General features: G+C 42.8%; 14 protein-coding genes, 2 long non-coding RNA genes and 2 pseudogenes across 19 annotated transcripts; 6 read left to right on the top strand and 12 right to left on the bottom strand.

Moving 5' to 3' along the window:
* Positions 1-2,341: 2,341 nt before the first annotated feature.
* LOC110550827 (vomeronasal secretory protein 1-like) lies at positions 2,342-7,091 on the bottom strand. 3 transcript variants are annotated; one of them, XM_060390573.1, is made up of 8 exons: positions 6,965-7,091; positions 5,032-5,386; positions 4,561-4,682; positions 4,305-4,375; positions 3,975-4,085; positions 3,326-3,427; positions 3,107-3,133; positions 2,342-2,488 (listed from the first exon to the last, which is right to left on the bottom strand). In XM_060390573.1, the coding sequence occupies exons 2-7, from the start codon at positions 5,119-5,121 to the stop codon at positions 3,108-3,110; spliced, it is 522 nt and encodes a 173-aa protein (XP_060246556.1). In that variant the 5' UTR covers positions 5,122-5,386; positions 6,965-7,091; the 3' UTR covers positions 2,342-2,488; position 3,107. The 3 variants fall into 3 exon arrangements, with proteins under 3 accessions (XP_060246556.1, XP_060246557.1, XP_021496717.1); XM_060390574.1 differs by having other exon boundaries at positions 5,032-5,231; positions 6,965-7,071; XM_021641042.2 differs by having other exon boundaries at positions 5,032-5,130; positions 6,965-7,065.
* An 18,266-nt stretch (positions 7,092-25,357) lies between these two features.
* On the top strand, positions 25,358-25,671 carry LOC110550826 (non-histone chromosomal protein HMG-17-like; annotated as a pseudogene).
* Positions 25,672-31,255: 5,584 nt separating this feature from the next.
* On the bottom strand, positions 31,256-34,256 carry LOC110550847 (translation machinery-associated protein 7-like). Its single transcript, XM_060390516.1, has 2 exons — positions 34,253-34,256; positions 31,256-31,455 (listed from the first exon to the last, which is right to left on the bottom strand). Exons 1-2 carry the CDS (start codon positions 34,254-34,256, stop codon positions 31,256-31,258), a joined length of 204 nt encoding a protein of 67 aa, XP_060246499.1.
* A 6,026-nt stretch (positions 34,257-40,282) lies between these two features.
* On the bottom strand, positions 40,283-42,832 carry LOC110550848 (odorant-binding protein 2a-like). The gene is made up of 6 exons (XM_060390514.1): positions 42,746-42,832; positions 42,119-42,252; positions 41,844-41,914; positions 41,273-41,383; positions 40,618-40,719; positions 40,283-40,308 (listed from the first exon to the last, which is right to left on the bottom strand). The coding sequence occupies exons 1-6, from the start codon at positions 42,830-42,832 to the stop codon at positions 40,283-40,285; spliced, it is 531 nt and encodes a 176-aa protein (XP_060246497.1).
* Positions 42,833-59,828: 16,996 nt separating this feature from the next.
* Positions 59,829-60,212, top strand: LOC110550849 (translation machinery-associated protein 7-like; the record flags this gene model as incomplete). The annotated part of the gene is made up of 1 exon (XM_060390513.1): positions 59,829-60,212. A coding segment is annotated over one exon (270 nt), but the record flags the coding sequence as incomplete, so codon positions are not given.
* A 2,037-nt stretch (positions 60,213-62,249) lies between these two features.
* On the bottom strand, positions 62,250-63,192 carry LOC110550861 (protein B-Myc-like). The gene has a single exon (XM_021641100.2). It carries the CDS (start codon positions 63,012-63,014, stop codon positions 62,493-62,495), a length of 522 nt encoding a protein of 173 aa, XP_021496775.1. The 5' UTR covers positions 63,015-63,192; the 3' UTR covers positions 62,250-62,492.
* Positions 63,193-69,435: 6,243 nt separating this feature from the next.
* Positions 69,436-72,153, bottom strand: LOC110550850 (odorant-binding protein 2a-like). Its single transcript, XM_021641068.1, has 6 exons — positions 72,067-72,153; positions 71,387-71,520; positions 71,102-71,172; positions 70,575-70,685; positions 69,919-70,020; positions 69,436-69,461 (listed from the first exon to the last, which is right to left on the bottom strand). Exons 1-6 carry the CDS (start codon positions 72,151-72,153, stop codon positions 69,436-69,438), a joined length of 531 nt encoding a protein of 176 aa, XP_021496743.1.
* Positions 72,154-84,464: 12,311 nt separating this feature from the next.
* Positions 84,465-87,755, bottom strand: Lcn10 (lipocalin 10). Its single transcript, XM_060390572.1, has 6 exons — positions 87,620-87,755; positions 86,883-87,022; positions 86,422-86,492; positions 86,096-86,227; positions 85,372-85,470; positions 84,465-85,002 (listed from the first exon to the last, which is right to left on the bottom strand). Exons 1-6 carry the CDS (start codon positions 87,719-87,721, stop codon positions 84,974-84,976), a joined length of 573 nt encoding a protein of 190 aa, XP_060246555.1. The 5' UTR covers positions 87,722-87,755; the 3' UTR covers positions 84,465-84,973.
* A 1,224-nt stretch (positions 87,756-88,979) lies between these two features.
* Positions 88,980-94,423, bottom strand: Lcn6 (lipocalin 6). Its single transcript, XM_021641043.2, has 7 exons — positions 94,302-94,423; positions 93,969-94,108; positions 90,342-90,412; positions 89,846-89,956; positions 89,539-89,640; positions 89,302-89,327; positions 88,980-89,132 (listed from the first exon to the last, which is right to left on the bottom strand). Exons 1-7 carry the CDS (start codon positions 94,392-94,394, stop codon positions 89,130-89,132), a joined length of 546 nt encoding a protein of 181 aa, XP_021496718.1. The 5' UTR covers positions 94,395-94,423; the 3' UTR covers positions 88,980-89,129.
* A 9,620-nt stretch (positions 94,424-104,043) lies between these two features.
* LOC110539913 (epididymal-specific lipocalin-5-like) lies at positions 104,044-108,188 on the bottom strand. Its single transcript, XM_021626728.2, has 7 exons — positions 108,080-108,188; positions 107,723-107,859; positions 106,039-106,118; positions 105,463-105,567; positions 105,208-105,309; positions 105,083-105,108; positions 104,044-104,130 (listed from the first exon to the last, which is right to left on the bottom strand). Exons 1-7 carry the CDS (start codon positions 108,173-108,175, stop codon positions 104,044-104,046), a joined length of 633 nt encoding a protein of 210 aa, XP_021482403.1. The 5' UTR covers positions 108,176-108,188.
* Positions 108,189-110,961: 2,773 nt separating this feature from the next.
* Lcn8 (lipocalin 8) lies at positions 110,962-113,478 on the bottom strand. Its single transcript, XM_021626729.1, has 6 exons — positions 113,386-113,478; positions 112,372-112,502; positions 111,697-111,767; positions 111,297-111,401; positions 111,126-111,215; positions 110,962-111,032 (listed from the first exon to the last, which is right to left on the bottom strand). Exons 1-6 carry the CDS (start codon positions 113,476-113,478, stop codon positions 110,962-110,964), a joined length of 561 nt encoding a protein of 186 aa, XP_021482404.1.
* A 4,377-nt stretch (positions 113,479-117,855) lies between these two features.
* Positions 117,856-119,592, bottom strand: LOC110539915 (lipocalin-15). Its single transcript, XM_021626732.1, is given in 5 exon segments — positions 117,856-117,965; positions 118,513-118,758; positions 118,926-119,005; positions 119,081-119,222; positions 119,499-119,592. Coding segments are annotated over 5 exon segments (672 nt in total).
* A 5,371-nt stretch (positions 119,593-124,963) lies between these two features.
* LOC132655849 (uncharacterized) lies at positions 124,964-134,091 on the bottom strand. Of its 2 annotated transcripts, none has more exons than XR_009593746.1 (2): positions 133,211-134,091; positions 124,964-126,138 (listed from the first exon to the last, which is right to left on the bottom strand). It is a non-coding gene; the product is annotated as an uncharacterized LOC132655849 (long non-coding RNA). The 2 variants fall into 2 exon arrangements; XR_009593745.1 differs by having other exon boundaries at positions 124,964-125,652.
* Positions 127,365-130,607, top strand: LOC110539916 (ficolin-1-like; annotated as a pseudogene).
* Positions 134,092-134,192: 101 nt separating the features above from the next.
* On the top strand, positions 134,193-135,779 carry Tmem141 (transmembrane protein 141). The gene is made up of 5 exons (XM_021626733.2): positions 134,193-134,332; positions 134,506-134,572; positions 134,737-134,820; positions 135,038-135,145; positions 135,646-135,779. Exons 1-5 carry the CDS (start codon positions 134,279-134,281, stop codon positions 135,657-135,659), a joined length of 327 nt encoding a protein of 108 aa, XP_021482408.1. The 5' UTR covers positions 134,193-134,278; the 3' UTR covers positions 135,660-135,779.
* LOC132655848 (uncharacterized) lies at positions 134,734-167,507 on the bottom strand. The gene is made up of 2 exons (XR_009593744.1): positions 167,394-167,507; positions 134,734-134,849 (listed from the first exon to the last, which is right to left on the bottom strand). It is a non-coding gene; the product is annotated as an uncharacterized LOC132655848 (long non-coding RNA).
* Positions 167,508-168,309: 802 nt separating this feature from the next.
* On the top strand, positions 168,310-268,085 carry Nxph2 (neurexophilin 2). The gene is made up of 2 exons (XM_060389693.1): positions 168,310-168,943; positions 265,863-268,085. Exons 1-2 carry the CDS (start codon positions 168,893-168,895, stop codon positions 266,586-266,588), a joined length of 777 nt encoding a protein of 258 aa, XP_060245676.1. The 5' UTR covers positions 168,310-168,892; the 3' UTR covers positions 266,589-268,085.
* LOC110556454 (peptidyl-prolyl cis-trans isomerase A-like) lies at positions 222,947-223,426 on the top strand. The gene is made up of 2 exons (XM_021650217.2): positions 222,947-222,960; positions 223,068-223,426. Exons 1-2 carry the CDS (start codon positions 222,947-222,949, stop codon positions 223,393-223,395), a joined length of 342 nt encoding a protein of 113 aa, XP_021505892.1. The 3' UTR covers positions 223,396-223,426.
* Positions 268,086-287,056: the final 18,971 nt, after the last annotated feature.

Below are 287,056 nucleotides of genomic sequence, written 5' to 3'. Positions count from 1 at the left end.
TGGGGGTTGTGGATGAATTACGGGAGGAGATTATGAATAATGTGTGAGAAAGGGCCTGTGAGGAAAACAGGTTTTGAAAGGATTTTGTTTTAAAGACAGACTCAGCCTGATGGCCCTAGCCTTGCCACTTTCTCCTATGATCCCCAGAGGTCAGTACTGATGAGAAATGTCCACGAATTTTTTTTATAAGAGTGAATGTGGCCCTATCACACTAAGAAGAGGATTAATGAGTCCATCGAGAGAAAAATCCAAGAAGGTTCTGGAACCTGAACAGCACTGGACATTCATTGAGGCTGAAACAGGAAAGGGGGCAAGAAAACTATAAGCGCGCGGGGAGAAAGCATGCAGAGTTCACAGTGATGGGCCTGAAGCGTAACCGTGTCCATGTTTGTTTGATCAGTACTGGGCTTCTGTCCATCATCTTCCAATTTGCCTATCCATTCATTCACCCAAACACCTATCCATCCATTTATCTTTTCTTACATCCATTCCCCTTCCATCCATTCATTCACCACTAGCTTTCATCCCCTGATCACTCACCCATTCACCAACTCTCCCATCCATCCATCCATTAAATGACCGAGCAACATGGGATGGAGATTATTATGACTATGTGATCACACCGTTGTTTTCCCAAATGACACTAAAAATCTAGTGTTTCATCCATTACTGTTTATAAAGGAGCTTAAAATAGTGAAGTTCCTTCTAAACAGTGGCTTTACCTCTGAGGATTTTGGAAAGATTATGTAATGTGACATGTATGTGGGTTTGGGGGACCCTCGTCAATGCTGATAGAAAGCTGTTTCATGTTTTAAGAGTCCCACACACTGGGCAGGAAGGCTCCACACTGTTCCATCAGTGTGACTGCCTGCGCACCACGTGGGTCTCCCGCTCTATCAGGCAGAAGTCTGGGAAACACAAGAGAGGAGTCCCGCTGACCTCTACCCACAGCTCTGCTCACTAGGGTCTGACCTCAGCAGAACCCCCAATCCCCTTTTGATTCTCACCTCTTCTCAGGTGGCCTGTTCTTGCTCTTGCCCCACTGGCTCTCCTTAGAATGTGCTGCACAGAGATGCGGGCTCAGCACTGCGGCCGGCAGAAGCCCACACATGCTTTTCATGGCCGCTTTGCTTCTGAGTCTGTTTAACTCATGAAGGAGACCTTGGGGCAGCACCCTACCCTCCCTCACCCACACAGAGGCTCCAGCCATCTGTACTGGAGGCCTGGCCTCACGGTTTTGCTTGGACCTTGTGATTAAACAGACATTATCTGTAGAATTCCTGTCAGAGAGAGAACGGTATCAGTGTGGGAAGTGCTGCCTCAGGACCTGGAGCCGAGAGGTGCTATGCTCCTGCCTACGTCTTGCCCTGCTCCACAAGAAACAGGGTTCCACCACCTGCCTGTCCTTCCAGACCTTCCAACTTCAGCCACAGCATTTAGGCCCTTTCTAGACCCTTTCCTTGATGCCAGACAGCATTCCATAGCTGTCCACATTGTGGTCATGTGAGCGTGTACATGTGTGTCTGGGTACTTATATGTTCACATCTATGGATCAATATACTCACATGTGTCTGTGTTCCCACATTTATATGTCTATGGGTGAGTGTGATTCTGTGTACACACGTGTCTGTGTACACACCAATGTGTAAAGTCAATTTTCTGAGAATTGCCTTAAAGCTGGTGTTTCAGAACAACAGGTTGGTTGTTCAACACTGCAGTGGGGACTCCCTGCCAATGGAGGACACTTAGCACATCTTCCACAGGAAAACCGTAAGACTGTATGACCCCCAACAGTCTGTATTAGAGGCCTTCTGTGCTGTGTAGAGGCCTTGAGATGCTGGTAATCCCAATCAGTAATCCCAATCAGGAGGGTCCATAGGTTACAGAAAACTTGCTGGGTTCACATTCCCCACATAAGAAAACAAGGCTTGACCTTAGCTGGCTTCTCTGGATGCTCAGGGCAAAGTCATGGAATGATTTGAGAGGTAGCACTGGTGGCAACAATGTTTTAGCAAGGCTGCTTCTGGAGCTGGCTGCTTCTCCACAGGCAGCCCCTACATTTGTCCAGCCTGCAGAGAGAGGTCACAACAATGTCTCCTGCCTTGGAAACAAATTCTCAGTGTCCTATTGTCTGTCCTGATGGACCTGAGAACCTAGCCACAGGCCTGGTCTCATTCCTACCTCAGTTCTCACCTGCACACAGATTCTGTAAATAGGGCTGGGTGCTTCCATCTCTCCTACACACTTCTCACCCAACCTTCTTTCATCAGACCACAAAGGGGGAGAGCCACGAGGCCACCTAAGGGGCCACATACTCAGGCAGAGTCACCAGGTACTGCTCAAGCTCTTTATTGAGAAGCAGGCGAGGAGGATGAGGGAAGAGAGAAGAGAAGACGGCTGGCCTAGCAGGGCACTCTTTCCATGTTCCACAGGGCAGAGATTCTGGTGCTGCTGCCTTGGCTTCTTTGCAGCCTTGGCTCACCATGCTCTAAAAAGGAGAGTAGAGTGAGTGACAGGTTATGGTGGAGGAGGAATGATGGGTGCTTTGGGGCAGCATCACAGGCTCTCAGAGAAGCAGAGCTAGCCTGCACTGAACAAGGAACTCCTTTCAACCGAGTTCCCTCAGGAAAGCTCTATCCATGCAGTGGTGACCAAGCAAGTGTGTGACTGACAAGTGGGGGCCTTAAAGGGCTCCGTGACTCTACTTTCTGAGACCTTTCTCAGATAGGACCCAGGATTTTTTGCTCCATTATCCAAGTGCTTTCATGGCATCCAGAGAGTGCTCATAGACACAGGAGATGGTGTCCATGACATGTGACACCGACAGCAGCATGTGGGAAGCCTAGAAAGAGGCTCACAAGGGTGAGGCACTTGCTGGATGGTGGCAGTTGGGGAGCTTCATCTGCCTACCACAAGCCACACCACCAGCCTATCTCACTGATGAGGAGGATAAAGAAACCTTAAATGATCCAGGAAAGAAGCTGAACACACACGGAGCCTTGGGACATAGAAACTGGGTAATTCCTGGCTGCAACTGAAGGCTTCCAGGTGGATGTTGAGGCCCTGTTGAATCCCAAGGCTCTTGTTTCCTTCAAGGGTCACTTACCCTAATCATTCTCCGGTTCACACTTTTCTGTAGAAAGCAGAAAACCCAGAGATGAGAATGAGACCTGGACAAAAGCCCATCATGTCTATGGCTCATATCCTCCCATGACCAAGATCTGGAGCAGTGAATGCAGTGTCCATGTTAGGGACAGGGGACATGAGAATGACAGCTACAGGGACATGGGACAGAGTGGGGAACATGGTTTGTATGCTTTCTTACCCATCTGCTCAGGTATGATCAGGTTCTCTGGTACAAGTCTCTTTTTCTGTGTGAACTCCTTAAATTCCTCCAAGGCCTCCAGGTTTTCCTCTAGGTCCCTCCCTGTGAAAGAGGGTTGGGTGAGCAGAGGGAGGTGTCTGCACATGTTTGTAAGGAGCCAGTGCCTCAAAGACAGGGACACCACCCTGCACCAGAGGCTTCATCATGGAATAGCCAAGAGCAGGAGAAGAGGAAGTATGGAGGGTTGTCAGTGAACTTGGGGGACAGCTGGCCCTGGAAACTAAAAGTGTTCCAGTGGAGGCCTGTAGCATTTTGCCCCTGACCTGAAAGGTCCTCATGTTTCAGAAGCACTGGGCTGAGAAGACTTCTACTGTCCTCATGTTATAAGCCCAGCCTGACACCCTGAGACCCCACAAAGCAGCATGGACAGCCTCTGTTGTTAAGAGGCATATCTACCTCTGTCCTGACTGGCCCCTGCCAGGCCTGTTGGTCACTACAGTGGAAGCTCAGCAAGGTGGGCCCGGCCAGGCAGCAACATGTGCCCAGCTATCACCTGCCCATGAGAGGAAATGCTACTCCTTCATATGTGGGGTCTAGAGGAACAGTGGAACTAGGCGTGGCTGTGTTGAGCGTGGGGGCAGAGGCTTACCTATGAGCTGGGTCACTGTGAAGCTCATTCCGTCCACCTCCCCGTCACAGTAGAGCATGCAGTGGTTCTTCACAGAAGACAGCTGCACCTGCACATGGCTCTTCCCCTCAACTGTGGAAGCCCAGGAAAGATCAAGGTTAGCTCCACCCTGCAATCAATTCCCCTTCTGACTGTTACCCTAGCCTCTAGTCACAGATTCTACTTGACCACCCTGGCCTGATTGTCAAGGACTAGGGTTCCTAGGACTTATCTGTGATCCCTCCTGGGGCTTTCAGGAAACTCTCCCTTCCAGAGGCTGCAGCCCCCCATCCCTGGGCTGATGGTACTCACAGGCAGTGTACTGGCCCGGCACATCAGTTTTCTTCAAGATGGTGGTCACTTCAAGACACAGGCCATAGACCCTGGAATCAGAAACTGTTTTGCAGTGGCCCTCTTAAACAGAACCCTCATGCTGACTGGGGTCCACCTTTCTCATCCCACCTCTGGAGCTCTTCTTTCCAAGTCAGGGCGATTTTTAAAAACTGCCCATTGAGAAGTAATGGGCCAGGCAAGAGACCAACCAACCATGGGAGCCACAGACACTCACATATGTGTGAGAGAAAGTTCCATGTCACCGTTGCTCAGCTTTAAGACAAGTAAGGGAGAGACCTTCTCTATCGGGATCTCATCTTTCATCACCAAGGCCTTCACGAACCACTTCCCAGAAGACTAAAAAGAAGAATTCCCTATTTGCCAGATGCCTGCCCACCCTCCCTGTGGGATATGTGCCCTCTACTGTCTGGCTATCCCATCCCACCACCAAAACACAGAAAGCTCACATGATGGAGACCTGCTTACTCCTTGGGTACTAAGACCTTCTAGTATATTTTCTCAGTCTCCACCCCTGAGCCCAGGGAGGCCTGAACATGTACTAGGAATCCCTTAACTCCAAATTGGTCTACTCTCTTTAGTTACAACCTGTGATACAGGTCAGCTTGGGGTCCTCCATGAATTCAGAACACTGGCCTTCCTGCACCAGTAAGGGCTGAGACTACCCTGTGTTCCAGCCCTGACTCACGTTCTCATTATTCAAAGCAAGGGGCGAGACGTCCTGGGCCTGCAGGGCAGCAACCAGACAGAGGCTGACAGTCAGGAAGAGCGCCGTCATCTCAAGGGTCTGCAGTCACAGCCAATCCACAGGTCACTGGGGCTGGAGAGGCTGCACTGGCCCCTCACTCAACTGCCCTTTATACAGCCTCATGCAGTGTCCTTGGGGAACTTGGCAAAGAGAAAGCAGGTCCTTCTGAGTTATGTCCACAGCCAGCTGGCAAGGGGGATGTCAGTGTCTTGTATAACAGCTTGTTAAGACTTCAAGAGATCAACAGGACACAGGCCATTCCAAAGTGGAGGCCACTGTTTGGAGTCCAAATAAGCTGAGGGAGAATTGGAGATTCAGAGGAAAGGCCACATGAAAAGCCTCCACACAGTTTGAGATTCTTGTGGACAAAATTAGAAGAGTCCTATGTCCTTTCCCAATCCTCCCCACAGTCACCTTTTATCTCTTGTCTGAATCTGGAGAACTGCAAGGTCGGTCTACCCAGCAGTTAAGGGGAAGGAGGTCAGAATGGAGAGAGAGCAGGATTTCAGACCCACTCAATCATGTGTGTATCAACTCAGCCCCATGAGCCACGAACCTGCTGTCCTGTTGGGAACTTTGCCCACGGGTGTCCAGCAGGACCCAGCTTTTGACTCAGGGCTCAGCCTGGTCACTGAACACCCCCCATGCTCTCCTATTCCTGACCTTCTCCTCCTCAGAGCACTGGCAGGAGCTGCCTAAGGGTGCTATAACAAACCCCCTCCAACCAGGTCTTCAACACCTCACATCTGCTCCCCTCAGCCATGAAGGCCGGAAGTTGTGTATGAAGACTAGGCCAGAACAACACTCCTCTAGGCTCTGGGTAGGTTCTTGGATGACTGACAGCTCCCCATGACACTCTCTGTGGTTTCCTTACCCAAGTTCTGCCTGTATCCATATAGCCTCTCCTCAGCCTCAAATGCCCCTCTGACTGCCTGTGACAATAATTTAATGATTATATATACAGTGTTGTGTCTGCATGTAAGCCAGCACTCCAGAAGAAGGCACTACCAGATCTCATTATAGATGCTTGTGTGCCACCATATGGTTGCTGGGAATTGAACTCAGGACTGCTGGAAGAACAGCAAGTGCTCTTAACCTCTGAGCCATCTCTCCAGCCCAACAAGGAACTTGTCAGGAGATTTAGGCCACCATAATTCTTGATGATCTCATTCAGATTGTTAATCTCTGCAGCAAGACCCCATTGTCCCAATAAAAGGCACAGTCACATGTCACTGGACCATACTGTATTATGAGGCTGGTACTCAGCCTATCAGTACCTGGACCTCTCATGACAGTTCTTAGTGGTTTCTTGTCCTTGCAGATTGGTAGGACACAGGCTCTGAGAGAGAGGACCAGGCCATAGTCACCGTTGCACCCCAAAGGCTGCTCTCACCTGGTCCTGATTCTTTCAGTCATGCAACACCCATGCCCCAGACTGTTCCTACTGTCTATGCCTGTGTAAGAGCCTCAGTCACCATGCTAGTTTTAGGTGGCATTCACTGTGTGGTCTCTGCCCTGAAGCTGTCCTGCTCTCTGGGAAGGCAGCTGTGTTTTCTTAACTTGAACAATGAAGGCTCCTAGGTTTGGCCACCTGTTCTGAGACCCCAGACTGACCCAGCAACCAGCAGAGGATGCAGCATCCTCCCAATGGTGTCTTTGTGCTCCTGGGCCCAGGGCTTGATCTCTACATGCTGTCATTGACCTTGGGGAACAGACTACAAGGTGGTAGCTTTACCTAGTCATTATCTGGTGGAAAGTTCAACTGTGCAGCCCTTCCAGGTAGGACGGCACAGGGCCAACACCTGTCATCCTAGGGACGAAGAGGCAGGCCCCAGCCTCTGAGTGGCAGCCTTGGTATCCCTTTTTCACTGACCTTCTCCTGGTGACAGACAGGCACCTGCCAATTGCCAGAACTTGAGAGTGTCAGGTGTTCTGGAATCTGAAAGCTATCCACGGCTGCCCAACTGTCATGAGCCAAAATACTCAAAGACAGGGGAACGTGACATAGTTTGGTTCATTGCTCAGTAGGGTCAATGTGAGGGAAGCTTGGGTTAAGACCCAGCAGGTCACAGAGGGACAGGCAATGTCGTAATGTCCCTTGCATACACAGTGAGGGCAGGAACACTAGAAAGCTGCAGACACTTTTGTCCCCCACCAGTCCCATCCTGTAAAGCCCATAAAGGAACCAGAACTGCAAGTTCCAGAGTAGAAAGGAGATTTGGAGCAATGTGGGGCTGATGTCACAGATTCCTGGTGCCTCTAAATTCCTGTCATGGATAGCGGCCTTCATTAAGTCCCAGTGTAGGTGGGGACTTCAGAGCCTTACCAGTTCTGTGGACCCCACACTGACTGGGGTGGATCCAAGTTTTCCATGACATAGACTACCATAAGTCTGTCCTTTTCATGAATCAACACAGCTCCATGGCCACCATGAGGTTTAGCCAACTCCAGACTCAGATCTATGCTGAATCAAATATGGCATCAGAGATACTGAAACAGATTAGGGGATGCTTGTTAGGTGCTGAGTACTGCTAAATATTGTTTGAATATTAATGTTAATGGTAGATTACTAATATAAGTACTCTTTCTGATGTTAATTTTCCTTTGAAAATGTTGGTGCAGGAAATGTTGGTGGGGGAGATTTTATTCCCTAAACAGTTGTTAGACTCTTCCCTGATATCCTAGCTGCCTTAAGCAAAGGATTATCAATCAAGCAGCCACCCAGATGTCATGTGGAACCTACTCAACAATTGCAGCTGCTTGTTGCTGAAGCACAACTCTGGTTCCAGAAGGCGAGGGCCCAGCTATGCCTGTTTGATGCCAGACTTTCCTCCAACCATGTCCACCCCAACCAAAGAAAAAGCAACTTTGTGGTGGCCGAGGAGGGGAGAGGTATAACTGGTAGAGAGGAATAGTGTCCTGCCTAGGACACTACGATCCTTCGTGTGCGTGAATGTTTGCTGTGATGGTACAAATACTCCTTTTCCAGATACATTGGTGGATTGTTGAGCTCCCTTTGTGAGCTGACTAGGAGGTCCCTTACTGTGCTGCTCTGCTGTGGCTGCTGCCTTATGTTTCTATACTGGGTCCAATAAAAATCTTCTTGAGGGCTCATCAGGGTGACTCAATGGGTAAGTGCATTTGCCATTAACCCAACCAGAGTGTGATCCATGGAGACACATGGGAGGCAAGAACTGATTGCCAAAAGTTGTCTTCTGACCTCCACAGGTATAACATGGTACATGTACAAACCCCTACACAACAAATATAATGAAATAAAATAATGAGAAAGGCAAGCAGAGATACGGGGAGATGTCTCATTGGGTAAAGTACTTGCCTCTAGGTACAGAGACCTGAGGTCAGTTCCCAGAACTCATGTAGAGGCAAGGCAGAGTGGCAGGTGACAATCACTTGTCGTCCCTCTATTCTGGATCCCTGGAGATCACTGGTCAGCTGACCTAGCCTACTTAGCAAAGTTTCAGGTCATTGACAAGCTTTGTCTCGAATAAAAGATGAAGGGCACCTAAGGAATGATACCCAATGCTGTCCTCTGGCCTACACACACCGAAATACACTCAGAGACACACAGAAACACACTCAGACATACATGCACAGAGACGCACATGCAGAAACACATACACACAGAGACATACTCACAGACATGCACAGACACACGCTCATAAAGACACATATGCAGAGACAGACACATGCATACACACTTGCAGACCATACACACGCACAAATAAACAAAAAAACCAAAGAGACGACCACTTAGGCTCCTCCCCATCACTAGTAGAAAGGATGAGACGCAACAGAAGGAATAGGCAGCAACTTTGAAGGCTGCCAGACAAAGCCATGACAGCTGAGAAGCAATGAAGAGGCAGTGAAAACAGGAACTGGAGCCACAGCAGAGATGACAGCCAAACTCAAGACATCGATGATGACAGCAGGAGCCAAAACCAAAAAAGAACGGCTGCCATTCCAGGTAGCAACAGTGATGGTGGCCATGCAAACAAGAAGAAAATATAAGGTGCTGGTAGATGGCCAGGGCAGGACCAAGGCTGTAAAAGGAAAGACGAATCAATAGAGAGCTTCGGTTGAAGGACACAGAGCTATAAAAGCCAGAGAAAAGAGACGTAAGACACTGGGTACAAGCAGAGTTCTGAGAACGGATGGACTTTCAAGGAGAAGGGTACCAGGGACACAGCTCTCAAACCACTGTCAACAGATGGGGAATCCCATATTTCTGGGCCTACACAAAGCTGTCACACATCACTGTAGGGCCCAGGGTCCCAGTAGCTAAGACCAGCATGAGAGCTCTAACATTGGACAGTGCCACTTGTTCCTGGGCCCAGCCATCAGCACTGCCACCCACTGCCTTCTGAAGCTGAGAAATGAAATATTGCCCAAGGACCAGTTTAGAAGAGTTTCTTGACATCCACAATTTCTATCCACACAAAGCTAAAGGACCCCAGCCAGATGACAGGTGATATTACCAGACCCAGGGACAACCTTGACAGCTCCTGTCCTCAAGGAGGATTCTTGGATACTCAGGAGTCAGGCAAGTAAATTGGGACTACAAAGTTAAAGAAGCCAAAGGACATGACTCACACCAACACAGCCTTGGAGCTTTGGCCTGGAGATCATCTAGGTCATCTCGGCATGCCTGTGTTCTAGTAAGATGCAGGGGTCTGCTGCTGGGGTCCTCAGGCTCCTACAGTCTCAGTTCTTTCCAGGCCCCTCTAGGCCGTGTTCCTGGATTAGAATCATCTAAATAGGGGCTACAGTTTGTGCATGGGACAGGTTTCCTGTTGCTGTGAAGAGAACATTTCCAATGAAGTGACCAGAAGCCACATGGAGACATCATTTCAGCCTCCTCCTGCTGACACACAGCCTGTTGTCAGATGCCCACGCACGTTAGAGCTATAAGTTGTGCTATGTTCTGCAACTGTACTCTTAAAACATAAAATACATTGGCACAGACTGCCGATAGTAAACCTGTCTAAAACTCCCAACAAGTGTGGAGAGGTTCCCACAGTTACTCTGTTCAGTCTGCTATCGATGATAAAGGTAGTTTGATAATTTTTGTGTCAAACTAACCTTGCATTGCAGGTGGAATGTTTTCTTTTTAAAGAAACATTTCTTTTATTTTTAATTATGTGTGTATCTGTGTGGAGGTATGTGAATGTGTGGGGGTCCTCGGAGCCTAGAAGGGAGTATCAGGTCCCTTATAGCTGGAGTTACCTGTAGTTGTACACTGCCAAACACTCAGGTCCTCAGGAGGAGCAGTGCAGGCTCTTGACCACGGAGTGAGCTTTCCAGGCCGCTACGGTGCCCTCTACCTCCATGTACTGTGCCTTCAGTCTGCTCAGATTTTATAGAAGGTTTTATGTCTACCCTCACAGTGAAAATTGTCCTGCAGCTTTTTAATACTACTAATGTCCTTGTCAGGCTTTGTATTATCATTATTCTGACCCCATTAAAAAACAAAACAAGTCCTCTCAATTTAGACATTTACTTTTGAACTGTGAACATTTTAGGATAATCTCTTCCTTGGTTGAGTTTACTAGGGAACTTTAGTGTAAATATTTTCAATTTACCTGTTTTGTTTTGAAAGGGCCTTACCATGTAGCACAGGCTGTCCCTGAACTCATTGTGGTGGCCCTGCTTCAGCCTCTAAGTGCTGGCATTATAGGCAGGAGCCATTATGCCTGGCTATGCTCTACTCTGTATAGGGCACGGGGACATTGCTCTCCTTCCTGGGTCAGCTCTGGTACTTCTAAAGAATCTGAATCAGCTGGGCAGTGGTGGCATATGCGTTTGATCCCAGCACTTGGGAGGCAGAAGGATCTCTATGAGTTCAAGGGCAGCCTGGTCTACAGAGAGAGTTCCTGGAGAGTCAGAGCTACACAGAGAAACCCTGTCTCAAAAAGCCAAAAAAAAAAAAAAAAAAAAAAAGAATCTCTGAATCTTACATAGGCTGTCAAATTAATTCTATAAGTTGATCATACTATTATTCTGTTAGCATGCAATAGCAGGCTAATACCAAAATGAGGTATTTTTAATTACTGGCATTACTATTTGTTACTTCCTTATCCTTGGCCAGCTTTGTTAGAGGTTGACAATATTGTTCAAGTCTGTAAATATTCAATTTTCCTTTTGTTATCAGCTGTATGTTTGCTTGGTTTTCTAACATTCTGCATGCAATGTTTTAAAGGTGGCGTGACGTAGAACTTGAGAGTGCCAGTTTTGAGTCTGCCTTCTTTTCTGCTACAGTCTTTACAGTGACAAATCTCTGTGTCCGCTTTGAGAGCTGTACCTCACCAGGTTTCCTGTGCTGTGCTGAAAATGACCTCTTCAAGGTCAAACCTTGCATTCTGGGCATAGCCCCACTCCCACAGCAAGTTCACATTCTACTCCCAAACCTCCCTCTTGCCTCCCCTTCAGGGTCACCTAATCCCTCTCTCACAGCCTCTGAGAACCAGAGCTTTCCTGTGTGTCTCTCTGGAATACTACAGATAAAAGCCGACTGCCTGTGCCCTCTCTAGACTGATAAGCTCATTCAGCACGATGCCTTGAGACCAGGCCCCAGTGTTGCATCTGTCAGCAGATTGCTCCTTCTTGGTGCTGGCTAGCACTTTGCTGTGTAGACACACCACGGTTTGTCCAGAGCAAACTGTAAGTGATAGTCGGATCCTATGTTTGCATATTTGCCTGTATACCTGAAATTGCCGTGTACTGAACATGTATACCAACGTAAGAAGTTGCAAACTGTTTTCCAAAACATATAGTCCCTCTGTTGTGTTCCCCCAGCAGTGAACATGAGATCCTATTATCTAAAAATGCCTGGCTGTTGTCTTGGCCATGTAGTGTCTGCATTTCCTTTGTGCTTGTGAGCTTTACACACACACACACACACACACACACACACACACACACACACACACACAGACATCTTCCTTGACCCTGTGTGTTCAAGTACTTTGTTCCTGTTCACTGGATGGTTTGCTTTTCTGACGTTGAGTTGACGTTTCCTCACTGACACTAGTGTTGCTCACGTAATTGGAAACGCTTTTCCATACTTAGCTTGTTTTTCTGTTCAGCTAACCGTGTCCTACATAGCTGTTCTCAGCTTGAGGAAGCCAACCCACTAATCTCCCTTTGCAGGGCTAGTCCTTGCTGGCAGATCTCAGAACTGCCTTGCCACCCAGGCCTTAACAATCCTTTCTTTGTTTCCATCTAATTGCTTTGAGATGAACAGGGAGTTGAGGCCTGCAATCCTGTCAGAGCTGACTTTGTAAGGAACGCCCAGGCTCTCATCAAGGTCTGCTGACCTGCCTGTGGTTGGCAGTTGATCCAGTGCAGTTGGAAAGATGGAGACTTGCTTTTGTACCTTTGTCAGAAACTAAGTCGACCCTGTTGTTTCCCCCTCTAGCACAGTCATCCAGGCCTATATGAGAACGTATGTGCGGTGACTACCCATCTTCATCGGACACACCCCACTCCGTGCACATCCCCCCACTGCTGGAGAGTGAACACACGGTGCCAGGTCCCAAAATCCATACACACCCTATTGTGCTCCCCTAGTGTTGCTCTTGCAATTTAAAATGCTTTTTCAATGTGTAGCTTGTTTTCCTGACAACCCACTACCTTCTGTTGTGTCCCTCAGTGCTGAGGGACAAACCTCAGTGTGGAGCAGGATGGAGACCAGGCCCTGGGTGTGGAGAAAGGCACAAAGACACTACTGGGGCCTGCATTTTTGCTGGCTTCTGGGTCAGCTCATGTCTAATGACAGATATCCAAGCTAGGGCCAGTCAGAAGTGCTTTAGAGCAGAGACCCATTGGGAATCACCACTACAAGCTGGTGAGGCTTGGGAACTGGAACTCTTGCTTGTGAAGGGGCTGCAGATAGTGGGAAGGCTCTGAGAGATGGGAGCCATGAAGCCCAGTACTAGGGTGTGAAGGAGAAAAAGACTGTGTTCCATTGAGGCTCAGGCTCTGGCAGCCTCCTCACGAACCACTCTTCCCTGAACTCCACAGCCCATAGCTGCATCACTGCTGTTCCTCCTCACAGCCACTTCTCAGCCTGCCTATAGCAAAGGTAGTTGCCAGTGGACTTTGGCCACCCAGATCCTTGATGGTCTCTTGAGATTCTTAATCACTGCTGCAAGGTTCCACATGTCAGCACTCCAGCATGTGTCCCTTCCTTGAATGATGCTGAGGTTTGTCTGGGTGACCTTATGCATCACCCTCTTCCTTTGGTTAAATCCAGGCTTGGAGAGAGCGGCCAAGACCAGGGTCACCCCTGGAGCCAAGGGAACTCTCTTGAGGCGTCCTCAAACCAATCCACCAGACCAGGAAGTTCCTGTTGGGCAAAACTGAGATAACAAATTTTAGACATTGTCTTTTTTCTAATATGTGCATATCCTACTATTTTATTCTGTCTCCACTGTGATTTAGATATGCACCAGGTATCTCTATATGTTGGCTTTTTAATTCTCTTTTTTTTTTCTCCTTCTAGGGGCCAGACTAGGAACTAAACTTAGTACCCAGTGCACCCTAGATGAACACACTCCTGAGGAGCTCTGTCTCTGTGGTGGTTTGAATGAAAATGGCCTAAATAGGCTCATAGGGAGTGGTGCTACTTGACAAGAATTAGGAGGTATTACCTTCTTGGGTTAGGGTTGCCTTTGATGGAGGAATTGTGTCACTGGGAATGGGCTTTGAGGTTTCACATGCTCAAGCCAGGTCCAGGGCCTAGTAGCTTTCTCTTTCTGCTGCCTACAGGTCCATATGTAGAATTCTCAGGCACCTCTTTAGCACCATGTCTGCCTGTGTGCCCACCATGATGACAATGGATTAACTCTCCAAACTGTAAGCCAGCCCCAATTAAATGCTTTCTTGTGGTCATGGTGTCTCTTACAGTGTTAAAAACCTAACTAATAAGCTCCAAAAGCATTCATTTTTTAAGTCTTCTTCTTTTAATATTTATCTATTTATTTTTATGTGGATGAGTATTTTGCCTGCATGTATGCCTTTATAGCACATACTTGCCTTGTCTCTTCAAAAGCCAGAGGAGGACATTGTATCCCCTGGAACTGGAGTTATGGACTGCTGTCAGCCATTATGAGGCATCACGTGGATTTTGGGAATAGCGCTGGAAGAGCAACCAGTCCTCTAAATCACTGGCCCATCCCTGAAGCCCCTTGTGTGTATGTGTGTTTTTTAATCTTGATACAGGATCTTGCTAACCTGCCCTGGCTGGCCTTGAATTTTCTCAGCAACATAAGCAGGCCATGAGCTTACCATCCTCCTGCCTGCTTACTGCATAGAGCCCAGTTACAGACCCACATCTTCATTTTCACTCAGTTCAATGTATTCACTTCTGTGAGGATCTCCTCTTTGGCCCATGAACTTTTCAGAGTTATGTTGCTGCATCTTGAAGTCTGTTGAGGGACTCTGCTCATCTCCCTCTGGCACTGAGGTCTGGTTTGTTTCCCGTGTGCTCAGGAGACACTTGCTATGTATGTTCAGTTCCTCCAAGAGTCCTGTATCACTAGGACAAGTCCTATCTTGTTGCATAGTTTGAGACTGTGTGAAAGGACTGGAGGTAGTGCTGTGTTGGCGACCAGGGACCCTACAGATACAGGTAAGCTGAGTGATGGCGAGGCTGAAGTCTTCAGTGTCCCAGCTGGTTTTCAGTAATTGCTAGAGTGGAGTGACATCTCCAACCCTAAGTGGGGAGATATCTCTCTCTTTTTCTCTCCATCTCTGTCTTCTCTCTCCAACTTTTTCTCTTCCTTTCTTTTCCATTTTCTCTCTGTCTCTGTTTCTTTCTGTCTCTGTCTCTGCCTTTCCAAGTCTGTGAGGTGAGATTCGTATTGTTTAGTGTTGATTGCTCTATTAACTTTTGGGATGGTAGCCCCTCCCTGGGGAATGGCATAACTGTTCTTGTGTTCTGCCCCTCATTATCTCATTAATGTCCCTTTGTTCTAGGGTCTAGCTAATAATGTTATACCCAGTTAGTGAGACCCCCAAAAGACCACCAGTAATCAACTCCACTGCAAACACACACAGGGTTTATTTAACACACGCTTGAACCCGGGTCACAAAACTTCCTGTGGAAGCAGGAGAGGAATGCGACAGGGCAGTCTAGGGGAACAAGGTTTTTAGGGAAAAACCACAAGCAGCGAGTTACATGCTTTGGCATTACATGATTAGGTAAGGGAAGTTGACTTTTGAAATGATCAGTTTACTTTAGGCACCAAGTTCATAAACAGTTCTGGCCTGGTCATCTGGCTGGGTTTCCTAGCCGGCAGGAAAAGAATGCAGTAAAACTAGTTCCTCCCTGCAGGTGGCTGGACATATATCCACCTGACTGGCCTTTGTTCATGCTTGTGCTTTAAAGTTTAAACAATAACCCACCCCCCAAAAAAACCCCAACAAATTTCAATTCTTTGGTCTCTCAATAATAAAATTGCTTTTTACATTTGTTTTGTTTGTTTGTTTTTTGCCTACTTTTTTAAAAAAATTATTTATATATTTATTTATTACAATTTATTCACTTTGTATCCCCACTGCAACCCTCTCCTTCGTCTCTTCCCATTCCCACCCACCTTCCCTCTTCTCCCCCTATGTCCTTTCCCTAGACCCCTGATAGGGGAGGACCTCCTCCCCTTCTGTCTGACCCTAGCTTATCAGGTCAGTTGGCCTATTGCAACTCTCTACTTCTACTTCAAGCTCACCTTTATTGTCACTTTGAAAGTAGGTTCCTTTAAGACAGCAACAGCCATATTATGGACTTTATTGTGCCCAAATCGTGAGACCCCAAAAGACCACCACCAGTGAAGAGCTTAAGATAGCCTGAATATAACTCCATTTTGAAATAAAGATCTTGACTGGGACTGAATTTAGGCACCAGGAAATATCACAGAATGTACACCTGGCAGAAAACAAAGTTAACTCTCTTAGCAACAGTCTCCAGGAAATATAACAGAATAAATGCTTCATAGAAAATAGAGACAAACTCCCTGGCAATAATCAATGGGAATTGGTTGAGAATCAGGTGGGAAAATTCTCCCCAATGTTTCAGATATGGTTTAGAAAAATAGCCATTGTGATTATATGCCTTAGCCATTGTGATTATATGCCTCAGAAAAGGTCACCCCGCCCTGATAAACTTCACCCAATTCTGTAACGCCAAGGCTTGTGCCCTCCTGCTTGCTGCCATGGAAACCCCCGGCTCACAGACTTTCCCTTTAAAAATCCTGTTCACTCAGAGCTTGGAGTCCCACTTCTCTACTGCTGTGCCAGTGAGACTTGGGTCCTGAGTTCGATTGCTCTTGTAATAAAGTTCTCTTGCAATTGCATTGAGTCATCTCCTGATGGTCTCTGAGGGTCCCGTGAACCTGGCATAACACCAGGAGTTGAGTCCATTGCAAAACACATGAGGATCTTTTTATTACAAGCTGCAGCTTGGGCTCACATACCCCCACCACTGAAGCAGTGAGAGCTGAGAGCTTTGTGCTCAGGTTAGTTGGGTGATTTAAAGATTCCAGTCCTTCCCAGAGTGCCCAAAGCAGGGGGGATTTCTGCCTGGCAAGCATCTATTGGTCGAAACACAAAAGGAATGTTGCATTTTGAATGGATTGGTTATAGGAAGGCCCCCAAACCATTAATGGTCTGGCATCCCTTCCCAGGGAGATGGGCCTGTTTCCTAGCAACTGTATCTCTAGTGGGCAGGAAAGAATGCAGTAAGGCTAATTCTTCCCCTCAGGGCATAAGGATAGTTCTTCCCCGAAGGTGGCTGGACATGTCTCCTCTTGGCTGGCCTTAGTTCAGAATTGTGCTTTAAACTTTAAAATAATAGTCACTGATTTTTAATCCTTTGGTCTCTCAATTTCAGTCCTCAGCACTAGTCACCTCATTGTGTTTGGTGTATTTTGACCATTTCCATTTAATATAACTATTGCTCTGCTAGGAATGGTCTTATTTTAAGGGCAGTTATAACACAGTACTACAAACTAAATTACTTAAAATCCAAAAATGTAGATGTGGGATGAAACTTGGTGGTAAAGTACATTATAGCATGTGCTAAACACCAGCACTGCTAACAGAAAACAAAACAAAACAAAAATCCAGAAACCTATAAACATATTCTTCATGAGAATCCAGAAGCCTAGGATCTGATGGGACTTTAGGGCATTTGAATAAAGATATTTTAATGAAAACGTTAGCAATGTGAGCAACTGAGACTTCCTCCTGAGGACCCTCTGAGTCACAGGATGAAACATTTCATGTGATCTCAGGAGGAAGGAAAACCCAGACACATTTCCTATCATGTTCCGTCCCTGCTGACTAGGGGTTGTATGAGCCAGGTTTCCATCACTGAGTTAAACACACAGAGACCAGCTTGAAAGGAGGAAGGGTGATTTTGACTCCTGGTTTCAGAGGTTCTACACATGATTGTTCTCCTGGCTGTGGGCCTGTGGGGAGTCAGAGCACCATAGCAGAGAAGTTTATGGAACAGCTGGCCACCACATGGTATCAAGGAAGCAGAAAGGACAAGGGGCCAGGATAAGATTTAGTTGAAGGAGGTACTCTCAGTGACTAATCCTACCAGCCCCAGCCTCATTCTGCAGAGCCTCCCAAAACAGGGCCACACTCACATCCATAAGTGACAGTGCCTATTAAACCTCACACCTGCTCTCAAGACCATGTGACAGAAACGTAAAAGGGAGATGCAGGAACTAGACCGGGCAGCTGCTCATCTCTAGGATGTTAAGAAACTGGAGTTGCAGAGAAGAGTAGGTGTCAGCCACAGCTCACCCCTGGCACTGATGCTTCAGGTTTCAATAGAGTCCATTTCAAGATGGCGACTACCTGCTCTCATCTTAATTTGATCATATCAAGAACATAATCGTAGATCTTGGGAGAATTCAGTTGCTGAGACACAGACAAGAAAAGTCAATATGGGAGATACCTAGAGAGCCCCTTTGACTTCCAGTGGACTGACAGTGTCCCTGGTTCTGTTAAATCCATCGTGCACATTGTTTTCCTCCTTTTGAAGGATTGAAACACATGTGTCTTTGGGGTAACATGCTTAGAGCAACGATTCATATTCAGTAATGAAGGACAACCTGGCAGAGACCTCTCCAGTGATATAGAAATGCTACCCTGCTTCCTAACCTGTGATCCTAAAGAGCACTGGCCCCACCCTCTCACACCCAGCCTGTCAGGCTTCCTGTTTAGCACCTTCTACAGTGAGGTGAAGACCTGGTCCATGCCAGCTCCTCAGCACAGCCCAGGGATTGTCAAATAATGCTAACTGTTGTTTATGAATACTTGAGTCTGTCCACCTTAGGTTCAGAGAGGCACAAAGATGCCATTGTGGGACCAGCACGTGTCTCCAGAGCCATGGAGTGTGGACAGCCCCTCAGGAACTGAAACTTCTCTCCAAAGATGACCTTTTGGGTCTTGGGGCAGGTGTCCAAGTCCAGGAACTGCAGAGTGGAGAGTGGAAGGCTGTGTTCCTGTTGGGAAGGAAATTGGGCTAAGGCCAGAAGAAGGACAGCCAGGGCATCACTGAACTCAGAACCCAGACTGGCATGAGGACTCATGGTACCTTGTGCATCCATTTATCCAGAGGGAATGAGCTCTGGCCATGTGAAAGCATGTGGGTGCTCAAAGCTCATGAGAAGGGAAGCTGTGGACTCCAGAGGAGTGGAGCAGGGTAGGAGCACAGGGGTGGGTTCCGGACCAGATGGACCCTGGTTCCTCATCCCACCTCAGGGCACAAGATGGCAAAGAACGAACATACGTGGACCTAAGTTGTACCAGGGCAGTCCTGGCTCTGAAAATTTCCTCTCAGCCCTCAGATGACAAGAGCAGCAGAAGGTCAAGTTCCCTTGTTGAAAGTGGAGCCCCTGGAGCTCACAGAGGTGAACCCCCTTCACTGATTCCTTCAGGGACAAATGCTCATGACCCCTAATATGTGGCTGGAATTATTTACACAGCCAACTTAATTATGGAAATTGAACCCTAATTGGTGATTGAGTCAATCAGCATTGACTAGTTAGTGAAAAAGTGTCAGGGGTCATGGTATTTCCAAGGGCAGCATGGAGTCTACCCTGATGATATTTAAATTTTGTAAATTTATTTATTTTATGTTATGAATATTTACTTTATGAATATTTTGCACAGATGTTAAAGGGTATCATGTGTCTTTCTTAATCTGTAGGTGACAGTGAGTTGATATTCATCAGATCCCAACAACAACAACCTTCCACCTCCATGATGGATGTGGATTTGGCCATGATAGAAGGACCAGAGGGACACAGTTAGCACCAAGTGGGCACATGTCCCTGTCCATGGTGGATTTAAAGGGCAGCTGTGAGGAGCCAGAGCAGACTTGTCAAGACTCCCCAAGTGACCTGCTTTGTGTGAGAGCACAAGGACCACACAGAAACTTGGGAAAAGAAGATCTCTAACACACATCTGCCCTGTGCCATCCCTCCTCATAACTTCCATGACTGCTGTTCTCACAAAAGGAGGGGATAGGTATTATTTTTCTCCCTCTCCCTAACAGAGCAGCTACCTAGGTCTGTACCTGCTGAGCCAGCCTTGCTTTGAACACCTGGCTGGAACATTCCTGCACCACATGTCTCCTGGACCAAACTCCCTACTGTCTCCCCATGTCTGGGCCTCCCCAAGCCCCACATGACTCTAAATAAAGCTTTTCCTTCAGCAGTACTCTGGCTCAGCCTGTCTGTGAAGGGCCCTGTGTGGGTTCTAACAGCCCTGCAGGGGCAGAGACATGGGAAAAAAATCACAGAGACATTGCCCAACCATTACCCAAGGAGCATGGCATCTGTTCCCTGTAGACCCAAGTGAGGTCCTAGAGGCGCCACCTGGTGAGTCACTCACTGTCAGGCTGGACCCTGGCAGGGGTGTCTGAGAAGCCCCTGGGGAGGCAAGACTGAGAATTCATCAGAACTTCAGACAATGTGAATGTCAGTGCAAGGCTCCTGCTCCAGCAGGATTTGGTGGAATACTGGATGGCCCCTTCTTGAGAATCTGAGCTCAGTGAAGGGGTGGAGCAAAGATGGCTAGTTCCTCCATCATCTTCCCTCAAGAAGCAGCCATGGCCTTTACCAGCCCTGTGCCCTATTCCAGCCCTCTACCAGTTTTCCCAAGGTTTGGGCTTTATAGGGACATGGTGGCCACAGTGAGGGAGATGAGAAGATGCCCCTACCCCAGATGATCACTATAGCCTCCAAGCACAAATCCTAGGGGAAGCTGGATGTCCAACACGTAGCCATGCTAGTGATCTTCCAGTCTAACTGCCACCTGGTTCATTGTTCTCTCTGAATTCTCCTATCTGGACCTAGTTCTTGCTGGGAGCTCTTGGGTGTTTCTAAGGTGGGGCATCTCAGCAGAGCAGGTGGGGCCTGAGGCATTTAGGAGGGCAGGTCTGGGGCGTGTGTGTGTGTGTGTGTGTGTGTGTGTATGTATACACACACATATCTACATCAATACTTACTGAAAAAAGAGACTATAAATTTGAAACAGAACAAGTAGGACTATATAGAAATGTTTGGAGGGAAGAAAGGGAAGGGGAAATGTAATTATATTATAATCTCAAATAATGAATGAAATTAAAAAAGAGTCGAGCCCAAGCAGCAAATTAAATGATCTATGATTCTCTTAAAGACCTGAAAAAGGGAAAATAAAATATTATTTTTAAATTTTTATTCATTTATTTTTTGTTTTGTGTGTATGTGCCTTAGTAAAATTTTATGTGTACATATGTGTGCTATGTAAAAAAAAAAAAAAAAAAAAAAAAAAAAGTAGGGTGTTGTGCTTATAATCCCAGCACTGGGGCGGGGTTCACTGTCTGGCCTAGTTTAACTGGTAATGAGACAGACTGGCTGAACAAGCCTGACCAACTCCATGAAAGACTACGAGTTGGTAAGAGTTACAGGAAAAACCAGAGAAAAGGGGCAACCAATTAAAAACAGGCAAGACATCTGGCCTGGGAAAGATAAGGTTGCTTAACTATAGGTTTGAAAACACCTAAGTCCTGACTAGAGTCACATATCCTCCATGGGCACCATCCAATCCCAATCTAGCTTACATAGCCACAGTAGGAATTTCCTTTTCTGCCTTTAAAAAGGGCATTTGAGTTCCCCTTGTGGCCTGCCGCCATGTTGTGAAGGCGGTGGCCCCAGCATGCTGGACTTCTGCAGAATTAACACCCTTTGTTGCTTGCATGCTGCTCCAGTCTGGGGTTCTTCTTTCAGCATATTCCAGTTCCTAGCAGTAAGCTCCAACTCAGAGAAGAGACCTTGTCTCAAAAGTAGCAAGGTGAACTGGCACCCTGAGGAAGGACACCTGAGGTTGACATCTGGCCTGTAACTCACAGAGATCCACCTGCCTCTGCCTCTGCCTCTGGAGTGCTGGGATTAAAGGCATGTGCTACTATGCTCAGTTCATCTTTTGTGAAAGTAAACATTTTTATGCCTGCCCTAGTTCCTGGATAATGACACGGAGACCTATTGTTTTTATTAAAAGCTTCAGGCACTATAGCTGGGCAGATAAGCAGCTATTCCAACCAGTTCTGGCCTGGCCTACTTCTCAGTCACATGGCCCATTCATTACCTGTCATCTTAGTCTTGCCCTGGCATCTTCTTCTCCATCTGTGTTTCAACGGCAACTTCCTCTCTTTTGTCCCCACCTGAGACCCTTTCTGTGGGCTCCAGAAGTCCCACCTTAACGCTCCAGTCCAGCTATTGCCGGACAGCTCTTTATTTGTCCAATCAGAAGGTGATGGAAAACGATGTTTATAACTTACCAAGACAGGAAATGCTTCATAACAATTACAGTGCTAAAGTCAGGACTGCACACAGATCTCTGGGCACAGAAACCAGCATTTTTATACATCGTACACAAAAACATCCCCAACAAGCTTTGTTTAGCTCTACCATATTGCCCTCACTCCAAAGCAAAGCCTTGTGCCCATTAACCTCCATGCCTCATTCTTCCTGCCTCTCTTTCCCTGAAAATTGCCTTTTGCTTTATGACTGAACAAAACTCCCCTGTGTTTTTGGGCATCTAGGCTGATCCTGCATCTTGGCTATTGTGAACAGCATAGCAATAAATAGATGTGCAGATATCCCTATAGTATAATGATTTACAATCTTTTTGGGTATAAACTCATGAGTGCTGTAGCTGCATAATTCAATGGTTCTACTTTCAGTTTTCTGAGGAGCCTCCAAAATGGTTTTTGTAGTGGACTCACTGGTTTCTATTTCCATCAACAGTGTATAAAGTTTTTTTCCCCTGCATCCCCACAGAATTTATGGTCACTTGTTTTCTTGATGGTTGCTGTTATGATATAAATATCACACACTGCACAACAGGTATGGTACAAGGAAGTTTATTGTGAGAAGGGTGGGGAAGAGAGGGAGAGGAAGTATAGACTGAGTGAGCCATGAGAGAGACAAATGGGCAGTTTGTGAGAGCAAAGTGGGGAGGGGAACAAACAAGCAGAGAGATAGGCAGAGAATACAAGAGGGAGAGGAAAGTGTCTTTTACCTTGGGCCCCAGGAGTCATTGGCAGCAGCAGGTGATGTCAGAGGTTGCTAAGCAACCTATAGGCTAACAGTTGCCATTCTGAATGGTAAGACAGAACCTCATTGTTGTTTTGATTTGCATTTCCCTGATGTCAAATGTGGTAAAACAGTTTCATATATGTTTCATGATTCACTCTACCATTTCGGAAACTCATTGTTTGGTTCATCTGCTCATATTGGTTGGATGTGTTGTTTGGTGTTAGATGTTTTACATACTTGAAATATTCCATACATCATTCCGCTGTTGTATGATTATCTGGCAAAGACTTGTTCCCCTTCAGTGGCCCATCTCTTCACTCTGCTGATTATTTCCTTGACTGTGCAAAAAGAAGAATTTTAAATGGATATAGCAATTTTGGTACAATTATGCAATGGAATACCACTCAACTATTAAAAACAAAGAAATCATGATATTTTCAGGCAAATGGATGGAACCAGAAAAGATCATCTTGAGTGAGGTAACCCAGACCTAGAAAGACACACTTGGTATGTACTCACTTATAAGTGGATATTAGACCAGAATAAACATACTGCAATTCACAGACCCAAAGAAGCTAAGTAACAAGGAGGGACAAGGGGAGGGTATCACTTTGAAGGGGAAATAAAATAGACAGCAGAACTGGGCAGATGAGTGAGGGACAGATGTGGAGAGAAAGAGGTAGGAGGTGAGAGGGGAGGGAACAAAAAGGGAAACTGAGGGGGAACATCTCTTTGTCAAGCTGGAAGTCTTCAACAGGGCAGGCTTCAGGAAGGATATGGGTGTGATTCTAGTTGAGAACTCCTAACAGTTTCAGGTAATACATTAATGTCTTTGACTCACTCAGAATTGATTTTTATACCAGGTGGTATCCAAAGTCTACTTTCATTCTTATATGTGTGGATAGCAGTTTCCCTGCACATTTGATGAGTAGACTGTCTTTTCTCTACTGTGTTCTTGGAGCACTTTTGTCAAAAGGCATGTGGCCACAGTTATGTAGGTTTGAGCCTGTGTCCTGTATTCTATGCCACCGACTGATGTGTCTGTTTCTGTGACATTACCAGGTTGGTTTTGTCACTGCAGCCTGTAGTATAGTTTAAAACCTGGTGATACTGACTGACAATCTATTCTAACCTTCTGGCTGCTTCTCATTTTCTGGCTCATTCTGTCTTTACCTGTGTCTAGCTTATTCTTTCTCTGAAACCTTTCTCTGTACAACTTTCCCAGTAAAATTGCCCCTGCCCTGCTCTCCTAATTCCTCTTTTTCCTGTCTCTTCTGGTGAGAGAGGGGCTCTTCCTATCTCTGGCTCATTCTGTCAAATCCTTCTCTGATTTGTCACTCTGTCTGCTCCTCAAGTAGACATTACTTTCAAACAGCAGTACTTCCTTTTACAAACTTTACCTGTTTGGGATTAAGGGTGTGTCTGTATTCCAGCTAGAGTGGTTGTTTCTGCTCTGGATTACTCAGGCTAGTCACGATAGTCTGTGCTCCCATGTGAATTTTAGGATTATTCCGTTTCTGTGTGGAATAGCATTCGACTTTGACAGAAATTTGTATTGAAGCTGAAGTTTGCTTTTGGTAATATGGCCATTTTCACAATATTGAATTGCCCAATCCATGAGCATAGGAATTCTTTCTGCTACTGTGTTCTTTAGTTGCTTTCATGATTTATTGTTTTTTCTAGAAAATTAGTTTTTACACCTCTATCATCATTGGATTTATTCCTTATTATATCTCTTTCTTTTCTTTCTTTCTCTCTCTCTCTCTCTCTCTCTCTTTTTTTTTGGCTGATGTGATTTGGATCCATTTTCATGTTTTCATGGCGCTTTTGTTATTGTTATTCAATGTAAAGAAGCTAATTGTTTTTTCATGTTGATTTTACATTCTGTTATTTTTCTAAAAGTTTTTTTTTTCAATCAGAGTTTTCTGGTGAAATATTTATATCTTTTTAAATAGAAAATAATGTAATATGCACAGAAGAATAGCTGGACTTTCTCCTTTCTTATTTATATGCTTTTCATTTCTTTTTATGCTTTATTGCTGTGGTTAAGACTTCAAGCACTATATTGAATAAAAGCAGAGGAGTAGAGGAATTTTGATCCAGAAACATGGCTGTTGTGGCAAAGGATCACTTTCTAAAACTTAGGTCTACGTGATCCTTTTGGAATGCAGACATGTCACACACCTTTAACTGCTCTGGTCTGATGCTTGTACTTTGATGCTAATTACTTACCCTTAAAATCTGGTTACTGGTTGGATACACCTATCTTTGTTGTGTAAACTGTCTAAGACATTACACCTGATTGGTTGATTAAAAGCCCTAAAACATGGGCAGAGCAGAATGGGGTAGGCATGGCTAAGGTTCCGGGGCTTTGGGTTCAGGAGAATCTCGGGAAACAGACAACAGACAGACAGATGGGAAGAAAGGAGGCAGGAGGATGCCACAATGGGTTAGTGTGGAGAAGGAACCCTGTAGACTGTGAGGAGGAACTCCAAGGATGGTGTGGATGGAGAAAACACCAAGATGAAAAGTGGAAGTGCGGAGCAGTGTGAAGAAGCAGCGAGAGCGACCCCCGGACAGAGCAAACCCGGGCGCCGCTGTCTCTCCCCCCACCCCATCCGGCGCGTCCAGCACCGACGTTCCCCACCGTCGCCATGCCCCAAAAGGCCGAAGGAAATGCTAAAGGAGATAAAGCCAAAGTGAAGAACGAGCCACAGAGAAGATCTGCAAGGTTATCTGCTAAACCTGCTCCGCCCAAGCCTAAAAAGACCCCTGCAAAGAAGGGAGAGAAGGTACCCAAGGGGAAGAAGGGAGAAACTGATGCCGGTAGGATGCAAACAATCCTGCGGAAAATGGAGATGCCAAAACAGACCAAGCACAGAAAGCTGAAGGTGCTGGAGATGCCAAGTGACATGTGTGCATTTTTGATAACTGTGTACTTCTGGTGACTATACAGTTTGAAATACTATTTTTTTATCAAGTTTTATAAAAATGCAGACTTTTACTTTTTTTTTTTTTTTAAGCTATGGTGTTAGCACACAGAACACTTCATTCTGTGGGGGAAAGAACATACGTGTCACTATCAAAATGTCTCCTAAGCTGGATTGATGATGGAAAACATTTTTCCCTGATAATTTTGAAAGATTCTGTTGGCTCCCAGAAGGGACGTCTCAGTGTTGGCATATGGGGTCATAATGGCCCAAAATGCCTTGTGGTATGGGAAAACTAAATTCATTTTTGTATTCTCCTCCCCCTGTACTATCAACATTGACTTAACTCCCTTAAAACAAGAGACCTGTTGAAACCTGACCCCCCAAATTGGTTTTCCGGTCTATTGGGCGATCTGGACTTTGCAGTGACATCATTGAGTGTCCTCAGAAGAGTGGTGATTCCTTTTATAAAAAATTGTGGATCTTCAGATTGCATATCAATTTTCATTTCCTTTCCTGAAAGTCAGGGTCGGCTTGTGAAAAGTTGTTAAACAACATCCTTAATGTGAAATGTCAACCCTCACGATCAGCTACTTCCCCCTTTTCAAAGCATTGAATGAAGATTTCATTGGGTTTTATAGTGGCTTTCTGATTTTGGTAGTCTATACAAGAAGGGAGTTGGAAGTTCTTGTATACTGTTAATGATTGTCTGCCTATGTCCTGCCTGAAATACCCTGCCTGAAATACCCTGATTGTTTATGGAAAGTGTCTTTAATAAAGCTGGTTACATTAGGCTTGGAAAAAAAGAAAAGAAAAGAAAAGTATAAGTGCTGGAGTCTGCTGGCAGAGTTGAATAGTTCTTGAGTTGGGAGTGAAGATTGAAAAAAAAAAAACGTTAATAAACCAACAAACTACACATGAGATCTTTCCAAGAGGGCTTCTAGTAGAAAACTAGTTGCCTCAGTTTATTCTAGTAGTCCCTTTGCAAGTCAGAGCAAAAGCACAATGAATGAATTCATGAAGAAGTCAAACTCTTTTTACCTCGATCACCTGTTTGTGCGATCCTCACATAAACAAAAGGTATGAACTTGATACGACATCCCGCCTGCTCTCTCAAACAAAAGGAGTGTTATACCCAGTTCGAGAGCCCCCAAAAGATCTACAGGAATCGACTCCATTGCAAAACACATGACGGTCTTTTTATTGTAAATTACAAGCTGCAGCTTGGGCCTACACAGCTCCACCGCCTAAGCGCCGAGGTTAGTTGGGTGATATATAGATTCTGGTCCCTCCCAGCATGCCCACGGCAGGGGCAATTCCTGCCTGGCAAGCATCTATTGGTCAAAATGCTACATTTTGAATCGATTGGCTATAGGAAGGTCCCCAGACCATAATGACCTGGTGTCCCTCCCTAGGGGAATGGGCCAGTTTCCTAGCAACTGTTATCTCTAGCGGGTGGGGAAAGAATGCAGTAAGGTGGTCCTTCCCCTCAGGGCATTACTAGACTTCTCCACCCACATAGTTCAGGCCTTAATAATAGCTGCTAATTTTTAATCTTTTTGGTCTCTCAGGAGGTAGACTTGGCAAAAGGTTTTGCTTATCACTGACTCAGGTGAAGGCCAGGGTGAAAACATGTCTTTCCGCTGAGAGCTAAATAACAAAGCAGCCTGTCAGACCAGCAGCCCCCACATATAAACAAGTATCTTGGTATTATGAGTGGAAGGCAGTCAAAATAAGAATGGGTAAGGCATTAGATGGCCTTCGACGGGAGCTGGGAGCTGGGTGGTGAGGTTATTAAGACAGTGTAAGTAGACTATCTGCCCAGCCCAAGGTAAATAAGACAATTAAAAAATCTAATAGGTATCTGTGTTTTATTTGATTGTGATAGCAGGTAAAATATACCGTCATGAGAATCATTGGGCAAATAATAAACATTATATAGCCCAACAACAATTTTATTTGCAACAACAAGGACCTTAATAGAAGACATGAAATTCTAAACCAGGAATTTTGGGGAAATATAGGAAAAACTTTTCAAGATAGGCTGTTGGAGATTGGTCTGATGCATGTTACTAGCCCTCAAGATCTGGTACACATATCCATGTTGTGTTAACCTACCTGATTGGCTAATTAAACAGCCTATACCTGGGTAGGGCAGAATGTTCTAAGGTTCAGAATGTGGCTAAGGTTCCTGGGTTTGGAGAAGATAGAGAGAATCACAGGAAAGAGAAGGAAAGGAAGAGAGGAGGAAGAAGGAGGCCCTGATGGGTTAGCCTGGAGAAAAAAACCACATGGGGCCAGGAGGAAGGACTCCAATAATGGCTTGGAAAGGCCCAGATGAAGAATAAAAGAAAGTATTTATAAGATTATGGATGGAAGATAGGATGACAAGGTAGATGGATTGGATGGGGTTGGGAGATGGATGGTGAGGATATACAGACAGTAGAGGTAGGAATATCTGCCATGTCCAAGCTAAATAAGGCAATTATAAATCTAACAGGTGTCTACGTTTTATTATTTGTAATAGCAGGTTAAATAAGTTGCCAAGACAATCTTAGGGCTAATAATAAGCATATATAGCCCAACACTTTAAAAAAAATTACTACAACAATAGGCAAATGCTTTCTGAACAGGACTCTTATCTCTTAAGAAAAAGTGACAAAGAAACTTGACAAGTTGGTATATTTTAAAAATTCTTAGAGCAAAGGAAACATAACTGCAATAGGAAAAATTCTTTGCTAGCTATATATCTAAAAGAGGATTAATATCTAGACCAATGGTTCTCAAGATCCTAATGCTGTAACCCTTCATTACAGTTCCTCATGTTATGGTGACCCAATCATAAAATTATTTTGTTGCTACTTCATAAGAATCATAATGCAAATATCTGATATAACACTCAAAAGGGGCCATGACCCACAGGTTGAGAACATGATCTAGACTATAAAAACCTCAAAATACTAAATAATAAGAAATCAATCAAACCAGTGAACAATGGGACTAATAAATGACCAGACAGTTCTCAAAAGATGAGGTTCAAATGGACAATAAACACATGGAAAATGTTCAGTATTACCAGCCATCAGAAAAGTGCAAACAACAACAGCAACAAAGTGGCCTTAGAGTCCATCTCACCCTGCCAACAATGGCAGTCATCATGTGTTCTCCTACTGCAGCTGCTGTGGAGGCTCCTCAAATATCTAAGACCACACAACAACAACAAACACCCATCAGGCCCTGGTAATATGATTTTGAGTACTTACCCAGAAAACATCAAGTCATCATGCCACAGGGACACTTAAACGTCTGTTTGTTGTAGGAAATTTTATAGCAGCTAAGGTTTGCCACCAACGTGTCCATCAGTAGAGTAGTAGGTAAAGAAAGCATGGCTTTTATTAACGCTGGATGTTCTTGAGCTACAGAGACAAAAACTATGTCATCTGCAGAAGGAAGTAGATGCAACTGCACATTATTGCTCCCCATGAACTCAGTGTCAGAAGAACAAACACGACATTTTCTATCATTTCTGGATCCTATCTTTTATAGATAGATTAAAACATCTAGGTATGGAGGACATGAAGTTGTGAAGAAAGGAACGTGGGCTGTGAAACAGTGGAGAATAGGGACAATGTGCTCAGGGCAGGCCGCATACATGTCTGAAAACAGCCTTCAGAACTCAGCCTGACAGATAAAGTTAAAACCAACACAGTGCAGTCAAAACACTGACAAACCATACTAGAAAAAAAAAAAAAAAAAAGGATAGAGTGTGGTCTAAGAGGAAGAACACAGAAGAAAGGGCAAAGGTTGTCTAATCATGAAAACTGAAAAAACACAAAAACAAAATCAAATATATGAAGGAGGAGTAAAAGGATAAGAATATTTGGCATTCAAAAATATTACTGTGTCTTCTTTCTGGGTCCTGTATGTTTGGAGACTGCTGGGTTGGGAAGGCCAGCTGAACTGGGGACTCCCATCCCTCCTACAGTTTAGGCTGGTGCTGCTCCAGACTGCCATCACTTTAGCACTGTCCCTGAGAGCTTACCAGGGGCCCCTGCTGGCCACACTTGGCTTTGCAGTCTTTGCTGGGCAGGCCCTCTTACTCCCTCACCCTCCTGAACTCCCAGAGTTCCTTCACCAAGGAGAAGCTCAAGTTCTAGCTGACAAGAGGGGAGTGTCTCCCAGGTGTGTGGACTGGGGCAAGCAGGCCCGGGGCTCAGATCTGTGTGGGGACCTGTCTTCCTGCTTTCAAAGCCCTAAACTGGAGGCTGTGGCTGGAGTGCAGAGCAGAGCACTGCAGCTTCAGGGATCTCAGACTCCACTGGGACCCTGAAGCTAAGTGTTGATACAGCTGCTGGCCCAGGCTCAGTGCTCTCAAACTCCAGCGTATTCCCAGTTGATAAGGCCAGCTCCAGGCAGACAGGGTGGAGTCCCTTTTCCCATGCACTCCAGTGCCTGGGCCCAGCTGCCTCAGGAGCTCTCACCCTGGAGCCGTGTGGCAGGTTAAATCCAGGTCCCTGCATTGTGATGGTTCCCTGTTGTTGGCCCAGCTAGATCAGGTTTAAAGGAGGATGGCTCCTGGCCACAGCCCTCAGAGCTGGGTCACTGCTGTCCACATCTGGCCCAGCAGTTCTCAACAAGATCAGCAGCTGGACTTGAGGCTTGGGTGAGCTGCGAGCTTGTGCTTGGGCAGAACTGCCAGGCTCTTTGCACCAGGGTCACCTGGCTCATGTTTGGCTGAGTCTCCAACACCTCCCAAAACAGGGAGCCACAGTGTTGGAGCAGAGTTTAGCTTGGCTTTTGAAAGGGACTGGTATTGGCTCAGGACACCCCAAGACTACGTTCCCAGCACAAAGGAGATTTATTTGCTCCAGAGAAACAAAGAGCAGGGAAAATGAGACAAAGACAGGATATACAGGACAAGAGAAAGGGGAAAGAAACAAGGGATATTTGTCCCAGGGCAGAAAGGGGTGTTTCAGGGTGGGGTGGGAATGGCTACAAAGGACAGATGCATTGTCCTTAGGCAAACGGCTGCTTATAAAGGTAAAAGAGGAACTCCCCACCTTAGAGTAAGGTGTTTAATTTTGATTGGGCATGCTACTTAGGGTAGCCAAAGGGGGTTATTGAGTGCTGGACTTCCATATTGTAATAGCTGGACCCTGGTGGTCAGCCTCAGAAGGAGGAAGTGTTCAAATGATGCAATGGACCTTGGTGGCTAGCTTTAGGGATGTAATTTAACAGTTTTTAGCAAGGCAGAGGGGCTGGGGGAGAAGGGCAAGGCCTACCAGGGCCATGCTCCTCATGCTCAGGCTGGCTAGAGTCCCTTCAGCTTTCTTCCTTTTGTTGCATCTCAGCCTTCTGTTTCTACATAAGTTCCAGCTGTCCCATCACCACTTTTATGGGTATCTAAACGAGTCCTCGCTTTCTCTCTTTGTATACCATCTCTCTCTATTTTTTCTTTTTTATTATTTATTTTATTTTATCATGAAAGTTTATTACAATGTACAGTAGGCTCCAGGATAACACTTCCTTCTGGCTGTAGGTGGCAAAGATGTTAGGGCAGGGGATCCACATGTTCCAATAGAGTGGAAGAGGATCCCCACAGCCTCAGATATGAGCAATAACTTACTTTGGGCCAGATTTCTTAATTTCACCTAAGGCCAGGGGACCCTTCCCCACGGCCTTGGATTTTATATCCTCAAGTTTCTTCTGCTCCTTTTTCTGTTTCTTCTTGAAAGCCTCATCTTTCTCATCCATGTCCTTGACCTGCTTCTTGGTCTCTTTCAGGGACTTCTTTTTGCCACCTTCACTGCCCGACGTGACGCCTACAGCCCCTTCATGACACTCTGATCCTAAGTCACCTCTATTTTTTTTCTTATCCTGACGCCCATGAAGTCACCCTGCCTTCACTTATCTGCAAGTCTCTAGCTTTTGACCAGGCTGCAGAATCATAGCAGTTGCTTTTCATCCATTTGTGAAAATTTCCATCTTGTCCATTAATTAGTTCCAGTCTGCTTTGTTCCTGGCCTGTGCCCTGTGAGCTTCTGGCTAAGGGCAGCCAGCTGGGCATTTGGGAGTGCCTCCTCAGAGTTTGACTTGGCTCAGAGAACAAAATAACACAGGCTACGTGGTGCATAAACAGAAATTGATTTCACAGTTCAGAGCCCTGAGAGCCAAAGGTCAAACAGCTGGCAGACCATGTCCTGGGTCTCAGATGGCTGTGACCCACTGTGTCCTTACATGGTGGAAGGGAAGAACCTGGTCTCCTCTGCCCACCCAAAACCACCAGTCCACTATGGGGCCTGCATCTCTGAAAGGCCCTGCTCCTAGCCCCTCCTCCCTGTGCTTGGGTCTCAGCACATGGATGGGAGGTAGACACCAACAGCTGGGCCATCGTGAGGCCCTCTGAATTTCATATCCTGTCTGAGCGTTGACAACCAAGACTGTCCCACTGTCTTTCAGGCCTGGTGTCAGGTGGTGTCAGCCATCTCTGAACTTCTCAACAGTATGTGGCTTCCTGGGGCTCTCCCAGGCAGAGATGTTACATACAAAAATGTTTTCCTTGATGGGAAAGGCTGGGTGAGGGAGAGTGACTGAGTGAGTGGGTGTGGGAGGGAGGAAGGGAAAGGGCAGAGAGCAGGAGGCCGAACGATGGCAAAGAAAAGAGAACATGTTGGCCACAGGAGAGGAATGACCCTGGTGTTGCCACAGGTTCTCCCTGAAGACAGAAAGGGTGATGCTATGAATGGCTTCACAGAACACATCTGGCAAATTAGACAGAATGAGCAAAAGACTCAAGCTACTGGAGCTCACAGTCACCTGAGCAGCTGAGAATGGATGACCCGAGATTCCCTTCATGAACACTGGCCAGTCCCCTCATTTTAGCAAGAGGGCTTCTGGGAGCTTTACTCATCCAGCATGGCCAGGGTGTGGGATGGTAGGGAAAACTCCAGAAGACATGCATGGAAGTGGCCTTATTCTTTTAATTTTTAATTTTTAATTATTTTTCACAACTTATTCATTTTACATCCCAATTGAAGCCCCCTCTCTCAACTTCTCTCAGCCCCATCCTCCCTCCCCTTTCCCTAGTCCCCTGAAAGGGGAGTTCTCCTCCTCTGCCATCTGCCCATTAAGCCTCATCAGGACTGCCTATGTAACTGACATAAAGAACAGCCTTGACACTTCAGTGAAGTGGGACTATGTCTCTCTCGGTATGGAAAAGGTCAGACCCAATGGAGCATCCCAGAGCTCAGGGAGTAAAAGCAAAGCCAGGGAAGTCAGGAATGCAAAGCAGCTCTCAGGGATTAGGGCTTCTTCCTCAGAGTTTCCTCTGAGTTCAGTGCTGGGTTGTCAAAGGACTAAGTAAGTGCTTTGTAACAGTTTCCTCTGAGACTGAAACATTCCATCCTGCAGGAAAACTCTCTTAAAAAAAAAAAAAAGATTTATTTATTTATTTATTTATTTAGACATATGAGCACTTTATTTGCATGTATGCCTGCATGACAGAAGAGATCAGATCCCATTATAAGTAGTTATCAGCCACCATGTAGTTGCTGGGATTTGAACTCAGGACCTCTGGAAGAGCAGACAGTGCTCTTAACTCTGAGCCATCTCTCCAGCCCCAGGAAAATTCTTTAAATAGAAAAGTAAATGACATAAGTAGCTTCAGGAAGTAGCTGAAGCCTACCAGATTGTCTAGGCACCTCTCTGCTAGAGTACAAGCCAAGCTGCAAAAAAGGCTGAGACCAAAGCAGGTCTCAGAAGAAGTAGAAGCCAGCAGAGCTGCCTGTGCATTGGTAAAAACTAGTTCCATTTCAAACTGAGTGTCAAATTAAGTTACTGTGTGAAAAAGAAAAACTTGGGGGTCAACAGGACCTTATTCTTAGCCTAAGGACTGTAACCACAGGATGTCTAGACCACAACCTCATCAACAGTTGAGGCTTAATAACAATCTAAAGAGACTGAGCTCAGGACCAGCTGGCTCATTTCCCCTTACTGTGTAATTGATTTTGTTGTTGTTTGTGTGTTTTGGATTGGTTTTGGTTTTTTGAGACAGGGTTTCCCTGGGTAGCCTTGGCTATCCTGGACTTTGTAGACCAGGCTGGCCTCAAACTCACAGAGATCCACTGCTCTCTGCCTCTTTGAGTGCTGGGATTTATTTATCATAAACTATTAAACAGACATTCATTCTGCTGCTTTAATCTCACCTTACTGCTGCATGCTCAGAAAACAAAACAAAGCAAATATGGCAATGCCTATTCAGCAGAGAATCCCTGAGGTTGAGACAACTGTAGTTTGTGCCTTTAACAACTCCAGCCCAGTCTTCCTTTTTTGCAGCAGTTCTCCGATTGACAGAGTTGTTGCAAAGTTGCTATAAATAAAATTGTTTATCTTTTAAGTTTAAATTTTGTTTGGTGGTCTTTCCCTGGTGGTCTCAAAACCGTAACACCTAGAAGAGGCCTAAGCCAGTGTCACTTGGAAAGGACATTCTCTGTTGAGCTTCCTGCAGGCTGTGAAGTGTGCTCCAGGTTCCCAGTTTTTGTGAGCTGTCACTGGTGCTGGGGGTGGCTTAGTGGTGTAGCTCTCTTTGAATCATTTCTGTTACTGCAAGTAGCCCCTCACCCATACTCTTCTAAGGAACTCCAACCGAACTCTTTGATAAACCAAGATGACCTTTGTGTGTATCTTACTTTGATTGAGTGTAGGATCCCTAACTGGGATGTGTTGCATCTCACCAGGAAAAATTTTGTCACACAACAGTATCTGATACCAGACTGTGATGTGCCTTCTCTTCTTCCTTTTCTCTCCTCCCTGACAGAACTGCCTGCAAAGCCTCCCATTCTGGCTTAGTGTGATGTGGTTAATGAGGAATGTCATAAAGCAATCAATTTGTAGCCTCTTGTTCAGCTGGCTTACGGGTCTCCGGAGAAAAAGCTGTTCCCAATGTATCTCACGGATAGGATATATCTGAGTCCCTGTGGTGAAAGGGCAGCCATGGGTCCCTGTGGAGATGGGCTGCCCCTGGTTGAAGCCCTTGGATCCTCATGCATGAAATGACTGCCTCACCAAAATCATGCTGCAGAGACAGGCCACTTTAACATGGAGTTGGTTGTCCCTCTGAGCCTGACCACACTACGGAGCCAAGCACAAACTTGGACAGTTCTTTCAGTCATGAGGGTTTGAAAAGTCTAAACAACAGACCTTAAAACTTCATCCCTCCCTCATCTTTGCTTCATCCAGTCCAATTTTGGAGACAATAAAGCCAGAGTGTTCTCTCTCCATTGTCCTGTCTACATTTCTTAGTCAGGATCATTCTGAAGTGAGTATTTTCTGTCTATCTCTGTCTGGATTTTTATATTTCAGGGTTCAAGATGGCAGATTGGAAGCTGCCTCCTTGTAATGCTGTGAAAAAATGGAGGAAGGGCCCCAGGAATACAAGAGAAGTAATAGATAGTTGAAAAACACAGAGAACAAGGATGGGCAGTGAAAACTGAAAAGGCAGGCTGTGGCTCCAGCCCCAGGTCACTTCTGGGGAGAGAAAGCTGGGTGGGCAAGGTAAGCTGGGTGGGCTTATCCATCCCGGCCATTGGATAAGCCCGCAGTTCCCATGAGTCTTAAATCCAGCTGAGGACTTGTGTGAGATAGTGAGTCAGCCCCTGTGACAGCAAACATTGGAATGGAAATCCACTTTCCCATTCCCTGATTCTTGGAGGGCTATAGGCAGGTGTTGTCAGTGAAGAAGTGGGATTAATTGTGACTGAGATTCTCTGGGGGCATGAAAAGAAAGAGTAATATTTTATCACAGAATATTTGATCACACTGTGAACTCAGAAATTGTGTTGTTTAAAACCTGTTTGTAGTTGTGGTGTGGCTCAGCCCTAACACACACTTTTAATCCAAGAGCTTTCTGTTTGAATTAAATAAAATCAACCATAGGTCAAGAGGTGGATCAAGCAACCAGTTGTCAGGGAGTGAAGATAGGGAAAAACTATAGAGAATAAGAGGAAGTCAGAAGGATGGATGCAGAGACAGACAGAAAGTAGAAGGGAGAGACATTCAATTAGAGGGTTTTTTGAGATGGTGGGCAAGAAGAATTCATTTTGGGTATTGCCTGAGGAGGAAGGTCAGCTGGGCACTTTCTCTGCCTCTCTGACCTAGCAGGCTTTCACCCCAGCATCTGGATCCTGAGTCTTCATTGGTAAAACTGTTTAAGACAACTGTCTTAAAGACTGAGGTTTTGTTAGAAACAACAAGCAATCATAAAGTCAGGGGCCAGGGTGGGCCGTGTCTCAGCTCCTGGGTAGGAGGACAACGCATGAAGCTGTCCTGAAGTGGGTGAATTGTCACAGACACGTGGATAAGTTCAGGTGCCAGAGGCTCAGGCTGTGAAGGGCACAGTGGTCAGACACCCACCCTGTCTTTTATGACAAAGAGCATACCCTGTCACCTGAGGACAGTTTTAAAAGCCTAGAGCCCTGACTCCGAGTTAGTCAGATACCTCCTCCACAGTTCTCCATGAGTGAGATCAAGAATGCATCTAGAGCACAGCTCTCAGCTTTCTTGGCTTCCTGCAGGTGTTGATTGCTGACTGGTCTCCAGCACAGACTTCAAGGCCCTTTTGCTTTCCCCCACTCTACAGTGTAATCAGAAGACATTGTGGCCTTGACATCAGCCATCTCAGATGTATGAACAGGAGGATATAGAGCAAGTGAGAATTTGCCTGGCTGCAGCTATAAAGTGGCCTCAGGCACAGAGCAAAAGCAAGATCCTAATGAAGCAAACTCCCAATGAAGCAAGCTCCTAGGGCGAAGGTGGCTCTATAGGATAACTACCCTAAGATGGTCCAGGTTCTGTAACAGAATGGACAGTGTGAAAGGGGAACTGCTCAAGAACAACAGACCATCCCTCCTCCCACAAGATTCCAACATTAGGAATCCAAGAAGGTATTCCTATGTTTTGTCGTTAAAATTGTTCTGTTATTTCTGATTTTCCTTTTAACCATACTTTCTCTGTGTGTGTTTTGAAAAAAGATTTTCTGTTTCCCTTTTAATTTTTATTTGTGCATTTTACATTATGGTATAATCAGATATTTTAAAAAATTTCTTCTGGTTTTCCTCTCCTACATCATAGCATTTTCTTTCTTCTTTTATCTATCTACCTATAATTATCTGTATCTATCTAGCTATGTATCTATTATCCATTTGTTTTGTATAAACTGTGTGTGCACACTTGCGTGAGTGTGAACTAGGTATAAAACATACACTAAATATGGAGTTTTGAGAACAACCCTGAGTGAGTATGGGTCCTGGCCTCTAGCTGTGTAACACACAGTTTCTCTGTAGTGACTCTGATGTGCATAATAGGTTAACTGGCCTCCCAGACTTCTGGGAATCTGTCTCCACTTTCTATTTTCCCAAGGCAACACTTCATGGTACTAATTTGGCTTTTTAAATTGGCTCTGGGCATTGAAACTTGGATTCCTAGGCTTCGGGGTGGGCACTTTTACCCTCCACGCTCTGCCCAGCCCTCTTTCATTCAATCATGCATTCTACTTTTACCCTAAATAAATTTTAACTTCATACCTTATTCTATATCACTTCCCCACTCTTTTTTCTGTGGTTGGTAATAGCATAGTCGTTGGCTTTGGTTGGTTTGAGTGTATTTTTAGAAAGTTTCCTATTGTTGCCAGCATGATAGATTAGATTTTTCTTCTTCTTTGAGAAGTACTGGAAGTTGATCCCTCAAGAGATGGGTGCTCACTAAGAAGACGCTCAAACAAACCTGGCAAGTTAACTATTTCAAGTGATATGCAGCATCCACAAAAATACAAAAAAACATGAAGGCAGCTCCTCAATCAGAGTCCAAAGAGACTGAAATTCAAAACTCTACTTGGAAAACTGATCAGTAGCTTTCAACATGGTACAAATAAACAAGTGAATGAAGTAAGGAAATAGGTTGTGGTTAAAAACAACAACAAGGAGTAATTCAGGAGATAAGAAATAAATCAGACAAAACCACAGCAGAAATCGTCACTGATAGACTAGATCTTTTTTTTTTTTTTTTTTTCAGAAAAAATAATTTTGTAATTGAAGACAGGGTTGAGGAAATATACAGCCAGACATAAATAAAGAAAAATAAGTAAGCACGGCAACAGCTCTGAAGAACTCGGACATGATCAAGACACTGCACAAAGTTCTTCCAAGCTAGAAAAGCAAATGAATATTCCTGCGCAAAAGGTATTTAGGAGCTCAGCTCACAGATGTGGTCAGAAAAGAAACTCACCCTCACAGGTTATAGTAAACTCTAAGTCCACAAAGCAAAGAAACAACATTGAACACAGCAGGAGAAACTGGCCAGTTCACAAAGGGGAACCCATCAGGGTATCATCAAACTTCTCATCAGAAACCTAGAAAGCCAGTGAAGTGAACAATATATGCCAAACCCTTAAGTAACAGTTACCCAGAATCATTATATCCAGCAATGTTTCCTTTCAAGACAGACTGAGAAATAGTGGCCCTCCAGAAAGCACCCACTAAAGCAATTCACAAACGCCCAGGCAGCACCACAGAACATGTACTCAAGAATATTGTGTAACAGAGAAAGGAGACAGGCAGCTTCAATCTAAAGAGCATAAGAAAAAATAAATTTTATAAGAAGACTAGATAAACTAAGAAGAGGCAGGAAAATGTCCATCTATCAATTCCAATACAGTAAATTAACAAACCTCCTGTTCTAGGAGGGAAAAAAAGGAAAAGAACAAATGATAATCCCTCCCCCCCCAAAAAAAAGGTCAACAAAACTGGGACTGAAGAGATGTCCCTAAGTTATAGGTGTACACTGCTCTTGCAGAGAACCCAGATTCTGTTCCTAGCACCCATACTAGACAGCTGACAGCTACCTGTAACTCCTCCATGTCTAGGGATCCAACACTCCCTTCTTGCCTCAAGAGGCACCCAGACATGTGTGCACATGAGCATACATAGACACACAATACATGCAATTGAAAAGAAAAATCTTTTAAAAAGAAGAGTAACAAAATTAAAGAATCAGCAACAAAATTGAATTAATAGCACTCAATAGGAGCTTGAAAAGTGAAGGGTCTTAACTCTCCAACTGCAGGATGAATGCAAAGTTTGACTATTTGCTGTTACAAAAAACAAGTCTCGTGACAAAGGAACATATAAGCTGAAGGTGAGAGGATGAAAATCAGCACAAAGCAAGGAAGTGTTTCTGCTTGTCCTGACAAACTAGGTCTCAAGCCAAGATTAGTAGGAAGAGATAAACAAGGCCACTATATATTAATATAGGGAGCAATCCATCAAGAAGACCCAGTAAGGGGCTAGAGAGATCGCTCAGTGGTTATGAGCACTGGCTGCTCTTGCAGAGCACTCAGGTTGGGTTCCCAGCTTCCATATGATGGTTTGCAATCATCTACAATTCTAGTTTTGTGGATCCAGTGCTCTTTTCTGGCTCCTTGGGCACTACACACACATACAGGCAGACAGACTCATCAAATAAAAACTTTTAAAAGAAGATGCAAATATTTGTATGCCAAATTTTATAAAACAAGTACAGAGGGACAGACAGACCTAGACGCAGTAATGATGAGTGACTTCAGCAGTGGGAAAATGCATGTGGGCCAGTTGCTGATCAGCTGGGCATTGAGAATGTCCCTACATGGTGGATACTGTGAGGCTATGAAAGCTACTGAACACACTTCTAAGGTATTTTTATTGATTCAATTATTTGAAGTGGGAAGACCCAGCATAAATCCTGATCTTTTGCTGTGGGATGATCCCCTTAAATCTGGGCCACACCTTCCTGTGGCACCCTCTATAAAGACATGGAAGAAGGAAGCTTGCTCTTCGTCTGCTTACCCTCACCGGCAAGTTCCTTCCTTCCCTGCTATTAGTCTTCTGGCATATACTGAATCCTAGCTGAGACACCCAGCCTCATGGACTGATGGATTTCCCATCAGGAAACAGTCATTGTCAGAATGGTTGGTCTTGGTCTTGTCTATATAGATTCCTTCTATTATGTCTGTTTCTCTAGGGAAGCCTGACTAAGATAAAGCTCATACTCTTCAGGAACTGGCTTCTGCTGAGCCCTACATCCACCAGGCTGTACTCTGTCAGAGTCTTCAGGCAGCTGAAGCAAGGCTGAGCCAGAGTGATGCTGAAATGCTTTATTAGGAGAAGCTGGTGTTGGGAATGGATGGAGTTGAGGTAGGAGAAAAGTCAGGCAGTGAAAGTGAGGAAAGTGGTCCAGGGTAGGGGAGGTCCAGGGATGTCTCAGAACTGTGCTGATAGTAGGGCAGGATCCGCAGGTGCATCCATGATTGGCTGGTGAGTGGCAGTGCTGGCCAGAGGTCTTCTAGCCGGAAGCATTTGTGCAGTCATTGCTGGGCAGCCACAGACATGAGTGACCCTTTCGCTTACACCCAGGACCTGTCAAGTGTCTGAGTGTCCCTGGGTATGGGAGGTGGGGGATATAGCTGTGCAGAGAGCAGAGTTCAGGGATTACACTAGGAATCAGTTCTTAACAGAGTATTTCTGCTCAAGTGGGTGAGATAAATATCAGAGCACATGGACCCTCTAACCCCAGAACCCAAGCGTTAGGCTTCTCCATGGTCCTCCCTGATGACCACTTACCCTAGTCACTCTCAGGGGTACACTGACCTGTGGAAACCAAGAAAAGGCCAGGGGTGAGAAGGAGCTGTGTATATGGACCCATCACACCTGCAGCTCAAACCCTCTCAAAGTCCAGCCCTGAAGAAGAGCTCTGGTGCCCTTCCGAAGGGGCAGTGGGCTTTGTGGGAGGCAAAAAGACATGAGTAACACAGAGTGAAACATAAACACACAAAGTACCTGGAGGCATACAGGAACATTCAGAAGTATGAGAGACAATAGAAGATCAGAATGCTCACAGAAAGCCTTGAAGGAGAAGCAGGGCGGAGTTGGGAGAGGACACAGACAGCCTTCTCTTACCCATCTGCTCTGGTACAATGATGTTTTGCGTTTTTAATTTCTTGCTCTCTACAAATTCCATAAATTCTCTCATGGCCTCTGGGCTTTTCTCAGGCTTTCTCCCTGTGAGGAAGTTGAGAAAGTTTGAGGGGTGTTTCTCAGCTCTGTAGGGGACCAGTGACAAAGGTCAAGATCACTGACCAGCACTGGGACTGTCAACCTGGAGCAGCCAGGATAAGAAGGAAGAGAACCTTGGCAGTGGACAAGCTGCTCTTGGATGAAGACCCCCAAACACAGAGACTGAGTGATCCTCAAAGCCCTTGTTAAGCATAAAAGACTTTCAGGGTCACTTCCCTGACCATTAAAAGCCCTGGATCTCAGAGGTGTGGAGCTGTCTCTGATCCTGGAGGATCCTGCACATACATCAAGACCTCTGCCAGGTTATTCTCTTTCACATTTGCTGTCTCCAGGGGTGGAAACCCCTTCTGAATGCTCAGACCTCCAAAGTTCACAGAAGCTGGGCCCCCTCCCAGCTGACCTGCTTTCCTCTTTGGATCTTACATACTGCCTTGAGGCTTCCCAGTCCCCAGTGCCCAGCATGGCTGCTGCCTGCTGCCCTTTTTTAGCTACTAGAAGCAGAGACTGTGGACAGGACACGGTCTCTATGGTTCCTCACCCAGAAGTTTTGCCTTGCGATGTAGCTTCCCCTTGTGTTTGCCTTCACAGTACAAGATGTAGTGGTCTTTTTGAGAAGTCGCCTGAATTTGGATGACTTTTTTGCCACCGACTACAGGTGAACAGAAAAATAGCTCTTAGCATTTCATTTCTTGGAAAACCTTTGAACTTTTTTCAAGGAGATAATCTGGAACACTTGTAGTTGGTCACCCGGGAGACCCAGCCAGTTCAGCTCTGGTCTTTCCGTGATCTCCATAATTAGGCAGAAGCTATCTTCCAGGACATTGCCAGGCCCTGCTGAGGATTCCAGAGGAAGATAAGGGCTGAGCTAGGCCCTTATCAGGCAGTAGGCCTGAACACCGGCTGGCCCCACTTCCCTGTTCTTAGCAGTGGCTCCTCATGGGTCAGGAGCTAAGCTGTAGCTCGTGGGAGACAGTCAGTACCTGGGATGGACTAACCCATATCCTCTAATGTATAGTAGGTGGATTATGAGTGGATGAGCTGAGCGAGGCAGGGCCCCTCCATGCAGGAGCTTGCCCCTTCGGGAGATCCCGGGGCCACAGGATACTCACAGGCAGTGAATTTGTGAGGATCATCAGTTTTATGAATCACAATTTTTTTCTCATGACACTGACCATTCTTCCTGTAAAACACGAGCCATACTCAAATCACCACATGTATCAGCCCTGACCAGGTGACCCCCAAGTTCTATATCAGCCTTGTCCAAAATTTAGAGTATTGTGTGGCACCATGCCCCCTCAAAGGCAGAAGCATTCTGTCACCCACACTGACATGAGACTGGAGAAGACCAGAAAGACAGCTGAAGAGACTCCTTGGGTACACTCACTGGAATGTTATCGTGATCTCCAAGTCCCCTCCTTCCAGGGCAGTTACAGTCATAAGGTACACTTTCTTGGGTTTCTTCCCGTTTGTATGGTCCTTGTCACATACCATGGCATTTGTATACCAGGTCCCAGAGAACTGTAGAAGACAGAGCCCTGAACACACCCCAGCCTGGCCAGCAGCCTGAACAGACATCCCAGGGTCTCCACCACAGCTCTGAAGAGCACTGACACCCCACACCCGACACATGCTCACTGTAGAGAGAGCCCAACACTTGGGCTCTCTGGCCTAATAGAGGCAGGGGATATCTGCTTTCTAAGTTTACACTCTTAGAGGTCTGGAGATCATCATTGAGTAAATCCTCTGCCCTAAAAATCCCACCCTATGAAAAATTTCACCCCATGTCACTTGAACAAAGACTGATGGCCCAAATCCACTCTCCTGCTTCAGGCCTGTGCTCCTGGAGAGAATCAGCTGGTAAAACAATGGAGTCTCCGATCATTTCATATGCTGAAGTGTGGGGTTGGACTTTAGTCTTCAAGGACACCTCTTGACCCAGTCTACAACACCAAGACCAACACCAAACAAGGGTGTGCTTTCCTTCTACTCCCACCCAGTGACCCCTCCTCACATCCTCCTTGTCATCTGGCAGGTCTTCCTGAGCCTTCAGGACAGCCACCAGCCCCAGAAGCAGGACAGTCAGGAGCAGGCTCTTCATCTCCAGTCCCTGCGCTCTCACACAGGGCAGGTCACCTGGGGAGTCCAGACAAGTCTGCTCTGGCTCCTCACAGCTGCCTTTTAAATCCCCCATGGACAGGGACGTGTGCCCACTTGGCGCTAACCGTGTCCCTCCTGTCCTTCTATCATGGCCAAATCCACATCCATCATGGAGGAGGAAGGTTGTTGTTGTTGGGATCTGATGAATATCAACTGAGTGTCACCTACAGATGAAGAAAGACACAGTCTGTGCCACCCAAGTGCTGGGCTCACACATCCCCTGGGGGGATGAGTGACTCCATGCAGGGAGGCTGCACTTTGTCCCTTCTCACCCCTGCCCTCCATCTGCCCATGGCTGCCCTGAGCTGTGTTCCCTGATACCTGGCTCCTGACCTGAAAGGGGCTGAGCCTCACAGCCAGAGACCACCTGCTGGCTCCCAGATGGCATGACCCTTGCCTGGGGAGGAAGCCCACTTCATTGTCCTATCCTGCATGGATACTCTACCTGGACCTTCCAGCAAGTGGGGACACAACTTTGTTACTCTAGTGAGTTTAAGGGGCCTGAGACAGGGCTTAGCTATGAAGAGCACTCATTACTTTTGCAGACAACCTGGGCTCAAGTCCCAACACCAACATGATGGCTTAAAACCACCCCTTACTTTAGTCCAGGGTATTTGATGTTCTTTCCTGACCTTTGAGGGCACTCGATACACCATTGGTGCACATCTATAAATTCAGGCAAAATATTCACATAGATAAAGTAAAATAAACGAATTACAAAGTTAAACACCATCAGGGTAGACCCCATGCCGTACCAGGGAATACCATGACCCCTGACCCACTTGGTTCTGCACTGAGGCCAGCTGTGCTCTCTGAAGACCACCTTTTGTTTGGTTTGGTTTTGTTTTGGTTTGGTTTTTGAGACAGGGTTTCTTTGTGTAGCCTGGCTGTCCTGGAGTGGCTTTGTAGACCAGGCTGGCCTTGAACCCACAGAGATCTGCTTGCCTCTGTCTCCCCAAGTGCTGGGATCACAGGCATGTGCCACCATACCCAGCTTTGCAGACCACTTCGCACTCTCAGATGTCTTGCTCCTTTTTCACTAACCAGACAATGGTGATAACTCAACCACCAGTTAGGGTTCAATTTCCATAATTAAGTTGTCTGTGTGAAGCATTCCAGCCACATATTAGGGGTCCCTGAAGGAATCAGTGAAGGGGGTTCACCTCTGTGAGCTCCAGGGGCTTCATCTCCAACAAGGGGACTTGACCTTCTGCTGCTCTTGTCATCTGAGGGCTGAGAGGACATTTTCAGAGCCAGGACTGCCCTGGTACAACTTAGGTCCATGTGTGTTCATTCCTTGACATCTTGTGCCCTGAGGTGGGATGAGGAACCAGGGTCCATCTGGTCCGGAACCCACCCCTGTGCTCCTACCGTGCTCCACAGCTTCCCTTCTCATGAGCTTTGAGCACCTACATGCTCTCACATGACCAGAGCTCATTCCCTTTGGATAAGTAAGTGCATGAGGCACCAGATGTGTTCAGAGTTCATCAAGGCTGTTCTCTATCTCTGTGGACCTCATCCCAGGTATCTCTTCAGCAGGAACTTTGCTTTTTAGTCCTGACTCTGCATTTCCTGCGCTCAGCCACCTTCTCTGAGACCCAACTGACCTAGGCCCTGGAAACAAGTTCTAGTCCCACAATAGCATTGTTGTGCTTCTCAGGACCAAGATTAAGACGCTCCAAGAATCTATAAGCAATATTAACGATCCTTCTATGATACGTTTGGGTTGTACTGAGGCATTAGCATGAACAACCTCTCCCCCCCCCCCCAAACCTTCATCCTGAGCATGGAAGCTGGTGCTGAGCAGGAAGCCTGACAGGCTGGTTGTGAGAGGGTGGGGCCAGTGCTCTTTAAGACCAGAGGCTAGCATTTCTGTGTCAGTGGAGAGTTCCAGTTGTACCTGACAGGTTTTCTTCCACTTACGTGCATGAATCATTTTTCTTAGTACCTTGACACATAGGTATTCATGTTCCAATCCTTGAGACAGGAGGGGAACAATACACACACGACTGGCAGAGCCTGGGACACCTCCTGTGCTCTGAGTGCCAGGGAGGCCCCCTGGGTGCCTGCCAATGTCCATCCCCCCTCTTTGTACTCCAATGTCAGAATTTTCCAAGTTCTCCTGCTATTTGTAGATAGTAGTCAAGCTAAAGTGGTAACAGATACTAATTGGAATAGAAATTGGCATGAATTTTTTCCTTGGGGAACATGAGCAAATATCTCCCCCATTCAGATGAGCACCAACAAAAAGCCAAAGTATAGCTCCAACAATATCAGCTTGAAAACCCGGTGAGCTTAAAGTCTCACCCAGCATGGATGATAACTTCTGCATCCTTTCCTCAATTAAACCTTTATAATCTATACATTCTACCACCTTCTGAGGCCAGGAGGCCTCAGAACTTAGGTAAGAATTCCTTTAGGGGGATGGGAGGTACATGAGAGAATGACTGGAAACTCAAATGAAGATCCAAATAATTCTCCTAATACCTCCTTCTATGCCTGAATATCAACAGTCCACAGGCCAGATCTTGAGAATCTCTTACAAGCAGATAAAGTTGCTCTGATGAAAATAATAATTGCTAAGCCAGAAGAATAGCATGGAGGATAGCATGGAGGATAGTGCTGTAGGTAGGACAGGGCATGGGACCAGCCCTTGGTGGATTGGATCTGGAGCTTGATGTTATAGTCTCCTGAGGGCAGGTGCTCTCAGGACACAGGGCCACCACTGAGAGATGGTAAGGCAAGACAGATAAGCTTTCCATTCCCAATGCCGCATGGCCTGGAGTATTTCCCTGGGGTACTCAGTTACTTCCTGGTGGCAGTTGCTGTGGGGCTGTCCCTTCTGGTCACCTCTCTCTCCACCCTTGCCTCTAATTCTCAGTGAATTCCCGGCTTCTTGGTGCTGCCCATTCTAGGTACTTACTGGAGGGCCAGAGTCTTGGCTTTACATAGCATTTACATGTAATGAGATCCTAATTGGTCCTGCCTCAGCACTAAGGCAGGAAGGGGCTGGCCTTAGCTGAGACACATCTAGAAAGTATGAGACAAATTAATGTCAACAAGGACTACAAAACAGCCAAACAGTGGGTTACAATTTGTTCTCATGACTGTCTAGCAAATCATTTCAGAGACTGTGCCTCCAGCATCTTGAAAGCCCAGTGGTGGACTCAATTTGAAGCCTAATGAGTCAGTGCCAAGGTAGGCTGTGCTGGAAGTGCTGATGGGAAAGGTTCTGAGTCCCCTGACACTGTGCTAGATCCTTCCTGACGCACTGACACCCAGTCTAGTGCCCTTGCTTCCCTTCTGTGTTTCTCTGACATGGTCTTGAGAGCAGGTGTGAGGTTAATAGGCACTGTCACTTATGGATGTGAGTGTGGCCCTGTTTTGGGAGGCTCTGCAGAATGAGGCTGGGGCTGGTAGGATTAGTCACTGAGAGTACCTCCTTCAACTAAATCTTATCCTGGCCCCTTGTCCTTTCTGCTTCCTTGATACCATGTGGTGGCCAGCTGTTCCATAAACTTCTCTGCTATGATGCTCTGACTCCCCACAGGCCCACAGCCAGGAGAACAATCATGTGTAGAACCTCTGAAACCAGGAGTCAAAATCGCCCTTCCTCCTTTCAAGTTGGTCTCTGTGTGTTTAACTCAGTGATGGAAACCTGGCTCATACACCCCTAGTCAGCAGGGACGGAACATGATAGGAAATGCGTCTGGGTTTCCTTCCTCCTGAGATCACATGAAATGTTTCATCCTGTGACTCAGAGGGTCTTCAGGAGGAAGTCTCAGTTGCTCACATTGCTAACGTTTTCATTAAAAATATATTTTATCAAACTCAATTTGGTACAAAAACAAGTCTCCATCTTTCCAACCATGGCACTGGATCAACTGCCAACCACAGGTAGACCTTGATGAGAGCCTGGGAGTTCCTTACAAAGTCAGCTCTGACAGGATTGCAGGCCTCAACTCCCTGTTCATCTCAAAGCAATTAGATGGAAACAAAGAAAGGATTGTTAAGGCCTGGGTGGCAAGGCAGTTCTGAGATCTGCCAGCAAGGACTAGCCCTGCAAAGGGAGATTAGTGGGTTGGCTTCCTCAAGCTGAGAACAGCTATGTAGGACACGGTTAGCTGAACAGAAAAACAAGCTAAGTATGGAAAAGCGTTTCCAATTATGTGAGCAACACTAGTGTCAGTGAGGAAACGTCAACTCTTAACATCAGGAAAGCAAACCATCCAGTGAACAGGAACAAAGTACTTGAACACACAGGGTCAAGGAATATGTCTGTGTGTGTGTGTGTGTGTGTGTGTGTGTGTGTGTGTGTATCAAGTTCACAAGCACAAGGTAAATGCAGACACTACATGGCCAAGACAACAGTCAGGCATTTTTAGATAATAGGATCTCATGTTCACTGCTGGGGGAACACAACAGAAGGACTATATTGAGAGACAAAAAGCTTAAAAATTAGCAACTATTATTAATTAAGGCCTGAACTAAGTCCAGGAATGCCCTGAGGGGAAGAACCTCCCCACCCACTAGAGATACAGTTGCTAGGAAACTGGCCCATCCCCCTAGGGAGGGACACCAGGTCATTAATGGTCTGGGCACCTTCCTATAGCCAATCAATTCAAAATGTAGCATTTTGACCAATAGAAGCTTGCCAGGCAGGAATCACCCCTGCCTTGGGCATGCTGGAATGGACCAGAATCTATATATCACCCAACTAACCTGGGCACAGGGCATTCGGCACCCACCGCTTTGGCGGTGGGGGTTGTGGGCCCTAGCTGCAGCTTGCAATTTACAATAAAAAGATCCTCATGTGTTTACACCAGAGTCTGTTTATTCCTGGTCTTTTGGGGTTTGCGAACTGGGCAGAACAATATGTTTTGGAAAACAGTTTGCAACTTCTTACGTTGGTATACATGTTCAGTACACGGCAATTTCAGGTATACAGGCAAATATGCAAACATAGGATCCGACTATCACTTACAGTTTGCTCTGTAATGACAGAGAACTAGAACTGGCAGGACAAACCGTGGTGTGTCTACACAGCAAAGTGCTAGCCAGCACCAAGAAGGAGCAATCTGCTGACAGATGCAACACTGGGGCCTGGTCTCAAGGTATCGTGCTGAATGAGCTCATCAGTCTAGAGAGGGCACAGGCAGTCGGCTTTTATCTGTAGTATTCCAGAGAGACACACAGGAAAGCTCTGGTTCTCAGAGGCTGTGAGAGAGGGATTAGGTGACCCTGAAGGGGAGGCAGGAGGGAGGTTTGGGAGTAGAATGTGAACTTGCTGTGAAAGTGGGGCTATGCCCAGAATGCAAAGTTTGACCTTGAAGAGGTCATTTTCAGCACAGCACAGGAAACCTGGTGAGGTGCAGCTCTCAAAGCGGACACAGAGATTTGTCACTGTAAAGACTGTAGCAGAAAAGAAGGCAGACTCAAAACTGGCACTCTCAAGTTCTACGTCACGCCACCTTTAAAACATTGCATGCAGAATGTTAGAAAACCAAGCAAACATACAACTGATAACAAAAGAAAAACTGAATATTTACAGACTTGAACAATATTGTCAACCTCTAACAAAGCTGGCCAAGGATAAGGAAGTAACAAATAGTAATGCCAGTAATTAAAAATGAAGGTATCACTTTGGTATTAGCCTGCTATTAGCCTGCTATTACATGCTAACAGAATAAGAGAATATTATAACCAACTTACAGAATTAATTTGACAGCCTATGTAAGATTCAGAGATTCCTTTTTTTTTTTTTTTTTTTTTTTTTTTTCTTTTTTCTGGCTTTTTGAGACAGGGTTTCTATACAGGGTTTCTGTATAGCTCTGACTGTCCTGGAACTCTCTCTCTGAAGACCAGGCTTGGACTCATAGAGATTCTCCTGCCTCTGCCTCCCAAGTGCTGGGATCAGTGGCGTTCATCACCACTGCCCAGCTGATTCAGATTCTTTAGAAGTACCAGAGCTGACCCAGGAAGGAGAGCAATGTCCCCGTGCCCTGTACAGAGGAGAACATAGCCAGACATCATGGCTCTGGCCTAGAATGCCAGCATTTGAGAAGCTGAAGCAGGGCCATCACCTTGAACTCATATTCAAGGCCCAGCCTGTGCTACTGTTCTGCCCAGTTCACAAACCCCAAAAGACCAGGAATAAACAGACTGCTGTAAATACATGAGGTTCTTTTTATTGTAAATTACAAGCTGCAGCTTGGGCCCACACCCCCCACTGCCAAAGTGGTGTAAGATTGACAACCCTTATCCAAATTAACTAAAAGGTGGAGAGAAAAGATCCAAATTAAAAAGATTGGAAATGAAAAGGGGAACATAACAGTAAACACTGAGGAAATCCAGAGAATCATAAGGACATACTTTAAAACCTGTACTCTACTCAATTGGAAAATTTAAAAGAAATGGACAATTTTTTAGATACAGACCACCTGCCAAAGTTAAATCAAGATCAGATAAGCCAATATAAGCAGACCTATAACCACTTGTGAAATACAAGCAGTTATTAAAAGTCTCCTAACCGTGGCAGGAGATGATATAGTGTACACCTTTAATTCCAGCACTCTGGGGGCAGAGACAGACTCGTCTCTGTGAGTTTGAGGACAGCCTGGTTTATAGAGCAAAGTCTAGGACAGCCAAGGTTACATAGAGAAACCCTGTCTCAAACAAACAAACAAATAAACAAACAAACGTCGTCAAAAAAAAAAAAAAAAAGCTCAGGGTCAGACAGCTTTAGCCTAGAATTTCCATTAGATTTTTGTTTTGTTTGTTTTTGTTTTTGTTTTTGTTTTTGTTTTTTCAGTTTTTCTGTGTGGCCTTGTCTGTTCTGGACTTGCTCTGTAGACCAGACTAGCCTCAAAATCAGAGAGATCAGCCTGCCTCTGCCTCCCCAAGTGCTAGGATTACTTGTGCCCCACAGCGCCTGGCTTCTACTAGGCTTTCAAAGAAGAGTTAATACCAATACTCCTCAAATTATTTCACAAAATACAAACAGAAAGGATATTGCTCAGTTCATTTTATGAGGCCACTGTTACCCTGATATCCAAACCTCATAAAGACTCAAGAAGAAATAGAATTTCAAACTGATTTTCCTTATGAATAGTTACAAAATACTCAATAAAATACACAGAAACCAAATCCAAGAACACATCAAAAAGATTGTCCATGATGATCAAGTAGGTTTCATCCCAGAAATGCCTGGATGGCTTTCACATATATAAATCAATATATGTAATCAACCATATAAATAAACTAAAAGACAAAAACAGTATGATCATAGAGGCAAAAAAGGCCTGTGACAAATTCCAGCATCCCTGCATAATAAAAGTTGTGGAGATTAGGGGATACAAGAGCCATACCTCAACATAACAGAGGCAATATACAGCAAGCCCATAGTCAACATCAGCTTAAATGGAGAGAAACTTAAAGCAATTCCACTAAAATCAGGAACAAGACAAAATCATTCACTCTCTCCATGTCTACTCAAAATAGTACTTAAAGTCTTAGCTAGAGTGATAGCGATCAAGAGATATAACTTGGAAAGGAAGAAGTCAAAGTAACTTTATTTGTAGATGATATGATAGTATACAGAAGTGACCCAAAAAATTCTACCAGGAAACTACTAAAGCTGATAAACACTTTCAGCAAAGTAGTTGATACAAAAATAACTCATAAAAATCAGTAGCCCTCCCATCCACAGATGACAAATGGACTGAGGAAAAAATCAGGGAAACAACACCTTTTACAATAGCATCAAATAGTACAAAATATCTTGAGTAACTGTAACCAAGCAAGTGAGAGACCTGTATGACAAAATCTTCAATTCTTTGAAGAAAGGAATTAAAGATGTCAGAAGAGAATGGGGTCAGTGGGATTTACATACTAAAAATGGCCATCCTCTCCAAAGACAATCTATAGATTCAATGCAATCCCCATCAAAATTCCAACACAATTCTTCTTGAAAGGACAGTTTTCACCTTCATATAGAAACACAAAAAAAACCCAGGGTAGCTAAAACAATCCTGAAAAGTGAAAGAACTGCTGGAGGTGTCACGATTTGGGATTTCAAGCTGTACTACAGAACAGTAGTGATAAAAACAGTGTGGTGTTGAATTAAAACAGACATTTTGATCAAAGGAATAATATTGGAAACCTAGGCTTAAATCTACACACCTATGGGCTCCTGATTTTTGATAAAGAGAATAGGAATACACACTGGGAGGGGGTAGGAGCTTCAACAAATGGTGCTGGTCTAACTGTAGAAGAACCCTAATGAATCCATATCTATCATACTGCCCAAAACTCAAGTCCAAATGAACCAAAGACCTCAATATAAAACTAGGCACACTAAGCCTGATAGACAAGAAAGTGGAAACAGCCTTGAATGCTTGGCACAGGACACAACTTTCTGAACAGAACATTAATAGCACTGACACTAAGATTAACAATCAATAAATGGGATCTTGTGGAACCAAAAAGCTTCTGTAAGGCAAAGGATACCATCAGTCAGTCAGGCAAAGCTGCAGCCTACACATTGAGAAAAGATTTCCACCAACTCCACATCCAGTAGAGAGCTAGTATCCAAAATATATACAGAACTTAAAAAAAAAAAAAAAAAGGAAAAAAGGGGAGGCCTCCTATTTTCTGAAGAAAAAGGGAGGAGGAGTGAATGGGGAGGAGAGGTGGTGGGAGGGAAGAAATCAGAGGAGCAGATGGAGGGGAAAATGCTGTTAGGATGTAAAGTTAATTAATTAATTAGTTAATTCATTAAAATAAAAAAGGCACCTGAAAAAAATAACCCAATTTAAAAATGGGGTACAGATCTAAACAGAGAATAAGGAAAACTCAGGTGGCCTACAAACACATAAAGAAATGTTCAACCTTATCTATAAGGGAAATGCAAATCAAAACTATTTTGAGATTCCATCTTACAACATCGGAATGGCTAAAACCAACAAGACAAGTGACAGCTAGGCTAGAAAGAACACTCCTCCCCTGCTGGTATGAGTGCAAACTTGTACAAAATCAGTGGGAGTTGATCAACTTCAAGATCTAGCTAGCTATACCACTCTTGGGCATATGCTCAAAAGATGCTTCATCCTACCTCAAAACCACTTGATTCTCTGTTTATAATAGCCAGATTGCAAACAACCTAGATGGAGAATGGATAAAGAAAATGTGGTACATTTACACAGTGGAGTATTACTTGTCTGTTAAAAAAGTGACATCATGTGTCCATGGATCAGGCTGCCACAGAGGGCCATGTTGATGTGCGTGAGCCATGTTACCATGTGGAAGCCCATGATCCATGCTCCTGCTGAGTGTAAAGGGCAAAACAAACTACTTTTGCAATGACTACAGACTCACAATTAAGACATAGAAGGTTTCTATGACAACCCCTACCTCCTCCTTCCCCAAAAAAGTATCAGCCTAGACAGAAAGCAATTGAAGAGAACTCTTAGAAATTGTGATAATGCTAAAGTATTAAAATCTCCACAGCTGATGCTTCTGGCAGGGATGCCAGTAGGGAAGGACTCAGTTTTCTTTAAGGGGATGGCCACTGGAAGTTTTTTATCTTGCTCCAATGAGTATATGGGCAACACAAATTGGACTTCCTTTCCTCCTCCTCCTCCTCCTCCTCCTCCTCCTCTTCCTCCTCCTCCTCCTCCTCCTCCTCCTTCTTCCTCTTCTTTCTCTTCTTCCTCTTCTTCCTCTTCTTCTTCTCCTTCTTCTTCTTCTTGGGGGTGAGAGGTCTTTTTGGGGGTGAGAGGGGCCTACTTGGGAGGACTGGGAAATGAGTGTGATGGGGTCATGATGTGACATTTCCAAATAATCAATAAAAATATTATGTATTTTTAAATGACATTGTGAAATTTTCAGGCAAATGGATGGAACTAGAAAAATCCTGAATCAGGTATTCCAGACTCAGAAAAACAATTATAACATGTATCCACTTATATATATATACTAGGTGTGAAGTCATTGATAACTAAACTACAATTTATAGAACCACAGAGGGTTATATACAGTAAGGAACTGTAGAGAACAAATAGATCTCATTAAAAAGGGAAACAGAAGCATAGTTATGGATTGGAGGGGCTGGAATGGAAAAATCAAGCAGGGAGGGGAGGAGAAGGGTTTATAGGAGGGAATACAGGGAGGCAGCTAAAATTAAGAGGATCTGAGGGGTAGAATGGAAACCTAATACTATAGAAACTTCCTAAAACATATACATATATAAAGGTGATCTAAATGACATTGCCAGATAATGGGGAGACAGAACCCCAATCTTTTGTCACCAAATGAAGCTTCCAGTACTGTGATTGGGTTACATCTAATTGGGTTGTTGGTCAAAAGGTCCCATGAGAATCCCCAACAGTCCAGGCTGTTGCCAAAACTATGGGTTGCTCTCCACAAACTGACAGCAAGGCCCCATTTCAAAGACAACACCTATACAACTCATTGAAGAGGGAAATGTCAAGCCAAAGCCTCCCCAGAGTCTCAAGATGAGGGTACTCTGCACACTATGAAGAGTAATGTTAACACCAAGCCAACCACAAATCCTCTGTCTACAATGGTGTACTGGCTGCAAGATAAGCTTGGGCAATGATGGCACAAAGCTTGTGGGAGGAACCAAACAGTAACTGATTTGACTTAAGGCCCACTCCATAAGATGGAACCTATACCCAACACTACTTGCATGACCAAGAACTTGAGACTAGATAGTCCAGGGACCCAGGGTAAAATAAAATCATCATCATCATCATCATCATCATCATCATCATCATCATCATCATCCTCTAAAAGAAAGGATAAAATGTAGTGATAAAGCCTGGCATGTTTATTTCCAGCACTTGGAAAGCAGAAGCAGGCAGATCTCTGTGACTTTGAGGCTAGCCTGGTTTACAAAGTTAGTTCCAGGATAGCCAGGGCTACACACAGAGAAATTTGTCTCAAAACAAAACAACAAAAAAAAAATGTAGTGATTAAAAAGCTCTTAATGACATTATAGTATAGTCACAGATCAGTGTGTTGGTCAGCTATCAGAGAAGCTTCCTCCTGTAGCAGATGGGAACAAATACAAAGACAAACCTACAGCCAAACATTATGTGTAGAGTGAGAGAACTTAGAAAATCAACCCTAAGTGGTATGTATCCTCAGAATTCAGGTAACCCCAAGGAAGAAGAAGCAGAAAGAGTGCTAAGAAACAGAGGGGAGCCAGGTGTGGTGGCTCATGCCTTCAATCCCAACACTCAGGAGGCAGAGGCAGGCATATCTCTGTGAGTTCGAGGTCAGCCCGGTCTACAAAGCAAGTCCAGGACAGCCAGGGCTACAGAGAGAAACCTTGCCTCAAAACAACAACAAAAAGTTAGAGGTGATGGAGGACACCATGAAAATACGCCCCTCTAAAAGAACATGAACAATGCTGATATGAACTCACAGAGACTGAAGCAGCCTGTGCACAGGTCTGCAGCAAGTCCACTGCCTAGATATTATGGCTTCCAGTTTAGTGTTTTTATGGTATTCCTGAGTGTTTGAACAAGTGGATATCTGATTCTCATGCCTTCTCTTGGTCTCTTTTCCTTCTGCTTGTTTGTCTTGTCCAATTCCATGTGATTGTTTTGTTTTATTTTATTATACTTTATTTTGTTATATTTTAAAGAAATGAATGAATGAAAATCTAGTCACTAGGTTAAAGGTTAACAACTGAACTCTCACTTATATTTGTGGAGAGAGATCAGTTTTCTCCAATAGAGTGACACTGGTTATATCAATTACTCCAGTACATTCTGGAGGCAGAGGCAGGTAGATTGCTGTGAGGCCAGCCTGGTCTACAAAGCTAGTTCAGACAGCTACTAAGGCTACACACAGAAACTCTGTCTCGAAAAATAAAAATCACCCAAACACACACACACACATACACAAATTATCATGTAGGCCTGACATGATGGTACATACCTTTAATCCTGGAACTTGAGAAATAGAGGCAGGCAGATTTCTGTGAGTTCAAGGGTAGCCTGGTCTACATAGTGAGTTCCAGAACAGCTAGAACTACTTAGTGAGAGTCTTTCTCAAAAAACAACCAAAAAACGTGGATCACACACATTTAATTCTATCACTTGGAAGGCAGAAGCAGGTGGGTCTTTGAGTTTCAGCCTTGCCTGGTCTGTGTAGGGAGTTCCCAACCAAGATACATGGTAAGAACTTGTCTCAAAAACAACAACAAAACGATCAATTGTAGAATATAATACCAGAAATATAATAACAAGAAATATGTCTTGACATCTGATAACAGGCTGTAGAAATAGAATGGATCTGTGACATCAGGAGATGACAGCTCCCAAAGGCTGGGTCGCCTCTTGGCCCCTGGCCCGACAGGTGCTGGCCCTGTGTCTTCCCGTCTTTGATTGGCAGGGCTGCTCAGTCGAACTTTCCACCCGATACCGACTAGGTCAAGCTTCTGCCTTACATTCTGTCCGCCAAGGTCAATGAGAGCAGGTGGTGAGTAAGCCTGGGCCAGGGACACAGACACCACTGGGAGGATGCTGCATACCCTCCTAGCTACCAGGTCAGTCAGGGTCCCAGGACAGACAGGCAAGCTAGGAGCTTCCAAGATCCAATTTAAGAGAACATGGCTGCTCTCTCAGAGAGCAGAGGTCACGTGTTGAATGCCACCCAGGGCAGGCTTGGTGACTGAGACTTACCCAGGCTGAGGACACAGACAGCAAGGACAATGTGAGAGCTGTAACTTAGCATATCAAAAAGGTCAGTTAGGAGGAGCCAGAGGGAACCTCTCTAGGTATGGGGTTGAAGCTGATCTATGCCTCTTTCTCAGCGCCCAAGGGAGGAGGACAGCCAATAAGGACACCCACAGATCACTAAGATCACTCCCGGGAAGAGCATGTGCTGGAGAGCTGACTTGTGTCCCTTTAAATCATGTGACCCAATGGCACGTGACTGCGGGCTCATGTAGACAAGGAGACCTTGTAGCAGTGAATAAGATCTCGAATGTGACCGTTGAGGGTCAGGGTGGCATAAATCCATTGACAAGGGGCCTTGTCATAATCAGACAGAGGAAACTTTGGGGTTGAGAGGGGCCAAGAGAATACAACTGGACAAGGAAGAGGCTGAGAGTCTACCCAGAGCCTAGAGAAGTGCTGCTCTGGCCTAGATTTTGCACCCAACTTCCGGCCTCCATGGCTGAGGGGAGCAGATGTGAGGTGTTGAAGACCTGGTTGGAAGGGGTTTGTTATAGCAGCCCCAGGCAGCTCCTGCCAGTGCTCTGAGGAGGAGAAGGTCAGGAAGGAGAGAGCATGGGGGGTGTTCAGTGACCAGGCTGAGCCCTGAGTCAAAAGCTGGTTCCTGCAGGACACCCGTGGGTAAAGTTCCCAGCAGGACAGCAGGTTCGGGATTTATGTAGCTGAGTTGCACATAGGGTAAAGGGAGTCTGAAATCCAGCTCTTTCCAGAGTCGAACCTTCTGTATCACTATTGTAAGCCCCTTCCAATTCTCCTAATGGGGACAGCACATTCGATTCATGTGCTCTGGCTTCTGTGGCCCTAATTTTCCCTCAGTTTCCTGGGACTGCAGTGGCTGCCACTTAAAATGGCCGTTGATCTCTTGAGGTTTTTTTCTTTTTTTCAAGATTTATTTATTATTTATACAATATTCTGCCTGCATGTGTGCCTACACTCCAGAAGAGGGCACCAGCTCTCATTATAGATGGTTGTGAGCCACCAGGTGGTTGTCAGGAATTGAACTCAGGACCTTTGGAAAAACAGCCAATGCTCTTAACCTCTGAGCCATTTCTCCAGCCCAATCTCTTAACAAGCCTTTATGCAAAACCTGGCATTCCCCTTGCCAGCTGGCTGGTCATAACTCAGAAGAGCCCAGTCATCTTTGCCAAGTTCCCTGCAGACTCTGCAAGGGGCTGTATGCAATGCAGCTCAGTAGAGTCAGCGCAGCCTTCTCAGCCCCAGGAGACCTGATGGCTGGTCAGGAACACAGACCCTGGAGATGAAGGCTCTATTCTTCACCATCAGCCTCTGCCTTGTTACCCCATTTCCCAGGACTCCTTTGCCCCTGTCTGGAAAAAGCTGGAAGTAAGAGTGGAATCTGAGACTTCATTAGTGCAAGGAGACCAGGTTTCTGGGTTCAGGGGACATCTCAATCTGATCCTTACCTCTCTCTACCAAAAAATGAGCAGAAAAAATTGGACTTAGAGGACCCCATCTCATGTTTTTACCCCTCTTCAGGCAGTGGGTGGAGGCTGGGAGAATGTACTAAGAAAGGGCTTTGGTAGCCTGGGAGTGAGCCTGTCGTGTGAGGCTCCTTCAAGGCAGGAGTGGGATGATCAGGATTGGGTGGCAGTTGGTGGGGCACATATGCCACAGGAGGGCAGACAGATACCAGGAAGGGGGGGATTCACCTTTCAGCCTTCCTGGAAGCCATTCCTGAAGGCCATTGTAGGAAATGGCGAGTTTCCCACAGAGAAAAACCTCCCCCATAACTGTGTTGGTGCTGGGCAGTGGTGATATTCAGGCTCAGTGGTCAAAGCCATTGTTGAGAAGAAAATTTTCATATTTTAAGCTCCTCTATAAACAGTAATGTGTAAAACACCAGGCTTTCAATATCATTAGGGAAAATGCTGGCATGGCTACATAGTCATGGTAATCTTCATCCGTGTTGCTCAGTAATGGATGCATGGGTGGATGGATGGGTAGGTACAGGTGGATAGGATTGGTGAATGGATGAGAGAGAGATCAGTAGATGAATGGTAGATAGTCAATGAGTCAATAATGAATGGATGGATGAGAAGAGTGAGTGGATGGGAGAAAAGATGAGTCAATGCAATGTTGGATGGATAACAGGACAAATAGATGGACAGGTATCAGTCACCTTTCCTGCGACTCTCAGGCTCTTCTGCTGAGAGAGCAGAAGATGAGAAAATTCTTGTTTCTTAGACTCTTACCACTCACATTTTTACACAGAGACAGCTTCTAATCCACCATTTTGCATCCTGAGTGATTTTTTAATCAGCGGGATTATAGCAAGGGTGAGACACAGATAGAAAAATGTGTACTTTGCCTAAAAATGATACTCAATGTATCTGAAGCCAGACTGAACTGGGCAAGGATGAAAGAGTGATGATATCCTATGGTCTATTGCTAAGTAAGGAAGGAGCTGTCAAAGTTCCTTGAAGAACTAGCCAGGATTTGGGAGTGACTCTATGGTGAGGCCAGCTCTATGGGGACAGCTCATTTCTGCAATGATTTTGGATGAGGTTGTTAACTCATACCAACGGATCTCAGAGGCTGGAGCTTCTGAGGATGAGCTGCCCCTCTCACACGGCTAAGCAATCCTCTATCTGTGTGATGCATCGGGAATTTGGAGGACAGCTTCTTTTTCTTTGGAGACCTCAAGCTTACCAAAATGGGAGAGCTTGCTCGACTGGCCCCATCCAACTCAAGCCAGACACAGCTCAGGAAGTGCATACACAGTTCCCTACTGTGGAAAGGGGGGGCATGGAGGGGGCAGTGGAGAGACCAGGAAGTTGAGGGACACAGCTTGAGGAAAGCACTGTCCAGGGGTGGTGAACTAGGAAGACTCCGTGGGAGGAGCCCTGGTCCCTGAGAGTGGTTCTGCATTCCTGACCTCCCCTCCATTCCATCTGACCTATACCATAGCAAGGGACACTGAGTCCCAATCTCTGAACGTCTGGGATTGCCGTTGAAGCTTCCAGGTTGTTCTGCATGTCAGTTAGATAGAATGAGGCCAGGAAGCCACAAACTCTTGAGAAGTTCAGAGATGGCTGACACCAAGACCTGAGAGACAGTGGGTCAGTCTTGGTCGTCAATGCATGTCCAAGCATGTCTTCTGGAGCTTTCCCTACCATCTCACATCCTGGCCACGCTGGATGAGTAAAGCTCCCAGAAGCCCTCTTGTTAAAGTGAGGGGATTGGCCAGTGCCCATGAAAGGAATCTCGAGTCATCCATCCTCAGCTGCTCAGGTGACTGTGAGCTCCAGTAGCTTGTGTCTTTTGCTCATTCTGTCTAATTTGCCAGATGTGAAGCCATTCATAGCATCACCCTTTCTGTCTTCAGGGAGAACCTGTGGCAACACCAGGATCATTCCTCTCCTGTGGCCAACATATTCTCTTTTCTTTGCCATCGCTCCTCCTCCTGCTCACTGCCCTTTCCCTTCCTCCCTCCCACATCCACTCACTCAGTCACTCTCCCTCACCCAACCTCTCCCATCAAGGAAAACATTTTTGTATGCAACATCTCTGCCTGGGAGAGCCCCAGGAAGCCACATACTGTTGAGAAGTTCAGAGATGGCTGACACCACTTGACACCAGGCCTGAAAGACAGTGGGACAGTCTTGGTCGTCAACGCTCAGACAGGATATGAAATTCAGAGGGCCTCACGATGGCCCAGCTGTTGGTGTCTACCTCCCCTCCATGTGCTAAGACCCAAGCTCAGGGAGGAGGGGCTAGGAGCAGGGCCTTTCAGAGATGCAGGCCCCATAGTGGACTGGTGGTTTGGGGTGGGCAGAGGAGACCAGGTTCTTCCCTTCCACCATGTAAGGACACAGTGGGTCACAGCCATCTGAGACCCAGGACGTGGTCTGCCAGCTGTTTGACCTTTGGCTCTCAGGGCTCTGAACTGTGAAATCAATTTCTGTTTATGCACCACGTAGCCTGTGTTATTTTGTTCTCTGAGCCAAGTCAAACTCTGAGGAGGCACTCCCAGAATGCCCAGCTGGCTGCCCTTAGCCAGAAGCTCACAGGGCACAGGCCAGGAACAAAGCAGACTGGAACTAATTAACGGACAAGATGGAAATTTTCACAAATGGATGAAAAGCAACTGCTATGATTTTGCAGCCTGGTCAAAAGCTAGAGACTTGCAGATAAGTGAAGGCAGGGTGACTTCATGGGCGTCAGGATAAGAAAAAAAATAGAGGTGACTTAGGATCAGAGTGTCGTGAAGGGGCTGTAGGCGTCACGTCGGGCAGTGAAGGTGGCAAAAAGAAGTCCCTGAAAGAGACCAAGAAGCAGGTCAAGGACATGGATGAGAAAGATGAGGCTTTCAAGCAGAAACAGAAAAAGGAGCAGAAGAAACTTGAGGATATAAAATCCAAGGCCGCGGGGAAGGGTCCCCTGGCCTCAGGTAAAATTAAGAAATCTGGCCCAAAGTAAGCTATTGCTCATATCTGAGGCTGTGGGGATCCTCTTCCACTCTATTGGAACATGTGGATCCCCTGCCCTAACATCTTTGCCACCTACAGCCAGAAGGAAGTGTTATCCTGGAGCCTACTGTACATTGTAATAAACTTTCATGATAAAATAAAATAAATAATAAAAAAGAAAAAATAGAGAGAGATGGTATACAAAGAGAGAAAGCGAGGACTCGTTTAGATACCCATAAAAGTGGTGATGGGACAGCTGGAACTTATGTAGAAACAGAAGGCTGAGATGCAACAAAAGGAAGAAAGCTGAAGGGACTCTAGCCAGCCTGAGCATGAGGAGCATGGCCCTGGTAGGCCTTGCCCTTCTCCCCCAGCCCCTCTGCCTTGCTAAAAACTGTTAAATTACATCCCTAAAGCTAGCCACCAAGGTCCATTGCATCATTTGAACACTTCCTCCTTCTGAGGCTGACCACCAGGGTCCAGCTATCACAATATGGAAGTCCAGCACTCAATAGCCCCCTTTGGCTACCCTAAGTAGCATGCCCAATCAAAATTAAACACCTTACTCTAAGGTGGGGAGTTCCTCTTTTACCTTTATAAGCAGCCGTTTGCCTAAGGACAATGCATCTGTCCTTTGTAGCCATTCCCACCCCACCCTGAAACACCCCTTTCTGCCCTGGGACAAATATCCCTTGTTTCTTTCCCCTTTCTCTTGTCCTGTATATCCTGTCTTTGTCTCATTTTCCCTGCTCTTTGTTTCTCTGGAGCAAATACATCTCCTTTGTGCTGGGAACGTAGTCTTGGGGTGTCCTGAGCCAATACCAGTCCCTTTCAAAAGCCAAGCCAAACGCTGCTCCAACACTGTGGCTCCCTGTTTTGGGAGGTGTTGGAGACTCAGCCAAACATGAGCCAGGTGACCCTGGTGCAAAGAGCCTGGCAGTTCTGCCCAAGCACAAGCTCGCAGCTCACCCAAGCCTCAAGTCCAGCTGCTGATCTTGTTGAGAACTGCTGGGCCAGATGTGGACAGCAGTGACCCAGCTCTGAGGGCTGTGGCCAGGAGCCATCCTCCTTTAAACCTGATCTAGCTGGGCCAACAACAGGGAACCATCACAATGCAGGGACCTGGATTTAACCTGCCACACGGCTCCAGGGTGAGAGCTCCTGAGGCAGCTGGGCCCAGGCACTGGAGTGCATGGGAAAAGGGACTCCACCCTGTCTGCCTGGAGCTGGCCTTATCAACTGGGAATACGCTGGAGTTTGAGAGCACTGAGCCTGGGCCAGCAGCTGTATCAACACCTAGCTTCAGGGTCCCAGTGGAGTCTGAGATCCCTGAAGCTGCAGTGCTCTGCTCTGCACTCCAGCCACAGCCTCCAGTTTAGGGCTTTGAAAGCAGGAAGACAGGTCCCCACACAGATCTGAGCCCCGGGCCTGCTTGCCCCAGTCCACACACCTGGGAGACACTCCCCTCTTGTCAGCTAGAACTTGAGCTTCTCCTTGGTGAAGGAACTCTGGGAGTTCAGGAGGGTGAGGGAGTAAGAGGGCCTGCCCAGCAAAGACTGCAAAGCCAAGTGTGGCCAGCAGGGGCCCCTGGTAAGCTCTCAGGGACAGTGCTAAAGTGATGGCAGTCTGGTGTAGACTTTGCCATGCAGGAGCAGCACCAGCCTAACTGTAGGAGGGATGGGAGTCCCCAGTTCAGCTGGCCTTCCCAACCCAGCAGTCTACAAACAGACAGAAAGAAGACACACCAATACTTTGGCGTTTCTTTCCTGCCTCTTTCTCTCACTATACTTCAGTAGTATCCATAATTTAAAAATCATGTTCATGGTTTAAAATCCCTTCATCTATTTATCTAATTTTGTTTATGCATTTGATTCATTATTGGGCAATCTTCTTGCCTTTTCCTCTTTTGTTTTTGCTCAATCATTATGCTTTTCCTTTTTGGTTACATAAACTTTCCCTTTTTCTTTTTTTAATCATACTTTTAGCAGTTTTTTCTTTTTTCTTTTTCTGTAGCTCCTTGGCTTTTCATTTTATTTTGATAATTTTTGTATGGCTATACTTTTTTAGCGTAGGGTCAACATATTTGCCAATTATTTTGTTTTTCTTAAAACAATTGAAAAGAACCAACTTTTACAAGAAAAATATACTTTTATACTTCATATTTTAAGATCTTGTATAACTGATAAAATGCTTTATTGGAGTTATTTACATTTAAGGGTCCACTAGACGTTGGAAATTTAATAAACTTAAAAGTTTTTTTCTTTTAAACAAATACATCTGTTAAGGGGGGTGACGAAGGATGACAAACTTAAAAAAAGAAAAGGGGAGAGGGGTTCTTTCATGCCCAGAATTTGAGGCAGTTAACATGGCTGAAGCTTACAGTCCCAAGACCAGTGCTGTGCGCTCAGGTGTTGGAGGTGCAGTCTGGAGAGGTGGCAGGGTCGGTGTCCGCCGCCGGGCTGCCGCTGGGGCCTTCTTTGCGCACAGCGTGGTAGGGGTCCAGCTTGGAGACCAGCTTGGCGGAGGCCGAGACACCGTTCCACATACAGTCTCGCAGGATGATGTTCTTCACGAAAGTCTCGTCGTCCGTGTCGCAAACGAAGCTCTGCCTCACCGCGTCTCCTGCTGGCAGCTCGGGCACCATCTCCCTCAGGTCTGCGGTGGAGAAGCTATCATCACCGTGGTTCTTTGGGGAGAGAGACTCGGCGAGCGCTTGGCAGGAAGGTGAGCAGAGCCCGGCGTGGCCCGGGGACGGGCGCGGCGTGGGCAGCAGCTCGAATTTCTTCCAGATGTCCTCGCTGGGCGCAGGCGGCTGCGGCGGCTGCTGGTGCACGTCCTCCTCCTCATCGTCACACATGAAGTACGGCTGCACCGAGTCGTAGTCCAGGTCGCGGTTGCCGTTGGCAAGGCTCACGTGGAGGGGCATGGTCGCGGCTGTGCGTTTGAGGGCCACGGCGAGGGGAGCAGGGCGGCGCGGAAACCTGGCGCGGTGCGCATCAGCCCCGAACCACTCCCCTTCCCAGGGCCTCACTTCCTACTATCCCGACAGTCCCTTCTCCAGGCCTCGGTCTCCGTCTGGAGCAGAGGGAGGAGGCGTCAGCTGGTCGCCAGACGCCGCGCTCAAAGTATCGCGCCATCTGACGGAGAGAGCCTACAGGAGCCGCATCGTGCGTGCACAGGATACATTTTCATGCGCGCACATAACCTTCTTCAGCATATTCTCACTCATTTCCTGCTATTTTGTACTCCTCCACCTCCCTTAGTCCTTTGTTCACCCAGTTTCTCCTCTACGTTAATGTCATCTGTAACATGTATGATTTTATGTATCTTTAAAATCTGAAACCCACGGATGAGAGAAACAAAGATATTTGTCTCTGAGACGGACTAAATTCATTTAAGACGACCACCTCCAATTCCATTCATTTCCTGAAAATGACATGCTTTGCTTTTATTTATGACTGAAAATATTCCATTTCTGCGTATGAACCACATCTTCTTGCTCCGTCCCTCTGGTGACGGACACCTTCTTCCCATAACAGCTATTGTGAAAACTTCCACAATAACTACTGTGCACATATCTGTATAGTGTACTTGCTTCATGTCTTCCTTAAGGGTTTTCTTAAAGCTATGCTATTTTTAAAGATTTATTTATACTAGTTTATGTGTATGCGTGATTTGCCCGCGCATATGTAAATCTATCACCTGAATGCCCAATGCCCATGGAGACCAAAGTGGATGAGAGATCCCCTGCAATTGGAGTTACGACACTGTGAGCCTCTATGTGAGTTCTGGGAACCAAACCCAGTACCTCTGCAAGAGGTCTCAACGGCAGAGACAGTTCTCCACCCCACGTGTTTGTAATGAATATACGATGATTGCATCTGGAAGTGGCACCTGTAATTTTTCTAGAGCATAGATACAAATACGAGTGGCTTACCCATTAACTTTTGGCATAAAGCAAAATTCTTAAATACTTTATGATTAAATGTTACGTAATGTCATGCAGTCAAGGCAGCTCATGTATTGGAAAGCTGAGGCAGGAGGATTACCATGACTGGGCTACATAGTGAGTTCCAGGACACCCTGGACTTCATAGTGAGAACTTTCCTCAAACAAACAAGAAAACAAGAATTCCATAATATGGAATTTTTGCAGGGCACGGTGGCATACTCCTGTAATCCCAGCTCTTGGGAGGCAGAGGCAGGCAGATCTCTGTGAGTTTGAGGCCTTATCTACAAAGGGAGTCCAGAACAGCCAAGGCCACAGAGAAACCCTGTCTCGAAAAACAACACAACAACAACAAGAAAGAAAATACATGGTGCAGAATTCTTAAAAATCAAAAGATCTAGTTTTATTTTCCCTTTCTTTCCTTATTCTATAGAATAATATTCAAATATTTAGAAAGGAAAAATAAATGATTTAAAGAACATTGATAAAACATGATTTCTGAACAATATATTCTTATAGCTCTTTGAGGTCTGCATTAAAGTTATAAATGTGTGGGGCTGGAGGGATGGCTCAGTGGTTGAAAGCACTGGTTGCTTTTCCAGAGGACCCACACCCACATGTTCAAAAAGACCAACTTTAAAATATAATAACTTAGCCTGGAGAGATGGCTCAGTGGTTAAGAGCACTGTCTGTTCTACCTAGAGGTCCTGAGTTCAATTCCTAGCTACCACATGGTAGCTCACAACCATCTATACTGAGATCTGGTGCCCTCTTCTGGCATTCTGGTGTACATGCAGAGGAGCACTCATATACACAATTTATAAAAAAAAAGACAATAACCTAATATTTCGTGTTTACCATTAATTTTTCAGGGTTTATATTTTTAAAACATTGTTTCTATTTTTTTATTTATTTATTCACTTTCTATCCTGTTAGCACCCCCTCCCTTCTCTCCTCTCAGCCCCATCCTTAAGCCTCTCACTCCGTCCTCCCTCCCCTAGGTACTAACCCACCCCAGCACATCAAGTTGCAACAGGACTAAGGGCATCCTCTCCCACTGAGGCCAGACAAGCCAGTCAAGCTAGGGGAGAGGGATCCAAACGCAGGCAACAGAGTCAGACAGCCCCTTCTCCCATTGTTAGGGGGCTCGCATGAAGAGCAAGCTGCACATCTGCTACATACGTGTGTGGAGGGTATTAAATTTTTTTAATGATTTATTTATTCTTATTTTTATTTGCTTTTTTTTTTTGCCTACATGTATGTCTGTGTGAGGCTGTCATATCTGCTAGAACTGGAGTTACATACATTTGTGGGTTCTGAGAATGGAACCCTGGACCTCTCAAAGAGCAGCCAGTGCTCTTAACCACTGAGCCATCTCTGCAGCCCAAAAATTTGTTATTTGTTTCTAAGACAGTCTCACTATGAGCCTCTGGCTGTCCTGGACTCACTCTGTAGACCAGGCTGGCCTAGAACTCACAGAGAACAGCCTGCTTCTGACCCCCAACTGCTAGGATTAAAGGCGTGTGAAACCATCCCCTAGGGTTTTAATTTTAATGAGATTTTATTTAAAAATTTTTCTTTTGGCTGGAACCTTTAATGTCTATTTTGAGATGTAATTTGAGAGCCACCAACACAGTACATATTGTTAAACTTAATAGCCATTCTCCCCTGAGAATTTTGGGTATGTTTTATTCTTACCCTAAGTTCTCTCCCATAGCCCCTGTAAATGTGTATAACATCTGTGTAAATGTGATCTAATAAACTGTGACACTCCTATGAAGTCCACTCTCAGGTGTGCCTGTGTTCTCTTCTTGAACAAATCACCACCACTGCCTCATACTGGCTCATCCTGACATTCTCTACATTGAAACTGATTACCCATGTTTGGCCTGAGTCAAGGGCCCCCAAATAAAGGAACTCCTCCGGCTGCCTGGGTGGCAGCCCAGAGCTGTACTGTGTCCCATGTCTGCCATGACACTTGTGTGGAATCCCTAAGCAGGTGCCTCTATGGCCAGCCCCCAAGGGACCTGATAAACCAGATATCAAGAATCTATGAGGCCACCGTGGACCACCTGCAACCACCTGCTCATGTGCTGGGTCACCTTATAAGAGGACTCGCCCCTCCCCCTCCCCCATTCCTCTCCCTCGATCCTCCCTCCTCCACCTTGCCCGGAGATGGTTTCTGTGCTCCCCCTGCCCTGATAAATCTCCCACGTTGAACCAGTGGTGTGGTGTGATTTATGAATCTGCCCTACAACTCGGCTGCACCATCCTAACAACACTCGCTACGTGACTCTAGCCACCTGCTATGTCTTTTGTCAGCTACAGTTTTGGTCTCTCTCTAAGGCATGTACAACCAGTCTAGCGAAAATACCTCCAAGGAGCACTTCTTGCTCGCTCTTGCTGGTTATGTTTGCAAAGCTATGCAGATGTACAGCTTCCAACAGCCTGGCAAGCAGGGCTCTGATGCTAAACCCGGTCCACAAGACAGAGTTGACCTGAGGAGTACACTCCAGGTAAACCAGCTAGCTTTCTTCACTTGTCAGTTGGTGGCAACCACGGAAGAGAACAGCTTCTGAGTGTGTCAGTACGGGTTGTCTGCATTAGGTTTTTGAGGGGGGTTTAACTGTCCACAATGGGTTAGTCCATTCTCTGGTCTGGGATTTTTTTTTTTTTTTAAGACAGGGTTTCTCTGTGTAGCCTTGGCTGTCTGGAATTCTGTAGATCAAGCTGGCTTCAAACTCAGAGATCCACTTGCCTCTGCCTCCCAGAGTGCTAGGATTAAAGGCGTGTGCCACCAATGGCCGGCTGGTCTGGGATTCTGACTGTATAAAAAGAAAAGGTAAGTGAGCATCTATCAACCTATGTTACTTGTTTTAAAGTTTTTTTTAATTACATTTTATAATTTACTCTATATGCATGCATGTATATATACATATAAGTACAAACTCACACACATATAGCATGGCCTCTGAGTAGACGTCAGAGGCCAACTTGCAGGAATCAAGGGTCTCCTACCTGAGGACACTTGGGGTCAGGCTTGGGGACAAGCTGGTTTACCCTCTGAGCCATCTTGCAGGCCCAGTCTACGCCGCTTGATTGTGCATTCAATGTGGCCATCTCCCTCCAGCTCCTGCAGCCTTGACTTCCTACCTGATGGACTGTGATCTGAAACTGAGAGCCAAAGCTTCCTGAAGTTGCCTGTGCCAGAGTATTTTATCACAGCAGCAGAAAACCAACATCGTCTAAAGCTCTCCTCCTTCACAGACTCTAGTTGCTTAAATTTGGTGAAGAAAAAGCACCATTGGTACCAGCAGCGTCAGTCTGTGAGTGAGTAAAAACAGTAGCCATACACGGCCTGAACACTGGACTCAACCCCAGAAGCCATGTAAAATCGGAAAGAGAACTGCCTCCTTGAAGTCATATTGCACCTCAGCCTGGGCTTGTGCATTCCTCCATAACAGCATTTTCTAAGCGCCTTTGGCTCTATTTTGCTATCTGCCCAACCTGTTAGATGTGATTAGACCAACTGAAAAAGCTCATTCCAGGTCACAAGGGGCAACAACCTTCAACAAACCACAAGATGCTTGGAGGTCAGTGATGTCTTTGAAGAGAATGGGTTCAGAGTTCAAGAAGGAGGAAGCTGTCCCTGCCAAACTGTAGTCTTTGGTGCTTTTCTTCCAGCAGTGATTGAGCCCAAGCAGTTTCAGAGAAGGCTCCATGCTGGGCAGCTGGCAGAAAGCTTTGTGTCCTGCTCTGCTCATGGCTTTCACACTAGGTCCACAGTATCCCTCCTAAATCCTCACGACTGACCCAGAGCAGGAAAGGGGGTGGACTACTGTAATGTGATGTGGTATCAGATTGCAATCTCTGCATATTTGGGCTTTAATTAGAAGTCTTCCTGATGTAGTGATCACAAAAGAGAACATTATCAAGTACTTGAATTTGGGGCAGTTCTGGGGCCCACAGTTAAAGCCCATGTATAGTTCCTGTCTTGAGCAAAAAGAGAGCTTGGTATGTGTGATCCAGCCTGGCCCTCCAGTGTCCTAAATGCCTCAGGCCCCACCTGCCCTGCTGAGATGCCCCACCTTAGAAACACCCAATAGCTCCCAGCTAAGTCCAGATAGGAGAGGAATTCAGAGAGAACAATGAACCAGGTGGCAGTTAGACTGGAAGGTCACTAGCATGGCTACGTGTTGGACATCCAGCTTCCCCTAGGATTTGTGCTTGGAGGCTATAGTGATCATCTGGGGTAGGGGCATCTTCTCATCTTCTCCCTCACTGTGGCCACCATGTCCCTATAAAGCCCAAACCTTGGGAAAACTGGTAGAGGGCTGGAATAGGGCACAGGGCTGGTAGAGGCCATGGCTGCTTCTTGAGGGAAGATGATGGAGGAACTAGCCATCTTCGCTCCACCCCTTCACTGAGCTCAGATTCTCAAGAAGGGGCCATCCAGTATTCCACCAAATCCTGCTGGAGCAGGAGCCTTGCACTGACGTTCACACTCTCTGAAGTTCTGATGAATTCCCAGTCTTGCCTCCCCAGGGGCTTCTCAGACACCCCTGCCAGGGTCCAGCCTGACAGTGAGTGACTCACCAGGTGGCGCTTCTAGGACCTCACTTGGGTCTACAGGGAACAGATGCCATGCTCCTTGGGCAGTGGTTGGGCAATGTCTCTGTGATTTTCCTCATGTCTCTGCCCCTGCAGGGCTGTTAGAACCCACAGGGCCCTTCACAGACAGGCTGAGCCAGAGTACTGCTGAAGGAAAAGCTTTATTTAGAGTCATGTGGGGCTTGGGGAGGCCCAGACATGGGGAGACAGTAGGGAGTTTGGTCCAGGAGACATGTGGTGCAGGAATGTTCCAGCCAGGTGTTCAAAGCAAGGCTGGCTCAGCAGGTACAGACCTGGATAGCTGCTGTGGTGAGAAGAGGAAGAGAGATAAGAGCCTCCCCCACTCTTTTGTGGGAGCAGCTGTCATGGAAGTTATAGGCAGGGATGGCAGAGGGCAGATGTGGGTCAGAGATCTTCTTCTTCCACGTTTCTATGGGTCCCTGCTATGAGCTGGGGCCCTCTGAAGCCATCTTTGCACCACTCCCAAGAGTAGTCTTGTAGAGAACAGAAAGGACAGAGACCAATTACAATCCTTTGCTCTACAAACTGAGCTAGCGAAGGCCCGGATGAGAACAGAAAGGACAGAAACCAGCGACTAGGAAAGATGGTGACAATAAGAAAGGACTTCCTATATGTCCTGGAAAGTACCCTTAGGGCCACCTCCTGAGTGACCACACCTGTCCATATGTATGGGACAAAGACCCTCCAGTTCTAGAGTCTGCCATTCTAGACTTTTCCACAGTCCAATGGGGAGGAGGGACTTGGGGAAGGTATGAAGGAGACTTACCCTAGTCACTTTCAGGCTCACACTCCTCTGTAGGAACCAAAAGAAACACAGGAGTGAGAAGGGCCCTGTAAGAGGACCCTATTACGCCTTCAGCTCAGCCCCTCCCACAGCCAAGGCCTGAAGCAGAAGCCCTGGCAACCCTGTGACAGGGGAGGGACCTTGAAGGACCAGTACAGAAACCAGGGATACGCAGAGACCAGGCTAGACTGAAGCACAGCAGAGGAGATTTTGAGGTACATGGAGGCACAGAGGGACACAGGGACCGAATGTCCTCTTTGTGACATTGAGTTATGGGGACACTGAGGACACAATGGGGATACCACCGAGGCACAAAAGAGACATGGAGAGATATGAAACTACACATGAGGGACAATAGGACCAGGCACAGAAAGGACACAGAGGACACACAGACATTGGTTAGGGATGTTGACAGTAAAGAGTGAGTGGGAGACAGAGATTGAGGCATGGGCACTCCTGTTCTCACCTCTCATCTCTGGTACAAAGATGTTTTCCTGTGGGATTTTTTTCCGCTTTACAAATTCCTTAAATTCTTCCATGGCCTCTGGGCTTTCCTCAGAGGTTCTTCCTGTTGGGGTGGAAGGGGCAGGTTTGAGGGGTGGTGCTCAGTTCTGCAGAGAGCCAGTGACACAAGGATGGAAGTACTAACTAGTACAGAGGTTAGAGAGGACCCAGGTAGTAGAGAGGGAACTTTGGCATTTGGACATCCATGACACTGAGTGAGACTCAGGCCCAAGGAAGAATCTCAGCAGGCCTACAGTGTCACCACACAAGCCTCTAAGAGCTCTGAATCTCAGGGCCATGAGACTGTCCTCTGGCCCTGGAGGATCCCTACCTACCACGAAATGTCCCTACCAAGACATCCCTTTTACGTTCTCCTGACCCTTGACTGAGATCCCTGGAAGTGGCATTTGCTGGCTCCCAGGGGTGAGAACCAATCCTGACTTCTCAGGCCTCCAAAGGCCACACAAGCCCCATCCCTACCCAGTTTTATCTACTTTCCACTTTGGATCTCACACATTTCCTGGGAAGCAACTTGGGTCCAGCAAGAGGCTTCCCAGTCCCCACGGCTACCAGAAGTAGAGACCAGGGACAGGACATGGGGCCTCTATGGCACCTCACCCATGACCTTTCCCATGCCGAAGTGCTTCCCCTTGTAGTGGCCTTCACAGTAGAAGATGTAGTGGTCCTTTGTGTTGAGTTTTTCAATATAAACATGTCTCTTGCCATGGACTGCAGGTGAACAGAAATAGCTCTTAGTCTTGTTCCTTGAGACACCATTGAAGACCATGTGAAGGATCACCTTGGAACACTTTGGAGGTCACCCACAAGACCTAGCTAGTCTCATCCTCGCCTTTTTGTGGTACCCTTAGTTAGACAGGCGCCATCTTCCAGGAAGCTGCCAGGCCCAGGTGAGGAGTTCACAGAAGGTGGGGGCTGAGGTTGGTCCCAGGCCTGAGTACCTCTCTGTCTGGCTTTCCTGTCTTTGGTTCTTCTTGGGTCAAAAGCTGAGCTGGGTAGCCAAGCAAGAATCAGTCAGTTTCTAGGACTGAGCAGCCAGTGACCTCTACTACATGGAAAGTGAGTGACCTAGAAGCTGGACTGGACAGGGACCCATCCGCCCAAGGGCTTGCCACTGCAGGACTTACAGGTAATGTATTTGTTAGGTTCCTCAGTTTTCTCCATTTTGAATTTAAACTCATGGCACTGACCCTTCTTCCTATAAAACACAAGGCCACAGGAAGCTGCTCTCATCAACATAACTGAGGCCTGCTCAGCTTGTTTGGTGTATCAGGTGATCAACTAAATTCTATGACTCCTGTTCCAGCTTTAAGGTACTGCCTGGGACTATGCCCCCTCAAAGGTGGGAATCTTTTTGTAGATAGCAAGGGAGGGAAAAACTACAGAGACCCCACAGTAGGAAACACACTCACCATTTGATAATTTTGACCTCCAAGTTTCCTTCTTCCAGGGCTGTTATGGTCACAGGGAAAACCCTTTCAGGTAGCTTGTTTTTTGGCAAGGTCCCATTGTGTACCATGCCCTTCATGTACCAGGTCCCAGACAACTGCGGGAGACAAAGCTTTGAGCACACCCAAGCCTGCCCCTGATCCTACCCCAGGCTCCAGCATGTGAGTTAGCACCTGAATAGACACCCCAGAGCCCAGGCTGCAGCCACTGAGGTGGGGCCAACCCTATATGTCCCAAGACCTATGGTCAACAGAGAGATACTAGCGCTTTGGTAACCCAGAAAGTGTCTGTCCCCACCTCAGTATATTAACTCTTTGAGGTCTATACCTCAGCACTGGACAAATCCTCTGCTCTGAATGTTCTGCTCTGAGACACCTTCTAGCTCTGGGTGTCACTTGAACAAGAACATTTCACCAGAATCTGATTTTCAATTCTAACCCCATGTCTCAGAAGGACTCCTGTCTTCAGGATGACCCCTGTCTTGTCTTCTGATTGAACTGTGGAATCCTTGATCTGACTGTTCAGCTGATGCATGGGGTCAAACTCTACCTTTAAGGACACATCCTACACCTCAGCTCAAATCTATGGCACTAAGTGGAAGGCCAGGCCTTGATCCTACTCCCACCCAATGACCCCTCCTCACATCCTCCTTGTCATCTGGCAGGTCTTCCTGAGCCTTCAGGACAGCCACCAGCCCCAGAAGCAGGACAGTCAGGAGCAGGCTCTTCATCTCCAGTCCCTGCGCTCTCACACAGGGCAGGTCACCTGGGGAGTCCAGACAAGTCTGCTCTGGCTCCTCACAGCTGCCTTTTAAATCCCCCATGGACAGGGACGTGTGCCCACTTGGCGCTAACCGTGTCCCTCCTGTCCTTCTATCATGGCCAAATCCACATCCATCATGGAGGAGGAAGGTTGTTGTTGTTGGGATCTGATGAATATCAACTGAGTGTCACCTACAGATGAAGAAAGACACAGTCTGTGCCACCCAAGTGCTGGGCTCACACATCCCCTGGGGGGATGAGTGACTCCATGCAGGGAGGCTGCACTTTGTCCCTTCTCACCCCTGCCCTCCATCTGCCCATGGCTGCCCTGAGCTGTGTTCCCTGATACCTGGCTCCTGACCTGAAAGGGGCTGAGCCTCACAGCCAGAGACCACCTGCTGGCTCCCAGATGGCATGACCCTTGCCTGGGGAAGAAGCCCACTTCATTGTCCTATCCTGCATGGATACTCTACCTGGACCTTCCAGCAAGTGGGGACACAACTTTGTTACTCTAGTGAGTTTAAGGGGCCTGAGACAGGGCTTAGCTATGAAGAGCACTCATTACTTTTGCAGACAACCTGGGCTCAAGTCCCAACACCAACATGATGGCTTAAAACCACCCCTTACTTTAGTCCAGGGTATTTGATGTTCTTTCCTGACCTTTGAGGGCACTCGATACACCATTGGTGCACATCTATAAATTCAGGCAAAATATTCACATAGATAAAGTAAAAGAAATGAATTACAAATTTAAACACCATCAGGGTAGACCCCATGCTGTACCAGGGAATACCATGACCCCTGACCCACTTGGTTCTGCACTGAGGCCAGCTGTGCTCTCTGAATACCACCTTTTGTTTGGTTTGGTTTTGTTTTGGTTTGGTTTTTGAGACAGGGTTTCTTTGTGTAGCCTGGCTGTCCTGGACTGGCTTTGTAGACCAGGCTGGCCTTGAACCCACAGAGATCTGCTTGCCTCTGTCTCCCCAAGTGCTGGGATCACAGGCATGTGCCACCATACCCAGCTTTGCAGACCACTTCGCACTCTCAGATGTCTTGCTCCTTTTTCACTAACCAGACAATGGTAATAACTCAACCACCAGTTAGGGTTCAATTTCCATAATTAAGTTGTCTGTGTGAAGCATTCCAGCCACACATTAGGGGTCATGAGTATTTGTCCTTGAAAGAATCAGTGAAGGGGGTTCACCTCTGTGAGCTCCAGGGGCTCCACTTCCAACAAGGGGACTTGACCTTCTGCTGCTCTTGTCATCTGAGGGCTGAGAGGACATTTTCAGAGCCAGGACTGCCCTGGTACAACTTAGGTCCACGTATGTTCGTTCCTTGACATCTTGTGCCCTGAGGTGGGATGAGGAACCAGGGTCCATCTGGTCCGGAACCCACCCCTATGCTCCTACCCTGCTCCACTCCTCTGGAGTCCACAGCTTCCCTTCTCATGAGCTTTGAGCACCCACATGCTCTCACATGACCAGAGCTCATTCCCTCTGGATAAATGGATGCACAAGGTACCATGAGTCCTCATGCCAGTCTGGGTTCTGAGTTCAGTGATGCCCTGGCTGTCCTTCTTCTGGCCTTAGCCCAATTTCCTTCCCAACAGGAACACAGCCTTCCACTCTCCACTCTGCAGTTCCTGGACTTGGACACCTGCCCCGAGACCCAAAAGGTCATCTTTGAAGAGAAGTTTCAGTTCCTGAGGGGCTGTCCACACTCCATGGCTCTGGAGACACGTGCTGGTCCCACAATGGCATCTTTGTGCCTCTCTGAACCTAAGGTGGACAGACTCAAGTATTCATAAACAACAGTTAGCATTATCTGACAATCCCTGGGCTGTGCTGAGGAGCTGGCATGGACCAGGTCTTCACCTCACTGTAGAAGGTGCTAAACAGGAAGCCTGACAGGCTGGGTGTGAGAGGGTGGGGCCAGTGCTCTTTAGGATCAGAGGTTAGGAAGCAGGGTAGCATTTCTATATCACTGGAGAGGTCTCTGCACCTGCCAGGTTGTCTTTCATTATTGATCTCTAATCACATCACCCCATAGGCAGATGCGTCTTAATCTTTGAACAGGAAAACAATATGCACTCATGATTAACAGAGCCAGTGACATACACTGCTGATTTCTGCTGTGACCGAAAGTTGAAGGCCAAACCTCACAACCCCCTGAAGCTGTTGTAGGCACTTCCTGACAAACCAATGGCCTCACAGCTTCCCAGTCTAGTGCCTACTTCTCCCCTTTTCCCTAATGCACAGCCTTGATGAGCACAGGTGAAATAAATTAATATATTGTCATGTTTGGATCTGAAGTATCCTCCATATGTTGACGTATGCTCAACTGGACATGTTCTGCAGACTGAAGCATAATGCTGGTAGAGATGAGTCACAGAGAACACATCCTTCAGCTAAATCTCGCCCTGGAATATTCTTACCAGACTGAGAAAGACAAATTTTGCATGTTTTCTTCATGCACAGAATGTGTGACATAAAAGTACAAGTGACCATGTACACAAAGGTAGAGTCTGAAGAAAGGGACAAGTGAAGATAATAGTAGAAAGACAAATATCACAAGTTCTCTCTCGTGGAGAATATATATCTTACTTGGGCATATTTGTGCATGTCTACTTCAGAGCTCTGTCTTTTGTCTATCCCACTGGACTCTAAACATATAAAGCCATCACACTGGCCTCAGTGGAGCAAAATAGCTTTCTATCAAGACACAGGCCACTAGAGGTTCCCAGTGAATGTTGTCGGTTCCCCAGCTAGCCCTCTGCACCGGGAAGCAAGCGTGCCTTTCTCTGTTTGCTGTCCCTTGCCCTGACCATCTCCAGCCTTGACTCAGGCAATTCCCCTTGGCTCTAGACACAGCATTTGCCAGCACATCTGAATGAAGCCTTATGGAGGGGATTCCACCCCCAAACCACCTCCTGCAACCTTTATCTATTCTTTAGCATTGTCTTTATATTTGTATTGTTGAGTTGCCTTTATATTTGTATGATATTTGTATTGTTAATTGTCCATTACATAAACCATCCCTGGTCTATCTATTGTGCAGTTCTGGCTCCTGATTGAACACTGATTCGTGTAATTATAAATTATTTAAAAGGTCATAAATGTTATGGGGAAAATCAAATGGAACAAGTTGTACAGACAGTGTTGACAGGCTAAATTGAATTGTCTGTGCCAACTTCACCAAGGTGACATTTGAACACAAAATTAACTACAGTGGAGTAAATGGTTCGGGAACAAGGAGTAAGAACATTCACTGTGGGAGGAAGAAAGGGTACAGAGCTGTGCGGGAGAGTTGGGCTTGTTCCAGAAACAGGCTGTGGGTCAGGATTTCTACAGCAGGTGCTACCTGAGAAGCCTGGCCAAAGATCAGGTCACAGAGAGAGCAGGACCAGTGAGGGTAGCTATGGGCCACTGTGGGGACAGTAGCTTTTTCTCTGAGAAACAGGCAGATCTGGAAGGCTTTAACACAAGTAATATGTGACACATTTTTAGAGTCCTTCTGGGTGTTATATTAAGAATGGATTGAAGGCAGCAAGTGCAACAGCAGGGAAAGACTGCAATAATCTAGGCCAGAATGATGGCGTAATGTCGCCTACCTGGACAGAAGGGGAGAACAAAGAACAGACTTATTTACCCACCACAAAGAAAGAAAATGGGAAAGAATCTGCAAAATCATGTTTTTATACTTTGGACCATAAACAATGAAGGCTTTGAGTCTCCAGCGTGACTTACAATGCGAGGTCAGTTCTTGTTACAGCATCTCTAGCCCTGCAGGAAGTCTGGACCCCAAAGAAAGAGTACCCAACAGGGCCAAGTGTCTGGCTTAGTGCAGGAGATGATAGTGGGACTTGGGGACAGGAGCAATGATGGCAGTGTGTGAAACTCAAGCAGAAAATCCCCACATGAAGGAATAACCTCGGAAATATGTTGGGGGTTCCATGAGCAGCTGGGGAAATGCCAGCCCACAGGGGAGAGGGAACAGATCCTCTCATCAGGGAGGACAACCCCAAGTAAGAAATGACCCTAAGAACTATAAGGAGAACACCTAGCAACAGGGCAACAAGGTCCTGAAGGGGTCAAGACAACTCAAGGGGGAGAGGACAGACGTCAGTCTGTTGCTGGGAGAACTGAAATCTACCCACAAAAGAATGAACTCAGACCACAGAACAATTAGGGTGATGTGGATGTCAGGGAGAGGGAGGTGCAGGATAGTGAGGAATCAGGAGATGGAGAGTTCAGAATGGCCACCTGCACTGTCATGGGCAGGACCACTGTTGACTCCAGGCCCGAGGAAGAAGGAGACATGACAGGCAACAGGGTGTGTCTTTAAAGCTGTAGCAACTGACCTTTCAACCATCACCAAAAGACATGCTCTTTACACTGTGGAAGTTCTTGCCCCAAACAACTGTGTGGTGTTTTCCATGAGAGCCAGACTCAGATCTGTGACATGCTGGCTTCAGCTGACTTGTCTCTTCTACAGGGAAGTGAGTCTCCATTACTCAGTTATCTGTTCCTGTGGAGAGCCAACCTCATTTCTGTGCTAAGCTGGCTTCAGATCACTTGGCTCCTAAATGGGGAAGTGGGATCAGCCAATTCATTGTCCACATCACTTGAAAGCCATTCATTCTGTCTTGGGCTGCCTTAGCCTTCTTGTGAGGAAAAGAAACCCGGAACTGGTTCACAGCCTCCAGCTCTGGTTGCTAGGAGACCCCTGAGGTTGCTCTGTGGTATATTCCATAGAGGTGGAAGCCAGAGACAATGTCTCCTGGGACTGGTTTCCTGCCTGAGCATTTTCCAGACCTACAAATGTTTAGTGTGTGTCAGAACTCCATTCCTTTCTGTGGTTCATTGAGCCCCTCCCTATCCCTGCAAAAAAACAAACAAAAACCCAGACAATGTGTGTTCAGATACTCTTCAGTTGGCAAGCATGGATTCCACCATGGGACCATTAGGAAATGTGCTACTGTGGGCCTTCACATACAGGTTTCATGTGTCCACCTGCTCTTCAGTTGACAGACATCTGCATGGAGTCCACCATGCTATTGTGAACTTTCACTTGGACTTACATTCTCAGTATCCATGCTCCTAGGTACAGAGCTGTCCAGTTACAGGATTCCTCTCCATCCTGACATTTGGAGAGCTTGGCAACAGTGGTTGCAGCATCTCACAGTCACATGTGTAAAGTCTGAGGGTCCCCATTTCTCCAGGGTCTTGGTGGCATGTGTGGTTGCTCACTGTGTTGGTGGATATGAACTTGAAGATCCACCTGTAAATGCTTATAAAACGAAAGCAAAATTAATCTCATGGTAGTGACTCGTATTTATACATCAATTCAATCTTTGACATTTAAATATGAGCGATTGCAAGTAACAATTGCCCCTGATAACCCCAGGACCACACCCCTCCATGTACTCAGGTGCTCCAAGGAAGTACAGGACTGCAGAGCAAGCTACAGTGTTGGACAGAGGACAGAAAGTGGTGGGCATTTGTTGAATAGGTGGATGGATAGGCAGCTGAAAAGATGGGTGAATGCATGTATGCATCCAGAAATGAGGGAATGAATGAAACCCAGAAACAGAAGTCTAAACAACAGGAACCTTTTTTTGAGGAGGGAGTCACTGGCATTTCAGTTCTGGCTCTGAACAAAGTCACACAGCCTGTGTTTACATACCAGGAGTCACTCCCCACCTCTGAGAGGTCCACCCTGCTCTGGAATGCTAGAGATAAAGGTTCCTTTGGGTGAGGCAGGCACACAGAATATCCTTAAGGACTCTTCCCTGATTCCTCTTGTTCCACTGAGCACTGTAGGCAGGGATGCCCCCAGTGGACATTTCCAAAACTGCATTGCACCTACTTCTCCAAGTATCAAAACCTTCAGCTGGTTGTGATTGCCTTCCAGGGAGTGGATTCCCTGGTAGCAAATGAACCAGCCCTGCAAGTTCCAGAAGTGCGGAAGGACTATCAAAGACTCCCTTGTCAGCTCTGCTGGCCCCAGGTCATCCACGTCATTTAGGAGTCCTCTTCACATAACCCTGGCATGAGGACCCTGTTGACATCACTAAGAGTTAGGAGAAGCCCAAGGAGCTTCTCTAGAACTCTTCAAAGGAGCACAGTCCTGGTACCTCAGACTCTGCCTCAGCATTTGTACTTCAGGTTGGAGACTGGATTTCTTTTGTTTTGAACTGCCCAGGTGATAAAGGCTGTTCACCAGGCAGGTTGCTCACTTTCAGCAGGCTGGACAGTCACTCTGATTCATGCTGCTAACAGCACCTCATCCCCAGATCTGTGGCACCATCAAGTTTCCTGCTATAGTTCATCCCCTGAAAGGCTCTCTGGAACTGTCAGGATTCCCCCTTAGCAAAGATGAGGTATAATTTCAGACACATGGCGTCAAAATAACTGGACTATCAGAGACTTGGGCCTCTTTGGTGTCTGGGTCCATATAAGGGCCTTCTGGGACCTAGAGGAAGACTGACACAACTTGTTGCTCTGCTGCTGTGGTTTTGGGTCTTTCTTTCCACTAGACACCAAGATGCTCTGTTATCCAATAACCCAACCTAGACATCCACAGCCCAACAGAGTGCTGATTACAGTTGAAAACCAGAACCTTCCAGACCTCCTCTCCTTTATTGCAAGCTAGCATGGCTGGCTCTGCTCTGAGCTAGAGATGGGGCTACACATGCTCACATGTGTGTGCATACATATCTGTGTATGGCAATTATGAATGAATGTGTGCATTATATACATATGCACATATTATACATTGTGGTCGTTGTGTACATACACTCGCCTGTGTAGGTGTCCAAGTGCATATATGTACGATCTGCACATATGCATATGGCTGGAGTGTGTATGCAGGTATGTGTTCCATTGTGAGTATGCCCTGTGCACAAGATGGGGTGTGTGCACTCTGTATGTTAGACCATGTGTTGGCATGAGGCTTTACATTCTATACCTATACATCATATGTGCTAGTAGAGCTGTTTGTCAGGGTGCAATGCACACGCGAACATGGGTGGGCACTGCTGTGCATGTGTGTGTTAGTGGTAGTCTGTGGCCACTCACTTTTATAGCTGCCTCTGCAGAATGAAGTCCTTGAGACCTGCTCCTGCCCTGTGAGCTTAACTTTGAGAGGACATGCAGTAAACCCAGCCTGAGAAAAGCAGCCAGGGCTTTCAGGAAAATGAGACTAGCCTGCCTCACTTCTCACCCAGAAATGCAGACATGCCAGATGGTAGGGGTAGGAGTCAGGGGACACATTGATCTCAGAGATGGAAAGAGATTCCTGGGGCTCTGGACTTGTGGGCTGAGCTCAGAATACAGCCTGTCTCTCTTACAGAACAGGGTCATTAGTGCCTCCTCAATGAGAACACAGTGCCCAGTCCTGTGAGTGAGGCTCTGTCTGTCATCCCAAGTTCCTCCACTTTCCAACAGGAAGGGCTTTCATCATCCCACTCACACTCAGAATGGCCAAGTGGGAAGAGGCTGTCCAAGAGTGTCCTCCCCTCAGAGACCGAGTCCCCAGGGAAAGCTGAGAGCTTATGGGGTTTATGTGGGTTCACCTGTGGTTCAGGTGGGGATACCATAGCCAAGGGCCCCAGACAGAGGCCTAAACAGCATTTATGTCTCAAAGTTCTGGAGGTGATAGTCCAAGAAGGCTCCCGTATGATGGAATTCTGAAGAAAGCCTCTTCCAAGATGGCAGGGTGACATCTCACTGTGTTCTCATGTGGCAGCTCTTTCTCCAACCACAGAGATGGTAGGGAGAACCCCAGTTTTGCTGCTCCCTCTGTGAAATGAGTCAGGGAAATGGCATCTAAAATGCTGCTGAGGCCATGGTGTCTGTGAGACTCTTCCCTCAGTGCACCGAGGTAGATCTAACCTTACAAGGGTCATATGAGATCCAGGTCAGGCTGTTGCAAACAGCATTAGGGTCTGCAAGGATGACTTTGTGTGACTTAAGACCAACTCTTCTCCCATTCAGCTTGCTGTTTCAAGCGAGGTTACTTTCAAGGCCAGAGGAATGGATTCTGTGAGCCTACCCTGAGGGGCATGTGTAGACTACTGACTGACTTATGTTCTGCCCTCTAGGACCATCCACGGTTCCCTCTTCCCAACGTCTCCTTTCTTCCTCCTTCTCCTTCCTCCTCTCTCTCCACCCCTTCTGCTGTGCTCCCATCTCTGGTAGGACCCAGCAGTAGAAACAGCATCTGTCTTGGGTGCTTCCAAGCCAGGAACACCAAGAGTCTGAGGCCCCTAGAACAGGGTGTTCTTATCCACCCTGATGAAACAACAGTCTGCAGACTGTTAAGGCCAGATGGCAGGGCATGGCTGTCCTTCACTCTGCAGTGACCACCATCTAGCAAACATTAAAGACCAAAGATATCAGAGGAAGAGACAGGAACTCCAGGCTCAGCAACCCATAACATACTTGATCTTAAGGCTTAGAGGGGTGCTCAGGTCCCACCATACTTAAATCCTGGGTCCTTCCCAGGATGGTCCATGGCTGATGTTGGCAGCCATCCTCTCACCACACTTAAGTTTTAGATCCTTACCAGGAAATCATGGGGCAGTGCCTGGCATCAGCTGCCTTCCTGAGCCCTGGGTTCCTGGGCTTCTGTTTTTATTCATAAGCCAAAAATCATGTGTAATTGCCCTGGAACCAAAAGTCTGGTGGGCAGAAGACACACAGCAATGAACTGAAGAACACAGCGGGCAAGTGCTTTATAAGAGAAAAACCTTGTAAACAATGCAAACAGCACAAACAGAATCCTGTATCAACCGACATGAATAGTCATATCAAAAAGGACACAGACCACCCAATATTGATACTTTTGCCAACAATGTTTAAGTGAACCCAATCACTAGCAAAGAAGGAGCCAGAAGGACAAGCCTTGGGACTGTTGGAGACAGATGGATTCACACTCCTGATCACCAGAGTGTGGCAGAGAAACCTCCTCATGCCCAGGATGACAGGGTGGTCAATGAGAACCATCATGCTAAGCAATGGAGCCAAACCAACTCGAAAGGTAGCTCTGGAAACTCTGAAACCCCAATGGAAGGTTTGAAAGACCAAGCTGGCTCTATGCAATTTAAATGTGTGTAAAGGCTGCTCATAAAATCTGGCCAGCTAACACCCAGTCATTAGGAAAACAAAAACAAAAACAAACAAACAAACCTGGCCATATGCTCATCAGGATGGGGGTTTCAGAACATCACTGCTAAGTTAAAGAGGCCAGACTCCCCTGAGCCACGCTCCCCAGAGGGCCTGGCATATCCTGTTCTGATAAACTGAAGCCACTTGTGTGTTTTTGTTATGTATTTTTTATTTTTTATATTAATTACAGCTTATTTACTTTGTGTCCCAGCTGTAGCCCCTTCCCTCATTCCTTCCTAATCCCACCCTCCCTCCCTCATCTCCTCCTTGCCCCTCTCTAAGTTCACTTATAGGGGAGGTCCTCCTCCCCTTCCATCTGACCTTAGATTACCAGGAGGCATCAGTGTCCTCCCCTGTGGCCTAGCTAGGTTGCTCCTCCAACAGGGGGCTGGGGAGGTCAAGGAGCTAGCCATAGAGTTCATGCCAGAGACAGTCCCTGTTCCCCTTACTAGGGAAGCCACTTGGATACTGAGCTGCCATGGGCTACATCCAAGCAGGTGTTCTAGGTTATAACCATGAATGGCCCCTGGTTGGAGAATCAGTTTCAGACAAGCCCCTGTGCCCAGATATACACTTGTGGAGCTCCTGTTCTCTCCAGGTCTTACTAACTCTCTCTTCTTTCGTATGATTCTCTGCACTCTGCCCAAAGTTTGGTTATGAGTCTCAGCATCTGTTGACATACACTGCTATTTCAGAGGCCCTCTGTGGTAGGCTCCTGTCCTGCCTGAAGCCACTTGTAATGACAGAGGCAGACTGTGGTCTTTGGGTGTAGGTACCGAGACCTAGAGACACACCCAAGATCTTCCTGAACGGTGGAACTGGTTCTTGCTGAAATTTTGCTCATTCTATGTGCCAATCTTAGAAGGCAGAGGCATGAATAAAATAAATAAATAAACTCAGTAAATAAAGGTGCTTGCTGATAGTCCTGATGACCTGAGTCCTGAAAGGAAAGAACCAAGTCTATGTGTCACATTGGTGGGATCTGTTACCCTCATGGTAGGTTGGAAGTGGAGTACGGCTCCAACAAAACAGACACACAAGACTGCTCAGCCACTGCAGTGGTGTCATTCTGGTGCTGGAAGCCTGCTGTGGGTGAGGAGGCTGCCGGAGAAGAAGATGCCTGGGACCAGAGGAGAGAGAGCCATGTGGAGGAGAAAGCAAGTGACACTGGTCCTGGTGCTCACATACAGAGTAGGTGAGCTGGTCCTGGAGGCCTCCAGATGAGGGGCTCCTGCTGTCCCTGCTCCTTGTAGCTGAACATGCCTGAGTGGTCAGAGGATGAAGAGGAGTGGTGCGGCCACTGTGGAAGTCAGCATGGAGATTCCTAAAGACCGAAACTAAAGCTACAATCTGACTGTTCTTGGGGAAACACCCAAAGGCCTCTAAGTCAGCACAACACGGCAGCAAGTGCACGTCTCTGTTTATTGCTGCACTGTTTGCCATAGCCAAGATGCAGGCCCAGTCTAGATGCCCACGGAGAGATGACAGACAGAGAAAATATAGTGTGTACAAACAAATATGGTACACACAATAGAATTTTATTCATCTATAAATAAGACTAATACATTGACATTTGCAGTAAAATAGATGGAACTGGAGATAATTATAGTAAGTTGAATAAACTAAATCAGAAAGAGAAATACAGCAGTTTGACTCCCATAAGCAGAGTCTAGATTTTTTTTTTAATGATTTGTATTATCTAATGTAGGTTTGTGAGTGCACACATGTATGTGCAAGTGCCCTTGTGGCCAGAAGGTGGCGTCAGAGCCTCTGGAGCTGAGGTTATGGGCAGTTCTGAGCTACCTGACTTGACTTCTGAAAGCTGAACTTGGATCCTCTGTTTACTGGTTAAGTGCTATTAACCAGTAAACCATCTTCCCAGCCCCAAAGTCTAAATGTGTGTGTATGTCATCAGAGTAGAAAGGAGACCATGAAAATGTAAGAAGAGATCTCTAGGTGGAAGCAGGGACAGGGTGATGGAATGTACACACCATAAAAGCAGAAGTGGAGACCAGAGGAGGGGAGGACTAGCAAACAAGGAGAGTAGAGGAAGGGGGTGAATGAGAACAGAGTATAACAATATGTACAAGCTTGGCATGGTAGTGGTCATCTTTAATCTCAGTACTAGGGAGCAAGAGGCAGGCAGATCTAGATTAGTCTTGTCTATATACTGAGTTTTGTTTTGGTATGGTTTGAGTTTAGTTTTTTTGTGACAGAATCTCTCTTTGTATTCCTGAATGTCTTTAAAAATCTCCTTGTAGACCAGACTGGCCGTGAACTCACAGAGATCTGTAGTGAGAATTTTCTTCTCTCTTCTTCTTCTTCTTCTTCTTCTTCTTCTTCTTCTTCTTCTTCTTCTTCTTCTTCTTCTTCTTCTTCTTCCCAGTTATGCTATGCTATGTGAATATGTTTTTATTTTAATGCCTGGAATGGGATAAGAGGCTGCTTCACAGCAGGTGATTAGGATTGTCTTGTGCTCCAGCAGGGGTGTGATTTTAGCCAGCTGCAGATAGTTTACATTTGGAATTCTGGGGACTCTGGAGAGGGGATAAATGCTAGAGCCCAGAGAGGGCCAGGAGGTAAGCCCAAGATGGCTGCTGTTCCCTCTGCTGTTGTGGTTTGTCAAGTGGTCAGTGGTCCTAAGCAAAGAGACAAGAAGTAGAAGAAGTTGGAGATAAGCCTGACAATGAAGATTGGACTTGCCTCCAAGAAATCCAGCAACCCTAATTAGCAAGAAGCAGTCTAAAAAGGTCAATGCTCCCTTTCCCCTCTAACCGTCTTTCTTGCCTGCCTAGTGTTGGGGAGTTGGATGGGATTAGGGTAGAATAAGGGTTGGAAGGGAAGTAGAGGCATGAGAACCCAATAAAATAGAACAAAAATATTGCCCCCAGAGATCTGCCTGCCTCTGCCTCCTGAATTCTGGGATCAAAAGTGTATGTCACCACACCCAGCTATGTAGTGAGTTCTAAGCATCCCAGGACTACATAGTGGGACTCTTCTCAAAACAAAAATAAACAAACAAAATATACATATGAAAATGAAAACTTTTAAAAGATTTTATTTTTAATTTTATGTATATGTGGCAGGGTTTGCCTGTGTTTCCAGTGTCCACAAAAGGCCAGAAGAGGCTGTTGGAGGCTCTGAAACTGGAGTAACAGGTAGCTGTGAGGCCCTCAGTATGAATGCTGGGGGCTGAACTTGAGTCCTCTGCACTGTGTTCTCTTAACCACTGAGCCATCTCTCTAGCCCCGAAATAAATCTTTTTTTTATTTTTTATTTTTTTTTTAGAGAAAAGAAGAAAATGGGAGTGGGATGAGCCTGTGACCAGTGTCGGACCTCCCCAGGGAGAAGTGATAGTAAGCTCCAGTTTCAGCCTCCAGTGGAGCCCAGGACACTGCCAGGGCAGGTGGACCAAAGAGAAAGCTATGACTACAGCCCAGTGCAAGTTTGTTGGGACGGGAAGATGCAAAGGCAGAAGCCACAGCTCAGCTCTGTGCAGTCAGCCAGTCACTGGCCTGCAGTCACCAAGCATCTCTGAACAAGCCGCTGAATGCCACAGCCACCACAGGTCTGGAGGACTCTCAAGTCAAAGGGATGAGCAGAGGGTGGCTGGCTGTCATGGTAGGATGGTGTGTGCACAGGAATCTGTAGGCAAGGACAAAGATGCTGAGAGGTTTGGCTGCCACCTCTGATTCGAATCCACCTGAGGGTGCTTGCCTTGGTCTTCCTGGATTCTAAAGAGGGTAGAGGTGTGTAGCCTCTGGTGTCAGCCTGTATGCTTTAGGAGCCATCACTAACTGTCTGCATGGGGCCCTGCACCCCACTGCTGTCAGGAAGCCTACAGGTACAGGAGGAATGAGGACATTTGGTCTCCTTCACAGTTGACTTTTGCAGACACATGGCTACGCACGTGCACGCACACACACACACACACACACACACCTCCTGCATGGACCAGCTGTCTAATGGGACAGAATGAGAGCAGAAGAATCAAAGCCCGAGGCTGTGCAGTACCGTCTTTCGGAAGGATGGCGGCCTGCTTTGTGAGCTGCAGAGTATGGCATGTGTCCAGGAATTCTCGCAAACTCAGGAAGCTAGAGATGTTCTGTCTGTCTGCAGTTGGGAACAGAAGCACAGCAGCAGGGATACCCATATGACATTTAGAGTACTGCCTGCCCAGTCACTGTCATTCTGTCCCTGTCCCTCGTTTTTAAAGCTAGGAGATAAGGTTGCCCTGCAGCAGGTGGGAACCTGGGAGCCTCTGTCCCTACAATCCCCTGGGCATGTCCAGGCCTTCCACACTGTAGTCAGGCTTGTGTCTCTCTTTTCCACCACATCACTTCCATCCACCCTTCCCCGTGCATTCCCTAATACTCTCCTTTGTTCCTGCTGGATCCAGCCACTTCACCCTAATCCTGCATTCCCCAGAGCTCAGAGCTCATGCCCCACACCCCAACCTCCTCTCAGGCAGTACCCCAACACTCACACATAAGGCTGTCTACTGCAGGGTCTGCATCCAGACCCCTCCTGGTGAGGGTCCACACTCTGTTGCTGCCTCCTCCGGCTCCACACGCAGCAAGCTCCACTTTCACAGCCCCCTTCAGACCACCCTTCACCAACCACCCTCCCTCCCAGTCAGTCAGCCTTACCTGCCAGCCTTGTCTTCCTGTCACCCCCCTCTCTCACCTCCACCACCACTGCTCTGACACCCAAAGGGGGCTCCACATCCGGTACTTACTGAGAAGCAGCAGGCTTTTGTAGTTGTTGCCTGCACGCCCCAGGCGGAGGTATACCAGGCCATGTGTGTAGTCAGTGGACAGCACGTGGAAACCCTTTACTCCCTTCACTGCAGGAGAAGCACCAGTGCTCACTGGTTCCTGGACATCCATGCACCCACAGTACAGAGTCCAGTGCCCAGCATTGCCTTTTCTCACTGATCTCACCTCCAGGTCACTCAAAGGAATTCAGCCAGCTCTGGGACCACAGCCAGCCTGCTTACCCACCCTGGGTGTCTGGCCTGCCTGCCACATGCTCAGTTTCCCACGGCCCAGGCATCCTACTCACGGGGATTTCTGAACACAGGTTTCTTCCTGTCTTTCTTCAGAATCACCTCCCTGGATTGACATCCTTGAGGCCTGGAGGACAGGGGCTGTGAGCTGCTGCCGGAGGACCCTTCTTATCACTGACACCACCTTCTACCACCAACTTCTCCAGCTCTACACCCCCTCCCCTTAGAGCTTAGGGATGGGGGTGGGGAGACAAGGTGGCCAGTTTGAGTGAGCATCTAATTTGGGCAAAGGCCTGCCCAGAGCTAAAAGATCCACTCTCAGCTCCCCCTCCCTGCTGCCATGGATTTCTCTCCAAATCACACCTTGGGTTTTAGAGGTAGTGAAACTATCTGACAGGGCTGTTTCCACTCAGGACTCCACTCTGCTTTCTGTAGGCTCCTTCCTCCCAGAGAGAAAGCTGACCCTGGCCAGTATGCAAAGGTGTACCAGGACCACTGCCATGTCACACCCCCTCACCTGCTGAAGGCGATAACCACCCTGAGTTGGCCTGTTCTTTGCACCTTCACCACAGATGCCCCCAGCTTCCTCTTGTCTCTAGCCGGCAGAAATCCCTTGGTGTCTGTGGCGATGGCAATAATGTACCAGAAGCCTGAAAACTGCAAGGGCATTGGGGGAGGACAGTGTCGGAACTGCCACACCATGCTGCCTGTCTGAGCTCCCAGTCAGAGAACAGACCCAGTAAGTGACCCTTTCCCAAGACCCACATCACATCTGTGTCTGAAGGTGAGCACTATTCTGTCCCAGGCTAGGCTGAAGAGAAGCTGGTGCTTGGCTGGTCAAGTGCCCCAGTGGGTGAAGCAGGCTTCACTCCCCACAGAGGCTCCTTCTTGGCCTCCCTCTGACAGGAATGCTCAGCCCTTCCCCTTTCCCCCTGAGCCACTAGCCACCAGCTGTTTCCTGGTGCATATTCCTTGCTCCTAATAACATGCGGTGGGTGCTACTTACACTGCCCACCCAGCCACTGTGCCCACAGCCACCCTACATGCAATCTTTGTCTTCAGGACACGGCTAGTGCTCGGCCCACCACCCTGCTCCTCTTACAGAACTCAGGTCCTTTGTGGAGGTATCTTTGTGGGTCCCGGGGCTAGGGCAGTGGTGGGAGAGGACAGGTAACCAGCATAGTTATGCTCAACAGATGCCGTGGTCTGCCCTCTAGCTGGGGAGATTATCCCATTTGCTCTCTGTAACCTTACCTTGCCCCAGTTGAGGTTGTGGGCCTCCTTAGGGAAAAAATCCTGTGTCCAGGATGCCACAGCCAGGACTAGGGCTATGGCCAGGGCCATCTCCAGCTTCATCCTTAACTTGGGCAGCTCAGTTTAAACCTGTATCGTGCTGTGTCTGCTCTGTTGTAGTGTCCACTCACCCCGGAGCCTCAGGGTGCTGGGATGGGTGGGGTAAGCAGTGGGCAGCTGTGGCTTCAGGCTCTGCCCCTCCTTCTGAGGGCTTCAGCCTGGCTGTTGCTGGTTTCAGCTGACATTGCCTGCCTGGGAGGCCTCTGAAGATGAACACCTTAGTGTTCTCAGAAGCCATATGGAGGAGGCTGGTCCTCATATCCCTCACCACTGAAGGCCTAGAACGACACACACATTTACATGCCACTGCAGCCTGGATTGTCCCACCTAGCACTGGGTGCCTTGGAACTCTCATAACCCTAGCCCAGGTGAGAGGCAGAAGCCTAGAGTGTCTGAGACTAGCCTCTTGGCCCCTTGGGCAGGTATGCATACAGGACAGGAGGGAGGGAACAGTGGCCTCTAGGCATTAACTTTGGGGCTTCCTCCCCAAGGCTACATATAGTGCCTAAGGGGATGCTGATGACCAGGTCAGGGAAAGAGAGAGAGAGAGAGAGAGAGAGAGAGAGAGAGAGAGAGAGAGAGAACTCTTGTGTGCCTAAGCTTTTCTCCCTCCCCCATGTGTTAACTTTCCAATAGATGACATCATTTCACCATTTCCAGACCAAATATCCCATTTGTAACGAGTGCCTGCAGGCTCAGACCTTTAAGAGTTCCATAGTACCACCATCACCCCCATGCCCACTCCCAGCCAGCAGCTGGAGCCATAGGCAGAAAAAGAAGACCTAGAGCCCCAGCTGCATCTCTCTGCTAGGAAGCCTTAGATACTGACCTCCCTGCTAGACAGTCTGTGGATTCCGTGTCCTCCTGCTAGGCAGCCTGTGGACGCTGACTCCCCGCTAGGCTGTTGGTGGGTGTTAGCTATGCTATCCTACTGTGCAACTCAGTGTGTCCTCCTGCTTTGTAGTTCACAGATGTTTGGACCCTGTCCAGGATTCTGGTATTCCCTGGATGCCTTCACAGTGTCCTGACCTATCAACACAGCTCTTGTCTAGCCAGGCACCTCAGCCTTTGCCATTCCAGGGGCTATATCCTGACCCCAGTGAAAAACCACCAGCCCTATCTTTGGGTTCAAGAACTCTGGGAAGGAACATTGAGTGCAGCAAATTCTTTTGTCCAGAGCTGGCTTTATGGTTCCATGGCCACATCCTCTTTCACTGCACAGGGACCATCCCACTCCCAGAGAAGACACACTGTGGTAGGCTTACTTGTGAAATCACTTTATTTTCAACCTAAGCAAGAGCCTAGGGGAGCAGCTAACCTGCAACAGTACACCAGCCACCGAGCAGACACCGCCTGCCCACCGCCACCAGGACGCCAGGATGCTGTGGTGCTTATCTCCAGAGTGGGGCACTCACTGAAAACCAGGGCAAATGTTGGGGTTGGGCAGGTGATAGCCATCATCCCCACCTTCAGTCTGCCCACCAGCAGAGCCATGGGCTACACAGACCTTGAAGATGGTCCACCCAGAGCCTTGCTTCCTGCTCCCCAAGGAACCAGGAGTGTTGCATGAAAAGGTGGCCTACCTGGAGAATCTTCTTTGCACAAGTGACTGTAAGAAGAACCAAGCCAGTTGTGAGAATGGGGTTGTAGTAGTTCCCAGGACCCTGCCCACAGCCTCTGTAAAGAGGCTGTCCATACAACCTGACTATGACAGACATAAGTGATTCCTCTAAGCACCACAAACCACTACCAGCCTAGTCACTCCCTATGTGTGTCAGTGCTGCCTGAGCTCCCCTGTGGCCTATACTAGTGACACTCACGGTCCTTCTGTAGCTGGGCCTGCTGTTGGGACAAGAAGCCCAGGCCCTGGCTCCATTTGGTGAACAGCTGCATGGCCTCGCGGCTGGCCATCTCTGTCCGACCTAGGCACAAAGGAGCAGCTTCTAAGAGGTGACCAGAGTATGCAGAGTGTGGCTGTGCCCCCTGCCCCTTTCTTACCCCAATCCCTAGCCAACTTCAGGGTGGCTAGGGCTTGGCCCTGTATGTTCCCTACTAGGAGCTGTGGGCACAGAGTACCTGGGTTGGGAGCACCAGCGACCCTGAGCAACCTTGCCTGGCCCTACTTACTATACAACTCCACTGTGTTGAAGGCCTCATCCCCAAATTCCAGCTGTGTGAAGATAACAGCGTAGTCCTTGAAGTTTGTGCCCAGTACTCGATAATCCAGTACACCCAGAGCTAGAAAGCAAAGGAAGGATCCAGGGTGGCAAGGTGAACAGGGCCAACCAGGCATGAAACTGAGGCTGGCTATTAAGAAGGGAGCAGATTCAGGATAAGACCCTATCCAACCTCAGCAAAGGTCTTTAGCTCTGTCCCCAGGTCCTTGGTCCTTATATTATGTCAGCAAGAAGCAGTTGTTGGTTGCCAGTAGACAGGTGGACAGGTGAGTATTTATCCCAGCTCAGCCTGGGGTGACTAAAAAGCAGATGGGTCACCCTCTCCAGTCCTAAGCAGAGTGGCCTCCTTGCTGCCAGGCCTGGCCCTGCCAACTGCAGCCTGGGGACGCACAGGGGCTGGCCTTCATGGCGATCTGATGAGCAGGTCCCAGGAGCATCATACTCACAGGGATTTTCAAACACCCATCGGGAACCTTGCTTCAGCAGCTCCACGGTGCTCTGGCTACACCCATCTGGCCTAGGAAACAATGAGAGGGAGGAAGGCCTCTGAGAGGCACAACTGGCCCTACAGCGGGGAAGTCCTTAAAGGGAGTTCACCTCTTTCATAGTGCCTGGGTTACCCAGAAGGCCCATCCTGGGGCTAGAGAAGCATCAGTTCCTTCACTTCCCAAAGAACCCACACTGTTGGGTGCCGAGGGCTCAAGAGACATCAAGTGAGAAGACACCATCCGGAAATCCTCCAAGGTGTCAGCCTCTGAGGTGAGCAAACACAAGAGAAGGGCAAGAGGATATGTTGGGCAAAACAGGCGGGTTCAAAGATTGCTGGGAACATGGTATCCACAAGGAAAGATGCTGGGAGGTTCTGAAAGAAAAAAACAGCATAAGCTGGTGTGCTAAATAAGGAGGCACACCTTGGATCCACAACAAAGAGATCAAAGGAACAGAGTAGAAAACTAAAACACAGGAAGCAGATGTGTCTATGACAAAGGTCCTAATTCACCAGTATGGGGCTGCACAACAGCTTACCTGTACCTCACATTTCTGCCCTAGGCAAATTTTAGAAGTACCAGAAAGTGAAAGGAGCCCTTCACCTATGTCATGGCACCTAGAGCCCTCAGGAGCCAAGGCTGGTGTACACATAGTACAAAAATAAAAACTTCTCATACGGAAAAAGTTTCCTTCAGGCCTGGAGAGATGGCTCAGCCGTTAAGAGAACTTGGTCTTGCAGAGGACACAGTTTTGGTTCCTAATAGTCACATGGTGGCTCACAACCATTTGCAACTCCAGTGCCATGAGATGCTTTTCTGGCGCTTGTGGGCACCAGGCATACACATGGTACACAAACACGCATGCAGCTAAAATATTCACACACAAATTTCTTTTGAAAAAGCCCTCCCCCCACATAAAAAACAAACAATCTGGGAAATACATTCATAACTAGTTTTTCTGTTGTTATCTTGTTTGTTTTTCGAGACAGGGTTTCTCTGTGTAGCCTTGGCTATCCTGGACTCTTTGTATATCAGGCTGGCCTCAAAATCACAGGATCCACCTGTCTCTGCCTCTCAAGTGCTGGGATTACAGGTGTGCACCACCATATCCGGAAACTACTCTTTATCACAGACTAATTGCTAAAATTTTTCTTCTCACAAACCAGTAAAAAACATTCTGGAGAAAAATATGCAGAATGTTTGCAGAGAGCTCTCTAGGAAGGAAACAAGAAAGACATGCTCATGTTGGTGTTGCTCAGTGCCAGGAACAAGCACATTTGCCAGATGGGATGTGGTGAGCCACCCACACCTTCTACCCCTGCAGGGGCATCAGGAGTTCAAGCTCATCTTGTCTACAGTGTGGGCTTTGTAAGATGAGAGGAGCAGAGGTCAGAACCAGCTGATGGGGGCAGAAGATCACAAAGAATGGCCAGCTAGATACACTGACACCTGCACGTCACTTCTAGGGCAAGCCGTGTTACTAAAGCTCGCTGCCTCCACATTTCTAATGCAGAAGATGGAGGCCACCTAAGTGTCCATGTATAACACTGGCTAAGAGAAGGAAGGTACCACACTTTGTGGGGAAGTACAGAGTACCTCAGGGTTAACTGGGAGAGCCCATTCCTGGGTCTGTCCCCAAAGAACTGAACACACAGGCTGGGTTTGTTCACTATTCCTAACAGTCATACTATTCCATCAGGTGGAAGGGAAGGACTCAAACACCCACCAGTGGGTAATGGATATGACCCATCCACATAGTGGGGTGTCACCTAGTGAAAGACAGAATGGATGAATCTTGGATGGTGTGGGCTAAAACAACCAATCACTACAGGACATTTCTCTGGGGTCTCCAGTCCTTGGATGGGGAGACGGAAAGCACAGGGGAGTATCATTTGCTGGCGAGGGGACGGAGATCCAGTGATACTGGATGCTACAGTGTGGATCTGGAATGTGCCCATAGGCCATGTGTTGTAAGCTTGTTGCCTCTGCCAATACTAGAGGGCAGAGGTAAAGCCTGGTGGAAGGAAATTTGGTCACTTGAGACATGTCCTTCAAAGGGATATTGAGATGACTCTTTTTCCTGCTCCTCCTCCTCTTCCTTCTCTTTTTCCTAGCACCACAAAAGAGAGCTGCCTCCTCCATGTATTCTCCACCAAGCTACTATAGTCTCAAGGCAACAGGGTCAGTGGGTAACCAAGGACTGAAACCTTGAATTCACGGGCCTAGGTAAACCTTCCATCCTTATAAATTGCTTATCTCGAGTATTTTTCTGTAGTGATGGAAAGTTGTCATCACCTGGGGACAAAGTTTCCATTTGGGGAGGTGGATAGTGTAGTAGGTGGCATTGACTGACTGCTCTGACACAGGGTGACAAAGGACTCTTGAAAGTGGAAAGCAAAAGTCCTGGCTGGCCAAAACAGGAGGACGAAAGGGAGTCAGTCATCTGCCTTTAAGACTCTGGTTTTTATTCATCCAATAAAATCAAAGACCAACAGACAAAGTACTAACAAAATACAGGATACCCCTGACTCTTCTAAAACCCATCCCACCCTGCGTGGGCTCACAACTCTCCAGATGCCTGGGAGAGCTTTGTTCTGCTGGCCTCACAGGAACTCACCCATCCATTCCCTGTTGAGCAACCTGGCCAGATCTGTGTGGTCCGGTGTTCATGGAAGCTACATGGAAGAGACCTTAAGTGAAACCTGCTCCTTCATGTCCTCCCAGGCCCATGGGCAAAAGGGACCCTGCCATGTCCTTCAAGCACACTTAGGAGATGTCTCAGGAGGAGACAAGGCTTTCTCTGAGCTCCAGTCTGCCTCAGTGGCTAATGTTCTCACTGTGCAGTCAGCCTGCCAGACCAACTGAGCCACATTTAAGAGAAACTGCTCCTAGTCTGGCAGTGTGGCAAATCCCTTTCATCTCAGAACTTCAGAAGCAGAGGCAGGTGGACCTCTGAGTTCGAGGTCATCCTGGTCTACAGAGTGAGTTCCAGGACAGCTAGGGGAGAGAGAGACATTCATCCTACTTCCTCACCAGTCTCACTAGGCACCTCTGAGCCTGCTGTGTGTGTCACTCCACTAGACAAGGCCAACTTGACCCCACAGGCCAGTCTGACATGAGGCTTTGCTGACTTCCATCCTGAAGAGACTGATTCTGTGACCAAGCCGGTGGCCTTGAAGACCAAATATGTAAACCAGCTTCCACATGCTCCAAGAGACTCAGAGAAAACGGGCTTCATGCTGACCAGGGCCAGCTGACCATCAAGAATAAAGGCGTATAGAGGCCAGGGCACAGACTCAAGAGGCTGGCAGAAAATGAATGAGTCAGAGTCCAGCAGGGAAAGGAAGAAAGTGCAACAGATGTGGGGAGAACACCACTGTGGGGGGCTCAGGGGAAGAAGAGACTAAGGTGGTGAGCCCAGGAGATGGGGAGCCTGCTCTGGAGAGCACACAGAACTAGGGAGCATGGAGGTCTGAGTTCAGGCCTCTACCTGAACCAGGTAGACAAGCCCTGTAGCCCAGCTGGCGAAGGGGCTCCTTCTGAGGAAGACTGGACAGCCACACAGCACAGGAATTGTCTACTCACCCGTGCCGGGAGGATTGAACTCTCAGTTTGTTATCTGAAGTAAGAGACACCATGACCCCTTCCACGTTCTTCATGTCCTTCTCCACCATGAAGTTCTTTGCACGTGAGGCCGCAGCCAGGATGTACCAGGGCCCGAGGAGCTAGAGGAAGCATTGGTTGAGACTCCTGGCTCTCCTCCCTCAAAGCCCCCTCTGTCCAACAACTCTAACACCCCTCATGCAGTCTAACTACCTCCATCCATGCTTTTCCAATTGACTCTTAAGAACCCAAAAGCTGTGTAGCCTCAAAGGTGGGGCCTGGCCCCTAGGACTAACGGCCCAGGAAGGCTGTTACCTGCTTAGGGTCCAGTCTTCCCAACCACACTGCCTTCACCCAGGGCACAGAGACCAACACAAGAAGAGCAGCAGTCGGAAGCATCGCCTTCATTCTCCCGGAGCTCCAGGCACACCACGGGACAGCCCAGAAAGTGCCATCTCCAAACCAGGAAACAGTTTATATGACTGAGTGCCTCAGTGTGGGCAGCCGCTAACTGCCTAGTCAGCATTTCATCCTGACCTTTCACAAAGCAAAATTATTTGGGGTGGAGGAGGTCACTGTTAAACCTTGGTGCCCAACTCCAACCTGTGGCAGAGACAAGAGAGGCCCAGGAACCTGTTCTAATCAACAGTACGGTGCCAGCTCCCCACTCAGTCCACACTTCCTTCTCCAGGAAGGTTCAGGAGTAAGCCTCCTAAAGCCAGCCACCTTGCCTTCTGCCCAGCTGAGTCTGCTCTTCATGGGGAGGCCAAGTAGGCCAGAGCTAAGGTCATGTCCAAGTCCGTGCTGGCCAGGCACAGGGATTCTGTCCAGAAACTGCAGTTTCAGATATCTTTTGTCTCAGTAATTTTAAAAATATAAAAAGCTACTGCAAAGATTTCTTAAGCTCCCCACACAGCCCTCTGCTTTGTGGACCTTCTGCTTCCTACTGGCTCCAGCAGCCAGGCCTGCACAGACTGCCCTCTGTGCCCTTCCTCAGCCTGTTCATTCCCCATCCATCTCCAGCTATGTCTACAAGACCCTTAGGCCCTCAAAAGCTGTCTGAGGCCTGGTCCCCAAGACTCCCCTGAGAGCTGTCTGCAGCTGGGCTAGCCACCATCAGGTCATCGGAGGTGCTATCAAGAGCAGATGTTCTGGGTGGGATGTACCTGGCCCACCATACTAGAAGGGAGGGGAAGGTGGTTAGGGGATCCTGCCTCCAGCCAGGACCTTAGGCACATCCTCCCTGAGATTGCTCATCTAATCTCTCACTCACCCAAGTTCTGGGCACTTTTGCAGAGCAACAAGCTCAAAGGTGCTCAGAACCCATCACAAAGCAAACTGAAACTCTCATTTTGCCTCCATGTAAAGAGACAGTTATCTGAGTCCAGATGTCTCAGTGACAACTTGTAAAGAGACAGTTGTTTGAGTCCAGACATTTCAAGGACAACTTCATCTTGCTGGAAGGCAGGGTCAGGCCCAGGAACCAACTCCTATCCTGATTGATGGAAACTCCCTTGCTCAACCCCTTGTGTCAAAATATCATTGAGCAATGCTACAGCCCACTCCAATTTTCCTCGCTTTACAGTTTCATCCTTTCAATATGCTGTACAACGTCTCTTCAGGGTAGCAGTTCAGCTCCCGAGACTGTTCTGCCACCCTGACTGATCAGTAGCAGCTTGATTATAAGAAATTTTTGTCATCTGCATTGACTTGGTATTTGAGTTATGTTGGATTTAAGTGGACCGGCCAAAAGTATAAAAGTCAGTTACATGTTTTGTCTAGCTCAGTAACCCGGAGGAACCAGCTCTTGACCCTGGATTAGGATGGCTCCTGGCTGCTGATGTCCTAGATTCCTGATAGAAGAAAATAAAGTTTCTCATAGGAAGACAGTTGCTCCAAAATTCCCGTCCTAATCTTCAGAACAGTACTGTTAACCCTGTAGAACAGGCTGGCCTCAAATTCAAGAGATTCACCTGCCTCTGCCTTGCAAATGCTGAGATTAAAGGCATGGACCACCACTGCCTGGCTTCTGTCTATTTTATTTTTTGAAACAGGGTTTCTCTGTATAGCTCTGGCTGTCCTGGAATCACTTTGTAGACCTGGCTGGCATCAAACTCAGAGATCAGCCTGCCTCTGCCTCCGCTAGTGCTGGAATTACAGGAGTGCACCACCATGCCCGTCTCTGACAATCATTATAAAACACATTTTCTAACCAAAACACATGGGCCTAAGGCAACGGAATAAGAAGCAGCAGGGAAGAAAGTAGACAGGAAAAGCAGAGCCATGATGATGCCTGTCTCTTCCAAAGCAGACTGAAAACAGCTCTGAGCACAGTGCTCACTGGCAAAGCCACCTTTGGAAGTTCTCAGAAGCAACCAGAAACCATAAAACGTGGTATAGGTTAGGAATGTCCACGAGAATCGGGCCAGGGTGGGATACTGTGGCTTTTTCTTCTTCTTCACCATCTTGCAAAAGTTATGCCCCTAAAGAAAACTGCAACCATGCTGGCCATGAAATACATTGCCAGGCAGTGGTGGCACACACCTTTAATCCCAGGAGGGGCAGATGAGTCTCTGATTTGAGGACAGGTTGGTCTACAGTGTGAGTTTCAGGATAACTAGGGCTACACAGAGAAACCCTGTCTCAAAAAAAAAATCAAAACAAATGAACAAACAAACATACAAAAAAATAGGCAGGTAACTAGGTGTGGTAGCTCACTCCTTTAATCCCTGCACTCAGGAAGGCAGAAGCAGGTGGATCACTGAGTTTGAGACTAGCCTGGTCTACAAATATCGTCCTGGACAACCAAGGCTACAGAGAAACCCTGTCTCAAAAAACAAAAACAAAAACAAACAAAAAAGCAGCTGGTGATTTAACATATCAAATCAGACCTGGCCCCAGGTTCTCTACTGTTACAAGGTATGGCTGGCATTGTGTGTATGCTGTCATTTCCCTATCCCCAGTCTATGTGGCAATTTCTTCTGGGGACCAGTGAACCCAACTGAAAGCTGTCCCCAAAGAAACCTGCCCTTTTTCACTCTTAATTAGACTTGAATTTGTTTATTTTGTCATTGCAGAAAATCTATTATGCAGCACTCCTCCATGGCCTCTGGATGAGCTCCTGCCTCCAGTTTCCAGACCTGCTTGAGTTCCTGTCCTGACTTCCTCCAGTGATGGACTACCATCTGGAAGTGTAGGCTGAATAAACCTTCCCTCCCCAACTTGGTGTTTCATCATAGCAATAGATACCCAAGACATCTGTTTTCCTGTAAGTAATCCCAATAAAACACATTGGTTCATCAAGCTGGACTTTGACGTATCTGTGCTTTGATCTGTGGTGGGCTCCCTATCTGGGGTGAGTAGGCAGGTGTATTAACTAAAAGCGTTAAGTCAGCATGTTCCTCTGTGGGCTGGCCTGGGCCTTCCTTGTGGTGTCTGCCCCTTATTGAGTGTAGACAGCTGAAGGGGAGGTTCAACTCCCCTTGTGGGCTTTTAGACTCAGCGCTAAGTAAGTTCTCCATCGAGTTGCTCCCCCAAGTTCCTCTTTCCTGTGAAAGTGAAGAATTAGTACAGCTGTGTTTTTTCTTTTTTTTTAATTTTTATTTTATTTTTAATTACACTTTATTTACTTTGTATCTCCCCTTTAGTTCCCTCCCTCCTTTCCTCCCAATCCCTCCCTTCTTCCCCTTTCTCCATGCATGCCCTTCCCCATGTCCACTGGTAGGGGAGGGTTTCTTTTTCTTCCTTCCGATCCTAGTCTGCTAGGTCTCATCAGGAGTGGTTGCATTGTCTTCCTCTGTGGCCTGGTAAGGCTGCTCACCCCTCAGGGGGAGGTGATCAAAGAGCAGGCCAATCAGTTCATGTCGGAAGCAGTCTCTGTTCCCATTACTATGGAACCCACTTGGACACAGAACTGCCATGGACTACATCTGTGCAGGGGTCCTAAGTTATCTCCATGAGTATGAGTCTCAGGAAAGACCCCTGTGTTCAAATTTTTTGGTTCTGTTGCTCTCCTTGTGGACCTCCTGTCCTCTCCAGATCTTACTTCTTTCATAAGATTCTCTGCATTCTGTCCAAAATTTGGCCATAAGTCTCAGCATCTGCTCTGATACCCTGCAGGGCAGAGCTTTTCAGAGGCTCTCTGTGGGAGGCTTCTAACTTGTTTCCTGTTTTCTTCTTCCTCTGATGTCCATCGTCTTTGCCTTTCGGGATGGGGATTGAGCATTTTAGCCAGAGTCCTCCCTCTAGATTAGTTTCTTTAGGTGTACAGATTTTGGTAGGAGATACGGGAAGATGCAGCCAAACGGTTTGTAGCCTACAGCTGTGTTTTAAAAACCAGCTCAGATCCACCCTTCAGCCCACACTGAGGTTGGGGAGGTCATCACAGCTCATGGCAAAGCACCTGCACCTGCAAGCAGGGTGCTGGCCTGCTGTGCCTCCTGTCTGTTCAGTCCATTAAAGGACTCCCTCTTGGTGGACAAAAAAGAAAAGAAAAGAAAGGAAGGAAGGCTGAACAAGCTACGGAGGCCAGCCACTAAGCGGCGCTCCTCCAGAATCTGCTTCAGCTCCTGCCTCTGGTTCCTTCCTTGAGCTTCTGGTCTGACTTCTCTCAGTGATAGAATGTAACCAGAGAGTTATAAAGTGAAATAGACCCTTTCCTACCCAAACTGCCTTTGGTCATGGTGTTTTATCAGAGCAACAGAAACCATAACTAAGACAAACATTATAGAAAATAGGAGGCTGGAGAGATTGCTCAGGGGTTCAGAACGGTTACTGCACTTTTGGAGTAGCAGGCTTTAGTTCTCAGCTCCCACACCAGGCAGCTCTCAACTGCCTGTAACTCCAGTTCCAGGGGATCTGACACCCTCTGGCCTCTGTGGATACCTGTGTACGTGTGATGCATAAAACTCATGCAGACACATTCACATGCACAAATAAAAATAAACACATATTTAAAAAAAAAAATAGCTGGGTCTGCTTCCTCCAGACCCAGCTATACCACTGCTAGGTATATACCCAAAGTTTGTTCAAGTACACAAAAAGGACACTTGCTCAACCATGTTTATAGCAGCTCTATTTGTAATAGCCAGAACCTGGAAACAACCCAGATGTCCATCAACGGTGGAATGGATACAGAAATTGTGGTATTTTTACACAATGGAATACTACTCAGCAATCAAAAAGGAGGAAATCATGAAATTTACAGGCAAATGGTGGGATCTAGAAAAGATCATTCTGAGTGAAATATCCCAGAAGGAGAAAGACAAACATGGGATATACTCACTTATTTAGACCTATAAGATATGATAAACATAATGAAATCTATACATCTAAAAAAGATAATCAATTGAGCGCGGACATGGGGTAAGATGATCAATCCTCGTTTAGAAAGACAGATGGGATGTGCATTGAACGTATGACAGGAGTCTACTGAGCGCATCTGAAAGACTCTAACTAGCAGTGTTTTCAAAGCAAAGACTCATGACCAAACCTTTGGCAGAGTACAGGGAATTATAAGAAAGAAGGGGAGTTAGTCTGATGGGGAAAGGATAGGAGCTCCACAAGGACCAAATATATCTGGGCACAGGGTCTTTTCTGAGACTGACATTCAACCAAGGACCATGTATGGATATAACCTAGAACCTCCACTCAGATGTAGCCTGTGGTAGCTCAGTAACCAATTGGTTTCCCAAAGTAAGGGGAACAAGGACTATTTCTAACAGGAACTCAATGACTGGCTCTTTGGTCTCCCCACCCCCAAAGGGAGGAGCAGTCCTGTTAGGCCACAGAGGAGGGCTTTGCAGCCAGTCCTGAAGATACCTGATAAAACAGGATCAGATGAATGGGGAGGAGGTCCCCCCCATCAGTGGACTTGGAAAGGGGCACGGTGGAGATGAGGGAGGGAGGGAGGGACTGGGAGGGAATGAGGGATCGGGACACAGCTGGGATACAGAGTTAATAAAATGTAACTGATAAAAAAAAATTAAAAAAAATTAAAAAAAAAAAGATAAAGTGAAATCTCCCAGGGTCTCCAGGTAAAATGCACAAATTAGTCTCAAGACTGAGAGACACATGTATGAAAGAGTATGGCAAGGCCGTTAACTACAGAGATGCAGGAGCAGACTGTCTTTACAAGGGGCAACGCTGTTGCTGTTGATGATGATCTTTTGAGACAGGGTCTCCCTAAACTAAAACTCCAGCCTCGTGAGGGCTAGGATCGCACACATGTGCCACCACTCCTCGCTTAGGCGGGGAAGTGTTTTGTAGGATTCAAATGTTATCTTTATCAAGGTGAAGAAGATTTATACAGGGCTCAGACATTCTTAGCTTTAGGGTTGGTATAGGCTGCAATCTGTCACACTTAGTTCGCATTCCAACAGTGTTATCTAGTCACGAAATTACCAAGTCAGATCAGAAGCTGATCGTAAATGACTGTTAAAGGGAGCAGGATAGCCTGAAATAACCGTGCGTGGGGAATGTGTGCATGATGTGTGTATATGACATGTGTGTGTTTGTATGATACATGTGGTGTGTATGTTTGTGTGTGTGATGTGTGTGTGTATGATGCGTGTGTGTGTGTGTGTGTGTGTGTGTGTGTGTGTGTATGCTTATCACAACACACCCGTGGAGGCAAACATGGCTCTGGTGGGCCTTGTCCTTCTCCCCTATTCCCTCTGCCTTGCTAAAATATAAGCAACAACAATAACAACAAACAACACACAAACAAAAACAAAAAACATCAGATTACATTCCTAAAGCTAGAAAGGCCCAGTCCCTTTCTAGCATTTATCAATTGAACTAATGACATACTAGAGATAAATTCTGATTTTAGTATCTAAAAGTATGTTTTGCCTTCATTTTGAAGAACATTTATCCTAGAGACTGGGATCAGAGCTGACGTTTTTTTTCTTCTTTCAACTATGTAAAAATGTCTTGTCCTCTCCTGGATTGTCCTGCCTTTCATGGGAAGGAAGGATCTGCATCCCTGTCTGCCCCGTGTTCTTGACTTTTAGTATTGCCTCCAAAGCATTGGCTTTGTTATGCAGAATGTGATCTTTTTTTTTATGAGTTTGCTCCTTTATTTTATTCTGCTCATTTTCTCTAAACTTTGGGAGTCTCTAAGTTGGTGTTTTCAAGTTAATGAATAACTTGATGTTTTATAACTTCATAAAATATATGTTATAAAACATAAATTATACACTGCACAAGAAGTCTGATACAAAGATGTTTATTAGAAACAAAGAGAGACAGTGGGCTAGTATAGGAGAAGAGAATGGGGGATGGTAGAGAGACAGTCAGAGAGAGAGAGAGAAACAGAGAGAGGCAGGCAGAGAGACCGGCAGAAAGTGGCTGAGTACAAAGAGGAAAGGAAGAAGCCATTGCTGGCATTCACTGTCTCTGCCTTAAGATCCAAGAGTCCCAGCTGCTGCACGCTCTCCCTGCCATGAACTCTGCCATCCTTCCTCTATATGATGGGCATGGCCCTCACAAGTCGGGTGTCACTTTCTCTTGTAAGTGGTTTTTTTTTTCCCCCCAGATATTTAGTCACAGTGAGAAAAGTAACTAATAGGGACACCGTTAATTCAAATATGTTTCTGCACGTTTCTTGCTGTTTTGTTTCTATGGCTGCTTTGCTAGTGTGTGTGCACGCAGAGGCCAGAGGTTGACATCAGGCATCTCCATCACTATCTACTATTTTATTTTATTTTATTTTATTTATTTTATTTTTTTGAGGCAGGGTCTGTCATTAAACCTGGAGCTCAACAATGAGTCTGAAGAATTTGGCCAGGAGAGCTTTGAAATAACCTCAGTCCTCTCTCCTTTTATCCTCAGACTGGGACATCGACATTCATTTGTTCAATATGCTAAGTCCATCCATTGACCTTTCAGTCCTGAGATTTTCTTTTAGCTCTTTGTTATGGTTCTGCTTTGTGCTGAATTTTTCTCTGATTGCTTATTTGTTATTTATTTATTCATGAATCATTTCTTTTTTACCATGCCCTGAATTTCTTTCTTTCTTTTTTTTAGACAGGGCTTCTCTGTGTAACCTTAGCTGTCTTCAATCTCACAGAGATCTGCCTCTGCCTCCCAGAGTGCTGGGATTATAGGCATGCACCACCACACCGGCTTCCCTTTTTTTCTTTAGCATGCTTATAATGCATCATTAGACTGTTCTCTTCTGAATCTAATTTTGGTTCTTCTCAGAATCAGGTCTTACTAACTATTCTTTTTTTCTTCCATGGATCTTACTTTTCTGTTTGTGTATCTAGTAACTTTTCTATGAAGCATGGTTAATAATACATTATAAAAAATACATTCAACACTGCAGAGATGGCTCAGTGATTAAGAGCACTGGCTGTTCTTCCAGAGGACGCAGGCTCAATTCCAGGAACCCACAAAGCAGCTCATAACTGTCTGTAACTCCAGTTCCAGAGGATCCAACACTCTCTTCTGACCTCCTTAGGCACCACATGCATGTAGTGTACAGACATACATGCAGGCAAAACATGCGTACACATAAAAACACTTTAAAAATAAATAAAAGCACTATTAGAGATAAATAAATAATGTAAAAGCCCTGTATCCTGTGCCCTCTGCAAGGCATACTTTGTTAGAGACTGGGTTGTATGCTTCTCACTTCTGACCCACATGTCACCGTGTTGGGGACTCAGGAGGTAAGTGAGGTGCCTGTAGAACCAATCACTGTGAATCTATGCCAGGGGCTAAAGTCCGAATGAGAATGGGAGACTGACTCTACAAAGCACTCTCTTCCCCATGAGTTAGGAAGCGAGCCCTTACCTGAAAGTGGACTTTCTTGTGTTTGTGCATGAGCATGTATGAGTGCATGTGTACATTTGTGTGTGTCCATTCATGTGGAGGCCAAAGGTCAACATCAGTTGTCTTCTTCATTCACTCTCTCCCTTATTTTTTTGATACAAGAACTGGAATTGAAGCAGAAGCCCAACAACTTGACTAAACGGGTTGGCCAACAAGCTCTAGGACCCTTCTCTGTCCTCCCCAGCACTGGGATTACAGGTATGTATCACAGTGTCGGGCACTATTTGTATGTGGCTCACATGGAATTAAATCCAGATTGGAATGTTTGCATGGTAAGCACTTTACTGACTGTGCCATGTCCCCAGGCCTGGACATGAACTTGCTGGCCTATGACTGTGGACTCAGACCAAGCTCCAGTCCTATGCAATGATGAACTGTAGCTGGAGTGCACTCTGGAGTATCTGTTAGAGTTAAAGCAGACCATACATAGCAGGAAGTCCCCTCATAGGCCAGGCTCCTGAGCCTTGGGGTGAGTGTGGGCCAGAAGATCTGAGGGAAATCACAGTGTTAACCAAGTACTCTTAGCACGTCAGAACTCCACGTCAGATTGCCTCCCCTGAGCTTTCTCTGGCACTTGGCTCAGGGTTTGAGGAAGGCAAGGGGTGCAGAGTTTTCCACCCGGGAGCCTCTGTGGCATGTCAGATGCCGGGGGTCAGCACCCTCTCTCCACTACCCCACCACACCCGTCCACCCCAGGTACCACTTCCTGTTTCCACCTTGGGGCTGCTGCTCACAGGAAGCTTCCAGTTGCCTTATTCTCCAAATAGAAACCCACCTGCCCCAGGGGGCTGGTGCTCAGATCACTCCACATCTTTGCCCTTTCTGCCTTCTAGCTGCACCAGCAATGAAAGAGTCAGGACAAGCAAACAGCAATGGCTTTTGACCATGGAGTGAGAGACACCATGATGGGCACTCGGTACTGAGCACCCCTGGGCCAAAGACACAGAAGTGGAGCGGGAGGGGTGGGGGACTAGAGAACAGCATATCCAGGAAGGCCTTGGAAACAGTAGCTGGGGATTTGAACTCTACACGGTAGGAGCCTTGGGAAAATACAAGCAGCATTCATTCCCCTTTCATTTGAGAAACTTACTGAGACCACCAAAGGAGGCCTGCTCTTGTGTCTCTGCTTGTGGCCTGCTAAGGCTTCTTCCAGATGATTAGGGAACAGGAGACTGCTCCAGTGTGAGGATGGGGCTGTGGGCCCGAATCAGTGTTCCCGTTAGAGAGTATTCACAGAGAAATGCAGTGCATTCGCATTCACGCGGTCACTCTGGACGGAAACCAAGCGGCGACGCACCGGTGTGCCCTACCCCAGGAAAGACAGTAGGCAACATGTGGCAGCAATGTTTATTTGGCACAGGCTCAAGGGGCCCCTTGGGTAGGGGCCAGAGAGACCAGGTGGGCAGAGCTATTGCATCCTCCTCAGATCAGTCCCTGCAAGCAGGACAACAGAGCTCAGAACCATGTGTGGTCTCCAGGGACCCTGAGGAGCTCACTGGTCAGGGTTACAGGCTAGGGGCCAGTTGTGCAAAACAAGTCATATCTCCAAAATCTAGGGAATAGGTTGTGGTAATGAGGTCATGTGGATCAGCACAGTGCTGATACAAGGAACTCTAATATAGCCAACCCCGGCAGCACCTAGAGTCAACCAGCAGTCCTGAGCATCCGTGCTGGGCAGAACAGTGAGGGCAAGGAGCCTACCACCCAGCTCTGTCCCAATATCCACATCTATCCACCACTTCCCCCTAGCACTTATCCTGACAGCTTGGTCTCACATTGCAGAGCAGTCCCTTCCTAAACCATGAAGGAGATGCCTCTCTGAAACTGTCAAGCAATGCTGTCGGGGGTCCTGATCAGAGGAAAGGCTTGCACACCGACAGGGGCAGGATCTAGTATCAGAACACAGGGTCGCAGTGTAGAACAAAGAATGTGGACTCACCTCCTTCAGGACTTTGATTCAACAGCCTGCAGGACAGGACAGCATGAGATGGAGATAGGAGAGTAAGTGTCAGGCCCCACCATGGAGCCCTCACCCAGCCACTGTGGCCAGGGGAAAAACTGGCCCAACTGAGTCCTCTTGACCCTCTGGCGCAGCCCATGCTGGCTCCAGTCAGTGTGATCAGGCACACTGCTTAGCTGCTTGCAGATACCAGGCGAGTATTCACTTACACCCTTCCCAGTGTGATGGGAAGGAATGTGAAGGAGCCCCCACCCACCCTGCAAGCCCAACACAGTCCCAGCTTAGTTTAGGGACTCACCGATTTCAGTGTGCTCACACAGGTTACTGTGAACAAAAGCCGAGTGATAATACAAGGAAGGGACAGGGTGGGCCCAGGTCTTTGCCCATCCCTGGGACACCCTGACCCCAGTGAGGCCTACTCACAGTCGTGCTTGAGAATGTGTATATCTGTTGCTGAAAATCCATACTCCAAGGCTTTCTTCTGGAACTTGCTCAGGGCTTCCTCATTGTGGTCCAAGCTCCGGCCTGCAGGTGGTCATGTGTCTGGGTTTCTATAATTATAGACACCCTCCCTCCCTGATGTAGCCCTGGGATTATCTCCTATCCCCACCCCAGACAACCAGATGAGGCATAAAAGGAGTGACACCCCACCCCCAGATGAGTCTGGGCTGGTCTTACTGTACAGTTTCATGGCCCGGTAGACTGCATCAGCCACTGGAAAAGTGATATCCATGATGGCGTAAGTCTTGTAATCAGTGGCCACAACAACAACTTCTTTGGTTCCTGGGAATGGAGCAAAATTGTAGACACCCTTCTCACCTGCTTGGCCAGGGCTCTCAGTTTCCAGCTGTGCTTCTCTGCCTGGCACATAGGCACACAAAGACATGTGGCCACAACACCCTGACAAAGTCTAAAATGGGTCTTGAGAGTCTAAGGGACTCTCTGAAGAGCAGGGCTGGAATCCCCACAGACCCAGATAAAGGAATGCTGAATCACACTTGGGATTTCAAAGAGAAGGCTGCCAAAGCCATGGCAGAGACAGGATAACACAGTGGCTGCAGGGCCACCCACCCAGTGTCCTGACATCTGGACATAGCCATCTTGCACTGAGAGCTTTAGTCAGGATATGCCAAACAACACCCCCAGTGGGGCAGGGTCCTCCCCCATCCAGAACAGAGGTAGGTCACACTGAGAGTGAACCAAAGTCCCCCACATAGGGCACCACACCCACCAAACCTGGGCCAGCATCCTTGCCTGCTACTCTGGTGACCTTGAACTTCCCTGGCTGGTCTGCCTGAGCTGCCCCGACTTTCTCCAGCACACAGTGGTCCTCACTACAAAGACAAGTAAGGCAGGCCAGCCTGTAATCTCAACACTGGGAGCTGATGGGTACTGAGTCAAAAGGATTACATTTTGAAGCCAAGTTGGGCTACATACATAAGTCATAGCATCTACACAAAGTGGGGAAGAGTGTGTCCCTCGGTAGCAGAGAGTAGGCCTCTGAAGTCTGTTTGTTCCTATACCCCAGACTGTGTTCTTCAGATACAAGTGTAACACTGTTCTTCAGAGACTATCCCTAATATATGTGTATAGCCCTGGGCAGCCTGGGCTATACAATCAGACAGGTGCGGTGGGGAGGCAGTCGGGAAGATTAAAGGAAGAAGAAAGAGAGGAAACTTCCAGCTGTCTCCCTACCAGGCCTTACATTATATGCGACCCAGGACTCCAGAAACCAGCCAGATGCAGGTGTCCTAATGTCTGCTGAGCCTATGACCCCAGAGAACAGGACCCCTACCCAGTGGCTACCCAGTGACATGAAGCTGGAGTAACAAGAGGAGCTGGCTGTGGAAACATATCCCCAATGAGGAACCACTTACCTGTGCTCACACACTCACAGAGGATCAAGAGACACACCCTGAGCATCAGGAATGTACAACATCTGAGCGATACAGTTTCACACTTGTGTCTAAGGTACAGGAATACACACACCTAAGCCACTCTCTGCCACGGAGGAACATGGTCTGAGAAAGACATCCAGGGATGTGAAAACATGCATTTGAGGGACAAACTTCCTGAAGTAAAGGGACACATACTTGGGGGAGAGCCATTGAGGGACACACTTAGTGGTACAGGGACATACATATTGAGGGCACACTGAGGAACAAACACATGTGGGAGGTACAGAGTCCTTGGAGAACAGTGATACACACATCTGAAGAAAATATTTAGGTGAAGAGACATTCGAATGTGTGAAGGACACATTTTCTAAGAATCAGCGACACACTCTGACAGGCATATTTGTCTTGTGGGACACTCATTAAGGTGAAAGGACCCACACCTGAGGTTACGTTCTGCAAAGTGTGGATACATATATATGAGGACACACTGCATGGCTGACGGAGACAGACTCTGAGGAGCAGAGTCACAACACTGAGAATCTGTGATGAAATGACACACTTTAAAGGGACACTGAGAACAGCGACATGCACATGTCTTTGTGGAAGTGATCTGGTTTGCACGTGCAGCTGGAAGGTTTACACTGGTCAATGGATAAACACGCAGACTTTGACACTGCTAGATTGAGTGCCGAGATGAAGAGATGACTCAGATCAGCCTTGCCTCACTTCTCAGGCCTTGACAGTGGTCAGTCAGAAGTTGTGTCTCATAACCCTAGAGCTAGGAAATTGGACCTGAAAGCTGTCTGGTCAGTTTTGCTTTGCTCAGAGTCCAGGGTGGTAGTCTGGAGGTCAAACTCCTGTCACGATCACGGTCATAGGTCACATCCCTAAACTGTCTTGGTAGACAATGGGACACCTAGGATGCCAAAGACATCTGGTCTCTTCTGAAACAGTTGTCTCCTTATCCCCTCTACAGCTAAGGCTAAGGCATAGACAGAGGTAGACATACCTCTGTGGCCACAGACAAGGCCTTAACTCACTTGTAATAGGTGGTGGTCAGAGCCAGAAGGTTCTCCTCCAGATGGACCATCATGGCTCCCATCTTCTCTTCCTTGTGCGCTGAGGCATGTGCACCCATCTTGGAGGCAAAGGCAATCTCGTACCAGAAGCCTGAAAACTGGGGGAGAGGGATAGAAAAAGGACTGCCCCAGTGCACCATCAGCCAGGATCTGGGACCCTGAGAGCCACTCAGTGTCCCTCCCTTCTAAGGGATACAACAGCTTGGAAAGCTCTAGGAGTAAAGGGTACCCCTTATGTAGAGTATTGAAGGCTGGTTCTGGGCAGGGCGGGATCCCCACAGGAAAGCACTGAATCTGGCTCATTGTGACTGTGACTACCTTGCTTAAGTCGAAGTTCGTCAGCACTTCATCCTGGGTGCCAGCTGCCAGCCCCACACATAGTCCCAGCAGGGTGAAGAGCATGATGCTGTCCATATGCCTAGCAGTTGACCACCTGGGTTCAGCTCCCCAACCACAGGAAGCTAGACTTTGGCTCAGAGTCCCTGAACTTTATATCCTTCCCTGTGGGTGCTTGGAACAGGCATGGAAGGTTCTCATTAGGTGGGTTGGAAGCACACTGTAAACTGTCCAGGTTTCTCACCCACTTGCGGGATAGCAGAGCCTCAGGAGACCATCTCCAGGGGGCACAGATCTTGCCTCTGGGTGTCCACTCATGTATGCATCTACCCACTCAACAACCGAGCTGACGCTTTCCAGATGTGTGTGGGTGACAGAGCAGGCTCCGCCAAGGCCCCCGGGCAAGCAGAAGACCTCATAGAGGCACAGCGCCACCAGCTGTGACCCAGGCATCCGAGGCCTGAAGGCGGCGGGGGTAGGGCTGAGGACACTGCAGCCATGCATGGTTGAATCTGTGCAGCCTTATGTTCAGTGGGCTGAGAATCTTAAGGAGTGGGCTAGAACATTGTGATCCCTCCAGCTCTATGACCATCCTACTGAGTCCTTTGAAGAAGCCACTGCAGTCAGCCAAGGGCAGGTGAGCAGCCAAAAGCTGAGGCCAGCACTGCTGCCCTGTCATTTGGCTTTATGGGTAAAGACCACAATAGCCAGCTTCTACGTGACAAGCTGGGCATAAAGGGCCAGGCCACCTGTGTAGGCTTCACAACAGAGACAGCCCCATGTGACATAACCCCCTAGGGATAGCCCAGGCCCTGACCCTGCATAGCACAGACAAATTATAAGGAGTGGGAGAGAGAAGACAGGGAAGAGACAGGGAGAAGAGTCAAGGAATATAAAAATGATGCAGGACTCAGAGCCCTGCAGGAAGAGACAGCTTCCTGCACACAGAGGCAAGGGACAGTGGGGTCTCTGGTAGCCCAGCTAGTAGACTCTTTCTTCCTGACAGAAGTGGCAAGCCAGTGTTACCACCATACCTCTTGAAAATCAGTCACCGGCTATTCTGAGAAAGCCCAGATAAAGTTAGGCAACCACTGGGGCTGTGCCCAGGCCCCTTTTCATCTCATCCAGCCCCAGATTAGCATCCAGGCTTCCCATCCTCCCTGACCTCTCCAAGCTCAAAAGAATGCTGCACCTGTTCAGAACTGAGGAGCTGTCCTGATGCTAATAATCCTGTGCTAGAATTTGTAAGTGATCACTGACATCCAACGAAGTAAGCTCAAGGAACCTCCAGCAGCAGGAATTTTGGGTGGTGCTGTATGCCCACCCCCAAAGATCTCCATTCTAAGAAAATCTCTGTGATCAAAGGAATGCTCAGGAGAAATAGAAAGTATTTTTCCTGTCTTTAGGATCCTGCTGACTGCATGCTGCCACACCCGTCCTCCAAGACACACAGAGTGGCCACTGCAACACCTTTGCCACCTCCAGAATGTAGCCGCAGATACCACGGACTGGCTTTGGGGAAAGGGCCCTGGTATGGATTCTTTTCAGCCCTTTGAATATCAGCTTCACACATCTGTTCAGTCGGGACAAGTTACCTCAGAGGGATGTGTCAAAAGAGAAAGGTGCAAACTGGGTGTGGTGGCGCACACCTTTAATCCCAGCACTCGGAGAGGCAGAGGCAGGAGAAATCTGTGAGTTCAAGGCCAGCCTGGTCTACAAAGAGTCCAGGACAGCCAAGGCTATCTTTCTGGGGTGGAGTGGGGGGGTGGTTACAGAGATAGGCAGCCAACAAAGTGGGCAGTGGGAGGGTTAGGAGCTCCGTCACAGCCAGAGCTGTGCACATCTTTACTGGAGGCTGTGCCTGCTGCATGGTCCTGACCATGAGGCAGACTTCTTTAACAGTGTCTCTCCACTACTCCTCTGTGCAACTGACCACAAAGCTCCAGACCTGCTCTTATTTTTGCTTGTAGGTTCCTGGGGTGCCACCAGCATTCACGAGCAGGATGGACACTGTTGCAGAATGAGAAGGTGACTGTGGGACCCACTCTCCCAGGGCAGCATGAGTGGAGCAGAACCTTGTCACGTGAGAGTCCAGGACTGGCTGCCCTGTGAGGAGGCACACTCACAGCACTCATGGAAAATGCAGACATGTTTTCTCCGCCTGGGCCACATTCCTGCCACCCCTTTCCCTGCCCCCAGGAAAGATGCTGGGCAGCATTTGGCAGCAGGGTTTATTTGGAGCAAGGGCAGGAGGTCCTTCAGGCAGGAGCAGGAGAGGCCAGGTAGGTGGGGCTGCAGCCGCAGGCCTGGGCAGAAGCTACTCAGACCAGTCCCTGTAGGCAGAACAGCAGAGCTCAGTGTCACATGTGGTCTTCAGGGACCCTGCAGCACTGGTCAAGCATCACAAGCTAGATACCTGGTGCCTTCCCCAAATGCCTGGCTTTGGCAAAGCACTGGTTCCCTGAGCAAAATGGGTCTCTATCTACAAAATGGGTCTGGAGCCTGGGCTGTGACAGTGAGGTTATATAGTCTATGGGTTAGCATAGTGCTAGACACACTGGATATCAACAGAGCTGAGCTCCCCATCCCACCAGCAGGAGATGAAGAGGCAGAGCTGGTTCAGAACCCTGCACAGCTTTGCTAGACAGACAGTACAAACAAGGGACCTCTCTTCCCCAACCTAGTGCTGTTCCACACCCAAGGGCCCAGCATGGCAGCTTGGGGTCACATAGCCGACTGCTCTTTCCAAACTACACAGCAGATGCATCGGAAGCTGCCAAGCAGGGCTGTTGGTTGTCCTGATTAGCGGAAGGATGGATGACCCCCCTTTCCAGGATCAGGATCTAGTGGTACCAGCAGGAACTTCATGAGAGTTGGGCTGCAATGTAGACCAAAGGCAGTGGACTCACCTCCTTCAACAGCTCAGCACATCTCCCTGCAGGAGGGGACAGCATTAGTACAGTCAGGAGGGCATTAGACCCCATCAGAGGGGCCTGGTCCAGTGTCCTCCCCAAGGTGCCATGCTCACCGTGTCGGGCCAGCATGTAAAGGCCCTGCCCTGCTGTCATTTCCCGGAACCTCCAGAAGCCTGGCTCATCTTCATTCTCAAGGCTCCGAGCTGTGGGGGCACAGCAGAGTTGGGCTGGCAGCCTGAAGGGAGGCAGCCACAGGGCAGAAACCCATCCCAGGCTGAACTTACTGAAGTACTTGAGGACATGGAAGTTTCTACCCTGCCAGAGCAGGGACAGCTTTAGGATGGTGTAGCGCTCATAGTCTGTGTCCAGCACGTAGATCTCCCTGTGGCCTTCGGGAGTTAGGGAGAGTTAGGGAGCCTTGCTCAGACCTGAACACTTGAGGGGCTGACCTTGAAGGCTGAAGCTGAGGAACCTAATGACCTAATGCCTTTCTGTTTCTGCCTAGTCCTGGGACCTGCCTGTGACATCTGGGAAGACAACTTCCAAAGGTCAGCTTGGTACACTAGTAGAGATGAGGAGCCTGGGGTCCAGGGCCTGAGAATCCCAGGAAGGGCACAGACAGCCTCGAGGCCAGAGGGAGATATCCAGGCTCAGCAACTTTAGCAATAAGGCAGCAGCACTTACCAGGAAAAGCAAACTCCCCTACAGTGTCTCTTTTTGACCCCACTGACGTCTCTGTCGTACAGCTTCCTGAGCTGAAAAGCAGCACACTGTTAAAAGCCTGCAGCCTGCATTCTGCCTGCTGCCACATTCTTGAGTGGTGCATACCTTCATCAAGGATGCAGTCAAACTGGGGAGCATGCCGGAACCTGGGGCCATGGGGAAGGGGCCGTGCGTGGGGCAGGGCTGCTCCAGCTTCTCACTTTCAAAGGGCCAGCCAGCTACTACCACCCACACTTTCTTATAAAGCAATAGGGCTTTGTTTGTTTTTGTTTTCTGAGACAAGGTTTCTCTGTGTAGCCTTGACTGTCCTGGACTCAGTTTGTAGACCAGACTGGCCTCAAACTCAGAGATCCATCTGCCTCTGCCTCCCTGAGTGCTGGGAATACAGGCAAGCACCTCTGTGCCTGGCTTCAATAGGGCTTTAGCTAAAGCCCTTACTTATATTTTGGCAGAAAGGTAGATCTAGGAGTCTGAGACCTAGCTTTCTCTGGGGTTTGAGGGCCAAAACAGGTGGACATGGAGAAGGCTAGTCCACACACGGATGATCTCACCAATGGCAGAGGTACAGTGTGTTCAACTACACATAGGGCTCTCCCTGCCTATCAGGCCACATTCCCAGCAACCCAGGCCTCTCACCTGTTGTATACAGCCTTCACAGTGAGGTTCCTCCCATGGAAGGTGAGGAACAGACCCTCTACTCTCCTTTGAGCCTTCAGCACCAGGTTTTGGTCAGAAGCCACAGCTACTTCCTTCCAGAATCCTGCGATCTAGAGAACAGAACTAGAGGTGTCCCTGCCTATGTGTGGCCAAGCCAAACTGTATCTCCAGCTGCTGCTTATGATGAGCACTCCAGGGACACCCAGGCAGAAGAGGGTGAGCTCCGAGAGGCAACCCATAGTCAGGAGTCTGGGAAGCCATTGTCAGCTGAGTTTTCCTTCCCAGGCGGCCTTTCAGGACACTTTCAGAAATGTTCCTTCCAGAAGATGCTGGCAAAAGGCTTACCTCTGGTCTGCCAGGAGGCCTTTCCAGCTGGTGTGTGTGGAGCAAGCATCGAAGCCTACAGCCTGCACACTGAATGAAGCATGGTTCTACCAACCTCAACCTCCCTGGGGTCATACTCTCCTATAGCACCGCTATTGCCAGAGCATAAGACATCACCTGAAACTTGTAGAAACTGGTTATTGTCACAAAAGGAAAGAATCTGTGTCTGCAAAGCCTGACCCCTCTGCTTACAATGTGAGCCTGGGAGCCTCAGAAAGGATGTGGGGGATTGAAGGAGAAATCCTCTGCTGGTTCCACAGTACACATGGGCAGGCTCATAGTAACCCTATGAACCAGGAAGCAGGAAGGAACCTTAAATCTGCAAATTGCCAAGGACCCAGAGGTGACCGGCCTGAGGACAGTAGTACCTGTCCACACAGGGGGCACATGAGAGAACTCAGGGAGGGAGAGTTCCATAGAGCTTAGGACTTTGTGCTCCCTGCCCGCTTGGGGATGGAGTCTCAAGAGTGGGTTCTACCCTACTAGCCCTGCTGTAATGGACTAGGAGTTGGACGGAAGGGAAGAGAGACTTAAACGGCTGCACACTGTTCCCCCCCTGCCCCACTTCCCATTAAGCTCCAGTAGTGCCCGTAAGGGAAGAAGAGACACCTTCTCTGGTACTAGTTCCACTGCTGTAGACTCTGCCTGTAGCAGGATCAGCAGGAAGAGTCCGCAGACGATGCTCAGCAGCCTGGCTTCCATCTCAGGGCCTGGCATGTAGCTTCTGCTGAATGGGGGGCTTGGGCTTATATGTGGAGAGTGTGCAAGCATTGTGCAACCACCCAGGGAATGCCATTGGGCACAGCTGGCTGCCAGCTGCTCAGAGATTCAAGTTCTGCTCAAATGCTATCAACCCACATCCAGAGAGGGGTTGGACCAAGCTGAGACAGTAGTCAAGCTGCCCCCATTCCAGTGTGTGGACAGTGATGGACCACGAAGGGAGACTGCGCCAACCAACACCAGCTCCACCCTCTGGGCGGCACCTGGGCAAGCCACTTTTTATCTCAGTTTCTCCATTTGTAACAATAAATTTAAAAGCACTAACAAAGTATTGAACCGGTGTGGAGCCTGGGTCACCTCCTGAAGAAGCTCACTCCTTGCAAAATCCTGCACTCACAGGGCCACCCTCCACTCTGTCTGTGACCTCTTCCGAGAAGTCCTGGATAGAGACACAACTTGAGCATGAATGTGTGTGCTATGTATGTTTGCACGTGGTATTTGTGTGTGTTATGTATGTATGTTTGTGTGTGGTAATTTTGTATGTGGTATGAATGTTTATATTTGTGTGTGTTATGTATGTATGCTTATATGTGGTATTTGTATGTGTGGTTTCTATGTGATATTTCCGCATATGTGTGGTATGTATGTTTATATGTGGTATTAGTGGGGGTGCTATATGATATTTGCATGTGTGTGGTATGTGTGTTTATATATGGTGTGTGTTGTATGTGTGTATTTTTGTATGTGGTAAATTTGTGTGTGCTATGTATGCTTATATGTTGTATTTGTGTGTGATATTTATGTATGTGGTATTTGTGTGTTTTATGCATGTATGTATGTTGATATGTGGTATTTGTGCTTGTGGTTTGTATGTGCTATTTGTGTATGTGTGTGGCATGTGTTTGTGTGTGTATGACTTGTATGTGATGTTTGTGTGTGGTATGTATATTTATATGTGGTATTTGTGTGTGTGTACGGTTTGTATGGAAGCCAGATGTCAGCCTCAGGTGTTGCTCCTTGGGTACAATTGTTAGTTTGTTCATTGGTTGGTTGCTGGTTGGTTGGTTACTTATTTTGGGGACAGAATCTCTTACTAACCTGGAGCTTGCTGAGTAGCCTGGGCTGCCTCGCCAGTGAGACCCAGAGATCCTCTATCCATGACTCCTCAGCGCTGCACCACGTGACTTCAGACACACAGCACCATGCCTGGCTTTTCACGTGGGCTCTGAGGAAAGCACTTTACCAATGGAGCATCTTTCCAGGGACACAGGTTTTAAATATATGAAACACCATCAGGCCACGGAGGGTGGTTTTAAGGCAGGCAACTTTTATTTTTAAAATCAACTTTATTTGTGATTGATACTAAAACAAAACCTCTCAGTCTCTGGGGGAAAAGCTTTAACAAATTAAATTTTCCTCACAATAAGACCATAGGAACAACTGGGACCACAAAGCACCCTGGATGCAAAGCCCTCCCCTCACTGGCACTTCCAGAAGGAATTGGTGGCCTTGGAACCCAACTCTCTAGCTCCCAGCTTGTACAGCAGAGGTGCAAGTGCCACAAGGAACCATCCAAAGACCTTGGAGCATCAGGAGGGAAGCTGAGGACCCACTGGTGCCAGTGACAGGCTGACAGCTAGGGCCCCTGGAGGATACAGAGATGGTTTGGCTAGCAAGAGTAAGAGTGGAGTGGGTGGCATCCGGTTCTCTAGGTGACCAAGACAGGATGAGGGCAGCAGTTGTGAGGGTTGATTGCTTCTGATTCTTTTTGTCTGAGGACCACAGACACTGATAAGCAATGGACCAGAACTCCAGCCCCTTCCTGATCCCCACGCCAGGCCCTTTGAAGTATGAGAACTAGATCCATGAGATGAATAGGGGTTCTGTGACATGAAGACACCAGCAATGATAATCCCTGGGAGGGAGCCCTGTATCCCACATCTCATTCGAGAGCAGTGCAAAGCCTATACCATGCTGACCCTGGATTTGCTTGTTATGTGACTTTGAATAACCCGCCCCCCATCTAGGCCTTACTGTCTCAATCTGAGAAACAAGAATGGAACACGTGTCCAGGAGGTCTGTCACGGAAAGCCTATGACAGCTAGCCACACAAGGTCTAGGAACATACTGGCCCTAGCCCTAACCCATGTCTCAGGCTCCCAGAGGTCCAAACCATTTGCCCAAGAGCATAGCAATGATGAGAAAGAAAACTCAGACAAGCTCACCTCTATGACCCTCCTGCTGTTCCAGCAACAGCTCCTATATCCAACCAGTGAGGCCAAAAGGAGCCTGGAGGCTATAACCCACCTTCACAAGGCACCTCAGCTTCACAAAGACATTGTGAAACCACAGATGACCCATATGCTATGCTCAATTTTTTTTCTGTGGATGTGGCAACCTTCAACAAATTTAAATGAAACCTCCTGCCCCTTTCCCAGGAGAACCCTAAGTGCCCAGAGTCCACTTCTGGCTCCCAAGGGCTGCGATCAAGACACAGTCCACTGTGCCCAGCCCAAGGGCATCTCCAAGGAGCCAAGGAGCCATGCAGGTGCAGAATCTGTTTATTGGGTAGAAGGAGAAGGGCAAGAGTAGGAAAATGGTGGGGAAGAAAGTAGGGCCCAAGAGGGCCTCTCTCAGCAACTAAGGTCACAGTGAGATTGATGCTCTTGAGGTTGGCTGCTCCAAGTTCATCCTACACAAAAAGAGCACAATCACTCCATCATCACTCGCTACTCCCCACAGGTTAAGCACTGCTCTGAAAGCCATCAACCTACAAAGACAAGGAAAGATAATTCTGTCACCAAAACTTCTGCAAACCAACAAAAACTTCCCCCACACTGCTGCAGCTGCTGCCCTGGCCCCAGACTAGATGCCGCTCCAAGGCACCTTCCCAGAAGTTGTAGAGATCCACCACACTTCTTATAGGACCACTAACCCCTAGGCTCTGCCAGGCCCTCGGCAGAGTGACCACAGGGGCAGGAAAATGATAGTGATTTGGCATTGATTCTACCCTCTTTTATTTTCGAAACCACCTCATGATAGGGGCATAAGTAAGATCAGTGGGCTGTTTAGATCCACGGAAAGTCAAAACTGCATGTATGGCCCCAGCTGCTGGTAAGCAGGCAGGAGAGAAGAATAAGGTGATGATGATTGGTAAAGTACTGTAATACAGAGAATTAGGAGGGTAGGAAAAATAACAAGAGGAGGCTACAGATTTGAAGAAAGAACACAAATGTCTCCCCACCATACCAGGACAAGCCATAAGGGTGTCACTCCCACTCCCTAGGAGCACATGACTTTCATATGTTCACATGTCATCTACTACTTGTGGTTTTTATGAGTGCAAAATTGCTAGCAATGAGCTTGGGTAGGAACTGGGCAGCTTTCTGCCATAGTTTGTTTGTGTATGAACCTCCCTGCATCAAAAGACCAAGGACTTCTAGCCCAACCCTGTAGTGGGGCAGTAAATGAGATGTTGGTAGTTCTGTCCTCATGGGGTTTTTAGAAACAGGATGCTACAATTAAAGAATAAGGTACAAAAACTAAGGAGGAAGCCCAAAGGCTAGGAAGACATGGGGTACCCTGGATTGAACAGTATCCCCCATCCAGAAGCTCTGAATGAGACTTTAGTGGAAGACAAGGTTTCTACAGACAGAAACCTTGGTTAGGGATCTCAGATGAGAGCATCCTAAGGTTAGGGTGGCCCTAATCCAAAGGTGGGCATCCTTATGCATGGAAGAATTCAGACACAGACAGGCAGGGGAAAGAGGCAAAGACTAGGGTAATGCAGCCAAGACTAAGACTGCCCAGGACAGGGACCTTCCAGAAGCTGGGAGCCCAGGCAAGAACCCTCCCCCAGCGCCCCCACACCTGAGTTCTTGACTTCAGCCTCCTGGACTCAGAGAATTCTGTCTCTTTGTCCTGGCTTATTGTAGTGGCCCCAAGAAACCAGGATGGCTTCTTCTATAAGACATGTCTAGGCTAAGCTGCAAGCGTGAAGCTTGGCTGGGAGAAAGTCATCAAATTTCAGGGATAATATCAAGGCACCAAGGGTGTTGCCACCTGAGCTCAGCAGAGAACTCACCCTGCATCCAGCCTGGAAAGTGTTGGCATTGGCTGCTCGGGACACCTGAGTACTGGCTTGTCCAGGGGAGCACACATTTGTGGGAGGAAGAATCACTATGATTTACCTTCTTTCCCTCAGCCACAGCCCTTGGGTGCTTGGGTCCTGCTCAACTCCACAGTCTGAGGTGGCTAGACAATCACCCCCATCAGGAACTGAAGATGGAGGCCATGGCTGCCTAGGTCCTCTGGAACTGAAGAAAGACACAGGCATGTGTTCTGGTGGGTCAGCTCAACCTAGGTATTTGATTTTGGCAACATGATCATCATGTTATCCAGGCCCCCCATTGTTGGGTAGAAGTCTTGAAAGACCTTCAAGGCCTGGGGACTCGGGACGTGGGACTTGTCTGCAGCAGAGAAAAGGTTATGTGCACCATTCACAGTGGCTGTGGTAGAGGCAAGAGTCTCCTAGCCTCATGCCACTTCCTGGAGTCCTGATAGCAAGGGAGCTGGTTATGTACTGTACTCCTCATTTCGCACAGGTCCTAAGTGAGGCTGGAGTTGGACTTCCACCCTAAGTTCTATCTCCTCAAACATCTTCTCCAGTGGCTTTCCCCCCAGCCCCCAGCTCTCATCTCTCCATTTTGTGAAGTGGGGAAAAGTAAAACTAGAATCAGCCTGAGTCGTGTGGCTCAGACATGAAGGCTTACCAAGGAAGGAAGGAAGGGTCTCCCTCTAAAGAGGGGCATGTGTTGTGTCTGTGTTGTTGGTCCTCAGATCGGTCCCCCTTTCAGGAAACTTTTCCGGGTCAAAGGGGAGTTTCCCTGCCATTCTCTACTGCCCATCTCCACCTACCACCCACCACCCCTGTCCTAGCCAGACTGCCCCAGATTAATGAGATGGGGCAAGGAAAAGGGTAGAGCAAGTCCTTAGGGGTGAGATGGGGGACAATACCAAACACGACCTCAAAAGGGGGCAAAGCAGTGAGGGCTAGAGGGCAGTGCATTCTGGGAGAAGCAGTGGGCTGAAGTGAGGGAGACAGCAGAGAGTGAGGTGGGGCCAGGAAGAGGGCAAGCCCAGGTCTCTCATTGTAGAGCTCCACCGTGATGCTAAACACTCCTTCCAGCTCCATGTAGATGTGCACCTCTGTGAAGGAGCTACAGTCAGCATCGGAGATGTGGGCATCTGGGCAGTCCAGGGCTGCAGAGGTAGCAGCACAGGTGGCTAAGGCATGGCAGGAGTTGGATCTGCCCCTGATGTACTACACAAGTGAAACCCTGGAAATGGTGGGTGTAGAAGTAGAGCTCTCCACAGAGATCCCTTATGTAAACCCATCAGATGTTCCAGAAGACATCCTGATCCTCAACAAGACATAGCTGGAACTCAGAAGTGCCCCTGAGACCCTACTCTCATGTATTCAGCAGCAGTATAGTTACAGCCGTCTACCCTGGAGGGACATGGTCATCACTTTCTGCTAGAGCACTTGGCCCCTCCCCAGCCAGCCAGCTCCCAGGCTACTCACCTTGGCAACTTCATGTAGATACTGAGATCATCCTCCACAGAGGCACTGACAGCTCAGGTGGACATCAGCACAAAGCCCTTGTTGTCCAGGAAGGCTTTGCAGTCAGACACCATGGCAATGACATGCCTGAGACCTGAGAATTGCAAGGTGTCTCTGTGATTACAGGCCAGTAATAAGCACGTGGAATTCCTTGCCCAGAAACCCCATGGACAAACCAAAGACCAGAGAAGCTGGAGCCTGTGTGAGGTCACACAGTGAGCATCACTAACAGGGTTATTCCACTGATCACTTTGAGCCTCTGTTTCTCACTGTGGGGTGGCCCAGGGATGGCCTGTGCCCAGGTATAAAGCATTCCCTGACTAGCCTCAGCTGAAGCTTGGTCTCTCCCAACCTGGGCACAGCAGGGGGCCTAGGACATTTTGGTCATCAAATTCAGGCGACAGTGAGACCTCAGCTTGAGCCTCAGACACCCAGAACAGCACCAGTACCCAGCTCAGCAGGAGTGGCCGCATCCCTACATGTTCTCCAGCCCAGGCACCCAAGTCCCCCAGCCACAGTGGCAGTGGCTTTATAGGCCAGCACAACCCTGGGTTTGGGTTTGGGGAATGAGCAGAAGACACCTTGGAAACCCAGGCCCTTGTGTCCATTGTGTGTTCCCTCTGCTCCCAGGGGTCACTTCCTAGAGGGCTCCAGGCAGACAGGCTCTCATCTGACACACTTACAGAGGATTTGTTCTCAGACCTGCTGGGCATGTCACCAGTTACAATGCCATATAACTGGTCAGAGATGGCCCAGGCTCTCTCACGTCAGGACTCACCTCCTTCACACCTCTGTCCATCCTCTAGCCTGTCTAGATAGAGGGTACTGATGGGAAACAGGCAGCTTGGGGTAGCCCTGGCAGGACTCCCGCGCTAGGATGTTGGGTAACATCTTGTCCTCCCCGCCTCCTCATACCCAACTTCTGGGATGGATTCTAGGCCTCATTCTGGAGCACAGCCTGTGCCAGTATAGCTGTGAAAAAGTCCTGGGCACCCTCCCTTCAGATACCTCCAGCTGGGCCTCCTACAGAAGGCCTAGGGCAGGAGGGGCTGGGCAGCACCTAGAGTGGATTGTGGTATTGATGGCTACCTTATCACTAGTTTCAGAAGTGTGTGTGTGTGTGTGTGTGTGTGTGTGTGTGTGTGTGTGTGTGTGTGTGAATGGATGTCAGGGAGGCACCAGGGCTTGTGAAGGCTGGAACTAGGGAAGGGCTCTCCAAGGGACCTTTGTCTCCACAGAGTACCAATGGACTCTAGCCCACAAGCACACATACAGAACCCTTTAATCAGGATCCAGGGCCCACGAGAGAGGCCAGATCCTTAAGTCATCCAGGGCAGAGTAGACAAGGCTCTGGATCAGAAAAAGATCCTCAGTGCACCTCAGAGAGGGATGGACAAGTCCAAGGGCTTGACACTTCTGAAACATTTTATGAGGTGCTAGCTCAGCAACATCATAGGAAAAAAAGCAGAGGAAGCCTTCCAGGAAGGACAAGAAAGGACTGAAGTTGGAAATTATGATGAACTCTCAAGATTCAATAATAAAAAGCAAGCCGAAAGAAAGTCACCCCCCAAAAAATAAAAAAAAAGCTAAAAGATTTGAGGCCGGAGATGTCTCAGCCAGGAAAAGTGCTTGCAACACAACATGAGGGCCTGACTGTGAGTCCTCAGGACCCATATAAAAAACTGGACACAGCAGTGCAGGTCTATGATCCTAGTACAGAGAGGCAGAAGCAGGTGGGTCCCTGGAATTCTCTGGTCAGCCAGCCAAGGCAGATTAGTGAGTTCCAGGTTCAACGAGAGACCCTATCTCAAAAAGTAAGGTGGGGAGGCCCCAATGTTGACCTCTCTACATGCACTCATACAAATGCATGTACACACATGAACATGTACACACATATAATGCATACACAATACATATACATGCACACATGCTGAAGATTTGAAAAGACCTTTCATGGAAGAAGACATCCAGATGGAAAATGATCACATGACAAGATGTCATTGTCAATCATCAGAGACGTGGAAGTGAACATCAGTTTGAGATTCAGATGCCTACACATCGGAATGGTTAAAATTGTTTGAAACATCGCCAGTGTCCAGTGCTGGTGAATATGAGGAACAATGGGACACCTCCCACACTGCGGAGGAAAGCATGACAGTCATATTCAGAAAACATGTAGTGAGAATTCCCTAAGTGAGGGCTAAAAGCAGCACTCCCAGATGGCTTGTCAAAAAAGAACAAGAACTTGCTTTCCAACAAGCCTATGCACATTAACAATCACTAAAAACTAGAACTGCTGAATGCTCCCCCCAGTGACCACACTGTGTTCATCCCTGCAGGGGAAGCTGCTCAGGAATAAATGCAGAGAGCCCCTGCAACATGGCAACGTGGCCATATCTCCAATGGATTCTGCTGCTGAGCGAAAGGTGCCACTTTGAGAGGTCTGCAATTGCCTTTCTCCTTTTATACTGTGCTCTAGAATAGGCCATGCAACAGGGACAGGTCATGGCTTACTGACTTCGAGGGCTGTAGAGCAATGTATATGAGGAAGCTCTTGGTGGCAGTGGAGCTATGGTGAGCCTGAGAGCAACAGATCCGTGACTCTGTGTCTCTGGAATATGCACCCAAGTTGGCAAATCCTGTTGTCTGCAAATTATGTCTCAATGTTTGTAACGCAAGTAAAATGATTTCCTTGTGTGCAGTTTCACCCAGGAGGTTTCCTTCTGGAGCCTGCTGGCAGAGTTGAATAGTTCCTGAGTGGGGAGTGAGGATTGAAATAATTAAAGCAAGTCACATGGGATCAGCCCAAGAGGGCTGCCAGCAAGACTGCAGTGCGAGTTTATTCCACAGTTTCTTTTTATAGACAAAGCAAAAACAAAACACATCAGTACAAGAAAGACGTTCATGGAACTGTGAAACTTCTTTCCTAAAACTATAGCAGATATTGTCCAAGGTCACACAAAGAAGTTTTCAGGAACTTGGCGAAACATCCTCTATCTATGACTCAAGGTGAAGGCCAGGGTGAAAACAAGTTTTTCTCTGACTACTCAATAACAAAGCAGCTTGACAAGCAAGCAGCTCTCCACAGTTTCCTACTGCTGCAACCTGACAAAAGTAACTTAAGGCTCACAGTTCAAGGGTACATACAGTCTGTTCATCATGGCAGGGAATTCATAAGCCATGGCTTCAAGAACTTAAAGTAGTTGATAACAACTCATCTGGAAATTGAGTGACAAATTCACTCTAGATGCACTCTATAATCTTTCTCTTTCTCTTGCCCCCCCCTCTCTCTACACACACACAAACACACACACACACACACACACACACACACACACACATACACTGCACAGACCCCAGTCCCTAATTCAGGATCTGACATGTGAAGAACATAAACCAATGATGGATGGATGGATGGATGGATGGATGGATGGATGGATGGATGGATGGACAGAGACACTGGTAGCCTGCATTGCTGAAGTCTAGGGTCTCTATAGCACAGTAGCACTTGCAGCAGCTGGCGGGACATATGTGGCTGCAGTATCTTCCTTGTCCGTGGGAGCAGATGATGTTCCAGACCCCAGCCATCAGCCCTGCCAGTCAGACCCCTACACCCTCTCCTTAGTGCCCAGCACAGGTCATGAAGTATGGGCACACCTCCATTATATCCTATGTCTATATCTCCTCATTGAAGAGTGGTACAAGCCAGTGCACACCCAGCTTTCTCCTCAGGAGGTCCTGCAGGCAGGACGCAGGACCAGAGGGTAGAGACACTTGACCTGGAAGACCCTCAGCAGGTGTTTTCCCTAAAATGGCCCCTGGGTTGGCAGCAAAGGGCTGTACCTAGGAGCAGACAACAAATTGATGGTGATTATGATCTGTGAGGGTGCACAAAGTCCTGCCCCCAGATCTACTGGGAAGTGGTCCACCCAGGAATGGGCAGTAACCTGAACTATGAGAACTTCTGTTTCACCAAGAAGTGTGAACTGAACCAATAGTGACACTGTGGTTGTAGTGAGTGGGGATCTTCAGTAGAAGAGGCCATCTGCCTCTATGCTGAAACTACCCAACCTCTGAAGATACTTCTTCAGATTTTGTTGGCATGGGCATGCCTGTGGAGTCCTAGTGGTAGGGGAGCTGGGTACAAGAAATAGGCTGGATGGGGTACCACACACCATAGGCTCTGTGAGCCATGCAGTATGGCGCTCATGAAGTACAAACTGCAGGTTACTACTTGACACCAGGGCCAGACCAAAGGTTCTTGGTCCTCACAGGAGCCAGGGGAAAATACTTAGCCTAAAGAACAGCTGCCTCCTCCATCCACCAGTGACATCTGCTGGCATGGACAAGAAAGACAGTGCCTGCTACAGGCCTCTAGCTGGTTGCTCTTTCTAGGATTCCTCCCACTGATTACTGCTTCATATCACTGTTCACAGACAGAAAGAACTAAATATGATCTATGTGCCTTGGATCTCTGGGATGTGCCATAATTGTGGTTATTTGAGCCACAGTGGGAATTCTGTCACTCCTCCCCTAGAGGTGGGTCTTTATCCTTCTCCTGGAGTATCCTGTGCTTGCCCACAACAGGGGGAAGACCCCAAGGCCAGGTCATGAATGGTCTGGCCACCACTTATTGGTAGCTAGGAATCATATAAATAGGAAAGCACTGTAGTTCTTCTCCATAGGTGTAGACAACAAATTGATGTGTATCCAGGGTCTTGGCCAACTTGACTCACAGTCAGCTCTGTCTACTCACTGCGCTGCTGGACTGTAGCATCTATGCCCAGGGCCAGAGCTGGGCTGGCTGAAGTATTACCAACTGTGTCCTCCTAGTTCCTTGTTGAGGCCTTAGCACCCTGCCTGCATGTGGGGATGGTCTGAAGACAGTTGAGCATCATGAGATGAGCATGAGGGTAGACCAGCAGACTGTGACGACAGACAGACACTGGATAAGCTCCACTAAGAGAGGGCCATGTGAGGACACACAGGGGCGGCGGTTAACTATGGAAGCTTGGTCCTGCCTCCTCTAGCACCACCAGGAACAAAGGCCTGCTGCTGGACGTACCTAACAGCCAGATTCCATTGTACTTTCCCAAGGAGGATTGCAAGGAATATCCAAAGCTAGCCTGGGATGCATAGGAAGCTCAAGGCCAGCCTGAGCAACTTAGTGAATAAAATGAGGGTTGAGGATGTAGCTCAGTGGTATAACACTTGTATAGCTTGCACAGGGCCCTGGGTTCAATCCCATACTACTACAAAAACAAATTTTAAGAAGAATATGAAAGCAGGAGGTGATGGCACATACCTTTAATCCCACCTCTCAGGAAGCAGAGGCAGAAAGTTTTCTGAGTTTGAGGCCAGCCTGGTCTACAGATTTCCAAGACAGCCAGGGCTACACAGAACAACTCTGTCTCAGAAATGAATGAATGAATGAATGAATGAAAAATTTAAAAACCCTAAAGAATGAAACAAAATTTAACTTGCTAAAATTTAACTCTATCAGTATAGAGCTCAGATGTGGCTCAGTCAGTGAAGAGCTTGCAAGCATGAGAACCTGAGTTTGATCCCCAGGGCCCACATAACAGAAGCCAAGCATGGGATCAGGGAGGTGGCTCAGAGGGCAAAATGTTTGCTGACCAGTTATGAGGACCTGAGTTCACATCCCCAGCACCCAAATAAGGAAGCCGAATACTATGGGAGGGTTCTATGTGCTTGTCCCCACCCCATCCCCAGCCACTGTAGCCAAATCTTTTTTCCCCTCTTTGTTGTACTAATTTTATTTTCTTTCTTGTGCTTTGCTTTGCTTGTGAAATGCTTCTGGAGAAAAATGTTGTAGGCAAAGCCTTGGGTTTATTTGTTTGTTTGTTTTATTTGGGAATTTCACATCAGGCACCCCATCAGATCACACTCAACCTTTCCAGTCCTCTTTTCATGTCCACCTCTCCTTCCCTGTGACCTCCCCTTCCCACGAAAAGAAAGAAAGAAAGAAAGAAAGAAAGAAAGGAAGGAAGGAAGGAAGGAAGGAAGAAAGAAAGAAAGAAAGAAAGAAAGAAAGAAAGAAAGAAAGAAAGAAAGAAAGAAAGAAAAAGCTCATTTTTTGTTGGATGTCAGGCCTGGGGCAGCAGCATGAGCCATAGACAGCAACGTGACCTCTGGCAGCATCCTGGACCACAGTGGTCCTTTGAGGAAATTCAATCCAGAAAGTGCACCTTTGCCAAGGGGATCCGGTGGCCAGGCAGAAGGTTGCGGAGGGGCTGGGGGTCAGTTGAGTCTTCATCTGCTTACTCCAGGCTGCAGCACACCATCCTGACGACCCTACTGTGCAATGACAGAATGTCGACCTCTGCTCTCTCTCACCTGTCACCACCATCAGGTTCCATTTTCTTCTCCTCCATAGTGCACAAACCACTTCGATTTTTTTCCATCTTTCTCACCTCTCCATCACATATTTGTTCATTGTAGTGTAACTTGCCACCCCTTGCCTTGAGGTGTCCTTTCGTTTGTATCCCAGTCTTTAGGTTCACCAAGAGACCCTGTCTCAAAATACAAGCTAAGATAAATAAATATTCTTGCATGCCAATAGGTTTATATCCTAAGACCTTAATATATTGAGGAAAATTCGTATGAACCTTTCTCCCCCACCCCAAAATAAGATCGTGGACAACTGAAGAAGACATGGCTGTCAGCCTCAGGACTGCATACTCACAAACTAGAAAAGAATGGATGCTTGTAATCTCAGCCCTGGAGAAGCAGAAGTAGATCCCTGGACTCAAGGGCCAGTCAGCCTTGCCTACTTGGCAGACTCCAGAGCACTGAGAGGCCCTCTACCCCACACCTACCTCTCTCTCACGCACACACAAGGTCAATTCAGCAGACCCGATAACCCGATAACCAGAACCCCACACATAGCAAACCGGAAGCCGCTGTGCGCATGTCTGCAGTTCCGGCACTTTTGTGGGGAGCTGAGAGGTGTAGGTTCAGCCAGAAGCTCACAACAAGCCCACCTGCAGTATACAGCCCTGCAGAAACAAGTGGCAAAAGGCAAGAAATCACTCCCAAGAGTGGCCCTCGTGCTTTGATGTGTCTTCTAACGCATCCACATGGGTAGGTCTTGCTCTTTTAAAAGTAACTTCTTTTATAAAGTGATAGTGTTGGCTATGGGACCACTGCCGACTCTGGGTCAGGCCACAGATGATGATGGCACAGGTGTAATGCAGGGGCAGGTGGTGAGCAGCAATTTCTACTGCTTTCTTTAGTAGCTGTAAAAGTAAGACACAGAGAGCCAAAGGCAATTTCTGGACATCCAACATCACACAGCAACGAAGGGACAACCAGAGGCCAAGACTGTAGCCCTCGGGGCTCACGGCCTGGGCCAGCTTCTACAGACTTGGAAGTAGTCAGGCGGAAAACACGTGACCTGACGTTGGCGAGTTTGCCCAGAGACAAGGAACCTGATTGGTTGCCCAGAGCTATATCACCTGCTCTCTCTCCTGGTGTCTGCAGCGACTTGGCCTTGGCTTGCATTCACTGGACTCCTGGTGTCTGTGTTATGATTCTGCGTCTCTCACTCTGCAACCCTAGCCAGGCCACTTCCAGATTTTGCAGTAGGCAGGCATTAAGGTATGCAGGGCAGTCACAATGGCGGTTCTGTTCGGCTGGAGCGCCCAGGCCTAGCTCCCTCCAGGTCCAATGACCAGCTAGTGCCTCATACCCTCTTCCAGCGAGGCTACTTCTGTCTGCTGTGCACCTGAATGGGTGGCTGAAGATCTCTGGGCATTGTGTTTGGCAATTAGGGGTTCAGTAGGTAGCAACACCATCAAGCTGTTTCCTGAGCCTCTAAAGAGCCTGTGAACCAGCCTTGTCTATCTGAGCTAGTTCTTCAGGAACCTTCACCATCCAAGGATGAGAGGCAGAAGAGGAAGGTGGAGGAGGAAGGGAAGGAGGGGGTGGTGTCCTCATGCCCCCAAATCCCCAGTGCTGGCCAGGCCGGTGTGCTGAGCACAGCATACTTCCTGGGAGGCTGGGTTTGTGAGTGTTGTACTCATGTGCTGCAGAGTACTCCTGGGTGTGGGGCTGTTGATTGGTGACACACAGGAAGTGTGCCTGTCTTTAATTTGGGCTCCTTGTCAGGAGAAAAGCTGAGGTAGGAGGAATCCAGGCAGTGGGAGCCTTTGCCTCATCCCTTGTGCACTAGTCCTCAGCTCCAGATCCAGGGAGTCAAGGACCAGCTGCTGCTCCCAGAGCAATGGGGTGGCCTTCCCTGTGGCCCTTTCAGTACTGCTCTATCTTTGTCCCTCTGAGGCCATGGGCCAGGAGGGAGGGGCCTGCCCAGGTGAGAGGGGTCTGCTCAGGAATGTGGGCACACCACACCTGTGTATGCCTGCACATGTGACAGCAGGAAATGGGACACACTGGAAGAGCAGCCTGAGAACACATTCAGAGGCAAGCCATCACTTAGCTTCCTGGGGGTGTTAGTGGGTACAGAAAGTGTGACCTTTTTTTCTTCCTTCCTTCCTTCCTTCCTTCCTTCCTTCCTTCCTTCCTTCCCTCCTTCCTTTCTCCATTTTTGGTTTTTAGTTGGTTGGTTGTTGGTTTTTTGAGACAGGGTTTCTCTGTGTAGCCTTAGCTGTCCTGGAGCTCTCTGTGTAGATCAGGATGGCCTTGAATTCACAGAGATCAGCCTGCCTCTGCCACCTGAGCGCTGGGATCAAAGGCATATGCCACCATGCCCAGCAAAAGCTGTAATTTTATACTTTAAAACCACCTTTTATTCTGTGCACATGTCAAGAGGGTAGGACTGGGGGCCCAGGACAGGTGACTGTCTCCCAAAGTTGTTCTTGCTTTCCTGGCCCACCTGGGCCCAAAAGGGAGCCTGGAAACCTGCAAAGATATGAGTGGGGGAGGGGCATCCCCTTAGCCTTCCTCTTGGCCAGTCCTGCTCCAGTCCTACCTAGGGGATTGGATCCAGTTTAGTCTTTATGTTTGCAGGAGAGCAGGGCTTTCAGGGCAGCCCAGGCAGGATAGGGCCTGCCATCAACGAAGGTAAGAGGGCACTCTCCCATGGGTCTATCTCCTTGAGATCCAGACAGACTAGGGAACAGTACCAGTGGTCGCACCTTGGCCTCCATATATCTTTTCTGATGCTCTATTCAGCTGCTTGCCTGCTTACTTCCTAGGAGACTGCAAGGTCTCCTTCTACAAGTTCTGCTCACATGAGCACGCGCGCACACACACACACACACACATGCACAATGCAGTGAAGAAGAGCCTCCTCCTTTGGGGAGGCCAGCACTGTAACAATGTCCCTTCTGTCTACAAGAGAGCCAGGAACCATGGGGCACCCAGGAGTCAAAGATGAGCCTGGCGATTAAGGCTTCTCAGGAAGGACAGCTCCACTTGGAGCAATGTGTGGTTAGTGTCATGTTGGCTTAAGGGGAGCCTCATGTACAAAGGGATGATATTCCCAGAAGCACTACTTCAGGGCTCCCCAAAGTCTTCCTGGCTCATTATCCATATCAGAATGTTGGGGGCCCACAGAGCAGAGAAGGTGCTGGATGCTGGGAGGGATGCAGGACAGAGGGTGTGCAGAATTCCAGCTGTAGGACAAGGTTGGTGTTCTGTATTCCTTCAGGGGAGAAAGGCAATACAGGAGTGGCATCACTGCTGGGTAAGTACTTCCCAAAGTCTCTCTTAAAATCTCCAGCTTCATTACCCTAGGGTTGTAAGTAAAGGAGAGTGAGCCCCGGGAGCCCTGAGTGATAGCAGAGGAGCAGCAGAAAGGCCCTGAAGTCTAAAGAGCCAGAAAGAAGGACTCACCCCACCTATACACCATTCCAGTTTCAGGGGTGAAGTAGCCTGAAGCATCTCCAGGCCCCGTCAGCTTCCCAGCCGGCACCATGACCTATCCTCCAGACAGGACAAAGCACAGAGGGCAGCCAAACACACAGCAGAGCCTGAGTCAGCAGGGGCCAGCCAGCATGGGTGTGCTGGGCTCTTCAGAAGGGTACAGCACCAGCTATGCCAAGTGCTGGGAAGGGACGAAGGAAGAGAATGACACTCCTGTCTCCTGCCCAGGTGAGAAGGAGCTGGGAGACACCCTGTGCCGGAGAGGCACGTGACCACCCAGCTGGCCCCTCCCACCTCCTGCCATGGAGAATACAGTGCAGGACCTCACATTACTGGATCCTCTTGTTTGGGCTTCCGACCCTGCAGCATACCCCAGGCCAATCCTGCTCACTTTCCCACGGCACAGGATCTGGGAGCTGCAATGACACCTGACACGAGGAGTCTCCCTGACCAGCTGGTACACCATCTGTCTTCCTGACAGCCGGCCGCTAACTGTGCTCTGTGACATGGCTGTGGACAGTGAATAAGAAGGCTCAATGCGGACATGAGAGGTTTGACACAGCAGCCACACTCTGGAGACCCACAGGCAGGGAGATGGCAGAGTAACCAGACGAAATGTGGTGCCTCTTCAAAGGAGACCCTAACCACTGATGGACTAGAATCTAGAACTCTGTGAAGTAAGTTAAGTGGGTGATAGGACCCCAGTTGTGACCAATGCATCAAAACATCTGGCAGCGCTGCCTTCTGCATGGGCCACTAGTGCTGCCTGCCTCCTGAAACCTTGTCCTCATTTACTTCTTTATAGGAATGAAAAAAACCAACAAGACAAGCAAACAAAATCAGGGCCTGGATATATCTCTCCAGTCCCTACTCCTCAGAGCCCCACACCCACAGGCTGCCCTGCTCACCCCACAGGTTTTTCAACGATGAGTGGATGGATCCATCGATTTCTTCTGAGACTGGGACTCCTATAAGAGAGGCTTTGGCAACCTGGGCACAGAGTTCTGGCTGGGCAATGACTACCTGCACCTGCTTACATCCAATGGTGAGAAACAGCACCTTGTCAGTACCTGCCATCCTTCCACTACTCTGCTTGGCCTCAACCTTTTCCTTTCCTTTGCCGGTGTCACTAGGGAACCAAGAATCCAGGTCAGCTTTCAAGATTCCCAAGGTGAAATCTCCTATGCCAAGTACAGCTCATTCTGGGTGTCTGGAGAATAGGAGAAATACAAGTTGACCCTGGGGCAGTTTCTTGGGGACACTGCAGGTAAATCACACAGAAAGATAGAGGCTCTTTACTGGGGACATGGACAGGAGCCTGCAAGCTGCCCCTGACCATCTGGGCTGGGCTCTGCCTTGGCCTTGAGGGCTGAGTCTTTCCAGGAGACCCCCTGACAATGTACAACGGCTTGCCATTCACAACCCATGACCAAGATAATGACAAAAAAATAAGCTGAAGACTTGTGCAGGTTTGATCTATGGTGGTATCACAACTGTCACCACTTCAACTTCAGTGGACACTACCTGCCTGGCTCCCATGAGAGTCATGCAGATGGCATCGACTGGCTATCTGGCCAAGGCCACTACTATTCCTACAAGGTTGCTGAGATGAAGATCCAGGCATCCTAAGGTGCCCCTACCTCTACCCCTGCAGCCATGTCCAGGCCATGTGGGGACACTGACAGAAGGGACCGTGAGAAAGTGAACTCTGCATGTTGTCTGTGTGCGTGCTCTCTACATTCCGCTCTGGATACTGTCCAGCACATGACCAGTGTACATTGATAGAGGTCAAAGAAGAAGAAATGACAGCCTGGACTCTGAGACGATCTGCAGCATCAAAGGACAGCAGGCAAGGGAGGCACCCAAACATCCATGGCAACCTTGAGGATGAGACCCAGAAAGCTACCAAGACAGCAGTGCCAGGGAGGAGACAGCATAGCCTCCTAAGACCCACTCCCAGGAACAAACCCATGAATGAGTGAAAAGGCCAACGGGTCACTGAGTCAGTGCATGCTTAAGCCCTGAACAGAGAGGCACAACATGGGGTCTTGGAGGGCCTTCCCATAGTCTTTTCTACCACAGTAACTCTATGGCCACTCTGGACACAGGGGGCATAGGTCAAAGTGGCCAGTGCTGAGTATAGCCCCCGAAAACAAGAGGCAGATAGATGGGGCACAGTGACCTCAGGAACTCTGGGAGGACAGTGGGATGAACAGGGGTCCTGCTGAGGGGCACAGGGAAGCCTTAGATGCCTGAGACTCAGCCAGAAGGAGCCCAGATACCACTGGGCAGATGTTCACACTATACATAAGAGCAAGCTGACATCCAAAGGACTGAGTATCCATCAGTCAAAGGACAGAGAGCCATCCTAGGCTCATTCTCAAGAAACAAGTTTCTCTGTTCTGGAAGGTTCAGAGGGCGAGGCCTCCAGTGCAGCCCACAGCCATATAGCAGGGTGGCAGTGCTATGCCCAGGCCCAGGCCCAGGCCCAGGAGTACAGAGCCAGGACCCACCATGGGGAAAATGCAACATAAAGACAAGCAGGCCAGGAGCTCTGTGATCATTGATGACCACAGACCCAGCCTTGCCAAGGTTTCAGGGTCTTGAAGCAGAGAAAAGTGGGGAGCAAGTACAGAAGGTAGAGGTAGCAATTTGAGTGAGACCTATTGGCCTGGGCCCTAAAAAAAAAAAGCATCAAAACATCCAAGCTGACAGAGAAGGAGTAGAATGGGTGCCAGTATCAGGGGGAGGCAAATGGTACTTGCATCCACATGAACACACTAGGTCATAGCAACACACTGAAGTGACTCTTTGGGGCAAATCTGGGGACACCAGGGAGAGCCACTGTTCCCATGATAGTGGAGCTGGTCTCTTAGAGCCTCAGCTGGGAACACAAACCCAACCCATTGTCCTTCATAGAGCAGCAGGAAAAGCAAGGAAAAAGTGCAGAACCTGGGTGGGAGAAGGGAGGTAGCAGAAGCCCGAGTGAGGGGTTGGAGTGGGGATCTGAAGACAGGGGCATCACCACTCAGGGGCCCTCTTCCTGGATACTCCAGGGCTCCAAGTGTCCTGGAGGGAACTACCGGCTGTACAGTCTCTTCCACTGTTAGGTATCAGCTAATGCCAGCTGATGAGACTTGGGGTCCATTACTTTTAGGAGCATCTGTGCTGCTCTAGATTTTATATGAAATATTTAATTAATAAGCAATAATTAATTTTTTTAAAACTTTTCATTTATGTATATGTGTGTTTTGCTTGTGAATATGACTGTGTAGCATGTGCCAGCATGTTCCACAGGTACCTGGCACCTGTGGAAACCAAACGAGGACACTGGATTCCCTGGGAGTGGAGTTACACATGGTTGTGAGCTGCACGAGTGTGCAGGGAATGGAACCCAGGTTCTCTGCAAGAGCAGCCAGTTCTCTTAATGCTGAGCCATCTCTCTACCACCCAATTATCAATATAAAAAAAGAAGAAGAAGAAAAAAGAAGAAAGAAAGAACAACAACAACAACAAAAGAATGAGAATAAGTGGGTGTGGTGGCGCATGCCTTTAGGCCCAGCACTGGGAAGGCAAAGGAAGAAGGAGGATCTCTGAGTTAGAGACCAGCCTGCCCTACAGAGCAAACTCCAGGACAGCCAGGGCTACACAGAGAACCCTTGCCTTGGGGGTGAGGGGATGGAGGAGGAGGAGGAGGAGGAGGATGAGGAGGAGGAGGAGGAGGAGGAGGAGGAGGAGGAGGAGGAAAAAGAAGACTGGGGGGCTGGAGAGATGGCTCCGCAGATGAGAGTACTTACTAGTCTTATAGAGGACTGGAGTTCAGTTCCCAGCACTCATATCAGTCCAATCTCATTGATGCCTGCAACTCAGATCCAAGGGCTCCAGTGCCCTCTACTGGCTTATGCAGGCACCTACACACATATGCACACACCCACATAGAGAATCATAACTAAAAAAGAAAGGGGGGGGGGGCTGAAGAATATTTAAAGTTCTCCCCAAGCAGTCATGAAGACCTGAGTTCAATTCCCCCAGCCCCGTCTGAAACAGGCCCTTAAGTTTAGCCTTGACTGACTCTGATCATCTAGCCTCCCCAGGGCTAGGAAGACTGGGGTGCACACCGCAGCCAGATCCCCAACACACTTCTTTTCATCCAGGCGTCATCACCTGGCAACCCCTAATCTGCCCAGACCTGCTGTCCACAGTCTCTAACCCCAATCAGGCTATGCTACAAACAGGACTTCTTACCTGGAGCGAGGGATCTGCACAGAAGCTCTGCAGGAAGCCACACGACCGACTGCATTCCTGAAACTGCCCCTCTCTGTCTCCAGCTCGTCTCACGCTGGCTTGGCAAAGTCGGTATCAGGTAGACTGCCTGCTTGCAGTCTGCTTCCCGCAGCAAAGTCCTTGGCCCCCTCTAGCTCTGAAACACGACACAGGGTTCTCTTTCGCACGCCATTCACTCCTCTTCCACTCCTGGCTCATGCTTTCCAGAACGCTCAGTGTTTCCCTCTGGGAGCCTCCTTGGATGTCGCATGTCCTGGCCTCCCCCTCCCAGCCAATACCTTCTGACTTTCACAGGGCAACCAGCCTAGCTCTATGAACTACTACATAGCACCTCGGGCCCTGACACCAAGAAACGGGCTCAATTGTGCTTCTGGAATTCCAAAAGTGTCTGCTCCGTTGTGGCTTTCGGAGAAAGAACCCGAAACTGTAGTCTTAAAACAAAGCTCCATTTCATGTCACTGCAGCTCTACCAGTGTGAAAATGAGGGGTGGCAGCCTGCTTCTGGGTTGCCTAGTAACCTAGATGTCGTCACGTGTCGCAGGCCAGGTGCGTGTGGCAGACAAGGTACAGTTCCGCACACACACAAGCTATAAAAGTACCAACCGCCACTTTGTCTCTCTTACTCTCTTGCTCTCTCTGCCTCGCTTTCTTTCCTGCCCCCATCATCTCTCTCTCTCTACTTTTCCCCTTTCTCTCTCTCTCCTCTCTACACCTCCATCCAATGAATCTCTTTAATATAATATCTGCTGCGTGTTTGGCAACATTTTTAAATAAATGCTAACAGTGGCGGAAAGCCAGAGCTGCGTTCAGGGGCACAAAAACCCCTCCAAACTCAACTTCAAGAGAAGTACAGGTCCAAGTGAGATCCAGCCCTGCTCCGGCCCGCCCACCTGAGCTCACAGTATAGGTTCCGCCCCCTAGGCCGCGCAGTCCCGGCCTGACTCTCTCTGCTACGTTCTGCGCAGGCCCGAGTCTTAGGCCCCACCCGCCCACGGTCTGACTCTCTTTCCTGGCGGAACCTGAATAAGCATGGTGAATCTGGGCCTGTCCCGTGTGGATGACACGGTGGCTGCCAAGCACCCGGTGAGAAGGTTGACCAGAGGCAGGGGGAGCCCCAAAGGGAGTGGCGGAGGGGGTGGACCCTCCTGCCATTGGGATAGGGCTTCTCTAAGGCCAGGTTATGCCCAAAGGAGGATCAGGAGAGAAGGAAAGGGAACTGAGCCATAAACACTCCCCCACTCCACCCCTCATTCCAGGGACTCGGGGAATATGCTGCGTGCCAGTCAAACGCCTTTATGAAGGGAGTTTTCACCTTTGTCACAGGTAGGCTGGTTCCGGGGGGGCTTGGGGAGCAAAAAGAACGCCTTAAAGGGAAAACATTGTAACCTACTGTCCCACCCTGTCTGCCCAGCAGGTGGCGCCAAGTCATCTTGCCTGCAGGTGAAGTAGGCACCCTGGCTGACTGTTGATTCCTTGGCTCTTGGCAGGCACTGGCGTGACTTTCATCCTGCAGATGTTCATTAAGCGGAAGTTTCCATACCCTGTGCAGTGGAGCTTCCTGCTGTCTGCCGGTGAGTACTCCGTGGTGGGTGTCTAGGCCCTGAAATGCATCGGTCACCAGCGGCTCTACAAGGTTGGTGTGTTTCAGATAAAAACCTGTGATCCAGCTTATTTTGGCTGGAGCCTATCCACCCCGTCTGTCCATAAGTAACTTGTGCCAGGGCCCCGTCTCAAAAGTACAGAGACTGAGGTCCCCAACCTACCGCCCTCCTGCTTCCTGCTCTCCAGTTGTAGGATCTGTGGCCAGCTACAGAGTGACGAGAATGGAGTCTCAGAAGTGCAGCGACCTCTGGCTCTTCCTGGAGACGGGGCAGCTCCCCAAAGACCTGAGCGCAGGTGAGAGGACCCCAGAGGGGCAGCAAGCAGTTTCAAGAAGGCAAGCCCACAGGACTCAAGCGATATGCCAAACCCCTTCCCGCCTTCCCCCTGGAGGGGCTGGGGCTAGAAGAGAGCACAACAAAGACAGACCAGTGCAGTCCCAGGAGGAAGATCCAGGGAATTAGGGTGACTCTGAGTCAGAGGGAAGGGCACAGAAGCTACACAGACAACCCAGAAAAGAGTGGCTAGGACAGACCCCGAGTCTGATTCCAAGCTGGTAGACCTCAGGCCTGCCTATCCTTGTTACATGACTCAGACTTTTTGTTTGTTTTGTTCTTCTGAGAAAGGTCTATAGCTCAGGCTAGCCTTGAATTCCTGCTTCTCCTGCTTCTACCTTCTAGGCTTGGGAGTCTAAGTCTGGGTAACCACAGCTGATAGGAGCTTTTGTCACGATAGAACAGGATCAGGGAGTCTGAAACCACAGACATGAGCCCAGCTGTTCCTTTTGCCTCTTACAGGTCATCAAGACTAGAAGGTCTGGCTGCTGGGGTGTGGAGTATCTGAAGCAGGGAAAATCCTGGAACACAGACTGATACCATCTGACTCCAGGCTGGTCCTTCCTATGTCACTAAACACACACGTGCAGCCTTGAGTGTCATGCGTCTTCTACACATGTGTATGGGCAGTCCTGCCTGAGAAACCCGTGACGACCACTGCTGCCCCAAATCCAGGACTTGCCCTGGAGACCAGCTCAGAAAAGGGCGTGGGAGAGGGGAGTCTCCTCCAGCGCAGCTAGAAGTCAGGGCATCACTAGGAATCAGAGAGGGTTGTAGCCTCCATGCGGTGAAAGAGACCTGCGTACACACAAGCATCCATAGAAACACACAAGCATGCACAGACACACATTAGCACACACACACATTCATTGACACACAAAAGCAGTGAAGGCACATACAAACATGCACAGACACAAGCATGCACTCGCATACAACATGCATGCAGAGTAACACAAAGGCATGCACAGGAACACACAAGCATGTACAGGCACTCAGAATCATGAACAGACATATAAAAGCATGCTCTGACATTGAAAGGCTCACACAAGAGTGCACACACACACACACACACACACACACACAAGCCTGCACAGGCACAAATAAGCATGCTCAGACACTGACAAGTATGCACAGGTACACACAAAGGTGCAGCAGGATACACTGAAATACCCACTGATGTACAGCATCCACGCACATGCACTCACAAGCTTGCACACACACAGAAGCGTGCACAGACACAGTCATGCACAGGCACACACATGCATGCACAGGCAGCCATGCACAGGCACAAACAAGCATGTGTAGGCACACTGCATGCATGTGCAGCAGTCTCTAGTGGGGTCATTGTGTGTCCTCCCCAAGGTGTCACCATAACATCCTTTCCAGTGGGATCATTCTAATGTCCTCCTTAGTTGGGTGTCTGTAACGTCCATCCCAGTGTGCTCACTGTAGTGTCCTTCTCGGTGGGGTTGCCATAATGTCATTTTCAAAGGGGTCACTGTACCTCCTCCCCAGTGGGGCACTGTGATGTCCTCCACAGTGCTGTCACAGTAACTTCCTCCCCAGTGGGGTCACTGTAACGTTCCTACAGTGGGGTCCCTGTGATGTCCTCCACAGTGGAGTCACTGTGATGTCCTCCTGAGTAGGGTCGCAGTCATGTCCTAATGTGGTCCTAGTGACACACAGAAGTCTTCCCCAGTAGGCTCACTGTGAGGTTCCCAGTGGGGTTCCCCCTTGAAGTCCTCTCCAGTGAGATCACTGTGCCGTCCTCCCCAGTGTGGTAATTAGAACATCCTCATTAGGGCTGCTGTAACATCTTCCCAGCACTGTAACTGTAGCCTTCTCCCCAATGGGGTCCCTTGGAACGTCCTCCCCAGTTGGGTCACTGTAATGTCCTCTTAAATGGAGTAGCTGTATATCCTTCACAGTGGGTCACCTTAACACGCTCCCCAGTGGGTCACTGTATCATCCTTCCCTGTGTTGTCCCCATCGTGTCTTCCCCACTGAGGTTACTGTAACGGTCTCCCTAGGGGGTGGGGGGGTCACTGTAACATCTCCAGTGCCATCATCGTAATATCCTCCACAGGGGTCGCTGTAATGTTTCCCTAGTGGGGTCACTTTAAACTCCTCCACAGTGGGATCACACTGATGTGCTCTCCAGTGTGCTCACTGTATGTCCTCTCAAGCAGGGTCCCTATAAAGCCTTTCCCAGTGGGGTTGCACAAACCCCTTCCCAGTGTGGTATCTGTGATGTTCTTCCCAGTGGGATCACTGAAACGTCCTCCCCAGTGGGGTCACTTTAATGTCCTTCCCAGTGAGAAAACTGTAAGGCGTTCCCAGTGGGGTTACTGTGACATCCTGGGAGCCATGTAACTGGAACGTCCTCCTCAGGGGTGTCACTGTAAGATCTTTCTCAGTGAGGCCACTGTAATGTTTTCCCCAGTGGGGTAACTAATATTTTCCCCTGTGAGGTCACTGTAACCTCCTCAGTGTGTCACTTTAATGTCCTCTGTAGTGCCATCACTGTAACATTTTCTCCGGAAGTCTCTATATTGTCTTCCCTGGTGGGGTCATACTATCATAATTCTAATTGGGGGTGACTGTAATGTCCTCCCCAATTGGGGTGTCCCTAACGTCCTCCCCAGTGTGGTCATTGTAATGTTCTCCCCAGTGTGTTCACTGTAATGTCCTCTCCAGTGTTGTCACTGTAACCTTCACCCAATGAGATCACTGTAAAGTCCTCCACAGTGGGCTCACAGGAATTTCTTCCCTAGTTTGGTCCCTGTTTTGCCCTCCCCAATGAATTCACTGAAAAGTCCTCCCCAGTGTGTTCACTGTAATGTCCTTTCCTGTGGGGTCACTGTAATGTCCTTCTCAGTGGTTCAGTGTATCTTCCTCCACAGTGTGGTCACGGTAACATCAACCCCAGTGAAGTAACAGAACGTCCTTCCCAGTGGGGTCATTTTGACATCCTCCAGAGTGAGGTCACTGTAACATCTTCCATAGTGGAGTCACAGTATGTCCTCCCAACTGGGGTCACTGTAACATCCTCCCAAATGTGCTCACTTTCTTTTCCAGTGTGGTCACTGTAATGTCCACCCAGTGAGGTTACTGTTAAATCCTCCCCAGTGGAATCACTGTAATGTCTGCTCCAGTGAGCTCACAGGAATTTCTCTATCTAAATCTATCTGTCTGTCTGTCTGTCGATTTTAGTGTGGTCACCTATGTCCTCCCTAGTGAGGTCACAGAGAAGTCCACCCTAGTGTGGTTACTGTAATATCCTTCCCAGTGGGGTCACTGTAACATCCTCCCTGTGGGGTCACTGTAACATCTTCTTTAGTGGGGTCTCTGTATTGTCCTTCCCACTATGGTCCACCAACTGTGGTGGTAATGTCCACCAACTGTGGCCACTGTAAAGTCTTCCACAGTGGAATCACTGTAATACCCTCCCCTATGGGGGTCACAGTATTGTCCTCCTCATTGAGGGCACTATCTCATCCTCTCCAGTGGGGTCACTGTATCATCCTTCCCAGTGAGGTCATCATAATTTTCTTTCCAGTGGGGTCACATTAACATCCTCTCCCTTGGGATCAATGTAATGACCTCCCCAGAGGGTCATTGTAATATCCTCCCAGAGCTGTCAATGTAATGTCCTATTCAGTGGGGTCATTGTAAAGTTCTTCACAGTGGGGTCACTATGATATCCTCAGCTGTGAGGCCACTATTATGTCCATTGAAGTTTAGGTGACCTCCTCTCCAGTAATATTAATGTGATGTTCTCCCTAGTAGGGATGCAGTGAGGCAACTGGAATGTCCTTCTCCATCCGGTCATTCCAACATCCCACCTTTTTGGGTCACAGTAATTCCTCCTCTGTGGGGTTACTGTAATGTTCTCCCCAGTGGGGTCATTGTAGTGTCTACCTCAGTGGGGTCACTATACACTTCTCCCCTGTAGGGTTACTACAGTGTCTTCCCCAGGGGACACTGTAACATCCTCCTCAGGGTCACTGTAATGTCCTCCACAGTGGGGGAAATTATATCCTCCACAGAGGGGTCAAAGTAGCTTCCTGCGCAGTGTGGTCACTGTAGTTTCTTCTCAGGGGGTCACTCTAATATCCTTGCCAGGGGGTCACTATGTTCTCCCTGTGGGGTCACAGTAGCATCCTCCATGATGGGGTCACTGTAATGTCCTAGCCAGTTGGGAAACTATATCCTCCACAGTAGGATCACCATAACCTGCTTCTAAGTTGGGTCACTGTAACACCCTCTCAATGATTTCAACTTTGAGTTTATTTCCTGCCATCTACTCTTCTTGGATGTGTCTGCTTCCTTTTTTTCTCTAGTTTCCAGATGAGCTGTTCAATTGCTAGTATGAGCTCTCTTCAATTTCTTTATGAAGGCACTTAGTGCTATGAGCTTTCCTCTTAGCACTGCTTTCATTGTATAACATAATTTTGGGTATGTTGTATCTTCATTTTCATGGAGATGAAGAGAGAGAAAGGAGAGAGCGAGACATGATAGGGGGAAGAGAGGAGGTACCTCAACAGAGGGGAGAGGGCGAGAGGAGAGAGCAAGAGCTGAGAGAGAGAGAGAGAAAGTGGCGGGGTTGGTCCTTTTAAGGAGCAATGTAACTATGCCTGCCAGGTGTGGCTACCTGGCTGGTGATACATGATGACATCATAGGTTGCTAGGCAACCCAGAAGCAGGCTGCCTAAATACTAACAAGTGGTGTTGTAGATTCTACACCTGGGCTACACACTTGCTCAGCAATCTCTGCTCACTTGTTTGTCAGATATTGTGTGTACAGTGCACTGCCATCTTGGAGACCCTAACTGAACTTGTAATCTTGGACATGAAAAAAAAACATCCTCTCCAGTGGATGACCTCACTGGGAAGGATGATACACATCTCCAGACACAAAATTATAAGTAGTCTATACTTATAAAATATAAGTAGTCTATACTTCTTGGATCACTTTTAGTCTGTCTTTGTTCTATAAAACCAGTATAAATAAAGAGACAATTTGGTAGTCAGTCAGAACTTCAGGATTCCTATGACCAACGGGCCTGACTTGCTCCTCCCTCACTAATTCCCTATTTCCTCTCAGGCCATTCTGTCAGTGGGCCCAGGATTTGCCCCTGGCATTTCTTTATATAAAGTAATGAGTCTCCCTGCCTTAGAGGCTATACCTGAGGACATGACCAAAACTGGGAGTCACCTGGCCGCCTCATAGTTGGAAAAACTGGACAGACTGGTCCACAACTTGATCAATGTTCCTTCCTAACCCCCTTTATTGGTGGTAGTATCTCATCTTTGGGATATGTTCCTACAGCACAGGGTCTCTGTTTTGTTTCTCTTAAGTTTCCATCTATAATCCTATAATAAAATGTCTTTATAAACACATTCTCTTGTTGTCTGTAAAACTCATTATTTGAGTTTGTCTATCTGCTGACTAGGTTTATGTCAACATGACACCAGCTAGAGTCTTGGAAAGAGGGAACCTAAATTGAGAAAAGGACCCCACAGTATTGACTGTAGGCCTGTGGTACAATCTTGGTGATTGGTGATTGATATGGGTGATGCTACCTTAGGCTGGTGGTCCTAAGTGCTATAAGTAAGTAGACTTAGCAAGGCACGAGGAACCAGCCAGTAAGCAGCACTCCTCCATGGCCTCCGCATCAGTTCCTGTCTCCAGGTAAATCCCCTCAGTAACAAAGTGTTACCTGAAAGCTATAAGTTGAAATAAGCCCTTTCCTCAAGTTGTTTATAGTCATGTTATTTTTTATCACAGAAAAAGAAACACTTTTTTAAAGACAGCATGATCCTTAAAACGTCTGCTTGGGGGAGCCCTAGATTCATACATCAGAGCTTTGCACATCTGAGGTGATAAAGCTCCTGGCTGCTCTGAAGGAGCCTTTCATTTCCTGTTTTATAGTAGTTCCTTGATGGGGATTCAAATGTGATTACACAGACCAAAGTATTTCTTTCCTGCTTTAAGTTTACTTTCTGTGTCTCTCCATTTCTTCCTTTGATGTTCCCCTAGATCTTGTGTTAACATGAGAGGCATTTCTCCTTTTGTCACCTTTTCATCCAAACCACCATGGCTTATGACATTCCTGATCGTATCTCAAGGGAAGTTAGTGAAGTTTTCTTAGAAGATGAAATTAGGGCTGGAGAGACGGCTCAGAGGGTAAGAGCACTGGCTACTTTTCCAGAGGTCCTGAGTTCAATTCCCAGCAACTACATGGTGGCTTGCAACCATCTATAATGAGATAGGGTGACCTCTTCTGCCCTTCAGGCACACATGCAGGCAGAATACTGTATAAATAATAAATAAATCTTTAAAAAAAGAAGATGAAATTAAGGATGGGCCCCCTAACTTTAGACTACCCTGCTTTTAGCCAGCATTCATTCATTTTTCTTTCCTTGAGCACTAGGAAAGTGAGAGAATTTCTGAGGGAGGTCTAATTAACCCCCTTCCTCCATCCTTCTTTTCTGTAACTTGTGTGTCTAGAAGCAGAGAGTATGGGAGGGTGTCTCTTTCTAAATTTATGCCTGTATGGAAAAGCTCACTGCAGTGGTTTGATGCAGAACTAGTGCTTTAAAGTAATTGGTCCTGTGAGGTGATGCAGGTTTACAGTGACCTGCAACTGGGAAATTCACAGATCATGGTACAACCCAAATAGGCTTGTACGTGCAGTGAACCTTGCAGGTCTCTGCCAGCATGAGTGCAAATGCTGCATCTAGGTCACAGGGGTTGGCAAGCAAAGTCCGAGATGAGTCAGGATTGAGGGCCCACAAAGTTTTCATAGATTCCTTATGTAGTATTCTCTCTTGTGATAGCTCATAACAGAGAATCTAGACCATCAACCAACTTGCAGATGTAAGGCAACTTGCAGACCTAGAGCCTCTTAAATGAAGGGAAGGCTATGTCCTCTTCCAGAAGGACTTGAAATACTAAATACTAAGTACTAATTTGACTGTTATCCTTTCTCCTATCCTTTACCAGAGAAACCTATTGCCTTTTCCTGGGTTAACTGTATGTGGGGGTAAAGAAAACCACCCGACTTTACAGGGCCCATTAGATACTGGTTCTGAGTTAGCACTGATTCCATTTGACTACTCAGGGTCACCTTTTTCATGGAAAAGATAGCGGTGTGTCCTTAGTTTAGTTATGGATTAGTCTTTTCTCCACATAATGCTTCTGTCAAAACTACCATCTGTGTACTTACAGAATGCTTTATCCACTATCATGGTTTTCCACAAAACATTGCTTCTGACAAGGAATTCACTTCACAGAGAAGTATAACAATGGACCTATCTTCATTGAGTCATTGGCATTATGTTGATCTCTACCATCCTGAAGCAGCTGGCTTTGTTATGCCCAGTTCGTGAGACCTCCAAAGACTAGGCACCAACTCCGATGTAAACACATGAGGGTTTATTCCATACAAGGTTGAGCTTGGAACACAAACCTTCCAGTCGAAACAGGAGAGGAGTGTGGCCCTGAGGTCCAGGGGAATGGGATTTTTAAAGGAAAAAAAAATGCAAGCAGGGGTGAGGGATGTCTCCAAGCCTTGGCATTACATGATTGGGTAGGGAAGTTGACCTTTAAAACTATTGGCTTATTTTAGGTGCCAAGACCATAAACAGTCTGGCCAGGCCATCTGGGCAGGTTGCCAAGAGACAGTATCTCTTAAGTGTAAAAAGGAATGTAGCAATCCTGGTTACTGCCTTACTCCCTGCAGCTGGCCGGACATATCTCAACATGCCTGTTCCTTTGTTTAAACTTGTATCCAGGACCCTAGGTATGTGACTCCAAGATTCGAATTTTAAATCTTGGATCTCTCAGCTTGATAGGACAATTGAGAGACTTTGGATATTTTAGGGAAACTTTGAAGAAAATTAATTTTTAGTGTCTGAAAGTTTAAAAATTGTAGGATTATTAAAAGTCTTTTCTGTGATTTTTAATTGTGATATTAATATTAGCATGCCATGGTGAAGACAATCAGACAATCAGAAAGGAAAAGTCATAATAAAACAGTGATTAATTTGTGTGTCAAAGTTGTGTGTGTGTCTGTGTTTTTGTCTGTTTCTGTTTCTGTGTGTGTCATTTGTGTTGTCTATGTTTTGTCAACTTAACACAAGCTAGAGTTATGTGAAAAGACAGAACCACAATTAAGAAAATGCTTCCATAAGATTTGTCTGTAGCAAGCCTGTGGGGCTTAATTGGTGATTGATGTTAGAGGACACAATCCTTTGCCACCCTTTAGCCGGTCATCTTAGGATGTATAAGAGAGCAGATTTAGTAATCCATGAAAATCAAGCCAGTAAGCAACACTTGTCGATGGCTTCTGCTTCAGTTCCTGCCTCTAGGTCTCTTCATTGAGTTCCTGCCCTGATTCCCTTTGATGATAAATCATGATATGGAACGATAAGCAAAATAAACTTTTTTCTTCACAAGTTGATTTTGGTCATGATGTTTTATCACAGCAATAGAAAGCCAAGATGAGTCCAGACTTTCCTGGGTCACCCATATTTATCTCATATTTTAGATGAAAACAACAGACTCAGACATGGCTCCCATACTGTGGGTCTCAATCCAATTGCAGACTTAGTTCTAAAGCCTGCTTGCTAGTCTTAGCTACCTTGGCCTTGCACAAGGTTCCTTTCAGGTCCCAAGGAAACTGTTTTCTTAAATTCCAAAAGACAGAAGGGACACATACCTATCTTTGGTGCCTGTTAGCATAGAAACATTCTGTCTTCCAGACCCCTTTAGTCTCAGAAGTACCTGTCACAAATGTCAAAGTCAATGCTAGCATTCTAGCACTTCTCACCTCCTAAACTTCAGCTCACTGGCGTTCCTACCCTTAGCTGTTCATTCTCCTTAGAACCCTGCTGTTTTGGCTATCTTCTCACTCTGTTTCTGTGTTTCTCCTCTTCTTGATCTCCCTCCTTCTGTTTCTCTCTCCTTCTCTGCTACTGCTTCTTCCTAAATCTAGTCTTCTGGCCATGTTCAGTCTACTCTCTCTGCTCTGGATGCTTCCAGATATCTCCGCATGTTCTCTTCCTCATAATTAAAAACTTCTTCTTAATCATAACATAAAGTAGAAGTGTTTATCAGTTTATACTGTTCCTTAAACATTTGCTTTTTTCCTGGACAGAAGTGCCACACAAGGGTACGAAGGCTTCAAGCTAGAGTTAACTATGTTTAGAAACTTGGTTTCTAAGTTTATAACCTGGTTTGAACACTGGGCATCTCCAGGGAGCAAGGTCACATTATGGAGTGTTTTCTCGTTCCCATTTTCCCCATGTTATTGAAAGGACCAGGCCTGACTCTCTCCCCCCAAAAGTCATCAGTCCCAGGAACTAGGCCATAGGTCACTAATTCCAGAAGTAAGAGAACCATAAATTTCCCTACCTGAGGAGTAGCCTGGAGGTAACCACAAGAATGGGAAGGTATCTTATCTTAGGGTGGGGCATCTATGCTGGGCAGCCCACCAACCTAACATTCCTGAGGTCTATAGATAGCTCACTCAATGTCAGTTATGTTACTTAGCCAATCACTTTGTAACAAGCTTGCTCTTGCTAAATATCATCCAATCGTGTAACTGCTAAGCTAGGAATTCTGGGTTCTTGCTCAAGCCCCAAATATAAGCCCTGCCATGTAGCTGCTCAGGGCTCTCCTCTCTGATCCACTGCATTGGTGATGGTGGAGAGACTGAGCTTAAGTCTGAATAAAGCTCTTTGCTCTTGCATATGTGATCAGGCACGTGGTGGTCTTTGGGGCCCTTAAGATCTGGGTGTAACACTCCCAGACATATATCTAAAATATGCTCAAGTATACAACAAGGACATTTGCTCAACCATGTTTGTAGCAGCTTTATTTGTAATAACCAGAATCTGGAAACAACCCAAATGTCCCTCAACTGAGGAATGGATACAGAAATTGTGGTACATTTACACAATGGAATACTACTCAGCAATTAAAAAAAAGGAAATCGTGAAATTTGTAGGATAATGGTGGGATCTAGAAAAGATCATCCTGAGCAAGGTATCCCAGAAGCAGAAAGACACACATGGTATATACTTACTTGTAAGTGGATAATAGACATATAATATAGGATAAACATACTAAAATCTGTACACCTAAAGAAGCTAAGCAAGAAGGAGAACCCTGGATAAGATGATCAATCCTCACTCAGATAGGCAAACGGATAGACATCGGAAGAGGGAGAGGGCAGAGAACAGGACATGGGCCTACCACAGGGGGCCTCTGAAGGACTCTACTCAGCAGGGTATCAAAGCAGATGCTGAGACTCATAGCCAAACTTTGGGCAGAGTGCAGGAAGTCTTGTGAAAAAAGAGGGGGATAAAGAACCTGGAAGGGACAGGAGTTCCACAAGGAGAACAGCAAAACCAAAGGATCTGGACCCAGGGATCTTTTCTGAGACTGATGCTCCAATGGGGACCATGCATGGAGATAACCTAGAACCCCTGCACAGATGAGGCCCATGGCCACTTGGCATCCAAGTGGGTTTCCTGGTAATGGGGGCCCCATGGACTCAGTGGCTGGCTCTTTGATCACCTCCCCCTGAGGGGGTTGCACCATTGCTGGGCCTCTGAGGAAGACAGTATAGTCAGTCCTGATGAGACCTGATAGGCTGGGGTCAGAGGAAAGGGGAGAGGACCTCTCCTGTCAGTGACTAGGGAAGGGACATAGGGGGAGAAAAAGGAGGGCAGGTGGGATTGGGAGAAGATGAGGAAGGGGGCTATAGCTGGGATACAAAGTGAATAAACTGTAATTAATATAAAAAACTAATTAAAAAAGAAAAAAGTTCTGCTCATAACATTCTGGAAGCAATGAATACGAATGTTGGTCATACTTCCCCATTTCTCAGGTTCCTGTTCCAATAACAGCTGTAAAATCCAAGAACTGAGGATCTGAGAAAAAAATTACAACAAAATCCAGATAACATATTTTGATGGTCCTAGCTATAAATGGCTTTTCCTTGTTACGGTGATGTATGGGCTCCCCTTCCTTGGGTAGAAAAATTGAATCATTTTCTTCTTTATTCCTACAACTCCATTCTGTTTGTACTTCTGTGCATAGCTATAGGAACTCTCCTATTTTCAAGATCCACATGTACTTTAGTCTATTGCTATATCTGTGCTAACTGAATTTAGGTGAATTTTATCAAAAAGGATGACTGTGTTAATGTGTTTTTTTTGTTTGTTTTGGTTTGGTTTTGGTTTTCTGAGACAGGGTTTCTTCTGTGTAGCTTTGACTGCGCTGGACTCACTTTGTAGACGAGGCTGGTCTTGAACTCACAGTGATTTGCCTGTCTGTTAAAGGCATATGCCACCATGCCCGGCTGTTTTCATGTTTTTCACTATGTGATAAGGTCGGCATTTCCTATATCAGACTGCAGAGGTAAAGCCAGACCTCCAAAGCAGTTTCTTCTTTTAAGGCATTATTTTACACAGTGACCCTAAAGATTCACATGAGCTTTTTATACCTTGAGGCCAGAAAAAGCAACTTTTTCTTTTGGGATTTCCTACTTGTAAGAACAAAATTAGTGCCGTATCTGAGAAAGACTACCTTTGTTATGTTAAAAAGATAAAAAAAGAGGGAATGTTTGATGCTGCTGATAGAGCAACTTGTGGGTTCTGAGCCTCATATCAGGAAGGTTAGTTCTTATCAACTCAGGTATCTCTGGAGTTGGTTGAACATTGCACCACTATTTCCAGCAATCTTTTGGGCCTTGGTTCTTAACCACCAAACAAAGCAGAACAAAGCGGTACGCTACACTGCTGATTACCAAATTTACTGATTTGCTCATCAGATGTAGTATGCACATTCCTACCACTTATTTAAAGTTCAATAGTCAGAATGCATTAAGGTCCTAGCACAGGGCGATACAGCCATGTTGATGAAAACACCTAATCTGATAGACTTCCCCTCCCTCACGGTGCCCCACAGAGACAGCAGAGTGTACCCTGTTGGAAAGATAAAGAATTCAGAAAATGTTCTAGTGCCTCCTTTTGGCATTAAAAGGGAATGCCTGCTACTGTTTCTGCCTTTGAAACTGACCTGGATAAAGGAAGGAAAAATTGTCCCCCAGGGAGCTACTAATTTTCATAGCGTTGGTTTAAGAGAAAAGGTAAAGAGTGTGCTCCCATGTGCACAGGCGTTCTTTTCTCTCGCAGACGGTTCAGACATCTGCAGGGAGTGCTGTAGTTACTCACCCCGCTCCCGGCTCTCAAAGCTGGAGTCACTGAAAGCAAATCACAGATCCAGCTGTTCTCTGAACAGGACAGGCCTTTGTGCCTGTCTTCCTTGAGGATCCTGGCCTACAAAGACCCACATCTCTTTATCCTTTCCTTTTGCACACTCGTATATTCTTCATTCTTGCTGTTTTAGGAAATGGACACTGGCCAGACTGAGAGACCTGCTCAGGTATATACTCCCTATTCTGGACAAGATCTGAGACATATAAAAACTAATCTTGGTCACTTTGTAGATGATTAATATATGTGTAATAATGTTTTCAGAGGCTTATCTAATCCTTTGATTTAACCCTGAAAGAGATAATATTATGTTGAGAATTTAAATGTATCTAGCAGCTTATATGAGGTTATCATGAACAAAAGGTCAAAACTTGGCAGCAATACAATTGTTTGTGGGTGCCCTTCGTATTCTTAAACATAATCTGTCACCCGGGTACCTATTAACTGAGCTCAAGAGACTCATTGGTTCACCTAGATGGCCTTTGGTAGAATTGCTACTTTGTTCTATCTTTGGTTTGTTATTGGTGCTCTACTGGGGAGCAAATAGGCATTTGTTCATAGGACCTCAGGAAGTTACTGCAAGGTGATGAGAACATTTAGCAACAGAAATAGTAATACAAGTGTTTGGCTTTCTCACGTTAAATATTGGTGACTGTTTTCTGTAGCTTATTTTCTTTTCACCTTTTGACTTCTTTCTTCCTCATTACATATCCTGGTCAACTACTTATTGATTTTTACTTTTCATTGACAGAGGATGATTTGAAACAATTTCCTTACCTCTGCAAATCAGCCAAAAACTACTGATGTAAGATATTTGTTTTATCTGAGCAGGGGGTCTAGGTTCTCTCCATGCATGGTCTTTGGTTGGAGTATTGGTCTCTGGGCCAAGTTTTTTTGGCGTTGTTGGTTTCCTTATGGAGCTCTTGTCCCCTCCAGGTCTTTCTATCTCCCCCTTCTTCCATAAGGTTCTCTGCACTCTGACCAAAGTTTGGCTTTAGTCTCAGCATTTCCTTCTATACCCTGCTGGTTAGAGTCTTTCAGTGGCCCTTTGTGGTAGGACCCTGTCCCTGCCTTTTTCTACTTCTGATGTCTATCCTGTTTGTCCTTTTGAATGAGGTTTCAGCTGCTTCTCTAGGGTTCTCCTCATTGTTTAGCTTCTTTAGGACTATAGATTTTAGTATGTTTATCTATGAGTATATACCATATGTGTCTTTCCACTTCTGGCTTACTTCACTCAGGATGATCTTTTCTAGTTCCATCCATTTGCCTGCAAATTTAATGATTTCCTTGTTTTTGATTGCTGAGTAGTCATTGTGTAAATGTATCACAATTTCTGTTTCCATTCTTCTGTTGAGGGACATCTGGGTTGTTTCCAGATTCTGGCTGTAACAAATAAAGCTGCTATGAACATGGTTGAGTAAATGTCTTTGTTGTATGGTTGTATGGCCCAGGAGTGGTATAGCTGGATCTTGAGGTAGCATTATTTCTAATTTTCTGAGAAAGCGCCAGATTGATTTCCAAAGCATTTATACAAGGTTACATTTCCACCAGCAATGGAGGAGGGGTTCCATTTCCCCACAACTTCTCCAGCATGTGTCATCCCTTGAAATTTTGATCTTAGCCATTCTGATAGGTATGAGGTGAAATCTCCGGGTTGTTTTGATTTTCATTTTCTGGATAACTAAGAACGTTGAGCATTTCTTTAAGTGTTTCTTTGCCCTTTGATATTCTTCTGTTGAGAATTCTCCATTTAGTTCTGTACCCCATTTTAAAAATTAGATTACTTGGTTTGTTGGTGATTAACTTCTTGATTTCTTTATATATTATGGATATTAACCCTCTATCAGATGTGGGTTGGTGAAGATCTTTTCCCCCTGCTCAGATGAAGCCCATAGGCTTCTCAGTTTCCAAGTGTGGTACCTAGTAAGGGGAGCAGTGGCTGCCTCTGACATGAACTCTTTGATCACCTCTCCCTTGGGTGTGCAGCCTTTCCAGGTCACAGAGGAAGATGGTACAGCCAGTCCTGATGAGACCTGATAGAGTAGGGTCAGATAGAAGGGGAGAAGGTTTGCCCTTATCAATGGACTAGGGGAGGGGGATAGAGGGAGAAGAGGGAGAGGGGGTGGGACTAGGAGGAGATGGGGTGGGGGTGGGAATGGGTGGAGGGGTAGACAGGTACAGCCAGGATACAAAGTGAATAAATTGTAACAATTAATTGATTGATTAATTAATTAGAAAGTGAATGTTCTTCCAAGATGTAAAATTAAGTCAAGATCAAGATGAGAGACAGTTTGTCAGATGGTATTTAAAAATCCCTCTTTTTAACAAATAATCTCCAAAACACTCAGGTATGGAAATCATGTGAGATCAACCAAAATCTGACTCAAATGAATCCAGAACAGAAGCTTGAACCTGACTGTTCACTATGGATGCTTCTCAGCTGCTCAGCCAGGCTCATTACATTTCTGAGATTTTAGGAAATAGAAGTCACACAAAGAGAAAGCGCACAGCCCAAAGCGGGTTAGTCAAAGAATTTAAAATAAAACACAAAGTACAGTAAGCTCCAAAAAAAATATAGTTGTTTCATTTTCTAAGTCAAAGCTGATCATTTGTAGCACTGATTACTGGTAGAATGCCATCATAAGTTTGCTGAAGGTGACTGAAAATAAATTGTCTTCCACTGTCACAGCTAAAAGATGTAAAACAGTAAGAAACACATTACATTCTAATCATTTAAAAATCATTCTCCTAAGGAGAAAAAAATTATAAAATGAGTCCTAAAGGAAAGCCAAAATAACAGCAGGAATTTCCGGTGCTGATTCTTATCCATCCATCAATGACTGACAGGTACTTAGTAGAGGGTCTGCACAGTAGATACTGGAATGTTATAAGCTGACTATAGACGTGCCTTAAGCTAACTATTTCAAAGAAAATGCTGAATGATACTAAAATAAAATTGACATTTGATAATCAATAACATGATAATTTAGATGGAATTTTTATAATCATCCATGTTTACCTATAATTATCATTTACATGCTCTTTTGTTGCAGAAATCTGTTTCCCTTATAAAATGTAGCCTTCATGCAATTAAAAATACTGCTTTTGGTGTTTATCATGTGGATTACTATGAATAAATTACTTAACCTCACTACAATTCAGGTTTTGTAATGAATATATATCAGTTTCATCACTGAAAAAAATTAATAAACTCTAAAATACTAACTGTGATTGTCTTTGATTCCATCTCATTGCTGTGAAAAGACACTGTAACAGAAATTACTTAATGGCTCAAGGACTCATTATAACTAACACTTTCAGGTTCTAGTCCATTCTGGGATGTTAGTAAAGGTTTCTGGAGCTGACAATGACAGTGAGAAAAGGAAAACAATGAAGGCTTGCATGTTAGTGTTCAGTTCATTTTTCTCACTGTTGTACAGTGCACAAACCCTGCTTAAGCTATGTTGCCATTCACAGCTGGTGATTCTTCTCACCTCAAGTAAATAATTTAATCAAGATAATGACCCACAGACATGTCACATGCCAACCTAATATGGATACTCCCTTGTTGAGGCTCCTTTTCCTGATGATTCAGTCCTCTGTCAACATAATAATTTACATTAACGATCATAGTAATTTAATATTTTCCAAGTTAATGGGATCAACATACATACCTGAAATAGTACATTACTGTGAAAAATGCTTTTATTATGAATCATGTAAATACTTGAAAGCAAGATACTGACCCCAAAAGAAATTAAAGAAAATGAAAAGAACTAACAGGAAATGCATTTCTTAAATTGCAATAGTAGTTTTGTTAGTTACAAAAATATTAGCTAAGAAAATTTCCAAACAAACAATATTTGGTTATGTGGGGAAGAAATTGTTTGGGCCTATCTTCTTAGTGCCCAAGGCTGTCTATGGAATCTCTCGACATGAGATTGTGGGAAATTTTGTAAATCTAGTAGTGCTCAGAGATCTGGAAAGAGAGCACCACACACCTGTATACTGGGCCAGAAACTAGTAAGGAGAAGGAAAGACCACTGCTTATCTAGGGTTCAGTTTTGAACAGACTTGACAGAAACAATGGATTCTCTCAAACAAGTAAAGGAGTCTGGCGGAATGAGCAATGATTCTTCAATGTAACTGCTTGTAGTGGGACCCACTTATTTGTGATGCCTTACACAGAAAAGTGGAGCCTGCTACAGTTTCATATTTGCTGTTGTGATAAATTATCCATGAAAAGCGACCTAGGAGGATAGGGAAGTCACAGTGACAGGAGCTGTAAAGCAGCTAATCTTATTATAGTCATAGTTAAGAATAGAAAAACACATGCATATACATTGCTTGCTTGCTTGATTGTGCTTTGCTGAAGTTCTCTAGACCTATATAATTTAGGAGCTCCTGTCTAGGGACTAGCATCATCCACAAAGAGCTGGATCATGCCGCACCAATCCTCATAGGTCAACTTAATATTGACAGTTCCTCAAATTCTATTTACAAATGATTGTAGACTATGTCAAGTTGACAATTAAAGCTAACCATCTTATAGCCTAATTTCTAATGGCTCCTGGAACTCCCCTCACCTCAAATGGACAGTGTCAGAGAAGACAGATGACATTATAAACTATACTACTTGAACAAGAAAGCCCAAAGACAAATTAAGATAACTGATACAGAAGGGCTTTCTTCCCTCCCCTGGAGGGGATACTTGCTTTTACAAGAAGAGCAAAAAAGAGGAAGTGCCAGAGGCAGAAAGGCATCAGAAAAAGCAGTAGCAGCCGGTAGGAAAAAATTAAAAAATAAAATCATATCCTCAAAAAGGTGAGGGTGATTAACTCATAAACAAAGGCAGGTATACAGCACATGTTACAGAGTAATAAAACATAAATTACACTTCAGTAGAAGTTTGGAAAAATAAAATTAAGAAAACTCTCTCAAGAAATAAAAAAAAAATAAGGGAGGTAGATGGAGTGCTAAAAAGTAGATAAGATCATTTTATACAGATCAGTACCCTAATAATGAACTGTTTGTAAAGAAGGAAGAAGAAAGAGGAACGAAGTATGGAGAAAGGGAGTTCCCAGTATCTGATGATCTGTTTCTAGCTTGAAAGGATCCACAGGATGCTCAGTAAGGTGGGTGAACACTAGCAAGCATAAGAAGCTTAAGACAAATAGAAAAAATTAAGGAAAATATGAAATGCAAACAAAACTAAGAAAAATATTTCACTCAAGATAACTTGAGCACTCTTAATAACAGAAGACTATAAAATTTTTTTTTTTGAAAAATCTGAGGGGGAAATGATGTCCATTTCTGTCAGCACTTAAACCATCAATGTACTATAATTGTGTTTTACAACTTTCACATATTCAATTGCCACCAATATATTACCTCCCAAAAGCTTTCCAGTAATAAAGGATTAAGAATCCAAGAGAAAAGAAACCATGGCAGTCAGCGGTCAGAGGAACTAACCCAAGAAAAGTGTGAAGGGAGACACAAGACAGACTTGGTCACAAGAACCGGCCCCGAGAGATGAGAACAAGTCAGGGACTCTGAGAAGATTTGCTACTGGTTTGTAGGAAGGTATTTAACCACTGCAGAGAAGTTTGTGGCCAGAATGTACACATAAAAATGAAACAAAAATATGAGACAATTTGTCATAAGAAAACAAATATATAACAGAATAAGTAATCACATTCATTCAAATGGCTTAACTTTAAAATTAATTTAAAAATGTCATAATAGTGTAAATATTGAATATTTCACCAAGGCTTTGATGCAACTATATTAAACAGATCGGAGGATACAAAATAATGAATATATGGCTTTGAATTTTATACTTGAAAGTCAGGAGAAAACAACAGAAAAATTAAAGAATGGTAAGTCATTGTAGCTAGGAAAATAAATACATGAAAAATAAGAAGACGATCAACAAATATAAAAAGCAAAAACTAGAAAAATTTAAATATAGAAGTGAATACTGAAGGAATAAGATAAAACTGATTGTAGAGCTTGGGCATGAGTGGCTAAGCATGCGACAAGGAGGGTTTAAGTATAGAAATGTTATTTTCATAACAGATCTTATTTAAAATTATACTTTTATATTGCATATAATTAGCTGTAAGATTCAGAATAGAAAAATCAATTCAAATAGGGGGGTGAAGAAAAATATATTTTGCTAAATATTTAATAAATTGCAAATTTTATCACATAATCTGAATGGCCACTTGGAAATCATACACACATACATTTCTAGGTCGAAGTCTAGAATCATCATCCTGAATTGCACTTTTACCTTGTTTACTGAGGCAGGGTATCTTAACCCAGAGCTTAGTCTAGCTAGCCATTTTCCTTCAGGGATATCCTGTATCTAACCTCAGCAGCTAAAATTACAGACAGGCTGACATGCACAGCTTATATTTCTTGCTTCTGAACTCCTGTCTTCATACTTGTATATATAATATTTTATATACAAGTATACTTTTATATATAAGTATATGAAATACAAGTATATAAAATATGTAAAAGTATATATAATATTTTATATAATACTCATCTGTACAATACTTTTAACTGCTGAGGCATCTCTCAAGCCTTTATGAATTTTAATATTTTATTATTACTATTTCTAATGTTAGAAGTTAGTTTACTCTAATTTATATAAAAGAATATCAATTATTTGTAGTGCATATTCTAATATTGTATAGCATGAGTCTTCCATCTACCTCCAGGGGCTGTACAAGGAATCCCTGTGATAGCAAGGGGATAGAAAAGCTCCCAGTTAAGAGACTAGACTCTGGCCTAATACTCTGGGTGACCTGGATGAATCACTTCATTTAAAGGACCACCTCTATGAGGATGGGCTCATCTTAAACCATGATATAGGCAAAATGATTAGTTCATTAATGAAATATGGGACTTTTCCTTGCAAGAATCCCACTTCTGGTTTGGAAATGCGTGAGTTGCAGCCATGTAAGGTTATGTCTGCTTAGAAGTTATTCAGAAAATGGTAACATTAACTCCCTTCTTTCTACACCTTCTCTAAGCATGCCTTCTTAATCCCAGCATTAGGATCCCCTACTCTTTCTCTATTTTTTTCTCTCCCCTCCATGTGACTGCTTGTTCACCATGCATCTGAGCTCCATATTAACTTAAATGGCATGAGTTTTTCTCTTCTCTTCTCTTCTCTTCTCTTCTCTTCTCTTCTCTTCTCTTCTCTTCTCTTCTCTTCTCTTCTCTTCTCTTCTCCATTTTCCTTCTGTGGGAAGCATCTGACTTTTTAAAGCTTGCCAGTAATATAGCTTTTCTTTTGAACATATTGTACTTCCATTGGAGACTAGATTATTCAATTAATGAGATGGAGAAGACCATAAAGAGACCACAATTTTTTTGTATTGATATGCCATTCTCAGAAAAAGAAGACACTAATAAAATACTAGCAGTATGATTGCTCATGACTTACATATATGCCTAAACTGTCTATAAGTGGTACTACGCATAGGTGGAAGGAACTTAAAGGCAAGTCTTAACGATCAGTTGGATAAATGAGAAGAAGTTTTATTGGAATTAAAATTTGAAATTTAATCGGAATTTTAAATTAAATGTAGAGTAATATTTTCATAGGGCTGAGGGTTGAAGAAGATATGGAAGATATTGATAAATATCATAAACTTTCATTTATGAAACAGGTTCTGAAGACAGTTATTAATACGCTCATTTGATCATGGCAGTCATCACTATGTAGAACATATCACATGGTAATATGGGAAACATTGAAGATATGCAATCACGATTCATCAAATAAATACTTAAAAGTATGAAAATATACTTAAATAGAAATGGAAAGGGAAATGGAAATGGGAAGAATATTGCAGGAGCAAAGCAAGAGTGCAATCCTTGTAGTGAGAATGTGAAGGTGCTTTGGGAGGTCAGTGATGTTATACCCAGTTCGCAAGCCCCCAAAAGATCTCCAGGAATCGACTTCGTTGCAAAACACATGAGGGTCTTTTTATTGTAAATTACAAGCTGCAGCTTGGGCCTACACAGCCCTACCACGAAAGCAGTGGGAGCTGAGCACGCCGCCCCCAGGTTAGTTGGGTGATATATAGATTCTGGTCCCTCCCAGCATGCCCAAGGCAGGGGCAATTCCTGCCTGGCAGGCATCTATTGGTTAAGATGCTACATTTTGAATCGATTGGCTATAGGAAGGTTCCCAAACTATTGATCATGACCAGGTGTCCCTCCCTAGGGGGAGGGTCCAGTTTCCTAGCAACTGTATCTCTAGTGGGTGGGGCAAGAACGCAGCGAGGTAGCTCTCCCCTCAGGGTATTTACTAACTTCTATACCCCACCTACTCTACTCTTAACGATCACTGCTACTCGCTGCTACTTTATCTTTTGGTCTCTCAAGTGACAGCTTTAATTAGACAGGAAAAGTTCACATTGAGCAGCTACAAAACTAATGTTGGAAAAATAAGTTGCTGAAGAGTAATAAAAACTTAGAATGTCAAGGTAAGAGTTTTAACTCAACCTTAGAGCAAGAAAGCCAGTGGTGGTGTGGCTATCTCTGAGATGTCCCTTGGTGTGAGGAGAGCCAATGGGCTCCTGAATTTGGTTCACAGGAGAGCTTCACTGTCGTTATAATGTTCTTTTGGAATGTATACAATTTACCCTTGTTCATTTGAGAGACCAAAAGATAAGCAGCGATTGTTATCACTATGTAGAGTAGGCGCGGTATAGCAGTAAGTTCCCTGAGGGGAGAGTTACCTCGCTGCATTCTTTCCCGCCTTCCCGGTTCCGGGTGGGTACGTGACTGGGCTCACAATCTGCCTTCCCGCCTTCCCGGTTCTGGGTACGGGACTTAACTACGGCTTTGTTCAAACCACCCAATCAGACCCCTGTAACTATGCTTCTCGCTTCTGTAACCGCGCCTCCTGCTCCCGAGCCCTATAAAAACCCGTCACCCCAACCTAGAGGCGCGCAAGTCCACCGATAGGCTTGGTCACCCCGGGTACCCGTGTATCAAAATAAACCTCTTGCATCCGAAGGCTGGTCTCGCTGTTCCTTGGGAAGCGGGGTCTCCCCGTCTAGATAGGCTCTTGGGAGTCTTTCACATTCAAATGCTGATCCCCCCCCATCTGGTTTCAATCCAGACATTGCATTACGTGTCTCAAGTTTGTGTAAACATGCCACCATTTGTTCTCTAAATTGTCAATTAAACAACCAGTCATATTTCTGAGCAATGGAGAGGATAGGGTAGGACATCCTGGTCCAGAGTGGGAGTAAGAGAAAGGAGGCAGGAGAGGAGAGGAGGAGAATCTGGAGGAGAGGTCTTGGAACCTCTCCAAGAAATGAACTGGACCTAAGATATCACTAAAAGCCAGCATAACGTGAGAAATCTGAATGGGAGGAAACTATGCAGACTTGGAGGTTTAGGATGGAGTAACTATTGCCCCGCATTATGCTCTAGGTTAATTAAATAAATCCTAGTCTCTGTGTGGTGATTTGGTTATACAGCTGTTTGGGAATAACTGTTGTTTAACTAAAAGATATAGCAATAGTTAATGACCTAATACAACAAATGGTGCCCAACCAATCTAAGTATCCACACCCTTTAAATCATACGTTATCATAATTTGGTGTGTGTGGGGGAATAAGCTCCCAGTGATACAACCCAAACTTAAAACCTAAACACTCCCAGGTCAATTACTGTCTCTTTAAGAGAGACTCTTAAACCAGCCCAGGAGCAAAAGATAGCCTGCTGTGGGCAGACCTGAGACTTAACAGTCTCACAGGAGGGGTACAGGAGCTTGGCTTCTTTATACTATGGCCAGCTCAGCTCAGCGAGGGGGGAGGGGGCTGGGGAGAGGTACTGGAGGCAGAACTCTTCCTAATAAAGATTGGATTAATAACAGCTAAAATTCAAAGCTCTCTGGCTGCAAGATACTTGTCAGCTCTTTCTGGTAAGGGTCGAACAATTCACTAAACAACAACTAAATTCCAAAAAATAACCAATGGGGCTTTGCTTGTTATAGCGTAAATTGGCACAATTGACCCAAAACTTAAAATTTTCTTGTCTCTTTGCTTGATTTTCATTTAAAGGCTTTGAGTTACAACGATATTAATTTGAGAAAAAAATATTTGAACAAGTTGGTGAAGGCACATAGCTTTATTCCCAAGACAAAGTAAAAAAAAAATAATAATCAGGCAGATCTATGAGTTCTGGATTAGGCTAATTTACATAATAAAAGCCAGGGTGGTAACTCCTGCTGTTTAGCCACTTGCAGAGGTCGTCTAAGATGCAAACTGACAAAATTTTCCTTAAGGTTACCAGGTAAATTCTTTTTTCTTAATAATAGATGTTATGTCCTTACTGATCTAAAAGTTGGATTCACATCAATTTTAGTCTTATGTAAAGAGAGATAATGTCACACTGCTCTGGAAACTGCCTTATCCTTTTGAACGTGAGACATTTTCACGGGGGACAAATGTTGGTCATGCCTGATGCAAAAGAGGTACAGGAGGCTTACAGGTGGCAAAGTACACCAGCCTAGTTAAGTCCTAAAAACTCAAAAATTATAATTCATATGTTTAAAAAACAAAACTGTCCATCCCAGATCAAAAAGGGGGCAAGCCAAAGATAGCCAAAACCAATGTAAAAACCCAGGTACAAGATGCCTAGGATATATGTAAAGCCATAAAAAAAAATAAAGAAGATACATTCAAACAGATTGAGGCCTTTAAAGACACCCGTAGAGAGGAAAGAAATAAATCACTCAAAGAAATAAAGGAAAACCAAAAAGCAATCAGGTGAAGGAAATCAATAAAAAAGATTCAACTGGATCAAAGACCTCAACATAAAGCCAGACACACTAAATCTACTAGAAGAAAAAGTGGAGAAAAGCCTTGACCTCTTTGGCATAGGAGACAACCTCCTGAACTCTAAGGTAAACAATCAATGAGACCTCAAGAAACTGAAAAGCTTCTGTAATCTTGACAGTGCAAAGGACACTGTCAACAGAAAAAAAATAACAGCCTGCAGACCGGGAAAAGATCTTCACCAACTCTATATCCAGTAAAAGGCTAATGTCAAAAATATATAAAGAACTCATGAAACTAAACACCAATACACCAAATAACCCATTTAAAAATAGGGTACAGAGCTAAACAGAGTTCTCTATAGAGGGATCTCAAGTGGCAGAGAGTTGTTCAGTTTCCATGTGCGTGTAGCCTTTTTGTTATTTCTGTTGTTGTTGAGGTCCAGCTTTAGTCTATGGTGGCCTGATAGGATACAAGGGATTATTTCAATCTTCTTGTATCTGTTGAGGCTTGCTTTGTGACCTACTACGTGGTCAATTTTGGAGAAGGTTCCGTGAGGTGCTGAGAAGAAGGTATATTCTTTTGTGTTTGGGTGAAAAGTTCTGTAGATGTCTGGTAGGTCCATTTGATTCATGACCTCTGTTAGTGTCATTATTTCTCTGTTCAGTTTCTGTTTTGTTGAACTCTTCTTTGGTGAGATTGGGTTGTTGAAGTCTTCCATTATTAATGTGTGTAGACTGATGTGTGTTTAAAGGCTATGTTAATGTTTCTTTTACAAATGTGGATGCTCTTGTATTTGGGACATAGATGTTCAGAATTAAGATGTATTTTTTTATGAGTATGAAGTGTCCTTCCTCATCTCTTTTGATTAATTTTGGTTGAAAGTCTATTTTATTTGATATTAGAATGGCTACTTCAGCTTGCTTCTTGGGTCCCTTTGCTTGGAAAACTTTCTTCCAGCCTTTTACACTGAGGTAATATCTGTGGCTGAGGTGTAGTTCTTGTATGCAGAAGAATTTTGGTTCCTGTTACACATCTGTTCTGTTAATGTGTCTTTTTATTGGAGAGTTGAATCTTTTGATGTTGGGAGAGATTAATGAACAGTGATTGTTAGTTCCTTTTATTTTGATGTTGATTGTGTCCTTTTCTTTTAGTTTTGCTGTAGTAAAGTTATTTATTTTCTGTGGCAGAGGATCATTTAAAGAAATGTTCAATGTCCTTAGTCATCAGGGAAGTGCAATCAAAATGACTCTGAGATTCCATCTTACAACCATCAGAATGGCTAAGATCAAATACCCAAGTGACAGCACAAGATGGCAAGGTTGTGGAGAAAGAACGCTCCTCCATTGCTGGTGGAAGTACAAACTGCACAGTCACTTTGGAAATCAATCTGGTGCTTTTTCAGAAAACTGTGAATAGCTTTACCTCAAATCCAGCTACACTACTCCTGGACACATACCCCAAATATGATAGACCATACAACAAGGACATTTGCGCAACCATGTTTGTAGCAGCTGTATTTGTAATAGCCATAATGTGGAAACAACCTAGATGTCCCTCAACGGAAGAATGAATACAGAAATTGTGGTACATTTACACAATGAAATACAACTTGGCAGTTAAAACAAAGAAATCATAAAATTTGCAGGCAAGTGGAGGAAACTGGAAAAGATCTTCATGAGTGAGGTAACCCAGAACCAGGAAGACAGGTATGGTATATACTCACTTATAAGCAGATATTAGTCATATAATACAGGAAATCCATACTAAAGTCCACAGGCCTTAAGGAACTAAATAACAAGGAGGACCGTAGGGAGGATGCTTAAATCTCATTTAAAAGGTCAAGTAGAATAGGCACAGGAAACAGTTGAAGAGAGTGAACAGGATGAGAGCCTACCAAAGAAGTCTTCTGAAAAATCTCAACGCAGCAGGGGATCAAAGTAGATGTTGAGACTCACAGCTAAAATTTGGGCAGAGCGCTGGGAGTTGTATGGAAGAGTAGGGGGATAAAAGGATCTGGAGAGGACAGGAGCTCTACAAGGAGATCAACAAGCCAAGAAATCTGGGCCCAGTGGGACCTGTAGAAATTAATGCACCACCCAAAGACCATGCATGGAGAGGACCTACACTGCCTGCTCAGATGTAGCCAAAAGGCAGCACAGGCTGTCTATGACATGGTCTCTGATGCCCACTCTTTGATCACTTACCCTTGGCAGGATGGCCTAGCCAGGCCACAGAGAAAGAAGATACAGGCAGTTTTGATGAGAGGAGGGCTCCCCCTTTTCTAGGACTATGGGAGGAGGATAGTTGGGAAGACGAAGGGAGGGTGGAACTGGGAGGAGACGAGGGGGTTACAATTGGGATGCAACTTGAATAAATTAGAAAAAACAAAATTTTTAAAAAGACTTAATCAACAGCAGGGATATTATGCCTGAGACTTGGAAACCTAGCCAACCACAGAGGGCTAATGAGGTCATTAATCATAGTGAAGAAAGTACTAACCCCAGTTTAGTAGCACAACATCATTCCAAACTGTATTCTAAACAATTATCCTTCTACTTGCAGATAAATGTAACTCTTATCCCTCATCAAATATCTTCTCTTTACAACTGGGGAAGACCATTACCTAAATTGCAAGTGGTCAAAATGCAGAGAACAACTAATAGTGGATTGTTCAGCTGTAAGTGATACATCTACAACACAGCTTCTACACTTAAGCCTCAGGGAACATGACAGAAGAAGAGGGGGCAGAAAAATCCTAAAAGTTCGAAGACCAGAAAATGGGTTGTGGGATTGTATCCTAGAAATGATGGGAAGCTTCACCCACAATACCACAACAGATGGTTGCTTCAACAAGACCCAAACACTGACCACAACAGTGAACATGATAGTGTGAAAGGACTCCCCTTACAGGGGTCTGACTCATACAGAAAGAACTACAGGCAGCTAAGCACTGCGGAGAGAGGGGGAATCAGGCTTTCCCTGAATTGGGCTCCTGAATTGGTTATCTAGTGCCATGTGTTCATACACACACGAATAACACTAAATGGACTCAGTAGTTTTATTTGTATGTTACATATATAACACATTAATATGGGGACATGAATGGGACCAAGCATGGGAGGGTTTAAGAGAAAGAAAAGTGTTGTGTAGCAGTTTCTTTTGAGCTTGGAACCTTCCATCTTGAAGATAAACTCTTTAAGACAGAATGTGAAAGGCAGGAAGAACAACAGGATATTTTAAGATGGGTTGTTGAAAGGAACATGAGACAACAGTATGTTCTAAAGGGAGGTGAAACATTCCATCCTACAGGAAAGCTTCTTAAGCTCCAGCGTAAACAATTCAAAATAGCTTCAGGAATTGTCTGAAACTGACTAGGTTCACCAAGTCCCTCTATCCCCATGGATATATGGAAACAGGGAGGACTGTTGAAAGACTTACACAAGCCAGACTTGAAGCAGAAAAGCCCAGCTGCCTGGACGAAGTGGAGACCATCGGAGATGACCGGAAGAAACAGAGACTAGCTGAACAGCTGGGAAGAGGCTCATACTAACTCAGCGACCTGTGGAGCATGGTCTCTGTCCTACCTGTTAAGCAACCTGGACAGTACGTTCCACATTTCCCAGCTTTGTGAGCTGTCACCTGTGCTATGGTGTGCGTTGGTGGGTGATGCAAGCTGTCTTTGAGCGATTTCTGCTTCTGTCAGTAACCCCTCACCACACTCCTGTAAATAAGCCGGCAAAAGCTCATTGGTTCACCAAGTTGCTCAAGCATCAGTTCTCTATCTGACGTGAGCACATATTTGTTCATTTTTCCCAAGGAATAGTGTCAAACAACAAAAAGGGAAGGGGGCGAAATGTAATTATTTTTTTATTTTTTAAAATAATTTTTATTTTTTATATTAATAACAGGTTATTTACTTTGTATCCCAGCCGTAGTCCCCTCTCTCATTCCCTCCCATTCCCACCCTCCCTCTCTTATCTCCTCCCTGCCCCTTTCCAAGTTTGTACACCTAAAGAAGATAAACAAGAAAGAGGACCCAGGGTAAGATGATCAGTCCTCACTTAGAAAGACAAATGGGATGGACATTGGAAGTAGGAGAAAACAAGTAACAGGATAGGAGCCTACCGCAGAGGGCCTCTGAAAGACTTTACCTAGCAGTGTATCAAAGCAGATGCTGAGACTCATAACCAAACCTTGTCAGAGTATAGGGAATCATCTGAAAGAAGGGGGAGTTAGTATGACCAGGAGGGGACAGGAGCTCCAAAAGACCAAATATATCAGGGCACAGGGGTCTTTTACGAGACTGTTTCTCCAGCCAAGGACCATGTATGGATGTAATCATTTTTTTAACAAGAAAACAGGAAAAACAACAAACAAAACCCCTGTATCAAGCAATGCCACATTTGGCCAGTAGATAGCAGTATAGATATTCCAAGAAGTGGAGAAAGGCATTGGTGTGATTACTCTGCTGCCAAGGAAACATTAGACAAGCTCATTTTAGATCAGTACACGAGAAAAACAGAAACCCCTAAAAAAGTGAGATTTTAAAATATCAAATCCTAGTTGTGTCTAATGTAAGCCTGCACATTCAGCCCACTTGTTTCCTAACATAGTTTCTGTTAGGAGGTAGGAATGTATGTATTTGGCACAGAGTAAAATAAAACAAAATGCCAGGTTCCGGAAGGACCACAAAATGAGTGGTGAGTGAGTGTTCGAGCAGCATTTTGCAGAATGAATGAATATGTAAACAAGACAACTCACTGTACTCATTATTACCACTTTAAGAGATAGTTTAAAAAGTCACATGTGTGTGAAAATGCACTGCTTTGTAAACAAAAACTTCACAGTTATAAAAAAAAAGGTAGATATCACCTTTCCATAGTTAAACATTCTACTGTGTATAGCTGCTGCTATGTTCTGATACAGAAGGAGGAACTTCACATTCCTTTTGAGGTAAAGCAGTGCCGAACCATTCCTCTGTGTGGTACTACTTCCATTCTTCAAAGCATATTATCAAGCTTACTGTGAAAATCCAGGGGATGAGCATTCAAAGACCTATCAAAGAAAGATGAAGTTGAGGGGACTTGGGCAAGGGAAGTATATGTTAATGAAAAAGGTATCCATAAAATGATAAAACTAAAGAGATAACTTCACATTTCTTTTGCAGGTTAGTTGGTGATGATAGGATGGAGAAACAGACTCTTGTAAAGATTAAGAATTGAAAATTGCCCCCCAAATCTTCAGGCCCACCTTCAGGGCTTTTCTGTATATATAGCCTCAAATGGCCCCAGATGACCTTCAGCCTTTGAACGTCCTCATCACGGTAGCTATGGAATCCTTTATGTTGCAGTTATGTTTTGGGCGTTTGCAACAAAAGTGCCTTATCAGTATGACACAGGCAGTCAGATGCAGGTTGCAGGAAGTGTGGGCATCTGTGTACATCTGTTTCCTGCTTTCTCTGAACTTAGGAAGCAATATCTGAAGTGTTAAGAGATTATGCCAGGGATAATACCCTACATTTGATGAACAAGAAGACAAAGCTACCACAGATGATTACTTAAAATCATCTGTATTGGTACATGGACAGTACCTAGAAAAAGTACATTCAGAAAAAGATGTCGCCAAATTTACAAACATCTGTCTGGTTTGGTGAAGACGCACATTAGTTAGCTCCTCAAGACACTTCTGCACTGCCTTGCAAGTCCAAGTGAGTCCCAGCCCTGCACAGCCTGCCTGCACATGCCTTCCTTCACCTCTAGCTTCTCTTTGGAGGTTAACAATTGACATATACTGTGAAAGCAGCATATTAGTGCCCTTTAGCATCTATGAGAACAGATAGTGGAGAGAGTGTGGCCACCAAAGGGAGAACAGGTGTAGCCTCACTTTGCTGAACATTTTAGTTTGTGTTTGGGCCTTGAACACAGCCGTACCATGAAACTTGTTAACTCTTCAACTTATGTCCTAATATATTCAACAAATCGCCTAGTTCTCTCCTTAAGTTCTCTCAGTTTCTTGAACTGAGGATGTAAGCAGATTCTAATGACATTCTGTTAAAGCTCCAGTGTAACCTCCCACCCCCAATTTGATGTGAAAAAGAAGATAGAAAAAAGGAAAAGTGGGAAGAAACTGGGGGAGGCTAGTAAAAAACCAAGTTTCTGATAGAGTAAAACCATCGATCCTTAATTTTATCCTCAGAGACATTTAAAGGCCCCGATGACTGTGTTGTGCAAACAGGGTTACTATTTAACACAGCACCAGCATTATACTCTGTTAAACTGTGACTGAAGAATATTGGATTCTCCAAGAATAATGGGACTCAAAATGATTTTAGTTAAGAATAGTACCAAGGAGTCTACCAGGTTTTGCCAAACCATAAGAAGTCAGGGGCTCCTTGAAAATTTCTTTGTCCTTGAGGTAAGTTACACTCTCTCCTTAAATCCCAGGCTTCACTCATCTGAGGCTGTCCATTAGCAATAAGTCATGTCATTCTTCTGACCTCTCAACTCTTTGAAAATTATTGCAAGATCAGTGCTTCAGGCTTGGTAAAGCGGAATCTTCTTTCCTGATAATGATACAGAATCTATAGCTTTTAGCATCTATAGATCATCCCCACACTTCTTATCAGCAAGAGGCTCAATCATTCACTAGATTTATAGCTGCCAAAGAGTTGGCTAATACCTGAAGCAGAATGATTAGTTAGATAGAGCCATGGACGTGGACCTCTCTGACTTCAATCAAGTTGCAGATTTGCTCAGGTCTCATAAGATGACCCTTTACAGGTTGTTCCTTAAATGCAAAGTTAAATAAGAAAGTTGCATAATATCCAATATCCATTTCAACTCTGAAATTCCAGCCTGCATATTATTTTTATGTAATTTTCTGGTATTGATACTAATGATGAGAAAGTAAGTACAGAGGAAAAGTACAGAAAGCAAACAAACCCTAACCATCCAGAAAAGCCATAGGTGGACAAACCTGATCTCAAAGCTTTGAGCTTATCCATTCACATTAAGTTTTTTAGAAGAACCAACTAGAATCATGTGGTGATAAAATTTGGTTGGCTCAGTTTTCTGCTACTAGTTGATATAAAAATATTGTTCTTACTCTCCCTAAACTGGGATAAATATTCTTAAAATGATAATTCAATGATGTGATACTCAAATTGTTAAATTAATTATAAGACAAAGAAAATGGTTATTAAAAAATCTTCTAATTTGTCAGGAAAAAATTTAAATACCCAAACATTAAGCTCAATGTACCATTGCTAGACAAGGTTCATGCACTCATATCTTTTTGGTATTTGCTTCCACTTAACATGACTCAAAGCTTCCTTCTCTTCAAGGCATTTTTGCATCTTGCCACTACATAAATCTTTGTGCCCCTTGATCTTGTTTTGAGCCTCTCTGCAGATTATATCTAAATTGTTTAGCTTGGCATTCCAGACTTCTACTATCTAGCTTACAAAACATTTTCTTCTTGGTTTTTTTCTCAACACATTTCTTCCACTCTCTTAGCACTTCTTTTTATGCCTCATGTGAGCATTCTGAAGTCATTTCACTTTGCTTTTGCTCACATTTTTCACCCTTGTCCCTCTATGGAATTGCCTATCTTGTTTTTCTTAATGTAGACTAAGCTTGGTGATTGTTGGAGGCTAAACAAAGTAACATTTCCTCTATTCCGCGAAGCACTTGTGTTGCAATGATCTTTCCTTCCACTAGCTATGCTAACCAGCTCCTTTTTTATTTCTGTATCGACTGCTGTGTTTTGTTTATTGCATATGTCTTGATAAAACTATTGGCTTTTGAAGAAGAGCTACAATGTGAAAAATTACTTTACCTTTTTACCTTTCTCCTTTTTTTCCCCTCTCTTCTTATTTTCCATTCTCACCCCCATCTCATTTCTTTCTTCCTGTTTTTTTTTTTTTTAATTTTTATCATAAAGTAAATTTGGGAAATCTAGGAAATAATTAATAGTCACTTTATAAATAAACATGGAAATATTAGAATTAATATTAAAATTAATAGCACAAACTTTGGTGTTTTTTTTTTTTTCACACTTCTCTTATGTCCTATACATGCTAGTTTGGAATTCAACTCCCACCCCAACACATTTTTGTGAGAACACATAGTTTGAAAACATGAATCAAACTATATATTCTACTTTTAAATTTGGACTTAGAAGGTTTTTTACAACAATATACGCATTCTAAGAAATGTAAGTAAGCTAGGAGAGTGTACTATTACTCATTTTGATGTGTTTAAGTCTTAGACATTTTCCTTACAAACAGTTTGTGGTAAGGTAAAAGAAGAACAGTCTTCATAGCCAGGTGTGGTGGCACATGCCTTCAATCCCAGCACCAGGGAGGAAAAGGTTGGTGGATCTCTGTGAGTTCAAGGCTAGCCTGGTCCACAAAGCAAGAGCCAGGACTGTTAAACAGAGAAACCCTCTCTGGAAAAACAAACAAACAAACAAACAAACAAACAAATGAAGGGATCTCATTTTTACTTTCCAGGTGAATCATCGAGATTCAGGCAGACAACGAGTGACTCCGAAAGGGGGACTGTATCTGGCTAATGTTTTGTCTTCCTACCCTTGAATCTTCATTTCTTCAAAAAGGAGTTAATCTATTTTTGTCCAATCAGTTCCATTAAATCCTTTATCTTTTATAGAGTTGTTTATAAATAAAATAAAACTCAGAGCCAAGAATTAGAAATCTTTTTCAATTTTAAAAATTATCTTATTTATTCTTCTAGGTTAGAATAATTTTCTAGGGCTAGCGATACAGCTTAGTGGTACGGAGCTAGCCTAGCATGTGAGAGGCCTCAAGTTCAGTCCTCAGCAACACACACACACACACACACATACACACACACACACACACACACACACAGATAGAGAGAGAGACATGAAAAGGTGAAATTAAGCTGTAGAATAATTGGTAAGAAAAATTTTGTGGTAGGTAGCAATGGAATAGTGATATTGTTTGTCTTCCAAAGAAAATCTAAAGCCAGGCACAGGTGTGTCATTTCCTACAAGGGCCTGAGAACACCAAAATCAGTCTTGGCAAATAAAAAGAAAAGATACATGGCCCATGCTTACCTCTGTCTCTCTCCACAAAGGAATTAAATTGTATGAAGAGACACTTTCTCCATAGCTTCAGGAACAACATGCTTTCCAAATCACAGTGAAACTGCACAGCTCTCTGGAATAATGCCCTTTCTCTTATGCACAGTCTCAACACATTGGGCAGGACTTTGCCCTCTTCTTATCAGTGCTCTTGCGTTAGCATTCTGGAACCAAGGCTGCTTTACCTCTAGCTTGGTAGCTTGGTCCCAGACTGCTAAAGGAATTCACAAACCACCTTTATTTCTGTTTTTGAATTCAGAATGCTAGGAATACAACTTTATCCCCTCCCACCCCGGTCGCAAATTACAACCCAAACTGCTCTTTTTGTTGAATTTTGTTTTTCAGGGCTTGGCTGTCAGTTGCAGCTCTACAGTTTCCTTTTGTAAGAGCTATTTGTCTCTAGATGTCAGGATTCCAAATGTTCTGGATGTTTGACCTCTCTTCCTCTTAGGTTTTCCGTATGTTCAATAACGGATAATCATGGGTCGTACTTAGACTTCCACCCATTGACCACTGTGCTTTTAATTTTCCACTCAATTTTAAAGGTTAAGAGCCCTCAAAGGAAACGTGCAAACACAGAGGCTGAGACTCAGAGTTTCGGTCCTTGCCTGGCCTCCAAGGTTGCTTTCTATTAGGCTGTGGTTTTCCTCTTTTCTTCTCTCCCTAAGCTCTGGGGCAGGTTGTTACAGGGTCACTGGTCACAGTTCTGTTGGACTCCTAAACTCTTTCCACATCATTCCCAAACATCCTGAGCTCTTTTATTCACTGTTCTGCCACTGGCACCGTTAGAGCTCCTCTAGAGTTTCCCACAAGTCCCCAACTCCAAAAATCCCTCTAGCCCTTTCAGCAACACTGTTACTTGCAAAACCCCAATCCAGCTAGGTAGGTGTACTCCTGAGACTGGCTCAGCCCACTTCCCACCTCCCACTCCCCATGCCTCAGCCCTGGCGCCTCCCCAGGACTCTGAGAAACCTTCACAAATTTCCCGAAAGCTGTCACTGAGCATTCTCGTATCCTTCTGCCTCCCTTGTCCAGTGCCAGAGTCACTCTAGCCACTCCAGTGACTCTTAGCCCAGCACTAGGTATGGCTAACAGCCCCTATGCTGGGCGGGGCGCGCTTCGGTCTGTGCAGAGCTCTGCGCCCAGCTGCTGAGCGACAGCCTCTGGCTATCCCGGGTCCAGTGCAGTCGCCACCTTGGTTCTCCGGACCCCCAAATCCTCAGGCCACCAGCCGCTCACCCTAGAAGCACTGAGCATCAGAGAAAGCGTACTGGAGCCCTGCAGCTAGGTGGCTTTCCTCTCACTCCTAAGAGGCACTGAGCGCCGGGACCCAACCTTCCGCCGGTCTCTCCTGCTGGTCTCTCTGCCCACCTTTCCTTGGTTTCCCAGCGTCCTTAACCCTCAGCGGGAAGTGGCGATGCGCGAGGGGTTGCTGAGGGAGCTCAGCTCCTGAGCCTGAGCCAGCTGGCACCATGCGCTTGTGGCCGCTGCCTCTCATCGTGGTCCCTGGCTTGCTGCAGCTGGTGAGTGCACGGTCTGCGGTGCGGTACAGGGCTACATTTCGGCGGGAAATCCTCCTCCGTAAGGTATTTGGGAGCTGAGCTGCTCCCAAGAAGCTCAGACTGTGACGGGAGTTTGGATTGCCTTACTCTTAATTGGGAAGGAAGGCACTTTGAGAGAGAAGAGTGGAGAGAGAGAGAGAGAGAGAGAGAGAGAGAGAGAGAGAGAGAGAGAGAGAGAGAGAGAGAGAGAGAGGAGTGGAAGGGCTTAGTGAGGGTTGGAACATACTGTCTTGTAAAGTAGGAAGCCAAGTACCTAGAAAAGAAGTGCGAGTGAGAGACATCTAGGCGCTCGGTGAGGACAAGAGCTGATGGACATGACCCGGGTGGGTTGAAAGACCTTCCTGCAGCCGAGACAGAGGCTTGGCGACTCAGTTTTGCTCAGGTGCCCGCGCGCACTTCTTCCAAAGCAGGGGTATTTGGGGTAACTTGGATTTCATTCTCTGTTCTATCTGGCGATGAGAACTGAAATGGGGTTTCTACCAGCTAGAGACAAAAGACATAACTTTGATGGCCAACTTCGTGTAATCAGTAGCCAACCCGATCAGGGGTTCCAGAACCGCTGTGGCAGCACAGCAAAACGTAAGATATTAAAAGATGGTTCACGGCGCAATAGGGATACTCAGGCTGCCATTCAGGACTCCCTAGATTTCCGGAAGAAGTGTATACTTAATGTTTTCCTCGTTAATTGTGGTTAAGGTGGACCTAAAGTAAAACCTTTAAAAAGTGACTGGCCTTTCCTTGATTAGAGGGCTTATTTAGTCCTGACACTTTAGATTTATCTGCTTACCATGGATTGTTAAAAACAAGGGCAACGTTTCCAAGTGTGTCCTTTTAGAGAAAAGACCAAGTAACTAATGAAAAAAAATATATATAAGGCAAGATATTATAGAGGTAGGTACTTTGCAAGTGTTGAGGGTAGAATGGACTCCAAAGGTGAAGAGGTTTAAGCAGAGACTTAGTTCACCTGCACAGCATTGGATGAGAAAATTGTTGATGGCATCAAGAGAGAGTGTGGTATGGCTGACTGTCTTTGAATGAGCCGACACTGTATAATGTATACAGGATGTATGCCTATGATCTTTAGTCTCATGTGCTTTAAAAAAAAATCAACCTGAATTCCAGTGAAAGTGATCTAACCCAACAGCAGGTGCAAAAGGAAAAGCCTGGGAAAATGGGCTGCTTAAGTGCAGTCCTCAGCACAGCCTCATGAATCTTGGCTGGTTAATTTTACAGTCAGTGATCACAGATTGTGTATGTGTTCCATAGGCACCATTTAGGTCCCCAAAGATGAGGAAATGCATTTAGGGATGCCATCAGGAAAGTTCCATCAGTCCCAGCACTGGAAATGTTATATTCCCCCACCTCCACCAGCGAATGGGAAATACATATGGAGAAGATTAGATATATTCAGCAAGAGCTGGATTCTAATATTACAGCATTGGTTGATTGATTAGTTTTTTAGGAAGCTATGCCAAATCCTAATTGGCTTTTGGATTGTACTGGGATTGTAATGTTTTTCGAAGCACTTTATCATGGAAAGTGACTGGGAAGCTGCAGCCCAGTGATAAGCACACAGACTTAGCTGCCATCTTCCAGGACAATAAGAGGCCATTTACACTGCAAACGTTCTCAGAGCTCTTCCTGGCCTTATGCAAACCAAGAGTGATATAAAAGGGAAGCAGCGCAGGTGAGCTGGGCAGATCTACATTATCTACCTGTCCTACCGTACACCCCACCCAGCAGATTTCACGAACTATATAATTTGCTGCTTGGATGGTTCACAGTTGTGTTATTCTCAGCTGATGTTGAACTTCTTAATTAAATCCTAAGAGCAAACAGATTTAAAAAGTAATTAGATTTGAAAAAAGTCGTCTTTATTTTGTAGGAACCATATTATTCAAAAGCCCTGCCCTGTGTAGGATGCAGGGTGTGTGCCCACCTGCGTATCAGACATATATTTATATAGAGATATAGTAGAGAAATTTTATTCAGAGATATGTAAAATTTGTGGGATAGACTTAGAATTAGATTTTTTTTTAATTTCACTGGCAGCCTAAACAATATTCTTTAAAAATATTTTAAGTGTGAATATTGCATTTCTTTGGGCATATTAACAGTTAATTAAATTAAAATTTTCTGCTTAATCAGAAAACAGTTGTAGAAAGTTGGGTTTAAATAACTATCCAATGGCACTATTTCTCAAATACTAGGACTTTTCACTTATTTTATGAGATTTTTTTTTAAAGAGAAAATAAGCTGAGTTGATAAATGTTGCAGGCAGCCTATGGAAAAAATGTGTGTATGCTAATTATACCTTTGCACAGTTTTCATGGTCTATAGTCAGTCTTTTTAACATATTATTACACCTAATTAATGGGATTACTAGGGACATGCACACTCTGAATACTCATTTTACATGTATTCTTTTCTTGATAGTCTTATTCAGTACAACGTTTCTTTTCTATCACTTCATGAAGAAAATTAGCATATGGAATTAATAAATAGTATAACAAAATGACTGTTATTTCATGATATGACTTCATCAGATGTAAGATTCTTACAGATTTGCTATATAATTCTGGACTCATTATAACAGTGATTTTAATTTTCAGTAAAATGCAGCCTGGTAATAATACTGCATTTGAATTTCAATAAATAATTAAATCTACTTTAATGTGAAATCTAACAATGATTTTAAAATTTTTGTTATTCTGAATTGTTTTTCTGTTCATTACATTATAACTTTTAGAGTCTTATAAATCAATACTTGAAAGAAAATATTTTTGTGTTCATCTTCATTATGGAATATCACCTCTTCTCACATTTATTAGGTGTATTTTTGCTTACTTTAATGAATCTTTAATTGTAATATTTATTTAGTGTGATTGTCTTACTCTCTCCTTTTTATTATCCAGAAGTGATAACTCATCACTGTCTTCCATTTATCCATCACAGTTTCCCTCATACATTCTGATCAATAAACATCACAATGTCATTTTCCAGTCTGGGATCAATAGTCACCTGTTGTCCATGTGACTGCAAAAGAAAAGAATAATATCAAGCCTAAAATTTAGAGGGACCCTGGCTTTCAGACTCTCCTTATAAACATCATTAGTTTGATATTTAAAAAATGGGCCCTTGTACCCCAATAAAAGTTGTGTCTCTCTGGACTGTTCTGAGATGGTGCTACCTGATCCAGACTTAAGTGCTTTTCACATACAAAACTGATTCATTCTGGCAATTTAGTATGTTGTTAATAGATTTCAAACAAAAAAGAAAGTCTCGCTCAATCTCTGTTTTCTGTGTTGTTCCCTCAATAATTTTCTCTTCTTTCTTTCGTTCTGATAAGTGGTCAGGTTACATTGTAGCATAAAATGTATAACTCTTGCAATAACATGAATTAAGAAACACTGGGTTTGTCATGTACAATATGACACATCAATATGGATTTTATAATGCAGTGTCCAACATTTAGATATTACGTAGCTAATTAATACACAATGAATGATCTAGTTATCTAGTGGTGGCAATTAAATATGAATATAAACATGTCACAGGTCTGGATTTTATGAGAGCTGCAGGATTGCTGCTAACTGCCAATATATTCTGTAAACTCTTGTACCTAAGGCATTGCTGGGTAACATTTGGAAAAAGAATTATAGCTGTACACCCTGGAGCCGACAGCCAGGGCTGTATCAGCATTTCTGTAAGGAAGCTCATTCTATCTTAGCCATAAGCATTTTTGTTAGTTAGAAGCTGGCATTTAATATCTTGATTTTGAAGTAGGTTATTTTGAAGCTGTTTTAAAAATCATTCTGAATGATTCTGAGCACTCATCAATGTGATGTTACCAGGTATTGTTATTGTTATGATATATTATTCAACAAACTAATTTCTGTATTGATCCTGTAAATAAATTAACAGGCAAATTTTACATTTTTGATTTGAACATAGTTGCAATTTAAAATGTGGTGTTTTAACATTATTTTATTAAATATAGAAAATTTTCTCCATGTAGCATGTTTGTTAAACAGCGGTGTGATTTTATAACACAATTTTTGAATAAGTGTTTTCAATTGTGTCAAATCAGGTATTCTAGTCTATGTTTTTATGGCATTTGCTAAGGTTCTCTTTAATATTAATGTCTCCATATTAATGTCTCCATATGGTACCCTAACTTCTTACATTTACAAAAGCAGACAAACAAACAAACAAAACCTCATTTATCTCTTCCTACATCCTTCCTTCGAGGCCTTACCCTGGTCTAAGTAAGAATGTTAAATGTTTTATTACTGATGATATGGTCAATGATGAAGATGGCAACTTCATTTTTTATCTTAAAATCCTGCCAAAGAACAAAGTAATCTATAATAACTTTCAGGGTAAATTTTTATATTACAGAAAAAATCTAGCATATTACTGATAGAGAACTCCCACCTTTTGTTACGTTAATTTGTGAACATTTTTATATGAATCAACAAACATCTTTCTGGTTCACTAAGCTGCGTGATGAACATCAGTATGAAAGTCTGTTTCTTTGTAAACATACAATCTAAAATGAACATTTTCTTATTTTACCCTAAATGCTATGGGGTAAAAGTGGTTTTTGGTTTTTTTTTTTTTTTTTTTCTTTTCTTCTAATCAGTTAATTTAAGAAGTCACAGTCAGTCTTTAAGGTAGACATTCTTGTCATTTTTCCTTTTTCAGACATATGGAGCAGTGTTAAAAGACTGTAACATCTTATAAAATCAAACCACAACAATAACCAAGATTTGCATATGACTTTCTACATTCAGGTCTTCCAACAATACACATCACATCTCATTTTGCCAGTTAAGAGTGGGAGACAAAAGATACCTTAACTATTTACATTCCTGTTCTACAAAGAGCAATGGACAACTGTGTCAAAAGACTTGAATTTTTCTTCTGAATCAATTAAACATTCAACAAATATTACTATCTGTTTGACCCAGATTTCATGCCAAGACTATGACAAACATTGTGGAATAGCATTAAACAATGGCTCCAGTAGTAAGTATGTGTGTGTGGCTTGGGCAGCTCACTGAACAGGCTCAGACGTTCCTCTGTAAAAATGAAATTATCAGGATAAAGGCAACAAAAACCTATTGCTAACTTTTATTCTTAAGAACACATTTTGAAAGTGATTAACAATTTCTTCAAAGCAGATACTGAGCCTGATGGCCAACTGACAGGCAGAGTGAATGGAATTTTATGTGGGAAATAGTAAGAGCTGGAGAGGACAGGAACTCCACAAGGAGAGCAACAGAACAAGAAAATTTGAACACAGGGAACTTCCCAGAGACTCATACTCCAACCAAGGACTATTCATGGAGATAACCTAGAACCCTGACAATGCAGCCACTTCTGATGAGAACTGATAGACTAAGATCAGAAAGAAGGAGAAGGAGGACCTCCCCTATCAGTGGACTTGGGGAGGGGCATGCATGCAGAAAGGAGGGGGAGGAGGGTGGGACCGGGAGGGGAGGAGGGGAGGGCATGGGGGGGATACAAAATGAATAAAGTGTAATTAATAAAAGTTAAAAAAAGACATATGGAGGAAAAAAAAAAGGAAATATAACTAATGCTCTTAAAAAAAAAAAAAAAAAAGAATCACATCTTGCCAGGCATGGTGGTACATGCCTGTAATGAGTCCCAGCACTCAGGGAGGCAGAGGCCAGCCTGGTCTACAAAGTGAGACCAACACAGCCAAGGATACACAGAAAAACCCTGTCTCAAAAAGACAATCAAAACAAAACACAAAAGAATCATGTCTTTGGTTTGTGTACAATTAGGCTTCTTCTTAGACACAAACGTTGATTTAAATAACAGCTTTACATGGTGTTTACCCGTATTGTAAATGAGACCTACCTAGAAGCATATTTAAGAACAATTTGAGGCTGATGACTCCTCTCTCTGCTATGGAAAGAGAAATTTTAGTCTAAATAAAAGATACGAGCACCTATTAACCATATAATTAGCAAAATCAACAACATATATATTAAAACAATACTTTAAGGTTTTACACCATTTAAAAAGTGTAAACTACTAACATTTACTCATTTCTTTCATCTAAATAAAAAGTGCTAATTATTAAATTAAATAATTTATGACTTATTGGAGTTTTACAACCAAAAACTAGCCAGCGGCTTCTGCGTGGCTCAGTAGAATACAGCCCATTTAAGTTGGAAATACCCTTAACTTCGAAAGATTTCAGAAGTTCAAATACAAATGTCACAAAATTAAAAAGGTAAGGCCAGCAACAATTCTAACACGATACCTGTCAAATGTGGAGAAAATCTCCAGTGGGTGTAATGCAGGAGATAATAAACAGAAATAGAAACATTAGCTTTGAGGTTTGTTTCTTTAGTGAATGTCTTAAATATCTTTAATAGTAGAACTTGGCTTTGTAATACTGCTGGGTTTGGGACAAATACACTGAATTAAAGTTGGGCATAAAAACTTTTGTATACACTTTTGTAAAATGTTCAAGATCATGATTTTTTAAATTATGATATACAATGGGCAATTAAAAAATTCACCGGTTTATATTAAGCAGTGTGCCATATATAGTTATTTCCTGTAAACAACAATATAAGGAATAATGTAGGTTAACGTAGAGAAACCCCATGCGTAATTTCTGCATCTTTTTATAATGTGTGTGGTGTCTCTTCCAGAATCCTCCTCATTTCGTTTCAGGTTTAATGGTGAAAGTGATTGATGAGTATGAACCTGCGTATTCTGCACAGTTAACATGTTCAATAAGTGAATGGGGAGTGAAAAGAAGCACTTAGCATTTTGTAGTGACTGTAACATGTATTAATGAGAAATTGCATTTGATAATCTAACCCAGGAGTTGGTTTGAAGCATTTTGAAGAGATTGGCTGCTGAAATAGAACTGGATGTGGAATTCAAAGGCGGGTTGCTCTTGAGATGATGACTCAGCAGTTTTGGCCTCAGTTTCTAACCCCATTGATCAGCATCTAAGCTCATTTGCTGTTCATTTTAACTTAGATTTTACTGCCATTTCTTATTCAGCATGTCCAAATGCCAAGCACATCTCTTCTAAACCACCATTCTGATATGTATATTAATGTGTCACGGTATAATGGATTGTACAGTTTGAAAAATTCTCTCATGTCCTTGACTTCATGGTTATCTTCGCGGTAATCCTGAAAAATAAGCTGAGTGGTGGATGTTGTCCCACTTTATTGGTGAAGAAACAAAAGCACCAAATGTTCCACAGACACAAATTGCCACGATGGACTTGTCCACTATCTACAACTCTTGGCTCCTGGCAGCATCTATTTGTAGCCAATTGTGGTGTCCATGTTTATAAAACACTCACAATTGAAACTCAGGAAAATTAAATTGAGGAGATTTTTTCTGAAAGACCTTGTTCTGCACAGGTGCCACAACAAACTGGCTCTAACTTCCTTATCTGATAAAAGATTAGCAAGTCTCGCTACAATTTCAAACAAGTTAAACAAAATAAACAGACTCTTACTGAATCTGAATTCTATTTTGAGTTTAACTTTACCAAGTCTATTTATTAATGGTTTCCTGTTTATATACAGTTTTCATGTTTGGTTTATGGCTGAGTAATGAGATTCCTGTAAGGATTAACAGAGGATTTCAGAGTCCCTAACTTTAAGATCTTTTCTGTGCTACTTCGGACAGGGACAGATGGATAGCAAAAAGGATGTGGTTAAAGGCAGCATAAGTCTGATATTCTAATGAACATGGGAGCTCTGAGAACAAGCTGCTGGAAGCTGTGTTGTAGATAACCACACTTGTGTAGAATGTTAACACATTATTATTATTATTATTATTAATTATTATTTTGCTATTAGCCCACTCCTATTACTCTTTACAGAACTTCAGTTTGAATCCCAAGAAACATTCCTTTTCTTTGGAACTCTGTGGACAGAGTGAAAAGCCTAAGACTTGTCTGTAAAGCACTGGGTGTAAAAGATGCTCACAGAGTGTCTGTGGCAGCAGCCAAAGCTGTCCTCTGTGGGGCTTTCTCTTGGACCACACTTCAGTGGCTTTCCCCATTTTCACAGGCTTCCAGGGAAATGCTTCCTGGAGAAATCACTTGCACTCAAGGGGCATCTGCTTCTAGGGACTCCAACCTAATGTTTTTGTTTTAGTTTCTTTAACGTTCAGGAAATTTGGAATGCCCACTAATCTTGTCCCTGTGTTGAATGATTATTAATGTTAGTTTTCTAGATATTATTAATATGCATGTTTTTATCACAATACACAATAGCACAATGTTTTTCTCCATGTTACTATAATGCAGTGATAACTTTGCATTTCTTCATACTGTATAGAGCTATTTCTATTTTAAGAATTCATAATATTCACAGCATTAATGTACCAAAATATATTTAAGCAATCCTTGGTTAATACTTAGAATTTTTTATGTCTAGAAAACATTTATAACTGTAGCTATAAAAAAAATTCCTAAAAGTGAAGGTGGTAGCTTAATGCTGAAAATGGGTAGCTTGAATTTTCTTTCATTTTTTCTAAATGATTTTGACAGTATAGGATACTACTCACAATGTGAGCAAATGACTGTGGTGATAATTTTTGTAGATACACCAGTCTATCACATCTCATTGTTTCAAATGTTATTTTAAAGTTTTATTACCGTTATGTGTGTATGTATGTGGGTTGTGTACATGCCACAGTTCACACACAGAGTATAGCTTGCAAGAGGCGGTTCTTCTGCCATGCACATCTGGAAAACCAAGCGGAGGCTTCAGGCTTTACAGCAAGTACATTTACCCACTAAGCATTTTACCAATCCTTACGTGGCTGGGTACTGTGCATTAGGAATGAGAAGGACATTTTACTTTGTGCAGTCTTTTAAAATAGTCCATTTTCAATTGATTTTTATAGTCTTTAAATTTTAATTTTCTTTTTAATATTGCAGTGTAACAATTTTGCTTCATTATTCTTGTATATTATGCACATTTAGGGTGTTATGAATAATATTTTTATACCTATAATTTGAAATTGTTTTCACTGGAATTTAAGAAACATTATTAATTTGTAATTTTAACTTTATACCTGTTGCACTTATGAATTACATTATTATTTCTAATAATTTGTATTTGATTTTACTAGATTTTCTTTTTCAACAGGTCATATCATTTGCAAATAATATTTCATTTGGCTCTTTCTATTGAACATTATGTCTTATTAAATTTAATTTGCTTGCTACAATAGGTAAGCCCTTTAAAATATTGTTGAATGAAAGTGAGAGTGGGCATTGTTCCTAGGTTTCCAAATTTTATGAATACTTCAGTAAATATAAAATTTGTTTTGAGTTTCTGAGAATCTATCAAGGTAAATATATATTTTTATAAGTCACATTAAAATGAATTTATGCCATGAACAGAGATTAATTTGAGATGCTTGTTAAACATTTTACATGATCACATAGTTTTCAAATGTAAATTGTGCATTTAAAAATTCATAATAGGCTTCCTAACATTACTCCTTTTTGAGAAAGCTAAAAATTGCCTATATTTTCATAAGCTGTTGTCTGTGTATATTGGTATTTCTCTGAAGAATTAGGACTCTGTATTTGTAAAGTGTTTAAAGAGTGAAGCATCCTAATGTCTGCCTGCTCGAGGGCTATAGTTAGAGAGAAGGTGTCTGCTTATCCCTCTATTCATTACTGGGAGAGAAGTTAAAACAGTTAAGTATTATTTCCCCTTAGAATTTTGTCACTTTAACTCACTTGAGCCTTTTTTTTTTTTTTTTAAGAGAGGAGATTTTTCCTAAGCTTTATATATTTCCTTTATGGCTACTTATTCAGATTTATTTTCAACTATGATTGAAATCTTTCTATTGATTTTCAAGGAATATTGTGTGCTTTATTATTCTTGAGGTTTATTCATCATAAAATTATGTATACTATTACCTTGACTTTCAAAGTTTTCATAATTGTGAATTTATACACTGTATTTCCCCATTTATTCTAATGTTATTTGTGTTTTTAAACAGTGGTGACTAAGGGATGACCTTTATTTTTTTATATAGGACTGTACTCTAAACAGGAGGCTTCTATAGTAAATTCCGTAACTATAGTAAATTTCTATAGTAAATTCTAAGTGCCTAGGCTGAATGAAGTCCTGAGTAAGGAATGAGTATTCAGAACCACTGTCTATTCAGGGTGGCCTTGCAGTTGGCTGCCAGAAGCTCTGGTCCTGTTTCACCCAGCATTGTGTTATGGGGAAGTCAGTAGTTTTCTGCCTGTTGCTCTCTTTTACAATTGTTTAGTTATAGGTTGTTCTGCTATGTGTCTTTTCTACAATTGCTATTTTTTTTTTTTTTGAGACAGAGTTTCTCTGTCTTGGCTATCCTGTATTCACTTTGTAGACTAGGCTGGCCTCGAACTCGTAGCAATCTGCCTGCCTCTGCCTCCCCTAGGGCTCGAATTAAAGGCCTGTGCACCTGGCTCTATAATTATTACTTATGTGTTTATCTTACTGCATAGCCTAACTTGGCTTTCTCTTGGGACTCTCATACAGTACATGGAATAGGCAAACACTACCATGTCTGTCTTGTCTCATCATTCTTCTTTGTCTTCTAGAGCATCTCAAAACTTCTGATTCTTAGGCATCCTACCCTCTCTTTAAAACCCTTGGTTTTGCATTTATAGATCATTTTTTTAGGGTTTGGAGAGTGTTTTCAGCCCTGACAAAAGCAACTTAAGGGGAAAATGTCTATTCTGGCTTATAGCTTTGGAGATAAATAGTTCATCCTAGTGGGGAGACATGGCAGCAGGCAGGGATGGCAGAGTAGCACGAGAAGGAGCCTAGCTGGTCACAAGGCATCCATACTCAGGAAGGAGAAAGTCATAAAATGCATGGTATTGTTCAGTCCTCTTTCCCCATTTACACAGTCTGTGCTTCTAGCCAGGGAATGGTGTCACCGTTGTATCTTCTCATCTTAATTAGTATATGAAAGTTGATTTCCCACAGGTATGCCCAAAGCATGATCACATTATATCAAGCTGACAACTAACATTAACCATTATAACTATATCCTTGTCAACTTGACATTGAAACATAATTCCTTTTTAAAATAATTTTATTGAAAATTATTTTACTGAACATAAACTTATTTTAATGTAATATATTCTATTTATGGCCTTTTCTTCCCTGTTTCATTTCCTCTCAAATACTTTCTGCCTACCTACCCTATTAATGCCATAACTTCTTTCTCTCTTTCTTAAGGAAACAAACAGATAAAAAAAAGAGTCAAACAAGTATAAAACAAAATAAACAAAAACGAAAGGCCACAAATACACACACACACACACACACACACACACACATACACACATACACACACGACCTATAAAAGCATAAAAGCAGAAATTATAATAATATGTAAGCAAAAGAAGTTTTTAAAAAATGCCCAAAAAAGGCAACATGAAACCAAGTAAAAAAAAATCTGTTCATTCTGTGTTGGTCATCTACTGCTGGGGCTGCTCTTAACTTTTTGTTTTGTATATCCAGGGAACCTACCTTGGAGAAACCAGTTTTTACTTTGTGAGTGATTGTTAACTGGAGATAGCTCTTGGTTGGGCATGGGTGCTTGTGTGTACTTCCCTTCCTCAGTCATAGGATTCTGTACAACTTGGATCTGTGTGCTGCCACAACTTCTGTGAATTCACATGTGTGTAAGTCCTATTTTATCTGAAAAAAACAAAACGAAACAAAACACTATTTCCTTGGTGTCATCCTTCCTTTATGACTCTCTGACTCTTACAATCTTTTCACTTCATCCTCTGAATCTAGGCCCTGAGGTAAGGGATTCGATGAAGACATACTATTTAGGACTGTATGTTCTCGGGTTTCTCAGTCTCTGTGCATTGCCCAGTTGTAGGTCTCTCTGTTAGTTCCCATCTGCTGCAGGGGAAAGCTTATCTGATGATGGCTGCGTGAGACACTGATTTATGGATACAGCAGACTATCATTAGGAGTTTCCTTTCTCAGGACAATAGTATTGGGTTTTCCTTGGGCCCAAGGCCTATCCTGTCTCAGGTTCTTGGCAACAGAGCAGTGTTGGGCATGGATTCTCTCACATGGGAATGATCCTTAAATCTAGTCATACATGTTTGGTTTCTCCCACAATGGTCATGCCACTATTGCTCCAGAGTACCACTCAGGCAGATCACCACTGAAGATCAAAGGGTTTGTAGCAGGGTTGGAAACACATCAGTGTTGGTGCTGTTTGAGACAGGGTTTCTCCATATAGCAGCTCTGGCTATCCTGGAACTCACTTTGTAGGCTAGAGTGGCCTAGACCTCTTTTAAAGCCATTGTCTTCCAATCCTTATGTCTATATCCCACAACAATATTATAATCTAAATTGCATTCAGTCCATCCTTAAAAGTCCCATAGTCTCTAACAGTTACAATATTTTAAAAGTACAGTCTCTTAACTATTAGCTACTATGAAACAAAAACCAAGTTGCACACTTCTATATATAATTCCAACATATAATGCACAAAGCACACACTTTTATTAGAAAAAAGGCTATTACAGTGAGTTATGGCCAAACCAAAGAGCCAAGAAAAGAAAAACACAAAGAAAAACACAAAATCTTGTAGTTTTATGTTCAACATCTGGGGCTTGTGATAAAACTCAAAAGGCTTAGGTAGGCATACTCCCCCTGGCTTTGCCATCTGCAGCATATATATTCTCTCCTGAGTTAACTATACTCTGTTTACTACTCTCCTTGTATCTACCATCTCCGAGTCTCCATTAAAACTTCAACTTTGCATACACAGTGCATTCCTCACTGTTTTGCTGCTGTGATGAGACACCCTGACCAAGCCGACTCCTATCAAAGAAAGTATCTAATTGGGGGCTTAGTCTATTATCATGGCTAGGAGCATGGCACTGGAGCAGTAGTGGCTTGAGAGCCACATCCTAATGCATCGGCTGAGAGAGAGACTCTAGGCTTTTGAAACTTCAAAGCCCAGCCTCATCTACACACTTTCTCTAACATGGCCACACCTGCTCGAAAAAGGCTACTTCCCTTAATCCTTTCAAACAGTTCTGTTCGATGGTGACTAAGCATTCAAATATATGAGCCTATGGGGGACATTTTTAGTCAAACCATCACACCCAGCAGTATAATGGTCTCCTAAAGCCTCCTCTCAGAAACTCTGACCCTTCCACAAGTTGTTTGGTGTTAGCTACTATCTCTGACTCCCCCTCCACTCAAACCTTCATGCCTTCAAAGCCAGTATCACTAAATTGATTAGAAGAGAAAGTGGGAATAGCTTTGAACTCATTGGCACATGGGACATCTTCCAGAACAGAACACCAGTAGCTCAGGCTTTAAGATCAACAATTAATAAATTGGACCTCATGAAACTGAAAAGCTTCTATAAAGCAAAGGACATTGTCAATAGAACAAAATGGCAGTCTACAGATTTGGAAAATATTTTCACAAACCCATTTGATAAAGGGCTAATATCTAAAATATGTTAGAACTCAAGAAATTAAACACTAACAAACAAATAATTCAATTAAAAATGGCACACAGAGAGCACAAAGAATTCTCAACAGAAGACTATTGAATGGCAGAGAACCACTTAAAGAAATGTTCAACATACATTGTCTTCAGGGAAATTTGAATCAAAATGACTCTGAGATCCCATCTTATCAGAATGGTTAAGATCAAAACCACAAGGGAGAGCACATACTGGCAGGGATGTGGAGAAGGGAATATCCCTCCATTGCTGGTGGGACTGCAAACTTGTACAACCACTCTGGAAATAAATCTGGTGCTATCTCAGAAAAATGGGAATAACTCTACCTCAAGATTCAGCTATACCACTCATGTATATACCCCAAAGTTGCTCTAACCATACAACAAAGACACTTTCTCAGTTATGTTCATAGCACTTTTATTCCTAATAGCCAGAATCTAGAAACAACCTAGATGGGCCTCAACCGAAGAATGGATAAAGAAACTATGCTACATTTACACATTTACTGTTCGGCTATTAAAACCAAGAAAATCATGAAATTTGCAGGCAAATGGACTGAACTAGAAAAGATCATCTTGAGTAAAGTAATCCAGACCCCAAAAGACACATATGGTATGTATTTACTTATAAGTGGATTTTAGTCATACACTACAGGACAATAATTTACAACTCACAGACCCACAGAAGCTAAATAACAAGGAGGACCCAAGGGAGGATGCTTAACTCCCACTCAGAAGTAGAAACAGAATAGACAGTGGAAGTGGTTGAAGAGAGGGGATAGGTGAAAGAGAGAGAGCATGGAGAGAAAGAAGGGTCTATATCAGACCTGGGGAGAGGGGGCTGTGAAGACAAGAGCTGGCAGAGAGAAGAGAATCCCTAAGAGGGTGCTTCTCTGTGACAAGTTGGAGACTTATGACAGTGTACTATATGGCTAGTACCCGATTATAAATGAGTACATACCAAGTGCGTCTTTTTGAGTCTTGATTACTTCATTCAGGATGGTCTTTTCCAGTTCCATTCATTTGCCTTCAAATTCATGATTTATTTGTTTCTAATAGTGGAGTACTATTCCATGGTGTAAATGCACTTTATTTTCCTTATCCATTCTTCAGTTGAGGGACATCTAGGTTGTTTCCAGTTTCTGGCTCTTAAGAAGAAAGCTTCTGTGAACATAGTTGAGCAAGTGTCCTTGTTGCATGGTGGAGCATGTTTGGGTATATTCCCAGGAGTTGTATGGCTGGTTCTTGAGGTAGAGCAATTCCCAATTTTTTGATTGATTTCCAAGGCAGTTGTACAAGTTTGCACTCCCACCAGCAATGGAGGAGTGTTCCCTTTCTCAAAATCCTCACCAGCATGTGCTGGTATTAGAGTTTTTGATCTTAGTCATTTTGACAGGTGTAAGATGGAATCTTAGAGTCTTTTTTTTTTTTTTTTTTTATTTTTGGTAGCTAATGATGTTAGGTGCTTAAGTGTTTCTCAGCCAATTGAGATTTCTCTATTGAGAATTCTCTGTTTAGCTCTGTACCCCATTTTAAAATTGCATTATTAGTTTGTTGTATTTAATTTCTTGAGTTCTTTACATATATTTTGGATAGTAGCCCTTTGTCAGATATAGGGTTGGTGAAGATATTTTCCTATTCTGTAGGCTACCATTTTTTTTTCTGTTGACAGTGTCCTTTGTCTTACAGTAACTTTTCAGTTTCAAGAGGTCCCATTATTAATTTTTGATGTTAGAGCCTGAGCTGTTGATGTTCTATTCAGGAATTTGTCTGTGTTAATGAGTTCAAGGCTGATTCCCACTTCCTCTTCTAATAGATTTAGTGGTTTTGGTTTTATGATGAGGTCTTTGATCCACTTGGACTTGAGTATTGTGCAGGGTGAAAAATATAGATCTATTTGCATTTTTCTACATGTAGATATCCAGTTAGACCAGCACCATTTGTTGAAGATGCTATTTTTTCCCATTGTATGATTCTGCTTCTTTGTAAAAGATCAGGTGTCTGTAGATGTGTGGGTTTATTTCTGGTCTTCTATTTAATGTCATTGATTGATAAGTCTGTTTCCATTCCAATACCATGCAGTTTTTATTGCTATTGCCCTGCAGTACAGCTTGAAGTCAGAGATGGAGATACCTCCAGAAGTTCATTTATTGTATAGGATTGTTTTAACTATTCTGAGTTTTTTGTTTTTCCAAATAAAGTTGAGAGTTGTTCTTTCAAAGTCTGTAAAGAATTGCATTGGCATTTTGATGGGAATTGCATTGAACCTGGAAATTGTTTTTGGTAAGATGGCTATTTTTTTTTTACTATGTTAATACTACCAATCCATGAACATGGGAGATCTTTCCATCTTCTGATATCTTCTTCAATTTATTTTTTCAGAGTCTTGAAGTTTTTGTCATATACTAGGTTGGTTAGAATTAGCCCAAGATACTTTACATTATTTGTGGCTATCGTAAAGGGTGTTTGTTTTTTTTTTTTCCTAATCTCTTTCTCAGCTCGTTTGTTTTTAGCTTACAGGAGGGCTACTGATTTTTTTTTTTTGAGTTAATTTTGTATCCAGCCACATTGCTGAAGGGGTTTATCAGCTGCAGGAGTTCTCTGGTAGAATTTTGGGGTCACTTATATATACTATCATATCACCTGTGAATAGGGATACTTTGACTTCTTCCTTTCCAATTTGTATCCCCTTGATCTCTTTAGTTTTCCTATTGCTCTTGCTAGAACTTCAAGTACTATATTAAAGAAATATGGTGAGAGTGAGCAGCCTTGTCTTGTTCCTGAATATAGAGGAAATGTTTTGAGTCTCTTTTCATTTAATTTGATGTTGGGTATCAACTTGCTGTATAATTCTTTTACTATGCTTGGTATGTGCCTTATATCCCTGATCTCTTCAAAACTTTTATCATGAAGGGGTGTTGGATTATGTCAAAGGTTTTTCTGCATCTAATGAATGATCATGTGATCTTTTTTCCCTTTCAGTTTGTTTATATGTTGGATAAAATCGATACATTTTTGTATATTGAACCATCGCTGCATCCCTGGGATAAGACTACTTGATTACTGTGGATGATATATTTGATGTGTTTTGGTTTTGGTTTGAGAATATTTCATTGAGTACTTTTGCATCAATGTACATGAGGGATATTGGTCTGAAAATCTCTTTGTTTGTTGAGTCCTTGTGTGGTTTAGGTAGTAGGGTTACTGTGGCTTCATAGAATGAGTTTGGCAATGTACTTTCTGTTTCTATTTTGTAGAATAGTTTGAGGAGTATTCATATTAGCTCTTCTTTAAAATTCTGGTAGAATTCTGTGCTAAAACCATCTGGCCTGGGCTTTTTTAGTTGGGAGACTTTTGATGACTTCTTTTATTTCCTTAGGGGTTATAGAACTGTTTGAGCTCTACCTGATCTTGATTTAGCTTTGGTAAGTGAAATATGTGGAGAAAATCATCCATTTTCTGTAGGTTTTTCCATTTTTTGTGGAATACAGGCTTTTGAAGTAAGACCTAATTATTCTTTGGATTTCTTAAGGGTCTGTTGTTACGTCCCCTTTTCATTTCTGATTTTATTAATTTGGATGCTTTCTGCCTACCTTTTAGTTAGTTTGGCTAGGAGTTTGTTAATCTTTCTCTTTGTTTCTAACTCATTGATTTCAGCCATGAGTTTGATTATTTCCTGTGGTCTACTCCTCTTGGATGTGTTTGTTTCTTTTTGTTCTAAAGGTTTTAGGTGTGCTGCTAAGTTACTAGTATGGGATCTCTCAAATTTCTTTATGAAGGCATTTAGTGATATGAATTCTCCCCTTAGCATTGCTTTCAATGTGTTCCAAAAGTTTTGGTATATTGTGCCTTCATTTTCATTGAATTCTAGGAAGTTTTAAATTTCTTTTTTTATTTCTTCCCTGACCCAGTGGTCATTAAGTAGGGAGTTGCTCAGTGTCCATGAGTTAGTAAGCTGTCTGTTGTATTTGTCATTGTTGAGTTGCAGCTTTTTCCTTCACTCCTCATCCCTTCCCTTCCCTTCTTTTTCCTGTCCTTTCCTTTCTTTCTGATAAGATACAAAGTGTTATTTCAGTCTTCTTGTATATGTTGAGGCTTGCTGTGTGACTGAGGATATGGTCAATTGTGGACAAGGGGCTGCATGAGGTGCTGAGAAGAATGTGTGTGTGTGTGTATTTATGTCTGGGTGAAACGTTCTGTAGATGTCTGGTAGGTCCATTTTATTTATGACATGTGTTAATATCATTGCCTCTTTGTTTAGTTTCTGTTTCATTCATCTGTCTTTTGGTAAGAGTGGGATGTTGAAGTCTCCCACTCTTAATTTGTGGAGTTTGATTTGGAATTTAAGCCTTTGTAATGTTTCTTTTGTGAAGGTGAGTGCCCTTGCATTTGGGGCATGTATGTTCATGTTGGTGTTTTTTTTTTTTTTTTTTTTTTGATGAGTATGAAATGTCCTTTTTCATCTCTTTTGATTAATTTGGTTGAAAGTCTATTTTATTAAATATTAGAATGTCCACTTCAGCTTGTTTTTTTAGTCCCTTTGTTTGGAAAACCTTTTTTTAGCCCTTCACTCTGAGATAATGTCTATCTTTATTGCTGAGCTGTGTTTCTTGTATGCAGTAGAGTGATGGGTCCTGCTTTTGCCACCATTCTGGTAGCCTGTGTCTTTTATTGGGCAGTTAAGGACATTGATATTGAGAGACGTTAATGACCAGTGATTGATAATTCCTGTTATTTTTACATTATTGGTTGTAGTGTGTGTGTATGTGTGTTGTGTGTATGCTGTGTGCTTTCCTTCTTTTGGTTTTGCTGATGTGGCATTATTTATTTCCTGTAATCTTCTGGGTGTATTTAGCCTCCTTGTGTTGGAATTTTCCTACTAGTGTCTTCTCTAGGCCTGAGTTTGTAGGAAGGATTTGCTCAAATTTGTTTTTGTCATGGAATATCTTGTTTTGTCTGTTTATGTCATGGCAGCTCAGTCTCCAAGTGGGTTCCCTAGTAATGGGAACAGGGACTGTCAATGGCTGGGTCTTTGATCACCTTCCCCTGAGGGAGGAGCAGCTTTACCAGGCCATAGAGGAAGACAATGTAGCCAGTCCTGATGAGACCTGATAGGCTAGGGTCAGAGGGTAGGGGAGGAAGACCTCCCCTATCAGTGGACTTGGGGAGGGGCATGGGAGGAGATGAGGGTAGGACTGGGAGGGGATAAGGGACGGGGCTACAGCAGGGATACAAAGTGAATTAACTGTAATTAATTTAAAAATTAATAAATTAAAAGAAAGAGATTTTAAAAATGTTTTGCTGGGTAGAGTAGTCGTGGCTGAATCTGTGGTCTCCTAGTATCTGTAAAACATTTGTCCAGGCCCTTCTGGCTTTTAGAGTTTCTGATGGGAAGTCAGGTATAATTCTGATAGGTCTGCTTTTATATGTGACTTGGCATTTTTTCGTTGCATCTTTTAATATTCTCTTTGTGTTCTGTACATCTAGTATTCTGATTATTATGTGGCAGGAGGATTTTCTTTTCTGGTCCAATCTATTTGGTGTTCTGTAAGCTTCTTGTATGTTTGTAGGCATCTCTTTCTTTAGGTTGGGGAAGTTTTCTTCTATGATTGTATTGAAAATATTTTCTTGGCCTTGGAGCTGGGTGTCTTCTTCTATTTCTATTCCTGTCGTAGGTTTGGTCTTTCCATAGTGACCCAGATTTTGGATGTTTGTGTAGGGAACTTTTTAGATTTAACATTTTCTTTGAATTATGTATTGATTTCTTCAATTGAATCTTCTCCACCTGAGATTGTCTCTTTTATCTCTTGTGTTCTGTTGGTAATGATTGTGATTTTAGTTCCTTTCTTTTCCCTAGGTTTTCCATATCCAGAATTGTCTCAGATTATGTTTTCTTTATTGCTTCTATTTTTATTTTTAGGTCTTGAAAGTCTTATTCATTTCCTTCTCCTGTTTGATTGTATTTCCTGTTTTTCTTTAAGGGATTTATCAAATTTCTTCACTCATTTGATTACATTTTCCTGCATTTATTTAATAGATTTAAGTGCCTCTTTTAAGGCCTCTATCATTTTTATTACCTCAGATTTAGGATTGTTTTCTTCCACTTCAGATGTGATTATAATTCCAGTGCTTGCTGTGGTAGCATAGCTGAGTTCTGGTGGTATCATATGACTCTGGGTTTTGTTGCTTGTGTTCTTACATTGACCTCTGGTTTCCTCTGGTGTTAATGGGCCTGGTGATCTCTGATGTTAGAAGGTTTCTGGGGTTGTAGGTAGAGCTGTTGGTCCCAGATGGCAGTAGTCCTCCGGTGGCAATAGGGCTCTGGTATATAGGAAGAACTAGCAAGCTCTAATGGATGCCAGTCTCTGGGATTACAGATGGAGATAGAGCCTGGTTGTTCTAAATGGCTGCTTGTTTCTGATGGTCACTGATAGGTGTCATTCTTTGCTGCTCCTTGATGGTGGCTGGCCTCTGTTGCTCCCTAATTGTTGCTGGTCTCCAGAGTTGCAGGCAGAGGTGGGGGCTGGGAAATGGTAAGAGCCCTGGAGAGTCCTGGGCAGAGCTCTCTGCTGCTGGTGGGCTCTGCTGCTCCTTGATGGCTACTGGTCTCTAGAGTTGCTGGTGTCAGTGAGACCCAGGAAAGTGTGCAAGCCCAGTGCTGCAGTGTGGGGTTCAGAGGACCCTGGGCAGACCTTGTTGCTACTGGTGACCTCTGGTAGGCCATGAATTTGGGGAGGGGGATACAAAGTGAATAAATTGTAATAAATAAATAAATAAATAAAGATGAAAATGGTATTAAAAAGACAAAATAAAAGATCCAATTTTATCATTCTATTGATGAAATAGAAACTTTTAAAAGTTTTCAAAGAAAAATGATAGGTCAATGTTAACACACTACATCAAATTAATCACACTGGATGTTAGAAGTATTAAGGTTTTGAGTAGTTCAACTAAAAAAATATTGCCCATCAAATAGGAATAAACAAAGAAGAGGTTAAAGGGAAAAAGAAGTTAAAGAATGCAAAATGACAGTTGGGAATTGCATGTGTCTCCAAGGAATAGGTCTACTTTCTCCATGTAAACAAAACCATCAAAAAACATTTCAAAGCAAGAAAAGAAAGTAGAACACAAGAGTGATAAAGGGCAGTTACAGTCAAGTCTTGACCTCTGACCCAGAAAGGCAAAGTACCTCCCTTTCCCTTTGTGGTACAGTGACTGTGTGGCCCTCACAGGGCAGTCCATTGAAAGTGATCCTACTGTTTTTAGTATGTTTATCCTATCTTATATGTCTAATATCCACTTATAAGTGAGTATATACCATGTGTGTCTTTATGCTTCTGGGTTACCTCACTTAGGATGATCTTTTCTAGTTCCCACCATTTGCATGCAAATTTCATGATTTCCTTGTTTTTAATTGCTGAGTAGTATTTTGTTGTATAAATCTATCACAATTTCTGTATCCATGCTTCAGTTGAGGGACATCTAAATTGTTTCTAGATTCTGGCTATTATAAATAAAGCTGCTATGAACATAATTGAACAAATGTCCTTGTATGAGTGAGCATCTTTTGGATATATGCCCAGGAGTGGTATAGCTGGATCTTGAGGTAGCACTATTCTTAATTTTCTGAGAAAGGGCCAGATTGATTCCCAATATCTAGTCCCAAAGAAGTTAAATAACAAGGAGGACACTGGGGAAGATACTTAATCCTCATTCAGAAGGGCAAAAAGGATAGACATCAGAAGTGGGAGAAGACAGGGAACAGGACAGAAGCCTATTATAGAGGGCCTCTGAAAGACTCTGCTCAGCAGGGGATCAAAGCAGATGCTGGGACTCATAGCCAAACTTTGGGCAGAATGCAGGGAATCCTATGGAAGGATTCCTACGGGGGAGATAGAAGGACCTAGAGGGTACAGGAGCTCCACAAGGAAACTAACAAAGCCAAAATATCTGGGCCCAGAAGGGCCTGCAGAGAATGATGAATCAGCCAAGGACCATGCGTGGAGAGGACCTGGACCTCTACTCAGATGTAGCCCAGGGGCAGCCCAGTCTCCATGGGGGTCCCTATGGGGTTCTCTAGTAAGGGGAGCAGGGGCAGCCTCTGGCATGAACTCAGTTGCCTGCTCTTTTATCACCTTCTTCTGGTGAGGTGGCCTTACTAGGCCACAGAGAAAGAGTATCCAGACAGTCCTGATGAGACCTGATGGGCTAGGGTCAGATAGTAAGAGAGGACTTCCCCTATCATTGGACTTGGGGCATGGGGGGGGGAAGGAAAGAGGGTGGAACAAGGAGGAGATGAGGGAGGGGTTACAGCTGGGATACAAAGGAAAAGAACTGTAATAAATCCTACTGCTAGTACTACTACTACTACAAATAATAATCTAAAAAATAAATCCTACTGTTTGTAGTGATTCAAATAGATTTATCCATAAGGACTGAACCATCAACAAATATCTTCAAGAGGATAATACAAATACTGATGAAAATGTCAAGTAAATGAAGTAAATAAGAGGTGAATTTAGTGAAATTTGACAGATTTCTTAGCTTATGTATTAAGAAGCTGATAGTAGACATCTAATCTTACTCAATAAAGATAGACATGAAGTCATAAAAGTTATCAAATATTTGAATAATTAAAAATAACACAACCACCAAAATTCAATATACAAATGTAATTATTAGTCTATATTTTCATTTCTTATATAGTTTAACTATATTAGAAAAAGTGTTTAAAATTAACACAAGGAAAAGGTAGATATAGAAGTTTCCATTTTGCTCTAAAAATATACTCTTTTTATGCTATGCTTTTAACAAGTGTTTACTATTCTATAAATTTCATCCTCAAATAATCTTAGTAACAAAGATGTTTGTCAAACAGGAAGACTTTTCAGGAGGCCATGAACTCTCCATGAGGTGGAGTAGCCAAATTTTCCTCCTCTGAGACCTTAGTACTATTGTTGTTTGCTGTGGCCAGTCCTTCATTTTGCGTTATTCTGTGCTTTGAAGGTCACTTTGTTACTTAATTGTAGTCAACTTGACACAAACCAGTGTCTTCTTGGGAATTGAGAACCTGTCAGTTGAGGAGCTGCCCCCATTGAACTGAGCTGTAGACATACCCATGCAGTGTTTTCTTGATCAGGGGCTGTTGTGGGAGGACACAGGCTACTGTTGGGTTGGGCCATCCCTGGGCAGGTGATCCTGAGTTTTATAAGAAAACAACACTTGGTGAAAAAGAAGCTTACTTTCATGGCCTTTGCTTTAGTTCCTGCCTCCAAGTTCCTTCTTTGGGTTTCTACCTCAACTTCTATCAGTGATGGACAGAGGGAATGAAAGCTGAAATAAACCCTTCTTCCCTAAATTGCTTTTGGTCATTTTTTTAAAAGAATCACAGGAACAGAAAATAATGACTTTAAGCAACTAAACAGCACACTTGGTCTCTACTCCTTAGAGACTAATGACACCACTCCACCATGACAGCCACAAATGTCTCCAGGTGTAATCAAGTGCCACTGAGAGAGTAAAAGTGTCCTACCTGAGAATCTCTTTCTGAAAATGCTTCATGGCTAAGGACATTGCTAAACCAAACGACCTTTTGGGAAAGAAAGCCAATGTTTTACAGTCTTCTTGTTTTCAAAACTTTTTTTTTTTTGTTGTTGTTGTTGTTTCTGTTCTCCTAACTCAACTAAATTGTCCTTAGTTTAGTTAAATTCAACCAATGTTTTTGAGGTCCAACTTTGTGTGGCTCTGTGCCTGGTACACACATCCCTAAGTAATTTTTATTCTTAGAAAAATGTATCATGAATATTTCCCTTGATATTCTCCACCTGGATGATATTTACTTCATTCCTCCCATTAAAATTGCCACACATTTTATTTTGCCTTATGTGTAATCTTAGCAATTGCTTGGGCTGGTTTGGAATGTTTTGGCAAAGTCTTCTATATATTAAAATAGAGCAATGAGAAAAAGTTATTTTATTAAAGACAGCAAATAAAACTGAAATTAGTAATCATAAATACTGGTTGGTTCATGAAAATATGAACTAAATAAAACACTTGATAACTACATTTGTTACAATTAGAAGATGGTAAAATAAAATGCACCAAAGCATCCTGGTTCAATGTGAGTTCATATGACCTTTGCTCAGCTAGTTGATTTGGAAAGCCTGGTGACCTCCATCCACTCTGGTTCTTATACTCATTCAGCCTCCTTTTCTGCTGCATTCCGTAAGCTCTGAGAGGAGTGATTTGATGGAGATATCACATTCCTTCCCTCCCTCCATCCCTTTCTCCTTCTCTCTCCTCTCTGTAATGTTTGGATGTGGGTCCCCATATTTGTTCCCATCTGCTAAAAGAGGATCCTCTCTGATGATGGATGGTTGAACAAGGCACTGATCTATGAATATAGCAGAATATTATTAGGAGTCATCAGGATATTTTTGTGTGTGTATGGCTTCTCTACTGGCTGGTTTGGTGTGTCAATTTGACAAAAGTTAGAGTCATCAGAGAGGAAGGAGTCTCAGTAGATGAAATGCCTCCATGAGATCCAGCTGTAAGGCATATTCTCGATTAGTGATCAGTAGGGGAGGGCCAAGCTCACTGGTAGGTAGGACCATCTCTGGTCTGGTAGTCCTGGGTTCTATAAGAAAGCAGGCTGAGCAAGCCATGGGAAGCAAGCCAGTAAGAAGCAACTCTCCATGGCCTTTCTACCAGCTCCTGCCTCCAACTTCCAGACCTGCTTGAGTTTCTGTCCTGACTTCCTCCAGTAATGGACTATGATCTGGAAGTGTAGGCTGAATAAACCTTTCCTCCCGAACTTGCTTTTTGGTCATGGTATTTCACCACAGCAATAGAAATTCTAAGACAAGTTCTTTTGTAGAGAGATATGAATAGATGTCTATTCCCCAGACAGAGCACTGATAACAAACAAATAAAGGGTTCCTATGTTGGTGATCCAATGAGTTTACTGGGGTTACTTACTGGAAGATGGTTGACCAAGCATAGTTCCATCTGTCATGTTCACTGCTGTGTTTGCTCCACAGATGTCTCTTTTCATAATTGTTTATGTAAATGTTTATTGCTTATGTAGCTTAGAGCACAGGGTTTATGAACATTCTAACTGCCCAAGCTTTTCCAGTCATCTATGTTTTCTAAGCTGCATGGGCTCCACTTCAGTTTTTGTTAGTTTTCTGAGTCTTGTGAGCTATGGAAAATTTCCATTTCAGAAGTAGGTATATAACATAAGTTTTCACTCTGGTCTATGTACTCGTCACTCCTTCACCATTATACCTATCTCATGGTATTATAATTGTAGATATTCCACTTTGACTATTCCAATTAATCAAAATACATGAATACAGAAAATATGGATGTCACCCTCTGTAACAGTATAGGCCATACCTCAGATACTTGAATAAATAAGTGAAGGAATGAATTACTGATATAAATTGGTCAGTAATTCCCCTGATTTTCTAAGATATAAAGTATAGTACTTTCTTCTGATAGATTATAGAGAAGTGTGCTCTATTATTTCTGCTCCAGTACTTCAAGCGGTTCAACTAGTCATTAGTGAAGTAGTCAGCTGGTTTAGTGTCATTGATTTCACTTCAAGTGTACCTAGAGCTTCTTTATTTTGGTGCTTGAAATGGATATAGAAAACATGTCTTTAAGAATATGGAGCTAGAATCTACTGGGACCAGTGTTCTATGTCTAAGTTATGTACTTGGTCTAATTCTTTCAAAACCTTCTCTATCTTTTACCAACAACAAAACCAGCAGCTAGGTTCAACTAGTCATTAGTGAAGTAGTCAGCTGGTTTAGTGTCATTGATTTCACTTCAAGTGTACCTAGAGCTTCTTTATTTTGGTGCTTGAAATGGATATAGAAAACATGTCTTTAAGAATATGGAGCTAGAATCTACTGGGACCAGTGTTCTATGTCTAAGTTATGTACTTGGTCTAATTCTTTCAAAACCTTCTCTATCTTTTACCAACAACAAAACCAGCAGCTAGAAAAGGGGTTGGTAATGTTTTGGAAGGAAATATAAATATCCAGCATCTAGTTTATAGTGTACTATAATGTTTTTGTCTTAACTTACATGTTTCTAGTATAATATGTCACTCAGTTGTCTTAATTACTGATGTTTAAATGACTAGAGAAATTAGTTAATATAATAAACAAATGTCTCTAAAGATCAGATCCGGTTTAAGAAAGAAAATACCATAATTAATAATATGAAAACAAGGACTTGAGCAGTAAACAATTTAAAATTTATGGTCAAGTTTTTTGATCTAGTGTTTCATTTTGATGTCTTAATGTTAATTTGCATTAATATTGTTAGTTATTTTCACATATAATAGTTTTAACTTACTGATATTTATGTACTAAGAATACTTTTTTCTTAGTGTAGTTTAATTTACTGTCTTTTCAAATTTCAAGAATCATGTGTCAGACTTTTGTTTGAAGTTAATTAAGGTATTTCGTAAATGACCCTAAAATTTTCAAAATTTACATGATTTCTAGCAGACTTTATATTACCTATCTATCTATAAGCAACTGTCAATTTGTTTTAGTAATGGACCACTTGCAAACTCTCCATTGTATGGAAGTAGATATGGTATAATATAAAGACAATGAGTACTCAATGAGCATGTGTCTAATAGACAAAGGACAGACATACTTTCTAATGGAGATTGTAATGGTTTAAGAGAGACAGTATTCTCTATTATAGCATCCCATTTTGAAAAGAAAAGAGAAGAAACTTGCAATTTACTTCTGGGCTGTAGAAAAAATATTAATAATCTATGATAAGCCATTCCCATATATCATGTCCCATTCATGTTTGTGGAGTAAAACTGACATGAAGAAAATACATAAACCAATTATTTCTTCCATGAGATTTCATTTTTATTGGTCTTCGGATTTTTGTTGCAGTGAAATGAAATCTAAGCAATACTTAATGAGTTATTAAATGAGATGTCTTCAATGATGTACTAATATTATATTGGTGTATGCAAATGGCAAAGGGTTTCGTTCCTTTACTGTAATTAATTATATATTTAAAGACTTTCAGTAACATTTATACAAAGGGCTCTGGAGCCCTCTTTTAAATGTGAATTATGTTAAGTGATGAACCAGGACTTGTGTGAAATCTGGATCCATTAAACAGGGAACATACCATAGATTCTGAATTTTTATGATCTCCAGGTGAGCCTTCAGCTGAGCTTCAGGTTAACTTTCTGTATATTCCATGAATAAACAAGAAGGTGTGTCTTGAAAGAGGGAAAGGCTGTAGGGCTTTTATCACATTTTCAGTTTTCTTCTTTCTTATTCAATTCTAAATTTGTTATCTCCAACAGAAATTTCTACAGGAATTATTCTCTAAGGACCCATGTCCTGAATGTGTCTCAATTTGTCGTATCTCTAATAAATAATATTAGTATTATTAGTACACACACACACACACACACACACACACACACACACACACACACTTAACCAGAGAAGAAATTCTCTAAGTGTGTCTGTCCTTTATGATACCCTGGATTTTGGGCAGTGCTGTCTTTTTGTGTGCTCTCTAAAATGCAATGGCACTTTATATTTTACATGACTCTTTTGACATCCTCTCTGTGCTTACCCATATTTTATGTGATTAGCTTCAACTCCCATAGTTTTTCTTTTCTTTTTTTTTTTCTTTAAAAACCCTCAGAACTTCTAGGTTTCTGTTTAGCTGAATCTGCCAACCCTCTTTTGAATCTTCAGATAGTGAATACATTTGGGTGCTTTAAATTTATACTTGTATCAGAATCTTTGAAAATAATCCTGTATTTTCAACAGACCTGAAAAGAAGCACTTTAGCAACTTTATTTTGGCAAACTTTGGGGGTGAAGAGAGATGTAGTTTGCTACCAAAGCCAAGACTGGATCCTACTTTGTCAAAATCGAAAGGCACAGGAAACTACCTTTAAACTTTTAACATCCTCTCTCAGAATAACACCATTTCCCCACAGAACATGCATTGCTTCTTGCTTGAAGCCAACAGGAAGTACAGTCCATGTACTTGTAAATCAAAGAAATGTCAACACCCCAGAGAAATTTAGGCAAATAACATTGAAAACATCTGATGCATAATTGTTGCCTGAAGTGTGCTGTGGCCTCTAATTGGTTGAAACATTGATCAGAATGAGTGTCCAGAAATCCCATTTTTATGAATTATATGAATTTATATGAATTTAGAGAAAGAAGGCAAGTGTGAAAGAAAATTACTGGCAAGGTATCCAGAGAATTTTATTTTTAGAAAAATGTAAGTGAAATAATTAGTTGAGAATGGACAGGTCATAGGTGGGAATGGCTGGGGTAGATTGGGTAGACACAAATGAAGGTGAAACTTGAGGCAGATGAAAAGAATTTATACAAAAGATTTGGACCTTTGTCTGACACATACTGAGAAGGGATATTGGTCAACAGGGTGCTTTCGTATGAAGGATAAGTTATGGTCATATGGCTGCTCTTATTCTGGACACTTGTTTAACCAAGGGAATTCAAGCCTGTGCCCGTTGATGCCCCTCACGCTATGACTCTCTTCAGACAGAAAAGGGATTTTGGAATTACAGCCGCCATTGTTACTGCCATCTCATTGGCGGCTGTTGGAGCTACTACCGCGGCATTAGCCATGAGTCATACTGGGCAGACTGCTCAGACCCTGAACAATCATTTAGCCAATGTAGCTCATGCCTTAGATGTACAAAAAGGAATTAATGCTCAACTAAAAGGAGGCTTGATGGTGTTCAATCAGGATTGACCTTGTGCAGGAGCAAATTGATACCCTATGGCAAATCACTCAACTTGGCTGTCAATGAAAGTATGCTGGACTTTGAGTCACTAGCATACAACATGAGAATTTTCCCTGTGCTGCAAATCTGTCTAAACAATTGTCTAGCTATATTTTAGGTAATTGGACTGGAGAATTCAATACTACGATGGAGCAGCTGAGAGTTGCCATTGTCACGGTAAATTCTACCAGAGTGGACGCAGGACTAGCCACAGGATTATCATCATGAATTGCTGCAGCCATGAATCAATCATCTGAAGGAATGGGCGGGCATGGGAGCGTTAGCAGGCCTTCTGGTGTTGGTCTCCTTGGTTTGCCTGTGGTATATATGCAAGATTAGAGTCTCACAACAGCGTAATGCAGCCATGACCATTCAGGCCTTTACAGCCATTGAAGCAGGACAGTCTCCCCAAGCATGGTTGGCTACCATAAAAAGCTACCAGCTCAGGATGCGAGGCTAAGCACTGTACTCAGGGTCAGCCGCTTTGGACCCAGAGAAGAGCATGTCTGATTGCATGCGGGTTGATGCCCCAGGTCCTGCCTCTGAGAAAAAGGTATCTGCGGGTCTGATGCTCTTTGGGTGGATGACACCTAAATGAACATCAGTACAAAGTCCCAATTTATTTCTAATATCAGAGATCAGACCTCTACTCTTGCCTGATGCGTCTAAAACAAAAAGGGGGAACTGTAGAGAGCTGCGTAATGCTGCGCCTTAAAGATGGAGCTGGTTTCCGCCTTCCACCTTCCCGATGGTGAGTGCTCTCTGTCACGAACAACTCCACATTTGGCTAAGGCTGAGGATCTGGCTTGCTTCCATGTATGTGGACCTATCTGCATTGCCCACGTGGCATGCTGGGGTTGGCTACCCAGAGGCTATTTAAGCTGTGGGCTGGTTTTCCCCAGGGTCAGATGATTGTTCAAGGTTCCTGAATAAACTGCATTGAAAAAAAAATAAAATACAAAAAAAAAAGAAGAATGAAATGATTGTTCTTCCCTAGAATTTGATCACACCTAATCTGACTGAAAATTCTGCTATCTATGAATTTTTACACAGTTCATAAATGTAGTATATGAATCTAAGAAAGTGCTCTCAAATTTTAGTATGAGTTGACCTCAGAAAATTACTAAGACTAGAGGCTTGGGCCTAGAAAACAAATTCCAAGATATTTAAGAGTGGGGCCTAAGAACTTCAATTTTAAGTGCCTTTTAGAAAGTTCAGTACAGGCTTTAGAGATGATGCTTTGAGAAGTAACTCTATTGGAGGAATATGGGTCTGTTTTGTTTTAGGGAGTAGTCCTTTAATTATGCTATAGGATTACCTAAGGATATCTTTTCCAAAAAATAGCTTCTATGCATCTGATGACATGTAGTTCTCTAAATTCTAGAAGTAACTATTCAGGATAACAGCATTTATGAGCATGCTTCTAATATGGAGTTCTTTCATTTTAAAAATCATAATGAGTGATCTTAAAACATCACAGATCAGCACAGGTAAGAATGGAATTATGTGGCAAGGAAGAAAGGACAATTGATTTATAGATGAGTTTACTGTCATTCAGTTTGCTCTGAAAGCCTACTTGTTTTCAGGTTGTCCATCTGAGACAGGGATCAGGAGCATTTCTGAAATACAGAGTGGATGTTACTATCTTCAGTCTTTTGGGACTGAGCAAATTGAATTAGTCTTTTTTTTCTATTTATTATTTATTACAATTTATTCATTTAGAATCCCAGCTGTGGCCTCCTCCGTTGTCTCATCACAATCCCTCCCTCCCTCTCTCTTCTCCTCCCATGCCCCACTCCAAGTCCACTGAAAGGGGAGGTCCTCCCTCCCTTCTGCCCTAGCCTATCAGTTCTCACCAGAACTGGCTGCAGTGTCTTCCTCTGTGGCCTGGCAAGAGTACCCTGGGGTACTCCCTTCAGGGGGAGGTGATCAAAGAGCCAGCCACTGAGTTCATGCCAGAGACAGTCACTGCTTCCCTTACTAGGGAACCCACTTGGAGACTGAATCTTTGGACTACATCTGAGTAGGGGTTTTAGATCCTTTCCATGCATTGTCCCTGGTTGGGGTATCAGTCTCTGCAGGGACCCCTGGGCCCAGGGTTTTTTTTATTTTCTCTGTTGGTCTTCTTGTGGAGCTCCTGTCCCTTCCAGGTCTTTCTATCTCCCCCTTCTTTCATAAAATTCCCTGCACTTTGCTCAAAGTTTGGCTATGAGTCACAACCTCCGCTTCTGTACCTCGATCAGTAGAGTCTTTAAGAGGCCATCTGTGGTAGGCTCCTGTCCTGTTCCCTGGCTTCTCCCTCTTCTGATGTCTATCTCGTTTGCCTTTCTGAATGAGGACTGAGCATCTTCCCTAGGGTCCTCCTTGTTGTTTAGCTTTTTTAGGAGTATATATTTTAGTATGTTTATCCTATATTATATATCTAATAACCACTTATGAGTCAGTATATGCCATGTGTGTCTCTCTGCTTCTGGAATATCTCACTCGGGATGATCTTTCCTAGTTTCCACCATTTGCCTGTGAATTTCATGATTTCCTTGTTTTTAATTGCTGAGTAGTGTTCCATTGCATAAATGTACCACAATTTCTGTATCCATTCCTCAACTGAGGGATGTTTCCAGATCTGGGTTGTTTCCAGATTCTGGCTATTATGAATAAAGCTGCTACAAACATGGTTGAGCAAATGTCCTTCTTGTATACTTGAGCATATTTTGGATACATGCCTAGGAGTGGTATAGCTGGATCTTGAGGGAGCACTTTCCTAATTGTCTGAAAAAGTGCCAGATTAATTTCCTAAGTGGTTGTACAAGTTTACATTCCTATCAGCGAAGGAGGAGTGTTCCCCTCTATCTGCATACTCTCTAGCATGTGTTGCCATTTGAGTTTTTGATCTTAGCCATTTTGATGGGTCTAAGGTGAAATCTCAGAGTCATTTTGATTTGCATTTCCCTGATGACTAAGGACTTTGAGTGTTTCTCTGCTATTTGGTGTTCCTCTATTGAGAATTCTCTGTTTAGCTCTGTGCCCCATTTTTTAATTGGGTTACTTGATTTGTTGCTTTTTAACTTCTTGAGTTCTTTATATATTATATATAATATTATATATTATATAATATCTGGATATTAGCCCTCTGTCAGATAGAGGGTTGGTGAAGATTCAGTCTGTAGCCTGGTGTTTTGTTCTGATGACAGTGTACTTTGTATTACAGAAGCTTTTCAGTTTCATGAGGTCCTATTTATTCATTGTTGATCTTAGAGCCTGTGCTGTTGGTGTTCTGTTCAGGAAGTTGTCTCCTGAGCCAATGAGTTAAGGCTCTTCCCCATTTTTTTTTTCTAACAGGTTTAGTGTGCCTGTTTTTATGTTAAGCCTTTGATCCACCTGGACTTTAGTTTTGTGCAGGGTGACAAGTATGGATCTATTTGCATTTTTCTACATGTAGACATCCAGTTAGACCAGCACCATTTGTTGAAGATGCTATCTTTTTCCATTGTATGATTCTGCTTCTTTGTCAAAAATCTGGTGTCTGTAGGTGTGTGGGTTTATTTCTGGGTCTTCTATTCAATCCCATTGATTGACAAGTCTGTTTCCATTCCAATACCATGCAGTTTTTAATTGCTCTATAGTACAGCTTGAGATCAGGGATAGAGATAACTCCAGATCTTTTATTGTAGAGGATTATTTTAGCTATTCTGGGTTTCTTGTTATTTCATAAGAAGCTGAGAATTTTTCTTAAAAGTTCTGTAAAGGATTGTGTTGGTATTTTTGATGGGAATTGCATTGAACCTGTAGATTGCTTTTGGTAAGATGGCCATTTTTAGTATGTTAATCCTGCCATGCCATGAGCATGGGAAATTTTTCCCCATCTTCTGACAACAAACCAAGTAATCCTATTTAAAAAAATGGGGTACAGAGCAAAACGGAGAATTCTCTATAGAGGAATACTGAATGGCAGAGAAACACTTAAAGAAGTGCACAACATCCTTAGTCATCAGGGAAATGCAAATCAAAATGACCCTGAGATTTCACCATGCATCAGAATGGCTAAGATCAAAACCTCAAGTGACAACACATGCTGGAGAGGATGTGGAGAGAGGGGAACACTTCTCCATTGCTGGTGAGTGTGTAAACTTGTATAACCACTTTGGAAATCAATCTGGCGCATTCTCAGATCTCAGATCTCAAGATCCAGCTATACCACTCCTAGGCATATATCCAAAATACGCTCAAGTATACAAGAAGGACATTTGTTCAACTCTGTTTATAGCAGCTTTATTCATAATAGCCAGAATCTGGAAACAACCCAGATGTCCCTTAGTTGAGGAATGGATACAGAAATTGTAGTGCATTTACACAATGGAATACTACTTAGCTATTAAAACAAGGAAAACATGAAATTTGCAGACAAATAAGAAAGTGGATGTTTGCTCCCACAATATTCATGCCACTATTGTTACAGTAGGCATATCTTACCAGTTCAGTCTTTATTCCAAGTCACAGGGTACATAGAAAGGTTAGATTGATAATAGCAGTCCTATGCTTGCTAGAATAATGCTTTCATCACTTGAAAGCGCTTGAAAGTTTCCAGATTGTTTCCAACTTGACTTCTTTCTGTCTATGGTTCAAGTATACAGTGTCTTCAGCAATAGGGTCTGTCAGTTTCTCAAGGGTAACCATGAGCACTGATAATCGTTTGTATATATAAAAGTCTATGGAACCCCAACTCCAACAAAGGTGCCCGTTCCTGGTGCTGGAGATTTTATATGCTAGCGTGTGGTGTCTAGCTGAGGACTTGTCCGCTATCATAGGGTAACTTCACCTAAACTCTGTTTGTATGTGTATGTTTTGTAATTTAGGAAGCTTCTGTAAGAGCTGGCTTTCATATGGCTTTTTCAAAAAGCTTTTCCTCTACCCTCTCCAACAACACCCTCCTCATTTAATCCTTCCTGTTCCATTATTTGCTATTCCTCTTTCGTATCATATATTATTTATTTTTTCCTCTCTTAAAGATTCCCTCCTTCCCCATGCTCTCTTATGAGGGCCCTAGCCTCTATGAGTATTCCAAATGAAATACTCATATCTACAGATCAAAAACTAGTATTCACATATAAGTAGAATATCCAATCTTTATCTCTCTTGCTCTGAGTTCCCTCATTCAGGATGATTGCTTCCACTTCAACCCATTTATCTATGAATTTTAATTTTCTTAATAGCTGAATAATATTCCATATTGGAAATGAGCCATACTGTTTTTATTATCCATGCAATAGTATGAACACTAGGGCAGTTTTCATTTCATGGATCTTATGAGTAGAGTAGCAATGAACATCGATGATCTCTGCAGTAAGATTTAGAATCCATTGGTACCAATAGTGGTAAAATTAGGTCCTGTAGTAGATCTCATTGCAGCATTTTGAGATTTCCAAATTTCCCTATGGCAGCACCAGTTTGTTCTCTCACCAGCAGTGAATAAATGTTTTCCTTCCTGAATCCTTGATAGCATCTGCTGTCATTTGTTTTTTTTTTAAATCTTGGCCATTTTTACTGGGATAAAATGAAATCTGGAAGTAATTTTAATTTGGAAATTCCGGATCACTAAAAATGTTAAAATTCTTTAAAATATTTCTTAGTAATTTGCATTTTATCTTTGGATAGCTCTGTGCTTATTTTCAGGCCTCTGGACTATTTTCTTGTTTGCTAATCAGTATAAGAAGGCCCAGAGTACTGTGAATGTACCTCCTACATGCAGGTTGTCCTGGATTATGTAAGAACTACAGATAAACAGGAAACAGAACCATAGAGAGTGAACCAGTAGGCACCTGCCTCATGTTTCCTGTCTTGGGTTTCTTCTTGACTCTCTCCAATGAGGAACTGTATCTGTCGGGGTTCTCTAGAAGTACAGAACAAGGGGGTGAATATATGTATAAGAATTAATTATATCAGCTTTAAAATATTAACCACAGTTAAATTACACATGACACACGGAGAACCCAATAGTTATCTCTTCTTGAGGCTAAATTCCTCAGCCTTCAGATAAGTCCCAGGATAATTGTCAATCATAGCATGTGTGTGTGGGGGGGGCAGTAACTTACAGTTACTCACTCCATAACATGGGATGCCTCAATAGTTTTGGACTGATGTTGGAAGCCCTGAAGGCTCTGGGAGAGCCTTTTGTCCCTGGTCCACAATGAAAGCTTGAAAACACTGTTTCTGTTATCAAGAAGGAAATCAGCAGCAGAAGCAACAGGCCTAGGAGCTCACCTCCTAGGGAAGATAAGCAAGATAATTTTCCTTCTGAAATAACCTCTTTATTCTGGGTTGCTACCATAAATTGCCACTCTGGCACTTCCCACACCAATCCAAGCATTCAGGAAGGTTCTTCAGGTGCTGCTTCCTACTCAGGCAATTCTAGTTTGTGTCAATTTGACAGTAAACCAACCATAATAGGGACTGACCTGGAATGTACACTAAATAAATCCTTGTACACTAAATGTACACTAAAAAATCCAGACTGTATTTTGTCGAAGTGGTTATCTCTTCAATAGGAAGCAAACAAGAGCATACTTTGAACTTAATGGAGTGAAACTAAGTAAAAAAATGTCAAGAATAACTAAGTGATAACAGAGAACAGTAGCCCCATGTTGCCTTTCTGCATACTCTATTTAATAGGTTTGTTTATGAAAACTTAACTTTTAAAGGAACTGCAATATTTTCATTTATGGGTACTCTAGTAGACAGCTAGGCATGTGAGCTACATGTGACCAACATCTTCCTGTTGTCCATAAAGTTGTGTACTAACCTTCAAATTAGATACAAAATTTATTTATTATATTTTATAATGTAAGGTAAAAGCCAGGTATAAACTGGGAGCATAAGATGTCTTGGCTAACTTATCCCCAAGGAGCTTTTCATTTGTGGAAACTGTATATCTAAATAACTATTTGCAGGTGTAAGTTACCTTCTATAGTACATCAGTGGTCTCCTACTTGGCATTTTTTGATGACCCAGTGGGAGACAAGCACAGACAGAAGATAAATGGAAGTCATGCAGATAACTCCTTAGGAAACTTAAAGCATATATAGTAATATATCACAATGAACGAAAGTGGAGACTTTGGTGCTAATTTGGCTGCTGTTAGTAGACATCATCCCCTCCCTTCCAGGATGCGCCCAAGGCACTATTCTTTTATATATGAAAATTTCATGTGTGTTTCACCACAGTCCTTGACACCAGTCATCATGACCATGAGGATGACCACCAGCATTGTGGAATCTGGGTTGTGATTTTTGACTTTGTTTTGGTGGACTAGGACAAGGTCACATGAGAGTAGAACACTGTATGCCACTCGTTAGAGCTATGCTCATTAACCCTCTTGTAACTATGGAGTGTATAAAATATAATAACTGAAACAATACATTTATTTATTGAGTGTGTGTATGTATGCATGACGATGTGAGTGCAAAGACATACATGCAGACGTCAAGAACAACGTTCAGAGTTGACTCTCTTCTTTTACTACATGGACTCCAAGGATCTAATTCACATCATCAGGCTTGGCTGCACGCACTCTTACCCACTGAGCCAACTCACCACACTCTTGGATCATACAGTCTATTTACTATTTGTTGTTCTCATATGTGCCATACTTGTATATCCAGTTCCTCTTTTTTCTTGATGTACTTTCAAATTTCCCTATTTTTATTATAACATATAATATAATTAACTTTTCATATGACCTCAGATTTATAGGGGAAAGCTAATGAACAGGTTAGCACAACAAGGTACAGAACATGAATGGACAATGCATGAAAATTGTGAGTTTGATTTCTAGTGCTATTTAAAGTCTACAATAAAAGATCTTCTGGATGTATATCCATCCCTGATCTCAAGCTCTACTATAGAGCAACAGTAATAAAAACTGCGTGGTGCTGGCATAGAAACAGAATGGTGGATCAATGGAACCAAATTGAACACCCAGAAATAAACCAACACACTTATGGACACCGGATTTTTGACAAAGATGTCAAAACCATACAATGGAAAAAGATAGCATCTTCAACAAATGGTGCTGGTCTAACTGGATGTCTACATGTAGAAAAATGCATACTTATCCATACTTACCACCCTGAACAAAACTAAGGTCCAAGTGGATCAAAGGCCTTAACATAAAAACAGACAGACTAAACCTGTTAGAAGAAAAAGTGAGGAAGAGCCTTGAACTCATTGGCACAGGAGACAACTTCCTGAATAGAACACCAACAAACAGCACAGGCTCTAAGAGCAACAATCAATAAATGGGACCTCATGAAACTGAAAAACTTCTGTAAAGCAAAGGACACTGTCATCAAAACAAAACAACAGCCTACAGATTGGGAAAGAATCTTCACCAATCCTATATCTGATAGAGGGCTGATATCCAGAATATATAAATAATTTAAGAAGTTAAACAGCAACAAATCGAGTAATCCAATTAAAAAATGGGGTACAGAGCTAAACAGAGAATTCTCAATAGAGGAACATCAAATGGCAGAGAAACACTTAAAGAAATGCTAAACAGCCTTAGCCATCAGGGAAATACAAATCAAAACGACCCTGAGATTTCACATTACACCCATCAGAATGGCTAAGATGAAAAACTCAAGTGGCAACACATGCTGGAGAGTATGTGGAGAAAGATGAATCCTTTCCCATTGCTGGTGGGAATGTAAACTTGTACAACCACTTTGGAAATCAATCTGGCTCTTTTTCAGGAATAGCGCTTCCTCAAGATCCAGCCATATCATGCCTAGATATATCCAAAATATGCTCAACTATACAACAAGGACATTTGCTCAACCATGTTCGTAGTAGCTTTATATGTATTAGTCAGAACCTGGAAACAACCCAGAAGTCCTTCAGTTGAGGAATGCATACAGAGATTATGGTACATTTACAAAATAGATACTATTCAGTAATTAAAAACAAGGAAACCATAAAATTTGCAGGCAAATGGTGGGAACTAGAAAAGATCATCCTGAGTGATGTATCCCAGAAGCAGAAAGACACACATAGTATAGACTCACTTATAAGTGGATATTAAACATATAATAGAGGATAATCATAGTAAAATCTGTACATCTAAGGAAGCTAAACAAGAAGGAGGACCCTGAGTAAGATGCTCAATCTTCATTCATAAAGGCAAATGGGACAGACACCAGAAGAGGGAGAAAACAGGGAACAGGACAGGAGCCTACCACAAAAGGCCTCTGAAAGACTCTACCCAGCAGGGTAGCAGAGTATCAAAACATATGCTGAGACTAATAGCCAAACTTTGGGCAGAGTGCAGAGAATCTTTTTTTTTTTTTTTTCAATGCAGTTTATTCAGGAACCTTGAACAATCCTCAGACCCTGGGGAAAGCCAGCCCAGAGCTTAAATAGCCTCTGGGTAGCCAACCCAGGTGTGCCACGTGGGCAATGCAGAAAAGAAGGGGTAGGTAGAAAGACCTGGAGGGGACAGGAGCTCCACAAAGAAAGCAACAGAACCGAAAAATATGGGCACAGGGTTCTTTTGTGAGACTGATACTCCAAACAAGGACCATGCGTGGAGATAACCTAGAACCCCTGCACAGATGTAGCCCAGGGCAGCTCAGTTTCCCAGAGTGTTCCCCAGTAATAGGAACAGGGACTGTTTCTGACATGAACTCATAGGCTGGCTCTTTGATCACTTCCACCTAACAGGAAAGCAGTCTTACCAGTCCACAGAGGAAGACAATGAAGCCAGTCCTGATGAGACCTGATAGACTAGCATCAGATGGAAGGGGAGGAAGACCTCCCCTATCATTGGACTGGGAGAAGGGCATAGGAGAAGAGGAGGGAGGGAGGATGGGATTGGGAAAGGTTGGGGGAGGGGGCTACAGCTGGGATACAAAGTGAATAAACTGAAATTAATAAAAATAACTAACTAAATAAATAAATATTTTAAAAATAAAAAATAAAGTCTTCTTAACTTTAGGAATGGTTGCAAAAACAAAAAAATTGATTTTATGTATATACTGGCGAGAAGTTAGACAAGTGAGTATCATTATGCCTGGTTTGTAGCAGTTTGAGTAGGAACAACCACCTTGTAGAGTAGCTTTTACTGTCCACTGGAACAAGTGTAAGACTAGAACCAAGTGTCAGACCGAATTCTTCAGTTTCCCTGGTTTAATGGATGACTGATATGCCCAGCTACAGCTCTGCCCAAAAGAAGGAAGTCAAACAGAATTCTATTAGTCTGTGGGAAAGCCAAAGCAGAGATTGGTGAGGATCAGGCTTGTGCTTTCATGACTGCTTTTGCTTTGTTAAGTATGCATGTAAAGCTAAAAGCTGGACATGCTGGACTTCCATCTTCCAAGTAGCATGGTTACAAGCCCTGGACTCACAGAACTATGACACTCTTTTTTGTCCTGGCACAGGGAGCATTGGTGTAGAAAGAACACTCAGACCTAGCAGTCTGCAGTCTGATCCAGTATGCATGGCTAGAGATGTGAAGATGCATGAGAATATTTCCTATTTTTAATTACTGTCTTATTTCTGATTTGATGTTATGTGTTGTTTTATAAGGTCCATCTGTAGGCCTCCTAGATGCTATTGGCCTCTGACCTTCAAAAGTGCTTTGTTGCCCTTTAATTTTTTGATCTAGAATTCAGTGACTATTTTGTAATAATTTGAGTTTAATCAAGTAAATTTGGCTTGTGCTGAGTGCCCACTTTCCAGGAGTAGGCGCAGGAGACATACACTGCATTGCTTCACTTTCCTATTGATGCCTCAGACTCAGATCACATTCATACATATGCAGTCTATTTGGGCACCTGAGGTGTGTGTGGAAATCTCAGGAGCAAATGTTTTATACTTCCTATATTACCCAGCAGTACTTTCAAGGTTTTTGAAATGAATATTTGGCAGAAAAGTTAGGAAGAAAAATCCTATCAGTTATAGAAAATCAATCAATCAATCAATCAATCAATCAATCAACCAATCAATAATAAATAAAATAGTTACTGGAATTAATCTTTTAGAGATGAATTCACTTAATTTAATCCAAATTTCACACGAATCTCTTTCATTTGGAATGTTGACAATTGAGTAGCCAGGGTTAATGATGGCAAGAAATTGTCTCTACAAATGCAGTGCATAGTAAATGTTGTCATCAGGGCTCTAGAAGCATTAACTGAGAAGTAATGAGAGGACATCTTGTCATATCAACAGTCTCTCCTATTCAAAGACAACATATACTGTTATTTCTCTCCTTTGGTTATCCTCAATTTCTATTTTTTTATCTAATCAATCATGTAAGAGCAAGAAGAAGATGGTATCTAGTTTTCATTGGCCATTGAGGGTACAGTAAGATATACCTACTACAGAAAATATCCAGCTTACTAAATACCTAGCCTTTATGTCAATTTTTATTTTTACTTTTCTTGTGTGGATTTTTCTTAGATAAATTGAGAGACTGGAATGCACCTTATTTCGTAGTAATGGTCTTATTACACAAACAAATCAGTTATATAACAAGTAGAAAAATTAGTTTATGTTGCTCTTTTTATAATCACTGAGAATTTAGATTTAAGGAACTTCAGGCTTTCTTTAGCCAACTAATGTGTGGAGGTTAGAATTCCTGTTTGCCAACATTATCTGACATAAGACAGGAAGTCGGGGTAGCACTCAAGGGTTGTGTCCTAATTGCTTACCTGGGTAGGGATGGATGACTACGTTGATGGGTAACTGAAAAGTTCTTCTGTTACTTGGACCAGTGATTTCCATGCTCTTCCAGCACAGTCTAGCCATAGATAACAACAGCTTCTGGATATAATTTTTCCATGTATAATCCCCCTGTAGGCATCATTTTCCCCATGCATAGCAAAGCTGAGAGCTCAGCATCATTCATGGGGCATCAGGTTAGCTGTCAGCAACAGTATTATTCCTTCATTTTTCACATCCACGAAGCAGGATTCCTTCTCTGCTTCAAATGAAGCCATTTTCAATAAAACTTTACAGCACCTTTGGAGGGGGCAGGAACATGGGTAAGGGAAGGCTGTAAGCAAGAGAACTGTTCCCACATTGCATTCCCATTAGGGATCTACTGCAAGGCACATGTTCTTTTTCTCCACCTAGACTCTATTTACGTCTCGTTCCAAAGTCTTTTCACAAATACAAAGAAATTCAGTGTGCATATTTTCTAAGATCCAAATCATAACCTTCTCCCTCAAGTCCCACTTGAGAATAAAGTAATTCTATATTGTAATCTATAAAATAGGAAACTTTATAATGCAATGTGAATTATAATTTGGATGATAAAAGTTATTATACATGAGTGAGTTTGTCTATCCAAATCAAAGAAACAAATTAGGTTCTCTGTTTTGTAGCATGTGTTATCCTTAGAATTGTCTTCATGTAATCATAACTCTGTTTATTAAAAAGAATTATGTAAAAATATGGTTGATTTAGTCTGATGTGATTGCTTTAGAAACTTAATTATACTAGAAAATATACTGAGATAAAATACAATTTAATTAGCCAATTCATTGGAGATGAATAGAAACCCCTCCTCTCATTTTGATGATATGCAAAGGTATACAAACAAACAAACAAGAGAATGAGAAGAGTTCAAGACCGGTTAGACACCTGGGTGGCATGCCGATTAAGAACTGAAGCAAGAAAGACGGTGCTATTCAAGAGCACTTCCTGCCCTAAAGTTAATTTTTTTTTACATCATGCTTTTTTCAAAGAACAGATTTTTTGAAAACTCTAAGACTTGTTCATCACATTATATAACTCCAATTCCTAAAATCTCTCTCCTCATTCTTTTCTGCCTTATTATTTTAGTCACGTCTCAACTGGCCTGACAGTTGGAGATTTTGGGTCCCTAATGTGAAAAGCCGGCCAGAACTTAAACTCAGGATGGGAGAGTCTGTTAACTATTTTTAGGGGACGCACATGAAAATGTGTAAATGTGTGCCACTGGACTATAGTAGACAGAGCTGAAGAGATTAGGTAAAGTGACCATGGCTATTCCAGAAACAATTCAAAAATCAATGGACTCTAACCTAGGGTTAAGAATTGCATTTACCCGCTTGTTTTTTGTCTGTTCTCTCTGTTTTTTTCCTTTACTCATTTACAATACAATCATTTTTCTGTTTGCAAGTAAATATTTTGAGTTTCCTAAGACATACATACAACCCGATTCACTTCCAAAAAAGGACCAAAGGCAGCTTCATTCCTCCATGCTAGCCATTTTTACACTTTTGACCCAGTATTTCCATACTGGAGAGCAGACAGTTTCCCACTGAAGCTACATGGAGAGGAAAGCCACACCTCTTCAGTATAGCCTCAGAATGCCCCTGCAGGTTCCTGCCTCTTTCTCTAGGCAGATCTCCTGCTATGGGAACTCTTTGTGGTTCATAGATCACATGTCCATCAGCCATTCCTTTCTCCATGGTGTGTGTGTGTGTGTGTGTGTGTGTCGCTGTGTGTCCTTCATGTCTTAGTGCCTACTGTATTTTCTTTTCAAAATGGTTTCAGTCTGAGTTACAGTATTGCTTCCCATATGAATAATTTTCTTGTCATTCTAGTGGGTGAAGATTTCTTTTGTGTTTGTTGTATGCTTATGCATGTAGTTTTGGTGTCAAATGTTGTTATTATTTACAGGTGCCTATAATTTCATGTGCATTGATCCTTTGACCTTCTTCCCCGCCCTCAGCCCAGTGCTTTTTCCTACAGTCATCTCATGTGCAATCCGCTGACTAATTTTGGTTGAATGGAAGAATCTTGCTTTTTTTGTTAGTAGAAATAGAGGATTATTGTTATATTTATCATGGACTTCTTTTTAAAATTTATGCCCTTCAGGCAACAAAACTTTGCTTATGGAAGCTAGCACTACATTCAAGCATTCACTATCCTGTCTCTCCTGTAAAAATTAAGAAATTTCGTTTATAAAATAATAGAACCAATTTCCTAGGACTTTGAGAATTCTTGAAGTCAACATATTTTTCAGGGCCAGCTGACTTCCCTTGTTTGTTGAATCTGTGTGTCACAACCAGACAGGATTTCTGAGGGTGGTGTTTGAGGTTTGTCTGGCTGCAAAGCAGCTGATGGGAGATAAGTCTCCAGTTCATAGACCTGTACACCCTTTGACACTGGCACACATGGTATGAGTGATGACACAGTACTACCAGGGAAGTGCAAGGGAAGTGACTGACTGCAGACAGTTCCATTGGTTCAGACCCTTTGTTTCAGTGTAGTGCTGCTGTACGTTGAACTTGGGTGCTTTGATTTGCTTTGTTATAGAAACAGAACTATAAAAGCACATCTGTAATGAGCACAGAAGTGAACAAGGAAATATATGCTGGACAAAAGACCCATTTATCAGTGTCATGAAAATCCTTTGAGTAACCACAATGCCTTCTTTTTTCCACAGTCTTTTATCTTTATGGACTGTTGTGAAACTTATATCTCTAAAGGCTAGAAAAAAATTCTTTCACACAGTGAAAGGAGATGAAAATGTTTTCTGAGATAAAAGTAGAAATATCAATTACTTTTTGGAAAGAGTCCATAAATGTTATGCACCATTCCAGGCATTTCTTCCATCTTCCTTTCATTTAATCATAAAAATAGGCCTATGAGCTACATATCATTCCCATTTTATAAATACATTTTAATATGTAACAAAGTCAGATTTGAGCTGGGTGAGGTGGTGCACGCCTATAATCCAGCACTCAGAGACGCAGAGGTAGGTAGATCTCTCTATGAGTTTGAGGCCAGTCTGATCTACAAAGTGAGTCCAGGGCCAAGTCTACAGAAAGAAATGCTATCTCAAAAAAAAAAAAAATAAGTAAGTAAGTAAAGAAAGAAAGAAAGAAGGTCATATTTGGAACTAAATCTTCATTTGAACTCTGCGTTCTCCTCTGCTGGACTATAATTACATAGAAAATTGAAGTCATTTTGTTTAACAAGGTAATAGAAGCTCTGCTTTGTGTTAATGATGAATTCAATTAACAGTATGCTGCCACACTGTGTCACGATTCGGTGACGCTTTCTGCTTTTTAGCTGCCTGAAATCATGTCTTTTAAAGGTGCTACGCGTGAAAATACCCAAATTATCACTGGGCTAAATAGTAAAGAGCTGTTAGGAACATTTAGTTCTGACCAGTCTAAATACACTGCTCTACCCTTTACTTGAGAGAAAAGGTTCAAGAAAAATTGAGACATTTACAGAAAAATAATTTGAAATATATTAAAATATGTGGGCAAGTAGACATTGTATGGTTGAAAAAATAAGGATATTGTAAAAGGACAACTACAAGAATTAGTGTCAACTTTTATAGTCACAAAATTATGGGAATCTGATGACACTGAAAATTGCAAAATACGGGCTAGAGAGATGGCACAGCGGTTAAGAGCACTGGCTGTTCTTCCCGAGGTCCTAAGTTCAATTTCCAGCAACCACATGGTGGCTTTCAACCATCTGTAATGGAATATGATTCCGTCTTCTGCTGGGCATGAAAACAGTGTTCATATACATAAAATAAATCTTTAAAAAGTAAAATTACAAAATACAACCTTTCCGACTATATCATTGACTTTTTCCAGAATAGCACCAGGCCTATGCTTATGACTTATGTAATACGCTTTCTTCTGTCCCTCATGTACCATACTATCTATAATCTATAATATATATATTATATATAGTGTGTCTTCCAGTTGTCAAACTATTACTGTCATCTCCCACTGACTTATTGTTACTTTGTTTTTATGACGCTTACAGATGCTGGTCAATGTCTTTTTCAGATTAAGCTTCAACATCAAGATATGGTCTGGGCTATTTGAATATGGAAAGCTTCTTTAACAGTTTTGTAGGATATGCATACCTAATGCAGCTGAACCTTGTGAGAGCATACTTAGGCATCATATCCCCACGTAGATGGAGACAATTAAACATACAGATACTTTTCAGATTAACGACGATTTCTGTAGAAATGTTTTTCAAAGATAAGTACAAGATAACATTTCTATTATTTTTTAAAATCTTTTTAGATTGAAAATTATTTTTTCATACAATTTGGCTAATGGTTCCCTTTCCTCAGCTTCTCCCAGTTCCTTCTCCCCTCCAACACAAAACAAACACAGGGAAAATTTTTGGAGGTTCTTTGTCTGATAATGATTTTGTCAGAATATTTTCTTTTTCTCTTTATTAGTTTTAACTCCCACCTCTTGGCTTTCAAAAACATTTTGATTTTAGTTTTTAATGAATCATGAACTATCTCTGCTAATTTTGAGTCACTTGAAGTTGCTTCCTTCTAAGTTCATATAGAAGTAAAGTTTGTATAAGTTCATTCAGTCCTTTTACAAATAAGTTAGATATTTTCTTTCAATACTTAAAACTTCCCATCTTTTCATTTTAGTTATTTCTTAACAAAGTTAAGAAAGTGAACTTAATTGTGTTTACCTTGGTTTATTTAAAGATGGCAATCATTGAACTGTTTATACTAAAAAATTATAGATATAGAAATGTTTTTTTAAAACTCAGTGGTAAAATATCTTTATGAAAATTTATCTTTCAAAATCATCCATTTTAGTCCAACTAAATAACAAAAGACCACAGAGGAGGACAATGCAGTCAGTCCTGATGAGACCTGATAGGCTAGGCTCAGATGGAAGGGGAGGATGACCTCCCTATCAGTAGACATGGAGAGGGGCATGGGAGGAGATGAGGGAAGGAGGGTGGGATTGGGAGGGGTTGAGGCTACAGCTGGGATACAAAGTGAATAAGCTGTAATTAATATAAAAAAAGAAAAATTAAAATTAAAAAAATAAAATAATGTGGGTAATTGGGGTTGGAGAGATGGCTCAGTTATTAAGAGCACTTGCTGTGTTTGTAGGGGTTCTGAGTTCAGTTCCCAGCACCCATACAAGGCAGCTTACAACCACCTGTAACTCCAGGTTCAGGAAATCCATCACCCTCTTCTGGCATCTGTAGGTGCCTGCACACACACACACACACACACACACACACACACACACCCCTTTTAAAATTATTTTAATGGAGGTTGTTATGCATCATGTGAGACTGTGATGAAAATAAAGTCGGAGGAAGCTGGCAGCAGTCAGTGCGAGCAGTCACTAAGTGCTGACAATTCTGCACTTTTCAGCTCCATGCACAGATTTCACAATCAGTCTTCTTCTGACCTTCAGTGTGATCATGTTTTAATATAAGTTCTTATCTGTCAAATATTTGTAATGACTTTCTTTCATGTGCTTTTCAGTTGATTTTACTAGTGTATTAGTTATTTTTCTGTTGCTGACCAGTGTCTTAGCTGCTTTTTTGTTATTGCTGTAATAAAATACCTGCTAAAAACAAAACATAAAAGCATGTTGAATTTTATATATGTGTATATAATTATTTTTCTTTTTAAAATCTAAATAGATTTTTTCTTTCTCTACTCCTCCCAGGTATTCCCCACCTCCTTTGTTATCCAAATCTGCTCCATTTCTTCCTTTTGTTAGAAAAGAACAAACTTCTAGAAGATAACAAAAAATGCAGCAATATAATTAGTAGATAAAACAAGAGCTGTCACATCAACATTGGACAAGCCAAGCCAACAGAAAATAAAAAGCCACAAGAGAAGGCATAAATACCAGAGATCCACCTGCACACGTATTCAGAATGCCGATGAAGGCATAAATACCAGAGACACACCTGCACACGTATTCAGAATGCCGATGAAGGCATAAATACCAGAGACACACCTGCACACGTATTCAGAATGCCGATGAAGGCATAAATACCAGAGACACACCTGCACACGTATTCAGAATGCCGATGAACGCACTCAGCTGAAGGTTGTAGTATATATGCAGAACATCTGGTGCACACCTGTGGCAGCCATGTGATCGCTGCGGAGTCTCTGTAGGTTCATGGGAGCTTTCTTCCACTGTTGAGAGGGCCTTGTGCTCCTGGTGTCCTCTGTCCACTCTGTCTCTTCAACTCCTTCTGCCTCCTCTTCGGAGGGCTTCCCTGAGCTCTGAGAGGATGAGTTTGGTGGAGACCTCACATTTAGAGTCATGTGTTCCAATCTCTCTCTCTTTCTCTCTCTTGTTCTCTACAATGTGTCTGTGTGGGTCTCTGTATTTATTGCTATCTGCTACAGGACATAGCCTCTATCATGGTGACGGAATAAGGCACCTATCATGTTTATTTTTCCAGGTTTTTTTTTTTTGGTATGTGCCTTTTATGTGTCTTAGGTTACTTCTCCTGTGTAGAAGCCATAAGAAGATTGAACTGATCTTTAATTAGTACTAGATAGTAAAGCCCAATATATAGAGAAAAGTATGAGTGAAGAAATTTCCAGTGGAAAACTGTAGGTCTGATAATGGTAAATTATATAGCTTATCGGAAATGAAGATGCTAATTAATCCTTAGGCCAAATGATTAGGCCAAATGACTGTAAATTAATCCTCAGATGAACTAACCACATTACTTGGATCCCAAGAAAGGCTGCAAATTGGAATCTTTATGTGCTGTTCAGGGGAATATAGAATAGTTGCTGCTGAAGAAGTTTGGCAGTCCCTTATAATGCTATACATAGCCTTACCATATGACTCACAGTTTCTCTCCTGGATGTGAACTGAAAACAGTGCCTCAGGCAGAGACACCTATACCAAACTGTTTGCATCATTATTCACAATTACTAAAAGTGTATACAACCAAATGTCCATCAATGGATTAGTGGGTAAACAAATCCTGTGCATATGTAACAGTATATCTAACCAGGAAAAGGAATGGAATTCTCACATAAACAACATGGCTAAATTTTGGGAGGACTATGTTAAGTATATGTCAGGGACAGATAGACAAATATGTGTATTAGCTACTTTTCCTCTCATGACAAAGTATTAAGGTAACTTATTTGTAAGTATATGAGTTTATGGCTCCAAACAGATGAGTTTATCATGACAGGAAAGGATGGCAGCGGCAGGAGCAAGGAGCTGAAAACTCTCATGACAATTACTAGCATAGACTTTTACTCTAAAAGAACACTGACAGTCAAATACTTCCTCGATAAAGAACACACATCCTAAACCTCCCCAGACAGCACCACCAATTGGGTACCAAGTATTAAAATATTTGTGGCAGCCATTCTTATTCTAATCACTACATTCCATTTCCTGGCCTCCATAAACTCACCATATCATAATACAAAGTCCAACTTGAAAAGTTCCTCACAGTCACCATCTCAACACTGTTTAAAAGTGCAAAGTTGGTATTTTGATGGGAATTGCATTGAATCTGTAGATTGCTTTTGGTAGGATGGCCATTTTTATTATGTTAATCCTACCAAGCCATGAGCATGGGAGATCTTTCCATCTTTTGATCTCTTCTTCAATTGATTCCTTCAGAGACTTGAATTTTTTTCTTTCCCCAAACTCTTTTTTTATTTTAATTTTAATTTATTTATTTTATATATATATATTTAATTCTTTATTAATTACACTTTATTCACTTTGTATCCCCCCTGTGGTTCCCTCCCTCCTCCCATCCCAATACCTCCCTTCCTCCACCCTCTGCATGCATGCCCCTCCCCAAGCCCACTGAAAGGGGAGGACTTCTTTTCCTTCCTTCTGATCCTAGTCAATTAGGTCTCATCAGGAGTGGCTGCATTGTCTTCTTCTGTGGCCTGGTAAGGCTGCTTCCCCCTCAGGGGGAGGTAATTAAAGAGCAGGCCAATCAGTTCATGTCAGAGACAATCCCTGTTCCTATTACAATGGAACCCACTTGGATACTGAACTGCCAAGGGCTACATCTGTGCAGGGTTCTTAGGTTATCTCCATGTATAGTCCTTGGTTGGAGTATCAGTCTCAGGAAAGACCCCTGTGCTCAGATTTTTTGGTTCTGTTGCTCTCCTTGTGGAGTTCCTGTCCTCTCCAGATCTTACTGTTTCCCACTTCTTTCCTAAGATTCCCTGCACTCTGCCCAAAGGTTGCCCATAAGTCTCAGCATTCATAGTCTGCAGGGCAGAGCCTTTCAGAGGTCCTCTGTGTCAGGCTCCTGATTTGTTCCCTCTTTTCTCCTTCTTCTGATGTCCATCCTCTTTGCCTTTCTGAATAGGAATTGAGCATTTTAGCAAGAGTCCTCCCTCTTGATTAGTTTCTTTAGGTGTACAGATTTTAGTAGGTTTATCCTATATTATATGTCTATATGAGTGAGTATATAACGTGTGCATCCCTCTGCTTCTGGGATAGCTCACTCAGGATGATCTTTTCCAGATCCTACCATTTACCTGCAAATTTCATGATTTCCTTGTTTTTTATTGCTGAGTAATATTCCATTGTGTAGATATACCACAATTTGTGCATCCATTCCTCAACTGAGGGGCATCTGGGCTGTTTCCAGCATATGGATATTACAAATAAGGCTACTACAAACATGGTTACAGTTTATTCACTTTGTATCTCCCCTGTAACTCCCTCTCTCCTTCCCTCCCAATCCTGCCCTCTCACCCCCTTCTCCACCCATGCCCCTCCCCAAGTCCACTGATAGGGGAGGTCCTCCTCCCCTTCCATCTGACCCTAGGCTATCAGGTCTCATGAGGACTGGCTGCATTGTCTTCCTCTGTGGCCTAGTAAGTAAGGCTGCTTCCCCCTCATGGGGAGGTGATCAAAGAGCAGGCCAATCAGTTCATGTCAGAGACAGTCCCTGTTCCCATTACTATGGAACCCACTTAGACACTGATCTGCCATAGGTTACATCTTTGCAGGGGTTCTAGGTTATCTCCATGAATGGTCCTTGGGTAGAGTATCAGTCTCAGAAAAGACTCCTTTGCCCAGATTTTTTGGTTCTGTTGCTCTCCTTGTGGAGCTCCTGTCCTCACCAGGTCTTACCATCTCCCCTTCTTTCATAAGATTTCCTGCACTCTGCCCAAAGTTTGGGTGTAAGTCTTAGCATGTGCTTTGATGCCCTGCAGGATAGAGCCTTTCAGAGGCCCTCTGTTTCAGGCTCCTGTCCTGTTCCCTGTTTTCTCCCTCTTCTGATGTCCATCCTCTTTGCCTTTCTGAATGAGGATTGAGCATCTTATCCAGAGTCCTCCTCCTTGATTAGTTTCTTTATGTGTACAGATTTTAGTATGTTTATCCTATATTACATGCCTAATATCCACTTATGAGTGAGTATATACCCTGTGTCTTTTTTTTCAAAACAAATTTATTTTTTTTAATATTAATCACAGGTTACTTACTTTGTATCCCAGCCTTAGGCCCCTCCCTCATTCTCTCCTAATCGCACCCTCCCTCCCTCATCTCTTCCTTGTCCTATTCCAAGTCCACTGCTAAGGGAGGGATACCTTACTCAGGATGAACTTTTCCAGTTCTCACCATTTGCCTGCAAATTTCATGATTTTCTTGTTTTTTTTAATTTTTATTTTTTTTATTGCTGTGTAATATTCCATTGTGTAGATGTACCACAATTTCTGTATCCGTTCCTCAACTGAGGGGCATCTGGGTTGTTTCCAGCTTCTGGCCATTACAAATAAAGCTGCTACAAACTTGTACAACCACTTTGGAAATCAACCTGGTACTTCTTTAGACAATCAGGAATAGTGCTTCCTCAAGATCCAGCTATACTACTCCTAGGCATATATCCAAAAGGTGCTCAAGAATTATTTTTTCTTACAAGTCTTTCACTTGCTTGGTTAGAGCTACACCAAGATGCTTTATGTTTTTTGTAGCTATTGTGAAGAGTGTTTTTCCCCTAATTTTTCTCAGCCTGTTTGTCTTTTGTATATAGGAGAGCTACTGATTTTTTTTTTAATTAATTTTGTGTCAAACCACTTTGCTAAAGGTGTTTGTCAGCTGTTCCCTGGCAGAATTTTGGGGGTCACTCATGTATACTTTGTCTTCTTTTCTGATTTGAATCCCCTTGATCTCCTTTAGTTGTCTTATTGCTCTAGGTAGGAGTTCAAGTACTATGAGAGTGCAAACTTGTACAACCACTTAGGAAATAAATATGGTGCTTTCTCAGAAAATTGGGAATAGTGTTATCTCAAGATTCAGCCACTCAGATATACGCCACTCCTGGGCATATACCGAAAAGATGCTCCATCATTGAACACGGACGGACATTTGCTCAGCTATGTTCATAGCACTTTTATTTGCAATGGCCAGAATCTGGAAAGAACCTAGATGGCCCTCAACTGAGGAATGGATACAGAAATTGTGGCACATTTACCCAATAGAATACTACTCAGCTATTAAAAACAAGGAAATCATGAAATTTGCAGGCAAATGGATGGATCTAGAAAAGATCATCCTGAGTGAGGTAACTCAGAAACAGAAAGACATGCAAGGTATATACTCACTTGTAAGTGGATATTAGCCATATAATACAGGATAACTAAACTAAAACCTACAGACCTAACCAAGCTAAACAAGGAGGACCCGAGGAAGGATGCTTAAATATTCAGAATGGCAAATAGTATAGGCACCAGTCGTGATGGAAGAAAGGGAACAGGACTGGAGCCTGCCATAGATATCCTCTGAAAAGTTCTACCCAGCAGGAGATCAAAGCAGATGCTGAGACTTTCAGCCAAACTTTGGGCTGTGCACAGGGAGTCTTATAGAAGAGGGAGGGAATAGAAGGACCCAGCAGGGACAGCAGCTCTTTAAGAAGACAGAACCAAAATATCTGGGCACAGGGGTCTTTTCTGAGACTTTATCCAACCAAGGACCATGCATGGATATAACCTAGAACCTCTACTCAGATATAGCGCATGGTAGCTCAGTATTCAAGTGGGTACCCTAGTAAGGGGAACAGGGACTATCTCTGACATGAACTCAGTGTCTGGCTCTTTGACCAACCCCCCTCCCTGAGGGAGGAGCAGCCACAGAGGAGGGCATTGCAGCCAGTCCTGATGAGACCTGATAAGCTAGGGTCAATGAAGGGGAGATGGACCAGTGGATTTGGAGAGGTGAATGGGTGGAGATGAGGAAGGGAGGGTAGGATTGGGAGGGAATGAGGGAGGGAGTTACAGGGGGGATACAAGGTGAATAAACTGTAATTAATATAAAAAATAAAAATTTAATTAAAATATTTTAAATCTATCAAAAAAGACCAACAAAGCTAAAAAAGAAAAGAAAAAGAAAAAGAAAAAAGATGAGCCCAGGGGACCCTGCAAAGACTATTGCACCAATCAAGGACCATGCATGGAGAGGACCTAGAGCCCCTGCTCAGAGGTAGCCCATAGGCAATTCAGTTTCCATGTGGGTTCCTGAGTAGGGGGAGCATGGGCTGTTTCTGTCATGAGCTCAGTTGTCTGCTCTTTGATCACTTGCTCCTGGTGATGTGGCCTTGCCAGGCCACAGAGGAAAAGGATCCAGGCAGTACTGATGAGACTTGATAAGCTGAAGTCAGGTAGCAAGGGAGAACTCCGAATTTCAGTAGACTAGTGAAAGAGGATAGGAAGAAAAATGAAGGGAGGGTGGGACTTAGAGGAAATGAGGGAAGGGTCTACAATCAGGATATAAAATAAATAACTTGTAAAAATCAATAAAAGGAGAGTTCAAGGCCATCCTGAGTACATAGCAGGGGAAAAAAGAGGGGAAAGTAGAAGGTAGAAGAGGAAAGGTAAACAAAGGAGACCAGAAGAGAAAGGAAAGAAAACAAAGTGCTTTAAAAGTGGTGAAAAGGGGGGCTAGAAAGAGGACTCAAGAGTACTTGCTGCCCTTGCAGAGGATCCGGGTTCAATGCCTAACACTCACACAACTAAAACTACCTGTAGCTCCAGTTCCAAGGGATCCAACACTCACTTCTGGCTGCCAGGGGCATCAGGCATGCATATGGTGGTCCAGACATACAGGCAAGCAAATATTCATATATAGAAATAAATGTATGTATGCATGTATATATGTGTGTATGTATGTATGTGTGTATGTATGCATACATGTATGTATGTATATACCTGTGTATGTGAAAAGAAGACTAGTGGATGGGTTTAATCTAAAATAAACTTTCCAAGTCAACAACACTCAACTAAACAAACCCTTTCCAAACTAAAATTCACCACTGGCTCACGACAGAAGGAGTGGCTTATCTCCTCAGAGGAGCACTATATGCACATATGCCATGCAAACTAGTGAAAAAAAAAACAGCCAGGTTGAGTCTGAGGCATACCTCATGCAGAGACATAGAGGGGACCTATGAAATCTCCTGTGGCGCCTCTTGTGCTATCCCACCTCCAATGAAATACTCTCAATTTGGGGCTGGAAAGATGGCTCAGCAGTTAATCATGTATAGTTCTTTTGCAGAGCGTCAAGTTTGAGTCCCAGCATCTAGGTCAGGTAACTCAAAACTGTCTATAATTCCAGTTCTAGAGGATCCAATCCCCTCACTGGCCTCCTTCAGCACCCTTACTCAGGTGCACATATCCACACACAAACATGCACATAAGTTTAAAAAATGAATAAGGCACATATAAGCCCAGAAGAATGAGGAGAAAAGTCCAGTTGTAGCTGGTAACAGAGCTAGAGTCAAGTATACAACAAAGACATTTGCTCAATCATGTTCGTAGCAGCTTTAATCGTAATAGCCAGAATCTGGAAACAACCCAGATGTCCATCAACTGAGGAATGGATACAGAAATTGTGGTACATTTACACAATGGAATACTACTCAGCAATTAAAAACAAGGAAATCATGAAATTTACAGGCAAATGGTGGGATCTAGAAAAGATCATCCTGAGTGAGGTGTCCCAGAAGCAGAAAGACACATATGGTATATACTCACTTATGAGTAGATATTAGACATATAATATAGGATAATCATACTAAAATCTGTACACCTAAAGAAGCTAAGTAAGAAGGAGGCCCCTGGGTAAGATGATCAATTCTCAGAAAGGCAAATGGACAGACATTGGAAGAGGGAGAGGGCAGGGAACAGGACAGGAGCCTACCACAGAGGGCCTCTGAAAAACTCTACCCAGCAGGGTATCAAAGCAGATACTCATAGCCAAACTTTGGGCAGAGTGCAGGGAATCTTATGAAAGAAAGCAGAGATAGAAAGACCTGGAGAGGACTGGAGCTCTACAAGGAGAGCAACAGAACCAAAAATATCTGAGCCCAGGGATCTTTTCTGAAACTGATACTCCAACCGAGGACCATGCATGGAAAGGACCTAAAACCCCTGCTCAGTTGTAGCCCACGGCAGCTTAGTCTCCAAGTGGGTTCCCTAGTAAGGGGAACAAGGGATGTCTCTGACATGAACTCTGTGGCTGGCTCATTCCTTTTGTTTTTCTACAGCTTTTGTATCCTGTGTGTTTAACCGTTACAAAGAATATGTAAATTTCTTATGAGAACTCTACTGATTTTAGTAGAGTTTTGACTTTAGTGTGATAAACTTAGAAGCTAAATTTTTAAAATCATTATGGATCATCCATAATTCTTATGTTTCACACACCTTAGATCATTTACTAACACCCTCACAACCTGCACGAATCTATAAATGTGTGGATTAAATTTATTAGTGATTAACTTTCAGTCATCAGTAATTTAAGACCACAGCTATCCATTGCCTTAGGTTGTAAATGTTGATTACATGGGGAATTCAAGGCAAGTAAGGCTCTTTACTACATTGTTCTCTTAGAGGCAGGCTAAACAAACAACAGAATTTGTGAAGTGTTCCATGTTTTTGGATATAAGGGTTCCTCCTTTCACAGAATTATTCCAGGATTCATTTGCCAGGGTGGTGACTTCACATGCCATAATGGCACTGGCAGCAGGTCCATCTACAGGGAGAAATTTGACGATGGGAACTTCATCCTGAAGCATACAGGTCCTGGCATCTTGTCCATGGCAAATGCTGGAGCAAACACAAATGTTCCGTTTTTTATCTGCACTGCCAAGACTGAGTGGCTGGATGGCAAGTGTGTGGTTTTTGGGAAGGTGAAAGATGGCATGAACATTGTGGAAGCCATGGAGCGTTTTGTGTCCAGGATTGGCAAGACCAGCAAGATGATCACAATTTCTGACTGTGGACAACTCTAAACTAATTCTCTTGACTCGAGGGCATCTTACCCACCAGGCCATTCCTTCTGTAGCTCAGAAGAGCATCCCATCCCATTTGCTCAAAGTGCCCTGTGATCTCTGCTCTCACTGAAGTTCATTGGGTTTCATATTTTCCTCATTCCTCTCCAAGTCTAGTTGGATTGCAGAGTTAAGTTTATGATTATGAATAAAAAGTAAATAAGAAAAAACAAACAAACAACAGAACAGCAGTCTCAATGTCTATTAACTTTGGTTGTGAGACTCAGCAAAAGTTTCAGTCTCTTAGAATATAAGAGGTATTTTCAGAATATTGCATTGACATAGCACAGAATATACATTATTATTCCAAAGGAAAAAATGGGGGAATAGTGAGGAAATATCAAAACATGACCAAAATCCAACAAGGCAACAATCCAATGTCAAAGAGTTTTGACGTCTCTTATCCCTCCAGATTTTCTCCCTGCAACATATATCTCCTTCATGTTGGTTCTACTTCCTCTATGTAGCAGTCTTTGGTAGCTCTAGCATCTTCATCATCATGGACTCTCCACTTTCACAACTTCATTCAATGGCCTTTTGACTTCCCAAAACCTTCATGCAAGAATTCCCTGGACACACTACCTGGCTTCAGTGGTTTGCTGAAACCTCAGAGAATGAATTCACAACCACTTCACTCTTTCATACTTCATGCTTCTAAAGTCAACACCATATGGATGGCACTGTCTTGTTTGGCTACTAGTTTTGGATTGCTCTTGCCCACTGAATTACATTAGCTGCAATATCTTTATTCAGTCACTTTCTAAGAACAAGAAATAATGCCTTAGGCTCCTTCACAAGTTAGAAGTTTGGGTCAGTTCCAGCACCATTACTCTTGATAAGGTGCAGAATAAAAGATCTCTCATTTATCTATATATATATATGTATGTATGTATGTATGTATGTATGTATGTATGTATTACTTTACTTCCAGCCCCATCCCTCCTCCACTCCAGTACTACTCCCTTCTTCCCCTTGCCTATTCCTCAGAAAAAGAGAGCTACCTTTCAAATCTACCCCAGCTCATCAAGTTGCTCATCATCAGGACCAAGCATATCCTCTCCCTCTGTGGCCTGGTAAGTCTGTCCTGCCAGGAGGAATTGATCAAAAAGCTATCAAGTGAGTTCTTGTCCAATGCAGTCCCCACTTCCTTTACTACCTTACTAGGGAACCCACATGAAGCCTAAGCAGCCCATCTGCTACATCTCTGTAAGGAGCCTAGGTCCAGTCCATGCACAGATTCAATGCAATGCCCATCAAAATACCAACAAAGTTCTTTACAGACCTCGAAAGAACAATTTTCAACTTCATATGGAAAACCAAAAAACCCGGAATAGCTAAAACAATCCTATATAATAAAACAACTTCTAGAGGTATCTCTATCCCTGACTTCAAGTTATACTACAGAGCACCAGTAATAAAAACTGCATGGTACTGGCATGGAAGAAATAGACTGGTTGACCAATGGAATCGAATAGACATTCCAGAAATAAACCCACATACCTGGGACACTTGATTTTTGACAAAAGAGCCAAAAGCATAGAGTGGAAAAAGGTGTTTTCTTAACAAAGGTAATACTCCATTTCTTTCAGCACAAGTCCCAGCTGCTGCATTTTGTTTTCTATTGTTCTTTTTCACTTCAAGCTCTACATTTACATTTTTTCTTTCTGCTCTACTTGCTCATTTTCACTATAGACCTATATGAGTCATTAATAAGAACCATCCACACATTCAACATTATACTGTCTTGAAATTTCCTCTGTCAAAGAAAGAAGTGCATTACTGTTAAGTGTAGCCTCAGTTTTTTTAATATTCCACTTATATACTTATAATTAAACAAGCAAAATAAACATCAAAGAGAAAAGAAATGGTAGTGACCAAAATATCACTGTTACTTGTTGCTCTGAACATATAAACTTAAGTTTAAAAAGGAAGTCCTTCATGGTAAAATTCATTGTCTACATAAATATTTGCAATCAATTTTTTAATATTAATCACAGGTTATTTACTTTGTATCCTAGCCATAGCCCCCCATCCATTCCCTCCCAATCCCACTCTCCCTCTCTCATCTCCTCCCTGCTCATTTCCAAGTCCACTGATAGGGGAGGACCTCCTCTCCTTCCATCTGATCCTATCTTATCAGGTCTCTTCAGGACTGGATGCAATGTCCTCTTCTGGGGCCTAGCAAGACTGTTCCTCCCTCGGGGGGATGGTGGTGCTGGAATTGAATTGCTAGCCATTGAGTTCATGTCAGAAATAGTCCCTGTTCCCCTTACTAAAGAACCCACTTGGATACTGAGCTACCATGGGCTACATCCGAGTAGAGGTTCTAAGTTATATCCATACATGGTCCTTGGTTGGTGAAACAGTCTCATGAAAGATCCCTGTGCCCTGATATATTTGGTCCTTGTGGAGCTCCTGTCCTCTCCAGGTCTAACTGACTCCTCCTTCTTTCATATGATTCCCTGCCTCTGCCTAAGGTTTGGTTATGAGTCTTAATATCTGCTTTGATACACTGCTAGGTAGCGTCTTTCAGATAGCCTCAGTTTTTAAGACAACCGCAGAAGATATCTTGATTATATGCCAGAACATCATAGAGTTGGCGTAATATTGTTTCTTTTTGGAATCTCTTATTCACATTGCTCCCAGCACTACTATACTTTTCCACTGCTGAGATAGAACACGACCTGGGCAACATCTACAAGAAACAGTTGATGTGGGCTCATTCGCACATGGGAGTGTGGAGTGTAGAAGATCTCTGTATTCCCACTTGATTTTGCTGCAGACCCAAAAGTGCTCAAAATATAGTCCATTACATGCAGTTAAAGTGACAAATATTTTCATTTGTTTTATCATGGATAATTTTTTTTTTAATGGCTGCGATGGTTGCTGTAGAATTGAAAGGAAAACACAATTTGTACCTTTTGGTTGCTGAGGTGAGTGGCCTAACCCTCTCACCTGTTCTGAAAAGACAGAAGACGCAGTGCAGGTGGGGCAGTGCCACCATCCCAACAGGATATTCTGGGCCTTAAGCAGCTTCTCCTTGACAGAATTACTCTGCTCTGTCTCACCTGAGAGAATGTGCATGTGAACCAGGGGAATATTTGAGGTGCTGCTAGCATTTGAGGCAACACAGGTTTTCATATAAGAAAACTGGTCTGAAATTGAACACTCTTCTTATTTCGGTTTCAAACTGTTTTGTGTCAGTATGGACACAACTGAGGGGTGTGGGCCTGTCAAGATGGGGAAGAATGAATCAGATCCAGCTCTTGTGTTCATTCTTGATTAGTCTAAGTTTGTTTAAATGTCCTGCAATCTTTAACCCACGGAGAAATTGGTATCCAACTACTTAATTGGAGGTTTTCTAGTTAACGGTTATTAACTTTTAGGAAATGTGTCTCCTTAATTTAGAACAACATTCAAATGATAATAAGCACTACACTTGATGTTATATTTGACCTATTTCTAGACTTCTATGTAGGGTATTCAGAAATAAAGGACAGATATTGTCTTTCAATAAACGATCATCCCGAGTGAGGTATCTCGAAAGCAGAAAGACACACATGGTATATACTTACTTATATAGACCTATAAGATAGGATAAATATACTGAAACCTATACCCCTAAAGGAGAGAAACAAGAAAGAGGACTGGGGGTAAGATGATCAATCCTCACTTAGAAAGACAAATGTGATGGACATTGGATGTAGGAGAAAACAAGCAACAGGACAGGAGCCTACCACAGAGGGCCTCTGAAAGACTCTGCCTAGCAGTGTATCAAAGCAGATACTAAGACCCATAACCAAACCTTGGGCAGAGTTCAGGGAATCATAAGAAAGAAGGGAGAATTAATATGACCTGGAGAGGACAGGAGCTCCACAAGGACCAAATATAACTGGGCACAGGGGTCTTTTATGAGACTGTTTTTCCAACCAAGGACCATGTATGGATATAACCTATTACCTCTGCTTGGATGTAGCCCATGGTAGCTCAGTATCCAAGTGGATACCCTATTAAGGGAAACAGGGACAATTTCTGACATGAGCTCAATGGCTCTTTGACCTCCCCATCCCCCCGAGGGAGGAGCGGCCCTACTAGGCCACAGAGGAGGGCTTTGCAGCCAGTCTTGAAGATACCTGATAAACCAGGGTCAGCTAAGTGGGGAGAAGGTCCTCCCCTATAAGTGGACTTGGAAAGGGGCAGGGAGGAGATGAGGGAGGGAGAATGGGATTGGGAGGGAATGAGGGAGCAGGATACAGTAGGGATACAAAGTTAATAAACTGTAACTAATATTAAAAAATAAATAATAAAAAAGAGTTTTCAGTATACTTCTGCAAGAAAAAAGAAATTGCTAAATATTTATTAACAATTTCTAGTCACATTGCTAAATGAACTAGTTTAACTTTTCAGGGAGTACAGAATAAAACATTAGTTTACAATAGAAAAATATTACATCTATGTTATTAATGACATTCTTTTAGATTTAATAATCCATCCAGCTATTTTCAATATTCAAATATGGATGAAAGAAATAGTATTGGCACAATTATGTATTCAGAAACTTTCTAAAACTCCTTAATTCATCTATGCATATATTTCTGCTCTGGTTTTGCTACCTCAATCTGGTGATAAATTGTGATAAATTGGAAAAGTATCAGTAGAACTTCTTGTTGTTTTGTTGTTATTGTTATTTTTTAGGTTATCACTGCTTGGTGTTTGATGCTGGGAAGATGTGAAATTCTTTTATCTAAGTACATTCATTCTACGCCCAGCATATCAGGATAAATGCAGTCATATACAAGACAGTTGCGGAGCTACTCATGAAGTTGTTCAGAGAGGACAGCTCTGCCATCTAGGGACAGATGTTGCTGACATTACAAATTACAACTGGTGAAAAGGAATTGCTGGAAGTATTTATATAATCAGCTTGGCTGCCGACAGAGCCTTTGACAAGGTCAGATTTTGAAAGGGCAGACACCAATCTCATTAAATTAGCTGATGACACGAGTCTCAGTGAGAGAAGGAATGTGCTCCCTGACAAGACTTGAAGGGATCTCAGCAGGCTATTTTGATGGATCAATCAAGAAAAAAGTAGTTGAAAGAGATCATTTCAAGGTACAATGAAACCTACCATAAAATAAAGGGTATGTAGTTAGAAGCATAGAAAAGTTTTAGTTAAAAATGATATTGTGAATCACCACACAGCAAAAGTGTTCCAAGATGTACGTAAGCTATCTAGAATGCTTATGCAACTTTGAGCTTTATTAATAGACTGTGGTATTTAGTAAAAGAAAAGTGATAGCATAAAGCACTTGGAAGCAGCATACACAAATGTCGCGCAAATGTTCTTTGAGGTTAGTGATGTTTTAGAAGATAACTCCAACTTAGCTTGTAGTATGAAGATTCTTCCTACTAGATTAGCGTAATGGGTGATTCCTTTAAATGCCCGTTGTACTTTGAAATGGAACCAAGCCTTTTCCTAAGGGAGTGGCATGGTCTCCAGTCAGTGCACACTAGAATAGCCTTCTATGTGGTTTATGATTGGTCTCTGTTTTCATTCACTTAGGGTGTATTATGATTACTCACAACACTATTTGGAATGCTATATTCCTAACTATGGGTCACTAACTGAAAATTTGATTTTTACCATTATGTAAGTCTCATTTTTAAAGAACTAAGGTTTCTTCTCTTTTTTCAATAAAATAAGTACATGCTTATTAATAAATTATTTCTGGAATATGATTGTCATGCCTCTATTGTAGAAGTCTATTTCATGAATTTCTGAGAATTTAAAATATTAAAACATGTAAGACTGATAATTTTTGAGAAATTTTACCCTAAAAAATAAGAAACAAAATTCTGATGAGCTCTGTTCCACTGAATAAAATTTACTTGCTGTACATGTAGACCCCAGAGTATAGAAATCAAGTATCACTGATAACACTTTAATTTCATGTTAAGAAATAACACAATAACTTTATTACAGTAGTCCAATTCTATATAGTTGTCATATTTGGAATAAGAGCGTCAAACTATATCTTTGATCTCTATCGTGATGAATTTTCCTTCTATTTTCATGGCCATTGAGCACCCATTTCCAGTTTAGAATTTCTTTTTTTAAATTTTTTTAAATTAAATTTTTATTTTTTATATTAATTATAATTTATTTACTTTGTATCCCAGCTGTAGCCCCCTCCCTCATTCCCTCCCAATCTCACCCTCCCTCCCTCATCTCCTCCCTGACGCTCTCTAAGTCCACTGATAGGGTAGGTCCTCCTCCCCTTCCACTGACCCTTGCTTATCAGGTCTCATCAGAACTGGCTGCAATGTCCTCTTCTGTAGCCTGGCGAGGCTGTTCCTCCCTTGGGGGAGGGGGAGGTCAAAGAGCCAGCCACTGAGGTCATGTCAGAGACAGTCCCTGTTCCCTTTACTAAAGAACCCACTTGGATACTGAGCTGCCATGGACTATATCCGAGCAGGGGTTCTAGATTATATCCATCCATGGTCCTTAGTTGGACAATCAGTCTCAGAAAAGACCCCTGTGCCCAGATATATTTTGTCCTTGTGGAGCTCCTGTCCTCTCCAAGTCATACTAACTCCCCTTTGTTTCATATGATTCCCTACACTCTGCCCAAAGTTTGGTTATGAGTCTCAGCATCTGCTTTGATACACTGCTAGGTAGAGTCTTTCAGAGGCCCTCTATGGTAGGCTTCTGTCCTGTTTCTTGTTTTCTCCTAGAATTTCTTGCAAGTACACCTACTTGAAAAGAAAAAAGTACCTTCTTTTTATATGTGATTGTACCAATCCTACTTGGTTGAGCCTTTATTAAGCAATTGACACACTTTGGATACTTACATGAAAAGCTCATCTTGACCTTCTGTAACTCCCTTCTTCCATAAGACTCCCTGCACTCTGCCCAAAGTTTGGCTGTGAATCTCTGCATCTGCTTCGATCCTCTGTTGAGTGGAGTCTTTCAGAGGACCCTCTATAGTAGGCTCCTATCCTGTTCCCTCTCTTCCACCACTTCTGGTGTTGTGTCTTTCTTGTTTCTGGGTTACCTCACTCATGATGATCTTTTCTAGTTCCATCCATGATTTCCTTGTTGTTAACAGCTTAGGGGTATTCCATTGTGTAAATGTGCCATGATTTCTGTATCCATTCTTCCATCAAGGGCCATCTAGGTTCCTTCTAGATTCTGGTCATTACAAATAAACCTGCTATGAACATTGCTGAACAAATGTTCTTGTTGAATGTTGGAACATCTTTCAGGTATATGCCCAGGAGTGGTATAACTGGATCTCGAGGTAGTGTTATTCCCAATTTTCTGAGAAAGCACCATATTTATTTCCAAAGTGGTTGTACAAGTTTGTACTCCTACCAGCAATGGAGGAGTGTTCCCCTTTCTCCACATCTTCTCCAGCATGTGTTGAGCATGGAGGGGACAGAAACCCCACAAGGAGACCAACAAAGTTAAAAACCCTGATCCCAAGGGGTCCTGCAGAGACTGATGCACCAAGCAAGGACTATGCAAGGAGAGGACCTAGACCCCTGCTCAAATGTAGCCTATTGGCAGCTCAATCTCCCTATGGGTTCCAGAGTAAGGAGAGCCATGGCTTCTTCTGTCATGAACTTGATTGCTTGTTTTTTGGTCACTTGCCCCTGGTAATGTGACCTTGCCAGGCCACAGAGGAAGAGGATCCAGGCAGTCTTCATGAAACTTGATAAGCTATGTGCAGATGGCAGAGGAGGTGAACTCCCCTTTTCTGTGAATTAGGGAAAGTGGATAGGTGGGAAGAAGAAGGGAGGGTGGGACTGGGAGGAGTTGAGGGAGGGGGCTTCAATAGGGATATATAATGAATAAAATATAAAAAATTAAAATAAAAAAGAAAAGAAACTTTGAACTTGTATTGGTATTGAAGTACTGATTGTTTATTCTGGCTCCATTGTGCTTGGTGGTACTGAGCAGCTTCCATTCCAAATGTGCTAAAACAACCATTCCACTGATTTAATACCACACTGAATTCTTCTGAGTGGTTTACCACCTAGGACCTACTAAGATGTCTTCCTCCTTCAAAAGAACATGTCTGAGGTATCTCAAGCTATTTTTTCCTTTATTTATTTATTTATTTATTTATTTATTTCACTTTATATTTTTGTAGCCCCTCCCTCCTCCCTCCGCTGCCCCTTTTCCTCAGAAAGCTGGAACTCTCTTTCCCATCCACTCCAGCTCATTATGTTTCATCAGGACTGAACTTTTCCTCTTTCTCTGTGATCTGTCAAGACAGTCCCACCAGGGGAAAGTGATCTAGAAGCTAGAAAGTGAGTTTATGTCCTATGCAGTCCCCACTTCCCTTACTTGAGTACCTACCTGAAACCTGAGCTGCCCATCTGTTACATCTTTGTAGGGGGCCTAGAAAGATGCATGGTCCTTGGTTGATACTTCAGTCTCAGAAAACCCCTCTGGGCACTGGTTAGTTAGATCTGTTGTTTTTCTTGTGGTACTTCTGTTACTTCCAGGTCTTTTTCTCTTTCCTCCCACTATTCTCCCAAGAATCCGTACTCTATGACCAATGTTTGATTGTGAGTCTCAGCATCTGCTTTGAGGTTCTGCTCAGTACAGCCTCTCAGAGGACAACTGTGACAGGCTCCTGACTGCAAGCATAGCAGAGTATCATTCATAGTGTCAGAGTTTGACACTCTCTGATAGGGTGGGTCTTTGGTTGAGCCAGGCATTGATTTGGCGTTCTCTCAATCTCCACTCTATCTGCTCTATCTTCATTCCTGCACATCTTGTATGTAGAGTAAATTTTGGGTCTAAGTTTTTGTTGGTGGGTTGGTGTTCCCAACCCTTTACTAGAAGAGTAGTCTAGTTAGAGGCTGTCCTCTTCAGTCTCTATCGTCTCTGCTACTAGAAGTCTTTACTTACATCCCCCTCATATCCTCCCAGGAGCCTACCCTGACTTATGGGTCTCCAGCTTGTCACAGCGATGTCCCCATCCTCAGTTTGTCTTTTCTCTACAGACCTTCTATCCTCTTGCTCATATTCTCCACAGGTATAATCTCCACCCCCTTAACTCTCTGTGCCCCCTCTTCTACCTTGTTCTTACTTCGTTTTATGTTTGTGTGTGTCCTCAGATGCTAGAAAAGAGTTCCAGATCCCCTGTAGCTAGAATTAACCAACAAGGATGCTTAGAACCAAACTCGAGTCCTCTGGAAGAGTAGCAAGTGCTTTGAACTGCTGATCCACTTCCCTGGCGTTTTATATAATTCTTACTTCTTAAGCCATCTGTGTATATGTCTAATTTTTTAAAAAAAAAATTTAGTTAACTCTGGTGCTTTTATGAAGTTCAAAGCCACATCATTGAATGATGTCAACAATATCAAATTGCTACAAAAGATTCTAAACACAGAACTATTTATCTTGTAAGCAGTTTGGAAAGAAAAGACAGTTTATCTGGTGACTGTGGATCAGCACTTAAGAGCACTACTTCTGATATGAAGTCAAAGTCACTTTCAGAGCCTAGACTGCCTTTCAATCATTGCCTTTCTTGTGGCTTCTTTCATACTTGCCTGTACTCTATGCATTAATAGCTTAAGGATATTTTAGTTGGAGCCAATGACTTGCAGTTAGAACATGTTAGAGCGTCACCAAATTTTCTGTTCCCATCATTATCTCAGACTTTTGTTGATTATCAACATTTATCTTTGATTTATCTTTTAGTTAAGCAGTAGTTATTGCCAAAACAGGTATATACTCAAGTCACCACACAGAGACTAGGATTTATCTAATTAACTTAGAGCACAATGCTGGGCAATAATTACTCGATCCTAAACCTCCAAGCCCGCATAGTTTCCTCTAAATTAAGCCCCTTTACTTTGGCCGTTGTTAATGATCTTTCACTTTTTGTTATAGTTCATAGCATTTGGTAATTTACTTCTCATATGTAAATGAAGACACTTTTTATTCTATTTTATGCAATGAATGTTCTGTCTAGGAAATAGTCTGCCTCTCTTGGCTGCATTGGTAGTAACAAATACCAACTTGCATTATTTTTTTTTTTCATGTTAACTTTAGTCTCTTTGTTAGATAGTGGATAAGGAGAGCAGGGAGAAAACTCAGAATATTCTAAATCTTCTCTAGTTGTCCCTGATAGAGTTTGAACCATGAGACACTATGGTTCAATGCTGAAATTTTATGTAAGCAAAAACTTACATATGAAATATATGTAAAAATAAGAAAAAAACATTTCTAGAAAATAGTAAACTTGCCTGTGTTGTGTAGATTTCTCCCATTATTCCTCTATGCTTTGTCTTAATCAAGGGTACTAGTCCTGTGCTTTTCCCCCTCTTCCTGGCATAGGTGGATAGCAGGGCCTACCCCTACAGGGACTAGTTATGTACCTTTGTGTGCCACTCATGACAGAATTAAACAGTGTGCAATGGGCTTCCCAATCCAAAGTCTGACCTGTACAAGCCTACTTCTTCATCTGTACAATATGGTCCTCTCTAGATTCAGATACCCAAGTCAACAGAGCATACAGGAACCATTTCGCAAATGGTCCTTTTGTACATCTTCTACAGTGCCTTGTCCATAGGAAATGCTCACAATTGTAGTTACTGTCCTGGATTGCCTATGATTTTTTTCGTTTTGGCTTTCTTGCTGTTTTTGTTTTACATCTCTTTCAGTACTCACTATAGTAATTTTTACTTGAGACTCCAGGGGATAGGAACAGATGTGAAATTCTCCTACAGCTAGAAGGTATCAACACCACTATGCTTTGACTGCTGAAATGAACCAGCAAGTAATTACAGTTTCAAATTAGTATTTTAATGAGCCAGTCTTAGCAAATATAAAGTACTGTAAATCTCTCAGGTATTCATGAGACAAAAAGGAGGGAGGACATTAAGTAAGAAGACCAACAGATGTGTGGTTGACACGTGTTGGTATGATAGTTGAGTGTTCCATTTTTTATAAACCACGTCAAGGGACAAGGTACATATTAGTCAAATACCTGAATATTCTTAATCACAAATACTTATAAACCCTCAATATAAACTAAAAACTAAACCTCAGTGCAAAATGTTTAGGCCAAATAAGTTCACTATTTTTCTCACTTAGAAATTTGTAGTGTGGTATTATATTTATACAGACTGATACCCAGCAGTATTTACTAACAGAATTGTAAATTGTTAGAACAAAGTAGAAATTTTAGAAACTGAGTATTAGTGAGAAGATTGCATTATTATATTTGCATTATTATAGTTTATTTCTAAAATGTTTGTAGAACTAAGTTTGTATTTCACTTTAGTTTGTATTTCACACTAAGTTTGTATTTCACTTGTGTGTATTATGGCACAGCCTATACCATTAAATGAGGAGGCATGGATAATGTAAAAAAATTATTTGAATGCAGCATTAAAATGTACTATTACATATTGTCAGCCCAAAGGAAATTCTATTATCCCAAATTATGACAGTTAAAAAAAATCCAGCATTCTTCAGAAAATTGTAAAGCTAGTTTCCTTCTACCAAAGGGACAAATGGCTATCTGTGATCCCTATTAGCAAACCAAAGCACACACTGGCCTCCAGACTCCTCCATATCACTGTTACACGTGTCAGAGTCCATACTACCATCCTAGCTTTTTTCAGACCTTTGAAGATTATTTTCACTTCTCCCCACAACACACCAACACACACACACTCAACTTCCTCCAGCTTAGGACCTCCCCAGCTTCTCATTCTCCTTATAACCCCATTAAGTTAACTGTGTTTTCTCTTGGCCTTTTCTCTTTCTCTTGTTTCTCTTCTCTTCTCTTCTCTTCTCTTCTCTTCTCTTCTCTTCTCTTCTCTTCTCTTCTCTTCTCTTCTCTTCTCTTCTCTTCTCTTCTCTTCTCTTCTCTTTTTTTCCTCTTCTCTTCTTTCTATTCTCTTCCCTTCTCCTCTTCTGTTTCTGCTTCTCCCCTAGCCAGATCTAGCCAGCTGCCCACGTTCAGTCTACTGTTTTCTCTCTCTGCTCTGTATACTTCCAGATGCATCTAGCTGTTTTATTCCTCACATCTATAATAAAAAACCTTCCCCTTAAACATACCATGAAGTGGACATGATGTCAGCTTATACACATGTGTCTTTAAGATATATTAAAGGGAACTTGGATCTGCTTATTTACCAAGGTCATTTGCATGATAAATTTGATTGGCTACTAAAATTCTCTGTGACATTTTCTTACACACAATATAATGTTATTACCATCTACTTTACAAGTCTAACTGAGAAAGGGAAAGGGAATTCAGTGATGCATTCATACAGTACAGGCTAGCATGAGGACATATTGGATATGCAACTGAAGAAATATACTATACAGTATATGCAGTGGAGAAGATCTGATACATATAAGCAGAAAGCTCCAATTTCAACTTGGAATATGTGGGCCTCCTATTAAAAAAATTAACGAGTGGTTCAAGGAAAATGAACATAAACATGTTTCCACATCATCAAGTAGGAGAGTTGTTCACTCAATCTAGTCCTTCAAAAAAGCGACCCTTAGTGTTGCTGTCTTAGAGGCCTGCCCAGTAAGTACTGTCCTTGCTCTCACTTGCCACAGCTAGCTTTGTTGATCCTCTTGCTCCTTGCTGCTGCTCCAAAAACTACTCAGCCCTCTAGGTCCCATGTGCCATGATTACCCAGATAAGCTAGATAACACAGAAAATGGAAATCCTGTCCTTCTCTGTGGTCCTGAGGAAGACTTTTCTTAATATTCACAAGACACCAACTGGTAACCCAGGTTGTATTGATTTATTATTTTTACAGAGCCATCAAATCTAAGGTGACGAGATGATGAGATAGGTTGGGGCTTGTTATTTTTCTTCTGGGGTTTTAAGAACCTCCTTTTAATGTTAGCATATAACTTTTATTACATCTGTCTACAAAAGAGTAATAACTGTATTCTAAAATTGGTTTAATTTTGGAAGATTTGGAGGATTTCATTAATGAGTACTGATTTGATCATTTCCACTCCTTCCTCTCCTTCTTCCAATTTCTCCCATGTCCCCCTCACTCCCATCAAAATCATGATCTCTTTTAAGTTATTTTTTTATTTTTATTTTTTATTTTTTATTAATTACAGTTTATTCACTTTGTATCCCCCATAATCCCCTCCCTCCTCCCCTCCAAGCCCCATCCTCCCTCCTCCTTCTTCTCGCTTGCCCCTCCCAAGTCTACTGATAGGGGAGATCCTCCTCTCCTTCCTTCTGATCTTAGTCTATCAGATCCCATCAGGAATGGCTGCATTGTCATCTTCTGTGGCCTGGTAGGGCTGCTCTCCCCTCAGGGGGAGGTGATCACTTGGATACTACGTTGTCATGGACTACATCTATGCAGGGGTTCTAGGTTTAAGCTGTACTATAGAGCAACAGTTATAAAAACTGCATGGTACTGGCATAGAAACAGAATGGTGGATCAATGGAACCGAACAGAGGACCCAGAAATAAACCTACACATCCATGGACACCTGATCTTTGACAAAGATGCCAAAACCATACAATGGAAAAAAGATAGCATCTTCAACAAATGGTGCTGGTCTAACTGGATGTCTACATGTAGAAAAATGAAAACGGATCCATACTTAAGTAGTAAGTTATTTTTGTTACAAGTACATACACAAACAGACACAATACATGTATGTATATACAAATGCAGCCTACTGAATCCATATCGCGTTGCTTATACGGGTATGTGTTTAGGACTGACCCCATGCGATTGGGTAACCTATCAGGAGGCTTTTCTTTGGAAAAGACTGCCTTTCCATTTTTCATCAACCATTAATTTTTTGTAGCTCTGTATCTGAATATCTTGCATTGTAAAATTTCCCCATCCATAGTAGCATGCCAGCTGATGCTGTCATTATGCAGATCTTATTTAGGAAACAATATTGTTGAGATTTCTAGGGTGCAGCTTTCTTGTCTTAATAAGTTTATAGAACCAGGTAAAAATTCTCTCCTATTGAGTGGAACTTGAGTACAATTAGACAGATGTTGATCACCTCCAGATGGAATTGCTACAACTGCATGTTTGAAGACATCTTGCCCTGCTGATCATTGCTGTGGTTTGTAGGCGGGTGTGACTATTGATTGCTTTTCTTCTTTGGTAGCTTATATAGTACTTTCAGATACTATAAGAGATATTCCTCAAGGAGGATGCCTCTAGGTCAATTCCAGATTTATTCTTTTACATCTAGTGTTTAAAGGATATATCATCTTCAGCAATAGGGTCCTTCCTCAAGTTCTGGGAGGCAACCAAGGTTAACAGTGATTGCTTGTATTGTTTGGGGAGTTTCTTGGATTCCCATGATCAACCACTAGAAAGGAGTTTCCATGTTAGGCAGTGGAGGTTTTGTTAAATAGTCTATGATGCTTTGAGGATAAGGTGATAAGGTGGCATGACTTTACACACACAGAGACACACCACATGCACACTTATATATTATATATACATATATATTTATTTTTAAATAACAAACTAAAGCATTGCCTCATGGCTTTTGCAAAAATTCTTAGTGATGTTTATCCTTTTACTTTCCCTCTCCTTCTGTAATATGCTCCCTCCTCTTTTCCTAATTAAATTAAACCCATTTTTACTATGTCTTTCTTTATAGGTTCTGCCTCCTATTTTATACAGTATCCCCTTTCCCATGATCTCTTTTTACTGTCCTGGTTGCTTCAGTTACTACAGTTACACACTCACTTCTAAAGATTTGGAGCCAAGATCTACAAATAAGAGTATGTATAATAGTGTTTGTTTTTCTGACTTTTGTTTACCTTAGTAAGTGTAATATTTTTAGTGTCATCCATTTACCTACAAAATTAATGGTTTCTTTTTTCTGTGATTGTTATGGAAAGACAAGCTTATATGATGAGGGATGAGAGCTACATTTATCTTTGGGTGTAAATACAATTTTTCTGATGTAGTTAGAATAGAATTACACTGTATATGCACCACATTTTTCCTTATCTATTCATCAATTAAATGACATTTAGGTTGTTAAATACTTTTAAAGATTTCTTACTCATTTTTTTGAGAACTGTATTCAGATCCATGGATCATTTTTTAAAAGGGTCATTAGTCTTTTTGATTCTTTATATAATCTGGATATTAATACACTTCTGAGATGTATAGGTGAAAAAGATTCTCTCTAACTTTATGGGTTTTCTCTTCACTTGACTGTTTTCTTAGCTGTGTGGTAACATTTTAGTTTTATGACCTTCCAGTTGTCAATTGTTGGCCTTAATTTCTGAACAAATGAAGTCCTATTCAGATATTTTCCTGTATCTTATAATTCTGCCTATACTTTTGTCTAATACTTTCAGGTTTCACATTACAGTTTTTGGTAGTTTTGTACATTTTTATAGGTTTAATTTTCTTCTTCATGTGGCCATCAGTTTTCCCAGAATAATTTCTTGAAGATGGTGCTTTTCCTCCAATGTATGTTTTTTGCATCTTTATTAAATATCATATGGATACAGATACATTCACTCATGAGTCTTCTATTTGGTTCCATGAGTCTATGTCTGTTTTTGTGTCAGTGTCATGCTGTTTTAAGTACTATAGCTCTGTAACATAGATTGAAATATGGAATGGTAATATCTCCAGCATTGTGCTCGTTGGTTTAGGATGGCATTGGCTATTCTATGTCTTTTGTGGTTCCATATAAATTTTAGGATTTTCATTTTTGTGAAGAATGTCATGAAGATTTTGGCTGGAATTGCATTAAATCTGTAAATGACTTTGGTAAAATGGTCATTTTCACAATATTAATTCTACCAATCCATGATCATGGTAGATCTTTCTAATCTTGTAGTTTCTCCACCTAAATCTCTTTAGGTTATTTTTGAAGCTATTCATAAGTGGGAGTGTCTTAGTCAGTGTTCTATTGCTGTGAAGAGACACCATGACCATGGCAACTCTTATAAGGAAAAACATTTACCTGGGGCTTGCTTATAGTTTCAGAGTTTTAGTGCAGTATAACCATGACATAAAGCATGGCAGCACACAGGCAGATATAGTATTGGAGAATAGCTAAGAGTTCTATGTTCAGGTCTGATGGGAACAGGAAGAGAAGGAGTCTGGTTTGGGCTTCTGGATCTGGTTTGGGCTTCTGAAACCTCAAAGTCAAACCCAATGGTGAACTTCCTCCAACAAGGCCATACTTCAACAAGACCTACACCAACAAGGCCACACCTACTTCAACAAAACCACACCCATTCCAAAAAGGCCACACCTCCTCCAAGGCCCACACCTCCTCCAACAAAGCCACACCTACTCCAACAAAACCACACCCACTCCAACAAGGCCACACCTACCCCAACAAGGCCCACACCTCCTCCAACAAGGCCACACCTACTCCAACAGGCCACACTTCCTAATGTCATTCTCTAAGCATTCAAATACACGAACTTACGGAACTAGTCTTATTCAAACCACCACACAAGATGTTTCCATGATATATTTACCAGTATGTTTGTTGTTGGTATATAGACAGGCAGCTAATTTTTTAAACTGCTACTTTGCTGGAAATAGTATTCATTTCTAGAAGACTTTTGATGGAATTTTGTGGATATCTTATATGTAATATCCTGTCATGTGCAAATATAGATAATAAGACTTCTTTTTTTGTTATTCCTTTCATTTTCTTCTCTTGTTGCTATAGCTAATACTTCAAGCACTGTATTGAACAGAAATGCAGATGTGAGAATTTCTATCTCATTCTTAATTCTAATGGGAATGCTTTGAGTTTTCTCCATTTATGATAATGCAGCTGTGGGTTTTTCACATTGTAGTCTTTATAGAGGTATAGTCTCTCCAACCCTGATCTTTCTAATCTTTTCATCATGGAGACATGTTAGATTTTGATAGATCATCATGTGATTTTTGTCTTTTAGCCTACTTATATAATCCTTTACATCTATTGGCTTACATATATTGAACCATATTTGTATTTCCAGAATAAAGCCAACTTGATTGTGGTTTGGAAGGGTTCTTTCTTATTCTTTTTCTTTAAAAAAAAAAAAAAACATTAGAAGGATTTTGTGTATATGTTATTGGAAATCTGATGGAATTCTGCTATGAATCCATCTTGAACAAGGCTTGTTTCCATTCAAAGGTGTTTTTACTCCTGTTTCTGTCACATTGTTTGTTATGGTCTGTTTAAGTTGTTAATATCATCTTAATTTAACCTCAGAACTTCCATGCATCTAGAAGTTTATTCATTTTCTTTCTCAGATACCTTTTCTTGAGTTGCATCATTAAGTCATTTGCTTGTGTTCTTTCTGATTTTTTAAAAGTGCTTAGTATTTTCACCTAATAGTAGTGTTTTTAAGGTGTTCCCAGAATTTGTTCATGTGTTTTGTCTGTTTGTTTTAATTTAATGCAAGGAATTTTTTTCAGTTTATCTCTTGATTTCTTCTTTGATCTATTGAGTATTCAGTAAATGTGTTATTTTGTCTCCAAACACTTGCATAATCACTGGAGATTTGCTCGTTATTGGATTTAAGCTTTATTGCATTGTGATCAGATAAGCTATATGAAGTTATTTAAGTTTTATTGAATGTGTAAGGATTTGTTTTGTGTCCTATGATATGATTTATTTTAAAGACGCTTTCATGGGTTTTCAAATAAAATATATATTCTTTGATTTTTATGTGGAATATTTTTTAGATATATGTTAGGTATATTTTAAAATGTTGTCATTTAATTCTTGGACTATGAGTGCTCTGTTGTAATTCCATGTCTTTCATCCCTGTAATACACTTTTTTTATGTTCTATGTCCTTGTTTCTGTGTGTCTGTGTCTTTCTTAATTCATGGAAATTTTCTTGTATGGTCCTGTTCTCGTTCTCATTTATGTCATTGACCTGGGACTCTTTTCCTTCTCCTATGCCTGGCATTTATTCATTTTTGATATTGCTTTCTTTTATATTTGGGATTATAATATAATTACATTGTTTTGCCCTACTCTTTACTACATTCAAGTCCTCCTATCTATACCACATTGCTTTTTTTCAAATCAGTGGCCACTTTTTTGTTACTGATTGTTACATGCACTTATATATATGTGTATACATATATTTCTAAATATAACAAGATCAGTCTACATAATGTTACTTGTATGCATGTTTTTGAGACTGACAATTGGTGTGTTCTGCCCTGGCAAAGATGATCCCTGCTGCTCTCAGCATTCTTTAGTTTTTCTTTGTGAGGGTGCCCTGCCCACATTGGTATAATATACTGCTGTCATCCTTGTTCAGTTCATGTTTAGGCAATTGTTTTGGTGAGATGTTATGTATGGGTGTCGCTCCTGACATTACTAGGAGACACAGCATCACAGGAAACTCCCTAATTATCTGGCTTTTACAATCTTTTATTTTTCATTATTATTGTTATGTTATTATTATTATTACTACTACAATTTATTTACTTTGTGTCCCAGCTGTAGCCACCTCCCTCATCTCCTCCCTGTCCCAAACTCCCTCTTCCTTCCCCCCTGCCATGTCCTTCCATTAGTCTACTGGTAGGAGAGGGCCTTCTCCCCTACTATCTGACCCTAATCTATCAGGTCTCATCAGGACTGTCTGGATCCTCTTTCTCTGTGGCCTTGTAAGGTTACCTTGCCAGAAGGAGGTGGTAAAAGAGCAGGCAACCAAGTTAATTTCAGTGACTGCCCCTGCTTCCCTTACTGTGGAACAGACATGGAGACTGAGCTGCTCATGGGCTACATCTGAGCAGGTTTCTGGGTCCTTCCATGCACGGTCCTTGGTTGATTCATCAGTCTCTGAAGGGCCCAGATTTTTTGCCTCTTTTGGTCTCCTTGTGGAGTTCCTGTCCCCTCCAAGTCTTTCTATCTCCCCCTTCTTTCATACGATTTCCTGCACTCTGCCCAAAGTTTGGTTATGAGTCTCAGCACCTGCTTTGATACCTTGCTGGGTAGAGTCTTTCAGAGGTCCTCTGTGGAAGGCTCCTGCCCTGTTCCCTGTTTTCTCCCTCTTCTGAAGTCTATCCTGTTGACCCTTCTGCATGAGGATTTAGCATCTTCCCTAGCTACCTCATGATCCAGCTATACCACTCCTGGGCATATATCCGAAAGAAGCTCAACAAGGACATTTGCTCAACTATGTTCATAGCTAGAATCTGGAAACAACCTGGATGTCCCTTAACTAGGGAATAAATAAACTGTGGTACCTTTACATAATGGAATACTACTTAGAATTAAAAACAAGGGAATCATGAAATTTGCAGGCAAATGGACGGAGCAGAAAAGATCATTCTGAGTGAGATAACCCAGAAGCAGAGAGACACACATGGTATATACTCACTTATATAGACCTATAAGATAGGATAAATATACTGAAATCTATCCACCTAAGGAAGATAAACAAGAAAGAGGACCCAGGGTATGATGATCAATCCTCACTTAGAAAGACAAATGGGATGGACATTGGATGTAGGAGCAAACAAGTAACAGGACAGGAGCCTACCACAGAGGGCCTCTGAAAGACTCTACCTAGCAGTGTATCAAAGCAGATATTAAGACACATAACCAAACCTCCAGCAGAATGCAGGGACTCAAAAAGGGGGGGGCAGTTAATACGACCTGGAGAGGACAGGAGTTTCACAAGTGCCAAATATATCTGGGCACAGGGGTCTTTTATGAAACTGTTTCTCCAAACAAGGACCATGTATGGATGCAACCTAGAGCCCTTGCTCAGATTTAGGCCTTGGTAGTATCCAAGTGGGTACCCTAATAAGGGGAACAGGGACTGTTTCTGACATGAACTCGATGGCGGGCTCTTTGCCTCCCCCCTCCCCAGGGAGGAGCAGCCCTGCTAGGCCACAGAGGAAGACTTTGCAGCCAGTCCTGAAGACACCTGATAAACCAGTATCAAATGTAAGGGAGGAGGTTCTCCCTTATCAGTGGACTTGGAAAGGGGCAGGGAGGAGATGAGGGTGGGAAGGTGGGATTGGGAGGTAAAGAGGGAGTGGGGATACAGCAGGGATACAAAGTTAACAAACTGTAACTAATATTTAAAAAACAAAAATTAAAAATAAGTGTATATTAGCCATATAATATAGGATAAACATATTAACATCTATACTCCTAAAGAACTAAACAACAAGGAGGACCTTAGGAAAGATGCTCTTACAATCTTTCTACTCCATCTTCTGCAGTGTTCTCGGGACTTAGGTGCAGGACTTGTTTTGCAAAGGAATCCTTTGGGACTGGGTTCCACAACTCTGTATTTTGATTGTCTGTGGTTTTCTGTAGTAGTCTCCATCTGCTATAAAGAGAAGTTACATTGATGAGGGGTAGGGACTACTCTTATCTGTGTGTAGAAGGACAAATATTTAGAGTAGTTAGGGATTAAGCTGCTTTCATAACATAGTAGTTGTAGATTCTCCTTCAAGACCTATGACTGAACTGGACCAACAGGTTTTTTTTTTTTTTTTTTTTTTTTTTCAGTGACAGGATACTGAGGGTTGAAGTGCAGGGGATGAGAAAAAATAGAGAAGACAATAGAAAATAGAGAAGACAAAAGCTGGGATCAGGAGACCTTTCTTGCATAAACTTTGTCTTTTGTCAAGCAAGCTTATTAAGAAGAATTTTATGAACTATTTTCAGAAGAGAAGTGAGGCAAAATGGGGACTTCTATGGATTAAGTATCCATGATATGGGAGGAATTCAGCAGGAGGCTAACCAAGCAATATTGTATAAGGGGAATGAAGGATATCTCAAGAACCTTACAGACCAAGGGCACAACAGCTTTGTGACTGATAATCATAACCCATATAGTGGGAAACATTGGAGTCTCAGGATCTAAAGTCATGGCTCTGCTATGCCTTGACCCCAATTCTGCCAAGCATATTCCTTGTTTTAGAGAGGGAGTTGTATTCCTTTTCCTTACATCAGAGTCTCAGGGAAAATCTCCCAAGGCCCTAGCCCCAGGCAATAATTGGCTCTGTCAAGATGTTCCCAATTTTTAGAAGAAGCTATATTCTTATATACTTTCAATACCTTTTCATTTTCACTTTATTATAATATACATTAGCTAACAGTCACATTCTGGTATTGTACTATCCAGCACATATATAAATTTGTGTAATGCCTAATTGTTTCCATTCTAGTCGTAAAATTCATCTTTTCAAGTTAACTATGCTCTAGAAAAGTAAATGAATCTCTGATTAACAGCAATTTGGAGTCTGTTAACATTGGGCTAGGCATATTGAAGGTATGATATGATTTAAAGACATTAATTTAATTTATACTGGCTTACTATGGGCTATTTTCAAAATATACATATGGATTGAATTTAAGAGGAAGCAATCAGAGAACTTTCTGTCCTATAACTATTCAGGCCATTTATTTTAATTTTCTACATGTTTCCTATATACCAGTATAATTGAAACAACTCAGGTACAATTATTATAGATATTTTAATAAATTATTTCAGGAAAAAGTATTCCCCTTATTACTAAAATTTATTACCACTTGAAAATACTAGGAAACATGAGTTTAAGTAATTATATTTAAAAAAATGTCTACACAGTGATCTTTATGTTTTAGCAATCTTTTTTGTTTGAATGTTGCCATAGTAAAAATATTAAATTACACTGTGCACAAATCAGTTACAGGTAATAGTGTAGAAATTTTCTAAGGATAACACTTTAAAAGTGCAACTAATTAATTCATGACCTAGAATGAGGAGTTTTAAGACTTTTCTACATAATGTTATCTACCTTCCAGAAAAGTTCTACAAATTTATATTGCCAGCAAAGTAGAAAACTCTATGTGCTAAATTATTAGTTGGTTTGTATTTTCTTTTTCATTTAGTTTCTAAGAATTTTGGAATTCTTTCTTGATTTCTTGTGTAGCACCTCATCATTTACAATTAGTTGTTTAATCTGTTTCTGTATTGAATTGAGATGACTTTGTTGTCCGTTTTAAGTTTACTACATTATGGTGATATAAAGAGCAGAGAGTTATGTCAGTCTTTCTGAATTTTTAAATATTTGTTTTGTGTCCCATAATGTGGTCTATTGCAGAGAATCTTTATGTGCTGCTGGGTAAAATATATATTCTTTGGTATTTGAACAGAATATCCTGTAGAGACTGCGAAAGGATCTTCACCAACCCTATATCTGACAGAGGCTGATATCCAGAATATATAAAGAACTAAAGAAGTTAAAAAGCAATAAATCAAGTAATCCAATTAAAAAATGGGGTACGGAGATAAACAGAGAATTCTCTGTAGAGGAATATAAAATGGCAGAGAAACACTTAAAGAGATGCTCAACATCCTTAGCCATCAGAGAAATGCAAATCAAAACAACCCTGAGATTTCACCTTACCCCCATCAGAATGGCTAAGATCAAAAACTCAAGTGACAACAGATGCTGGAGAGGTTGTGGCGAAAGGGGAACCTTCCTCCACTGCTGGCGGGAATGTAAACTTGTACAACCACTTTGGAAGTCAATCTGGCGCTTTCTCAGACAATTAGGAATAGTGCTTCCTCAAGATCCAGCTATACCACTGCTAGGCATATATCCAAAAGATGCTCAAGTACACAATAAGGACATTTGCGCAACCATGTTTGTAGCAGCGTTATTTGTTAATAGCCAGAACCTGGAAACAACCCAGATGTCCATCAACAGAGGAATGGATACAGAAATTGTCGTACTTTTACACAAGGAATACTACTCAGCAATCAAGAATGAGGAAATCATGAAATTTGCAGGCAAATGTTTCATATGTTTTATGAAACCGGATATGTCAGTTTTCTGAAAGGCCACCCTCTAAATAGACAGGACTCCTAGTGGAGGGAGGTGGAAAACCAACCCACCCACAAAAACTTTGACCCCAAAATTACCTTGTCTACAATATGTGCAGGGATAAAGATAGAGCAGAGATGGAGGGAATGGCCAACCAATCCTTGGCCCAACTTGAGACCCACCCAATGGGAGTGCCATCTTTAAAGCTTTGTTTCTTATAGAACACACACACACACACACACACACACACACACACACACACACACAAACATGTATTGGTTACAGTCATTGTCTTGTTGATTTTTAGTGTTGTTGTTTGTGCTTCTAGTGGTATTTTGTGTTTAGTAATTATGACTTTGTATTTCTGTCTTGTGCCTCTTAGCTATACGTATTTCTCCTTCCAGTCTAAAATATTGTGTCCTATCTTTTTCTTAAGTTTGGTTTGTCTGTATATAAAATGTTTAGGTTTTTCATATCATGGAAAGTTTTTTTTTTCTCCTTCAACTACAGCAGATAGTTTCTCTGGATATATTAGTATAGGTTGGCCATCCTGTTCTTTTTTTGTAATGTATTGGCACACACAGATAAAAACAAAAACAAAAAACAAAAAACGTGGAAAATGTGTGTGGGGTGTGTTCGTATGTGTATAACATCTATACTACACATTGAACATGGAATAGTCACACTGGTGCCCATCCAAAATTTTTACCCCTATAGACTAGTGTTCACAGTACTGAAAGGTACTCTGTAGAGTACCAAAGGAGAAACGTAAACGCCAAACACAGCTACAAACCTTTGATCTGCAATGTGCACTCATGCATGCAAAGGACCTGTAGGGTTAAAGAACAGCAACAAACCCCTGACAAAATATTATGAGAGAAAGAACTTCCAAAAAATGCCACTGAATACATTTTTTTATTGGGCACCTACTGCTGGACTTGGTTCCTTAAGAGTACTTTGTATCTTGAGGTAGCACTATTTTCAAAGTAGTTGTACAAGTTTACATCCCCACTAGCAATGGAGGAGGGTTCCCTTTTCTCCACATCCTCTCCAGCATGTATTGTCACTTGAGTTTTTTATCTTAGCCATTCTGATGGGTGTAAGGTGAAATCTTAGGGTTATGATGCAGCTATAGAACTCCTAGGCATATATCCAAAGTATGCAGAACTATACAACAAGGATATTTGCTCAGTCATGTTTATAGCAGCTTTCTTTGCAATAGCCAGAATCTGGAACAACCTAAATGTCCCTCAGTGGAGGAATGGATACAGAGATTGTGGGAGTAGCTCTTTACAAAATAGCTACTCAGCTATTAAAAGCAAGGAAATCATAAATTTTCAGGCAAATGGTGGGAACTAGAAAAGATCATCCTGAGTGAGGTATCCCAGAAGCAGATAGACACACTTGGTATATACTCACTTATAAGTGGATATTAGACATATAATGTAGGATAAACATAAAACCTATACACCTAAAGAAGCTAAGCAAAAAGGAGGATCCTGGATAAGATGTCAATCGTCAGTCAGAAAGGCAAATGGGATGGACATCGGGAGAGGGAGAAAACAGGGAACAGGACAGGAGCCTACCACAGAGGGCCTCTGAAAGATTCTACCCAGCATGCCATTAACGCAAATGCTGAGGCTCATAGCCAAACTTTGGGCAGAGTGCAGGGAGTCTTATGAAAGAAAGGGGAGATAGCAAGACCTAGAGGGGACAGGAGCTCCACAAGGAGAGCAACAGCTCAGGTCTCAGGTCTTTTCTGAGACTGATACTCCAATCAAGGACCATGCATGGAGATAATCTAGAACCCCTGCACAGATGTAACCCATGGCAGCTCAGTCTCCAAGTGGGTTGCCTAATAAGAAGAACAGGGGATATCTCTGACATGAACTGATTGGCCTGCTCTTTGATCACTTCCCCTGAGCGGGGAGCAGCCTTACTAGGCCACTGAGGAAGACAATGCAGCCAATCCTGATGAGACCTGATAGGCTAGGTCAGAAGGAAGAACTCCAGCAGCTGGAGTTACAGTCCCTATCAGTGGACTTGGAGAAGGGTATGGGGGGAGATGAGGGAGGGAAGGTGGGATTGGGAAGGAATGAGGGAGGGGGCTTCAGGGGGGATACAAAGTGAATAAACTGTAATTAATGTAAAAAATAAAAATAATTAAAAAAAAATAACTCTAATGTGAGGAAAAAAAAGAGTGTTTTGTATACCCTGTGACACTTTGTTGCAGAAAACTAATATTCCTTTTGCAGGCAATTATCAATTGCAGATAACTTTTGGGTTAGGGTTGGGGGCTTATGTTCACTTCTCTCAACACTGAGGGCCCTCTCCCCAGTCAGACCCAGACCTACTGGAGCCCTGTTCATGCTGCCACAGTCTCTATGAATTCATATATGCACTCGTCCCTCTGTGTTTAAGAGGCATTGTTTCATTGGTGTCCTCCATCACCTCTGGCTTTTATACTCTTTCTACATCCTCTTCTGCAAGGTTCCCCAAAGCCTGAAAGAAGGGTTTTGATGGAGACATCCAATTTATGTCTGGTGTTTCAAGGTCTCTGCACTCTCTGCACATTGTCCAGCTGTGAGTCTCTGTATTTATTTACATTGACTGCAAGAGGAAGCTTCTGTGATGGTTTCTGAGCAAGACACAATTCTGTGAGTATAACAGAATGTCATTAAGACTCACTTTATTTTTATATTCCTTTAGCAGAGCAGTAACATTTGGTTTTCTCCTAGGTAACTGACCTGTCTAGTGTCAGGTTCTTGGACACATGAACAGTGTAAGGGATGGGTTCCTTTTAATAGAGTGGGTTCTAAATCCAGTCAAATACTCACTGGTCCCATAAGCATGAGCATTAGGTTATCTTGAGTGCAAGTCACTATTATAGATCAAAGGTTTGTTGCTGGGTTTCTTGTTTACCTTTTTTCTTTGGTAAGATGCAGAGTATCTTTCAGTACCATAAACACTACTCTATAGAGATAAAGACTTTAGATGGGCACCATTGTGACTTTTCCATGTTCAATGAGTTGTGTAGATGTTATTATCTCCAAGAATAGTACCTTACCATCAGTTTGTAGAAGCAACCAATAGCCTCGGCAATAGTCTAGGTTGCTCGAGTGTTCCCACAGGGCTGCTTTGGCTAACAACTCAATTAGATATAACCCATTCTTGGAACTAAAGCCTTCATCTGGTGACAAGAAATGTTCATTTGGGGTTCCTGCTCCCCCATTATTTGAGTATTTCTTTTAGGTCTCCTTCATATATGTATATTTTAGGATGCTTCTACTGTGTTAGGTTTCTATACAACCTCTCAAATGGCCCTGATCATTTTAGTTGATCCTCCTTTGTTCTGCTTCTCTTCCCTTCTCCGTCTGACCATCCCATTCGAGTTCCTAGTTTCACCTTGTGAGTTTCAATGTGTTATTTAAGCTACAGTAGTGTTTCTTTTATAAACTTGGGTGTTCTCGTGTTTGGGGCATAGATTGTAACCGTTCCAACATTTTCTTGGTGGATGTTTCCTTTGGTGAGTATGAAGTGCCCTTCCTTATGTCTTCTGATTAGTTTTTTAAGTATATTTTATTATTTATTAAAATGGTTATAAAGTTTACTTCTTGGGTCTCCTGGCTTGGAATATCTTCTTGCATTTTTTTTAACTTGAGGTGATATCTATCCTTGATATTAAGGTGTCTGTTTTGGATAAAGCAGAAGGATAGGTCCTGTTTTTTAATCTATTCAGTTACTCTGTGTCTTTCTATTAGGGACCATTTCTATTGAGACGATTGATGTTGTGAGTTGTCAATGGACAGTATTTGCTAATTTGTTTTATTTTGTTGTAGTGGTATGAGTATTCCCCCTCATTTGGTTTGCTGGTCTGACACGAGTATCTATGGACCCATAGGGAATGGAGAAAGAAAGAGAATACAGGTCCCTGCAGACTATCTTCTACAAAGCTGGGAATGAGACTGGGCAAATGGAGAACTGCAAAGAGAGTGAAGATCACCCATCTGATTTCCTGGCCAATGTGGCGAGCAGTTTTCCAAGAAGAGAGTATTTAGGGTATCTGAAGCTACACTGAATTATGGAGCAAAGAAGAAAGGCTAATTCTCTAGGATTGAGACAGAGAAGAAGCAGAGGCGGTAGCAAGTAGTCTGCTACTCTGTTGGGACGCTGGAACTGAAGGGTGGGAAAAAGGATGAAAATAACTTATTAGATTCTCTGGGCACTGTGGCCAGTGCATTTCCAGAAACAGAATGTCTTGGGTGTTAGTTGGTGAGACCATAAGAAACTTTAATTTATCGATTATATACAGCAAGAATTGATAACAGAAACTTCATCATAAAATAGAACAATTATACTACTGTGCTGCCATAAAAGCTGTATGAATGTATCCTTTTTTAAAAATCTGTAAGTGGCTCTTAAAGTTTAACTAGTAACATGTTTAAAAAACACCCTTTTCATCTGATAGAAGGAAGGAGAAGAGGACCTCCCTTATCAGTGGACTTGGGGAGGGGAATATGTGAAGAAGGGGGAGGGAGGGTGGGCCTGGGAGGGGAGGAGGGAGGGGCTTATGGAGAGATACAAAGGGAATAAAGTGTAATTAATAAAATAAAATTAAATTAAAAAATTAAAAAAACTGAGAAAAAACACCCTTTTCATTTTATCTCAAGGTTTTATAGAGCAGAATTTTGAAGCACGTGCTTGGGTAATGATTCTTCCTGTGGCATTAACTGGGAGCACTTGCTGATATACAGCCAGCAGCTGAACTGGCCTGGAAACTAGAAATTGCTTTTGTCACATGCTTGGAGCACGAGGAAAGGTGGCTGTAAAATCCTTTCCACATGATTTAACAAGCTCTGTACATTGAAATTTAACTAGCCTCCTTAACTAGCTGCTCAGGTCTCAAAACTGCATGCGTTAGTGAAATATTAGCTGGTCACAGCAGTAAAGAATTGTTTCTCTGGTATAAGAGTTACTGTCCTGGCCAATTTTATGTCAACTTTACATAAGATAAAGTCATCTGAGAGGAGGGAACCTTAATTAAGAAAATGCCTCCATAAGATCAGGTTGTAGGCAAGCCTGTAAGGAGGTTTTTTAATTAGTGATTGCTGCGAGAACACCTAGCCCACTGTGGGTGGTGCCATCCCTGGCTGGGAGGTCCTGAGTTCCATAAGAAAGCAGACTGAGCAATCCATAAAGAACAAGCCAGTAAGCAGCACTCGGCCACAGGCTCTGCACCAGCTCTTGTCTCCAGGTTCCTGCTCTGATTGAGTACCTGTTTCAGTTTCCTTCAATGAGCGACTACAGTATGGAAGTATAAGCCAAATAAACCCTTTTCTCCCTTCCTTACTTTTTACTCATGGTGTTTCATCACAGCAATAGAACCCTAACTAAGACAGTTATTTGGGCTGAAAGTACAGAAAGGCATACAGAAGTCTTTGCTTTAAGAATGAAAAAAGAGTCAGAAAACATATTCTGATTAAAAAAAAAAATCAGTCTAGATCAGTCACATCCGTCTGAGTGTAACAGAATCTATAATGTCCCTCTTTAGATACTCTGTAAGCCCGCCTTTGATTTTTTTGTTTTGTTTTTTATTTTTTTTAATGTTATTAATTACAATTTATTCACTTTGTATCCCAGCTGCAGCCACCTTCCCATCCTCTCTCAATCCCACCCTCCCTCCCTCCCTCTTCTTCTTCTATGCTCCTCCCCCAGTCCAATGATAGGGGAGGAAGACCTCCCCTTCCATCTGACCATAGGCTATTAGGTCTCATCAAGACTGGCTTCTTTGTCTTCCTCTGTGGACTGGTAAGGCTGCTCCCTGCTCAGGTGGAGATGATCCAAGAGCCAGCCCATGAGTTCATGTCAGAGATGGTCCCTGGTCCTATTATTGGGTAACCCTCTTGGATACTGAGCTGCCTTGGGCTACTTCTGTGCAGGGGTTCTAGGTTATCTCCATGCATTATCCTTGTTTGGAGTATCAGTCTTAGAAAAGATTCCTGTGCCCACTTTTTTTTTGGTTCTGTTGCTCCCTTTGTGGAGCTCCTGTTCCCACCAGGTCTTTCTATCTCCCCCTTCTTTCATAAGATTCCCTGCACTCTGCTCAAAGTTTGGCTATGCATCTCAGCATATGCCTTGATACCCTGCAGGGAGAAGTCTTTCAAAGGCCTCTGTGATAGGTTCCTGTCATATTCCCTGCTTTCTCCATTTTCCGATGCCTTTTTCCGATGCATTTTCATGTGCCTTTCTGAATGAAGATTGAGCATCTTACCCAGGGTCCTCCTTTTTGCTTAGCTTCCTTTGGTGTACAGATTTTAGCATGATTATCCTATATTATATGTCTAATATCCACTCATAAGTGAGTATATACCATGTGTGTTTTTCTGCTTCTGGGATACCACACTCAGGATGATCTTTTCTAGTTCCCACCGTTTGCCTGCAAATTTCATGATGTCTTTGTTTTTAATTGCTGAGTAGTATTCTATTTGGTAAATGTACCACAATTTCTGTATGCATCCCTCAACTGAGGGGCATCTGGGTTGTCTCCAGCTTCTGGCTATTACAAATAAAACTGCAATGAACATGGTTGAGCAGATGTCCTTGTTGTATACTTGACCATATTTTGGATATATGCCTAGGAGTGGTATAGCTGGATCTTGATGTAGCACTATTCCTATTTGTCTGAGAAAGTGCCAGATTGATTTCCAAAGTGGTTGTACAAGTTTACATTCCCACCTGCAATGGAGTAGGGTTCCTCTTTCTCCACATCCTCTCCAGCATGTGTTGTCACTTGAGTTTTGATCTTAGCCATTCTGGTGGGTGTAAGGTGAAATCGTAGGGTCGTTTTGATTTGCATTTCCTTGATGACTAAGGACATTGAGCATTTCTTTAGGTGTTTCTCTGCCATTCGATGTTCCTCTGTTGAGAATTCTCTGTTTAGCTCTGTACCCCATTTTTTAATCTTGTTACTTGATTTGTTGCTGTTTAACTTCTTAAGTTTTTTATATATTCTGGATATTAGCCCTCTGTCAGATATAGGGTTGGTGAAGATCCTTTTCCAATCTGTAGGCTGTAGTTTTGTTCTGATGACAGTGTCCTTTGCTTTTCAGTTTTAATGTCTTTGTTCATGCTTTGTCTTCAGTAGTGCTACTAAAATAGCATTCAACTGGAAGTGTGAAAACTGCTGCTTCAAACTCTTGATTTTAATTTTTCCTATAACATTATTCATATATTTTTCTGGTTGAAATATATTTACTTCCTTAAAACTCAACACATATTTATTAAACTCCTCCAACAAGTAGAATACTCAGCTTAATGCCCACAGGACTCTGTTCCTGCCTACATTTTCTATATTGTCTCTTCTGTTGCCTCCATGAACTATTTTCATTCAAGTCTTAGAATTCACTAAATTTTGTCTTGCAATCAGTCCTACTTTTCACACAATGACCCTGACCCTCTCCCACCACATCCTCAATGAGAGCCAGCTGATCTTCCATGTGCATGCTTAAATATCACCCCTCCAGCAGTCACAGCCTTTTCTGCGTAGTCACTCTAATGTGTCCCTCTGTGTAGGCAGGCATTTGTATAGATACTTTTAGGAGGGGGACACTTCTGTCAGGTATTGCTGCTGTCATAAAAATGAAATAAGAGTTGCTATATTAACCTTAGCAGTAATACTATCACCAACTACTGCAATGAAACTATTTGAGTCTTACTGATGAGATTTCTACCTTCAGATCTGTATAACCTTTTCTTGCACTAATTTAGAAAATTGTAAAGAACAAGGATTAAAAGTTATCTAAAGATAAAATGAACATTTGACTCTCAGCAGAAAGGAAAGCTATTGCTTAGCTCTCTTTTCCAAAGCAGTCATTTGGTTTCCAAAGCAAAACGAATTTTGAAACTAAGATATATTATGCCCTGAAATATTAATATGTGCAATTAGTACATTGACAAATGTTTAATTCTGTCATTTTTCATTTCGTTTTTTCTTCTTTAATCTGCTGTGATAGTTTTGTGATGGAGCACCAGAAATATGACTCTTGGTGAGATGTAGTGCTTGACATCAATAAAGGACTACATGATGCCAATAGACTCACGTTTGCATGGAAGATTTTCTGGAAATTTCTTTTCAAGATGTGTTTACAAGCTAACGAGTTTTCTGTTCCCCTTCTTTCTCCCAAGCAAATTATCATTTCATTTTCAGTGCAGGAAACGGGACAGGATTATTAAACCAATCCAATTATGTCAGCTATGTTCATGCAACAAAAACAAGGCTGCAGACCACATTTCATTATTGGTTCTGTTTTTTAGCTGTAAAATGATCTGAGAGTCACTTTTAAGTTATATAATAATGTCAATGTTAGGGTTTTTAGCTTAAATAAACACAGCCAATAAAATAATTAGTTGATACCTACATAAAGCCAATCATTATAACACTGTACATAAACTCATCAAGGAAATCCATCATTCTCCCCATCTGGTACTTGTCACACTGAAAGAAAGTGAACAAGTTCTTCCTGGGTGTCCAAAAAGCTCAAAACAGTTCCCTTCAAAAATTATTTGTTCAGACCTTTGTCAGTTTATCAGTTTTAGCATGTACTAGATCTCTTATTGTTAAAAAACCCAGCATTCCAAGTTTGTTACAAATCATGCATACATGGGAACATGTAGTTCATTCTTATTTTTCCTGGAGAGTCCAGATTCTCTTCTTCTATGGGTAAAGGAATACAAATAATTCGTTGCTGAATATAATTATAAGCTATAAGGCTTCCTTTTTAATTGCAGGTTACCTATGAAACACATTATGTGTTGTATGTGTTACAGCAAGTATTTTACAGCAAGCTAGTATAAACTGTAAATATATTTGGTCAATGCAAATATGGAAAACTAAAACCTTGAGACCAGCAGAATGATTTGTTGTATAAAAGCATATACTGCAAAAGCCTGTGGACCTGAGTTTGATCCCTGGAAGTTCTTGCAAACTCATCAGTTCAGTCTAACCATGAAAAATGCAGACATACCCAAGTTGAGGAGCATTCTAAAAATTATCTGCCCAATATTCCTCAAAACAGTAAAGTAATGACAAGTCAAGAAAATCAGCATCTGATCTATGTGAGACAATCTGAGTAGGAATTCACAATCACAGTTTGAGATCCAGGAATGCATAATGAATGGTGGTGGAAAACTGAAGATAACCCAAAGACTGAAAATGACGTGTACCAGTGTTCACCTCCCTGCTTATGACAGATGCACCTTATTGTTAGAAGTTAACAACAAAAGAAAATGAGCACAAAGGGACATGAGCTCCACAAGGAGAGCAACAGAATGGAAAATTCTGGGTTCAGGGATCTTTTCTGAGACTGATACTCCAACCAAGGACCATGCATGGAGATAACCTAGAAACCCTGCACAGATGTAACCCATGGCAGCTCAATGTCTAAGTTGGTTCCCTAGTAAGGGGAGCAGGAGCTGTCTCTGACATGAACTCAGTGGTTGGCTCTTTGATCACCTCACATTGAGCCGGGAAACAGCCTTACCAGGCCATAGAGGAAGACAATGCAGCCAGTTCTGATGAGACCTGAGAGGCTGGGGTCAGAGGAAAGAGGAAGAGGACCTCCCCATCAGTGGACTTGGGGAGGACCATGGGAGGAGATGAGGGAAAGAGGTTGTAATTGGGAGGGAATGAGGGAGGAGGCTACAGATGGATACAAAGTGAATAAACTGTAATTAATAAAAAATAAATTAAAAAAGAAAAATAGAAAGTGAGCACAGCACATTGGAACAATTCATACTGTGCAATTTTTGCGTTAATTAAAACTATTCCAAAATAAAATAGTTATTAAAATGTATTTCAGATACAGTTGAAAAAAATTAAAGACTGAAAACAGTCTTTAATTTTCATTTATAAGTTATTTCTATATGTTGTGACAGTTCTTTGCTATTAGTAGTTCACCTGCTTCATTGTAGCTTCTTCTGGTCTCTAAGAAGAATGAATTTAAGAATCAGTGAAACTCAGCTTCATCTTGTTAAGATGAATGATTTGAGCTTGTCAGCTGCCCTCTATACCACTGCAACAAAAGGAACTGAAATGAAATGGCCTTATTCCCCTACCTGCTTTCCTCTACTTGCTTCATTTAATTGATGACAGTTTGAGCTTTTATTAATCTTTTTGCATTGCTTTCTAAGAAGCAGAAAGATATCTAACTAATGTGTGTGATTTGCAAAATTGATACAGCAACCAAAACATAAATTATTTAGGCTTTGATGAATGTGTTGAAAATGGGGAATATGCAAACAGATAGTGCTCACTGCTTGTTCTTTCTTCCACCTTATGAAACTTCATTTTGGGCTTATAGGTTTAAGTATTTTTTGCATTGTTATTGTAGGATTATAGGACAAAAAAACAAAGGTGATATGGATAATTAGAATTAGCGTCCCAGCAAGTACAGAAGTAATCACGAGGACACAGCCATGGACTGTAGATAACAGTTAACAACTGTGCTTTGATGGAAAGTTTTGCCAGCAAGTTAAGAGAAACATAGTGCCTTCTCCTAGACTATTTTACTACAGAAACTGTTCCACACTTACCCTAATGGTTTGTATCCTAATGCAGGACCTCTTGTAGTCACTTTTGATTAGAACCAAAGTTAATTGAATATGAAGACAATTGTTCCTCAAGTTCTAATTCTGTCATGGATTTTTTTTTTTTTTTTTTTTTTTTTTTGTATTTGATGGTGGGTAAATGCTTAAAATATATTCATTACTGAAAATTTAATGTGAAGCTCCATAGCTTCATTTTGGAACACCTATACTAACTAGATAGAAATTTGTTGAGCTATATTGTTTTGAATGCAGTTAATTTTGGTGTGTGGTGTTTTAATTTATTTGAACATTTATAACAAGTTTTATAAAGTTTTAAAAAATCTATAAACACAGGCAGCAAAAATAATTTACATGGGCCTCAGATCTAGATGTGACTTCACTGCTAGAGACTACAAATATGAGGAAATGATCGATCTCTTGGGTTGAGAAGGTGGATTTCTACTGAGCTGTTAATTTATCATATAGCATGGAGCACTCATTAATCAGTTCTTAGAAGGCTTACAGGACAGTGTTCAGTAGCAAGCATGAGGTTCTGACTGGACTTGGAAGAAACATTGGTTATGAAGGTTTTTTGCTAAAAACTAGTCTCTATTCTTGTTGTCTTTAAAATAAACAAATACACAAAATATAAAGGAAAAACTTTAGGTTTCAGGTTATAAGTGTCTGAAAGGAGAATAATACTGATGAGTACCAAATGGTTGCTTTTCCCACTGTATCATGCTGCTTTGCTGTGTACGGGGTTATGTGTATATAATGGGAGCAGAGCTGTGGTTGGTTTATCTAGTGTGTCTGCTATGAGGTCTTCTGTGGGAGCATAAACTTTATTTAGATAATGCAACCATCTATCTATATGAATCTTCTATATGAATGCACTGTTTCAGTGATGACAGTACACAGTGATAACCTATAATAAAAGGAAGCTGCAAAAGTTATACCAGAGGATGCGGAAGTCTGGAGAGGGATACAGTTTTATCAGCATTTAAAGATGATGAGAAATGCATTTCTATTTTTAATTACACTAGAAAATCATTACTGAACTTGTTGAGATTTGGATTTAGCTTCAGAAATTGGCATTGTACATACTACTCAGAAAAACTGTACAGTTTTTTTTTTTTAAATCAGTTTGGCTAATGGTATTGCCAGAGCAAATTAGAGATGATAGTTTGTGAAAAGTTAATAGACAAATAGACATTTTAGAAACAAATGGTATATGTGCATATAATATAAGCACATCCTATATAACTTTCAGTCAGAGTTTTTAATAATGGAGGGGAATGTTATAATATTTGCTATTGGTTAAGTATTATTTTTTATGTATATCAACTGCAAAATCAAAGACTTTGTCTGCATGTTTCGATATGGAGAAGAGTGTGTTAGAATGAATTTCTTAGGAATAGACCTCTGTTTTAAATGTGACATGAAATATCTTTTCTGAAGAGTCAAAGAACCTTTATACAAATCATCTCACATAATTTATTTCTTTGATAGACTTAAATTTGTTTTTGTTTTCTCTCCTATATTTCTTAAGGAGATCATATATGTCTGGTTGAAATTCTGTTATATCTTTGTAAATTTATTTTGGAAAATACATCTTTTTTAATTTTAATTTTATTTTTTATTAATTACAGTTTATTCATTTTGTATCCCAGCTGTAGCCCCCTCCCTCATCCCTTCCCAATCCCACCCATAAGTTAAACCTTTAGCCTATATGAGTGTTTTATTATTGGTGATAAGTAACAACAATTTTTATTGAGTCTATATAGCTCAAGCTGGCCTGGAACTCACTCTGCAACCCTTTCTCTCCTCAGACTCACAATCATTCTGCCATGGCCCCCAAAGTGTTGACATTACAGGTATATGACATCACATCCAGTCAAAAAATATTTTTAAAATACAAAGTATATTATACAATGATAAATACCTGAGACTTACAATAGAAGTATGAGTTCACAAAGCAAAAAAGAAAAGATGGAAAATTTCTAAGGACTAAAATAGAGCTTAATGTATTTTTAGTTAGCAAATATAGCAGTTATCAAATGATAGTATCTGATTTCTCATTAAATACTAAGAATATATTTTTTTCTTTTTATCTTACAAAGAATTCAGTGAATGGCCATGTACTTTTATTAGTGATTGTGGTGGTTTGAATAGAAATGGCCCCCATAGGCGCGTACATTTTAATGCTTGGTAATTAGGGAATGCCACTATTAGGAGTATGTCCTTGTTGGCATGTGTGTGGCCTTGTTGGAGGAAGTGTGTCACTGGGGTGGGCTTTGAGGTTTTAGAAGCCCAAGAGTGGCCCAATCTCTGTCTCTGTCTCTGTCTCTGTCTCTGTCTCTCTCTCTCTCTCTCTCTCTCTCTCTCTCTCTCTCTCTCCCCCTGCTGCCTGCCAATCCAGATATAGACCTCTTCACTCCTGCAGCCCCATGTCTGCCTGCATGCTGCCATGCTTCCCACCATGACAATAATGGACTAATACTATGAGCCTGTAAGTCCACCCCAATTGAATGTTTTTCTTCATAAAAGTTGCCATGTCATGGTGTCTCTTCTCAGAAACAGAGCACTAACACAGTGAGTAACTTCAGAGCCACCACCTTGTCAGCAGGCCCAGTAGTAAGCAGGGGTCTCATAAGATGCTGAGGTCTACTGCATATTCTAAAATGCATCAGAATGAGTTAAGGTTGGAAAACGCTTGTCACTGTTTTGGGCTCAATATTTATACATTTTCAAAAACAAACACTGGCAGATAGCACTGAATCAACAGACTTATTCAAAGCAGAAAATTCTCAGGGAAAACCCGTAACATCCAACAAACACTTAAAAGGAAAAAAGGACATATCACTTGAGGTAAAGACTGATTTTCCTATACTTGTGGTCCAAAATACTTTTTGAATAAAAAGGTGTCTTAGTTCTATTACTAAAGTATCAATTGGTAGAAGGTTATAAAAATATTAAAATTTGGGGGGCTGGTGAGATTGGTCAATAGGTAAAGATACTCGCTACCAAACCTGATTCAGTCTTTGAATCCAGTCCCCTAAAAACTACATGGTAGAAAGAACCAATTCCCTTTAGCTGCTTCTAACCTCCAAGTAAATATGGACACACGTACACCCACCCCCCCCACACACACACGTACACACACACCTACCCACACGTACACACCCACCCACCCACACACACACACACACACACATACACACACACACACATACACACACACACACACACAGACACACACACACCCACACACACACACACACACACACACACCCACACACCCACACACACACACACACGTACACACACACCCACACACACGTACACACCCACACACACACACACGTACACACACACACCCACACACACACACCCACACTCTCTCTCTCTCTCTCTCTAAATGTAATTAAAGTTTAAGCAGTGTAATATGGTAGTTATTTAATATAGTTTAAATGAAATTTTCCCATGTTGTCCTGACAATGTTCTCCCAAGATGTGAAGCCATCTAACAAATACCCCAACACCAGCATGAGACAGCCTCTTCTGAGGTATTGGTCAGGGTTTTTTAAAAACTCCTAAAACATTACAAGCTATTGCTATAGCCTTTGGTTGGTCCTCCAGAGAGTTAAGAAGTCCCCAAGCTGAAAAAATGTCATGCGGTTCAGACTGAGGTGCCAGAGGCTTCATAGAGCAGGAACTAACCCAAATGAAAGCTACTCCTCAAGGTTAGCTTTCATAGTACCAGAAGGTGCCATGAAAACTTCCAAATGAGGGAGGTGGCCGAGAGTCTTGCCCAGATATGATGCTTATGAAACACAAACAACAAGCATAGAGTGATAACCCTCAGGCTGCAGCAGGGACACGCATGTCTTTTGTTTGATTTGTTTTGTTTTATTTTTTGAGACAGTTTTTCTGTGTAGCCTTGGCTGTCCTGGACTCACTTTGTATATGAGGCTGGCCTCAAACTCACAGCAATCCTCCTGCCTCTGCCTCCCTGAGTGCTGGGATTAAAGGTGAGCACCACCAACCTGGCTGTGACATACATATCTTGGCAGTAACCAATAGCTATGTAACTGGCCTTAAGACCCACTCAACAAGAGGGAAATCTTGCCACCCACCCAGAGCTAGTAAAGTCATGGATCTTGAAGAAGATCCTATAACCACTACTTTAGCAAAACAGAATAAGCCCTAACCACATTATAACTATGCATCCTTAAACCCAAAGATAAATGTAGTCCTCACTCCTCAACAAGGAAACTTCTTTTTGCAACAGATGGAGACCGCTACAGAAAACCACAACCAATCAAAATGCAGAATTGTGGAGACTGAGGACACTGGATATGTCTGCAAAGTAACTCCTCATCTAAGGCTCAGAAATAATTGTGGGGGAAGAAATAACGTTAAGAGCCAAATGACCAGAGAGTTTGACACGACAGTTTGTCTCCTAGTAATATCAGAAGATATACTCATAAAATTGTACCAACATGACTGCCTAAACTGAGATGAACATGAGCTGAACAAGGACAACAGTAGAAATAGTAAAGTTGTGGAGAAAAGCCCACACGGCCTCATTCCCACAAGGACTTAAAAGAAATTAAGAAATGGTGAGAGTGAGAGAAACGGTCTTCTCCAATTAGTGTTAGTTATCTAATACCTGAAAACATACAAAGAGGTAACATTATAGAGACTGAGTAGGTCCAATTTATGTGCACACACATATGCAGCTGTGTGCATGCATGTAACAACAATTAATGAAAAAATGGGCCATAAATTTGAAAGAATGCAAGAAGTGGTATATGAGAAGGTTTGAAGGTAGGAGAGCAAACGGGGAAATGTAATTATATTACAATCTCAAAGGTGAAAAAAAAAAAAACTAAATGACAAATATTTTTGTGCGCATATATATGAATATGCATGATTTTGCAGGAGGACAGAAGAGGGCGTTAGAGTCCATGGGGCTGGGGTTAATGTCATTTACTGTAAGCCTCTTGACAAGGTCTGGTACCTGAGCTTAAGTCCTCTCTGCTAAGCAGCAAATGCTTTTAACCACTGAGCTCTTTTGCCAGTCCTATTATTTGGGGGGAGGGGAACCCAACAATGTAGGTACCAAAAGCAGGGTAGATCAGAAGGAATATGACATGGGAGAGAAAAAGGCAAACAGGCAGAAGTTGTGCAATGTCGATTCTAGATCAGGAAGCAAAGAAACAGTTCATGAATAGGATGCTCAGCAAACAGCGGGCATATTTGAAATGTTTCGTAAGCAAGGGAAAGATCACAGAGTACTGGACACAGGTGAAAGTAGTCAACAAGAATCCCAGGCATGTGAGAGAGAAACTGGGCTTTTGATCTACTTGTGTAATTTTGGTCTCACTGGGGGTCAAGATGTGTCACTTGACACAGGTTTTTTCAGTTCTCAAAAAATTAAGTAAACACTGGAGCCATCAACACTGGAGCCAAAATACTAAACTCCAGGGCTATTGTCATTGATTTGTGTACATTATACACCAAGAGTGTTCAAAACTAGAAAGCTATGGTTACAACATCAGATATATTTTAATCCCCAAGTCCTAAATAGTTCCTTTAGGAATATGTCATCCCTAATGCATCAGGGATGGAAGTAATGGAATTAGATATGGTGGCACATGCCTGAAATAGAAACACTTGAAATGGGAAAGAAAGGAGCCCCATGAATCTCGGGCCAACTTTAATAAAAATTGTAAATTTCTATCTCACAATAAGTAATTAAGAGCTAAAGATATAGTTCAGTGCTAAAGCACTTGTTCATCATGTGCAAGACCCTGGATCCTGGCAGTTCGAACAAGCCACAGAAAGCCACCCATCCTGAACACACCAACCAAAGAGTCAAATAGTAATGGTTAAAAAACACAGAGAAACAGAAAAAGAATGTGTATTTAATGTGACCACATTTGGGAGAAGAAAAAGTAGATAGTTCTACAGATTCCTCCAAGTCTCTTAGAGAGCAAGAGGTATGCATAACTAACTGAGCAGTCCTGGTTAAGGTGTGGCCCTGCCCATCATTGTCTCTGTTCCTGTTTCTTCTGGAGCAAGGTGATACGTTAAGTTTGTCAGAGCTGTGTGAAATTTCTTCCTAGAAGACAGATTCTTCTCTGGCTGACAAAAGCTTTGCCCTTTCCTTTTCCCAACATAAGATTCCAAGATAAATTTCAATTTATCTAGGGTTTTAAAAAATTAGTATTTTAGCCAAATGGAGTGCCACAAATATCTTCCTTTGGAATAGCTTCACTCTTGCCAAGATGGGTCTGGAGGTTATCAATTCTGCAGGTGTGTATGTAAACACCTAAGAAGATATTGATTGGATGTGAATTCTTATAAAAGTATGAGTGTTATATCAAACCATCCTTAATTTACCTGTAGTAGTTTTAGTGATAGGAAAAGAATTTTGGGGAAAAAAAGCAAAAACAAAACAAAACAAACGAACAACAACAACAAAAACAAAACAAAACAAAAAAAACTCCACCGTTTTTGAGTCTTTGGATCCCTACCCTGCAGTGATTCTGGAACTATGTAAGTAAAGGCATGTCTAACAAGGTTCTGCTAGAACTTAAACTTCTAAAGTTTTGTAACTACTAAGGAAAGATCATCCTGAGTGAGGTAACCTAGAAGCAGAAAGACACATACGGTATATGCTCACTTATAAGTGGATGTTTGCCATATACTATAGGATAATCATACTAAAATCTATAGTCCTAAAGAAGCTAAACAACAAGGAGGGCTTTAGGGAAGATACTTAATCCTCATTCAGAAGGGCACACCGAATAGACATCGAAAGTAGGAGAAGACAAGGAACAGGACAGGAGCCTTCCACAGAGGCTGTCTGAAAGACCCTACCCACCAGGATATCGAAGGAGATACTGAAACTCATGGTCAAACTTTGGGCAGAGTGGCAGAAACCTTATGGAAGAAGAGGGAGCTAGAAAGACCTGGAGGGGACAGGAACTCCATGAGGAGAACAACAGAGCCAAAAAACCTGGGCCCAGGGGGGCCTGCAGAGACAGATACTCCAACCAAGGACCTTGCATGGAGAGGGCCTAGACCCCCAGTTCAAAGGAAGCTCATAGGCTAATCAGTCTCCAAATGGGTTCCCTAGTAAGGGGTACAGGGGCTGTCTCTGACATGAACTCAGTGGCAGGCTCTTTGATCACCTGGGGGTGCAGCCTTGCCAGGCCACAAAAGAAGATGATACAGCCAGCCTTGATGAGACCTGAGGGCTAGGGTCAAATAGAAGGGGAGGAGGTCCTCCCCTATCAGGGGACTAGGGAAGGGCATTGGGGGAGAAGAGGGAGGGTGGATAGGACAGGGAAGAGAGGGAGAGGGCTGCAGTGAATAAGTTGTAATTAATAAATAAACAAACAAATAAAATAAAATAATTAGTTAAAAAAAGAAAGATCACATTTTCAAACTACACTCTCTTCTATTTTCAGTTCTTGCTGCCTTTATTCTCTTCTGAAATTTTATTAAAAATAATAGTTTAAACTATAATCTGAAACTAGTTTTGACAAATGCTTTGTGAGTTTGAATGGGCTGGAAAAGTATTCAGACTTACTTTGCTCCTCCTGCTAATAGTTTTCTGTGGAATCATTAAATAGTAGTTTTGTATCATTAATATAAAAAGGTATGTATATTTTCATCAGAAACTTCCACTTTCCAGACTCTGTAAGTCATTCATAAATGTTCATTTCAAGTAACAGTTTTATATATGTAATAATCTTGCCCCTCAAAATCCACATTGATGTAACTAAATGATTTGGGGCAATCATGATGACTTCTACTACCAAAACAATAAAAAGTAAAAAATCTAAATAAATGTGCTGTCTCAGTGGCTGCTATAGTTTGAACCAACATATTTTGGAAATTACAAAACAGACATGTAGATCTTTCTTAGTAATTATGTATTTGAAGTACAGTTTTATTACAATAAAATTTATTAAGCTATAAGTCTTTTAATCAATTTATAGCTTTTCACATTATTTTCTCTTATGTAAGGCAATTGAATATATAATGATTATTTTCTCATCTAAAATTAACATAGAAAATCAACTACTTATCCTTATTTATTTATTTATTTATTTTTTGCAAACTGGCGTATACCTTTAATCCTAGCACTTGACAGATATAGACTTATATGAGTTTGAAGCCAGTTTTGTGTACCTGGTTCTAGGCCATCTAGGGATATACAGGCCCTATCACAAATAAAACTTGTAACAAACTTAAAAGCATTTTCAATGTGATTATGGTTTGGGGAAACACGAATAGCATTATCATTTAGGCTTAGGTTTCACATTTAAGAACTTTTTTTTTTGCCAGATAAACACATTAATTAAAACAGCATATTATTTTATTAGGAGTTCCTCCATATACTTTAGTTATTTCATCACAAACACATCAAAACTTTACTTTGGGCCAGGGATTTTAATCTAGCAATTATATAGTTTCTATAACTACCTGATATCCAAAATGTTAATACTATTTAGCATTACAGATTCTAAGATAGAATTTTAACAAAAATTATGAAATTATGTATTCTGAGGTTTTAATAGAGCAATGTCTTAATCTTTCAAAAACATTTTCAAGATTTATCAATAGCTTATATTTAAATGGCTTATAGTTCCTTGGTAAAACTTTGGTGTTTACATATTTATCTATCTAAAAAAAAAACTAATACAAATATAATGATTTATTGGATAAGGGCCAAAAACCACTACTTGAGCCAATCTTCAAAATTAAATCCTGAGGATAGAGAGGATCAAAGCAACCACTAAGCTGGAATACCAAATTTAACCTCTCCATTTAGCATTCTTTAGCATTGTTTATCATGTATTAACATTTTATACTGATTGTCTTAAATGCTCTTGTCATTATATTGTTAAACTGACCTTTGGAATCTAACATCTCACTTCTCTTTGCCTTATCAACCTATACTTATATTCAAAGCCCATCCCAAAGTATATTTATCTTTCTTCTTTTTCCACAGCTGTTTTGTGAAAGTGAAAAGGTGATACACAGCACGGAGGGTGTGGACTGGGAAGAAAGAAATGTTCCAGGAACGTTGGTTGGACACTCAAGGATTACCAATCCTCTGCGTCTATTTGTTAAACGGGCTCCAGGGCCAAAGCCAGCATATGCAGACAGCATGGAAAGCTTTTGGGACTGGCTGACCAACATCACAGAGATTCAGGAGCCGCTGGCAAGAACTAAAAGACGGCCAATAGTGAAAACAGGAAAATTTAAGAAAATGTTTGGGTGGGGTGACTTCCATTCGAACATTAAAACTGTCAAACTTAACCTGCTCATCACAGGGAAAATTGTTGATCATGGAAATGGAACTTTCAGTGTTTATTTCCGACATAATTCGACAGGTTTGGGCAATATTTCAGTGAGCTTGGTACCTCCCTCTAAAGCAGTGGAATTTGAAGTAGCCCCCCAATCTACCTTGGAGACTAAGGAATCCAAATCTTTCAACTGCCATATTGAGTATGAAAAAACAGACCGGGCAAAGAAGACCGCTTTGTGCAATTTCGACCCATCCAAGATCTGCTACCAGGAGCAGACTCAGAGTCATGTGTCCTGGTTATGTTCCAAACCCTTCAAGGTCATCTGCATTTACATTGCCTTTTACAGTGTTGATTATAAACTTGTACAAAAGGTTTGTCCTGACTACAATTACCATAGTGAGACACCATATTTATCTTCTGGATGAATCTTTTCTCAGTTAATAGAAATATAATACTCTTGTTAATTTACCCAGGATGCCCAAGAAACAGGCCCAGCTTTTCACGGCAAAGGATCCCTTCTATTTCTGGCAGTGGCTTATAATTCTTTGTCCAGTTTCCAAATTAAAAAAAAAAGTCAAATGTGAAGTGCATTTGTTTTGGTGATAAGTACCTTTATTTAAAAAGTCAAACTGATTATGAAACCATCATTTTTCTGTGCAATGGTAACATTCTGGAAATGTTACTTCTCTGTAAGAAGCATCAGCAGTAGCTGTATGTGAAGGGAGTACTCAAATTATGCATGTAATAAGCATTGCTTTTCAATGAGCCTGCCTTTGAAATGTTTTGGAAGGTTTTCATAGAGTAGGTTCAGTAAAGTATCTGAAAGATGGTATTTAATAGATGGATTGTGTTTCTGGTGTTGAACACATTTTAAACTTCCTATCTCTTCAAATTGGTGTCAGTTTTAATAGCTGCAATATCAGGAGAACCAAACACACTAATGAGGTTGATGCATGTTACTATTATGATTCTCATCTGAGTGATATTGGAATGAACCTTTTGGGTATTAGATTAGCAAATGTGGGTCTAAGTCAACTCAACAGTAATGAAGATGATGATGTTTTATACACTTCAGTGATGCAAAATTATTTTTTAAAGTTTTATTTATATTAAAATTTAGGACTTCATTTCCTTCATTTGACAGTCTGACTTTATCTATATTTGTGGAACAATTCTAAAACTGAAAGAAGGTGTTTCTGTGCAGTTATGGGCTCATTATTGTAGTCCCTCAGATTAGGATTTTCTTTTTGTTTAGGTAATGAGAATAAGAATTCTGAGTGGAAATAATAAGTTACATTTGAGTGTCCCTAAATGTTAAATGCTGATTTCTGCAATCCCTTGTCACTGAGCTTTTGAAATTACTTTACTCTGTGTCCTCATCTTCTAGAAGAGTTGGGTGGTCATGTTTATGATGTAACTTTACACTGTATGCGAACAGACAAAGGGAGAAGTCTTCTAGGACTTGTGGGTGCTCTCCTCGTAGCTGATGTTAACTTCTTTCTCACTTCTCAACTATACAATATCAGTAAAGTAAAACACTCAAAGAGGACTCACTGCAGGTAAGTCCTAACCAACAAATATGCTCTTATTACACTGTTAAGAAAGCTAAGAGCTTTGTTCTCTATTTTACATTCCTATTCTGTTCTTTTCCTGGTGATATCTGTAGTGTCTTATTTTGTCTTTGTACAGGTTGCGCTAGGCTTAGTATGAGGTAGTCCATGATTGACGTTTCTCCTTTGAGATCATTGGGTGTTTTTGTGATTTTATTGTTGGTAAATAATATTTTGAGACAACTTTTTATGTCCGTCTAGAAACATGAGTAAATACTATTTATTGTAAAATATGTGGAAACGTGTACTTATAATTTTCTGTATACATTTTTTCTGTATGCATTTTTATGTAAATAAAATAATTTGCTAGTTTGGCACATGACTCTAAGTAGTTGTTTGTTTTATTAAAGAGGGGAGAGCAGTCTTACCAGGCCACAGAAGATGACAATGCAGCCACTCCTGATGTGATCTGATAGACTAAGATCAGAAGGAAGGAGAGGAGGACCTCCCCTATCAGTGGACTTGGAGAGGGGCATGCATGAAGAAGGGGTAGGGAGGGTGGGACCGGGAGGGGAGGAGGGAGGGACTTATGGGGGGATACAAAATGGATAAAGTGTAAAAAAAAATAATAAAAAATATGAAAAAAAAGAGTTTTTTCATTTTCTTTATTCCTCACATAGTTTTATTCTGTCTCTCTCATTTTCTCTCTCTGTGTGTTATATGTTTGTAACATCAATTAAATATTAAGATTTTCCTTGAATATACATTAATTAGGGCAGGATGGATATGTGGCTTATGGAATAAATAGTAATTCGGTAAAGCAGATAGCACATGGTCTGACATCAAGTAAAAAATCTCTGTAGGTGCAGCTGCTGTTCTAATTGTGTTGTTCAAAACATAAAATTAGATTATAAATTAACTGATATTGAAATGCTGAGAAATAAATATTTTTATGCAAAGAAATAAATTGCAAATCAATTTTTGCAGTTCTTCAGTTCAAGCAGGATTTGTGATTTTTTTTTCAAGTTTTCACAGGCATATTTTTAAAGTGATATAGAACATATGCCACATCTATTTCTAAGTCATAACTTCATTTCAAACTACATGATCATCAGTGATAAAATTTGGCATATTATAATTCAGATACCATTTAAACATGAAAATGCACACATTCCTATAAAAAACATTGTTATTTTTTAGTATTAAATTAAGTAAAAAGACATCAATATAATCAAGTTTCTGATGGGAGAACAGACTACATAAAAATTAAGAAATAAAGCCTTTAAAATTTTAGTGTTAAGCTAGAAGGGAAACTAATAGCCTACCCAAGAGTAGCTTAAGAAAAAGAATACTTCAGAAGGGGCACTGTTAGCTGTCATCTGTATGTGTGAGAAGACAGTTACACCACATCTCCAAGATAGAAAATAAATGACAAGCCTAGTTAAAATGCCTTCCTACTGATTACTAAGGAAACAGATAATTCAACAAAAAATTATAACAGATTTATGGAAGACATGGCCCCCAAATAGAAAAATTAGTATAAAATGATATTCAAAATATTCTCCATCTAAAATCTTTCGAATTATCATTTCCCTATGAATTCAACATTTTTAAATAGTAAAAATATAGATATGGTCAAAATGGAGCCATTTTTTTCCAATGATACTCCTGGCTTAGAATTAGTATCAATAGAACATTTCATTTGAAGGTTTTAAAAGAAAGTACCTGAAACTGTATTTTGTAGAAATTGTTAAATTGTATGAAATAACTTTATTGCCTAAAGCTCTAGTTTTACCTCATAAAAAAATATCAAATTGATTGTCTAACCTATCGACCAGAGAATAGATTCATGCATTTTTACTTGTAGTAAAATAATAATTAACCCCAAAATAGTTAATGACACCATCAATGAGTAAAATTACCCATTGGATGTTGGTCTGATGCATGTTACTAGCTCACAAGATCTGGGTACACTATCCGTGTTGTGTAAACCTATCTGATTGGCTAATTAAATGGCCTATCTTTGGGCAGTGCAGAAGGCTAAGGTTCCCCAGCTTTTGGGTTCAAGAGAGAATCACGGGGTCGGGGGAGAGGCAGACGGGAAGCAAGGCAGCAAGAGGCTGGCATGATGGGTTAGCGTGGAGAAGGAACCCCATGGGACTGGAGGAAGGACTCCAGTGACGGTGTGGAAAGGCCCAGATGAAGAATATAAGCAACTACCACGGGATTATGGATGAAAGGTAGTCCAGTTGAGGAGGACTAAGGTGGATGGCATTGGATGGGGGCTGGGAAATGGATGGTGAGGCTATTGAGACCGTGTAAGTGAAATATCTGCTCAGCCCAAGGTATATACGGCAATTATAAATCTAACAGGTGTCTGTGTCTTATTATTTATGATAGAGGGTTAAATAATACCATCATGATAATCTCAGGGAGAGTAATAAACATTTAATAGCCCAACAGTTTTTACTTTACTACAACAATCACCAATTATAAAAGGTAAATTATAAAAGGTAAATTATAAAAGGTGCTTTTTTTTTTCGTCAAAACTTATAGAAGGTATTTGTGAATCATTTTATATTCACCCTCATCTTTTTCTCCGGAGCTCTGGGAACACATCCCATCTTTTCTTGCCTTTATTTAATTCAGCTTCTCCTTAAGGCATATGTAATATGTCATCTGAAGGAATAGGTTAACTCTGAGTGTCTTCTACAACACCTGGCTGACTATCTGGTACTGTAGCAGTCCGGTTTCTCCAGAGAAACAAAGCCAATCAGATATTATTGTATAGTGTATGAGAGTTATTATGGGAATTGGCTCACAGTACTGTGGAAGCAAGGAAGTCCAAAAAGCCGGAGAATCACAAGAGCAGGTGGTATAACTCATCCTCCAGACACAGCCCACAGACAAAGGAACTACAAGTTTTTTTAAAAAAATTATTTTATTTTTATTAATTGCAGCTTATTCACTTTGTATCCAGCTGTATCCCTCTCCCCATACCTTCCCAATCCCACCCTCCCTCTTCTTCTCCTATGCCCCTTTCCCAGTCCAATGATAGGGGAGGACCTACAAGTTTTAATGACCAAAGACAGAAGAAGATGAATGTCCCCGCTAAAAGGAGAACCAGAGAGTGAGTTTCTTTTCTCGGAAGACAGAACCTTGCATACGTCCAGGCACGAAGGGGTTGGGTATTAGTGGGAGTGTATCTTTAGTCTATTCACATTCACATTTAATCTCTTATTGAAAGACCCTTACACATGCATCCAGAAATGTTTACCAGCTGCTCAAACTATCTATCAAGATAAAGATAAAATTAAACATTACAAATAGATACTTGATCATTATTTGCTGTTTTAATTTTCCCAATCTCCAATAAACTGTGGTGGTTGTCCAAGGCCTACTGGTCCCAAATAAAGAAACTTTGCACCATATCCAGTGTGCATGTGTTGCTTTAGCTGAGCACAGTTCTCAGTGAATATTAACAACAGGAGACATGAACACTGAGAAGCTAGATACGTAACAAACAGGTACAGATTTTATAATTGATCCAACCTGGGTTTTTGCCTTGACTATGTCACTTAAAAACAATGTAACCTTTAACCTGATACTCAGCTTGTCTTGTATTCAACATGGAGTTATAATTTTTACCTAATAACATTGAAGGAACCGAAAAAAAACCCACATAGATTGTGAGCAGTAATAGATAACATTTTAAGATGTAATACTTTTTATTTACTTGCTGTCACTATTTATACAGTATATATATATATAAAGGCTAATAGAAATAGATTTTATTGTTTCAGTATCTTGCTTCACAATTATTTAAATATCAGTCAGTGAAAATGTCTTTATTACTACATTCAAAAATATCTATGTAAGGAGACAGCCATGTTGATGTTTTTACTGTCATGAGAATGGTATCTGCTTACGATATTTCTTTCTTTATGTATTAGAGAGTAACTGAAAACTTGGGCATAGCATCTACCAAGAAGAGAGACATTTATTTTCAAAGGAGAAGCAATAAGACTTCATAGTATAAAGCTTAGTTTTTTTAAAAATGGGAAATTAAAGTTGTAGTAATAATTTTGCTTAAATGTTTAAGAAAAGAGGATTCATACAGGCAACCTATTGCCAAATGAGATCTAGGTAGAGTGACGCTCTTACCTTTGCTTGCTGCTTGTACTTCAGTGTAATTACCATAACTGTGTTGCTGGATCGTAGCAGTGTGATCTCTGCACACTTGACCTGTCTCAGGTTTATCTGAGGGCACTGAATTGAGATTAACAGACTGTTCTCCTTGGGTTCTGACAGGTGGGTTATGTCACCCTGCTGCTTTCTTTTGGGAAAGTAACAAGGCAAATCAAGTTTTCCTGCCATACGTGAAAGAAAAGGAAGCAAACATATAAAGGGAGCATGCATGGGAAAGGTAAGTCTTAAAAATACAAGGACCTAGGCTAGAGAGATGGCTAAGCCATTAAAGGCTAGGCTCACAACCGAAAAAAAAATAAAACAAACAAACAAACAAACAAAAACAAGGACCTCTCATGCTGAGTCTTGAAGGGCTTGCAATCTTTGCCTCTGTACTCATTGAGACGGACTTCTTGTGTCACTCTAAAAGCTATTCACTCTTTTTAAAAGTCTGTAGATTATAGGTTAGTTGAATCCTAGAAGATTTTTTTCTTTTAAAAAATATATATACATCTTCCACTTTTTAAAATTTAGGTTTGATCATGTTGTATGCTTTGGTCACATGGATCTGAGCAATTTTGACATTCATGTTATAAAAAAAATAAACTTTTTGTGTGTTGTGTGTCAGATATTTCGAGGAAAGACACAACATGTATGTGTGCTTACCACAGAACAATTGCACCAATGCCTGACTAGGTGAATCAATGAGTTTTTATTGGGGTTACTGACAGGAACATGAGTGCAGGGTCACTTATGAGGAGCAGGGATCACTCTAATGCAGATACATTACCAGAAAGCTCCCATCACATGAGTAATGACTCCTGAAAACTACCTGGATCTCTCTACAGCTTGCAGGCAGCTTCACAGTCTCGGTATCTCTTTGTGAAATTTTTCTTCTCAGAGCCTCCACTCCTAGCACTCCTTTTTATACTGCATGGTAGAAGCCCTCAATAATCTTTTGAGTTTCTGGTTTCCTGGACACGTGACCTTTGGTCTTCCTCTTGAGAATCACTAGACTCTCCTTCCTTTCTGGAGCATAGGTTTCAATTTGTGGGGAATGTTGCAATTCATAGAAAAATGCCATACAACAACATGTAATTATGGAATTTGAGTTAGACTCTGTCTTGTATTTATGCCCTTCTTGTGAAAGTAGATTTCCATCCTGGTATCAAATATGAGAAGGCACTTGGAATCTAAGCTGTAACGAACCCATATAGCTTCCTTATTTTAGGAGTAAAACATAATGTCTGTTACCTTAAGCTACTAGCCACTAAAACAAAACTGGCAGAGAACAGATGGAAAACAGAATAATGGCAAATGTCAAGCCCCAGAATAGATCAAACATGTTTATATATTATATGCAAGGAATGAAGAGATTTTTATCCTAAAGGATAAATTTAAGTTACAAAAACAAATGGTAAGAGAAATGCAGCCAAAGTGGGGAAATGAGTAAGCAATAGCACAGAGATCATGTACCAGTAGCAGACTATAAACTCCTTTACTGTTAAAAAGTATTGGTGGCAACAAGGATCACATTTTAATAAGCAGACTGCTCATGGTAAACCACATTCATCAAAGTAACTTGATATTATATTTAATAATTAATTGTAGCAAGCATCAGATTGAATAGCTGTATCTCCTTTTTCCCAAATTATATTATTTTTTTAAATACCCTTTGTACTATAGTTCCCAGAGAGGAAAGGAGAGTGTTGTTTTTCCAAAGACAATCCTGACTGTTGAATTCTGCAAGTGATTTATTCTCCCACATCATGTGAAAATAAATGCCCCCTCCAACTGACTGTGATTCTTTTCATTTGTCAACTATTGATCCCTTCCCACAGCTTCTCTTTTTAGTCCCATGATTCTTCTAGAGGTTAAACCAATGAAGTCAAATCCCATTTATTCTTCCTACTTTGTCTTGTGGTATCGCAATCCATAACAGCAAAGCACTCAGCCACTCACTCATTTTTAGTTAGTAGCAAAGTGGCAGACACTAGCTAAAGAAAAATTTGTGTAGGTATTTCCTTTATGGCTTACAACTTGAAAGCATCTATTGGGTGCATTTTTTAAAAAGTTATTCCCTTTTAATTTAGTATGTAGCTTATGAACAATGTCCCATGTTTTCCATGATAAGCAAAGAGTGAGAAAGAATCCCAGTTGCAATCAGCATAATATATGTTCAATAGCAAGCAATCAAGTTACAAGAAAGAAAATAAAGACTGGGGAATGAAAGACTGACCAAGTTGAAAGTCAAAGAAAAAAACTATCACACCTAAAGATCATGCTCATTCAATGAACCCCTACTTTTTATTATATTTATTTTAAGATTATAATTATAATACATAATTTTAATTCCATAATTTACATAATTTATCCATTCAAACCTCCCACATATACTCATTGGTCTCTTTAAAAGATACATGTGTATGTAGTATATACACGTACACTCGGGTTGGAAAAAGAAGACCAGCAGAGGGAAGACAGCCGTAAGATCAGGCACAAGAGTAAGAGACCCACTTGTTCACACACTCAGGAGTCCCCCCAAAATAAGCTGAAAGATATAAAATATTTAGAGAAACTGATAAAGACCTATATAAGCCCTGTGCTTAGTGCTTTAGTCTCTGTGATTTCATATGTACCTTGCTTTGTTGATTCAATGGGTCTTGTTCTCCTGGTGTCCTTCATATAGTCTGGTTCATATACTCTTTCCACTTCCTCTTCCTTGGGGTTCTTTGAACTCTGAGAGGAGGAATTTGATGATGAAGATTTAGAACTGTGTGTTGCAAGGTGTCTCTCTCTCCCTCCTCCCCTTCCCTCCCTCTCCCTATCCTTTCCTCTCCTTCTTTCTTCTCCCTTTCCTCTTCCCCTCCCCTCTCCCTACTGCTCCCTCTCCCTACCTCCCATCCTCTCCCTTTTGCTCCCCTCCACCTCTGTGTATGTCTGGCTGTGGGTGTCTGTTCCTATCTGCTTTGGGAGGAAACCTTTCTGATGATGGCTGAATAAGGCACCAATCTATGAGTATAGTTGCATATCATTAGGAACAATTTTATTGTTGTTGTTTTTAAAAACATTAGTGTTTGATTTTAACCTAGGTCTCTGGACTATCTAGTCTCTGATTCTATCTCACCTGAACAGTGTCAGATATGGATTAAGGGTCCTTCTCATGGAGTTGGCCTTAAGTCAAATCAGACATTTATTGTCTACCTCCACAATTTTTGTGCCACCTTTGCCCTAGCATATTTTGAAGACAAGACAGATTGTGGTTTTGTAGTTGAGTTATTGTTTACATATTTTATGGTACTGCATATGGAAGATACTGCAGAGTATCTTCCTGCATCAAAGATGCTAGAATATAGGGGTGAATGGTCATGTAGGCACAAGCTTGAATTCTCCATGTTAAATGAGTTCTGTGAGTCTTATTCTCAGCAGTGGGGCCTACCTGTTAGTTTGTGGAGAGCAATGCATTGTCTTAGCAACATCCTGGGTTGTTTGGGAATATCCATAGGACCACCTTAGCCAACAACTCAATTTAATTAAAGTCAATCAATCCCAGTACTGGAAGCCTCATTTCGTGACAAGAGATGGCCAGTTGATACTCTGTATCACCCATTATTTTGAGACCTAATTAGGATTACCTTCATATATTTTATAAAGTTTCCACTGCACTAGGTTTCCATATTATCCCTTCAATGCCCTTCAACTCCTGCAGTCTCTCCCTATACCTTCTTCAACCTTATGCCCCTTCCCTTTCTCTACTGATCCTCCTTCCTAGCATTACCCACTCCCAGTCTGCCCATTAAACATACTCTGTTTTCCTCTCCAAGAGAGAACTGTATGTCCTGTCTAGTCCCTTCCTCCATACCTAACTTCTCTTGGTCTACATATTTTAGCTTGGTTATCAATTTTTTAATGCCTAGTAACAAATGTAAGTGAATACATACTATTTATAAACATAAATTTATAAACAGGATCTGGGTTACTTCACTCAGAATAATTTTTTTCTAGCTAGCCATTTGTCTTTTAATTTTACTATGTCATTTAAAAAAAAAACAAAACAGCTCAATAATACCCCATTGCCTAGTGCTCCACATTTTTTAAAACTCTTTTCCTCTGAGGAGAGACATGTAGGTTGTTTTTAGTTTCTGATTATTGTGAATAAAGCAACTATAAACATGGTTGCACAAATGACCTTTTGGTAGGATGAAACATCCTTTGGGTATACTCCCAAGCGTGGTATGAATCTTGAGGTAGATTGACTCCAACTTTCTGAGGAACTGCCATATTGATTTTTATAGAGGCTGTACAAGTTTGCACTTTCACCAGCAATGGAGGAGTGTTCTCCTTATGCTGCAGTTTAACTAGCATGAGCTGTCATATGTGTTACTGACCTTGATCATTCTAAGGTATAAGATGGAATCACAAAGTAATTTTGATTTACATTTTTCTGATGGATAACAATATTGAACCTTTCAAGAGTTTCCCAGCCATTTAAGTTTTCTCTATAGAGAATTCTCTTCTTAGATCTGTATACCATTTTAATTGGGTTATTTGGGTTTTAATATCTAATTTCTTGAGTTCTTTATGTATTTTGTACATTAGTCCTCTGTCAGATGTGGAGTTGTTAAAAATCTTTTCCCATTCTGTATGCTGCCACATTATCCAAATGAAGCTGATTTTGCCTTCACATCTTTTCAGTTTTATGAGGTCCCATTTATTAATTGTCGATCTTAGTTCCTCTTCCATCAGTGTTCTTTTCAGGAAGTCTTCCTATGTCAATGAATTCAAGGTTATTCTCCACTTTCTACTCTATAATATTCAATGTTTTATGTTCAGGTCTTTGACCCATTTGGACTTAAATTTTGTATGGATCTCTTTGCATTCTTAACATGCTGACATCCAATATGACCAGGATGATTTAGTTAAGATGCTGCCTTTTTTTTTTCCAGTGTGTATTCTTGTTTCCTAATCAAAATCAGATGCCCATAGGTGATTCCATTGGTCAACATATTTTATGCCAATACCATGAAATTTTTATTATATTGATCTATATAACTTGAAATTGGAAATGGTGAGAACTTCAGAAGTTCTTTTATTGTTCAGGATTTGTTTTTTGTTTGTTTGTTTGGGTTTTTTGTTTCATATATATAACATTGTGAATAGTCTTTTCAGGGTCATAAATAATTGTGTTCAAATTTTATGAGTTTACTTTTCATAGATTGGCCATTTTTACTATGTTAATCCTATAGAGTTAAAAGCATGAGAGATCTTTCCATTTGCTAATATCTTCTGCAATTTTTCTTCAAAGACTTGCATTGTTAGAGTTACCCCAAGATATTTTAAATTATTTGAGGTTGTTGTGAAAGGTGTTGTTTCCATGATTTCTTTATCAGGTTGTTTTTCATTTGTAGATAGGAGACCTACTGAATTTTGTGGTTTAATTTTGATTCTAGATATTTTTTTAAAGTACAGATTTGCTGTAAGATTTTCTTGGTGGTATTTTTAATGCTCACTTCAAGATACTATATCATCTGCAAATAAAAAGACTCTGACTTCTTCCTTTTCAATTTGATTGCTTTATTCTCCCTTATATTGCTCTAGCTAAGTCTTGAAGTCATATATTGAATACATATGGAAAAAGTGGACAACCTTGTCTTGTTCTAATTTTAGTGGAATTGCTTTAGAGTTTCTCTCCATTTAATTTGATGTTGACTATAAGCTTGTTATAAATTGCCTTTCATATGTTATGTTCCTTGTATCTCTAATCTCTCCAGAACTTTTATCACGAAAAAGTGATAAAAGCCTTTTCTGCTTGTGGTTCATTTTTTTCTTTTTGCTTATGGTAGATTACATTTATTGATTTTTCACATGTTGAATCATCCTTTCATCTCTGGAATGAAGACTACTTGGTCATGGTAGATGATCTTTCTGAAGTGTTCTTGAATTTGGTTGCAAATATTTTACTAACTATTTTGCATCTATGTTCATAAGAGAAACTGGTCTATAATTCTCTTCCTCTTTTGGATCTTTATAAGGTTAGGGTAACTGTAGCCTCATAAAATGAAATGGGCAATGTTCCTTCTCTTTTTGCTTTGTGGAGTAATTTGATGAGTATTGACATTAACTTCTTTTTTGAAAGACTGGCAAAACTCTGCTAAAAGCATCTGACCTTGTCCTTGTTTTGATTGGAAGATTTGTAATGACTGCTTCTATTTCTCCATGGGTTATAGGTCCATTTAAATTGTTTAGCTGGTCTTGATTTAACTTTGGTAAGTGGTGGCTATTAAAACATATGCATGTCTTTCAGGTTTTTCAATTTGGTAGAGTACAGGTTTTAAATTATGTTTTAAAAATTCTCTGGCATTCCTTAGTATCTATTGTTATGTTCCCCTTTTGTTTCTGGTTTTGTTAATATGAATATTATCTCTTTGCCTTTTAGTTAATTTTGATAAGGGTTTATCTGTCTTGTTAATTTTCTCAAGAAACAACTCTTCATTTTATTGATTCTTTGTATTATTCTCTTTGTTTCTATTTTATTGATTTCAGCTCTGTGTTTGATTATTTCTTGCCATCTGTTCCTCTAGGGTGTGATTATTTCTTTTTGTTCTGGAGGTTTCAGGTGTACTGTTAAGGTGCTAATATAAGAGCTTTCCCCCCCCCTTTTTTTTAAATGTAGGCACTTAATGCTATGAAGTTTCCATTTAGCACCATTTCATTATTTCTCATAGTTTGGAGTATACTGTGTATTTTGAAAGTCTATAATTTTCTTTTTTATTTCTGTCTTGAGTTGTTTTCTTTCCATTTAGTTTCCATAAGCTTGTAAGCTTTCTGTTGTTGATATCCAGCTTTAATCCATGATGGTCTGATAAGATACAAAGAATTATTCAACTTTTTTAGTATCTGTTTATACACCATCTTTTAGCTCAAGTATTTATCTGTGTGGTTAACATCTGGATGGTCTGTCCACTGATGACAATATATATTTAAATACTCCACTGTTAGTGTTGGTGGTTAATACTGGATTTAATCCGTATCAGTGTTTCTTTTACAAACTTGGCTACTCCTTTTTGGGGGGCATAGATGCTATGGATTGAAATGCCATCATGGTGGATTTTTCCTCGGATGAATATGTGGTGTTCTTCACTATTCCTTTTGACTAATTTTGGTTTGAAGTGTATTTTGGTAGATTTTAAAGTGGCTACACCAGGTTGCTTATTAGGTCTAGTTGTCTGGAATACTGTTTTCCAATCCTTTACCTTGAGGTAATGCTTATTCTTAATATTGAGGTGTGTTTCTTGGAAGCATCAGAAGGATGGATCCTGCTTTCAAATCCATTTTGTTACTCTCTGTCTTTTTATTGGGAATTTAGTCTATTGATATTGAGAGATATCAATGACCATTTATTGATGATTCTTGTTATTTTATTGGTGGTGGTGATGGTGGTGGTGGTGTGTGTGTGTTCCTTCTTTTGATTATGCTGGTCTAAAATTCTTTATTCCTTGAGTTTTTATGATCATAGTAAATCTCCTTAGGTTCTAGTTTACCTTTTAGCACCCTTTGTAGGACTGAATTTTACATATTGTACATATTGTTTAAATTTGGCCTTATCATTGAATATTGTACTTTCTCCATTTATGGTGACTGAAAATATTGCTGGGAACAGTAGTGTAGGCTGGTATCTGTAGTCTCTTAGACTGTCCAGCATACTTTTTCAGGACCTTCTGGCTTTTAGAGTCTGCAAAGAGAAGTCAAGTGTAATTATGTCCTATCTGCCTTTATATCATACATGTTCTTTGTACTTGAAGCTTTTAATATTTCTTTGTTCTGTATGTTTAGTGTTTCGATTATTATGTGCCAAGAAAACTTTCTTTTCTGCTCCAATCTATTTGATGTTCTGTATGCTTCTTATACTTTTATAGGTATCACCTTCTTTAGGTTAGGAAATTATCTTCTGTGATTTTGTTGAAAATATTTTCTGGGAATTTGAGCTGGTATCCTTCTTCTTCCTCTATTCCTATTGTTCTTCTTCTTCTTTTTTTTTTTTTTTTCAAAACAAAATTTGATTTTGTTTTATTGGGTTTTGGAATGTGATGCATTTGTTACATTTTTATTTTTTTAATTTATTACAATTTATTCACTTAGTGTCCCAGCTGAAGCCCCCTCCATAGTCTCTTCCCAGACCCACCCTCCTTCCCTCTTCTCCCCTAGTCCACTGATAGGGGAAGTCCTCCTCCCCTTTTATCTGACATTAGCCAATCAGGTCTCATCAGGACTGGCTGCAAAGTTTTCCTCTGTGGCCTAGTAAGGCTACACCCCCTCTTCAGGGGGAGGTGATCAAAGAGCCAGCCACTGAGTTCACATCAGAGCCAGCCCATGCTAGCCTTATTAGGGAACCCACTTGGAGACTGATTTGCCATGGGTTACACCGGGGCAGGGGGTTCTAGGCTATCTCCATGCATGGTCTTTGGTTGGAGTATCACTCTCCGCAATGAACACTGGACTTTTGGTTCTGTTGCTCTCCTTGTGGAGCTCCTGACCCCTCCAGTTCTTTCTATCTCTCCCTTCTTTCATAAGATTCTCTGCACTATGCCCAAAGTTTGGCTATGAGTCTTGGTATCTCCTTCAATATCCTGGTGGGTAGAGTCTTCCAGAGGCCCTCTATGGTAGGCTCCTGTACTGTTTCCTGTTTTCTCCCTTCTCTGATGTCCATCCCATTTACCTTTCTGAGGAACCTCGTTTTTGCTTATCTCTTTAGGTATACAGATTTTAGTATGTTTATCCTATATTATGTCTAATATCCACTTATAAGTGAGCATCTTATAACTCATGTGTGTCTTTCTGCTTCTGGGTTACCTCCCTCAAGATGATCTTTTCTAGTTCCATCCATTTGCCTACAAATTTCATGATTTTCTTGTTTTTAATTGATGAGTAGTATTTCGTTGTGTAAATGTATGACAATTTCTGTATCTATTCTGCTGTTGAGGGACATCTGGGTCATTTCCAGCTTCTGGCTATTACAAATAAAGCTGCTACGAATATGGTTGAGCAAATGTCTTTGTCAAAATATACTTGAGCATATTTTGAATATATTTTTAGGAGTGGTATAGCTGGGTCTTGAAGTAGCAGTGTTCCTGATTTTCTGATAAAGTGCCAGACTGGTTTCCATCAAAAAATGGTGCTGGTCAAACTGGATGTCTACATGTAGAAAAGTGCAAATAGATCCATATTTATCACCCTGCACAAACTAAAGCCTAACTGGATCAAAGACCTCATCATAAAACCAGACACACTAAACCTATTAGAAGAAAAAATGCGGAAGACCCTTGACCCCATTGGCACAGGAGCTAACTTCCTAAATAGAACACCAACAGCACAGGCTCTAAGAGCAGCAATCAATAAATGGGACCTCATGAAGCTGAAAAGCTTCTTAAAGCAAAGGACACTGTCGTCAGAACAAAATGACAGCCTACATAATGGGAAAGGATCTTCACCAACCCTCTATCTGACAGAGGGCTAATATCCAGAATATATAGAATGAACAAGAAGTTAAATACCCACAGATAAAGTAAAACAATTAAAAAATAGAGTACAAAGCCAAACAGAGAATTCTCAACAGAGGTATATCCATTGGCAGAGAAACACTTAAAGACATGCTCAGCATCCTTAGTCATCAGGGAAATGCAAATCAAAATAACACTGAGATTTCACCAGAATGGCCAAGATCAACAATCCAAATGACAGCATATGCTGGAGAGGATGTGGAGAAAGAAAGGGGAACCCTCCTCTATTGCTGGTGGGAATGTAAATTTGTATTCTTATTATTCTTATGCTTGGTCTTTCTCATAATGTTTGAGATTTCCTGGATTCTTTGCTTCAATCATTTTTTGTTTGTTTGTTTTAGATTTAACATTTATGCCATCTCTTGTATTCTGTTGAAATTTCACTGTGTAGTTCCTGTTCAAATCCCTAATTTTTTAAAAATTTCCAGATCTGCGTTTTTTAATTCTATTTTTATGTCTTGATTGGTTTTATTCATTTTCTTTTACCATTTGCTTATGTTTTTCTGAGTTTCTTTAAGAATCTTATTCATTTTCTAGCACTGTTTAATTGTATTTTCTTCAAAGGACTTATTAATTTCCTCTTTAAAGACCTCTACATCTTCATAACACAATTCTGAAGTCACCTTCTTGTGTTTCAGCTATGTTGGAATATTCAGGGTCTGCTATGAAAGGATAGTTTGACTCCAGTAGCTTTTATTGATTTTGTTTCTATGCTGGAATTTAGGTGTCTGGATTTGTTTTTGTTGGTGTGTTTTTTGTTCTTTAGTTTCTGTTTTCTGTCCGGAGTTTCACAGAGTATGACGGCTGTGTGTTGTTGTGGTGTCCTGCAGGTATCACTACTGGCTGGCAGAGAACAAACTGTAAAGAGGGATAGGGTGAGTTGGTCAGTCAGACTGGATCAAAACTTCTAGACAGTCTGATGTCATGGTTTATTATTCTTAAACATTTAAACACAGTAAAACTTGGAGGAAAATGTCTTCACATGACAATTATAACTACAAAGCTTTGGTATAGCTACAAGGAAACTTTCTAGCCAAGTAGAAAATCACCTGTGACTTTTGCAATAAGGATTAGTTCTATTAGCTGATAAACAGTGCTCAGAGGAAGGATCTATGATAAGCATAAGGATAGGTTCTATGAATATAGGAAGCAAAGTACATAGGGATCAGCCCTCAGACACTGCTCCAAAGTGCAATCTGTCTCCCTAACTAACCCACGGGGTTCCCTGGTTCTTCAGAAGGGCTGTGCCCAGCAAACACAGTGTAAGAGAAGCAGCAGCAGCTCACTAAATTCAGAACAATAAACCTAGGCAGCAGGCAGTGGCAGGGCAGCTGTCTCCAGGACTTTTCCTGGTGAGAGGAGAGCCCCCCTAACTACCAATGACCGCAGTTACCACACAGGTCCATACACCTGAGGTGAGATGCGGCAATTCCCTGAGAAGTACCTGCCATTCAGTGACCATACCCAAAAAGCCGAGGAGGACTCCTTTAGGAACAATGATCTTCTTGCCAAGGGGCTTCTTCCCACTACAGGATTCCAGCAGGAACCAGAAACTAACAGCCAACACCTGGGACAGCCAGATGGGTAGAGGCCAGCTCTTTGACTACTTATTGGGTTTCTTTATCTATCACCCTATTTTACCCAAATCCCATCCAACTCCTCAACACTAGATAAGCAAGAAAGAAGGTGATAGGGGAAGGGAGTATAGACCTCTGTAGACTACTTCCTGCTGATTAGTGACATTGAGTTCCTTGGGGCAAGACCAGTCTTCATGGTTAGAATATTTCTGACCAGCAACAAACAATCCAACAAACAGCAATCCAGCAATGCATCAAAAAGCAAAGCAAAAACAGCTGTAAAAACCAGTAGCAACAGGGCCAGCCTCAGTCACCAAAGGTCCTCTTAGAGCTCTTGCATTTATACCCTCTCAAGAGTTCCCAGATTTTTAAATGTAAACTATTTACAGCTAGCAAAAATTATACCTCTCTTAGAGCATGAGACAAATCATAGTCAGTAACTATGGACAACCTGAAGCATCGCCATATCCTACACCTGGGTCTTAGACAAAAACCATATTCACATAACATCATAACTGGAATTTTAAAGAAACCAAAATTCTCACCACATTTTTCCCTTTCTGTTTTAAGCCACTAATTGAAACAAAGACATTTTAAACTAAATGCCTTCCAGATGAGAGGACAAGAATTTTAGACATTTCCTGCTCAATTCCAAGCTTTTTGATGGTATCCATATCTTCTCATTCCCTGTAGAAACATAAGCAAAACCATGTCCCCAACACAACCCATGATAGGCTTCCATTCTAATGCTAGAACATCCTTATAGTATATAGGTTGACTTAACTCCACATTTTTCCCCTGTGACTCAGTGTCTCTCAGATGCTGTTGTTCCTTTTTTATTAACATTATGAAATTTTAAATTTAACAAAGACTATTTAGTCTGTCCTTGGGGGTCTTTCCTCTTCCTTTTCGTTCTATAAGCATGTCCTTTAAACTGTGATTAGAACTTTCTACTACTGCTTCTCTTATAGGTGTGGTATGCCCATAATGAGCTTTATATTCATGTGCAAAGAATTGGTTCATCTTACTGGACACCTATGTGGGGGCATTATCAGTCTGAATTCGTGCAAGTATCATAATTGCCAGTATTTCCAATAAATGTGTAATTGTGGAATCCGCTTTTAAAGAATTCAAAGAAGATTCCCATTGAAACCCTTAATGTGTAGCAATGGTATGTTGTACAAACATTAGTTTTTCAAATCCTACAAAATAAATACATCCATTTGCCAGAACTTTCTTTCTTTCTTTCTCTCTCTCTCTTTCTTTTCTCTCTCTCTCCCTTTCTTTCTTTCTTTCTTTCTTTCTTTCTTTCTTTCTTTCTTTCTTTCCTTTTTTTTGTATTCCTGTGGTTACTTTTGATCGGTAATGGACTTTGGTTATACTGAGAGCAAATAGAATATTTTCTTATAATTTTCTTGGCTCATTGCCAAGTGATGGAACATTTTTTTTTCTTTACTCTTAACATTGGTATTTTTCATGAAAATTTGATATTTTGAACACTTTTTTTTGTTAATAATTGATCGATGTCCTCATTTTCTTGTGCTAATGGACCTGTCAAACCCATATGAGACCAAATATGAGTAATATAAAATGGATAGTTTTATTTCTGATTGCCTGTTGCAGTTGCAAAAACAAAGTTAATTCTGTATTACTGGGAATAAATTCAGCTGTTTTATATGCAAAACAATTCTTTTGCACATTTAGAGTCAGTAATTACATTAATAGAGCAGGGAAAGTCTAATAATATTGAATGGATTGCATACAACTCTGATTTTTGTTTGTCTGACTTATAGCCTGCCATTCTCAACTTATTTGCATCAGTATAGAATACAGTGTTTCAGGAATTGGCATTCCCTTAACAATGTTGGAGAATCCAATCAGTATTTTTTTTATAAACTGCAGATGCTTGCTTTTTTTTTTTTTGGATATTTGCTATTAATTTCTCACAAATAGTTACCACAAGCTCTTTGCCAATCTTCATTGATTACCCATAATGACATAATCTTAGCATTAGTAAAAGTCACTACAATTTTGGCTGGGTCTGTTCCTGACAATAAAAGTAGTCTTATTATATCTATTATGATTAATTCAGCTACCTTTTTATGTAAATCTTTAATTGTTTACTCTGTTTATGTGCTAAGAAAATCCATTACATAATACTATCTTATCTTTACATAACAAGCTGAGTAGGAGAATAAGTTGAAGGCAAAATTACCTAAATACAGTCAAGTTTAGGATCAATTCTATCTACCTATACATTTTTCAGTGTCCGTTCTACCAGTGTTAACTTTCTCTCTGCTTCAGCTGTTAACCATCTTGGACTGTTTAGGTCCAAATCTCCTTGTAATGTTTGAAACAAGTTACTTAATTAATGAGTAATTAATCTAATTTTAGGCCATGGACAATTAACATCTTTCATTAACTTTTGAAAATCATTAACAGTTTGCAACTCATCTCAACAAATTTTTTTTGTGCTCAAAAGTTTTGTTCACTTGTTTTATAATTCAAACAGTTAATAAAATCTCACTGCATTTTTTTAGAGGCGATCTGTAACCCTGAGCATGATAAAATTCTTTGTGTTTCTTTAAACATTTTTCTCTTAAATATCTGTTTCAGAATCAGCCAACAAAATATCTATGTAATGTTAAATAATAGATTGAGGAGATTGCCTCTGAATCATTTCTAGCAAGTTGTTGCACAAAGTATTGACACGAAGTTGTACTATTTAACCTTCCCTGTGGAAGAACTTTCCAATGGAATTATTTTACAAGACCACTATTTTTGTAAGTAGGTACTGAGAAAGCAAAATTTTCCCTATCATGCTCATGCAAAGGGACTGTGAAAAAGCAATCTTTGAAATCAATTACAATTATAGGACATGACTTAAGTAATAAGGAAGGTAAAGGAATTCCAGAATATAAAGGACACCCATTGGTTGAATTATTGTCATCTTTGCTCTTAAATCTGTGAACATCCTCTATTTTCCCATTTTTTTAAATAACAAACACAGAGAAATTCCATGGGTTGGTAGACTGTTCTATATATTGAGCCTCCAGCTGCTTTTGTACCAGTTGCTCAAGTGCCTGTAATTGTTCCTTAACTAAGAGCCATACAGGATTGTCAGTAAGCCATTTTAAGGGCAGTTCCATTGGCATTCAGCGTACCCCTCTTATAAATTTGGAAATTAAAACCCTGTAATGTACTGTGTTTACACAACCAGAACAACCTATTATTGTTTTTGATGACACATATTAATACTTTTCCTAGGAGAATCTACTACCCTCAGCCCCAATTTTATCATGAGCTGTCTCTGGAATTGCAGGAATATTAATTTGAGTACTCCATTGTTGTAAAAGATCCCTTTGCCATAAATTTATTAGCATATCAACTATGTAAGGTCTCAATTTCCCTGTTTGTCCTGTTCTCACACATTTAATCCACTGTGTACTTTGTTTTATTTAAGATAATTTACCAGTTCCTATAAGCTGTGTATAAACTTTCTGAAGTGGCCACTCTGAATTCTAGAATTTTGGGGAAATATCAGTGACATCAACTTTTGTATCCCCCAAACCTTCTATTTTAACACCATCGAATTGTAAATTTAATTTTAGTCTCTGACACATTTTCTTGTACTCCCAAATTCCCATGTTCATTCTACTGGAGAAGCTTTGCCATTAATGTGGGGAAATAGTACCAGTTGAAAAATTAAATTCCTTGTGTTAACTTGCATCTCTTGTTTTACATATGCCATAATTTTACATTCTTTCTTGAAATCCCCATCTGCAATACCTGGATACACAACGAATCCTTGGGAACTTAATTCACTTCTTCCCAATATTATCCCTGAAAGCGAAGGACCATAAACACCAGTGGTTATTCTGTAACACTGAATTTTGGGGGATAGGGCAAATTTAGAGCAGCACTGCATTCAGTAACATGCATGAGATCAGCAATATTTAGTCATATATATAAATATATATATATGACTAAGTATATATATATATTTTTTTTTTCTTCCTGG

This window comes from Meriones unguiculatus, chromosome 8, assembly GCF_030254825.1.
Source record: "Meriones unguiculatus strain TT.TT164.6M chromosome 8, Bangor_MerUng_6.1, whole genome shotgun sequence".
NCBI classification, from domain to species: Eukaryota; Metazoa; Chordata; class Mammalia; order Rodentia; family Muridae; genus Meriones; species Meriones unguiculatus.
Note: the sequence above shows the minus strand (reverse complement) of the source record. Positions and strands in the feature narration are given on the sequence as shown.

Excerpts from the sequence above, each read along its gene's own strand:
- LOC110550861 (XM_021641100.2), bottom strand. The coding sequence starts at position 63,014 with ATGCCCCTCCACGTGAGCCTTGCCAACGGCAACCGCGACCTGGACTAC.
- LOC110550850 (XM_021641068.1), bottom strand. The coding sequence starts at position 72,153 with ATGAAGAGCCTGCTCCTGACTGTCCTGCTTCTGGGGCTGGTGGCTGTC. Across the intron at positions 71,521-72,066 it reads TGCCAGATGACAAGGAGGAT|TTGTCTGGGACCTGGTACAT; the intron begins GTGAGGAGGGGT and ends TGTCTCCCGCAG. Across the intron at positions 70,021-70,574 it reads CGGCATGGGAAAGGTCATGG|GAAGAACCTCTGAGGAAAGC; the intron begins GTGAGGTGCCAT and ends CCACCCCAACAG.
- Tmem141 (XM_021626733.2), top strand. The coding sequence starts at position 134,279 with ATGGTGAATCTGGGCCTGTCCCGTGTGGATGACACGGTGGCTGCCAAG. Across the intron at positions 134,333-134,505 it reads CGGTGGCTGCCAAGCACCCG|GGACTCGGGGAATATGCTGC; the intron begins GTGAGAAGGTTG and ends CCCTCATTCCAG. Across the intron at positions 134,821-135,037 it reads GAGCTTCCTGCTGTCTGCCG|TTGTAGGATCTGTGGCCAGC; the intron begins GTGAGTACTCCG and ends CCTGCTCTCCAG.
- Nxph2 (XM_060389693.1), top strand. The coding sequence starts at position 168,893 with ATGCGCTTGTGGCCGCTGCCTCTCATCGTGGTCCCTGGCTTGCTGCAG. Across the intron at positions 168,944-265,862 it reads TCCCTGGCTTGCTGCAGCTG|CTGTTTTGTGAAAGTGAAAA; the intron begins GTGAGTGCACGG and ends CTTTTTCCACAG.
- LOC110539913 (XM_021626728.2), bottom strand. The coding sequence starts at position 108,175 with ATGGACAGCATCATGCTCTTCACCCTGCTGGGACTATGTGTGGGGCTG. Across the intron at positions 105,568-106,038 it reads CAAGGTCACCAGAGTAGCAG|GAACCAAAGAAGTTGTTGTT; the intron begins GCAAGGATGCTG and ends CTCCATTCCCAG. Across the intron at positions 105,310-105,462 it reads CCGGGCCATGAAACTGTACA|GCCGGAGCTTGGACCACAAT; the intron begins GTAAGACCAGCC and ends GACCACCTGCAG.
- Lcn8 (XM_021626729.1), bottom strand. The coding sequence starts at position 113,478 with ATGGAAGCCAGGCTGCTGAGCATCGTCTGCGGACTCTTCCTGCTGATC. Across the intron at positions 111,402-111,696 it reads AGGGGAGTTTGCTTTTCCTG|GCCACAGGGAGATCTACGTG; the intron begins GTAAGTGCTGCT and ends TAACTCCCGAAG. Across the intron at positions 111,033-111,125 it reads TTACATGCTGGCCCGACACG|GGAGATGTGCTGAGCTGTTG; the intron begins GTGAGCATGGCA and ends CCCCTCCTGCAG.
- Lcn6 (XM_021641043.2), bottom strand. The coding sequence starts at position 94,394 with ATGAAGGCGATGCTTCCGACTGCTGCTCTTCTTGTGTTGGTCTCTGTG. Across the intron at positions 94,109-94,301 it reads GAAGACTGGACCCTAAGCAG|CTCCTCGGGCCCTGGTACAT; the intron begins GTAACAGCCTTC and ends TGCTTCCTCTAG. Across the intron at positions 90,413-93,968 it reads GTTCAATCCTCCCGGCACGG|GCCAGATGGGTGTAGCCAGA; the intron begins GTGAGTAGACAA and ends ATTGTTTCCTAG.
- LOC110550827 (XM_060390573.1), bottom strand. The coding sequence starts at position 5,121 with ATGACGGCGCTCTTCCTGACTGTCAGCCTCTGTCTGGTTGCTGCCCTG. Across the intron at positions 4,683-5,031 it reads TTGCTTTGAATAATGAGAAC|TCTTCTGGGAAGTGGTTCGT; the intron begins GTGAGTCAGGGC and ends TCTTCTTTTTAG. Across the intron at positions 3,428-3,974 it reads CACAGTGACCCAGCTCATAG|GGAGGGACCTAGAGGAAAAC; the intron begins GTAAGCCTCTGC and ends CCTCTTTCACAG.
- Lcn10 (XM_060390572.1), bottom strand. The coding sequence starts at position 87,721 with ATGAAGCTGGAGATGGCCCTGGCCATAGCCCTAGTCCTGGCTGTGGCA. Across the intron at positions 86,228-86,421 it reads ACCTGTGTTCAGAAATCCCC|TGAGCACTGGTGCTTCTCCT; the intron begins GTGAGTAGGATG and ends TCCAGGAACCAG. Across the intron at positions 85,471-86,095 it reads CAAAAGCCTGCTGCTTCTCA|ACAGACAGAACATCTCTAGC; the intron begins GTAAGTACCGGA and ends TCCCAACTGCAG.
- LOC110550848 (XM_060390514.1), bottom strand. The coding sequence starts at position 42,832 with ATGAAGAGCCTGCTCCTGACTGTCCTGCTTCTGGGGCTGGTGGCTGTC. Across the intron at positions 41,384-41,843 it reads TCCTCACAAATTCACTGCCT|TCGGTGGCAAAAAAGTCATC; the intron begins GTGAGTATCCTG and ends GTTCACCTGTAG. Across the intron at positions 40,720-41,272 it reads TCGCAAGGCAAAACTTCTGG|GGAGAAAGCCTGAGAAAAGC; the intron begins GTGAGGAACCAT and ends ACTTCCTCACAG.